The sequence below is a fragment of the Mustela lutreola genome, chromosome 14 (genome assembly GCF_030435805.1).
Source record: "Mustela lutreola isolate mMusLut2 chromosome 14, mMusLut2.pri, whole genome shotgun sequence".
In the NCBI taxonomy this organism is placed as follows: domain Eukaryota; kingdom Metazoa; phylum Chordata; class Mammalia; order Carnivora; family Mustelidae; genus Mustela; species Mustela lutreola.
This window is the reverse complement of record NC_081303.1, coordinates 58062219-58350576: the sequence shown is the minus strand read 5'-3', so window position 1 is coordinate 58350576 and position 288358 is coordinate 58062219. Positions and strand designations below refer to the sequence as shown.

General features: G+C 34.2%; 1 pseudogene; it reads left to right on the top strand.

The window, feature by feature from the left end:
• Positions 1 to 156344: 156344 nt before the first annotated feature.
• On the top strand, positions 156345 to 268125 carry LOC131814463 (programmed cell death protein 2-like; annotated as a pseudogene).
• The last annotated feature ends 20233 nt before the right edge of the window (positions 268126 to 288358 follow it).

Genomic DNA, 288358 nt, shown 5'->3' with positions numbered 1-288358 from the left:
AGGTTATTTGAGAAAACCTTTGATATAATTATATTTACCAAGTTTTTACTGATATTATATTTTTGATGGCATATTTCACAATATGTAAATATATGTCAAAACATTTGAGTTCATTTTCATGATGTTGTATAGTAATGTTTTATAATAATTACAGTATTTTAAAATGTAAGATGTTTTACAATAATGTAGCTAATGCTAGTAGAAATAGAAAACTTAGAAAAAGATTCTCCCATCTATACTTCATATTACATGTATAATGTTGAAAGAAATCACTTACTAGATTTCAAATAAATATGGCATTTATGTATGAAAACGAATCAATATGAGTGATAAAAATGAATGAATGCTTCAGTATTTTTAATAGAAATAAAATTTGATCATACTGATTACAGATAAAAATAAATCCACATGGGATTTTAAAATGACATAATTTTTGATAGATAAGAAATCTTATGGTCCTTAAGGATTTTTGAAAATATTAAAGGTAACTAGAAAACAAATATAACTTGAAAATGTAATTGTAGCCTGATTACTTGCAAATATTTAAGTTACGTGACTCTGACTAAATAATTTTTTATTTATTTGAAAGTAGAAATATTTATGACAAGTCAAAATTTTTGTTCTTATCTTTTGCCTTTTGCAGAGATCACAGCCCTCACATGTGTCAAATTCTTCTGAAATGAGAAGGTATAATCTAGTGTTATGATATTCTACTGCAGTCAGAGGAAGTAGAGAGGGCAAGATTTAGACATGGAGCAAGAATACCAACTTTTTCTTGTCATGTCAATATTATGACTTCCAGTTAATTTTTAGTGGCCTCAAAGTACTTTGATTTTCTGAGGTCCTTTTTCCTCATCTGTGAAACATTGCATTCTGACATCTTCACTTTTAAAGATGAGAACATTAAACCTTTCTGTATACACTTCACAGATTGTGAAGAATAAATTAGTCAATATATTGCATGTGTTTTATATGTTTTTATAACAAAATAATGTGAATTATTATAATGAAAAGTATGTATTTAGTAAAAATATTTCTAAAAGTGCTTAAATATTCTAAAGCTTCTAATTACATATGCCAAATATTTCTGAGGTTTTATGTATGTAAAACAAAGGAACTACATATTTTACATATTTATATGTTAGAGTATATATAGATTTTAAATGCACAAAGTGTGATTTATACATGTATCATCAACACAAAACATAAATTCAGAAGTATTGTCTCAGAGGATTCTGGAAAGGTGTCAGGATAGGAAGCACCAGGAACATGTTTCCCTATGTAGATGAAAATTGCAGTAGTAGAATCTGAGTAATTATTTTGGAACCATGGATTCTATTAAAGGCTTGTAACCTCTACAGGAAAATTTGATGACAAATTATGGCCAATTTTGGTGCTTAGCTCAGTAGTAAATACCCATCCTTGCCTGGTGCAGAACCTTTGCAGACAGCTATACGCATGTTCCCAGGACAAAAGGGTTTGCTGGAGGCAAGATGAGCAAAATGAACTCTGTCACCAAATACCAGGAATCTGTACTCTGATTACTGGATTGCTGCTTCTGTTCAAAGAAATTAAAAAAAAAAAAAAAAAAAAAAAAGAGGTCACAGTCATTGTTACTGAATTTCTCCTGTACTTAAAGGGCCAGAGCACTTTTTCTTCCACTCCTGACTCCTCCTTTTTCCTTATTTATCTCTTTTTGGGAACCAGACATATTAAAGATTAGGACATTCAAAAGAAACTGCATGTATAAGGAATATTAGGAAGTAACCACACAGGCACAGAGAAAGGCACAAGATCAGAAAAGACATGTGAAAACCTTAAGTTTACACTGAGACTGATGATAGACACAAAGACAGACTGCAAGAATAAAAAAAAACAAAAACAAAAACAAAAAAAATAAAACAGCAATAACAAAATATCCCAGTAAACCCTGTGAAGGAATAATCTCATTTTTAGAGTTACATTACTAGATTTAAATGTTCAATTTTAAACAAACAAAAAAAATCACAAGATATACAAAGAAAGAGGAAAGTTTTTTGCCCATTCTCAAAGAAAAAATAAGTCAACAAAAATTGTCCATAAAACGGACCTGATGGCCATTCTATTTCATAAAAGCTAAAACAACTATCTTAGAGGTGCCTGCGTGGCTCAGTTGGTTAAGCATCTGCCTTTGGCTCAGGTCATGATCCCAGGGTACTGGGATCAAGCCCCACATCATTCTCCCTGCTCAGCTGGAAAAATGATTCTCCCTCTGCAAACCCCTCCCCATACCCCATTTTTTTTTCTCTCTCTCACTCTAAAATAAATAAATTTAAAATATTTAAAAAAAAAAACCAACTATCTTAAAGATGCTTAAAAAACTAAAGGAAGATGTGGATAAAGTTAAAAAAAAAAGGTGATGTATAAGCAAAACTGAAATATGAATTAAGAGCTCTGTAGGGCAAAATATGTGGCGGGACATTCAGAAGGAGAGGGGAAAGAAAAAGGGAAAACAGGGTATTTGATTAAATAATGGCTGAAAACTTCCTAAGCTTGATGAAAGACATGAATATAAACATCCAGAAACTAAAAAAACTCCAAGTAAGAGGATCTCAAGGAGTTCTATATGTATACATTATAATCAAATTTTCAAAAGTCAATGACAAACAGAACTTCTTAAAAACAGCAGAAAAAGAAGTGACTTGTCACTAATAGGAGATTCACTATGACTTTTTTTCTATTAGTCATTTGAAATTCAATAAATCTTTGCTATATTTTAAATGTCAGGTCATTAACCTTTCCTGAATAGCTTTTCTAATTTCCCCAGGTCTACAAATGTCTTTTGTTGTTTTCCTTATGTGTTCAAACATGGTCTAATACTTGTTGAGACAGTCCGCGGCTATTACCCACCTCCCATTTCATTTGGACAGTCTTTTTTCTCTTTTGCTTCTGTCCTGATAATTTTGAATATAATTTCCAGTTGACATGTAACAGTGCATTGTCTTGTCTAATAAGGGTGATTCCATTTTGAATATTTGGAAAACCTATCAATTGATTTTCTGTCCCTTTGTACTCCCAGTAAGTTAGAGGCTGCATATTACTCTATTTGTGCTGTTCCTCCTCCATAGCTAGTGGTTAGAATAGAATTTACTAGATCTCTGTGTAGACATGTATTTCTTTATCTACCATTTGCATTTCCACATGTTTTTATTATTCTGAGAGTCATTTAGCTGTTGGTGGCCTGTCCCTATCTGAATAGATTGCCATATGCTTACAGCTGTTTCATGATAGATACCATGTAAGAATGTAAGTATAGTCATTTTTATACAATATGATTGGTACATTTGTGTGTATAGATAAAAATTCTAAAGGATACATGTCAGATTATTAGCACTGTTTATCCAAGAAAGGTTTTAAAAGAGGTTTGGAGAGAAATGGAAAGAAATCACTAACTGCTTCTGCATTTTTTACTTAATACTTTACCCAAATATAGTTTATATAACTTAAAACACAATACAAATAAAATAATAAAGCATGGAATACCATAAAATATTTTAAATAGCTATTTGTCACTCTTTCTCTAAGTATAACTTCTGTACACTGCATCAGTATAAACTGATATGATAATTTAAAATGTAGATTCCTCTCCTTTTCTTCCAAGTAACTGGAGTCAAATTTTCTGTATTCCAAAAACATTTCAAAGTTGATTCTTATGTAAATTTAAAATTAAGAACCATTTTATAAAGGGGAGCAGGATTATGTTACTTTCCAAGTATACCTTGATGACATTTTGTCATTCTTACTTCTTTTACTACTTCTATGTATAAAGTATATGTACACTAGAATTTGTTTAATTATATACCAACCCTTATCTAGATTGCCATGACAACCAAAGAAGGGACAAACAATAAAATGGAAGTATATTTCTCAGACTGAATATTCATGTTTAATTCTCAGTACTTCACAAAATAAGAAAAAAAAAATCAGTGTTTTTTTTTTTTTTTTTCTCTCTGTTTTATTTTAGTTCCACAAGACAGGCAACAATACATATTTTAGTAGAGGTTGGTTGATTGTGAAATAGTTCCCATAGATCAGAATTTGATTTCTGGTGTGGGCAATTCAATGAATCATTTATTATATCATGCACAGGTGTTCATTAGGAAAGCATCATACTCTAGTGGAAAGAACAGCTATTCTCTCAAGATCATTCAAGTGTAAAATTGCATTAGGGACAATGATAAGGGATTAAGTGACCATAAGTGCTATCTTTATGCCTTATGTTATAAGCAATAGAAATGACCCTTATAGTCCCTATGTTCCGAGCAATAATGGATCGTCTTTTCAAAACTGACCCAGGATGCTTAGCATTTCCAGACAGTATCATATAACTGGGCAGATTCACACTGGTTTCTCAATATTCCTGCAAAATTCTTCTTTTTTTCCTAGTCATCATTTTCTTCAAATTCCTCAAATTACTATTTCAAAAGTCCTCTACATCTCAAATCACTAATCTCCTAGCCTCTATCACTCTGAGTACATGACCTGAGTAATCTCCTACTTCATACAAAAAATTAAAATCCATGAACCAGTAACAAATTCAATCTCCAAATCTTTAAATCTATTCACTCTTACTTAGATATTGATATCTTTGTTAATGGACAAAACATTTCCTGCTTTGGATGCTGCCCATTCTATCCCTTCTTTACAAGCAATTTATCAGATTTTGTGCTTAAACATATCCTCCCCTTTTCCTTATGTTCCATTAATTTCACAACACATGGCAGTCACAGTTATAACTCCACCAATCTACTGAAGGAGCTCTCTTAAAATCCCGATGACGTCCATGACATTAAATTGAATAGAAGCATCCAGACTTCATCTTGCTTGACTCTCTTCAATGTTTCACACATCTGACAATTCTGTTGTACTTAAATTATAACTCTTCTTTCTTCTGTGTCACTAAATACTTTGATTTTTCTCTTACTTTACTTCTTATTCACCTTCTCTTTCTTTGTTTCTTAAATGTTATTATGACCCATACCTCTGCTCTAGGCTCCCTGCTTTCTTAATATAGAAGAGTATTTTAAGAACTCCATCTTCTTCATGGTTGTTAATACACCTGGCCTAAGTATGTGTAATAAAACTAGTAATGACATGTAACCTTGTCACCAAGAAATGATAGTATTACATAATACTTATATTACTTTGAAATTCTTGATAAGTGCCTTAGATAATTGAATCTCAGGCTGTGCATCTCTTGGTACTGTGAGAAACTCGAAGAAAAAAAGGCCACCAAAGAAAGCTGTGTCCCTTAAAACCATTAAGAAAGCATTACCTAGAACATGAAATATAAAGTAAGATGGTAGCTGTGTTGTTTGTATGTATATGTATATACATATCTGTGTGTTTATCAAATGTATTCTTTCTTTAAAGATAGTATGTTCTAGGGAAACACACACATACTAAATTATGTATGACACATGTAAAACATGCAATGAATACTCTCTCACTCTTCTTTCATTGAAAGCAATAGAAGAGAAAAGAAGAGATCCTAACCATCTAGGGAAATAGGGGAAAATTTACTATGTTCATATTCAATATTTAAATTATTAGCATTTATCTTTTTTTAGAGAAATGTGCCTTTTCAAAACATAGTTTTATAGTTGAGTCTACACTATGTTTTAAAATTTAAATGAGTGAAAATAATTGATATAAAAACATTTAGTCATATAAATATCAACATTGCCAACTGAATTCATTAGGAGATGAAGAGAAGTCCATCTGACTTCTAGATATCTTTTTTTAATATTTTATTTTTAAGTAATCTCTACACCCAACATGGGACTTGAACTCACAACCCAGAGATCAAGAGTTTCATTCTCCACTGACTGAGTCAGCTAGGCACCCCTTGATATCTTTATTGATGAATCATTGGTCTCTGACATTGTTCTTAATTACTTAAGTACTATAAACATTCTTTTTTTGGTTATCTTAGCTCTGTTATAATCACTGTTATTTCATAGACATTATACTCACAATGTTGTATTCAAATTTTAGTGTCTGAATTTGTTTCTGGCTATCTCTGTAACAATTCCTTGTGTATATTAAATAAGCATGTTTCCTATTTAAAGTCCCTAATCCTGAAAATGTTCGTCCCAAGCAAGTGATATCAATGGGGATGGGGTAGTTTTGACAAGTTGATTTCTGCTGCCTAAACTTTTGCAGATAATTTGCAGAAACTACCTGAATATTGTACAATATCCGGGTTTCCACAAACATCACTCCCTCTATAATACGATTGTAATCTGCCCATTTCTTCATACCTCATTCAGTATTTCAGCATTTTCTTGGCTACAGTAGATCCGGTTCTCAGAACTGATTGCATGCTCATTCACATTGTTGAAAAACCTAAATTTCTTGATTATGTCTATCAGCTGGTTACTCTGCTTTCCTTCCCAGATTGCAAAATGTTAGCTATAGCTAAACAAAAATATGTGTGTAAATTCATGACATCCTCAAATGTTATGCTTTGAGATTTCAGTGAGGTACTATTCCTTGGGAAGATTTTCATTGTTTCTCTTTATTCCTTAGCGGATGCCCTGCATTAAGCACTGCAAACTATCTCTTGTCTCAGTCCTCAGTTTCATAGTTTTAACTACTCTTTTTTTAAGATTTATTTATTTTAGAGAGAGAGAGAAACAGCGAGTGCCAGCTAGTGAGGAGAGGGACAAAAGGAGAGAGAGAATCCTGAAGCAGATCCTCCACTGAGCATGGAGCCCATTGAAGGAATCAATCCTAGGACCCTGAGCTCATGACCTGAGCCAAAACCAAGAGTGGCTGCAACTGACTGAGCCACCCAGGTGCCCCTAGTTTTAACTACTTTCTGAGTAGGCAATCCTTCCTCCCTCCTCATAATTTATTAATACTTAATAAAATAAATTTACTTAAAGATGTTATGCTTTTTCTCATTCCAATATAGTCCCTCCTCTTTCAAAGAAAAGTTTTCATTTAATCCAACAAAAATTAAGACATGCATGATAAATGAGAGAATGAGCCTTTAGTTTTAGAAGCTAAATTATTGACGGGAGTACACAGAGTTTGGAATTCTAAAACCTGAAGAGATCAGCATTATAAGAATCCTTGGTCATAAATGTGAAAAGGCATCCAAGGAGACCCAAAATGGAATAATCCTACGTGACCTGAACTCTTCTGAGTCTTCTCCAGGAATAACTTCATCTCCTTGCACAGAACTCCTTCTGTTCTACCTCACTAATTTCGCCATTGTTCTTTACACATACCAAACACCCTCCCACGGTTCCTGTCTTTTCTCTCCCTCTGCCTGAAATGTGCTTCCATAAATGTCACAATTAATAGCATTTTCACTTTCCTCAGGTCTTCAGATATTTTCACACCAGATAGGCAGGCCTTTCCAAATCACTCTATGTCAAACTGCAGCCTCTACCACATCCTCTATCTCTTTTGTGAATTTATCCTTTTTCACAGCACTTTTGTCATCATTTTTCACTCTTACACCCATCTCCTATCACAATGCATGGTATATGATACACATAATGAAGTTTACTAAATGAATAAAATCAGCCTCATTGATACCTGTGGTAAAAAGATGATTCAGGATTAAAAGGAGGAAGTATTCTCCCCGCCCCCACAAAGAGTCAGAAGTCAGTTGCAGAAGGTAAGCGAGAATCTCAATCTAGAAACTTATTCACAAGGAAATGATGGTACTCATTCCAGAATCAGCTTTAGAAGGTCTGGCATCAAATCCACCATCAATGACAATAACGAAATTTAAGCATGTTGCTCTCCTAAAATTACCATTTCAATCGATCCTTGTTATAGAATTTCAAACTATTTTCTTAATTTCAAAATAGAACAAATGAGGGATACCTGGATGTCTCAGTCCCTTAAGCATCTGCCTTTGGCACAGGTCAGGATCCCAGTGTCCTGGAATCAAGTCACACTTTGGGCTTCCTGCTCCGTGGGGAATCTGCTTCTCCCTCCCCCTTTGCTTGGTGTTGCCCCTGCTGGTGTATGTGCTCTCTCTCTCCCTCAAATAAATTAATCAAAACTTAAAAAAAAAATAACAATAGGTCATGCTTCCTCATGACCTATTTCTGTGGAGTATTATCACTTCCTATTTCTCCACAGGGAACTATCATACACAGACATGAAAATTTTATGTGTGAATTTTCCCCAAACCACCTTTTAAAACATGTGGGCTTCTGGTACTTCTTGGCGTGATAATAATTATAACTGCTTAATGGGACTTTAAATAATTTTAGGAGTTAAGTTCAACTCAACTGATTATTTGGGCGTCAGTTATCTTCTACTTATCTCCAGGGATTTAGAGTTCTAGCTTGTCAAGACTAAAATGACAAAAGGAAAAATAATTCTACAATTAATTGTAAGGGACTAAAGAAAGCCCCAATATTTTGAGCTTTGTCTGCATTTGCCCAATTTACTGTGACTGTACTTTCATATCTTGTTAATTTCAGTAGCACTTAAGAATATTGTGCCAAAATGAAATCTATCAACTGATACTTTCTTTCAGCTGCACATACTGTGCCAGAAGGACACACATTATGGGTGTTGAGTTTTGAAAGACTTATGCTGAAAAAGATTGTGGGAAGAACTGTTAGGAATCATATTCAGTATTGTGTACGAACTTCAAAATCGTATCACAGAGCTGTATGAGAAAAGACCTAACTAAAACCAGGAAGCAGATGGTGAAGTTGGGAGACAAACACAATATCACAATGAAGACATTAGAGCAGCTGATGTAAATGCGGCAGTACCATTGTTAGCCTGTGTAGTGAAAGCTGTAATTGCCATTTTAAAGCTCTCTTGATACTTTGCTGTACAAATCCCTGCCATAATTTCCTGGAAAGAAATTTTCTGCAGTAAACACACAACAGAGGTAGATACAGGACTTTCTGTGATGTTAATGCTGAAAATTTTAGGACTTTATAATCAGACTAAGCCTGTCTTCAAATTTAAAATGAAGCAACAGTCTTGTAATTTGATAATGAAGATAGCCAACGTGGATAATGTTTAGTGGGTCTTGACTATCTCTTAACTGGTAAGGCCCAATCTCAAATCGGTCAAAGGACTAATATAAAATTCTTTCTTTCTCCTGACAAATTTTTAAGACATCTCTTATCTGTGCACTATTATCCATGCTTCTGAGGATGAGTCCAAATTACCTTAGGTTCTGTAGCTTGGAAAAAGAAATAGAACTTGGCTAGTCCCACCTTTGGAATACTTGCACACTAACTCTCTGAAAATGCCAGGATAGAATATGAACAATAGATGGTGCACTTTCTTGTCTATGAAATGAATTCAGGACTGTTCTGCTCTGAGTTGTTTTTTTTTCCATTACTTTTAATACTTGTTTGACTGTAGCTGCCAGACATCACTTTTATTATGATGAGAAGACAAGGTTTTGATCAGCATATTAAAAAAGTCATAGTAATGATTTCACCTCATAGAAAACATAGTTGAGCCTTTAAAAAAAAAAAACTAATGTCTAATGTTCTTAAGACTCCAAATATATTCTGTATGTAACTTCCATTACACTGTATGGCTTTGATATTGAATGATACACGTGGTGTAATCACCTCTACTTCCTTAGAGAAAAAATTTAGAGGAAAAAAAGCTATAAAAGAAATTATCAAGGGCATATGGACATAAAAGGAGAGACAATAAAATATCCGGGCACAAGTAAGTACTCAAGGAGAAAAATTATGTTGATTGTTCCCTAATATAACATGTGTTTTTTTTTTTTTTTTCCATGAACAGTTTGTGTTTTAATGAGAAGGACTTTATTTATGGCAAGCATCAGATTCAAGTTGAAAATTTACTTTAAGCATTCTTAGCAGCTTTCTTAATTTTACATGTGCTGTTTTGTGCAGCTTAATGTTTCTTCATTTTTTCCCCAATCTCTATATTTTAATATATTTTGATGTTTTAATTACACTTTATGTGTTGTTAATATTCCTTGTAAAGTTTACTTTTTTGGAGTTAAGCTTTAAATATTGTTTTCAAAGGAAAAAGAAATACCTCAAATGTCATTAATCATTTAAAGATGATTTTAATATCTAACATTTTTTAAAAGATGTTGTTTATTTATTGACAGAGAGAGAGAGGTTGCAAGTAGGCAGAGAGGCAGGCAGAGAGAAAGGGAGAAGCAGAGTCCCTGCTGAGCAAAGAGCTTGATGCAGGGCTCGATGGGGTACTCGATCCCAGGCCCCTGAGATCATGACCTGAGCTGAAGGTAGAGGCTTAGCCCACTGAGCCACCCAGGTGACCCTCTTTGACATTAATATTTAACATTGCTCATTAATGTTAACGAACAAAGTGTTAGTGGGTATTAAGATAAAATACTTTTTATGTCTTTTGGAGTTATCATCCATTTTTTTTTTTAATGATAACAGTTCTTCTCTTGTAATGTATTGTTCTAATCTGGGTCTCATTAAAAGATATTTCCGAATATGAGAAATCTACTTATACTTTTAAATAGGTAAAGAGAAATGAAAGGGTACTAAATTGTTTAAATAATAATGTTTAGATGACTGCTATTCTATCATACCATCCTTTCTATACTTGCCACAAAATTATTTAAGTACATTATTATCTGTAGGTGTTTTTCCTTCTATTTAAAATTTTGAAACAATTTTTATTTAACTAACAAGGGAATATGTTATTTATTATCATCTATTTAAACCATTATATTTCTCAACTTTCATTATAAGTGTATCTTTTTCATTGCTTCTGATGACACTCATTAAATCAAATAGCAATTATTATTTTTTTTGTTCATGTACTTTTTTTAAAAATAGATCTTCTTTGTGACTTATGAAGAATATTATTGTTGGCACTCAAAGACTAGTGATCTGTACACAATTAGCCTGTGGCCTCACTAATTCCTTCAAGTAATGAAGCTAATTACCCACATATTTATGTTTTTATTCATGCATCATTTTTTTAGAGGAAATAAATGGCTTATATGTGATATTAAGAAGAGAGTAAAGGTGTCTTTCCTCAAATATGCTGTCATTGTACCATAGTAATGCAAGTCTGAATTTGGATTCAGAAGGGTTTGAACTTGACTGCTTGCTTTGTAATTAACTAGCTGTACAGAATTTAGCAGGTTACTTAAGCTCTTTTAAATTTACTCATTTTATAAAATGAAAATAGCTGTAATCATCTTCAAGAACTGCTGTGAGAGCCTAATTAATTCAAAATCATAAATATCTTGGCAGTTGGTAGATATTTATTGCTACCATGCATTAGTATGGCAAACCATAAATGTTTTGAACTCTGAGGAAACCTATCTGGGATATACATGAAACTTCTATGGCAACTACAAAGCAGGTTGGAAATAATGATTTATTTCTCATAATTCTATTACTTGCATCATCCTTGATAAATTTCTTATGAAATCTTTATTTAGAGAGAACTCAAGATATAAATAGAAACATAAATTTCTATTTATGTTTCATCCCATCCATATTGTAAGCCACCCAGCTTGGAATCTTATGAACTTTATAGTCAGGATAAGTTATATTACATTGATGTAACAAAAAAAAAAAACACATTTTTCTTTTGTGCCTCCTTTTTCTTGATAGTACTGTCAACTATGCCTTCCTTGGAAGGCTATGGACTTGACCTCCATATTTAAAATATTAGATTTATTGGGGCACCTGAGTGGCTCAGTGGGTTAAGCCTCTGCCTTCGGTTAAGGTCATGATCCCAGGGTCCTGGGATTGAGCCCCACATCAGGCTCTTTGCTCAGTGGGGAGCCTGCTTCCTCCTCTCTCTTTGCCTGCCTCTCTGCCTGCTTGTGATCTCTGTCTGTCAAATAAATAAATAAAAATCTTAAAAAAAATTAGATTTATTATTAGTTAGTATTTAAAATTATTGTTACTCTTCTAACTTTACTGGCCTGGAAGAATAAATTATTTCCCTCACTCTGCAAAAAAACAAGTTATAGCTAAAAATGTATAACTTTAAGGTGTACACAGAATGAATTAAACAATCTTTCTATTTCCTTTTTGTCTCATTGGTAAGTATTATGATATCAAGTATCTGTTAATTCCATCCTGTATATAAGAAACCTTGAAAATTCTGAGTTATCTTTGTTAAATATACAGATAGAGGACAATGTGGATTTCTTGAGGTTGGACACCATATCTGTTTTATTCACTTCTTGAATTCCATTCTTGACCCAGGACTTAGCACTTGGTAGAGACACCAAATTGTTTGGGGAAAAAAAAAAAAAAAAAAAAAAAAAAGGTCAAATGTGTAATATACAAAAGATACTGGAAAGAAGTTCACTAGTAATTTCATTTTAATATTTTGTTATAGAATATTCATTATTTTTAAAAGATATTATAGTCTTCAAGTTTCTATGTGACTTTATGATATTTTTACACAAACAAAATAATATTTCTAAGCATTGAATTTAGTGAAAACATGAGGGGTTAAATCCTAGAATCATAACATATAATTCAAATGATATGTAGTCAAATATTCCCTTAAAGATTAAATATTCCATAAAGTCCCATACTCATACATATGATTTCATCACAGTCCAGCACAGTCTGCTGTTCCTCTAACATTAGAACAGATTGCTGTTTATTTGATTTAACATCAAAAATAAATGATTTCTCCTTTAAGGACATGTTTCATAATAAATGCATGTAGTTTGACATTAGAACCATATTCAATGATAAGCATATGGGATATGAGACTCTCTGAAAGGAAATAGAGAATAATATCTCTCATCTATATTCACTTAGGGGCATACATTTATTGAGAAAACGAAAAGTGAAAAAAGCCTGCATTCTATAAATCTCTCTCTCTCTCCTATCCACATTTTTAAAACTTACATAACACACATAATCAAATTCTTCATAATTTAGAATAAATAATATAATACTACATTGCATATGCAATGTGACATGCAGTGTGAAATCAGTGTTAGGTTAAGAAAAATCCTTGGTGGGATGCCTGGGTGGCTCAGTCAATTAAGCATCTACCTTTGCCTCAAATCATGATCCCAAAGTCCTGGGTTTGAGTTCCACATGGGGCTCCTTGCTCAGCAGAAGCCTGCTTCTTCCTCTGCCTGCAGCTCCCCCTGCTTGTGCTTTCTCTATGTCTGTCGAATAAACAAATAAATTCTTGAAAAAAAAATCCATAGCAATAATGCTGGGATGAAATGTGCCATAGTACTGATTGCCTTAGAGCAATACAATATGTATGTTTTTTTTAAATCCAATTTCCTGGCTATCTAAATTTTCTGTAAACAAAGATTACTCTTATAACATTTAATCCCAAACCTTTTTAGCAATAAAAATATACTTTAAAATAATCAATCTATGTCCATCATAATTTTTAAAGTACTTGTGATTTTGCATGGAGTGTGGGAACATTCAATATCCACTTAAATATTTATCATACTTTTTGAAGACCTCCTTGTCTTTTCTTTTAAAAAGAAATCTTAGCTTTTCATAGGTAGAGCCATCTTGGTAATGATGGAAATTAGAACAGCATAAATTTTTTTGTGTATTTGTAAATCAAAGAGAGAGGGAGTGATAGAAAAGCAAGGGGAACTGAGATTTGCAGGCAGGAATAAATATATATAGAGTATGGGAAGAGGCATAGAGATCAATCTCACTAGATCAGGCATTTTTGTAACAAGGAATATTTTGTTACAGTGAAGATAAGTTACCTGTATAACCATGAATATCAAATACAGATATGCAGATAATGGAAACTCATTAAGGTTTTCAGAGAAGTTAATGATACAATAAATGTTAGTTTTGGAAGTCTATGTGTTTGTGGAATGTAAGATAAATTGTATTTTGATTGTATTACCTTTAAGCTTACTGAACAAACGTTAAGACTATACAGTCTTATCATGATGTATCTTAAATAGTAAAATTTACTTCATAGTTTATGCTCAGGCACTAAGGACAAGATCTGATACTGAAGCTACTAAAATCAACACAACGTATGTGATTAACCATGTGTAGAAGTTTTCTGCCACTAGAGAGAGTATGTAAATGTGTTATTGATTCAACTAAATCAATTTCCAAATCTCATCAATGAGACTAATCTCAAATCACACTGAGACAACTAACATAGACACCATGCAAAATAAAACTTTATCTGGTCACTAGAAACATAAAATCTTACAGCAAAAGAAAATAAAAATAGAGGCAAGAATGCGTTTATTGCATTTTCTTTGTTTGCAACATGGACTAGGAAAATATTTTCTGTTTCGTGATGAATGACTTAACAGTAACTCAATAAACAATTGCAATAATTAAGATTGATGGATAATCTATTAGTATTTGACAACAATGTTCACTATGATAATATTTTCTTGGCTCTCAAATTACTGTCACCTAGGTCTCTTTGTCTCTTTAATCTATTGGTAGACTTCTTCTATGAAAATTAATTGTGCCTGTTATCTTGTGTCATTCAATGATTAGACAGGTGTTTATTGAAGCTTATCACACATGAGACGATATGCTCAACTTAAATGAGGACTACAAAGAGGAAAAGATACCACTTAGACATTGAGGAGCTTATTTTGTATTGAAAGAGATAAACAAACAGTAGTTTCAATGTAATGTAATAAGTATAGTGATCAAAGCAGATAGGGCATTAGGAGTAACACATAAGCTTAGCTAGTCAAGCAATATTGTAAGAGAAGTAACTGAATCTGGGTCTTTTTAAAATTTAATTTTATTTATTTATGTGACAGAGATCACAAGTAGGGAGAGAGGCAAGCAGAGAGAGAGGGGGAAGCAGGCTCCCCACTGAGCAGAGAGCCTGATGTGGGGCTCGATCCCAGGACCCTGGGATCACGACCTGAGCCAAAGGCAGAGGCTTTAACTCACTGAGGCACCCAGGTGCCCTAGAATCTGGGTCTTTAGTGATAAGAATGACTTAGCAGGCTAAGAGATTTGAAAATGGCATTCCAGACATAAAGTAAAACAAAATGAAACAAAAAACACAAAATCTTCAGACTACATTATAAATGTAATCAATGAAGACTGCTCCACAGACCTGAACTGCAAAATGTAACCTAAGGAAAGGTGACAAATGAGAGGAGGCCACTCAATGCCAGTCACTGCAGTGACCGTATTATTATTTCTTCTATGAAAATGAAGGTCAGCAACTGCTGTGAGGTTGGTTTGAAGCACCTGCCTACCTTAATAGATTGATTTATTTTCTTGTGTTAGGCAGAATCTTATCATTTACTACTTTTATCAGCCAAACATTCGACTCTTTTTTTTTTTTTTTTTTAAGATTATCTATGTATTGGAGAGACAAAGAGCATGAGTGGAGGGGCAGGAGAAGAAGGAGAAAGCAGAATTTCTGTGCTGACCCCAGAGCCTGACACATGGCTTGATCTCATGACCCTGAGACCACGACCTTAGCCAAAACCAAGAGTCTAGTGGCTTAACCAACTATACCACCCAGGAACCCCCAGACTCTTCGTAATTGCTATTTTGGCAGCATTTCCCATACTTGTTTGAGGAAAATGAGATAATTTTCCTATGTATTCTAAACTTGTCTCACATGTCATATCAGAATCACTTGAGGGAAATATTTTTAATGAATAGTCTTGGTTTTCTAATTCTCTTAGAAATTTTAACTTCATAAGTCTGGATTTGTGTAAATTTATTTGTATTTATTACAATAATTTTATATGATTCTAATGCAATTAGACAGCCTAACACACCATTGGTTCTTGATGTCTATCTGGAAGACACTGGATCATAGATAAGATACAAAATTAATTGAAAGAAATTGTAAAAATATTCAAATATATTTTAGTGATTTATGTGGTTTAGCTACATATTTGATCTTCAGAATACTAAGGTTGGAAATGTGAAGAAATTAAAAAAAAAAAGAGTAAACAAAAGCATGGAAGAAAGGAATTAGAGAGAAGGGAAAACTAATTATGGTCTGGTAAGAAAAGAAAAGGGAAAGGAAGTAACATATTCTGTACATTTATTTGATTGTATCTAAATTATAAGCACAAATGTTTCTAAGAAAGCCAGTAATAGGGTGGCTTAGTCAGTTAAGAGTCCCACTCTTGGTTTTGGCTCCAATCATCATCATGGGATTGTGAGATCTGACCTGTCCTGGCTCCAGGCTCAGTCGGGAGCCTACTTGAGATTATCTTTCTCCCTCCCTCCTCCCCTGCTTATTGTTTGCTCTCTGTCTCTAAAATAAATAAATCAGATCTTAAAAAAAGAAAAAAAGAAATCAATAACAAAAGCTTTCATAGTATTAATAATAATAATAATAATACAGTGCAACCATTAATTTAATGGGAAAGAGCAGTGTACTCCATTTTGCTGCACAGTGTTAAACAGGCAAGAATAGAGCCATTTTTCAAGAAGGGATAATTTTATTATTACTGAATTATTTTAGTCTGTAGCAGATCAGCCTACCATGAAACTGTAATTGACTCTTGAACAACATGGGTATTAGGGGAGCCAATCCCCTTCCCCAGCACATAGTTGAAAAACCAATCTCCTGTAACTTTTAACTTCCCCCAAACTTAACTACAAGTAGCCTACAATGACTAGAAGTCTTACTGATAGCATAGTAGATTAACACAAATTTTGTATATGTATTATACACTGCATTCTTACAGTGAAGTAAGCTAGAGGAAAAAAAAGGTTAAGAAAATTGTGAAAAAAGAAAACATGCATTTATACTACTATACTGTATTGAACCTATGCAGTTCAAATCCATGTTGTTTAAGGGTCAACTCTAATAGAAAATAAAATGGATAAAAAGCACTTATGTTGAAAACAAAGTCCTTGCTTATAGGTACCAGCTTCAGGAACCTTGTATATATAAAACATTTACTCCACTTGTAAGTTTTCTCTGTGGATATAGAATTACCAGCAGATGTGAAAAAACAAAACAAAACAAAACAAAACAAAAACGCTTACCAATTATGGATTCATTATCAAATATTTTAACTGGGTTTTTTTCTTGCTTTCTCCGCTGTTTCTTATTGTTTGACCACATTTTTCTTCCTTTTTAAATAATATATTTGATTCTAAAGTTCTAAAGCAAATCTGTCAGCTAATCAAGTCAGAGCCCTGGAGGTGACTCAGTCTCAACAAATTGGTAGGTGTGTGTGTTCATGTGAGGAAGATTTATGTGAGAGGGTTCATAAGAGTTTCAAGCTTTAAATATTACTTCTTGACAGTGCACTGAAACCCTAAATTTCTTGCTATTTATCAAGAATTACAGTATATTTAATCAAACCCATCGCTTATATGATTTTTATACTTTACAAAGCCCTTTAAACTTACTGTCAAATTTAAATCATCATTAGCTCAATTTTTCTGACTGAGTTTTCTAACACATTGTTAATAAATGATGTTTTTTGTTTTATGACTTCTAGGTAATTATTCCATTAACAATAGCTCATTACTGGGTTAGAATAAAAATAACAGAAGTTGTCTAATTGATTTTTTAAGATTTATTTGTCTATCTGTCTATCTGTCAGAGAGAGAGAGAGAGAGCACAAGAAGTGGGCGTGACAGTCAGAGAGAGAAGCAGACTTCCTGCTGAGCAAGGAGCCCGATGTGGGACTCAATCCCAGGACCCTGGGATCAAGACGTGGGGCTGAAGGCAGATGTTAAACAAACTGAGCCACCCAGGCATCCTGGCTAATTGAATTTAGATAAAATTTTACAAATATTCAAAATTGAGCAGGCTTCTTTTCAATTATACTTATATAATCCATTTATATTATATAATTGAAATCTATAGTTCTGCCTGTACTTGTCTTTTGAATCTACATGTTTTTAAAGACAGGTGACTTTGAAACCAACAAAACTACATTCAGAGTCAAGTGAAAAAATTATTCCCATATTCTATAATTCATTACAGACAAGATCCATCTCTTTAAGAAACTGCTTCTATCTTAGTCTGGTAGTATTAACTATGAAGATACATTAAATAATTTTACTGATGTGCTATTTGTTATTTGATCCTAGGTTGTCATCAATTTGGAAACCAGCAACTTTTAATAAGCTGGGGAAAAGAAAGCTCATATGAACTATTTGATTTACTTTATAATGGACATTTATATTGTAGGTCACTAAAATGCAATCTTAAAGGTTGATAATATTTCAATCTTTTACCTAATAAACCAAATTAAAATATATTGTTGAAATTTTAAAAAATACAAAAAATAAAGAATACGATGGACAGTCCATAAAATTATCAGGAAGGAAAAAAATACAGAGAAAGAGCTCTAGTATGGTCCCTAACACATGACATTCAATACCAGCATTGGTCGTTATCAATATTAATATCAAAAGAAGTAATTTTCCTTTTGGTTTGAGGAATATTATGCAGAATATAAGTTGCTAGCTTCTGTGATATGCAATACTGATTTGCTCTTCCATTATTATGCATTTAATATACAGTAACAAATGAATTTTAATGGAAGAAAAGAGAAGTGACTTGTAGAAAATGTCAGGGGAAATAAATTACATGCAGCCAGTAGATAATGAGTAGAAAGATAAAACTGTATAGCGAATATCCTATGTAAATGAATGCCATTGTGAGAAAGAGAAAGCACAACTGTATTTTCTTTTTGTAATATCACTTTCATAAAGAGAAGTCGTATAAAATAATTTTATCTTTTCTTTTAAAGATTTTATTTATTTATTTGACAGACAGAGATCACAAGTAGGCAGAGAGGCAGAGAGACAGAGATAGGAGGAAGCAGGCTTCCTACTGAGCTGAGAGCCTTATGTGGGGCTCAATCCCAGTACCCCAAGATCATGATCTGAGCCGAAGACAGAAGCTTTAACCCACTGAACCACCCACATGTCCCTAAAATAATCTTATCTACATACAACTAAGAATTTATTATTTTATATTAATCATCATATTTGGATTTTCTAATGTTAAATATAAAGTCTGTGACATTTTTGTAACCCTTAAAATGTCCCTATGCTGTGTTTGTTGAGGAACAATAGCTTCCTAGAATGTTGAAAGAAAAATTTCTGTAGGAATTAACTTTCATCGATACTTCAGAAAATTAGAAAAACTATTTTATAAAATATTAATGTTCTAGTGGTGCCTGGGTGGCTCAGTGGGTTAAAGCCTCTGCCTTTGGCTCAGGTCATGATCGCAGGGTCCTGGGATTGAGCCCCGAATTGGGTTCTTTGCTCAGCAGGGAGTCTGCTTCCCCTCCTCTCTCTGCCTGCCTCTCTGCCTACTTGTCGTCTCTGTCAAATAAATAAATAAATAAGATCTTTAAAAATATATATTAATGTTCTAAAGTAACTAAATGTTTTTTAAATACTAATTATAGAATCAGAAATAGGTTTAATTATTATAAGTTATTTATACTTTAAAAAAACAAAATAATTTTTGGCTACAGTAACAATATAACTTTATTTATTTATTTATTTATTTTTTACTTAGTTATTTGAGAGAAAACAGGGGGAGAGCAGAGGTGAGAGAATCTTAAGCAATCTCCACACTGAATGACAAGCCTGATAGAGTGCTCTATCTCAGTACCCTGAGATCATGACCTGAGATGAAAACCAAGAGTCAGACCCTTAACTGATTGCACCAGCCAGGTGCCCTTACAATATCATTTTATGGTTACATCTCCAATTTTGGGAGATATTTTTTAATTAAAAGAAAAGTTGAAATTTTGCTTCAAAATCTAGACTTAGAACTTGAAAGTTACAAGATTCACGCATGCAGCCTTTGAAGATGTTACCTCAAATGTCAAGAGTTGCAAGAGAGTAAAGGAACTTTAAATATGGTGAATTTTGGTTTAAAAACTCTCAGAAAGTTTCAATAGTAATTGTGAGTGAAGTACAATTTTTTTCCTCCAATGTTTCAAGATACAATTTCCCTATTTTTACTTTGCATATATGAGGAAGATAATTTTATTGATGAACAGGGAAGAAAAATTATTATTTTTAAAATTCGACATTTACTCTTTTCAGATGCTCTAGAATAGTATTTTTAGAAGCATATAACTCTATCATAATCCACGAAATTCAAAACGTGTTTTGTTGGATTCATTCTTGCGGGAAGACCTTTTAGTAGGAAAAAGGGAAGGAAGTGGAAGGAGGGAGTTGGAGGAGATGAGGAGGGAGAGGAAGGGAAAGATACAAGATAAAAGGGGAACAAAAAAAATCCCATGTTTTGGGGTCCCTGTGTGGCATTGTGAGTTCAGTGGTATACTCTTGATTTCAGCTTAAATCATGATCTCAGGGTCCTGGGATCTAGCATTGCTTAACATGGAGTCTGCTTGAGATTCTCTCCCTCTCTCTTTGGCTCCACCACCACTCACATGCTCTCTCTCTCGCTCTCTCTCAAATAAATCAATAAATCTTTTTTTTTTAATTCTGTGCTTTAAAAATTGAGAGATGTTGTATATTTAGAATATCTTTTTTTTTCAATTTACTAATTCTCATTCATTAACATGACATTGAAATAAGGCAACATAAACATTTCTTTGTTTATATGTTTCAAATATACAGTGTAAAAAAAATGCTGCCAGCTTTACCTTTAAAATGCAGTAACTTTTGGGGTGCCTGGGTGGCTCAGTGGGTTAAAGCCTCTGCCTTCGGCTCAGGTCATGATCCCAGGGTCCTGGGATCAAGCCCCACATCGGGCTTTCTGCTCAGCAGGGAGCCTGCTTCTTCTTCTCTCTCTGCCTGCTTCTCTGCCTACTTGTGATCTCTGTCTGTCAAATAAATAAATAAAATCTTTAAAAAAAAATGCAGTAACTTTTAAATGCTGTTTTCAAATTCTCCTGCCTTTACCACCTGACAACTATATTATTTCCCTCCCAAATCCAAAGCTCTACTACAGAAATTGATGGGTAATTAAGAATTATTATAAAATCTTATTTCAAGGGATCCTCAAAATTACTGAATAGCCATATTCTAGGCTGATTCAAGCTTCTGGCTTCACCCTTTCTTCAAAGTACTCTCCACACAGCAACCAGGTAATGCAATTAAAAACCTAAGCCATGGGACATCTGGGTGGCTCAGTTCATTAAGCATCTGCCTTCTCCTCTGGTTATGATCCTGGAGCCCCTGGATTGAGCCCAACATTGGGCTCCCTGCTCAACAAGGTGTCTGCTTCTCCTTCTCCCTCTGCCCCCCTGCTCCTTCTCTCTCTCTCTCTTACTTTCTCTCCCACAAATGAATAAATAAAACCTTAAAAAGAAAAATCTAAGCCATATCATGACAATTCTTTTTTATAAATACTTCTGCAGTTTTTCACTCAAGTAAAACCCAAAGCTCCTATTTTGACTCACAGGATCCTATGGGATCTTGACCTCTATTAATTATTTAATCTTTGTAAATCAATTTATTTTGTTTAATTCTTTTCTCCCACATTAGAATTATGCTTCACGCAAGTGGACAACTTTTCACTTCTATTAATCCAGGAGCTAGAATTCACTTGGCAGATGGTAAGCACTCACTAAATATTTTCAAATACTTAAAATATTTTTTTCTTTGAATGTGTATTAAAGCTTTTAAAATAAAATATTTTCTTCAAAGGAAAAGAGTGGCCTAGAGATTCTTTTAGTTTTGGTTTTGCTGTTTTTAATTAGATTTTAATTAGATTATCTCTGATAATGTAAATTTTAATGTGAGAAACTGTGAACATTTCCTACATTTTAAAATAAAATTTAAATATTTGCTTCTTTTATGCAAAGGAAAAAAAGAAAGATAAATGACTCTTCTACTTTTTACATTGCATAAATATAATATGGAGTCTAAAGTTGTTTTTCTTTCTCAATACCTAACCAACTATTCCTAATGCTTTTAAAGCCACTCTTCATTTTTCTTTATGAGTCCAATTCAGTGATAAAATTATAAGACATTTTTTTTTAAGATTTTATTTATTTATTTGACAGAGAGAGATCACAAGCAGGAAGAGAGGCAGGCAGAGAGAGAGGAGGAAGCAGGCTCCCCACTGAGCAGAGAGCCCGATGTGGGGCTCGATCCTAGGACCCCGAGACCATGACCCGAGCCGAAAGCAGCGGCTTAACCACTGAGCCACCTAGGCGCCCCAAATTATGACATATTAACAACTGCTTTTATAATACTTTGTGTTTCATTGAACAGCTTGCAAAATACTTCAATGTTAGCTATACTGCTAACATTGAGTATAGTTTCCTCACAAAAATTCTTTAATTTGTTAAATTTCCTACTCTCAAGTTTTGAGAGTATGTAACAAGTTTTATTTGACCATTGTAGGATTTTCATGCTATACATTATTGAATTTGATTTGTTGGCTTTTGAATTGGGAGTTTGTATTTGTATCTGTTGGTTAAATTGATCTATTGTTTATTTAGTTTGTTTACTGATTGATTGATTAATTGATTGATTGATTTTAGGTTCAATTCTGTTGTTTATTCATTAGTTTAGCTCTCCTATTTTACATTTCAATGCTGAAGGCTTCAGATATTTCCTAAAGTTTAAAGTAATATTGATAGGATTTAATACCTATTCCATGACATTTGGAAGAAATGTTTTTGTTAAAGTAGTAACTTAAAGATATTTCAAGTTTCTCCTAACCTTTTTGAAAATACACATTTTTTAAATCCTGCTAATTCTTGATAGAAGAAGACAAATATTTTATTATTCACTAGGAATAAACAGGGTTAGTTGAAAAGAAATGATGCTAATGTAAGTTAGTTAGCTTCTAGTTAAGAAAAACAACTTAAGAAAAATAACGTTTGAAAAGTAGTGGTCATGTCCATTTAGTTCTGAAAGAAGTTTATCCTGTTATGCCTGCAATATCACAAGTTTATGGACCAAGGATATTCTGTAGGAATATAGATAAAAGATGGCATGAAATTATATTTTAAAAACTAAAGTCACTTTCAATACATTTATGTGAGAACAAAGGAAGAGCATGAAGAATACTTCGCACGCCCACTTTTGGTAGCTGTTATGGAATACAAAAAGCACAGAAGAGTGGGAATGAAGATAGCTTGGAGCAGACAGGGCTTCACGGTCTGGGAACAGCCTCTGGGTGCTGGCTGTTGTAGGGGCATGGCCCTTCTGTAATAGAAGGTATTACTATTCAGAGAGAATCCAAGTCTTAGTAAGAAAGATAAATATTTCTAACCTAAAAATAGAATGATTGGCTCATCCTGCAATACACTGTGTGCCTTTTATAACATGTGAAATTATATATGTATATATATATATATATATATATATATATATATATGGTTTGAATTTTGTTTCATTTGAAAGAAAATAATTACAAAATTTAAATCAGTCTCTAATAATAAAATGAATGTTTAGAAAATTCTTACCTAATAAGTAATTTAGGAGAGTCAAAAGTAAATACATTAATTGACAAAATCAGTCTCTCAGAGAATTATGTTTCTAGATATACCCTTACATATATTGGTGAGTGTGTATATAAGTGTATGTGTGTGTGTATACATATATACACACACTGATATATTAATTTCTGTTGTATAAATGTTTCCCTCCAACAAGCTAACATTCCTGTCTATTTGTAACTAAATTTGATCTATATTACTTTGAGTTTTCAATCTGACATTAAACTACACAGGTAAATAATAAAAGAAAAATATTATGCCACCCTAATAAAGTATACTTAAAACTTTCAGATAAATATTAATTACTGTAAAAATATTTACTTCAGAATGGTTAAGATAACTTCATTACTTAAAAATTATTTTCCAGGGGGGCCTGGGTGCCTCAGTTTGTTAAAGCCTCTGCCTTCGGCTCAGGTCATGATCCCAGGGTCCTGGGATCAAGGCCCTCATCGGGCTCTCTGCTCCTCGGGGAGCCTGCTTCCTCCTCTCTCTCTCTGCCTGCCTCTCTGCCTTCTTGTGATCTCTGTCTGTCAAATAAATAAATAAAATCTTAAAACAAATATTTTCCAATATGTCAAATATACTTATTTGATACACTATTTTATTGAGAACATAAACTTCCTGGTATATGAGTTTTACTGGCATGAAATGTTTTTGTTAAAGTTAACATCCTGTGAGGTTACTAAGCAAAGGAACAAAAGCAACAGCACCTTCCGGACTTCTAAATCTTATTAGATCATGCAAATCATCATACAAAGGTGATGGGCACAGATGTTAATATTCTTTGGAAAAGTTTTCGCTGATAGTACTGGGAACACCCTGTTAAGACGTTGATGGTCTGAAGTATTACTTCCCACTGGGGTCCACAACTTTGCATGTGGAACAAAGCTGCACAAGGCAGACTGACAGAGAATGCACTGTTAGTGCTCTTGTAGGACTTCGCAAGAGAAATCGGGAGTGCCCTATACCATGAGAGCACACAAGTCACTCTTCTTTGAGGAAGCAGTTTATCAATTAGTTGGCTTAAAGTCAGATGTGATTATTAAATATAGTTTAACATTCGTTATCTTTTTGCAGGTTATAAAACTTGTCTCTATTAGTTTTTCTGTTTTGTTTCTCACTGATTATTCTCCTAATAGGGATTTGTTTTCTGCAAATTGGAAAATTTCGTTGTAATAACTGAAGCTGTTCCAGGTTTGTCTGATCTACCAAACATGCACATAAACTCAGAAGAAAGGAAGTGTGCACTGAATGTCACGCATCAAGGATACTGGAAAGGGTCACATTGACATATTTTACGTCCAGTTTGTGAGCAAAGATGCCAGTAAATTCTGACAGGAAGCAGCAGTACTTCTGCTAAATTGCTATAATAAATTGTTAATCTCTTTTAAAAGCTGGGAGGTGTCATAGGTGAGGAGATGTGTAATCCAGAACTTTATAACTCGTGAAAATTAGCTATAAATTTAGAGTATGAAAGGAACAGTAAGAGGAAGGTGCAGTACTTTATTTTATTTTATTTTATTTTACAAACTATACTTGAGAAATACTTACTCTTCATTTATAAGTACTTTAAAAATATTTAAGTTAGTATAGATCCTGATAAAGAGCATCAGCAGAATCAAAGACTAAGGCTTATGTAATGCATTTTAATATATACTTGGTTTCTCTTTTCTTTTTGTTTCAAATCATTTCTAAATAGTGAAATAGGTAAGTGAATAATATAAGTGTCTCATAATTAAAACTTACATAGAAAACCATTATAAGGTAGAATATAATTTTGTTTCTCTCTTTATGATGGAGACCTTGTAGGAAAATAAAATATATCCACATGTATTTAAATTTTAGTTTGTAAAGTGGGGCCTAATATGTCTCAACACATATTTTATTAATCACTTGTGTTATGCCGTATTGAAGGGATGCGTCTGGTTAATTGACAATGTGTGGGTCATTAATTTTCCACACATAATTAATAATGGAATTAAAAGATATGATATTTATGATAAGAAAAATAAGTACTAAAAAAGTTGATTGACTTTCCTAATATAAAACTACCTATTCTCAGGGCAAAACATGAAACTTACAACATAACATCCATTTTTTTAAACTAAATTTCACTCTCACATTTTGAATGACAGTTTCAAAAATATAAATGTTTTTTAAAGATTCTTTTTATTTATTTGACAGAGAGAGAGAGAGAGAGTACAAGTAGGCAGAGTAGCAGGCAGAGGGAGAGGGAGAAGCAGGCTCCCTGCTGAGCAAGGAGCCTGACACAGGCTTGATCCCAGGACTCTGGAATCATGACCTGAAAGAAAGGCATTTGCTTAACTAACTGAGCCACCCAGGGGCCCTTAAAGCTCATTTTTAACCTCTATTCCCTGTGTTGTTCTCCTCTCAAAAGTAACTTTTTTCAAAACTATGGTTGAATGACATATAAGACAAGAATTTAGAGGTTTGGGACAATGACAACTTATTTTGCATCTACAGATCTGCAATTTTGGCAGAGCTTGGGGGGGACACTTAAATGATAGGGATTAGAATGATCTTAAGGTTGGCTTAGCACCTGATCTTTGCCTTTGTATGTGGACTGTGCTTCCTCACAACATGGTGGTTCAGTACCAGGTCAATTTTCTTTGAAAAAGAGAAGCCAGACAGATGATTTCTCTCCTTTTATTCCTTAGCCTTGGGAATCACACAGTATAATTTGTGCCACATTCTCATCGTCAAGGTTGTCACAAAATTGCTCCCAGTTTCAAGGGGGAAAAAATGTACACTTCATCTCTTACTAGATAGCAGGAATATTCTGAACATTCGTATGAGATCATACATACTGCTGTGGCCATTATCTGGTCACAGCAATTTACATATTCTCACATACCAAATACAATCATCCTTCTCTCAAGACCTCTGAAATTTGCACCCTGTTATGACATCAGTCTCAGGTTCGAAGACCAAGATCTCATTATCTAGATCAGGTCCAAGTTTATATGAGGCACCTTAAATATAATTCATTAAGTAGAAATCCTTAAGTATGCTCTCCCCATATGAAAATCTGTAATCAAAAGACATGTTAATTGCTTTATACATACCAAACACACAATAGGGAGACAGACATAGGATTAGTCCTACAGATCCTTTCATTCAAAAGGAGAAGTAACAAGAGATATGTAGCTCACTGGTGCATATTAATTTTGAAATTAATTGTCTTGTGTAGATTAGATTATAAAAGGACCCTATAGTAGAGAGGGACTATTAAAAAATAATCAATTCAAAACGTAACAAGAGGGGCGCCTGGGTGGCTCAGTGGGTTAAGCCGCTGCCTTCGGCTCAGGTCATGATCTCAGGGTCCTGGGATCGAGTCCCGCATCGGGCTCTCTGCTCAGCAGGGAGCCTGCTTCCTCCTCTCTCTCTCTCTGCCTGCCTCTCTGCCTACTTGTAATCTCTGTCAAATAAATAAATAAATCTTTAAAAAAAAAAAAAAGTAACAAGAGATATGTAGCTCACTGGTTCATATTAATTTTGAAATTTAGGTAGGCATATATTGGCTTAATTCTGCTGTTAAGGAAAGCCTCATAGCCTTAAACCTACTTTTCTTTTCCATTTTAAGATAAGAAAATTCCATCTTCATTTACTCATGTCAAAAATCTCTGGTATTATTCTTAATCTTTTTTCTCTCATGTCTTTAGCTACCGTATTGTATATTTGAAAGTTGCTAAAAGAGATCTTAAAAGTCTTTATTATAAGAACAAAGAAAAGGAAAAAAAATGTTGTAACTATGTATGATGACAAGTGTTAACTACCTACTGTGTGATCATTTCACAATATATACAAATATTGAATCAATATGTTATATACCTGAAACTAACAGAATCTTGTAGTCAATTAATTATACTTCAATAAAAATGGGTAAATTAAATAAAATTAAGTGTTTGTTGTCACTCTTGTTTGAATTGAAGAAGAGATTCTATGTAAACTCTTGTAACTTTATGTTTTTATATATTTTATTACAATTTAGGCAAAACATATAGGTAAGATTGGGTAAGTACAAAAAATTATTTTCTTGCCTTAATTAGGAAACTGATTATACTTTATATGTTATGCCCTAAAATTTGATAAAAAGATTTTAGAAATATTTGAAGGAACTTTTTCTTTGGTAGAATCTAGATCACAAGGAATCTAATCTACAGGTAATGTGGCTTCAGCATTAAATTTAGATAAGTAGAAGTAATTTCAATATAATATAAATTAAATAAAACCATTTATATCATATTTCAATATCAAAGTAGTAATAATTCTACCTTGATTAATTTTCTAACTGATAATTTGCAATATTTCCCACAAGTAGTTATTACTCATGAATATTACTTTATTAAACTTTATTCTGGAGAAATAAGGTTTTGAAATAGAGAACTGATTTTAAAGATCATGTAATGGAATGAATTGTTAACAAAATAATGTATTACCAGTGTACTAGATAATTCATTATAAAATAATCCTTGTTATCTTTTATGTACTTTTCTTAATATAGTAGATTAAAAATTAACAAGTTGATTTGATGCAATTATAGACAAAATTTGACACCTCATTAACACATACAAAAGAGTTTATATTACTAAAATTGTGCATACATTTTTAGCTATGTAATGAGCAGATGTTTAGACCGGAGTCTAAGCAAACCATAAATAAACTGTTACATTTTTGTCCTTTCAAAAAGGAAAGCTTTTTAAGCTTGAAAGGTCAAGTGCAATGATAGCTGACTGTATTGCTTTGGAGGTCTCTCTATTCTTAAATTGTTCTTTGTAGCAAGAAACCCTACTGCTCTCACCTTAGTTTGGTAAACAGTGGGAATGACCCTCCAAAGCTTTTGATCTATGGCTAAGAGGTGATCTAATCAATGTCTTGTATAGATTAGATTATAAAAGGACCCTATAGTAGAGAGGGACTATTAAAAAATAATCAATTCAAAAAGGAGTTTAAACCTCAAATGGTGAAGAAACTGGATGACACAGTAATGTAGAAGTAGAAAGAAGAAAGCTGAAGACTCATCGAAACCCAGGAAATGAGTAGAAGTGTAAAGTAAAGAGAACTTGGAAGAGATTGAGAGCCAAATCAACTTAATTGAGGAATGCTAAGGGAGGCAACTACACACTTGTGTCTGAAAGTTTGCAAGAGCTTCAAGTTTTTTGTTTGTTTTGTTTTGCTTTGTTTTTTTTTTTTCCCCCCAAAACCTTCAAGTTCCTGAGAAATACCAGAGTGTTTTATGTTCAGCTAAGTAGTGATTAAAACTGTTTCGAGTAATTTTTCCATTCTTTTACTTTTGTATATCCTTAGAGCAATTCTAAAAATTGAAGTCATCTGAGGATGTGTCTGTTCCTGGCAATCCCCAAAATTCCAAGTCGTGAGCCAGCCACTTGGTTAATTGTCATTAGGGAGTTCACACAAGTTTACTTACTTAGGATCCTTGCCATGTCACGTTGGGACAAAAAGCAGTGACTGTGGTGCTAGGCCACATTCGTCATTTCTAGGATTGGCAGACATAGCTTACTCGGACTACCTGAGGGAGACTCTGGACTAGCAGATTGCTGCAAAATGTTGCCTGAACACCTCTGCACAGCCAGAAGTCATCCAGTTTTAATACCCATCATTTTTGTGTTCTGTAGTTGTTTTATAATTAAAGCAAAGTATGCTCAAATTGTTTTTAATTCATATGTTGAAGGAAATGCCTTTTAACTTGGAAATAGGCACTCTAAACAATCCTTAGAGAAAGAACTTGTATTATGTTTCTGTGACAACAATGGCAACCACACTAACACAGCTGCTCCTTTGAGCTATTACCTTTTGCCAACCTCTCTGCACTCCGTGCCAAGGGCTTTATCAACATTGTCTTACTTAATCTACACAAACATCTTTGAAGTTAGGCATTATTACCGATATTTTACAGATGATAAATCCGAAACTTGGAGCAGTTAAATAGTGTGTTCAGTGTAATACAATTATTAAATGGCAGGGCTATCATTGAACCCTCACTGGTTTGACCTCCAAGCTTACGCTCTTAGCCACCTCATTATCCTGGCTTCATGCTTTGTAAAGCATGATATGATATGATGTATGCGTTACTTCAGTTGACTAATTCAAAATTATATGAAGTCAGTCTTCCTAGTGTTATCAGCATCTTACAGATAATAAAATCAAGATATAGGGATTACACTAAAAACACAAGATTATTTATTGAACTGTATCAAAGAGTTTAAGGAAAACTTTCAAGTTACTGTGATCTTCTATTAGCTTTATGTGATTTTTTCTTCCATAATTTTAGTTACTAAGATATATTTTGGGTTAAAAAATGAGTAACAACTCAAAGGTTTGGAAGAAATAAAGTGCCAGAGTTTATCCTTTGACACTGGTTAAAAAGGGTAATGGGGAACTTCAAAGAATTGTTTGATCTTTGTAGATACCAATGATTTTAGCCTCGCTGTATGTTGTCCAATAATTCATGTAGCCACATGTGGCTATTTACATTTAAATTAATTGAAATGAAATAATATTAAAATTCTGTTGCTCAAAACAGTAGCCCTATTTCATGTTCTCAGAAGCCATATGTAGGTAGGGGTTACAATAATTCACAGCATACATAAACATTTCCAGCATTAGAAAAAGTTGTGTTGGAAGGTGCTTGCCTTAAGCATACCTAGAAATGCCAATTGGGAGATGTTATCAAAAACTAATCCTCACACTTGCTGTAAGACAAATATAATGTTATCAAAGCCCTGATGATACAAAAATTAAGAATAAAATACATGTGCATGCTCTTGATGTAGGGGAAATAGTTGAATCAATGACTACCAACATATGAATCAAAACTTTTGTATTTGGTGATTTGGATCTTAGTTTTGAATGAAAATGGAAAATCTGTTTATGAAGGATATTTAAAGAATAGCGTTTCAAACAGGCAGAATCTGTGTTTGTAGGTAGAAAAACCCAGCACTCACTTAAGAGTGTTTATTGTGTTCCAAAAACATATTATCAAGTGATGTATATACAATATATTATTTAATCTTCAAAATAGCTTTTTTCTTATCTGTTAAAAAACAATAGGCTTAGAAAAATGTCCAACATTGCACTTAAATAACTGGTAGATCTAGAATCAGGAAATTAGACTCATATCCCAAATATACTAAATATCTTCTGAGCTACCAGAATACACTGAATCTAAAAATAAACTGAAAGACAAACAAAAAATTAAAAAAAAAAAAATTGCTGAGTAAGCTTTAACTTAGCCATATAACCAAACTCACATAAAATTATTTTCAAAATTAACAAATATGGAGATTAATGATTACCACCTGGAAAAAAAAATCAAAGCCAGATAAGTGAATTAAAAATTTAGCCTATTGGGACACCTGGGTGGCTCAGTTGGTTGGACGACTACCTTTGGCTCAGGTCATGATCCTGGAGTCTCAGGATCGAGTCCCGCATCGGGCTCCCAACTCCACAGGGAGTCTGCTTCTTTTTCTGACCTTCTCCTTGCTCATGTTCTCTCTCACTGTCTCTCTCTCAAATAAATAAATAAGTAGAAGTCTTAAAAAAAATTAGCCTATTGGAACTTAAATAAATAGCTAGCTAAATCAATGAATGAAATTGTTAGCACTCAACACATCAAAAATAAAAAATCAAGATATAAAGACAGATACAAAAAAATTAGAACAATCACAATGTTATAGTTTAATTTGAAATGTCAGAAAATCTGATGGGTGATTTTCCAAAAAAAGTTAATATAGAAGTCATATACAAAATGTCCAGAATTCGCACTTTTGTACAAAAACTGGAGAGATTCATATTTTTACTTCAAAACAAAAAAAGATAACTTAAAAGTTATTTTAGCTGTTCTAGGACAGTTTCCAGATTCTTTAATCACGTCAGCATAAAACAAAAACCAATATCTATTAGAAAATGCCTAAGAGGGGCGCCTGGGTGGCTCAGTGGGTTAAAGCCTCTGCCTTCGGCTCAAGTCATGGTCTCAGGGTCCTGAGATTGAGCCCCGATTGGGGCTCTCTGCTCAGCAGGGGGCCTGCTTCCTCCTCTCTCTGCCTGCCTCCCTGCCTGCTTGTGATCTTTCTCTGTCAAATAAATAAATAAAATCTTTAAAAAAAAAAAAAAGAAAATGCCTAAGAAAACAAAAGTCTTCTTAAGAATATTAAATGCTTCAAAATACATTTTTTGCCTCTATGTATCTATAAAATATCCTAAATGAAATATAAAAATATAATCTAAAAAAATACATAATAAAAAAGAACACTAAGCATGAGGCAATGAAGTTTATTTTAAGAATGTAAATGGTTAAATATTTCAAAATATGGTAATATAATTTACACATAAATTAAGATAAGATGCATTATTATGTACTGGAATACAACTAGTGGTTTAAGAAAATTCACTTCAATTTCTAGTCAAAACTCTTATAAAAAAGGATAGGTGGAGTGTTCCTTCACATGATATGGATATATAAATACGCATCTATATTTATATAGTTCTATTTTACCTTACCTATATCAATATGTGTGCATGTGTATGTGTGAAATCAGTAACCATCATTCTTAATTTTGAAAGATATACTATCATTTCATTAAGTGTAGAAGAAAGAATGATATATCAGATTGCACTGTAGTCCAAATACTGTTCCCTCCTCTTGCCAGGCCCCTGCTTACCCCCTTGGTCAAATAACTGGCTAATATAGGATGATTGTTTGGCATGATATGGGGAAGGAAATGAAATATAAATATAATGTATATTTATTTGATTGTATTTTTATATTTCACAATTAAATATAAAACGACTACATTTCCAAGAAGAATATAGCTTTAGAATTATCCATTCCCTCTGTTATTTTAATTTTCTTTTTACAATTTTTACAGTTTTACCAGAAAAGGAGTATTCCTTTTAGCTTTGGACCTGCGATACAGCACACAGAGGATTCTCAGACATGAATGTCAGAAGAAAACATGTCAGCCACTGATGAGTTGTCATTTGTTACCACAACATAACTTAATCTATTTTGATATGAATGTCTAAGATCACTGGTTTGACATGGTTCTTGAAACTGTGGACACTATAATTAGATAAAGAAAGAAATCAGAGAAATGAATACATGTAAAAATAGAGGATACGATGGCTTCATTTTTCACAAAAAACTGTGCTGAAAAATTAACCAAAAAGCCAGTAAAAATGAAAATATTTGAGAAATTTAGAATAATTTAGAATTTTAGAAACAAATGAATTTCTGAATCTATGAGATTCAGAAATGTGGCTGCATAAAAACTGAGGGCATTTAAAAAAAACCTAAATTTAGCTTCCCTTCTTTAACTAAGACCCACTTGGTCATGTTTTTCAGGGAGTAGAAAAGGGTAGTAGAGCCACTGTGACACTTGTGACAAAGATGCAATTTTCTTTCTCATTGGAATAAAATACTTGGCAATCTCCCTACTTCTACGAAAGTTCCACATGCTCTCTAAGCATGTTTTCCAAGATATTACATTAGCTTCACATTTGACTGACAAGCTTCAGTTAAAATCTAACTCTTCAATATTTTGCTTGTTGATATTTACTGCTGTCAGTAAAGAATAGAGATTAACTTGAGTATGGAACATATCAAACCAAAGGACATAAGACTGGATCACAACAAAGCCACTCATCTCCTTTTCAGGTGGGGCGAATCAGTCCCTTAGTGACAGGTCCGATCTTCCATGCCACTCCTTAACCACAAGTGGGAAGCACAGGACTGTTTGGAGACAGAGAAAAGTAAAGAGGAAAAAATACTGTGAACCATCGTTAGAGGTTTGAGTCATGCGAGCAGACTATCCTACTATCCTACTATTATTTTTCAAACACCTGAAAACTCTTCCGTTTTAAGAAGGTTGAATTATATAATTAAGATTTGGTAAAGGAAAAGAGGTGTTGACTCATGTTGGCAAGCATTTAAAATATCATGAGAAGATATCAACATCTTTTAGATATTAAACTATTATAAAACTCCCATAACAAAAGTATTTAGGATAAATCAGAGATAAGCAGAGGTCCAGTAAATGGAACCGAATCCAACTCTAGGTCACAAATATGTATGCAAATTTGGTGAACAAAGTTTACTAAAGCAAAATGAACTTTTCTAAGCTGTAGAAAAATATTAAAGATATAATTTTAATTAACTGCAAAAACACACACTTCAAAATTAATAGAAAACTCCTAGACAGGTACAAAAGGAAACATAACAATAGTCATTTGCAGAGAATGGATGGTCGTACGGAGAATGTGAGATTTGTCTCTTTAATCTATCTGGAATATTTTACTTTTTAAGGCTTAATTATAATAAGTAAAACTGATACCTGCCCCCAAAATAACAATTATCAATTTAAAAATCTTGAAAAAAGAAATTTTGTTGATATTACTTTCATTTCTGTAGATTTTTAGACATTTTTTTCAGTGAAGATTAGGTTGTAAACATTTTTCTGATTGTATTTATGATCTGCTTGGTCTGTTGAATAGTTTACTGGTTAGACTACTCTGAAGAAAAGAGAAACTTCTAAAATATATTTATATAAATACATTTTGAAACAAAATTTACTTGTTAACATAAATAATCTTGGAATCCTTTAAATTATGGCAAATATCAATAATACCAAGTAAAACAGACATACCATAGTCAATGATATTGGATATTGATTTCTTAGTTTCTTCTTTCTGTTGATTTCTGACTCATTAATTAATCTATATTTATATTTTCATTTTGTTTAAGAATATAGGGATAATTTATATTCTTTAGAAGTGATTTTTATTTTTATTATTTCTTAAGGAAAAGTGTTTTTCCATAAGAAGGGTAAAAAAAAGCAAAATAATTACATCATATAAATGCACAACTAAATTTTGATTTCTATAGAACTTCATGAGAGGCTCCTATACTGCTATCAAAATCATCTACTATGAGAGTAATTAATAATGTGTGGAAAAAAACCATGAATTTGACTACAAAAAAGCAAAGTAAATAAATGTGTATAATATAATTCAAATAAAAATATGAATATATATATATGGCTCAAATGCCACATAATCATAAACACAAAATATGTATGATTTATGGAACTTTAGAAGATTTCCCAGGATTTCTTCAAATTTCTAGAAAAGGCCAACCCAATGAAAAGATAGTTTCCATTTCAGAACTTACTGATTCAAACTTTTTAATTACTAAAAACACAGGACATTTTACTATAGAAGATTTTACTAAAGAAAATCAAGACAACTACATAAAAATGCAAGATAAAAAAATACTTTGCTACATTAGAATTTTTTTGCTCAAGTCTATATACTTTTAGTTCCACAACTCACCTTTCAGCTTTCTGAAAAGTTGTGCTTTTTTTTCTCCTCTTCAATCACATGCCAATTTTATCCTTTCTGTTTGCTCTTGAGTAAGAAAAAATAAAGTGGGAGCCTGGGTGGCTCAGTAAGTTAAGCATCTGCCTTTAGCTCAGGTTTGGAACCCAGAGTCCTGGAATCAAGTCCCACACAGGGCTCCCTGCTTTGCAGGGAGTCTGCTTCTCCCTCTGCCTCTCTCTCATCTCTCATGAATAAATAAATAAAATCTTAAAAAAGAAAGAAAGAGAAACAGAGTTGGAGAGTTTTGCAATATCTTAGTCACTTTGCGCTGCCATAAAAAGATAGTTGGCTAGTCTAATATGTCTCACTAGTGGTGGGATCTCTTTCGGGAAGCAGTCATTGGCTTTCCAAGTTTCTGATAAGCTTTGACCACATCTTCTGACTGAGCACCAACCACTGAAACGATACTGCATTCCTCTTATGGATGAACCTTTTTGTCCCCATGAATTTTCTAAATAGTCAAATCTGTGTCGCTAAACCCTTCCACTTTCCATGAACTATACTCATACCCATAAGCATGTGTAGGAGCCAGTTGCTACCTTCTATTAAACTGGGAATCTAGGAAGAGGAGTTCTTGATTTTCTTCACATGGCAGCCCACCCATGCAGTCTCCTGCATTTCTCTTTATTGCTGTGCTAGCTTAAAACGTATAGCTGTAATTCTGCTTTTTTAAGCAGAAGGCTAACAAAGTGCCCAACAAAATGGCCTTCAGAATCATTGCTCCCCTCAAAATTATTTCTTCTCTCCCTATCACCTCTTTAACTAGCATAGAATGATTGCATTGTTGATAGATAGCTCTCTGAATTGAATCCTCAAAGTAAAATCTGGAGGAAAGATGCGAGGCATAATTCTTATTTTATTTCTGAACTTGGAATATGAAGCACTTAACTTTTTCCCCCTTTAAATCTGAACCATAGATTAGATTTCCGAACTATTAAGAAACCTCACACTACATCCTATTCCACTTACATAAACTGTAACTTGATATTTTAAAATTTATTTTAAGAAAATGGTTTATGATTTAGAACTGAAACAGCATGGGAAGCAAAATTCATTTTTTTAAAAAAATAGTGTTTCCTAAATATATTGGAAAACAGATCCTAGTATTAAAAATTTCAATAAAAGAAAACATTTCTGGGTATTTCCTTTCTTTTGTAGAATTGAATTCCTTTTCATAACCGTACTCCTTAGGCAATGTATATAAGTGTGGTTGTGGTTGTTTTAATACTTCATGGGAAGAATTCATAACCATAGCTAGCTATAATGGCCTATAAACATATGACCATTCAGGAGCTTTTGCTTAAATGTAAATCACAGTCAAAAGCATTAAGCTACATAATTATCTGGTCACATTCATTTGAGAACACATAATTTTTAGTAGATTAATGCATACTCTCAGTATCCATGGAGCATAATTTATTTACATGCTTAGAAGAACTATTTGTTGCTTGCATTTTGGTTTAGAAAAACTCAAAACATTACTAATTTCCACTTGCATTCTTTTAAAATTGCTTAGGTTTCTGGAATGGTCTTAGCATCCAAAGCCTTAAAATGGCTTTCAAGGCAAGCTGAAAATAAAGAACTTTTCAGTAGTTCTGGTCAAACTGTAATAAGAAGATAACCATAGCCATAAGAAACAAGGGTTGTGTGTATTAACTGAGATGAATACAAGATTTGGTTGCCTAAAAACTGAGGTATCCTTACATTTTGTAGCCACTGGTGGTCTTTTTATATTTTTACATGTTTGAGGTTTTTTGTTAGTTGGGGGTTTTTCACAATTACAATCACACATACACACACACAATAATACAAAGTAAAATACATTATTAACAATAAAAAATAAATATGATTTTTTCAGTTGTTCAGATCTATAAAATTATTACACAATAATGGATCCTAACCAAAACTTACTTTGCAAAGATTTTAAAAATTTGAAAGTGTCATTATATTAACAGTCTTGTAAAACTTTATGTCTTCCTGAGTTTAAGATTGTTGATTAATATAAGAAAACACAGTGCTAAAATTAGAGAAAAATGTAATTTTGGGTTTGGAAGAATGTTATATTTCAATAAGTTTCATCTTTAAATTAATTTGTGAAGTAACTAATCCAAAGCCCATGTCTAGAAAGTGGCATAAAAAGTCTAAGAAGAAGATTTTTAAGTTTCAGTATTTAGTTTTAATTTGAAGGAAGCAAGGAAACCCATTAATATATCATCTGTGTAAGCATACATACAAATGTATATAACTTGGAAATTTGCGTACATGGTCTTATACATATGTATACCACATATAGTTATATATATACTACCTAATGGCAACAGTTTCTTCCCATTCCTGTATGCATACAACTTTTCTGTTTGACTTTGTAGTTCTAACCAAAACGTGGAGTCTATTTATCCAAACCTTAATATGGGATGTGGCCAGAGACAGAAACAAAAGTTTTAACTTTTGACAAATTTATAAAGCTGATTCAGTTGAGAATGGGTTGTCTCTTCAGTCACTGTGTTAGAATAACTGGATACATATCTGCCAGAGGAAACACAAGACAAAAACAAATCCTAACACAATAAAGAATATCTTTCACTACATGCAAAAATTTATACAATGATGGATCACAGAACTTAAATGTAAAACTCTAAATACCATATATTCTAGAAAAAATCATAGCAAAAAATCTTTATAAGCTTGAATTAGGCAACAATTTCTTAGAAATGACATAAAAAGACATCCCATACAAGTAAAATGTAATAACTTGGAGTTTATTAAAATGAAAACTTTTGCCCTCCAAAAGATACTTTAAGAAAATGAAGTCCATGAACAAACAGGACTTAATATTTGTAAAATAATGTATCTTGTAAGACATGTATCTAAAATACAGAAAAAGTTTCAAATAGATATTTACCTTATCTAAGTAAAACCATTGATAGCCAATAAGCACATGGAAAAGTACTCAACATCTTGAGTGATTATGGGAATAGAAATTAAAACTACAGTGCAATATTGCTGCATACCTACTAGGAGAGATGACAAAACAAGTAAACAAACAAATTGTAAAAACCTGACAATGCCATGTGCTGACAAAGATGGAGCCCATCTGGACAAGGCTGAACAATGTTTTCAAACCATACTGATTAGTATTCAAAATAATACCATTTTTGGAAAACAGTTTGGCAGTTTCTTGAAAAGTTAGAAAACACATAGACACCTAGGTATATGTCCAAGATAACTGAAAAGTTAAGTTCATTAAAAAAGGAAACACTATGCAAATATTTACAGATATTTCATATTGGACACAACCCATAATTCCTTCAAATGGTAAAGAGATAAACAATCTTGGACACATTTATCCATGGGTACTATGTAGCAGTAAGAAGGAAAAAGAAAAGAAAAAAAAAAAAACCCATCCCACCATTATACACAGCAACATAGATGAATTATAAATGGATTATGCTAAGTGAAAGATGTCAGTCTCAAATGACTGCATACTGTATGCTTCCAATTAGATCATATCTCTGAAAAAAATATAGTAACATTAATGTAATAGTGTTTTCCAGAACCTGTGGGTTGGGAAAAGTATTGCTAAAATCTATGAGAGAACATTTCAGGTGATGTAATTATACGCTTTTTGATTATAGTGATGCTTAGATGACTAAAACCATTCATTAAAAATAATAGAACTGTCCACCAAGAGGGATACATTTACTGAACAATTCAGCATAATAGAATAAAGAAGGAAGAAACATATATACACTCATTTCAGTGGGAATAGAAAATATAAATGAAAAAAAACAATGTAGCAAACCATGATCTTCTGCATCTTGATAATGGACATGCATGCATGCACACCTGTATTTAATATCATATTTAATGTTAAAAAAATTTAGTGGAATGTTTTTCTCTACAATCAAGAACAGGATAATTAAGTGAAATCACAGAGGACAAAAACAGCATGGTAGGCTAATTTTTATCTCAATATGGTAGCAACAAATATTTGAAAAGGGCATTTAAAAAATAATAAATATACTTACACATAAATTTAACAAACTACATCTAAGACATGCCATCGAAAGAAAAGAACTAAATATATGGAAAGATGCATTCTGTTCAAAGATTCATTAGCTCAATATATTTAAATGCCACATCCTTCTCAGACTGATCTATGAATTCAACACAATCTTGATCAAAATTCCTGTAGAATGATTTTATGGAGATGTATGTACTGAATATAAAATTCATGGGAAAATACAAGGCATCTATACTCATCTAATTGGTTCTGAAAAATAAGAATAAGCTGGAAGACTTAAATCACCTCATTTTAAGAATGGAAACAAATCCGTAATAATGAAAAGTGTATAGTTGTAATAGATAGATAGATAGATAGATAGATAGATAGACATTCAGATAGTAGAATGGGTTAGAAACTTCAGAGATAGTGAGAAATATCTCCAGTTGATGGGGCACCTATGAGGTTCAGTCAGTTAAACACCTGCCGTCAGATCAGGTCATGATTTCAGGGTCCTGGGATAGAGCCCCAGCATGGGCTCCCTGCTCAGTGAGGGGTCTGCTTCTCCCTCTCCCTTTGCCCCTCCCCACTTGTGTTCTCTCTTGCATTCACTCTGTCTCAAATAAAGAAATGAAATATTTTCTTAAAAAAGAAATATATGGTTGGATAATTTTCCAAAACGTATCAAATTGTTTCAATGGGGAAAACATCTTTTTAAACCAATGTTGCTAGGACATGCTTTTGGATAAAACAGTCCCAATTAAAAAGAGTATCCTCAGTGCACACCTCTCACATCATATACAAAATTAACTTGAAATAGATTATAAATATGAACCTAATACAATATTTAAAAAAAAAAAACTTCTAGAAATAAAACATGTGGGAAGATCTGGAACTTGGATAAGCAAAGATTTCCTAGAACATGTTGAGTACAAATAATTAAAAAAAAATGAGACTATAAAAAAAAAAATCCCCTTTCTCCTTTGAAAGATAAGTTATAGTTAGAAGGCAAACCACTGACTGGGAGGAATATTCAAAATCCTATTTGATATTAAATTTGTATTCAGAGCTTATAAAAAACTTTCATAACCCAGTAACTGAGAAGAAAAGGAACCCAGTAAGTAAGGAGTAAAACATAGAAAAAGAATCGTAACTAAGAAGATATATGAATGACAAGTAGACACATGAAAAGATGTTCCATATCTTTATTCATCAGAGAAATAAATGCAAATTAAAACCAATGGGGAGGGGAACTATCACAAACATTAGAATGACTAAAATTAAAAAGTCACAATGTTAAGTGTTGGTAAATATTGGAGCAAATGGAACTCTCATATATTGCTGAAAGGAAACTAAAAGGCTATAACTATTTTGGAAAACAGTTTGGCTGTGTATACATATATACAGATACCATATGGCCTAGCTATTTCACTCGTAGGCATTTACCCAGTATATATGTAAATACATGTCCACATGAAAAATTTTACATAGATATTTTAGCAACTTCATTCACAGTAATCAAAAGAAAAACAAATGCCCATCAGCAGATGAATAGATAAGCTTATTGTGGTATATCCATGCAAGGAAATACATCTCAGAAAAAAAATCATTCAGCAAAATGAATATATTTTGGAAGATTTATTTTTATGTGAAAGGAGATAAACTGTTAAAGTACATATGACATCATTTCATTTATAAGATGTTCAAAGTCTGGCAAAATTAATACATAGTCATAGAAACCAGGTTAGATGTTGCCTGGAATTGCCTTTAAAGGGCCATAAGATAAATTTCTATGGTGATGAAAACATAAAACTTAACAGGGCTTCCACAAAGAAATGTGAATTCATTTGTCAAAATTCAATAACTGTACACTTAAATTGTTGCAACTTTAGAGATAAACTATTATGTAATCGTTTTAGATGAACAGAAATGTGAAGATATTCTAGAGAGTTCTTCATCATCTAATTTCTGCTAGTAACAATTTACATCAATGTGGTACATTTGTTACATTAATGAACCTATATGAATTCAGTCATATCACTAAAGTCCTACTTGATTCAAGTTTCTTCCTTTTTACCTAATACCCTTTTTCTATTCCAGGTTTCCATTGGGGTACAATATTACATTACAGCTCCTCTTGCTGTAACAGTTTTTCAGCCTTTCCTAGTTTTTGATGACCTTGACAGTTTTGAGGGACACTGATCAGTTATTTTGTAAAATGTTCCTGATCTTGGAATTTGTCTGATGTTTTTCGCACGATTAGACTGGGGAATTGGCAAGAGAACCACGGAAGTAAAGTTACGTTTTCATTACATCATACCAGAGGTACATACCAGAAATATGATTTATTATTGTTGATGTTAACATTGATTATCTGGCTGCAATAGTGTTTGTCAGATTTCTCCACTATAAATTTATACTTTTATCCCTCTTGACATTCAGTACTCTTTGGCAGGAAGTCCCTAAGTGGATGCACTCAAGCCATGTAGAATTATGCCCCTCCACCTTCTTGAAAGTGAAGTATCTACAAAAATATATTTGGAATTTTCTGCATATGAGATTTGTCTTTTTTCCCCCATTTACTTAATTATTAAATACATTATATTAGTATGGAATCATAGATATTTCCTCCCTCCATGCTATAGTCAACCATTTCTCCAAGAAGCCCCAGGTACTTTGACTAGAGAAAGGTATTAGAAGCCATGATGGGAACACAAGTTGCAATTTTTGCTGCCAGAGTATAGTACAGTATATAATATAGTTGTTCCTATATACTCTCAGTAGGCAGAAGGAGAGGGTAAATGTGTGTACTCTAACTTATATAAATAAATAAATACCTATCTATAATTATGTCTAAATGTAACTCTCTGTAGTTACACAAATCTGTTAGGTAAATAGCTAGAATCAGGATTGCTGGCTTGTGTGGTAAATGGTTTAGCTTTCCCAAAGTGGTTACACCATTTTGCCATCCCCCCAGCAATGAATGGGAGTCCTCGTTCTCACCAGTAATTGGTATTGTCAGTTTTTTCAGGGGAGGCTGAGGCTTGGTCCTTTTCATAGGTGTGTAGTGGTGTATCATGGCTGTTAGGTTGCATTTCCACAGTGACCAATGATGTTGAGCATCTTTCCTATTCTTATTTGCCGTGTGTACTTCACCTTTGGTAAGGTGTCTGTTCAGAACTTTTGCTTATTTAAATTGGGTTGCTTGTTTCCTTCATGTTAGATTTAAAAGTTTTTGTATATTTTGGATCCAAGTCCTTCATCAGATACATGTTTGCAAATACTATCTCTCCTTCTCCAGCTTGTCTTTTTCATTCTCTTAACACAGTCTTTTGTAATGCAGAAGTTTTAAATTTTAATAAAGTTAAAATTACCCATTATTTCTTTCATGGATCTTATTATATTATTATATCTAAAAACTCATCTGCATGAGTTGAACATTTTGAGTCTCAATCATGAGAATCTTTCAAAATTCCTGGAGGCAAATCCCAGGCAAGTATGGTGGATTACCTAAAACTACGGCTGAGGAGTTTCTAACTTGCTGGCTAGTTCACACAGTGTTCAGGAATTTATCAAAATTATTATTTAAATATTCCAACCAGTTTTGGCTCCAGCAGCCCCTGCTGCAGAGGAGCAGAACTCAGGTGACTTTCTAGATTCTGGTCTCTCCTGATTTCGTGCTGGCTGTTTGCCTAATACCTCAATTATCTAATGGGTCCAAGAGAAGCCACTAATTTTCATTTTCTTGAGTTTTTGTTGTGAGAAACTGAGTAACTCCTTCCAAGTTCTTTACATGCTGTGACTACATCAGTAGAATTTTTTTGTATATAAGTTAAATCTCAGTAAATGTGATTTAAAAAGAAAAGATACAAAAAAACAGTATTACTTAGCTGTACAATATATACGATTGCAGAGATGACATGTGTGAAAAGACAATGCCTATGAAATCATATATGAACGTGAATTTGATTTTTAACATGCCACCATATATTCATAATACACTTGGTCAGTTTAGGAAATGCATCACAATATGCATGAATGCCATATTTAATTTATTTCATTTGTCGGGGGATTCCTTTTTGATTGATTATCTTAAAAATTACCTTGAAAATACCAACTGTTGCATAAATACTTAATAAATAAACAAGCACACACCATGTATAAATTTATTATGAACGCAGTTAATCAAATTTTCAGAATTCATCTGTCAGTCGTGTCAACATTGGTAAATAAAACAACAACAAAAAGCTTTCCATGTTGATAGCCCTGAAGCTTGATAGCAAATCTGGCTGAGTTATTAATGTGCCAGGACTAACTTTTTTCCCCTTTCAGTAATTTTCCCCCTTTTTTCCCCTTTAAGCAATTATGAACTTTTTACTTTTGCTGTTGCTCACAAAATATTCAATCATTTATGTGTGTGTTGAGAGGAAAACATTTTTTAGTCATACATTACACAGATTTTATATTTTTTTGTGAAGATCAACATGAAGATAAATGTCTTTTTGAAGGAAAAACTTAAAGTTTTTATTTTATTTTATTCGTTTATTTGACACAGAGAGAGAGAGAGAATACCAGGGGTGGGAGGAGTGAGAGAGGGAGAAGCAGGCTTTCCACCGAGCAGGGAGCGTGATGCAGGGCTTGATCCCAGGACCTTGGAATCATGACCTGAGCCAAAGACAGCCATTTAATCAACTGAGCCATCCAGGTGCCCCCAAACTTAAAGATTTTAAAAAAGCAGCTCCACTCCTGTTTCCTTCACTCTCATATTTGAATAGCATAGACTATACATTGCTATCTGTAAGTACAACAGCCAAGATTCCAGTAGGGATGGGCCTCTGAGGCTGTAGGTTTGTCTCAGCATTGCACTAAAAAGGCCTCAAGAGAAAGTAAACCCTGCTCTCCCTCTATTAAGAGAGAAAGAGTGTGTGTGTATGTGTGTGTGTATTAACCTAAGACAGTAGGAAACATTTAGTTTCTTTAGGTATTAAGAAATTTATCAATTGATCTCCAGGCCCAGGAACCACACCAGGGAGTATGCATGAGTGCCAAGGTCTGCATACTAAGTACCTCAGGAACACACTGCTGTTCCAGAAATGCTGGGTTAATATCATCAAGCCTTTCACTCACCAATATTTAATAGACTTTATGATGTACATAGATTCCAAAAATATTAAAGGAAAATGAAAACACACTCTCACACACACACATATAAATTAAAGAATCAATAAGAAAATATGAAAAAGTGTTCAGTATACAGTTGCTGTGGCTGCCATCTTGAAAATAGATAGATCAAGACAAGAGTAAAAGCAATGTATCCATTAGAAGATGATAATAATGTAGACAGGAGATCATTAGGTGGGGTTTGGGGTAGAAACATTGAACATTGGTGGTGGTGGGATGTTGTCTCTCTCTCTCTCTATATATATGTGTGTGTGTGTGTGTGTCTGTATGTGTGTGTGTGTATATATATATGATCAATATATCTGATCATACACACACACACACACACACACACACACACATATATATATATATATATATATAATGCCTTAGGTCCAAGAGACTATAAGGGTAGACTTCATTTACTGAGTTAGAGAAAACAGGAAAATAAATAGATATGGGGGAATCAAGATAGAGATCTGGATATTAGATTTTAATATATATTGTTTAAGATCCCTACTAGACTGGGGTGGCCATCTACCAACCAATTCACTATTCAATATGTAAGGCTCCAATAAGTTCATGTATCCATCTAAAAAAGTCTATGCTACTCATTTGGAAAGACATGGTGTCAGAGTCCAATACTGGATAGACCACTGTCAAGTTTTGTTTTGGTAACTGTCATAGGAAATCTCAAGTGTCTATAAAAACATTCTTGTGCAAGCTCTAACCTGAACCGCATATTATTTATTTTAGGTATATTACTTTTAGTAATGTTATATGGGATATCTCTTCTGGCTAACATAACTGAATATTTCTCTTCTAATATATTATATATCAATAATGGAGATTCTCTTAGAAGGCCCAATGGCTTCTGTCTTTCCTGGATCTTTGACACCTTAATACCCAAGTGTCTAACATCAATACTAAAAATGCAGCTTTTTAAAAAATAGGATCTTTATATTATTGAAATACATGGATATGTGGAAAATCTTTGACAAGAAAAATAAACTACAGAATCTTGTTTTTATATCGGTAATTGATTAAGTTTATTGCATGAAAGTAACAGCCAAGTATGTTCAGTTAATTTGTCCAACAGATCAATTTCATGTCATGTAAGAATCCTGGGTTTGTTACTTTACATGGTAAAGTGAAAGCAATTTGATCACATTATAATAGAATGTTCATATACTAAAAAAAGGTGATTAGAAAACTTAATATTAATAATCTCACTGTAGTTGAGTTACTCTTATGGTTATTTTTTCTTTAATAAAGTTTTAGAGATATGCTACCTGGGGAGACCCCACTTATCTTTACTCTGTCTTGTGGAAAACAATGCTGTGTAGAGTTTAGAATCTGTTACTTTCAGTAAAATAACATTTACACTCCTCTGTGAAGCCATTAAAATGAATGTTTGCATTTCTTATGAAAAATTAAATTGATGTTATGTGACATTAAATATAAATACAGTGACACAAAGCTTAATTAAGGGTGGAAACACATGCATAAAACTTAAAAAAATCCCTCTTCAAAAAAAAATACAAAAAATAAAAACAAAAAACAAAAGCTTTCTCTTTAATTTTTGTTATATTTCATTTAAAAAGAAAATTATATGTGATGTTTAAATTATTTACTTCATTCACAAAATATGCTAACTTTTTAAGGAAATGCTATGCATTAAAAAGCCATTTTATTTTATTATTTTTTAAAAAGATTTTATTTATTTATTTGACAGACAGAGATCACAAGTAGGCAGAGAAGCAGGCAGAGAGAGAGGAGGAAGCAGGCTCTCTGCTAAGCAGAGAGCCCAATGTGGGGCTCAGATCATGACCTGAGCCAAAGGCAGAGGCTTAAACCCACTGAGCCACCCAGGCGCCCCTAAAAAGACATTTTAAATTGAAGTGTTTATATTGTATGATAGCGATGGTAAACAAATGCATTGCATGGGTTTATACCCTAATTAACCTTAACTGGTAATATTTAAGCAGATCGTTTGTTAAGTGGCATATTATGATTATGTACTTTCACTAAAATAAATATGCCTGATATTACTCAGATACATCTCTTTTGCCTTCAGAATACTTTCTCTGAGCAATAATATTCCATATGCATGACATTTTAATGCTCTCTTTTCATGAAAATTGATGAAGTGTATATTCAAAAAGGATAAATGTCTTAAAATCAAGCAGTTTAGAATTATTATGCTTAGAAAGATAAATGAGCAATGATCCTTACTTTTTTTTTTCAAGATCAGTATGAAAAGCCCTAAAATTTGAGTTTAGTTTATATAAATATACTTCACAGTACATACAAGGGGAATCATTATTGTAAGGATGTATTTGAAGTACAACTCTCCAAAAATAATGATAGAGAAAAGAAAGAGTGGCAGTTACACAGCACAACTGTCTGGCACCGTGGTGTTATTTTTATAAGCAATGTAATATGCAATTCAGTCAACATTTGCTCATTTTTTGACATATTGCCAATAGCAGGTTAGACTAAATTTCTTGCACTGAGTAAATGAAATGGAATACTTTATGTCATTGGGCTTGGGGAAAGCACAGGCAATCTGTTATGGCTCCTGCAGGTTGAAAAAAAGAAGGGACATGGCTAGTTTGGATAAGAGTGATTGATTGATTGATTTTGAATAAGGTTGTTTATTTCTGTCTCTCCGATAACCTTTAGACCCAAGGCAAATTCAATAGCCATTTCTTCCTCTGTGGGTGTGGGTGTATTGGGATGCCCCGGTGGCAGAACAGGGCTTACTTGGTAGTTAAGCCTCCAGCTGCACTCCTGATCAATGTCTAACCTCCCCTAGAAGAGCACATCCTTAGGGGAAGAAAGGAGATATATGACATGGAATCTGAATGTCCAAAAATGTTTGTAAACTTATTCTGGGGTCGGAGTGGGAGGGGGGCATGTGAAGAAGAACCTGACACTCATTTATTACATATTTGAGAATTTAAGCAAAAGAACATTATTTGAGAATTTTCCATTTAGGATAAAATTAAGTTTGCTATGTATTTAGTAAGTTTGTATTTGTTTTGTTCTTAGCAACTCATGTTCAAGGAACAAAATGTCAGTCATCATTATTCCTCTTTTGAACCCTGAAAAAATAGCATAATTCTTTCTACCATGGTTATTTGTAAAGCCCTGTGGTTATATGTGTCTAACATATCAGTCTCAACAATTTTGTGCCTTTCTGATTCCAGACTCATAACAGAAAAATGTAATCCACTCTTTCCCTCTGTGTGTGTGTGTGTCTAAGGACCTGTGTGTCTGTGTGCATGTGGGTGAGTAGGAATTTAGCAGCGTATTCTCCCATGTCTCCATCACACTTGCAAAGAATTAGCTAAGGCTGCTGTATAATGAACAGCAACAGGATGGCCATCCTGGGGCTGATTAGAAAATCATTTCCGTTGATATCCAACTAACTAGGTGTGATCTTCGAAACCAGACTATTTACAATAGATAGGAAGATGAGGAAATGCTAAAAGTATTATGTTTCATTCAAAGAATTGATTTAGTTGGCAGTGGATAATAAATAATTATTTAGTAAACAACCAAATCATTATATTCTGTTGGGCATCCCCTTCTCTTGTTTGTCTTCATCAACTAAATGAATGAATAAATAAATAAATACAATTATTTGAACACAATTTCATATTAAGAAACATTGTTTTCCCTGGGAAAATACTTATTACATGAAATGTAAGATTAATAAGAACAAGAAAACTTGTTTGCCTTTGATTCTGAATATCCAATTCTAATCATGTATCTGACACATGTAAAGAGTTTTTGCTTGTTTTTTTTTACCTTTCTTTTTTATTCTTAAAGTATAGTGAATGACAGGGAAAAGAAGCAGGGTCATGTATATGTTACATTATGTAGAACACCATATAGAAATTTGGCAATAGATGTTACTTTGTAAATGTCGTGGATTTTATTTAGTATCTATGAAAAGTAAAAATGGAAACATCTTTATTAAGTGCCAGAAGCTGCTATGAGAACATGGGTAGCTGTTTGTTGAGTGTTTTCTTTTTAAATTATTACTACTTTTTTTTTAAGGGGGAGGCAGACAGAGAGAGAAAGAGAAAATCTTAAGCAGGCTCTATGCGCAGCTCAGAGTCCTATGTGGAGCTCAGTCTCATAACCCTGAGATCATGACCTGAGCTAAAATCTAGAATCAGATGCTGAACCAGCTGAGCCACCCAGGTGCCCCCGTTGGGTGTTCTCTAATGCAAGCTATTTATGTTGAAAAATGACTTAGATGTATGAGAAATATGAAATTTGTAATCCAGTAAAATTAAATGAACGTAAGGTAAATCATGATTCTTATAGATAAATATGTCAGTGGATAATGCATATCAACTAATAGTGGATGGAAACATGTACTTTTATAGGGCTCATGACTTCTGCTTATAAGTTTTAAGAGATCATGAAAGAAAGAATTGACAAGTAAATAATGGGATTTTATTCATCTCATGATGTTGTTCATGCAATGGATCTTCAAAAATGTCATCTACAGGGGCGCCTGGGTGGCTCAGTGGGTTAAGCCGCTGCCTTAGGCTCAGGTCATGATCCCAGGGTCCTGGGATTGAGTCCCACATGGGGCTCTCTGCTGAGCAGAGAGCCTGCTTTCCTCTCTCTTTCTCTCTCTCTCTGCCTGCCTCTCTGCCTACTTGTGATCTCTCTCTGTCAAATAAATAAATAAAATATTTTTTAAAAATGTCATCTACATATATGTTCAGTGTATGAATCTCAGGACAACAAGTGTTACAACCAACACTATTTTATACATAATTTTCTTCTTTTCCCTTACTATGTTGTATTGATTTCTTACAGTTGCCACAAACTGGGTGACTTATGACAATAGAAATTTATTCTCTCACAGTTCAAGAGACCAGACTCTAAAATCAAGGCACCAGTATGTTTGGTTCTTTCTAGAGTCTCTCAAGGAAAATCTTTTATATGCCTTTCTTCTAGCTTCTGGAGATTTCCAGAAATCTTTGGTGTTTCTTGGTTTGAAGCATAAACTTCAAACTCTGCCTTTTGGAAAAGCCTTTGAGTTACCTTGTAAATTACACTTCAGAGATTAAAGATTTTAGCTCAAAAACATTATTGTAAATATAGCATTTCTTTTGTCGGGGACTGTGTGCTATTTTAACAAATATGTAATAAACCAATATGTCTAAATAATTTTAATTAATTCAATTCAATTAATTCACTCATACTAATTTAATTTCCTTAATAAAAAACTTAAGTTGCCTTTATTTTTTTAGTATGACTTTATGTTTAGAGTCAGCAGAATTTGTAGACAATGCAATCCTAAAAGTATTGCATTTTACCTTTATATAGATTTACAAATAATGCTATGTAATAGGTAATTTGTTGTAAATGACCAATTTATGGGTGACAATTATTATTGTCTATGCTTATAAAATAATAAATAATAAAAATTAAGGATATAAATGTATTTCATACTACCTTATTGTAATTCAACTTTTCAATCTTTTTTTTTTGTATTATACTCTAGTTTCAAATCCTAGACTATTTCTTTGTATCTTGTATATTTCTTAATGACAAAGATGCAGCCAATTACAATGCATTTCAAAGCAAATATTTGTATAAGAACACAAGATACATAAAGAAATTAAGCGAAAATTGTATCTTGTACTCTACCAAGTTGAAAACTTTGTTTACACTTGAGAAACAAAATGAGGATCTGATACATTCTTACAGAAAATGGTTTCCTTCATCCCTGGAAGAGATTTGCTTATAGGGTACATTGATTCATTCTGTCGGAGAGTAGGTTAACAAACACGAACAGCTCCTGTGAGTCCGGATCACGGGTCAGTACACTTATTGTTGAACCTTTTCACATCTGTTATGCAGAGTGGTACACATAATTTCATATGCTTCATCTTCTAAATTCGGTATTGAATATTATCATCCCCTTCTCAAATATAATTGGCAACACTGTTCTTAAATAAATATTATCAACTGTATGTTTACTGGACTTAATCACCATGAAACGATCTCCAGATATATTATCCATATTTAATACATATTATAATAATTCTGCACCCTAGTTTAGTGGGTTTTAAGTAATTTTTTTAAGATTATTTATTTATTTATTTGACAGACAGAGATCACATGCAGGCAGAAAGGCAGGCATAGGAGTGGGGCGGGAAGCAGGCTCCCCACTGAGCAGAGAGCCCGATGCTGCTGATCCCAGGACCCTGAGATCATGATCTGAGCTGAAGGCAGAGGCTTTAACCCACTGAGCCACCCAGACACCCCGTTAAGTAATTTCTTAATACCATGTTTCACATGTTGGTTTGGGTTTTAAATAAAAAGCTCTTAGACATGAGAGGTTTTGGTTTTGTTTTGCCTTGATTCTACTATTAAGTGGATAAAGACTTTAGAAGGACAAATGTACATTACCATCCTGGTGTAAAGGTAAATGATACTCTAATTGCTAGCTCCCCATTTACAAGCTATGCTTATTTAACACACCATCAGGCATGGGTAACTTTTGGAACATTAAACAGGAAGTTGTGATTCAAGACTGACGGTCTGTATGTGCAATTTAACAGTATGTTCTCCCTGTCTAAGCAATGATGTTTGGACTGGCTTTTTGAAACAAATTATATCCTTTTACCTTCTGCAGCATGAAACAATAGAATATGTATGGCAATAACTTCAAGATGAAGTGCTTTCTTATAAAAAGAGAATGAAGAAAGAAGTATCTGAAATATACGTATGGAAACAAACCAAATTTGGTGTTTCAAACACATGCTATGTTGTGGAAGCAATGTCACAGAAAAACGGTGTGAGAAAATCTGAATCAGCATGAAATGAGATATTTTGAGGGTTATTGAACACTATTCATTTTCATGGAAATAGGACAAGGTTATTTAGCACAGGTGTTTCTGTAATTGTGATGCATTAGCAAAATTAGCTGTGTTCAATGGCCCTCACACTTGCTCTGCCACCTGTATGTGAAATGGCCTACTGTTACTAACAGAGAGATTCAGTGCAAAACATGTACTGTAGAATTAAGTTCAAAACCTATTTGGGGTTATTATATTACCTTATTTTGTTAAACTTTTCTCCCAACATTGTGTTTTTCTTTCTTTCTTTTTTTTCTTTTTCTTTTTTTTTTTCCATTTCTGGGGAAAAGCAAACAGAAAAATGAGTGCAATGTGAGAAAGTGAACCAGGCTGGAGACAGAGAATATTCAGGAAAAACAAAGCAATCACGCAGGGAACAGTTGAAATTGAAGAGTTTCTAATATTGAAACTATGACCAACATTTGAAGTTGGGCTTGTACTGAGAGATTGCTTGTACACTAATCTTTGAAGATTCTAGCTAAAAATTCAAAGGCTTTTCGCCCAGCCAATTAAATACGACTCTCTGAGAGGATCCTAGAAATACTTACTCATATTCAGGTTTCCTAACCATTGATTAGAAGATTGAGGGACATGGAAGATACATGATTTTTTTTTTAAAGATGAGATAATTCTATATAAAATGTCAGTGTATAGTGCTTGCACTTTCAGACAACATAAATATTAAATTATATAGAGCATAGTCCTTAGTCATCAGCAGAGGTAAAATGTATCATTGTTTTTCTCATTCTGGAAAAATAGAGAGAGTGCCATACGATCATGAATATTTTACTTAAACTCATTTCCAAACCACTGAATTCAAAATCAGGATTGCCAGTCACTGGAGTTTGATGATTTAGGATTGATTGCCTTCATTGAATTTTTTAAAAATCAAATAAAACTGTAACTACATGGGATAAACCATTGTGTTCATTTGTTTCATTAGAAATTAAGTATATATCCAAACAACATTCTTTGGGCAAATAGTTGATTATGTGACTAACACATTACTTCCCATTTAATTGCTTTGTCATTGTTAATATAAACCTTCAGTTTGACCATTTTCGTAATTAAAATATGACTTTTAATCTGTGTAAATTATGAAATTGATTGTTATAATTTGATTTCTCATAGACAGAGCCTGACTGATTACAGGAAGCTATTTTCAAAGCTCTGTCAAATTAGTTCAGTGGTAACAACAGGCACATAACTGTTGTTTCAGTGTGTGTGTGTGTGTTCTTATGTATGCATGCATGTTGTGGTCTTTTCAAAAAAAGTTGTCAAGCCCAGAACTGATCAGTAACAAATAGTCCATTCTGATTCCTTTATCCTTGACTCTATTTCTGGACAAATCTACAAAAACCTCCCATAGTGAGATGGTTTTTTGCCAGCTAATGGAATTTCAGAAAATCTACTGTTCTAATAGATATTTCTTGTTTGTACTTTAAAATCATGTTTTATAATCTCAACTATTCCAAGTGTCAGCAGTGTAATGGAAACATGACTTCAAAATTTGCTTTCTATTTTATTCAACTAAAAAAAAAAATTAAACACTACACTGTTAACTTAAGAATTCCAGATTTCTTTAAGACATTTTTAAAAAGATTTTAATTATTTATTTGAGATAATGAGAGAGAGAGAGAGAGAGAGAGAAACCAGAAGCAGTGGGGAGGAGTGGAGGGAGAAGCAGACCCCCCGCTGAGCTGGGATACAGGACTCTATCCCAAGACCTGGGATCATGACTTGAGCTGAAGACAGATACTTAACTGACTGAGCCATGCTGGAACCCAAGAATTCAAGATTTTTGACATGTCTTTGACCCAGAGCAAACACTGTGCAAATCTTTCGTAAAAAAGATGATGCTATTCTCTCAGACTCAAAATGGTGTATGTCTTTGATCAAGTAACAACTCTGTTTCATGGACAGATCTCCTGGACAACCTGCTTACTCAGAGTTCTGAAGATCATATCCCCATGACTTTTTAAAATTTCATTTTTCAGTTCTTCCTGATTCTTCTATCTCACTGTGGATTCCTGGGATCCAGGAATTTTTACAGGATCATAAGAGACCATTTTGAGCTATTTTGGTCTTTTTTGCTATCTGAAAAAAAAAATCTCTGCATTATCTCTTATCTTTTTCTGTACTTTATAACTGGCTATGCTATTATGCATAGTTCAATCACCATAGCTAAAATCTTCATATGACTTTTAAAGCGTGTCTGGATTTCTTAATATCAAGAAAAGAACTTCGTTATTGCAGTTGCCATGATAAGCATTATCTTTTTATCTCACTGAAATATCATTGGTATCTTCAGTTCCGTGCCTGGCACATGGTAGGGATTCAACATGTGTATAGTAAATAAGTCAATAAATGAGTGGCTATGTCAGTCTCCATACCAAGATCATTTTTCTAAGGTTTTATTTATTTATTTGACAGAGAAAGACACTGTAAGAGAGGGAACAAAACAGGGGGAGTGGGAGAGGAAGAAACAGGCTTTCCGCTGAGCAGGGAGCCTGATGTGGTCTCAATCCCAGGATCCTGGGATCATGACTTGAGCTGAAGGTAGATACTTAATGACTGAGCCACCCAGGTCCCCAAGATCATTTTTCAAATACATTTCTAGTAGAGTGAGAGTACCTTGTCATATCTAGACTAGTCACTCTTCCTAAGTTTGCATTGAAAAGAAAATAATGTCACATTCTTGCTCTGTTTTTAAGACACATGAAATAGCTAAAAAACACATTTAATAATTACTAAAGGTAGCATTGATTATAAGTATTAAAACCTTTTACCTTTTTTGAACATATGCCATGCTTTTAGAAAAAAAAAAAAGAAAGTAAAAGTTTCATGTTTATAAATGTGAACATATTTTATTTGTAGGACATATGGTCCCTGACTTATGATAGTTTGCCTTAAGATTTTTTGATATTAGAGTGGTGTGAACATGACCCACATTCAGTAGAAACTGTACTTGGAATTTTGAATTTTGAACTTCCTTGGGGCTAGGTTTATGTGGTAAAGTACTTCTTCATGATGCTGGATAGTGGCAGCTACAGCTCCCAGCCAGCCATTTGATCATGAGGGTCAACAACCAATACACTTACATGCATTCTGTACTCACACAAGCGTCCTGGTTTTCACTTTTAGTGCTATATTCAACAAACTACACTTTATTATAAACTGCTTTGTGTTAGATGATTTTGTCCAAATGTGGGCCAACACAAGTGTTCTGAGCTAGTTTTAGATAGGCTAGGCTAAAGTATGATGTTTAATAGATTAGGTGTATAAAATGCATTTTTAACTTACAATGGATTTATCAGGATGTAACCCTATGGTCTTGGTTGAGGAAGATCTATATATAATGCATTTGAATCACAAGCTGCAATAGGTATATTGAGAGGTATATTAACAAATGTTATAATATCTTTTTTTTATCACATAGCTACTTATAATGTGCTACTTACTTTGTACAGTCAGTTTAAAATGCCTTTTGCTTTTTTTTTTCATGTAACAGAAAAAAAGTTTCAAGAGTGATACAAAGAAATAAAATATTTGTTCAAGTTCAAGATAGGCAAGCATAATCACGTACATTATTAAGATCTTCTTTGTTTGACACAGAGAGAGAGAAAGAGCGAGCACAAGCAGGGGGAGTGGGAGAGGAGGAAGCAGACTTTCCAGTGATCAGGGATCCTGATGTGGAGCTTGATCCCAGGACCCTGGGATCATGACATGAGCCAAAGGCAGACGCTTAACCGACTGAGCCACCCAGGGGCCCCTCAAGTACCTTTTTAAATGAAGGTTTTATGAAGTTGTCAGGAGTTTAGCTAAACTACTCCATGGTGTTACTGTCTCAACTTTCATTTTGTTTGGCCAAGAAGTCTTCAGTGACCTGCAACTGACACTAGCTCTTCCTAAAAGTTCCTTCCCCAGACTGCAGCCCACAGCCCACAGAGTCATAAGGAAATGTAAGTCAGAGAAATGATTTCCCCAACAGCTCTTGGGATCAAAAGTCTCCCCTGTTACCCAGCATCTTCCCTTTACATAATTATTTTGAAATGGGGCTTACCAAAATCCTACTCTTTTGGTTTCAATTGACCAATCCAGGTTTAGTCCAGGATCCCCAAAGCATTCTACCCACAGATCCTAATAAAGGCATGTGCCCATGACCCTGCCTTTCTGTTTGTTCTCTGCCTTGACTTCCCTGTGTGGCCCTTTGAAACATGGTTGGCACATCGTCCCAGACATACATGTAATAAATTTCTCAATGCCCTTTTCTTCTGTAGTCTGTTGTTGAACTGTGGCTCACCAGCTGCTACTCTGTGCTCTACTTAGCAAGGGTCAATTTGCCAAATTCATAACAGAGGTCAATGTCCAGAGAGTTTAGAGATGAGAAGAAATTTCAAATATTTTGTAGTGAATAAATGTCAGACTTATGCTTATAATAATTGCAGACTAAGTATTTTAGAATAATCCAAACTTGTTTTCATGTGTAAGTAAATAAGCAGTCAAGAATTAGCTGGCTATAATCTAGGAGAGAAAAGGAATCCAGAGAGATGAGGCTGCTTCTGTCCTGGAGTTCTATGTTATTTAAAAAAAATTTTTTTTTTGAGTTAATAATTTAATTTAATTTAATTTTTTTTTCAGTGTTCCAAGATTCATTGTTTATGCACCACACCCAGTGCTCCATGTAATACGTGCCCTCCCCAACACCCACAACCAGGCTCAGCCATCCCTTCACCCCCCTACCTTCCAAAACCCTCAGCTTTTTCTCAGAATCTACAGTCTCTCATGGCTTGTATCCTACTCCGATTTCCCACCTTCATTTTTCCCTTCCTCCTCCTAATGTCTTCTGTGTTATTCCTTGTGCTCCATGAATAGGTGAAACCGTGTGATAATTGACTCTCTGCTTGACTTATTTCACTCAGCATAATCTCCTCCCGTCCCATCCATGTTGATGGATTGGGTATCCATCCTTTCTGATGGCTGTGTAATATTCCCTTGTATATGGGGACCACATCTTCTCTATCCATTCATCTGTTGAAGAGCATCTCGGTTCTTTCCACAGTTCGGCAATTGTAGACCTTGCTGCTATGAACATTGGGGTAGTATGGTCGATATTATTTCTGATGGGGCAACTTGTTACTTTTCACTGCTGTTGAAGAGTTAATGAGCAAAAGTTGCAGGTTAGGTTCTACAAGGTCTGAGGAGTTGTTTTGAAGCAGGATACTAAAGGTTGCTAGTATACTAAAGTAGTATGAAGGAATCAAAATTAAACCAATTATCATATGTAATCTGGTTCCTATTCACTTAAATGGCCCGGAAAATTTCAAAATCTGAGTTTACATTAAAGTAATTCAGAATTTTGACTGCCCCTATCCTCCTTGCAAAAGCAAATGATAATCGTTTGAGGAAGAAAACACCATTCAAGTCTTTAAACACAATCAAAACAGTGTTAACATACTGTATTTTACAAATGCATTCAAAGAGATATAGATAAATGAAGCCAAAAACACAGTGAGAAAAAAGTCAATAGGCTTTTTATTTATTTATTTATTTATTTTAAAGATTTTATTTATTTGACAGACAGAGATCACAAGTAGGCAGAGAGACAGGCAGAGAGGGAGAGAGAAAGAGAGAGGAGGAATCAGGCTCCCTGCCAAGCAGAGACCCCCATGTGGGGCTCGATCCCAGGATCCTGGGATCATGACCCAAGCCAAAGGCAGAGGCTTTAACCCGCTGGGCCACCCAGGTGCCCCAAAAGTCAATAGGTTTTTTTAATTTTAATTTTTAATATACAGATTAAAATTAATTTCTTCATTTAATTTTTAATTAACAAATTTTTAAAAAATTAAAGGAAAGATGCCAAAACAACTATATATACCACATTGGAGGAGATAAAGTTAGGAAAATTCAGCAAGAAGTAATAACTATAGTAAAACCACACAGACAGAAATTTAAATATTAAAAATGTATAAAAGAAAAAATAAACTCAGTAGATTAGTTTAACAGTGAACTAGACATAACTAAGTAAAGAAGCAGTAAATTGCAATTAATATTAAAAGCTAACTAGAAAACAGTATGCAAGCAAATATTACATACATATATAGATACAGAGTTATCTATTATATATATATATAGAGAGAGAGAGAGAGAGAGAGAGAGACAGACAGAGATGTGGCATATATGAGTGTTTTAGTCACATTGAGGATATTTATGAAAATCTAATATATATTTTGAAGAGACAAAAATAAGAATAAGACAGAAAAATATTTAAAAGCTATTTGCTAATAATTTTCCAAAATTGACAAAATATATGAACCTACATTTTCAGGAAGGCAGACTAAATTCTCAGTAATGAAATTACAGAAGAGAAAAAAAGAAAAGAGAAAAAAAAAGAAAAAAAGAAAGAAAGAAAGAAAGAAAAACAAAGCCATAACAGTGAAAACAGAAGTTAATGGAGATTTACTATAATGCCATAACTAACAACTAGGACAATTCTCTACACAACAAAAATATCTTTAAAGCTGAAGATAAAATTTAAACATTTTCAGACAAAACCGACAGACTTTCCATCTTTTTTTTTTTTTTTTTCCAAGTAATCTACATCCAGTGTGGGGCTGGAACTCACAACCTAAGTTCAAGAGTCCCATATACTGACTGCGCCAGCCAGGCTCCCCTCCATCATTCTTTAAATGAGGGCAGCAAAACCTCCACTTTTCACTATGGTGTCAGTTACCATTAGTTCCTCATCTATCCTTCATTACCCTGCTGGTGATAATGGAACATTTTTGCTTTACTTTGTCAATGGCATCTTGATAAAATTCATCTGTAAAGCCTGTTGGTGGGATGTTGGAAAAGGGTGAGACTCTTCTTCTTAGATCCTTGGCCCTCCTCTTGGCTTGCACCTTTGGGCACAGAGACCAGTGGTGGACAGCAGCTCTCTGGGAGCAGCTTCCTGCAGCACCCCAGGGGTCAGCTCTATCCCAGCATAGAGCATCAGCAAAATTCTCTGCTCTCTAGCAGGCCACAACCACATCCTCTCCCAGGAGGTTCTCATCTCAGCTCTGGTGGTTAGGGGTTCTTCCAGATTGGTTCCTTCCTTGAGTCCTTGCCTGAGGCCTTAGAAGGAGAACTAGTTGTGTTTTATCTTGGCTATTCTTACATTTTTAGTGCTCTTTTTGCCCTTCAGTAGATAATCCCCTGCAACAGTTAATAATTCCTTACATTAAACATTTCATATTCAAATGACTACGTGGTTTCAGTCTCCTAGACATTAACTGATAATAATGTCTTCCATGGCCCTAGATTACTTAGTCCCTGGCATTGCTCTGAAATAGTCTTCCACCATTTTCCCCCTTACTTACTTTGCTTTGCCCACAGGGATGAACATCTTATTCCTAGAACATCCTCCTAAGTCAATTTATTTTTCTTTGTGCCCAGAACAGACTTACTGTTAAGAATCTTCTTAGCAAAGAGTTCTTTCCCCATGTAATATGAAATAGTACTCCTACTGCAACACTTTTTTTCTTCTTTATCCTGATTTATTTTTCATCAAAGTCCTTACTGCCACATGACATGCTGTACTAATTTATCTTATGTTCATTCTTTTTTTTTTTTCTAAAAAGCCACACCCTTATAGGCAGACACATACTCTATTTGGTTTCTTATTAATAGTTGTGCCTGTGCCCAGATATAGTCCAGCACATAGTAGACTAATTAAATAACTGAATGAAGGAATAAATGCCGTAGTTATTTTCTAGATGAGAAAACTGTCTCAAATATGTTGAACAATTTGAAGTGTAGTTTAAAAGTTAAGAATTTAAGGTCTTTATAGAGAAAACGTAGGTTTAAATCAAAGTTTTGATGCTTCCACCTATGCATTTTAGATATATTTCTTAAGTCACAGCACTTCAGTTTCCTTGTCTATAAAACAGAGACCAAAAAAGTAACTGTGCATGTTTAGATTAAATACAATTATTTATATAGTGGGCCTAGCAGAGTACTTGAGACATATTAACAATTCAATGTATTTAGGTATTTTAAAACTAAGTTCATTTAAAAAACTATAAATACAGAATCGTCATTTTTCTGGACAGAGAGAAAGAGAGGTTAAATTGCTAAAACACCAAAACAATGGTTGGATGTAATAATAATTCATTAGTAGCTTGTTGAAAAAAACGGACCTTAAAATCAGATAGACAAAAGTGGATTGAGGAAGCTGACCAAATAAAGTACTTGTAAGGGAGAGGAATAACCATGTGAAAGTTGTGGCACCTGGGTGGCTCAGTGCGTTAAGCCTCTGCCTTCGGCTCACATCATGATCTCAGGGTCTTGGAACCAAGCCCCACATTGGGCTCTCTGCTCAGTGGGGAGCCTGCTTCCCCCCTCTCTCTGCCTGCCTCTCTACCTGCTTATGATCTCTATCTGTCAAATAAGTAAATAAAATCTTTAAAAATATGAAAGTAATGATGTCATCTTAATTTTCTTTGATTGGATCATGGCATCATACGTAAAAACAGAACTAGACTGATGAGAGAGGTGGACAGAAGGGTAGACAGATGAATAGACATATATAGGTAGATGTTTATATATCTAAATCTATACATGAATAGTTAGATTTTTCAATACTTTTTTTTAAGATTTTATTTATTTATTTGACAGAGATCACAAGTAAGCAGAGAGGCAGGCAGAGAGAGAGGAGGAAGCAGGCTCCCCGCCGAGCAGAGAGCCTGATGCGGGGCTCGATCCCAGGACTCTGGGATCATGACCTGAGCCGGATGCAGAGGCCTTAACCCACTGGCCACCCAGGCACCCCTATTTTTCAATACTTTTAAACACAAATAGATTTCTTTGTTATTGAAACAGGATAACATTAATAGTTGTGTTTTTAAAGATAAATCAATGACTACAATGCTTATGCTTAAAATTCAACATTTTAATTTTGTGTCTAGTTTTAAGAAATTGAGGAAAATACTTAAAAAGATGATATATTAAGCTTTCTCAAGTGATTTGCTTTTGAAAATAACTTTGTGAACTCTTTGAATGTAATTGATATTTCATTTTGGCTAAATGTTTATTAGTAGACTCTTGAATCAGGTGGCTTTTATAGTTCTATATTTTAGAAACAAATGGCAATAAGTTGATCGATAGTCCTAAAGAGGTTATTGATGTGAAAATGTATGAGACAGAAAAACATTACTGGTGTCCACCATTATACAGGGAAAATGAAATAAAGATCTTGTATAATTATCTCATTAATTCAGATTATATTTGTGCCAACCAAAAACATCCTTAATACTAAATTATAGGGTTATAAACACATTAATTAAAAGATTTTATTCAGTGTGAAATGATTCCTCTAAATAAAAAAAATTGATTCATTTAATTAAAGTCCTTCTTTTGTTTTAAATTGGTTATTTACTAACAAGGAAATCTTAAAGAAAAGACTAAGGTAAGAATACTGAAATATAATCAGGTGTTACTAAGCCTTGTAAAAGTGAATGCAACTAAACTTAGTTGTTACATCAAGTTGTAATAATGTTTGTGGTAAAAATGTACAAGAGTTTACAAAAGTCTGTATTAACTTAGGGAATCTCTAAATATGGGGGCATAACTATGGATCTATTTTATTTTTCTAATCTCCTTCTTGTGCTATGTAGGAATCTTTTTTGTTCTTTCATTTGATATCAGGTGGGACTTGCTTCATAAGTTTGCAGTTAATTGAATAACTTCATAATGAAATTTCAGTTTTATTTGTATTAGAATCTCATCCTCAAACTCTTTTCAGAGTTTAGTGCATTGGTTTGTATTTCAATGGGCTTAAAGCAGGGAAGAAAACTTGTCTGTGCTTCGTAGACTGCTCTATCTCTTTCCATTTGTTCCCACTTGGTTTAGGGGCAGGTAAGAGTTAGAAGAGGTGAAGCACCTTAAGTGGCCATCACTTGTCAGTTATTTTGTCTGACTAAACTGATGAGACCTCTACTGGCTTTCATGATGGGGTACTGAATGGATTCTTCTGAAGTCTGTGGGGGCCTCCCCTCCTGCTGTCCCCTGATATGGAAAGCAGACCTGTATCTAGACTTCTTATTCCTCTTCTCTTTCCTTTCCAGTTGTCACCATATGATGTGCACCTCATAAGCAATAGTATTAAGACACCCTAACCCAGTGACTGCCTCTTTCAGAACCATCACAAGGTGGCTCAGACCTAGGTATTTTCCATGGTGAGCTCTCACATTCTGAGTATCTCAAGCTGTGGAAATGTGAGGGGTATAACTGTTGCAAGCTCTCTCCAGTTTTCCTGTGCACAGGTTTGTGTAGATGCTGGAGGCCAAGGTGATGACCACACACACACACACACATATCCATTCATGGGATCAGCCTTTGCTGTTTTACAATGAATCTTCTGGAATCTCTATCTTCCAGCTTTGGGAGAGAGAAGAACCCCTCCTTTGCAAAAAGGAGAATATTACCTCTTCATAAGTCTCCTAACTGCTCCACAGGCCAGTACACTTTCTTCCCCCAAAGCTGATGAGAGCAATAGTCATGGTAATTGCAGCAAATGTTCTGATCATAGCAAACACTGCAGGGAGTTGGCAGGTGTTGACTGCTGAAAACAAGTCTTATAACTTAAAATGTGGAGAATATGGTGCTTTTCCCATTAAATTGGACTCTACTTTGTCTCTGTCTCTGAAAATTTTTATTTTAAATCTTATACCATTAGATCATTCAATCTATACCTGTACCTTTATCACCAATATTTACCTTCTTAGCTATCTAAACATATATAAAAATAAACATAGCTTTATTAGATGTCCATAGGCAACTGTCGAATCTATATGACTTCTAAGAATTTTAATGAAAAAAAATTCTAATTCTTCCTATAATAATGAAAGAACATGAGAGTAGGATAGTCTCTAGCTCAATAGTCTATCTCATGTTTTTTTATAACAATCTGCTTTGCTGATGGTTTCCAGTGACAAGTCTGTTCCAACAATGTATTTTTTATTTTTTAAGATTTTATTTATTTATTTGAGAAAGAGAGAGAGAGAGAGAATGAGCAAGTGCACAGATGGGGAGTAGGGGCCGAGGGTGGGAAGAAGCTTGCTCCCCATTGAGCAGGGAGGCTGATGTGGGGCTAGCTCCCAGGACCCTGGAAAAAAGACCTGAGTCAAAGGCAGATGCTTAACTTACTGAGCCATCCAGGTGTCCACGTTCCAGCAATTTCTTAGTGGTTGCTATTTGTGAAAGTATTTCTTTATAGATGCACAATTTCTCTAGTGATCATTTCTGTATGATTTCACAGCAAATCCCAGGAGCAGCAATTTTCAGATGATAGGTTCATGATGCCTGCTGGTGGCAATCATATTTATTTTGAATTTCTTACTATTCTAAACAGTAATTGAAACTTACACTTACCATCTGTGAAATCACTTTCCCCTAGTTTTCCTTACATCATTATGTCCCTTCCATCCTCTGCATCTATATAGCATTGATCTATCATCCATCGATCCATCTAGATGCACCTATCCTTTGTGCATCTTCTTTTTCCGCTCAAATTATAACTGTTGCTGTCTCTTAGGACTTTTACATTGCCCTTATGATGGTTTTATCCTCACATCAAACTTTTCGTCTGTCTTCAACTGCCATATATGTTATAATGACCTTTGAAATCAAATGTTTGGCTCAGACACTTTTGTGCTCCAGGTCCCCATAGATATCAGATCATTCAGAAAATGATATGTCATCTCTTATTATCTGGAGTGTTATTTTGTGGTTTCTTTTTCCGTGTGGAGATCCACTCCAGATTTTTTTCTCTTAACTCACCTCTATATCGGCACAATGACCAACTTCTGATTCCACATTACACTACTCTAAGCCATTATTTCCCTCTCATTCTATCTTTGTTTAATTCAGTTTTTATTAATCTTACCTTGAAATATTTTTGTATTTCTTTCTTTATAAGGTGTGCTACATACTGACCCTTCAACCCACATCCAAACAAGGAAATATCCACAATGCTGTAAGACTGTTTTTGCCAAATGCACCTTATAGATTAAATTACCCTTAAAATTACCGTTCTTCAAAAAGATTTATGTTAAGGTCATTCTCTTCAATGTATCATTAAAGCCCAGAATAAACTTTTATAATACTAATAAAGAGACTATGACTATCAACAAAATAGTTTTCAGGAAATACATTTGTTAAGATTACTTATTGATTCCTCTTAATCACTACTAATTTCATATATCTTGGTCATTTATTTCAATGATTGAATAGTTCTAAAATAAGAGAATGCACAAATTTTAAATTTAAAGAATGTTTATATCAAATATCACGGAAAACGGTGAACTAGGAACACTTAACATGGATAAAATACATAATGAACATTAAAAAAAGTATATGCTCCCCAGAAATTTCCTTTAAATGCATTTAAATTTTCGAGCACTCATGTACTATTAAATGCAAAATACATAATTTTTTCCATTTATACTAATAAAATGTAATTATTTTCTGGAATGAGAGAACACATATTAGAAATAATTGCTAATAATTAAAATTGAAACAAATTCTGCTATTATTAATATGTATTCAACTACGTGTATGAGACTTTAAAAAATGGAAGATCTGGTGAGATATGGTACGTAATCCCTTTAAACTTCAAAATGAAGAAGCATTCAATTTGAATGCTTTTGATAGAAAAGTCCATTCACTTCTTATTTCATATATATCCACTACTGGTAATGATATTATTATTTCATAAATATCATAAAAATAATAAATAAGAGACAGAGACTGTTTGGTGATTCAACTAACAAGGCATCCACAGTTGATATATAAAAAGACCATGGCTGGGAAAGTTCTCTAGAAAAAATAAACTAGCAATCTTTAAGTCAATTTTTAAAAAGCTGAAAAAAAGGTGAAAAGCAAAAATAAAGGAATGAGAAAATCCCAGGTATTTGCTTTGATTACTTGAATAGATTTTGATTAATTTGATATTTGACTGGATATGTTTAATGGGTATTTGCTTGAATGGATATGGAAAAAAATTATGTAGAAACGGAAAAGCTGCAGATTTGTGGTGAATAGTTTTATTACATAATTCATGATCTCGTACCTACTTGAAGCAGCTACTACAGTCTCAAGATACTTGGTATTGCCATGTAATTTGCCTTACTGTCTTATTTATTGACTCTAGATTTCTGTGCAGCAAGGATAGAATGAGAGTGTAAGGGATATTGTTCTTGCTGACTTTTTCCAATGAATGACAGTTGGAGAAATACCTGTGGTCAGGCATTTTAGGCCAATCCCCTGAGAAAATGGGAGATGAACCACTCCAATTCAAGGCATACTTCTATTTTACTCTTGCACAATGCATGTAAGTCACATAATTTCAAAGGATTTAATATAAGTTCGATATAACCTCAAAATTTTAATGTACTAGTTTTATGTATCTGCCTTCTTTAAAATTTTTGTTATAATTTTAGATATAAAGCATTAAACACTAAACTTTATGAGAATTCATCATATGCAGACCTGGACTGCAAAACATATTTAAAGAAGTTTTTAAGATGGAAGGGACATTTTCACTAGATTTCACTTAGATTCACAGGAAGGAATGAAAATTGATGTGTCAGTAAATGTGAAAAATAACATTATATAAGTGCATCAGAATGCAGGATAACTGATAACATTGTATCATGGGAGAAATATTAGATATATAAAGTACATAATGGTAGCCAAAGAATGAGGACTACAGAAATTATACTGTGGCTATGTATTTAATTCTCTTAGCTTCCACTTTTCTGAAAATGTATTCGTTTCATCCTTATGTCAAGAATAATTGGTTACAGAATTTGAATGGACATTGTGTCTTTGAATGTGTGTTTGTGGGTGTTTGAGCTTCCTCCCAGAACTTAGTAGGTGTGATTCCATTATGTTCTTCCTATCCATTGCTTTCTTGAGAAGTCAGTAAAATTCCCCAAAATATCAGCATAGCAAAATTTCACAAAATAAATTTTTAATAATCATAGTATCTGTAATTATTAATCATGACTCAGACATTCAATCCTCAATGGCTAATTTCAGGAAACTTTATAATGCTTTGGAGATACCTGTGCAAAATCAGTTTAAACAAATAGCCCTAATTACAAGTAACACTTTAAAATTTGTAAACAACACAGTAAAAAGTACAAAATAGTACACACAGGAAAAAAATGTTGTTATTATTGTCTTTTTTAAAGATTTTCTTTATATTTGTCAGAGACTGAGAGAGAAAGCGCACAAAAGTTGGGGTAGTGGCAGGCAGAGGGAAAAGCAGGATCAAGGAGCCAGATGCAGGACTCCATCCCAGGATACTGGGATCATGACCTGAGCCAGAGGCAGTTGCTTAACAGAGTAAGTCACTCAGGGGTCCCAGCAGGAAAAAAAAAAAAAAATTGTATGGAAAAAATTGTTAGCTAGAACTGAAGGATTAAAGGGAGGGGAGACCTTCATAACTATATTTTATGGCAATAAAGTGACTGTTTATAAGTGAAATTTGAAAAAAAAAAAAAGATTTCCAGAAAATTACCATTCATTAGATTATAATCATATGAATTTCCCCTCAGTGCTTTTTCTCTTGGAAATCTTAAATGCTATTAATAAAAACCCCACTAGACAATCAACCAACCAGATGAACAAACAAATGAAAACAACAGAAAAAAAAAAAGGAAAAGAAAAAAAGTATTGTATTAGAATAAGCCTTGGTTTTGTGTATTTTATTTTAAAGACAGATTCCCTCCCACCCGTGGAAGGAAGAGATCATTGATTTATTAAGACACACTAAGCAATAACTGTCAAACATGCCATCTACATTAATTTAATTAAATACTTAACTCATTGATTTTATAACTTGTGGTTTTGAGTGGACATGAAACTCATCCAATACTCTTAATTGAAGAGTCATAGCTAACCACGCCAAGAATAATTCGGATTGAACAAATTTACTGTATTTGACCTAGAATTAAATATAATCCAATTAGGCAAAAATTTCGCACTTTTAAGTACACTTTATCTTACACAATAATCTGAATAATTTTTTTAACAGTGATATTTTAGATTCCATAACTATATAAGGTAGTTGAAAATAAGAACCAAGCTATTTCATATTATATTATTTGTAATTAAATTTATAATTAGAATTGAACATTGCAAAGCAATCAGTAAGCTTGAACCTATACTGATAATTAAGATTGTCAAATTTAATATTTCTGTTGTGATCTTTCAAAAAATACAAACATAGTCAACAGAATGTCTAGTTGCCTAAAATATCCAGGCAGAAATAGTTTGATCTTTTCTGACTTTATACTGGAAGTCATTTAGGTCACTTATGCCATGTTCAAATGGTTGAAGTTTGTAGGCTAACCCAGATTCAATAAGAGGGGACTAGCCACAATTTTTCTTGGGGGAATGGTTAAGTTCATAATGGACATCAGGCAGGATGAAGGATATTGTTGAAGTCATCTCTGGAAAATACAGTTACCACATGAATACAAAAATTTGGAGCCAGTACATAAGAAGAATTGTTTGTTAGGAATTGTGGCATACATCTTATCAATTAACTATATGGAGATAGGGATATCAAGGTGAGGTAATTGTCCATAAAAACATGAGATATAGGGGTGCCTGGATGGTTCAGTCATTAAGCGTCTGCCTTTGGCTCAGGTCATGATCCCGGAGTCCTGGGATTGAGCCCTGCATGGGGTTCCCTGTTTGGCAGGAAGCCTGCTTCCTCCTCTCCCACTCACCCTGCCTGTGTTCCCTCTCTCACTGTCTCTTTTTATGTCAAATAAATAAATAAAATCTTTAAAAAAAAAAAAAAAGGCCATGAGATACAAAGACTCAACTAGCCAACAACAGTTTTATAAATTAGCTCTCATGTTTGTTCATGGCGATGGCATGGCTTTATATGAACTTGATAAATTTGCAGAGAAGAACTCCAATGTAACTCATTTCAAGTTCTTAAGATATAAGTAACTGGGGAATTTTAATGGATATGCAATATTTTTAAAGTCTTAAAATCACACTAGAAAAGAAGAAAAAGAGGAGAAAATTAGAAACCATGTAGGAGTATTTCAATTATACCCTTTTGTTTTGTAGAAAGTCAATAATGGTATATCTATCACTGTTGTGAAGTATTTGTCTCTGAAACCAGAGATTATACTTTTTTACTTTATACCATGGAGAGCTTCCCATTTCAGTGCCTATGGTACTATCGTCTTTTTGGGAGTTGTCTTGTATGTACCAAGATTTATTTAACCTGTTTTCAACTGATGACATTTAGGAGGATTCAGACATTTATAATCCAAGCAATGTTTAATGGATTATGGAATATATCCAAATACATACAGCCATATAGTATAACTTCTCATAAGTGAACATGAGTATATAATAATCTATCTTTGTTGGATATGCTTACTCTTGGTAGACATTGCAAAATTAAATTATACCACCAACATATTAAAAGTTCATTTCCCTACAGCCTTTTTTTTTTTTTTTTCCCCATTTCCCTGTGGTCTTGACACGGGGTATGTGATCACATTTTTTGCTTTGTAATTCTTATAAGCAAAAAAAACAATGCTTACATAGTTTACTTTGTATTTTAAAATATTATAGAAATGAAGAAACTTTGCACATGTTTAAGAAACATGTTTATATTATTTGTTACAATTTTTTTGTATCACTTGCAAATAATTTCATTGATATTTTTATTTTATTTGTATCTATTTTAGATAATCTTTATACAAGGGGATTATCATTTATGAGGTGCAAACCCTTTTCCTGATTTATTGTCTGTGATTTTATACATGATTATTATTGGTCTTGAGTAAGATTGCAGTTAAGTAGTTGAATTTTTTTAATTGAATTTTTAATGAAATCTAGGTTTTAAATCATAGTTAACATATAACCAGGGTAAATTTTCCTCATTTATATTTTCTGATTATCAGTACAATTTATTTTCTATTTCTGAAGCAATTTTTCCAGCCAATCCCAATGTGTGCTTCAATAAGCAGACATTTCCTCATGAATAGAACCATTGATTGTTTGGCTTATTATTTTTAAGGATTTTATTTATTTATTTGACACAGAGAGATCACAAGCTGGCAGAGAGGCAGGCAGAGAGAGAGGGGAAAACAGGCTCCCCACTGAGGAGAGAGCCCAATGTGGGGCTCGATCCCAGGACCTTGGGATCATGACCTGAACTGAAGGCAGAAGCTTTAACCCAGTGAGCCACCCAGGCAACCCTGTCTTGCTTAATTTTATATGCTTTTTAAAATATACATTTTAGGAGATAGTTTGAAAAGTATCCACTTTCTCTGGCTTGTTGACAATGAAATCTAAAGATCATATTTTTTTATGGTGTACACTTCATAACTTTAACTTGCACAACTGTAGTCATATAAACAAATGTACTCTAACTTGATGCATATTCTGGATAATTATCTTTACAATCTTTCCAACAAATCTGTATACTTATAATATATTTTACTTAATTAATTCTTATTACTTGTCAAAGTTTATCTATTGTATCTATTAGATATTTGATTGTTATAACATTAAGCAAGTAATAGCAAGTATATTTAACATCCGATTAACAGATAAATAAGCTGAAGTAAAAATACTTATATGATTTGTTAAACTAACTTGGATTATTATTGAATGTTATTCAAATGTTTCTTCCTCTAAGTTCCAAAGCCTTTCTAATAAATCCTAGCATTTAGTCTATTGCATATAAACAAGTTGCATCTTTTTAAAAATTATGTTTAATTTAACATAATTAACATATGTTAATATGTTAAGATATAGTACATAATTAGTTTTGATGTAGTGTTCAGGGATTCATTAGTTGTGTATAACACCCAGTGCTCATTGCAACCTGTACCCTCCTTAATAACCATCACCTAGTTACCCTGTTTTCCCTTTCTATAACCCTCAGTTTGTTTCCCGGAGTCCAGAGTCTCTCATGGTTTGTCTTCTTCTCTAATTATTTTTCCATTCTGTTTTCCCTCCCTTCCCCTATGGTCCTCTAAGCTCTTCCTTATATTCCACAAATGAGTGAAACTATATGTTAATATACTCTTTCTCTGCTTGACTTATTGTACTTAGCAAATACCCTCTAGTTCCATCCATGTTCATGCAAATGGTAGGTATCCATCCTTTCTAATAGCTGAATAATATTCCATTGTATATATGAGCCACATCTTCTTTCTTATTCCCTACCAAAGATCATAGTTATTTTCTTCTGTTTGTTATTAAGCCAAAGAAATGGTCTCTTACTATACATGTATTCATATATGTGGCTTTTAGAGTTTTCTTCTTTCAGTAGAAGGTCAAGAGCCTCTTATTTTATTTGGTTTTCTTACAAAAAGCAAGTCATGTTGTTTTGGGGGAACAACTGTCAATTTCATATTCTTTTAACATGGCAAATGATTTTTATTTTAATTTCTATTAAATATAATTGGAATTTCTGCACTTAGTATATCACATGACCTTCATTGGATATTTATAGCTTGATGCTAAATCTTATAATTGTTTATAATTTCAGGAGACAGTTTAAAATTATAATTTTAACTATTTTTAATAAAGAATAAGGTATAAATCAAGTAAGAAGTTTATAGTGTATATACCACAGTGTGTATATTATAGTGTGTATACATTTCTTCTGCTACATGAACTCTTTGAGAATTGATGGAACAAGGATTATTACCTCAAAGGTATTGATGCTCTTATAGAAAATCTAGAGAATCTCCTTGTTTATTTTATACAATCTGATCTTAAAAAGAATCCAAACTAAATCTTGATGTTAAAAGTGAATGGGATTCCATCTTTAAGTTGAGTTTACTTTTGCTCTGTTTTAGATCTTGAATAAAGTGATAAAGTTACTAATTGTATTATCTTGTATATCAGCAAATGATGTACAAAGCCACATTTATTGACTGCTTTTGCTAATGTTAAGCCTTTCCAAGTGCTTTACATATCCAAATTTATTTATGCTATATATTGATCCCTTAAATTAAATCCTATAATTATCTTTTTTCTACAGATAAGAAAATTAAAGCACTTACAAGATAAGTACTTGCCCAAAGCCAACAAATTCAGAGCTGAGATATAAGCCATTGCTCTCATTGGAGCTGGTGGACAGGATGCATTTTATGACCCTACAAGTTAGAGTTCGTGGGCATTTGATTACAAATTAACATCATGGGTGTCACAAACTCACCTTGAAGTGTGCTTTCAACAATCTTTCTGTTTGGAACATAATTTATATCTTAAACTTGCTCTTCTATTTATCTGATAATACTGCAGTGACTGTACATGTACATGTACTTCATGTACTTTCCTAGGATTGGGAATTAATTTTTATTGATCTACATTTTTAGGTGATTGATTTTTGGTGACCGATATATAATTTTGGAATGGGACTTAATGCCATGTTTAGCATAACACTACTTGCCAAAAATCAATCTGCTCTGGGTAGAAACTAACAAAAAAATTCTTCATGTTTTATTTATTTATTTGACAGAGAGAGAGAGAGAGATCACAAATAGGCAGAGTAGCAGGCAGAGAGAAGGAGAAGCAGGCTCCCTACCGAGCAGAGAGCCAGAGAGCCCAGTGCAGGGCTCGATCCCAGGACCCTGGGTCCATGACCTGAACTGAAGCTAGAGGTTTAACTCTCTGAGCCACACAGGCACCCCTCCAATTTTTTTTTTTTTTAAACCTGTTTAAATATTAAATAGAAGGAAATGTATTATTGTTGTTAAAAACAATTTTTAATGATAGTTCTAATCTTAACAGATATGGTGTTGTAAGCTCCAAAGTGCAGTTTTGCTAAAACTGCTTCTGTCTTTCTCGACACAAAGTACTCAACATAATAAGTTTTACTCTACTACATGGAAAATGATAGGATGTAAATTTTACAGTTATTTTTTATTTGGTGCTTACAGAACATTTTAGCATTGACAAGTTGAAGTTTATTTCAGATAAATTTGGAATTAAAGCTCATTTACTAGTGCTGTATATTATGAATTGCAATTGCAATATAGAAACAGAATGCTTATTTTACCATGGCAGGATTATTTTGCTTTAGGGAAGGAATATTAAATTCCGAAATATTTGTTGAGTCTGTTTCTCTGCATTGAAGAAAGTGCTTCTCCCAAGTGTTTTAAATTGAAATGATATAAAATTTGGTACTTCCTTGTGTGAGGTACCACACCTACATCAAAATCTGTTCTGGGGGCGCCTTGGTGACTCAGTGGGTTAAAGCCTCTGTTTTTGGCTCAGGTCATGATCCTGGGATCATGACCAGGGTCCTGGGATTGAACCATGCACCGGGCTCTCTGCTGAGCAGGGAACCTGCTTTCCCCTCTCTCTCTCTGCCTGCGTCTCTGCCTACTTGTGATCTCTCTGTGTCAAATAAATAAATAAAATCTTTAAAAAAAAAAAATCTGTTCTAAACCTTGCTCACACCCCACAGTTCATATGGAATGATCTATCTTCTAACTTTATCATATGGCTCTCTTCTTCTTTTTTTAATTTTTTTTTATTTTTAAGATTTTATTCATTTATTTGACAGAAAGAGAGACATCAAGAGAGGGAACACAAACAGGGGGAGTGGGAGCATGAAAATCAGTCTTCCCACCCAGGAGGGAGTCCAAGGTGGCGCTTGATCCCAGGTGGGTTCATGACCTGAGCTGAAGGCAGATGCCTAATGACTGAGTCACCCAGGCACCCCTCTTCTGGGTTCTTATGTATAAATGTGGATTCTATATGGAGGGACCAGTTATTGTAGCATAAAAACAGATCATTCCTCAAAATAACACAAGGGTTCTTAGGTTCTTTCAAGCTATTTCTGGGTCATTTCAGGCATTTTTTTTTTTCCTTGACTCCTGTAATCTCACCAGAAGTACTTGACCACATTAATTCATTTAATTCTGTCAACAACTTAATAAGATAAATATCATTTCTCGTCATGTTATAAATGAGAAAATGTGAGAATTGGATGTTAAGTGGAGGAGTAAATGTCAATAACCTCTACTTTCTTCATGTTTTCATGCCTGTTTGCTTGAGAATAATTGTAGCAAACATTTGTTTACATTCATTTTGTTGAAATAAATAATGTAACAATAAAAAATTAAACTGGAATTTCTTACTTTTCTCAAAATTATTGGCTATAATTTACTATTTCGTTTGGTAGAAACTGTTATGAGTAAAAATCAAAGCAGTCTTTCAGAGTATATATATATATATATATATATATATATTTATATATACATATATAAACACACACACACATATACACACACCAAAAGAAATATATATTTCTTAAATAAATATAAATATATAGATAGATATAAAGATATATTTGAGAGAGAAAGAGAGAGTGAGTATGTGTGATCTGGGTAAGGGGAAGAGGGGGAGAATCCCAAGCAGACTTGGGATTCTCACTGAATGTGGAGCCTGGGGTGGGGCTCAATCCCAGAATCCCAAGATCATGATCTGAGCTGAAGCTAAGAGTTCCATGCTCAATGGAGCCACCCAAGCACCACTTATATGAATAGTTTTTTTAAATAGTGTAAAAAACCAGTGATGTATTTAGAGCCAGCTTATACTGGTTTATTAAAGTACACTATTAAATTGTCAGAGATTTTATGAGTCTGTTTTAAAATACAACCATTGTTTAAAATTAAATTATATGAACACACAATATATGATTAAATGCAAAAATGATAAATACCCAAAACACATTCAGCAGTTTTTTGTAAGTTTACTACATTAACTATAATCTATGTTGTTGAAGCTATTTATGTGTATTGTAGCTCTATGGTGAAATACTAAACAATAGTATTGTGCAATGTTATTGAATATTTCTCTCCAACTTTATGTTAAATAACATCATGTTAATAGATGGGCATTGGCCATGATGACAAATTTTATACCATGGAATTTGATGAACACTAGAAATAAGGACTTGAGTCACCGTTTGTTGATTGCCTAGACTTAAGAAAACGATGACAAAATGTTAATAATGTATTTAAACTTAAAACACTGCCTTGTTTGTGGTCATTACATTGTTGACTGGCATACACACATGAGCACGTACACAGACACAAATGAGAAAATAATCTTCTAGAAATCAAACATCATCTTATTCAGCAAAGACAATGTTCATATCTCTGACAAATGAGGGGATTTCCCAAACATATTTTTATTATTTTACTTTCATCTTACTTACTAAGTAAGCAAAATTATTAATTAATATTATGTCAAAAATACACTCACTTATCAGTGATATGAGTAAATTTCTCTGCATCATTTGTAGTCTACTTTTGTCAAAGGATGGTTAAATTGCAAACCTAAGTTTGCTACAGTTACAAGAGGTCAGCAAAAGTCAATAAAAAACATTCTGTGAAAATCAATTGGCTATATGGGATTACAATAGGGTATAGTATTTTTATTATTATTTGTAAATTGTGTCCTATATAACTATTGTATCAGTACAAAAATACAATAAACTCATACATTATTTTCAGAGTTTATTTTTAAGCATTTACCAGTACACTACTGCACATAACTCACTCAGTAAAGGCTGCAATGTTGAAAGAAATATGAAGTGTAGGAAATCTTAATAAAAATATTGACAGGTATAAATATAGAAACATTGAAAGCTACAATCATGAACGAGTAGTAAGATAATGAAAAAAAAAAAAAAAAGACTAACAAAATAAAGATGTTTAAATTTACCAGAACAGATTTTTCTTCACACTCAGTTTTGTGATGGGCAGCTTTCTAAGTTGGCTTCCAGTGATCCTGGCTTCCTGACATTCAAGCCCTAGTGCAATCTCCTCTTACTGAGGGTGTCTTGGGCTTACAGACTTACTTCAAATTAATAAAATATTGCAGAAATGATGGGATGCCATTTCTGAGTTTAGTTATAAAAGGCTGACTTCCATCTTGCTTGTACCTTGTATCTCTGGCTCTTGTGTACTTGCTCTGACAAAACAAGTTACCATGTAGTGAGTTGCTCTACTGAGAGGCTATCTTAGCAAGGAACTGAGGGCTGGGTTATTAGTTCAAATTTCATATCACTTTAAGGGAAAATAACAAAAATAATTTATTTAACTAGTTTGTTGATACATCCACTAGTCACCCATTTCTTTGTTAATTACATATATCTTGGATGAACACATTAATCCTTATTATAAATATATTAATGATATGTTTTCTGAAAGAATCTTTTTCTGAGTTAGAAGTTTGAAATCATAAAATAACCAGAAACTGCAATCATGGTTTTAACTGGACATAATTTTTCATATTTCTCATTTTTTTCTTAAACCTGTACATGTGCATGGTTTTAATTTGAATAGGTCTTCATACTGATCAGAATGGTGCATGTCAAAAGCTACTCAATACTTTCTCTCTACTATGGCTATCCAGCCTCACATATTATTTCTAATTTAAAATAATTTCACTGCAAATATCTTAGAAGGGAGGTAACAAACATACATGGTCCATATACATTTGATAGCTCTGAAATTCAGTAAGAAATTTAAAAAAACTTTGAATATTAATAATCGGAGATGTGTTTTCTAAAAGAATTTCTATACATATTTGGATACTTAATATATATATTTATTTAAAGCTATTTGTTTCCTTTTTATTTCCTATAGATGTTTATAAGTTATCTTCCAGGTTTTACCCACAATCTCTTCTATTGGCTTACTCTGGCATTGAATTTCTGTTTTTATCTGATTAATAATATGTATTATGGTTTTCCACTTCCATATTTTGAAAGAATAATGTTCTAAACACAAGTCAAATATAACTCTGTTGTATTCATATTCTTACTTGCTCTGATATAATATCTTACTATGTTAACAAATTTAATAGGCTAGCCAGAGAGGTGACTGTAATTATTTATGAAGGATAGACATGCTACAATAAACATACAGTGTTTATTAACAAAATTGATGATCTAATGAACTCAATCAGCTTGATTAAGTAGGAAGCAAGAAAACTTCTAATACAATTACTTTTTTGTATGTCAAATATATGTTTTCTTAAGATAGATCTCCTAATAAACATTTATGTCTTATTAGATGTCCACAGTAATAGCTAAATGCTTTTACAACAATATTTAAATATCTCTAAATGTTGTTTTCTAACCTATAAAATTCATTACTCTGAAAACAATGTGCTTATATAGTCATAAATATTTCCAGAAAGCCTTGTATTTGAAAAATAATGACTTCGCTAGATTGATTTCTAACACTCTCCATTATATCTCCACTACAATGTTAATGAAACCTAAAATAGCTGATCTTTAACAAGCTCTCTATTCCAGCAACTTTTATGATTTGCATTTATTCATGTGACAGAGGCTATTTTCAAAAAAAGTATTGATATATTATAATATATGTATTTTTAAAGAATATTTCAATCCACCAAAGCCCACAAGCAGAATATAATAAACAGAAATAATTTTAACTGCTCCAATGAAAAATAAAATTAAAACAATTAAATAACATTTCAACACATGGAATTAAGAAAGTATATATTCAGGGGTACCTGAGTGGCTCTGTTGGTTAAGCATCTGACTGTTGATTTCAGTTCATGATCTCAGCATCATGAGATCTAACCTTGCATCCTGCTTTATGCTGGGCTTGGAGTCTGCTTAAGATTTTCTCTCTCACTTGCCCTCTGCCCCTCCCCTGCCACCACATGCCAGCATGCTCTCTCTCTCTTAAAAAAAAAAATTCTGACCAATAATAATAAACAGAAGATTTGCATTCCTAGAAAAAATTTGTTATAATCTTTGGGTTATAACCTGGATATAATGATCTATCCATTCAAGCGCTGTTTAGCATAAATTTTAAGTTCAGATATAAAGCTATAATTATTCTGGGATTCTTTTAAATAACAACTAAAATAAACTATCTTAAGGGGAACAAGTGATTTCTGTTGAAAATATTTCCCCTGCCAAATAATAAGTTTGTTAATTCTGGAAATTGCTCCACTTGAGGGTCAGTGTATGTACAGTGCTTCCATATGAATTTACCTTACCATTGGTGGTTTTGTTCCATTTATTACTAATAATTAGTAATTAGAAATACTAGTAACATTAGTAATATTAGTAATAAGTAGATACTGAATTCAATCAATGTTAATCATAATCAATTGTCAATAATAATTATATCAAGGTCAGCGATTATTTTTTCTTAACCAACATTTGTTGACACTATTGTGAGTTTGACATATAAGTAATGGCATAAAGTACATTAAATATTTAAATAATTTATTACAAATACATGGAACATTTTTACTTTATGATTCACAAAAAAGGCAAAATGCTAAGTTATTGACTATTATTCTTCTTTTAGAAAATATTTACATCCTGGTGATTGTTCTTTATTCTCATACCTTAATATTTTGCATAACTTTGTGGTTATAATATGTAAATTCACAGCAGAAAGAAGAAAACTAGATTTTGTATTTTAGATTATTTAGCTCAATGTTTTTATATTTATTTGTTTCTCCAAGTGTAATTTCTCTAACTAAAAGTGATTGAAACTCATAATTGAAGTTCGGTTTCTTTAAACAAATTGATCCACTTTCTATGCATTTATTCATATCAAAACACAATCCTAATAATTATTATAGTAATTAAATGATATATAGTTTGATAATAACAGTGTACTGGCAATAGGTTATAGATATAATAAAATGTTTGAATATTTTACTTTGTCTACAGAGAAAATTAATAATAAAGGCTAATAATAATAATATTTTTGAATGCTTATTTTTTCCATGTGGGTTTTTAAGTGCTTTTCAAATATTAACTCATTTAAATCCTAATGGCACTCTGAAATGGTATTAAGAAAAAATTGAAGAATAAAGAAGTTATATAATTTGCCACAAAAGCAACATATATGAACTATTAAAAATAAGAATTGGATTCCAGGTTCAGAAGCCAAACAATTGGTGACACTGTCTATGCGGAATATTGTAGATATAAAATATATTTATAAAAAAAGTAAACATTTAATGTACTACTCTATTGAAATTCCCTAAAGACATATTTTTAAGAAACAAAATTTTGGCATATTAAAAATACTTAGGAAATTTAGATGCTTGTAATAATAATGATGCTAAATTCGATTTTCATGAAATTCCTTGAAATATGGTTATATTCTCTTGCCAGATACAATGTGGCACATATTCATTAGACTAATCTTGTCAGAGACATTAGCTGCACCAAAAGAAGAAATAAACTAAAAAAAAAAAAAAAAAAGGCCAAAGAAAAAATTATTTTCTATATCTATCCTGATAGTTTTAAGGTTTTTCAGTTTCCATAGCATGTTGTCACTCTTTTTTTTTTTTTTTTAAGATTTTATTTATTTATTTGACAGAGAGAGATCACAAGTAGGCAGAGGCAGGCAGAGAGAGAGAGAGAGGCAGATTCCCTGCTGAGCAGAGAGCCCGATTCGGGACTCAATCCCAGGACCCTGAGATCATGACCCAAGCCCAAGGCAACGGCTTAACCCACTGAGCCACCCAGGTGCCCGCATGTTGTCACTCTTAAAATAACTAGGCCACTTAGAATATTGATCCTTAAATTTTAGAATTTCAATAAGTTGATTTTTTTGTTTTAGTGTCTATAAATTTACAAAGTAGTACTTGCCTATTAGAGGATTTTAAAAAATATTTCTAATTGCATAATAGTAAAATATGGCTTAGCTTTATTTAATTTTTATATGGGTTAATATTAATTTTCGGATAATTATTTATCCTTTTAAAAACTATCACTGGGACTCTAGTCTGTGAAAACCACCAGAGTAGTTAGTCAAGATGAATTAAATGATGTACTAAATCCTTGTTTTCAAGTAACTCACTTGAATAAATTGGAATATATTAAAAGCTAAATGATAATCTATTAATATGACAATAATAATAAAAATATTTAAAACATTTATATATATAAAATGTCTTGGCACTTCGGTATATTAACAACTTAACTAAAGGAATGAACTTTGAATTCATATACATCTGGTCCCTAGTCCTAGCTCTGTTAACTTTGAGCAATAGATTGTCTTTTCTTCTCTGATTCATATCTTCATCTGTAAGATGGGGATAATAGTGTTAACCAATAGGTGTGTTGCTTTTAAAAAAAAGTACACTACTTAACAGTTAGGAAGTACTCACAGCTTTTAGTCCTCATAATTATCTCTATTTTAACTATAAATAATTAATCTAATAATAAAAACCAGCTTGACATTTCTTATTGTTCTGGCAATAACTGTTTAATATAAAGACTAATGGTATAAAAATGCAATGTTATATTATCTCCTTATTACTCAATTCAGCCATTTACAGTGTTAGAAATTTAAGGGTCTTCATGGGAAAGATAAATTTGATCTTGAGGCAGGAAAAAAATTGACAATGCATTGTGATTAAAGAACCTTGCAGTGTTTCAATTCTCCATATAAACCCTGATTATAATTTGACATTTTTAAGGTCTATTCATGCTGCACAGAATTTCACTGCATTAGTAAATCATATCACATTAATAAAAATTAGAATTGTGCTCTAAATTCAAGTTTCAAGTTCACTAAAGGAAAAAAAAAGTGGTGGTTTTAGTACCACCCTGTAAAATAGTAGTTTTGTGTAATAAGAAGAGAACCTTATTTCAAATTTAATATTATTAAATATGAGGGAAAAATAGGATGTCTGTTGTCAATGAGATGAGTCATTTTATTTATATACTATTTCTTCTAGTCTCTTGTTTATTACTTTAGCTGTGACTTGGGTACATGCTTTCATCACTATGACTGCTTCCTTTTCCTCAAAGTTTTCCCTCTAAATAAATAAATATCATCATGTCCTTTATTTATGAAGGAATAATTTTACACATTAGATTCTCTCCCTCCACAAAAAAAAAAAAAAAAAAAAAAAAAAAAAAAAATGTTCTTTGGCTTAGAAAAGAGTTAATGAAAAAAAAAGGCTATTAATGTCCATGGGCCATGGCTGTTCTTGTACATAAGGGACTGAAAATTCAAGGGAAAATGAAATCTCCTAATAGACACCACCCTGGGTCAAGCAGCATAGTTCATATCTGTAAAACAGAAACTAGGGCACAACAAAATGATAGTCAACTTTTTAAGAAAGAAAAACTGCAAAACTAGAATTCAGGATGCAGTAAATATGCCTATTGTTAAAACAATAAACCCCAAATGGAGTTGCTTATGCTAAGCCCTTTGTCAACAATGTGAGACTTAGTTTTGACCTTCCAGAAGTAGAATCTGAAACCAGCCAGTAAAGAATTACCGGATCAGCAGTATAGATAATCTGTCTGATAAGCCCCTTTTATCCCCTAAAGAAATGTAACCTTCCAATAGCCAATCCACTTTTTTGCCTAACATAGCTTCCTTGTTTCTGCTCCCTTCTGCCTGTAAAATGTCTTTCATTTTGTACAGCTCATGGGAGCTTTCCTTTGTCTGCTAGATAGGACTCTATTCAAGGCAAATCACTCTTGCTCAAATAAACTTTTAAAATATTCGATATGTCTCAGTTTATCTTGTAACACTATTAAGAATAGATTTTAAAAAATTCAGATCTACAACTGAAGAAGCTTATATAAAGATTAACTAATGAAATTCTAAAATATGTAATACAAAAATATAATTTGAGATAAGAAAACATAATTTTAAAAACACATACCTGGTCAACATAAGTTAACATGAAGTTTGAATATATAAAATGGCAACAGGAATAAGCTCTAATATGTGGAGTTTAAAAAATATGACATAAATTTAAAATATAAACAAAAATGACTATTAAGCCAAATGGAGAAGTGACTATAATCAGAGCATTCTTATTCGTATTATCCGTGTGTTCCTTAGGAGAGTAAAATTATTAAGTTGAAGTTTTATTTATTAAATATACATGTAAAAAATTCAAAACTCTTAAATAAAAATAAAACATTAGTTTCCACAAAAACAATGCAGAAAATTTTGAAAAGATTAAGAAATCAATCCTGACAAAGACAATAAAACATTTTAAAAAATAAACAGAAGACAAAAAGCATAAAAAATGGAAAACATATTAACAGAAAACAAAATAAATATAACGTATTAAATATATTTAAAAGGTTTGCACTTGCTATTTAAAAAATAATGTATTTTAAGTAAATGTTATTAAAAGAAAGATATTTAAAATTTAATTCAGAGAAAATCCATGACTAAAAGGATGAGAGAGATTTACCAAGCAAATTTTGATCAAAAGACAGATAGATAGTTCCATTACATTCAGATTAAGTTTTTCTTTTGTAAAACAGTAACAAAAATCTTAAAGATAGTCATTATGTAATGATAAATATTTCTTTTTGCCAAAATACTAAAATTCTAAATTTCAATGCACTAGAAAATACATCTTCACATAGACCATACAAAAACAAAACAATTGAAATCTAACAGCATTGTGGTATATTCCATTATATCCTCCTCAAGGTTTGATAAAACAGAAATAGTCAATTAATATATATAACACTTTAGTATATAAAAGTACACAGAATTTAGATATATCTGCTTATGTACATATGTATGTATGTATCTATTTACATGCATCAATTAGAAAATAGAAATTCTTTATAATGTCATCAGGGTGTGATGACTAATGAGCACTCCAAAGGTCATAGGCAAATTCTCCTAAAGTCAGAAATAGTTATCATACAGGGTATCTTCTCTGTTTATAAGGCAACATAGCATAATGATAATATAAAGCATATTCATGGAATTTTATAAAACATACTACTAAATATTAGTCAATGAAAAAATTAAAAAAATAAAATTTAAATTACAATGAGATAAAAGAAAAGAAAAGTTTATTGTGTTCAGTCAAAATTGTATGTGAAGGGAAATTCAGAGTTTTTATTTTTAAGATTTTATTTATTTGACAGAGAGATCACAAGTAGGCAGAGAGGCAGGCAGAGAGTGAAGGGGAAACAGGCTTCCTGCTGAGCAGAGAGAGCCTGTTGCAGGGTTCAACCCCAAGACCCTGAGATCATGACCTGAGCCAAAGACAGAGGCTTAACCCACTGAGTTACCCAGGTGCCCCTAAACTTTTTACATTTCTAATAAGAAAAATTATTGTATAACAAGTGAATTCAACAAAAGAAGTTAAAGCACAGTACAAGAAAGAAAACGGAGCTATTCATTTTAAAATGCAGATATTGCTTCAATAGAAAAGAAACTTAAAGTTGAGAGGATCAAAAAAACCCACAAAATATGACCCATTCTAGGAACTAATTTAAAAAGGGCTCAAAAATTAGAGTTCAAAGGAAATTAAATGAAGGTAAAGTGAACAATGTTAGAAATCAAAAAGAGATTGTACCTATGGAATTTACAGAGAGTTTAAAGATAATAGTGCTAACATGACCAGCCTTAAACCATGAACTTTAAACAATTATAAGCATGAATAAATTTATTGAAGATCACAACTTTTCAAAACTAATTCAAGGAAAAAATTTTAAAAAGCATATCCTATTAACTTACATCGGTGCATAACAATATCCCTACAGAACTTCGGGTTTCAGTCCCACTTAGAAAGAGTTTAGAAATCATCGCTCCCATCTCCACAAGAACCAAAAAAGCTAAACTCAGAATGGAGAAGAATGTTCTAGTCAAAGAAGCTCCATGAGGAGGCCTTGGCAAAAGTGACTGGAAAGTGCTAATAGAGGATCCAATAAGGAAGCCTTCAGAAGGAGGCAACTGGGCTGAGAAAAGTTCAGATATGCTTATGAACAGGGTTTGCCAGTATCGAGGGAAGGTTGAAATCAAGGGTAGGGGCTGAGGAGCTGAGTGATTACAACTTCTTCTAGGAAAACTATTATCCCATTGGCTGTGAACAAGTTCAGTATGGGGAAAGCAACTAGCTACCAAATGAAGTTTTTCACAAAAACCTTTAATTGCTTATGATCAATCTTGAAAAATCACACAATAGATTTTACCCTGGAGCCAGACTCTTTAATCATAACTGCTCCCATGACCCTTAAGGATAAAAAAGGAATACTATAAACAACCCTATGCCTATAAATTTGATGACACAGATGAAATTAAAAACCAATCCCTTAAAACATACAGACTACCAAAATCACATAATTAAGCCTTATTTTTATTTGAATTTGAAATTCACTTAGTATTCATAACTTTCCCAAAAGTAAACATCAGGTCCAGACAGTATTTCTACTGGTGAGTTCTATGATACAGTAACAAATAATACCCATTCTCCATAAGCTCTTCTAAAAATTTGAAACAACACTTCTCAATTAATCTCATGATGTCAGAATTACCCAAGGGTCAAAATCAGATAAAGACATTGAGAAAGAAAAACAACAACAACAACAACAAAACACCGACTAGTATTTCTCACGAACAGGAAACAGAAATCCAAAACAAAATACTAGCACATTGAATTCAATAATTAATTATCCAAAATGGCCTAATGGAATTTATTAAAGGATACAAGGTGGGATTGAGACTCAAAAATTAGCCAATGTAAGTCAGTACATCAACAGCAAATTAGAAATAGAGAACATTCTCAATTTTATCAAGAGCATCTACAAAAAACCTATAGCAAATATCAAACATAATGGTGAACAACATTGTTGTCTTCCTAAAATTATGCATAAGGCAGAAGTGGTTTCTCTCCCAATTCCCATTCAATATTATACTGCAAATTCTAGCTAGTACGTTAAGATGAGTAGAGGAAATTGATGTATACAGGCTGAGAAGGAAGAAATAAAACTGTCTTTGGTCGGGTCATATATGACATGATTGTCTATATAGAAAATCCCAAAGAATCATCATCATCAACAACAACAACAAAAGAACTCCTAGAATTGATTAGTACGTATAGCAAAGTTACAGGACACAAAGTTATAGGACACAATATTCAGAAGTCAATTCCCTTCTCTTTTTTTTTTTTTAAAGATTTTATTTATTTATTTGACAGAGAGAAATTACAAGTACACCGAGAGGCAGGCAGAGAGAGAGAGAAGGAAGCAGGCTCCCTGCTGAGCAGAGAGCCCGATGCGGGACTCCATCCCAGGACCTTGAGATCATGACCTGAGCCGAAGGCAGCGGCTTAACCCACTGAGCCACCCAGGCGCCCCACAATTCCCTTCTCTTATGTGGACAATATACAACATACAACTGAAATTTGAAATCAAAAGATGTTTTAAGGGCTGCCTGGGAGGCTCAGTCAATTAATCCTCTGCTCAGGTCATAATCCTGGAGTCCTGGGATCCAGCCCCAAGGAGGGCTTCCTGATCAGTGAGGTGTCTGCTTCTTTCTCTCCCTCTGTATATAAAATTAATATATAGGTATAAATCTAATGAAATATGTATGATTTCCATATGCAGAGAACTATAAAACTTTGATGAAAGGTGTCAAAGATCTAAATAAATGGTGTGATATTTCATGTTTACAGAATCGAAGATCCAATATTGTTAAGATGTGAAATTTTCCTAACTCATTCTATAGATCCAACTCAATTTCAATAAAAATCTCAGCAAGCTATTTTGTAGATATTGACAAACTGATTCTAGAGTTTATATGGAAAGGCAATTGGTCTAGAGTACCCAGTATGATCTCCTATATTGTTAAGGTATACAGATTTGGATAGAGAGGTAGACAGTGTTACATACAAAACAACAGGTTGAAAATGGAGTTGCTTATGCTAAGCCCCATACCAACAAACTGAAATTTAACTTGAATAGTTTGGCTCTCCCAAAAATGGAATCTTAATCTAGCTAATCAGGAATCACGTAAGTAGCATTAGGTGATCTGCCTGATAAATACCTACCAGGCCTCTAGGGAAAATAACCTTGCAATAACCAATCCATTTTTTGGCCTAGTACAACTTCCTTGTTTCTACTTTCTTCTGTCAAAAAGTCTTTCATTTTGTATGGCTCTTTGAAGTTTTTTTTTTTTTCTTTCTAACTGCTACATTAGATGGTGTCTGATTCATGAATGATTGAATAAAGCCAATAGGTTCTTTAAATTTTACTCAGTTAAATTTTGTTTTGTTTTGTTTTTTTAGATAGATAAAAATCTTGAATTGGGCAGTGTATTTTAACTTTTAAAATAAGCTAATTTTATTGTTATGCATTTTAATGTACTATCTATGTGAGATATATGTGTATTCTTCTATAGGCATTAAATACATTTTAATCACTTTTTAAAAAATCCAAGTACATTGAGTAAGGGACAGGCAGGGCTAGGTAGGGAGTGATAGCTAGGGGGCTATGTGATCAGGCTCACAGAAATCCAAAAATGTGGAGATGTGGGGAAACCAGAGATAAGGGAATAAACCAGACCACCCTGCTGGAGCTATGTGGGATGGGTGTCTTTTTTTGTGATAATCACCTGTGACCATTAAGGAATAACCAGTCCCTAATAAGGAACTAAGCCTTTGAAGGTGTTATCACTAGTCCTTACTCAATGGTGAAATCAGTAGAAATGTTAAAAGGATTTAAGTTCCCTGGTTAGCTTTCTATAAAAGACCAATCCTAAAGGCCCTCATTGGCAACACTGTGGGGCCCTCTCTTACTCTTGAGATCTTTTCCTGTATGTTCATTTAATATATTTCTATTGTTTTACTTTTTCTGCTTTGTCTGGGAGCTTCATTCTTTGACTCCATGAGACAAGAACCTAGATCTCCTGCTTCAATAAGACCTATAAAAAACATAGTTAATTATTCATCTAATATTTATGTTATAAAAGTCATTCTAAAAATAACTGCAATAATGAAAACAAAAAATATATGGAAAATGAATTTTCTGACAGGCAAAAACTAAGTTGTGCACCAAAATTATAAACTGTGAAAATATTTGCACTGTATAGACACAAAGTTAATACCTTTAAATGTAAATTATAATATAAAACATATATTTGTCAAAAAGCAAAATGGTACCAATAAAAATATTTGACAAACTGTCATAAAATGTTTTATGAAATGGATTTGTAATCAGACAGAAATATACAAATCATGTGCATGCACTTGCATCAAATAACTAGGTCTACATGATAGTTATTGTATTATTTTAATTAAATTGAAATTGAGATTTCTGATCATAATACCTACAACTATACAAATAGTAGGAAATGTATTAACAAACCCATTATCAGTGGCTAGATATATAAAGATAGATAACATTTCTCTAGAGACTCATACCAACTAAAGTTTAAAAATTCTAAGAACTCTTTGACATAGTAGTTCCCTTTCTATAGATTTTCCTAAATTTTTATACATTTTACCAGAAAGTTATATTAGTATAGGACATTTTAGTTTCTGTCTGATTGTTCCACATATTTCTAATATTACTTAAAAATTGAAACCAGCCAAAATGCCTGAATATGAGTTATTGAAGTGTATTAGAACACTTCCATGTATTAGAATAAAAATCCATCAAATAAATATAGTTTTAAATACATACATATTTGTTTTTTAAAGATTTTTTAATTTATTTATTTGACAGACAGATCACAAGTAGGCAGAGAGGCAGGCAAAGAGAGAGAGAGGAGGAAGCAGGCTCTCCGCGGAGCCGAGAGCCCGATGTGGGGCTCGATCCCAGGACCCTGGGATCATGACCTGAGCCGAAGGCAGAGGCCCCAACCCACTGAGCCACCCAGGTGCCCCAATACATACATATTTTTAAATGCATATCCTGTGAAGGTTATTTGCAAAAATAGGTTATAATACAGAGTACTTTAAACATGTTTAAATTTAAAAACTAGAACAAAAACAAGAAAGAATCTCATTTAGAGAACAGTAAGATGAGATTTCAGATGAGTTAAAAATATTCTAGTTTATACTTTTCTGTTTCTCCACACATCCATGGTTGATATATTATTGTTTCATATTTGTAAAGTAATATTTTTTGTTGTTACCTTGAACTAATCACAGTTTCTCCTCTATGTCTCATGCACATACATGGTTAACACGAATAGTTCAATCACATATAGTAGTGTTCTATGGTTCTGGGCCTACTTAATGAGATGCATAGTGCAAGGAAAGCAATTAATATTTCAAAAGTTTGGAGAATACTAGTGTTAAGAGAGGAAAGTCATGTTCAAGAGGTCTGAGAAGTCCGAGTTTGGTCACAGAGGAAATACTGTAGATTTGACAACCAGAGACAGGAGGGCAGAAGGTATCACCCAAGTACAACCAACACCATGAGGTCCAGCTAATTAACAGAACTGTTAAGAAGGACAAAGAAAGGGACCAAGGCCTTTCTCATGTTTACATGATACATATGACCTGTGGGAAATCCTATGTCCCATTTCAAAGGCAATAGAGAGAAAGGGAAAGGTGGGTATTGACCGAGAATAATAGCCAGTATGATAGATCTATGTAAATCTGACCATTTAAATTTTCAAAATAGAAAATTGAATAGTGTGTTAAGATCATTTAATATGAAGCAAACATCCTTATACATTTATTCACCTAAGCGTTTTTTTCTTCCCACACTCTTTCCTTTGTTTCTCAAATGAATATCTGTTTTCTTGTTTACTTTTCGGCTTCTGTGCACCTAAAGTGTTTTCTTTGAATTCGGATTTGCCCTTTGTTAGGAGTGGTATTGCTATTTGAGGAAACATTGTTGTTATCTTCGCTTATGCAATTCTTCCATATCCATCATAGTTATGTAGTGTTTATTCCTGTCTGAAGGTGAAAAGGACTATTTATCTCCAATACAATTTGAAAAATTGTGGATGAATGCTTTGTTTTCCAAAGCATTCTCTGCCTTTTTAAACGTGCATGGCTGCTTTCTTTTCTGGGTATTTCGGGATTTATGTAACAAGGATTATGTCATTTTACTTTTTTAAAATGTGATAGAAATATTTCATTTTTTAAATTTGTTTTTTTAAAGATTTTATTTATTTGTCAGAGAAAGGGAAAGAGAGAGAACACAGAAGCAGGAGGAGCAGCAGAGGGAGAGGAAGAACCAAACTCCCTACAGAGCAGGGAACCCAATGCAAGACTCATCCCAGGACCCTGGGATCCTGACCTGAGCCAAAGGCAGACAGGCAGACCTTTAACCATCTGAGCTACCCAGGTGTCCCAAAGGGAGACATATTTTAAAAGTAATTTGGGTGAGAAAAATACTTTCTTGGTTGGAATCCTCACCAAGGAAAACAAAATTTTCCTTTTGTAGGTACAAGATTGCAATGTCGTATCCTTAAAAAATGTCACTACTTTTTAGAGGCTTAAAAAGTCATATTCAAGTATAGACTACAGAAAATTAGTAATTCATTTATTTATTCTTTGTTCACAACTTTGTTGATTGCTGACTCAATGCTGTCTCTATAATTATCTAATCAATAAGTTATGTGGATTAAAGCATAATTTTATGTGCATTTAGAGATCGATACGTTGCACGATATTGGATATTATAATTTTGTTATCCAAATAATATTGGCTCTTACTTGTGCTAATGTAATAACAAAGATTAATAAAGGAATATAAATGAGGAGGGTTTTTTCCTTCTAATGTAGCAGGAGTTCATGATGGGGTTCAAATTGGAATTGGATATATGTCCTTGATCACCATTCTCCATATCTTCAACACCATTTTGCTTCACCTTTCTTGCATGCAATCTGAGAAAACTCGAAGAAATGACTAAAATGGTATCAGTGCAGTAAACCAAGTAGCAATATTGCAAGACAAAAAGGACTAGTTTCACTAAAAAAGCAATTACCCTAGACGAATATGGCATGATGCTCTGGTCTCAACCATAACATTTGGGGACCAGAGGGTTGTTATGCTTTAAAATACATCACAGCTATTGTTGCTTAAATCTGCTTAAATCTAGTTATTAACATATGTTGTGTCTCTGTTTAAGTTAAGAATGGAAAGTATATTGGAAAAGGTATGTGTTGAGGTCAGCACTGTGTATTATATAAGACTGATGAATCACAGACCTGTATCCCCAAAACAAATAATGCATTATATGTTAATCATAAACTAAAACAAATAGAAAGTATAATACTAAAAAAACAAATAGGAAATATGGCTGGCAGTGAGGGCAAGAGAGATTCATGTACAAAGATATCTAAAATGCCTCTGACTCCTTGTTATGTGTCATTTGCAATGTTTCCCCAAAGGAAGGACGAGACATTTCTCTTCCTATCTGATGTATGGAGTGCACAGCAGCAGAAACACTGAGTGGGACAACAGTGGCAGTGATGTTAAGACTATATCAACAGACACAGAGAAGCCCTAGGATGTTCCAGGCCATGTGCTATGTTAGGAACAGCAATGCCCCAGACCATTTTAGTGGAAGAATATGGGTTTTCTTAGGGAATGGGTTAAAGCCTTAGCAGAATACATAAAGCCCAGTCTAGTTGAGTAGCTAAAAGCTACATGGTAATAATACACCCTGGACCAGGCGAGAGGAGGTAAGAGGAGAGATGAGACAGAAAGAGACAGAAAGACAGAGGGGGGGGGGGGTAGATGGAGAGATGGACAGAGACAGAGATACTCTTATTTGTGCAAAAGGCAGGAGAGATTGCTTTGTTAGTGCTATGTAATAACCTTGAGAAACTCCACATTGCAAAGGAATGGCAAATTTGAAAATTGTTGGGTTAAGGAATTTCAATTCTGCACAAAGGTTCTATAAAGAAAAGAATATCAGGCATACATATTGATATTTTTCTGTGTCAGGTACGGTATAGTGAAGCTTGGCACTTGTTTAAACACAAGTATTAAGTAATGGGTAAAATAGTGTTATGAACAGTGTGCAAAGTGTGACCAGCTATTCCTATGAAGCAAGAACAAGAATGTCTCAAGAAAAGTAGCAAAGTAGAAAACAAGAGTATTAAATCAGTGAAGATTAAAAAGATTTTAAGAGGACGTAATCTGTAAAGAGACAAGGAGGGATCAGGGTTACTTTCCTGGAGTGCAGAGGTGACAATTAGACCTGACAAAGAGATAATAATTTAAAATTGAGATTGACCCAAGTTTGCTTAGCAGTAATCTTGATTTATTGAGATTTACCAGTGTGCATATTCACTCCCGTACAATGCACATACTCATTCATATTTACAAAGGTACATATTCGACTTATTATAATAAGGCCCTGCTAAAACTTATGGAAGAGATTTGCCCTGAGAAATCATATACTTAAGAGTAGCCATGCACTGTACTGGGGAATTTAAATGCTACCAGTCACATCAATTTTTGTAATTTGAGAGAAAGTAAGTCATTTTGAGAAAAAAAATTAATTGACACAAATCCCTGCTTATAGTAAAGACTTTATAGTTTAAATGAAATTAATTTAACTTAATTTTTAGAAAATCAAAATTCCTTTACCTAAAATTGAATCACATTATTTGTCTAAATGCCTTAATCACTACTCAAGAGGTAGAAATGAGAAGAAATGATATTCTTTTTTAATAAGTTTTTAAAAAATAAAAGTATTTAAAAGGTACTAAGCTAAACTAAATTGGATAAAAATGCAATTAAAGAAAATTATATGTAGTATGTACCTTAAAAGTGCTTACATTTCAAGGTAAAATATTTGAATTATGTAGTAGGGTTTTAAAATAATAGATGATCATTATTAATTTCCTCTGGTATTTATTGTCACAATATTAATCATGATGAACTCATTTGGTATTAATGTGCATGTCATAACTAGTTCTCTGGGATTTCAACAGCGATTTCAGGTGTGATTAATTGCACAATTATTTTAAAGGGTTACCAATTTTCTTAATGTCTGCTACCTGACAGAAGAGTTTGAGCTGCATTTTTGCAGGTATAGATTACAACAGGTACATTTGTCTTCTACCCATGGAGCCAAAATTAATACCTGTGTTTAAATCTCATGTGGCTACTTGAGCTCATTTCTTGCTATTTTCATTCATAATCTCAATATGTCAACCTGATTAAAATACCATCTTTTAAAGATTAATCATCTAATATAGGTGACTATATTTTAAATATGAATGGGAGCTGGGATGTGAGGAAATAGATCATTAAAAAAAAAAAAAGCAACCAAAAATAAAATTAGATTCTCAAATAAAAAGTGGAAGCAAGCTGGGAAGCTTTAAGAATGGTGGCTAAACAAAAAGAGAAAAAAAAAAAAAAACAGAAGGAAATATATGTTATGAGTTGAAAAACGAATCCCCTCAGAATTCATGAAGCCTTAATAAGGTCTTTTGACTCTCAGGGGGCATGAGATGGATACCATGAGGCAGTTATCTCTAGATTACTATGACATAAAAGAATATGAACGACAGATTTATTTATGAACGTCAGCCACAGGAGTGTAAAATGTTTAAATTATATGGGAAACAAGTATATCTACATTATTATTTTAAAATAAACTTATTTTCTTCCATATTATATTGTCATGCTTTTTCTGTTTATTTGCTTTTCTGCTAGTATTTTTTCTCTAAAAAATGTGAAACTGTTTCAGTAAGTTCTAATTCCAAAGGAAAATAAGTGAAAATAGGGTATATGCAAATCACTCCATATCTCTTCCTTATGCTTTTATCTTTCTTCTCTCACTGACCCTAACCCAAGCAATTACACACATGAAGAAACAACCTATTACACACATGAGGACACTGTTTCTCCATATTTAAGTATTATTCCTCAACTCTTGGTTATCTAACTTCTAAACTAAGTTTTACAATATATTCCAATTCTTCAGGGATGACAACTCCTGTATTTAATAATTTATGAATTTTTATTTCCTTTGCATTCTAATAAATGAAATTTTAATCTGTCATCATATAAGTTAGGGAATGTTAGATGATTTGGGGGTCAATGGATAACCATTATTATATCAGGAGATCATTTCAGCAGAACATATAGTGGCAGTATACAAATACCATGTTTTGGTTAATATTTCTATGTTTTATTAGTTTTAAAACTAACTTTCAGGGTGCCTGGGTGGCTCAGTGGTTTAAGCCGCTGCCTTCGGCTCAGGTCATGATCCCAGAGTCCTGGGATCGAGTCCCACATCGGGTTCTCTGCTCAGCAGGGAGCCTGCTTCCTCCTCTCTCTCTCTGCCTGCCTCTCTGCCTACATGTAATCTCTCTGTCAAATAAATAAATAAATAATCTTTAAAAAAAAAAAAAAAAAACTAACTTTCAAAAATGTAATTAAATTTGCAGCATTTAAGATAAATATTCTATAAATTAATTACATTTAAAATTAAAGGTGTGAAAGTCCAATTAGTAGAAAAACCATGGAAGAGAGAAAAGAGAGAGAGTTGGCAAAAATTATGACAATATAAAATGGGCACTCTTCCCTTCTAATTACACAAAAATAGAAAAAATATATATATAGCAGCACCACATCAAATCACATTATCTTAGAAAACATTAGCTTTAAAGAAATAATAAATTCTTAACCACTGGTTATATTGAGAAATCACTATAAAATGAGTGAGTGCCAGTTATTGGAATAATTAGTAACCCTAGTTAAAGTAGTAGAAAATCTGAAAGATATGGAAAAATATTTCTCAAATAACTTAATAAAGTAAGAATTGATTAAAAAATATCAGTAAATAACAAGATAATATGGAAACAGGCTAGTAAAATTTGCCAAAGAACTATTAGAGGTATAAAACTTGTGATAGGTGATAAAATTTAAAAATAACATGATGAAATAAATCTGAAGATAGAATAAATGAAATGGAAGACAAATTCATATAACTTGCTCCATAGTTAGCACATAAAAACAGGAAAATAATATTAAAGTAAAAATATGGGTGTCTTAGTCCATTAAGCAACCAACTTTTAATTTCTCAGTGTGGTGAGATCAAGTCCCACATCAGGCTCTATGCTGGATGTGAAACCTGTTTAAGATTAACTCTCTCTCTCTGTACCCCCTTTCTTATATAAAAAAAAAGTTAAAAAAGTTCAGTGAATATCTGATTTATCAATAATAAAGAATTCCTGAAAGAAACACTAAAGGAGAAATTTTAATAGGAGAAAATAATATCAGAAGGAAAGTCTGGAAACCGAGATATAATGATGAGCAAGTATCAATAAATAGGTTGGTACAACAAAAAGCCTATCCTAAACAGAAACAAGGCAGACTCAAGGAAATCATTGGTTTTACCACATATAAGGGAAATAGATTTATTAACTTCAGACTTTGCTAAAGCATTTATGCATGTCGAAATTTTAAGAGCACCCTTTACAATGACCAAAGAGAATATGTAGACTATTATAGAGGTGAGCAAAATAGAATTCATAAAAGGAAGCAAATTAAAAGAAAAAGTTATAAAATAACAATGTAATATTTTAGACTAATTTATAAATTAGTCAATACAAACCAATTGACTGGTTAAAAAATTAATATCTGGCTGCACCTGTTTATGAGCCCCACAAAGTAAAAAAATAGGAGAATTACACCTTTTCACTTTTGAATAAAATGGAGTAACAGTAACTAGACTTACTTCACACCTTTAAAACTAGAATCTTGGAAAAATTGTATGAAAATAGTTATTACAGATATTGTAAAGAGGATTGTGTCTAAGAGGACTCTTATCTATGAGATAAGGAAAATGAGAAAGTGAGTATAATAATTCTACTAATTTAATCCCTAGAAACAGTTTCCAGGCCATGGAACAGGGAATGTTCAAAAGGTCCAAAGCCAGCCCAGACCAGCCCTGGAGTGATAAAGAAAGGCAAGACTCCTGGAGTAACAGGGAAGTACTACAGAGGAGGAACCTGCAATACAAGAAAAAAACAATTTAATATTTCAATAACAATGAATACTACTTCTGGTTTAAGTTAGGAGTTATAGGGGCACCTGGGTGGCTCAGTTCTTAAGCATCTGCCTTCGGCTCAGGTCATGATCCCAGGGTCCTGGGTTCAAGCCCCACATTGAGCTCCCTGCTTGGCAGGAAGCCTGCTTCTCCCTCTCCCACTCCCCCTGCCTGTGTTTCCTCTCTTGCTGTGTTTCTCTCTGTCAGTTAAATAAAATCTTTAAAAAAATAAAAAAAACTAAAGTTAGGAGTTATAAAAGCATTCCTTGATTAATCTGATCAAAGAATGTCTTTACACACAGAGCCTTCCTAGATTTACAAAACTCATAAGCAAGTTGATTCTATGCACTCAGTTTCAATGTTAGTGGTTGGCTGAATACACACACATACACATGTATTTTTAAAAGAGATGTAATTTGAAAATACACATGTGTAGATACTGAATTTAAAAAATCACCTTTGGATTTTTTATGCATTACCAATTATTTTCACAAGTTCAGACATACGTCTCTTGCAGGTGAATCTCTCCAGTAAGCCCCTCTGTAAACCCTAAGCTTTTTAAAAATTATCATTGGGTAAGTAAAGAATAATATGAATAGTCTTAGGCTTCCTCTTTTAAGGTTTCTTTAATAAAGTGGAATAGTTTCAAGTTCCAATGGCAAAATTGCTGGCTCAAATCTGCTTTACCCTTTTATTCCTTTAAAACCATGGATTACTCAGGAGTGCCTGGAGGCTCAGTCTCTCAAAGCCTCTCCCTTCAGCTCAGGTCATGATCCCAGGGTCTTGGGCGCAAACCCCCTGCCAGCACCCTGCTCAGATGGGGAGCCTGTTTTCCCTTTGCTTCTGCCCCGCTCTTGTGCTCTCTCTCGTTCATTCTGTCACTCAAATAAATAAATAAATAAACTCTATTATAAAAATAGATTACTAAAAGTAAATAAAATCATAGATTACGTTCTACAGAGAGCTGAAGATACACATTTCTGTATAATATTAATATTTATCCATTGCCAGCTAATCCTCAGGGATACATGCAACATACACCCCTGTATTTAAACTCTGAAATGCATTTATCCCTGGGATAAATTTTCAGAATTAGAATCTGCAGAGATCCAAGATCATATATAAAAATAATAAATGTTTTATTTTCAGAGTATGTCAGAACAGTTTTGAAAAGATAATAATTCAGGCAATTTGGCAAATTGGTCGCAAAATGTTTATTAACAAAATAATCACAGTGACTAAAGTTTTATTACAGGTCTGACAATATTTTCAGTGTGTTATATGTATTCGTTCCTTTTAAACTCACAAAAAGCCATAAGATGTTAACATTTTTTTTTCATTTTTGAGTTGAACACATGGTCACAGGAAGATTAGAGAATCTGCCTAAACTCACACAGTGAGTTGAAGTCTGGGATTAAACTCAGTTAGGGATACCCCAGAGGCCATGGTAGGAAGAAATATGACTTACAAACAGAAGGACAGAATAGCCAGATATGTTTCTACCAATGATGATCTTTTAAATTGTTATTACCACTTTTAGAATCTCTGTCACTATGAGAATAATCAAGCTTATCTCTATAATGTATTTTAAAGGTGAATGTTTTGTTTAGAGTGGCTATTAATGAAGTTGAGAAATGGACATTAAGCACTGGATTGGCAGAAAACAAAATGAACTATCTTATCTAGAGATGTACTGATGCACTGAAATGTAATCTGCCCAAAGAAAAATATTTCAATTTGAGCAGACAAGCTTATCTATGTTCTTAGTGTAAAGCCAATTGGAACTTGGCAAGGTTTCTGCCTCCCTTTGTTTTGTATTATTTTCAAATGAATAGAAAACGCTAATGCTACTGAGTTGGCTAAAATTATTAGGGGAAGAGTGTTGCTTTTGAATTTTTAAAATAAAATTTATTCTTTATCTGATTGGGCTAGTTAGAATAATATAAAATTTCTACAACTTCAAATGCATTTTTTGTGTTTATTCTCTATGAAAAATGCTTATCTACAAAGCATTAAAACTAAAAATATGTTCATTCAATATATGTGTTTTAATTTCATTTCCTAAGTATTTTCTGTTGATAATGGCAAAATTTACAGTATATGTGATTCAAATCATACCTACCACCTAATATTATTTGATATGTATGCATTTTAAATAAATAGAAATATAGTAGGAAAAAATGTAAAAGGTATACTAAGCTTTAAAAAAATCTTCTGAATTGGGGTGCCTGGGTTGCTCAGTGGGTTAAAGCCTCTGCCTTCGCTTCAAGTCATGATCCCAGGGTCCTGGGATCAAGTCCCACATCGGGCTCTCTGCTCAACGGGGAGTCTGCTTCCTCTTCTCTCTCTGCCTGCTTCTCTGCCTACTTGTGATCTCTGTCTGTCAAATAAATAAATAAAATACTTTTTTAAAAAAATTAAAAATAAAAAAATCTTCTGAATGTATTATTTATTTACTTATGTCTTTACTTTGTAACAAAGAGTATGCCTTATATAAAGCATACTATTTTGGGGGTATCTTGATGGCTCAGTCAGGTAAGCATCCTGCTTTTGATTTTGGCTCAGGTAATGATTTTGGCTCAGGGTCCTGAGATAGAGCCCCACATTGGGCTCCACACTCGGTGGAAAGTTGGCTTGAGATTCTCTCCCTTTTCCTTCACCCTTTACCCCTGTGGTCTCTCTCTCTCTCTCTCTCTCTCTCATAAATAAAATAAATCTTAAAAAAAAATAAAAGCATATTATTTCTATTTTCATCCCATCTGCATATGATGAAAATTTCACACGCTTTATGTCAACTCGGCTGGAATTCAATGTCCAGATATTGGCCAGGCATCGAGGATATCTTTAGTGAAGCTGTTATGTTCCTTAGCAGAACAAAGACCGATCTTTCCCCAGCAAGAAGGAATTCTGGCTGCTGACTGCTTGTGGGTTCAAACTGCAACTCAAACCATTCTGTTTCTCTGAAGAAGGCTAATAAATGTCCTTGAAAGCAATTCTGTATCAAGTGTCTGCTTCTGCTGGACAAATCGGGTTGCACTAATACTTGCATTACTTTTATTGAAATTATGTTCATTTTTCCTTGAGAATTATATCCATGACTTATCTGGCTAGTGGCAATGTGTTATTTGTGGTGAAAATGAAATATACATGTATTTTGTGTGTAGACACACACACACACTAATAAAGATGGGGACAAGAGTAATGATCTAAATGCAGGTGGGTGTGAAAAAGAGTTGAGTGCTGTTATCTCATTAATTTATGATGACACTGTTTCCCTTTTACCTTAACATTTAGAAGCTTTTTTCCAGCCTATAATTACTTATCCCATAGACTTCATTACACCTTAGATCCCATAACTTATCTCAGAAATCTTCTAGCAAGGACTAGATTCCAAAGAGTTTCCTTGTTCAAACAATCAAATGATTTTGTGAAAGTGCACAAGGACCACCCTTTACTTTTCTTACTTAATCTGAATTGGAAATTGAACAGAATTTTCCTTATCTGATGTGCTTATTGGTCTAACTTTCCCCCTATGTATTAGAAACTTTTAACATAGTCTTATTGCTTTCATGAAAGAGATAAATCAATTGTATAAGACTCTAAATTCTATTTTACTTTCTATTTGCCAATGAAGCATGCATAGGTGTGCTATTAATTTGATTTCTAAAACATAACTTTACTAAATCTATTTTAAGCTACTGTAATCTCTCATTATTATATCTGCATTATTATACTGCTTTATTTTTAAGTAGCTCTGGGTCATTAGACCCTTCAAAGTGTGATATATCTGATTAAAATAGAGAAGGTATTACAAAAAATAAAAAAGAATTCAAATTGCACTCATAATTAAGATTGCAACATAGGAAAACTTAATATAGAAATAGATGAGCACATTACCTTAGGGAAATTTGGAAAAGGTCATCAAAGACTGTTGATTAAAAAAAACACTCTTCCCCAATTCCTATGTTGTTTGACCACAATACTTCAGTGATCAAAGGTTTAGGAAGAACTAAGAGAAACTAGTTTACATAAGACAGTTTTCTCATTAAATTTTAAGTCCTTATCTATGAAATTGTTTTTTAATTTTTGCTTAGAATGGTTTATGAAAAATAGGGTCAAAAATTTAAATGTCCTTACAATATTTTGATATTATAAGCAGAGAACTGACAGTCATAAAAGCCAGGTTAAGGAAAAATAGTCATTCCCTGGATATAAAACATAATGTAGCATAATTTCCCAATAGTCAAGGGGGCAGAATATACTATAGTGAATGTTTATTAAAGTTTATTTATTTTACTTTTTAAAGATTTTATTTATTTATTTGACAGAGATCACAAGTAGCCAGAGAGGGGGGGGGGTGAGTAGGCTCACTGCTGAACAGAGAGCCTGATGTGGGGCTCGATCTCAGGACCCTGAGATCATGACTTAAGCCAAAGGCAGAGGCTTAACCCACTGAGCCACCCAGGCATCCCTATTAAAGTTTATTTGAAATTATCTATTATTTCTTTTGAAATTATCCATTATTAAATTCATCATCTCAGGCATGAAGTTAATTTAGTGTGCCACTAAACCAAAATCTTGGAACTTGATGTTCTATTCCCACAATTCTGTTTAAGAGCCAGTCGATCATTCCATGAATGGTCAAGTGCTCTAGGCTCTGCCAAGAGGAGACTGTTCTATCTACTTGGTGGGCTTGAAGATCCAGAGGAAATTTTACACACACACATTTCTTTTTTCTTTTCTTTTCTTTAATCAGAATACAACCAAATTTACATAATATGTGTTTTAAACCTCTAGGTCGAATCCACATCCCAATTCAAACCCAAATGTCAGATTTCTTGTTTTCTGGCTTGAATTAAAATCAACAAAATCAGATTCATTCATCTCTTCATCACAGTAACAGCTAACACCACCACCAACAAGTATCACTTGTGTAGGATACCCATTACATTCCTGGCACTGTGCAAATAGTTCCCAGGCATCATTTCATCATTTCACTGAATCCTGGTAGTTCATTACAAAGCACCCACTGGGGCAAACAGGGATTTGGTGGATCACCTACTGGTTTGTATCTAAAATGGGATGAGGCAAAGATTTGTTTCCAACCTCTCTGTTTTCACACTCTGCACTTTTTATCTTACACAGGCTAAGAATATGATAACAAAACTCCTGGTCTGCTATGTGAAATTTGCTCTTCTCCTAGTTTTCTGTCTTACCAAACAGCAATACCAGGGTCTTCTCTGCCATGTTCTCATTTCTCACCTAGATGACAACAGTCACCTTTGAACCGCTATCTCTTTTTAATCTATCCTCCACAAGCTGGTAGATTTCATGTACTAAAATGCAAACATAAACTTGCCCTTTTACTGCTTGAGATCTGTCAACACTTTAGGAATTCATTTAAAGTCTTTAGCATGATATCCTGATACTTGCACTGTGTGGTCAATAGTAACCGTTCAGTGTCATCTTTCCTATCTTTGCTGGCAATCACTAATATTATGTTCACAGCATATTGGACTACTTGTCCACTGAATATGCTGCGGAAATGAAATTGCACAAAAGAGACAAAACAAAAACAAACCACCACCAATAACAAAAAATGTGCTGCTAGATGTCATGAAATCCATGAATGCAAGAAATTGAAGAAAGGCCAGCTTAAATGATCTCAGCTACCTATAACATTAAAACAAGTGATTCCCTGTTCTTCTCCAGAGAACTTGCAGAATTTACATATATTTACTCACAAATATACCTGCTATCATGGAAGAGAAATAATGGCTGGTAGCTTCTTTTTGTCTGTTTTTCAAATCTTATATGAATTTAAGTATCAGCAAAATCTTGTACACTGCCATGTAACTGATAATGGGCCCCTGACAAGGCACATGCTTTATTTTCAGGCCCCCTCCAGAGCAGGGAACTTTCTAGGCTAGTGATGGTGCTAAGTATCAACAGATTCTATGCTCATAATACATACAGGATTTAAGTTTCTTATCCCTCCCTGATACGTCCCTGGCCCAAGCTACTGTGGTCTTTGTATTACAGCAATTGCCTCTGACTGACCCACATGTATCTGTTTTTGCCTCCTCCCAATGTCTATCCTCAGGCCAGCAGCCAGAATGTTCCTTTGAAGATGTAACCAAATCATATGACTCCCAGAGGAGTAAAGAGTATAGTTATTATGACGAGCCCTGAGAAATGTTTACAATTGTTGAATCACTATATTGTGTACCTGAAACTCACAGAACACTGTATGTTAACTATCCTACAATTAAAATAAAAACCTTGGGGAGCCTGGATGGTTCAGTGGGTTAAGCCTGTACTGTTGGCTTAGGTCATGATCTCCGGGTCCGGGGATGGAGCCCCACATCTGGATTTCTGCTCAGTGGGAAACCTGCTCCTCCCCACCCGCCTGCCTCTTTGCCTACTTGTGATCTCTGTCAAATAAATAAATAAAATCTTAAAAAAAAAATCCTTAATAAAAAAAATCATATCATTCCTTTGATCAAAGCTTCGCAATACATCTTCATCTTATTCAAAATAAAATTCCGTAAAATAACCTACAAAGCCCGCTGTGACTCAGTCCACAGTTGCTGTTAGTCTTTTTCCTTCTTTTTCAGTCTGTTCAGCTAACGCCGGCCTCCTTAAGATCTCTTCAACAGCATAACATTTTTCAACCACAGGAATTTTTATACTCAATTCTCTTCCATCAATAACAGTCTCTCCAAAGCTTTCTTATTCATTCCCTTACACCATTTACATCTTCTTTTCCCCAAATGCGGACTTCACACCCAAGTCTTCACTCAATATCCTATTAAAATTGCACCAAGTTCCTTTTAGCTAAAGCTACAACTTTGCTTCCCTTCTTGATTTGTTTTCCTCCATAACATTCATTACTTTCTAATAAATGATATAACTGTATTCACTTTCCTTCTATGTCTCCTTTTATTGACTTTTGGAGTTTTTTTTTTTTTTTTTTTTTTTTTTTGGTGTCTTATTTTATTTTGTCTTTTGCACCAACGAAATTCCTCGAGTCAAGATTTAAGCTCCACAACTTCCTTAACAAAAGCAGAGCTTCATTCAGAGAAGGAACACAGTAAATATAACTAAGTTGTGAATAGAAGGGACTGAGTGAGGGGTGAAGTATTTTAAATTAAAGAGCACGGAATATTTTTAGGTATGTGCAAATATTCTGTATGATATCATATTGATGGAAATGTGTAATTAGGTATTTGTCCAAACCCATAGGATGTACAAGAGTGAACTCTAATATAACCTGTTAAATTGGCTAATTGTGATGTGTCATTGGAGGTTCATCGATTGTGACATGTGTACCACTCTGATGGGAAATGTAGACAATAAGGGAATATATGTCTGTGGGAGTAGGAGCCATTTGGGACATCTCTGTTACTGTCCTCTCAATTTTGCTGTGAACCTGAAACTGCTCCAGAAAATGTTAACTCTTTAAACAAAACAGCAGTCTCTACTCTTTTTGCTTAGATATGAATTTTTTTTTTTCATTCCCAAAATGGTATTTTTCTTGTAAGAAAACAGTAACTTTCTGTGTTTCTTTAATCCAGTGTTTACAGATTTATGATTTCCTCCTTCAGGCTTTCATTTTTGTTATCATAAGTGAAGTTTTCTAGAGTATAAAAACCTCTTATCTCTGAGTGTTCTTGCTCTTGAAAGTGAAAGTCATGGCTTTCAAATCTCTATCAGCCTCTGAAAGGTTTAAAAGGGTAAAAAAAAAAAAAAATATTTGTGTGTGAGGACTGATGAAAGTGAACCATTAAAGTACATTTTTACCTTAAGATGCACAGGTATACATAACTAGAAACAACATAAGGAGGAAAACAAGATAGATTAAATTTAAATTTCAAAATACATTTTGTCCATCTGAGTGAAGGATATTAAAAAATAAAGCTATGTTTCTATACATTTTTGACTAAAATTTAACATGCACTAAATGCTGACTGAAATGAACTTACAATTTATATTTTCATCATAATACATCCAAATCATTAAAACTTCATCTTTTCCCGTTTAAGTGGAAGTCTGGATTTGGTGTTAGGCAGACAGAATCTACACAGTGCCTTCTGCAGGCTTAGTACACAAAAATGATAGGGCTTAATCTGGCCTTGTTCCAGTAGCAGAAAATAATTAGATATCAACAGAGAAGTAGTGAAGTGTAACTATGTTTTTTAACTAGAGTTTCATTAATTCTCTTTTCTTATATTTAATGTGATTTCAAATTCGCAGTAATTATATTTGGACAAGGCTCTTTGGGTAAAAGTGAAGTTAGTTACAGGAAACCTAGACTCTTAAGTACTTAAGAACAGTAAACAGTAAAAGTAAAGTTAGTTATAGGAAACCTATAAGTACTTAAAAACAGCAAAAAAACCCCATTACTTTATGTGTATTTTTTTTGTAGAAAGTCACAAAGACCTACATTTAATTATACATATTTTACTACATTAATAAAAGATTTATAATCTGTTGTCCTCAAGATCTTTGAGGGTTATTTTTCAAGAAATAAAAATAATAATTATTTTAATCTAATCCATATTCCAATTAATAATGCTTTTTACACCACTAAAAATCTCATTTTTGTTATGAAATACAAAACATTCTCTTTTTGAAATATGAAAATATAAGTTATTTTATAAGAGGAAGCATGTGGGATATAAATAAATGAATAAGTAGGTTGATTATTTGTATGAATGAGCTGGTGACTGAGCTGAGAAATAGTTAGTACATGAAAGATGTTGCCTTATTCTCATGAAGAGTCTTTATATGTTTGTTAGTTGCTAGCTAAAATGGGCTGAAGGCAAACTGGAATAAATTGATGTGGCTTCCTAATCCTTCACTGGAGGCAAGCATTTAAGAATATGGAGCAGACAAAATCAAAGACTTGGTCAGAGGTCCAAGATTGTATAAGCTAAATATCTGCCAGTCAGCTTATTACAATCTCCTGGATAGCGTACTCTGCTTATCTTTCTGACTAAATGAAGTCATGGAGTTCTGTACAGATATTGATAAAGGCTTAGACCACTTTAAAATTGTACATTTTATTCCAGGAGGTAAAACAAGAGTCACTATTCTGTCTCACATATGACAATCATCAGTATCAATGAGACTCAGATAACTTGAGGTCTTCTAACATGTCCACTTAGCATATGGAAGTTAAGTAGCCCTGAATTGTAAATTTAACTAACAGATATTAATAAACGCTAGGCTCTGAGATGAAAGCAAAGCTGAGACATGAATTTAGAAAAGTCACTGGATACAATATACGATATGCAAAATTATTTGTTTACATGCCTGCAAAATTCAGTTATTTTTCTATGTGACATCAACAAATAGAAATATGATTTTAAAAATAATTTAATTTGCAAAAGCATAAAAAATTTAGGAATAAATCTAAGAAGAAATATGAAACACCTGCATTGAAAACAATAGAACAGTACTGGCATAAATGGAGTTAAACCTATATAAATGGAGAAATATATCATAAAATACAGATTAAAAAATTCAATATTTAAAAAATGCTAATATTCTCCTAAGACTCATTTTCCAGAAATGAAAGCTAGAATACATATGGAAATATAAAAGACCAAGAACAGTCAAAACGATTTGGAGAAGAACAAAGAACAATTTGGAGAACTTACACTACCAGATACCAAAATTATTATTATTCTATAGTAATTAAATTAGTATATTACAAGCACAAGGCAGACAAACTGATAAATGGAATAAAAGGGAGAATCCAAGAAAAGATTCAAACATAGAGATAACCTGATTTATGACAAATATTATACTGCAGTTCATTTGAGAATACTTGACCTTTAAATAAATTTTGCTAAATCACTAACAATTTGGAAAAATGGTGGCATGACCTCTAAGTTACCCTATGATTAAAAATCTATCCCAGATGGATAGTAGATCTTAATATGAATAGCAAAATTTAAAAAAAAAAAAACCTTTTAGGAGAAATAGGAGATTGTGTCAGCAATATTGGAGGTCACACAAATTTCTTAACTAGAACACAAAATGCATTATTCAAAAGAGAAACCCAGACTATGTTAAAACTAAGTATTTTATTCATTAAAAGATACTACCAGGAGAGTGGTAAGGTGGCATAGAAGAGATTTACCATGCATATATACAATTTAGTACTAATATCCAGAATATATATAAAACATACGTAAGAAACCAAGTGTGTGTGTATATATGTAGAGAGTGAAATAAGGAGTGAGAGAGAGAGAAAGAGAGAAGTACTACATTAATGGGGCGCCTGGGGGCCTCACTTGGTTAAGGTTCTGCTTTCAGCTCAGGTCATGATCTCAGGGTCCTGGGACTGAGCCCCCTGAGGCAGGCTCTCTGCTCAGTGGGAAGTCTGCTTCTTCCTCTCCCTCTTTTACTCTCTCTCTCTCAAATAAATGAATAAAATCTTAAAAAAAAAATAATTACTACATTAATAAGAACATCAGAAAATCCAACAAAAAATCAGAAAAAAGGCTTGAAAAGATATTTTGCCCAGTAATATACACATTTGGCCAGTAACTTATGAAAAGTGGCTCAGCTTCATTAATTATTAGGAAAATATAATTAAAGTTATTTTTATTAAATAAACACTATAATGACTAAAATGAAAATAAAATGCATAATTCATTTTTATATACTGATGATGAGAATTTAAAATGGCAGAAAATCTTGGGTGTAGTGTTTGGCAATATCTATTAAAACTGAAAATGTGGGGGCGCCTGGGTGGCTCAGTTGGTTAAGCGACTGCCCTCGGCTCGGGTCATGATCCTGGAGTCCTGGGATGGAGCCCCACATCGGACTCCCTGCATAGCTGGGAGTCTGCTTCTCCCGCTGATCTCTCTCCTCTCATGCTTGCTCTCTCTCTCTCTCTCTCTCAAATAAATAAATAAAATCATTTAAAAAAAAAAACTGAAAATGTGCTCAGAACCAGTAAATACATTCCTAGGTATATACCCAACAGAATTTAGTCCATATTTTTAACAAAAGATGTTCACTGGAGTACTTATAGGAGCAGTCATTGTGATAATGTTGACAGAAAGCTACAAATATTCATCAACATTAAAATTTTGAATCTACTGTGGTAGAGTCATATAATGGCATTTCCACCAAATCATGGAAAACCTCACAAACATGTTGTTGAACCAAATTATCCAAACACCAAAGAATATATCTTGTTATATCTCATTAATTTACATACAATAACTGGTTTGAACAAAGTCAGTGCTGTTAGAATTAATGATTCCTGAAGCAAACAATCATTTACCAATGTTACCAGATGCAGTACTATTTCCAGAACAAAAGAAAATGAGAGAAAAGACACATTATGTATAATTTTAACAACTAGTTATTGGTATAATTTCATATTTCCTTGTTATTATTGGTATAGCCTGCTGGAAAACAAATTGGCTTTCCAAGAGGAATCATTTTGTTTTGAATCTTCTCTACAGAAAATTCCCATAAATAAAAGTGCTTTCGTAAAGATATTCATGATGAAATATATTCCTCATAGCAAAACTTGAAAGTAACTCCAAGTCTCACAGCTGAGGTATGGAAGAACCTGCTCATAGTGCTTGTGGCTCGATTGTGAGGCTCTTTACCCAGGTTCATATGCAGTGACATCATACTCACAGCTCCGTTCTTTGAAGTGCTGGTTTAATACTGAGCAGCACATCATTGGGTGAAAACAAATATATTTTTTGATCTTGTACATATTGGCCTTATTAAACAACAGTTAAAATTAAGTCTTTGCATTATTCTGCTGGAAAAACACCTCGGTACAGTTATTTTTTTTTATACTGTCGTTCAGTTGTACATATACATAATAGTTAATTAATATGATATGTGAAGTAAAAAAAAAGGAAGTGCCACATGTTACTGTCAGAGAATATGATTTTATTATTATATTTTTCTTATGTTTCCTGTATTTTTAATTAAAATACTTTATTATAAAATCCAAAAATACAATAAAATGCACTTTTTTTTGTTTTATTCATAATGGTTACAAAAAATGACTATTCAAATTCTTATTTATTATGAAAAGTATAAGACCTAAAAACTCTAAAGTTTATACCAGCTAGTTCTTGTTGCTTAGTTTAAAATACTATGTCAACCCCAATCTTTGTTTCAAATGTCTCACTGTACTGTATTATTTGCAGTAATGTAAGATATATGTTTCATTTGGGACATCGCACAGTTTATCTTTAAAGAGAGACAATTAATAAAGAAAGGATTAACATCGGGGGGAGGAGTCAAGATGGCGGAGAAGTAGCAAGCTGAGACTGCTTCAGCTAGCCGGAGATCAGCTAGATAGCTTATCTAAAGATTGCAAACACCTGAAAATCCATCGGCCGATCAAAGAGAAGAAGAACAGCAATTCTGGAAACAGAAAAACAACCACTTTCTGAAAGGTAGGACCGGCGGAGAAGTGAATCCAAAGCGACGGGAAGATAGACCCCGGGGGGAGGGGCCGGCTCCCGGCAAGCGGCGGAGCAACCGCGCACAAAATCAGGACTTTTAAAAGTCTGTTCCGCTGAGGGACATCGCTCCAGAGGCTAAACCGGGGCGAAGCCCACGCGGGGTCAGCGTGGCCTCAGGTCCCGCAGGGTCACAGAAGGATCGGGGGTGTCTGAGTGTCGCAGAGCTTGCGGGTATTGGAACGGGAAAGCCGGCTACAGAGACAGAGCCGACAGTAAGCTCGCAGCTCCGTACCATCCATCTTTTTCAAAGAAATGGAACAAATAATTCTAAAATTTATATGGAACCAGAAAAGACCTCGAATAGCCAAAGGGATATTGAAAAAGAAAGCCAACGTTGGTGGCATCACAATTCCGGACTTCAAGCTCTATTACAAAGCTGTCATCATCAAGACAGCATGGTACTGGCACAAAAACAGACACATAGATCAATGGAACAGAATAGAGAGCCCAGAAATAGACCCTCAAATCTATGGTCAACTAATCTTTGACAAAGCAGGAAAGAATGTCCAATGGAAAAAAGACAGCCTTTTCAATAAATGGTGCTGGGAAAATTGGACAGCCACACGCAGAAAAATGAAATTGGACCATTTCCTTACACCACACACAAAAATAGACTCAAAATGGATAAAGGACCTCAATGTACGAAAGGAATCCATCAAAATCCTTGAGGAGAACACGGGCAGCAACCTCTTCGACCTCTGCCGCAGCAACATCTTCCTAGGAACAACGCAAAAGGCAAGGGAAGCAAGGGAAAAAATGAACTACTGGGATTTCATCAAGATCAAAAGCTTTTGCACAGCAAAGGAAACAGTTAACAAAATCAAAAGACAACTGACAGAATGGGAGAAGATATTTGCAAATGACATATCAGATAAAGGACTAGTGTCCAGAATCTATAAAGAGCTTAGCAAACTCAACACCCAAAGAACAAATAATCCAATCAAGAAATGGGCAGAAGACATGAACAGACATTTCTGCAAAGAAGACATCCAGATGGCGAACAGACACATGAAAAAGTGCTCCATATCACTCGGCATCAGGGAAATACAAATCAAAACCACAATGAGATATCACCTCACACCAGTCAGAATGGCTAAAATCAACAAGTCAGGAAATGACAGATGCTGGCGAGGATGCGGAGAAAGGGGAACCCTCCTACACTGTTGGTGGGAATGCAAGCTGGTGCAGCCACTCTGGAAAACAGCATGGAGGTTCCTCAAAATGTTGAAAATAGAACTGCCCTATGACCCAGCAATTGCACTATTGGGTATTTACCCTAAAGATACAAATGTAGTGATCCAAAGGGACACATGCACCCGAATGTTTATAGCAGCAATGTCCACAATAGCCAAACTATGGAAAGAACCTAGATGTCCATCAACAGATGAATGGATCAAGAAGATGTGGTATATATACACAATGGAATACTATGCAGCCATCAAAAGAAATGAAATCTTGCCATTTGCAACAACATGGATGGAACTAGAGCGTATCATGCTTAGCGAAATAAGTCAAGCAGAGAAAGACAACTATCATATGATCTCCCTGATATGAGGAAGTGGTGATGCAACATGGAGGCTTAAGTGGGTAGAAGAATAAATGAAACAAGATGGGATTGGGAGGGAGACAAATCATAAGTGACTCTTAATCTCACAAAACAAACTGAGGGTTGCCAGGGGGAGGGGGTTTGGGAGAAGGGGGTGGGATTATGGACATTGGGGAGGGTATGTGATTTGGTGAGTGCTGTGAAGTGTGTAAACCTGGTGATTCACAGACCTGTACCCCTGGGGATAAAAATATATGTTTATAAAAAATAAAAAATTAAAAAAAAAAAAGAAAGGATTAACATCTTGCTATGTTGTAAAATTCAAGAGATATGAGTAAAACAGTAAACTCTATTAAAGAGGATTAAATCCATTAATTATAAAATCTGTGAATATTTCTGCTGAGACCCAGTATGATTTATTTTCAAATGTAAATTTAAAACTATCAAACCGAAAGAATTATAAGCTCAGAAATCTAGGAGAGCCACAACATGAAAGCCAAACAAGCAATCCAGTTTTAGACTCTCATGTGTAGCCACGACTATATTCATTGTGATTCTACTTCTATTTTATATTTTCCAGTAAGACAACATGTACTGTAATATCCAGGTAACTACTGAGTTAATTAAACAGAATATGATACTTGTTTTTTATCTTCTGCTTAAAACATCGGCTTATGGCTTATTTTGTGGGCCCTATTATTTAAATTTTTATACTATTTAAATTATACTGTGTGATAAATTTTAGTAAGTCTCCATTTTGAAAGTGGAAGAGAATTTATAGGGGAATTTTCAGTTAATTTTCTGTGAAAATGAAGTTATTTTAACATATTCCTTAGTGCAATGTGAAGAATTGTGAAGTAATGATGTTTCTACTAGGAAAATTATTCAATATATTAAAAGTGACAGGGATGGGACAGGACACAATCGAAGTCTAACGCCTTGTAATTCAATTAAACCTTCAGCATGGGTCAGACTTTTTACCAAGACATCATCTAACAATATACTGCCAAAGAAGGCACTTCTGAGGATATATTTACTTTATTATTGCCTTAGTGTCCCCCTTAACATACATTCTGCCCCTTTAGCTCCTTTCAGTGTACTTCATTGGATCAATTGAAACTCAGTGAAGTCATGTTCTCCAAGTTCCCAGTTATATGTAAGAAAACAAAATGTTTTCCACTGGCACCAAGAATGGAGACTAAAAGGCTCTGAGGTATGGTTTCCAGTGGGTATCCACCAGAATTAAGTGAGCAGTTTCCTTACAGGGTAGATTTACTTTCAAATCAGAGCTAATACAAAGTTGTAGTGGGGTTTTCATTCTCCTTAAGCTTGACTCTAACTATCCGGAAAAAAAAAAATAAATTTTCATATTTGGCATTATGAGAAAAAAATGTATATATTTTTAACCTGGTGATACAAAATAAATAGATATTCTAGTTTAAATATAAAGTGTTTGTTTAGTTTGCATAAATAGCTGAGTTTAGGCTATAGTAGAAGTCACTACAGCCAAGAGAGAGAAGGGAAGGAAAAACAAAGTGATAAGCAGGTACAGAAATATTTACACATCTTAGCAATGAGGCTGTGGTCTTTACTGATGGATTGATTAGTTGATTTTGGGGGGTAGGATCCCAGCTTAGGGCTTGAACTCTAGACCATGAGATCAAGCCCTGAGCCAAGATCAAGAGTTAGACACTCAGCCAACAGAGCTACCAGGAACCTCAGAACCTTGGGCTTTTAAAACAGCACAGGGAAGAATAGAAAAATCTTATAGCCTTAACTCAGGGCTGGTTCAAGGTACTCAGACCCACACTCCATCCCTGAAATGCCTGGAGACTTACAAGGAACTTAATGATCCCATGCTGGGTTTGTGAAATGAGGAAAATAAATCCCTGAAGAATTTGTATCCACACGTGCGTTTTCACACTGAATTTCTACTATGCGGCTGGTGTCTGAAAAGCTCAACAAAAAAGGTAAGTGGTCTGGATTTATATCAAAGTATGAATATCATACGAAGTTTTTGACACCAACAAAAACAAATGAGAATTCAACCATCAAAAGATAATGAGGAAGAACGAAATACAAACTGTATCTGGGTTGAAAACAATACCCTGAAAAACAAACAACTTGCTGATAAATGATTAAATTAACTAAAAGTTAATTGTTTTGTTGCACACATGCACAAACATGTTAGTTTTAAATATATGTAACATTTGCACTTAACATTTGCACTTAACATTTTAGTTTTAAATATATGTAACAGAGGAGAAAAATCACAAATTAAATAACCATTTGACAAACTGGAAATGGAAATAGAGTAAATCAAAAAGAAACTAGAGGGAGAGCAATTTTAAAGAAAAAGGTAGAACATAATGAAATGGAAAACAAAGTACAACTGAAGTATCCAAGATCCTAACAGCTTTATCTAAGGAATAACAGGAAAACTTCTGGCAAGAGCGGGCAAGTTTCATGAAAGATACACAGATAAAAATTATTACTCCATAAGAATAGAAAGACATTCAAAAATTTAAAATGAAACAATTTTGAACACACTTATGAATAATTTCATTGAAAAATCTACATTCCCCAAACTGACACAAAAATAAAATGCTGTAATGAATAAACTTTTAAAGCCATTTTGGACACCAAATTATTGGTTAAAAATCAACACATACACTCACACAATTATGAAATAATTTTATACATGAATTACAAGAACAACTTATAATAACTTAATGTACAGAACAATTCAGAGCATAGCAAAAGAACAACATTCCTGAACTTACTTTGTGGAGCTAGTATATAATAGATAATTGTACCAAGCAAGAAGAATCTAAGATAAGAAAATCATAACCAAAAGCTATTTATTTTTCCATGACAGTCGTTTTGCTTTTTTAATGTATTTTCTAGGAATTTATCACACATTTCATTTTGTTTGTGTTTGTATTTGTATTGGTTTGTTCCATTAGTTTGTATTAGTTTTTTTTTCATATCTATATTTATATTTATATCCATGCATCCATCCATCCAAGCAGCCCATCCATGCTTCCATCATCCTCTATTTTTTTCTTTTTAAAATATTCTTCTGTATTATTTCCCAGTGCAAAATGTTATGCAGGCAGCTTAGGGGTTTTCTAATTCTCCTTACTGCTCCTATTTTTGTATATCTTATCTCCTATATAAATATTTCTTACTCTTTTAGGCAATTCTTTTTAGGTTTTGTAAGTAGGTCACTGTTTTAAATAATTATCTCCTCCCAACACATTTTCTCATTAGACTCTGAATTTGGTCTTCTCAGATATTTAGAGAGAAGAAAATAGAGAAGAAGAAAAAAATTAACTAAACAAGAATTTTTAAGGAAATGCAGGATACCTAGCTAATGACATACAGAATTTTTAGATAATTATGCTATCTAACTCTCAATATTGCACTTCCATAATTTACCTTCAAAAACCTCCTATAATATCTTCCTATTCCCTTTGATCTGATACTCTGAAGACTCGTCTTTGTGTGTGAATGTACTGCCCAGACTCTTAGTTAAGTCACTAAGTTAACACTTAATTAAGTCACTTCACACCACTGGAGTCCATCCTGTCTTAACCTACTGAAGAACATTACTCTTCCTTCCCTCCCGCATAAAAGTTTTTCCTTCTAGAAGATTCTAGTCCTTATCACACTAATGTGACATAATACATTATTTATGTCAGCTTAGGGAAAAAAAGAAAGAGAAGAACACTTGGCTGTGTTTTTTGTCCTTTTCTCTCTATCTCTTCATACCAAAATTCTTTGAATTTTGCCTTTATGGGCTCTTATTTTTATCTCCCAAATTTCATTTTCTGTTAAACCCATCATAGCCAGGTATCTACCTCTGTCACTCATCCAACACTGACCAGCATTATTGTCACCTGTGATAACCACATCACTGAATCCCATGGTAACTCACTCAATTAATCTAACATCTGCGTTACACGTAGTTAATTGCTTTTTCTTAAGACTTTCTTAAGGCCTTTCTTAAGGCCTCCAGGACACACCATTCTCTCAGTTTTCTTCCTGTCTCTCTGGGAATACTCCTTAGCCTTTACTGCTGATTCCTTCTCCTCTCCTTAATCTCTAAATGTTGATGGTCATTAGATTCAGGAATGCTTCTCTTTTTTGGTCACTTTCATTCTCTTAGTGATCTCATCCAGTCTTAATGATTTTTCTATGCTGACACCTTCTGATTTTATAATATCCAGCCTGGATTCCTACACTGAGTGCATAATTTATTTGTCTGTTTTGTGTCATTTTTTCTGAGCACCCAAGGAAGATCTAGCCTACAATTAAAAAGTACGTATTTTTATATTAAAAAAAAACACTTCATGTCAATGCCTCTACATTTTTAGTATCATGATCGTATATGTGTTGGGGAGGGAGTATGCACATGTGTGTTTATTTATTTTCTGAGAGAATAATCCTTCCAGGTTCTAACTGTAACAGCATAAAGTTGTGTGTGTTAAATTTGATCCCAATCACTGTCAACCTGGATACTATGAAAATTCTCGTTTCAAATGCTAAAATAATAGATTGGTATATATATTACATCTTTATTACAAATTCTCCATGCCAACCAGATCATTATCTAGTATAATTTTTCTAGATTAGAGTCATATGCTCCCAATTTCACTATTAAATCCTATGAGGCAGAAATTTTATTTCCAGATTACCAGGAACAAGCTTTAGTTCATTTTTTTTCCTAAATCTTTGATTAAAAAATTCTATTCTCCAATTCTATTCACCATTAGGTCTCTTCCTTTGAGACAACATTAAGGAAATTTATAATTGTTTTATTCTTTCCTCAGCAATTAAGCATATAAATGGATGTAAGCACTGAGGCATGGATTTCAGAAAACACAGGGAATCTTTCTGATGTTTCAGAAAATAATTTTCTTCAGCACATATGGTGCAGATTGAAAAATCAAGTGCACAGGTTGGGCCGAAAAGGAAGAATAAGAGTAGGTTTATAAGTGTGTTTCCTCCCTCTCCCCTGTCAATGATCAAACATGAGTCAACCATTGACCGTTTATATCTGTCAACTTGATTGTCAAATTGAGAACGTAAACTTGGCCCTAAGGGGAACTCTCTCCCATTGTACCAAATTATCAGTCATCATTCTACTTTTTTTTTTCCTTTCATAAATATTCATGGCAATTTGAAGTACAAGCAGATGAATAAACCATATAGGTAATGCTAACATGAAAATACTGTAAAGCATATTACAGCATATGTTAATGATACAAAGATGCATGGAAAATTTAAATTAGTTTGTGCTGCCACTGAAAATTAAAAACAGAAAAAATCAGCATTAATATTGTTAATATGGTTTTATGTTTCTAAGGGTTTGACACTGCTATTTATACTATTAAGAAAGTAGGTTTATATTATTTCAAACAATTTTTTTTTTCAAATTTCCTTCAAGGTGCACATATTTAGTAAATCTACCAGTTTGTAGAAATGTTAGTAAAATGTTGTTTATGCATACAATATTTAATTTCCATTTGCATTTTTGAAAAAATTTTGAGGGAAAATCATTGAAGTTTAAACTGCACTGTGGTAAATTTTCCAAAATATTTTATCCAGATACAGAAAAAGGAAGAGCACACTGATTATTACAGTGGTGTCTTAGAAGACGGCAGAATTTGCTCTCACAGCTTCTAAGTTCATCTGTAGTCCTCTGCGCTAGTCATTAAATTCATGGTAACTTTATATTCTATGTATGATAAAGTTCTGTTTTAAAAACTTATGAAGCTATTAGGGCACCTGGGTGGCTCAGTGGTTTAAAGCCTCTGCCTTCGGCTCAGGTCATGATCACAGGATCTTGGGATCGAGCCCCACATCGGGCTCTCTGCTCAGCAGGGAGCCTGCTGCCCTTCCTCTCTCTCTGCCTGCCTCTCTGCCTACTTGTGTCTCCATCTTTCAAATAAATAAATAAAATCTTTAAAAAAAATTAAAAAAGTAAAAAAAGTAAAAAAATAAAAACTTACTAAGCTATTAATGTAAGCTACCTATATTCATTTTATTTCCCAGGCAATAGGTCTTGTCTGTTTCAGTGCTTAACACAGGGCCCGGTATCTAGTTTGATGCATGCTTGAGTCTCAGTTATTCCTCAGATATTTAAATGAAACCTAACTGCATTTTATGCTAATGGAAATGATCCCTTACAGAACTTCTTGCATGTTTATAGTAAAACACATAGTAAAATAACAGTTAAATGCCCAAAATACCATCCAACACAGCATCCTTAAAAACAAAACCTCTAAACATAATTTCTTCATCTTTAAAAATGTCTCTTTCTTCTTTGGGTAATTGCAAGAGTTAAATGAGTTACTATATGCAAAGATCTTAGAGTAGTGTTTGTCACCTAGTAAGACAAATGTCACATCATTGTCTTTGTTATCTATATCAACTTTTGAAGATACATAATATATGGGTAAGTATATATGGTATTGTATTTATGAAACATACCCAATGTAAATTGTGCTACATGATTCACAAGAAAGAGAGAGAGAGAGGGGAAAAAAGCACACATAAAAGTGATCATATGATCAAACAAGATGGAGAAAAAATCATTATTCAAAGATAAACTTTTTTGCAAAGGACAAATTTATAATCTTTAAATGCTAAAATTAAAATGAATTCCAAAACATTGGATCAGAAGTCTAGCCTGCTTCAAACAAAGCACTATCCTTTGAGACCAGTGTTCAAATCCATCCATTTTAGAACGTGACAGAACGTGTCTAGAATTTAAATAGCACCACCATTGGTTTTAAATATTAATCTTTATTAATTTGATCTTAAATGAGCACGAGAGGTGTTCTGGGTCAGAAACACATGTCTTATTAAATTCCTCACAGTAAATAATAAAGTGTCAGCACCTCCTTGTCCTAGACCTTATCCCTGAGGCAATAGGATGCAAGCTGATGGTATTTTTTTCCTAGATAATTAACTAGGATCTCTATAGATGAAGGGCAAGGAAAAATTATTTTTCTCTGCTTAGAAGAAAGAATGAAGCACTTGCCCTCACTCCTTCTCTGAAAGGTTATTCTAGGAAAAATAATGACCTTGTATTTTAATTACAAACCTTTTGGTAATACCAATATAATTTCTACAGGAGTGACATGGTCCTCTGCCTCTCAGCCTTTAAAACTTGGAGTTGTCTCCAAGTTCCAACACTTCATTGATTTCAACATGTAAATACTTAGGAAGATAACAACCCATTCTTCCTAGTACCCAGCGATTTAATTTAGGAATATATACCAGGCACTAAGAGTTGACCCCGTCCTTGAGGGAAAACAAAGTTTTATCATTCTTTGAATCAGAGCAATTAACTAGACAAAAGGGTAGAGATGTAATCCTTGAAGTGTATGAAGAGTTTCAGGAAGTTAGTGATTTTTTGCAGGAACCCTGAGGAATCCAGGGAGGTTTTATTTCCCCACAAATTAATCAGCAGATTTTGAAAAGTTAAATAATTGGCAATATTAAGAGCCTACCATCTAGAGACAGAAATAAAGGTTTTTGTTTTGTTTTGTTTTGTTTTGACTAGTCCTAACGGGAATTATTCTATTGGTTGGACAAATATGATAATTTTAAAGTAATTTAAATCTGCCTCTAGCAAACAACATTGTAGTTGTGGGTAAAAAAAAAGTATTATAAATATTTTGTCTCTAGAGAACTATGTGATTTTGTCCAAATCACTTAAAACAACCTCTACATTCAGCACTTCAAGCAATAAACATTTATTATCATACTTTCTGGAGGTCAGGAACCTGAATGGAGCTTTGGTGGGTGATTCTAGTCCCAAATTTTTCATGTTGCAGTCAAAGTGTCTCATGAAAGCTGCACTGTGGTTGAGGATGGGTGACTTGTTTCTAAGTTCGCTCATTGTTCCTAGTCAGGTGGCCTCTCCACAGGAAATGAGCAAAGAAGTCATCACAGTGCTCACTATGGATGATTTTACAAATCAAACAGAGTCGTTTAGACAAATAAGATATAGGTTCTGTACTGTTCAACTAAAGGAAGTAACATATGAAATTAACATTCTTCATGTCCACATAATGCAGATTAGTATATAATTATTTGAATCCATAAAGTAAAATATATAAAGCAAGCAATACCATAAAAGTAAAGAACTACTTTACAAATTCATGAGAATAATTTTAAAAATGGGTTATTTAGACACCAGAGAAACAACTATGAAAGAATATTTAGATCATTTTTTGGTGTGGGTAATAAATGTCTTAATCCTAAGCAAATTTCATCAGTAATATCTATGCCAAAACATTTAAGTAGTTAACTTACATTCTAAAAATAATGTTCTTATATACACTAAATGCAAAATCATGCCAGAACTATCCTCTAGATTGTCTAAAATAAAAGACTGAAAAATTGAAATGGAAAAAAGTATCATATATGATGGAAGGTCATATTTTTAAAATGCCAACTTCAGAGAGGTTATCACTAAATACCATCAAATTATCATTTAAAACCAAAGAGGTATGCAGATATAGAGAGATACTCATATTTGCATGCTATTACTTGAGCATATTTTTGGTCTGCAGACAATGACTTTCAATTATTGCTATCTACTCTCCTACCTACTGTATATGCGTTAAGGTAAATTAGACAATAAGGTATATTCGCCCTGAGATTAGACAATAAGGTATATTCGCCCTATTTTTTTAAAGGTATTGCAACATATACTCTCTTCCAATTGCACATTTCAATTGACTTCATTTAAAAATACATGAATGAAGGCTTTACTCATTGAACTATTGAAATTTTTGTTACCTGATTGAGTTTTGGACGAGGGACCTCTGGCACCTAGAACATTCTGATGTGTGTGTGTGTGTGTGTTTTTTTTTTTTAAGATTTTATTTGTTTATTTGACAGAAGGATCACAAGTTGGCAGAGAGGCAGGCAGAGAGAGAGGAGGAAGCAGGCTCCCTGCTGAGCAGAGAGCCAGATGCTGGGCTCCATCCCAGGACCCTGGAATTGTGACCTAAGCTGAAGGCAGAGGCTTTAACCCACTGAGCCACCCAGGTGCCCCCATTCTGGTGTTTCTTATCCCTGGACTCCCCTGCTGGGCCTTGTAGAACTCCATAAATGACAGGAAATTAGGCTTCCTTTGGCAAGAGTGTTCAAGACTACAGTGCCTGAAGCTTAAGTCCACCATACTCCAAGCCATCCTGTTGTCAGAGCATCCCTGCCCTTCTTCCAAAATTTGCACACACTCCTGCTACAGACCCAAGCCACATAGCATTCCCTGTGAACTCCAAACTTAACCTGTTTGCCCTCCTACACTTCACTCACCTCAATGAGACCTCAGCCCAGGCCTGGGGCATCCTCCTGCCCACCCCCCAAAACTATGAAATGTTGATGTATGCAAGAATATGTAAGAATTGTATGTGTAAGAATTGTGTTGTTGGTCCATCTTGGCTGATACTCTAGGATCAAAGAGAAAAGTAAAATCATTCCAATGTCAACTTCATTTTTAAATGTCATTTCACTTATTCCAAGGATAAGACTTTACTTAAAACACAGACAAGAGATTAAATCAAGTGACCACAGAAGCCTCAGTGGGAGGTAGGGAATGTTAACATAATAGAGACACTGTGGATTTTGTGAATAAATTGAAAAGATGGGACTGGTGATATAAACCTATTTCCCTACTTACAAACTCAGGTACTCATTTTATACAAGTTAACAATTAGGTAGGGATGAGAAATAATGTGCATGAAAAAATGGATACATTTCAGGGCCTAATAAACCTCACTGTTACATTTGTTACATTTGCATACTAGCCAACAAAGAAATGAAATAGGTAGGATTATCATTATTGTATCTGTGTTCATTACCATGAGAATTTTGAATGTGGGGTAGCTTAATCTTAAGTTTTCACATTTTATTTTATTTTTTAAAGATTTATTTATGTATTTTAGAGAGAAAGAGAGCAGGGGGAGGGGGCGCTGTGGGAGAGGGAGAGAGAGAATCTCAAGCCAACTCCCCACTGAGCTCAGAGCCTGACACAGGGGTCAAACTCAGGACCCTGAGATGATGACCTGAGCTGAAACCATGAGTGCGATAACCCACTGAGCCCTCCAAGGTGCTCACAGGAGTTTTCACATTTAAAAAATTTTCCACTTATGTTAATTCATTAACTTTTGTAATCAACTTTTAAAAATGCGTCAATATGAATGAGATGCATGTTATACACTTGCAAGTAAAGAATTTATAAAATTATTAAATACTATGTATTCAACTTTAAAAAGGTGTTTATAAATAAAAGGGCTTTTATTATAGAGGTTGACTTATTTCAATAATGCTGAAATTCTGATTCCCTATCTAGTCTGTCATTCAGTCAGTTTGCTAGTTGTTCAGTAATTTTCAGTAAGTGTTACAAGCTTGTGCGAATTTCTAGTTTAGAGAACAGTGTGTCATTTGGTGCTGTAAAAAAATAAAACAGTTTGAGGTAAGTAAGTTATTAGCAATAACATTTTAAAAAATTGTCTAAAGTAAAATAAAAATAAAAACAAATTCCTATTTAATGTTTTAAAAGACATCCCAAATAGAATGATAGATATTTTGAAAAACTTGGTAAATGGGCTATTTAAGTTCTGATTTTATTCTTATGTGAACTGCAAATGTAATGAATTTTTTACAGAACAGTTGTTATTTTCTTTTGAAGTTTATACTCTGCTTCAAGGAAACATAGGTTGGCTCCTTGAGGCAAGGTATTTCTTTGTACACAATCTCATATATGTGTGTGTGTGTGTGTATACACACACATACACAATTTCTTTTTAAGTTTAAAAAGGAAGAAAAGGGAAAGGAAAGGAAAGGAAGAAAAAGAGACGGGGGAAGGGAGGGGAAGGACTAGGCTTCAGTGAACATTTCAAATTTTTATAGTATATTTTTAGACAAACAAAGAGAAGTAATATAACCAGCACATTAAATAGTATTTCAGTTTATCAATTTAATTACACAGAAATAATAACATTCCACAAGTATTTAATATACATCTTCTTAATGTAGTCATGTAATAAAGTCGTTTTGGTTTATTGATAAAAAATATATAACATGTTCATGAGAAATAGAAAAAAATATATATATCTTGCCATGTGTAAGGGACCAGAGATCACGTCAATGCACTCCAAATTTAAAAATGTTATCCATGAACTCAGAAAAAAAAAAAAAAAAAAGTAAAAGTAAAGCTAGAAGGTCTGATCAAGGTCTGATCAAGGTCAATGTTTTTTCACTGTGGAAATTCAAGTAGAAAGGGGTGCATTCTGGGTCACCTGAGTGGCTCAGCTGGTTGAGTGATTTCTGCTCAGGTCTTAATCTCACGGTCTTAAAATCTAGCTCTGGGTTGAGCTTCAGGCTCAGTGAGGAGTCTGCCTAAGATTCTCTCCTTCTCCCTATGCCCCTCCCTGTCCACTCTCTCTCTCCCTCTCTCTTTCATTTTATTTTATTTTATTTATTTATTTATTTTTTATTGTTGAGTTTTTTGGATAATAGTTCTTTTTTTTTAATATAATTTTTTATTTTTTATAGACATATATTTTTATCCCCAGGGGTACAGGTCTGTGAATCACCAGGTTTACACACTTCACAGCACTCACCAAAACACATACCCTCCCCAATGTCCATAATACCACCCCCTTCTCCCAAACCGCCTCCCCCCAGCAACCCTCAGTTTGTTTTGTGAGATTAAGAGTCACTTATGGTTTGTCTCCCTCCCAATCCCATCTTCTTTCATTTATTCTTCTCGTACCCACTTAATTATTTAAAAGAAAGAAAGAAAGAAAAAGGTGCATTCTCCAATATCTAACAAAAGTTTAAAGGCTGAATTTTCTTATTCTCAGTCAAATATTATATACACATTAATTTGAAGACTTCTCCTGACTTCTATCTTCTAAAAATCAAACTTAAAATATTTGCAGAATCAAATTGGTGGACCAAAGGGTAAAAATTTGATAGCAAAATGTGCAAACTTCCAGTTATGAACTAAATTTGTCCTAAGGATGTGCTATACAGCACGGTGAGCAAGGTAATAGTACTGTTTTGAATATTTGAAAGTTACTAAGAGAGTAGATGTTAAAAGTTTTCATCACAAGAAAAGAAATTTAACAATGTGTTAGGTGATAGATGTTAACTAGACTTACTGTGGTGATCATTTCCACAATATATACAAATATTAAATCATATTGCATACCTGAAACTAATATGTCATGTACAACTCAAGAAAAAAAGAAAAATATCACCGACTTAGAAATCCTAATCAACATATACAGAATCGAAATTATAAACTTTTTACTAATCTCATTAAGGAAAATTAAGTAGTCATTCACTTTTTCTGTATATTGAGATTCTCTACTGACACTTTTATTCCTCATACTTTAAGGCTATCACATATTATTTAGTTAAGTAATTTTGCTGCAAATAATGGATTTCAAAGTATAAGTCTATATAGATGTTCAGATATGATAATTAATATTGTTGATATTATATAAATACATATGAATATTATAAAATGCAATCAGAGTTTTTTTCTGAAATTTTTAAATACAAATATGTTAAGCTTGTTTGGTGTTCTTATTTTTATAAATGGATTAGTTTTTAGTATTATTCCATACTATAATAAAATCATTAACTTGTAAAAGATCTTAAAATATTGAGAAATTATTAGGGAAGCTATATTAAGTAACTACGGGATGGAATGTGATCTCTTTATTTTCTTTATAGATATTTAGCTAGAACTTTTAAAGTTAACAAAGTATCAATTTTTTTTCAGCATTATGTCAAATAATGAATAAAGTCAAGGCAGAAAAATAATTATGATTGAATACTGTCCTGGAGATAAAGTCTGAATGTTTCTTTTTGGGTTTATTTCCTAAGAGATTCTTTTGCAATCTCTGACTAATATAATTTTACATTCTTTTGGATCATGCTGGCAATTTATATTTTATTACTAGATACTTTTTAGAACTTTTAAAATGACATATTGAACTGAATAAGTCACGTTTTGTCAACTTCAGTTTTTGAAACATGCATTTGCATTGTCTTGAAAGATTTAAGAGTATATGTGAAAAAAATCAAGTATTGATAAAATATTATTATTAATTTTTTGTGACTTACTTTCTTCTCTATTAGGATCAAGTGATCTGATTCTTATGGTTGTTTTTAAGAAAACAATATTGTACCTTTTTTTTTAATTAGGTGATGATAGATGAAAATTGACTATCATTCATTTTATTTTATTTATTTTTTTAAAGATTTTATTTATTTATTTGACAGAGAGAGAGAGAGATCACAAGTAGGCAGAGAGCTAGGCAGAGAGAGAGAAAGAGAGGAGAAGCAGGCTCCCTGTTGGCAGAAAGCCCGATGTGGGGCTCAATCCCAGGACCCTGAGATCATGACCTGAGCCTAAGGCAGAGGTTTAACCCACTGAGCCACCCAGGGGCCCCTATCATTCATTTTAAAAGTAAGTATGCCTCTCTGTCTACTGATGGAATTCAGCATATTTTTATAATATTCAAAATTATTTTTTTGCAAAAATAAGAGAATTATGATGCCAAATTACCCAGCCAAATAGTGAAACTCACCTTTATATTTATATTGCTATTCATTATATGAAACAGGAAGAAAATAAATATATTGTATGTTTATTTTACTTTTCTTTGTCTTAAAAACTATATTTCAAGATTATTCTTTATTTTTCTACACAGACTTTACTTTTTAGAATTTCTAGGTTCTGAGTTACCTACATAAAACCTTTTGAAAAAATGCATACAAGATATGAAATTTTATATGTAAATATAGTAATTAATCAACTAATTGGTAATCAGGTATAATTACATAGTCAAAAATATGCATTTTATGTATCATTCCTCAAAGGAATCTTTTTTTGAAAATTACTTTTCTATTTACTAAGAAAATCATTGTCTCAGGGGAAAGAGTATCATGTAGCACTTTTATATGTGAATCCTTCAAAAGTGTAATTATTTGAAGGGATAACCAAACATGAATTCTGCCTTAAGGTTAACACATATCCAATTTGTTTCACAGATCATCTAATTATAAGCAGATTGTCCACCCACCTCATCTCTAATCTCTTTGCATTTTAAAATAATTTCAGTACAAGAGAAATATGTGATACTTTTATTAGGTCATTTTGAGAGCATACATATTATAATTATCTGTTTTTCAATTCCCCTGTCATTAGAGTATTAATAATAAATGAGTTATTAGCACATTATAAGCATATGTGGGATAATAAGTAGAACATTTTAACAAATAAACTCAACTGTCAACTTTGACTTCTTTGTATAAAAGAACCTGAATGATAGACACATATTTCTATAGACATCATGCAGTTTTGTTTTTTTTTTTTAAACAGAACCGTAATTGAAAATTTATTTCCGAGAGACATATAGCTGCTGAAGAAAATCTCACCCTGAAGGACAAACAGTTCTCTTCAAATATATACTCTATCATAAAGTGGTAAGCAAAGGCACATGAAATAGTCATCAAGAGAATGCTATAGAATATTTTCCTCATTTATTCTTTTTTCCAAGTTTTTACTTAAATTCCAGTTATTTAATATATAGTGTAAGATTAGTCTAGGGAGTGGAATATAGTGATTCATCACTTACATACAACACCCAGTGCTCATCAACCTCATTTACTTTTATGTCACAATCTTATATTACTTCAGTGTCTCTTAGAAAAAGTGACTCAATACTTTAAGAGTTCAGATCCTCTTTAGGGCACCTGGGTGGCTCAGTGGGTTAAGCCTCTGCCTTCAGCTCAGGTCATGATCTCAGAGTCCTGGGATAGAGCCTCGCATCAGGCTCTCTGCTCAGCGGAGAGCCTGCTTCCCCCTCTCTCTCTGCCTGCCTCTCTGCCTATTTGTGATCTCTCTCTGTAAAATAAATAAATAAAATCTTAAAAAAAAAAAGTTCAGATCTTCTTAGATGCAAATTTAATTAAAAGTTCATTCATTATAAGGATATTACCATATGAAGTCCAAGAACAGAAATTCACTGGAACAAGGCTCTTTGTCTTTTCCTTTTACTTTTCCTCTCTCTCTCTCTTTGTCTCTCTGTGGGTATGTTTTATTCTTTGTATCTTGGTTTAAAAATTTGTCTTGATTTAGGGGCACCTGGATGGCTCAGTTGTTTAAGCATCTGATTCTTTATTTTGGCTCAGGTCATGATATCAGGGTCATGAGATCGAGCCTCGGGTGGGGCTCCACACTCAACATGGACTCGGCTTGGGATTCTCTCTACCCCTCTCTTTCTACTCCTCCCCCAGCTCATGCTCTCTGCTCTCTTTCTCTATCTCTCTTTAAAATAAATAAATAAAATCTTCAAAAACTTTGCCTTGATCTGTAGCACATGGGGAAAAAAATTACCCAATGGCAACTCAAGCATTCTCATCTTAAGTCTCAAGTCATTAAAAACAGTTTGATTGGGCCAGGGCTTGAAATCTAAGGAAATAAACTGATTTACTTAGATTAAATGTGGCCCGTGGACTTTTCAACTATTAACCAAGAGAGGAAGTCATGTTGTGTGAAGTTGATGACTTCTGCTTGAGCCATGGTCGTGGAGAGTACTTATCAGAATGTGGGAGAAAGTCGGTATATTTTCTTGCATTCTTATTCCTTGACTTCATTTCCAATGACTGCTTGCTAACTAACTTTGCTGTTCACTCTCTTGCTCATACTCTAAATCTTTGAAATACATTGCTTCAGCAATTAACCAAATCAAACATCTCTTTGTACAGTTAGTCTGAAGTTTTGATGTATTCTCTTCTTATTTTATTTCCCACCTTACTCAGTTTAGAGTTCATGGGCTACTACTACAAATACTCTATTCCAAACACTTTCAACACTCAGATATCTTACCACACTCGCCTGACAAACTGTGAGCTATGGAAAAATACAACCAATAATTTTCTTCACCTACTACCCTACCAACTAAATATTGCTGTATACAGATTACATAATCTGATAGGCCATGCCTATACATTTACAGTAAATGAATTTACATATTTAATTACCTCATAACCCACTGCACCATTAGCAGAACACATATTACAGTTTGCAGTTGTATATTTAATAGACCACTCTGCACTAAAATATATGTGTTAAAATTTAGCAGGGGGTAAAAGTTCAATCTTATTGATGTGTTTGAATTATTTTTTTTCCTGTAGATGAGATATTCTATTTTTTAAGGTTTCAAGTTTTTATTTAAATTGTAATTAGTTAACATATAGTGTAATATTAGTTTCAGGAGTAGAATTTAGTAACTCATCACATACATTTAACACTCAGGGCTCTGTAAGTAAGATACTCTTAATTGTTAGATTATATATGAATTAACTGGGCTGCTTTTAAACTATAAAATTCTCAGTATTTGTTTTGTCATAAGAACCAAAAATTGTAAATTTCATGCATTTTTGCAAGCCCTTATAGTGATTCTGATGAAAGTTCTATTGTTACATTAAAACAAGCACACATAAAGCCTGTTCTAAAGGTATATATATGTACTAATACCTTTAAAATATAGAAGAAAAGTACTTTTTTTACTTTACTGTAAAATATCAATTCAAATTAGCTCCATTTTATATGCAATTGCAGGATTTGATGTAATAATGTCAATTTTCAGATATATGCTAGCTAGAGGAATAACCTATAATACATGATTCAGATTGAATAATTTTACCTTTTTTTTAATTGGGATAATTTTTATATTTTTTAAGTGAAGCTGCTTCTTGATGAACTCTAATGAATAAAATAAAAGAAAAATCACTTTTCGTACCAAATTGTTTCTTCATCTTGATGCTGTTGACAATTTGATTAATTTTGTGGGGGGCTGTGCTGTGCAGTGTAGGATATTTAGCAACATCCCTGACTTTTACCCAATTTGGAACTGTTAAAAGTATCTCCAGATATTATCAAAACCTTCAAAAGGGAAAAATCACTTCAAATTGAAATCTTGTCCCCTAAAGGAATGATCACTTCTTTAGTGATACTGGATTTCCAATCCTCACTATCCCATCAATCAGCTCTCTATGACCTGGGCAAGTCATGTTTCTGGGCTTCAGTTTATTCAATTTCAGTACATGTACTGCCAAAGTGAACACATGGGTTTCAATTTATTCATATGTAATGTGATAACGCTGGAATAGATAAATTATTTTTAAGTGTTCTTTAAGTTTTTATTATTCTTGCATCATGCAGATAAGCTGAAATGTGGTTGAACAGGAGAAGACGATTAGGATTATATGTTGAATCCTTGTATACACATACACACATTGATACAAAGAAACAAAGTACCTTGAATTAACTAAAATGATTCATAGGAGAATAGTAATTTGTATGTTTGATGATTAAGAAGCCCTATGATATATTGACATATAAATTAGTGCTAAATGCCCTTGCTTATAATATACGAGAAATAATAAGTAATTTCTACATTAAATATTAAAGATTTCTCTGAAAACTAGAAATAAACTTAAAAATATGTTGATTTTTTCCCAGTGTTTTAATTTTAGAATTCGTGTGTGTGTGTGCGCTCACACACACACAGTTATGACAAGGAAGTTGAGCATGCGGAGAATCTTAAATATTTTTCTAATATCAAATTCTCTTAATAGTTTCCTTTTGTAATGAGTTGGCCTCTATTTCTTTTCCTTCTAATGGTGTCACCAGGAAAAATCTTTATACAGTGTGACATGCTACAGCCCCCTATGCAGTTTATTGGTGTTGAGAGAATCCCTGAGAATTTCCAGTTCTTGTCTTGCTGTTCTTACAAAGGTTTTGTAAATTTGGGTTTTGGGAATGACCACATCCTACTGTGTGTACTCTACACCAAGGAGAGTCTTTAATAAACAAAACAGATGGAATTGGACAGTATTCTGAAAGTGGACAGTGATATTTTAAAAGGGTCTTCTGATCCCCTGTATCGCCCCTACCTTTAATTCCTATCTTGAAAGTCATTCTTCTTGTTTCTGTAGGAGGCCCCCAAATATATCTTACTCCAAATCCTGGCCCTGGTTCCCATTATCTGAGTAACTTTGAGAAATATATATACTACATAAGACTTCTCCAGGTCTTAGTTCCCTGATCTGCAAAATGGAATACACACACACACACACGCACGCACGCACACACACACACACACACACACATTATGTGGTTATTCAAAGGATTTAAGAAATTATCCATATTTTGAAGAGTGCAACTTGGCCCTTGTCATTAAACAAGTGCTCGGTAAAATCTAATTATGAGTTAATAATATAAGAACGAGGGGCGCCTGGGTGGCTCAGTGGGTTAAGCCTCTGCCTTCGGCTCAGGTCATGATCCCAGGGTCCTGGGATCGAGCCCCGCATCGGGCTTTCTGCTTAGCGGGGAGCCTGCTTCCCGCTCTTTCTCTGCCTGCCTCTCTGCCTACTTGTGATCTCTCTCTCTGTATCAAATAAATAAAAATCTTTAAAAAATTTTAAAAAATAATATAAGAATGAGAACAGGTGTGAATGCTGTTTGAGTGTAAAGCTTGGTTTCTCCGTGACCAGTTGTGTAACCTTGAGGTTGTTCTTCATCTCTATGAGCTTGTATATTCCTTTCTATAGCTTGGGACGAATACCAAAATCTTCCCTGTAGAGTTCTGTTGAGAACTAAAATACCTACCGTGGTGTGTGGCATAAAAATAATCTAAAAAGTGAGTCTTAGCTATTATTGCCATAATTAGAACTTCTGGCTCTGACTCTCCAACTCTTCGCCCCAGTGGTAAAAGAGGCTGCATTCTAGCCACTTGGGTCTCTCTGGTTGCCTGAGGCCATGCAGCTTCCCAATCTCTCCCTCCTTCCAGAATTTTCTTTCCCAGGTCTCAGCAAACTCACTGGTTGTGCTGGAAGGCAGAGGATCCCTGTTAGCTTTTATCTTGAGTTTCCTTCATAACAGTCATCACTATACCTAGTTATTATATTTATGTTTTTACTTAGTTCTATTTTTCTCCTCCACTGAATTATAAGCTGCATGGGAGAGAAAGCACATCCATTTTGTTCACTCAGAACAAGGGTTGATGTATATCAGCACTCAAAATTGTCTGCCGAATGAGGAGATGTGTTTTTTCTAAGTCAGTGACAGTTAACTAAGCTTGTCTGCCCAGATGACCCAGATAGTCTTTCCAATGAGTGACTGAATCTGAGAATTATTTATCTTTCTTTGCTCACATTTAACCAAGATACTGCTATATCAACAAATAAGCAATCAAGATACTCTGTTATATCATAGCCATATATCAGACTGTATATCATACAGTCTCAGTAAAAATAAGACATATAATTTCCAAAAGAGGTATTTTTGATTATGTATCTACCCCTACTAAATTATTCAGTGGGACTAATCATATGAAATATCAATCATCTATCTATCTATCTATCTATCTATCATCTTTTTTCTTCTTCATACATTATCTGATAGCTTTATTGGTTGTTGTTGGATTCTTTTTTATGGTTACAGTATACAAAAACAGGATACAGTACACAAAAAGTGAGGAATAAAAGTAAATTACACTTTAATTTTTCTTTTTCTGTTTTTGGACAGTCAGAAAAAAGGATATAACCATAGTCAAAGTGAAATTGTGGTTTATGGCAGGATAAAAATCATAAGTTTAGGAAAGAGAGCTCAGGAGAAACTTCAGGATCTCAGAATCTGTGGCAGCTGTTCCAACTTGTACATGGCAGTAATTTTAGGTACTGCTGCCACCACTTGGCCCCAGACAATCATAAGGACACAGGAGATAGCCTTGGATAAAGTTTATTGAATTTGGGGAGTTCATTCCAGAGTCTTTTCATTATCCTTAATGTCTGTTGTGTTTGGCAAATACAGAATAATTATTAGTCAAAGGCATTAGCATAAAGTTCCATCCTGTTTCTGTTTATTTTATTTTATCTCAGGTCAAAAAGCTATCTCTGGAATTGTGTAGCCTAAGATTGGGCAAACTCTCTATTTTACTCCTGTGTTGACATATATCAAAGATATATTTTACTACTACTGAAATTTTAACACAGTCTGAGCATTGTGTGTTTGGTGCAATCCTGAGAGTCTCTAGAACCTTTGCTTCTGATGTAGGAAAGGCATTATTAGGGTTCAAAGCCTACCGCCAAAAAAGAATTCTTGAGACATCTTTGGTGCAAAAAGGTGATTTTATTAAACACGGGGACAGGACCCATGGGCAGAAAGAGCAGCGATGGGGTCATGAGGACTGGCCCATTATATACTTTCAAGTTAGGAGGGGATAAAGGATAGCATAAGTCTGTAAGGAATTTTGGAAGCAAGATTTCCAGAACCTTGAGAGGGCTAGCTATTGCTGGGAAAAGGTCATTTATTATTGTCTAATAAAGATCACTTATTACTGTCATGTGATCCCTCAGATGTGTATCAGTGGGCCATATGCTTGGGAATGATTGCCAACACATATCTTGGGGGGTATAGAGGTAAAGGAAGTTTCAAAAATAATTTTTATACATTCAAGTAGACTTATAAGATCCTGGTGGCTGGGGGAATAGTGGAGGGTAGGCCAAGATTGCCTTTTGCCCTTAGCAAAGTATTAACACTGAGGCAGTTGAGTCCCTAGAGGAATGTCACTCTGCCTATTTCAGGGACTTGTCAATGGACTATACATAGTAAGGAAATTAATAATTTTTTTTCTGCCTTTGTTTCCCACATGACTTCCATAGTCTAGAGTGCTTCTTAGGTCTGCCAATTTACTGAGATTTGCAATTTCTTATTTTATTTTTTACTTAACCCTAATGATGAGAGAAGAGAAGTTTAGCTGAAGCCAAAGCATGAACTGATACCTTGCAATCTTCCCCCTCTCTCCACCCCCACTCCTGGGTAGGACTTGTGTGACACTCTCTCCACCCCCACTCCTGGGTAGGACTTGTGTGACACTCTCTCCACCCCCACTCCTGGGTAGGACTTGTGTGACATTCTTCCGGGAATCTCCCAACTATCTTAATGTTGATACCTTGCTGGAGGGGAAAACCTTAACTGAAAAAATGGCAACGTGTCCACCTTTTTAAAGGTCTTCTTTAACTTATGAAAACCCTTTTGCAACCTCCCTTTCCCTTATTTCTCCCATCTCTCCAGTATATACTCAGCCACCCCTCACAAACCCAGTAAAGCAGCTCCTTGTGTCCATGTGTCCTGTCCCAGTGCTTTAATAAAACCACCATTCTGCACCAAAGACATCTAGAGAATTCTTTCTTGGTCGTGGCTTCCAGACTTCACTCCGCTGAACCTCACTTATATTCCAAAAAAATATCACTAATGTGTCAAGTACAAAAAACAGATTCACCACTTCCTCATATCAGGGAGATCATATGATAGTTGTCTTTCTCCGCTTGACTTATTTCGCTAAGCATGATACGCTCTAGTTCCATCCATGTTGTCGCAAATGGCAAGATTTCAATTCTTTTTATGGCTGCATAGTATTCCATTGTGTATATATACCACATCTTCTTGATCCATTCATCTGTTGATGGACATCTAGGTTCTTTCCATAGTTTGGCTATTGTGGACATTGCTGCTATAAACATTCGAGTACACGTGCCCCTTTGGATCACTACGTTTGTATCTTTAGGGTAAATACCCAATAGTGCAATTGCTGGGTCATAGGGCAGTTCTATTTTCAACATTTTGAGGAACCTCCATGCTGTTTTCCAGAGAGGTTGCACCAGCTTGCATTCCCACCAACAGTGTAGGAGGGTTCCCCTTTCTCCGCATCCTCGTCAGCATCTGTCATTTCCTGACTTGTTGATTTTAGCCATTCTGACTGGTGTGAGGTGATATCTCATTGTGGTTTTGATTTGTATTTCCCTGATGCTGAGTGATATGGAGCACTTTTTCATGTATCTGTTGGCCATCTGGATGTCTTCTTTGCAGAAATGTCTGTTCATGTCCTCTGCCCATTTCTTGATTGGGTTATTTGTTCTTTGGGTGTTGAGTTTGCTAAGTTCTTTATAGATTCTGGACACTAGTCCTTTATCTGATATGTCGTTTGCAAATATCTTCTCCCATTCTGTCAGTTGTCTTTTGATTTTGTTAACTGTTTCCTTTGCTGTGCAAAAGCTTTTGATCTTGATGAAATCCCAATAGTTCATTTTTGCCCTTGCTTCCCTTGCCTTTTGCGTTGTTCCTAGGAAGATGTTGCTGAGGCTGAGGTCGAAGAGGTTGCTGCCTGTGTTCTCCTCAAGGATTTTGATGGATTCCTTTCGCACATTGAGGTCCTTCATCCATTTTGAGTCTATTTTCGTGTGTGGTGTAAGGAAATGGTCCAATTTCATTTTTCTGCATGTGGCTGTCCAATTTTCCCAGCACCATTTATTGAAGAGGCTGTCTTTTTTCCATTGGACATTCTTTCCTGCTTTGTCGAAGATTAGTTGACCATAGAGTTGAGAGTCTATTTCTGGGCTCTCTATTCTGTTCCATTGATCTATGGGTCTGTTTTTGATATGAGGAAGTGGTGATGCAACATGGGGGCTTAAGTGGGTACGAGAAGAATAAATGAAAGAAGATGGGATTGGGAGGGAGACAAACCATAAGTGACTCTTAATCTCACAAAACAAACTGAGGGTTGCTGGGGGGAGGGGGTTTGGGAGAAGGGGGTGGTATTATGGACATTGGGGAGGGTATGTGTTTTGGTGAGTGCTGTGAAGTGTGTAAACCTGGTGATTCACAGACCTGTACCCCTGGGGATAAAAATATATGTTTATAAAAAATAAAAAATTATATTAAAAAAAAACAGATTCATTCTTCCATTTGCACATAAATCCTATGCTTGAAATGAACTTCTCTCTCTTTTCCATTTTTTGAATTAAGTTGTGCCTTGTAAATACTCTACATCATCATGATGTTATGTCACATCTCATTATGTTCAGTGTGCTCTGATATGTCAAGTCTTACTCGATAAGATCTTGTTTTATGAAATTAAACCAAAAATGCTTTGAAGGACAGGTTAAAATAAATGTTTTCAAATATGCTGCAGAAAATGTTTTATGCTTATTTATAAAATATCTGATCTTGAAATTATACTTGAATTTTTTTATTAATAGATGACATTAGTTCTGAACATCATTATTTCGGATAATAAAAATAAAATCTGAATCTTCAGCTTTATTAAAATATGTAACATAAAGAATAGTTTAATTGTTACACATTGATAAAAAAGAGATTTTGGGGAGAGGGAGGAAATTTCTTCAAGTGTCCTATAGAAAAGAGCTATTTAGCCATTAACCAATTTAACTAGTATTCTGTAAACATGTTCCTACTTACTAGGAACAGTTGTCACTGTTATTACAGTGTCACTGAATATCCATTTCTTTATTAGATTTTTTAAAAGATTTTATTTTTCATTTATTTGAGAGAGAGAGATCATGAGACGGGGGGCGGTGCAGGGGGCTCAGGGGGTGGGGCAGAGGGACAAACAGACTTCCTGCTGAGCAGGGAGCCTACCCCAGGACAGATCGCAGGACTCTGGGAACTGATGTTTAACTGACTGAACCACACAGGCACACCAGAGACTGTTAACTTTTTGAGTGGAGCTCTTAGGTATTATTCCTCAATTCCTTCTATCTTATATAATACCTGGGATAAAAGAAGCACACAGGCAGAATTTTTTATTGGATTGAATTGAAATCTCCCTATGTCTGGTACAGTAACTTGCATACATTTGACTAAAAATATTTGTTAACTTTGTGTAAAAAAAGTCATGCACTATCATTATACTTTTTTCATTTTGAATTCTTATGGAAAATTATCTTCTCTAGTAGTAATCTCACAAGTATACTTCTAGGCTAAATTATATGTATATAATTAATATACAATTTATATATATGTGTGTGTGTGTGTGTGTGTGTAGAAAGCAACTTTATTTTTCTTCTCTATTTTCTTTTAGAGTTTAATAATTTATCAGTAGCATATGACACCCAGTGCTCATCACATCACATGCCCTATTTAATGCCCATCACCCAGCTACCCCATCCCCCCATCAATCTCCCCTCCAGCAACCCACAGTTTCTTTCCCAGAGTTCAGAGTCTCTCATGGTTTTTCTCCCTCTCTGATGATTTCCCCTTCAGTTTTCCCTTCCTTACCTGATGATTCTCTGTGCTGTTTCTTATTCCATAAATGAATGAAACTATATGATAATTGTCTTCCTCTATTTGACTTGGATAAATCATATTCTAAAATTTAAATAAAAACTTTATTCTGAAATAAAATTCAAAAATATGTATATTCAAATACAAGTATTTTTTAAACACGTATCAATGTGTTTTCTCCAAGCTTCATTTATTTGGGGTGTTGTTAAACAACATATTCTTCATACCTAAAATAATAAGCTTATATTAAATATGTAACTATATAAAAGGTGAGAAAACTAGTCAATTATATTTTTTGCTGGGATTAAAAAACAAAGTATTTGAAATATACCTTCAGATGTTTTATTTTCTCAACTCATAGGATTGAATCATAGGGTTGGAAGGAGTTACAAAGGAAGATTAAATATCTGACTTCCTTCACATATTTAATGACTAACAATGGTATTGTAATAAAAATGTGATGGTAGAATCAAGTATATCACCTTTTGTCTGATATCCAGGTATGATATAATTATTGTTTTATTGTGGAACAATTAAAAACAGATCAGAGAGTGTTTCACTTGCTAGGATATAATAAGAATTCAAGAAGCAAAAGGAAGTTAGGAGATTCTGAAAAGCATCTTCATATAAATCTTAATAATTCTCACAATTATGTTTGGTGCATTTTGAATGATACTAGAACAGCCGAGCAGAATATCAAATGTGATAGATGGTATTTACGACTGTGAATATGCTGAAATATGTAGGCTGGTGATCATTAAAGTGTGATGCCTCTCTTACATAATAAAAATAAGAACATAATAAACTGTGAGCTAATGGGATGCATTGTGGGGTGGCTCATCTGTCTTCCACATGCTCCAGGTATATATGACTGGTTTCTTAACTGTGACTTACCTGTCATAGGTAAATTGAGACTCTCTAAAATGCCCTTGAAACACTCCAACCTTTACCTCTGTGGGACCCTGACAGAGGATATGGTTCAGTTCTTAGTAATTGCTCCCTGTATTTCAGCAATGCTAGCTTGAATAGTTAGGCAAGGAGAGTTATTCCCGGGTGAAATTTTTCTTGCTAAAATCTGTGTCAGCATCAGTGTGCTCTTGAATATTGCTGTCTCAGTTAAATAGACCACAGTATTTGTGGGATATGATGCAGTTATCTCAGTCATATATTTCTTAGCAATGGTGAGGAGATGAAAAGTGATGACAGTAGGAAGAAGGCTAATAGGTGTAAGTAATGGAGCAAATTTAGATGCAACATCCACTGTAAATCAAATATTAATCACAAGCTGCCAGTGATAAATATTCTTTATTTGTTATTATCTCTTTTTCTAAATGAAGCTACTTGTATTCAAGAGTACTGTTCACATTTTACTTCTTTGATCACACACTCATGTCTTAGCAATCAAATTAGGAAGGTGCTGATGCTTTGCTTCCAATTAGTCTGAAGCATTTTCTACTACTAGAAAACTTGTTGACACCATTTCATAAGGGACATGATTGTCTCATCTTAAATTGTAGACAAGTTATTATTGCTTTTTAAAGTATTACTTATAAAGATAAGTTATATGGCTTCCCATTGGCATCTATTTTGTCTCTTTGCTATGGTAACAAAGACAGTTTAATAAATCAAATTATCTAATTTCTATCATGACCATACTCCAGATTAACTAAAGCCAAATTAGTCTTTAAAATATGACCTTAGTTGTCCTAAAAAATTGATACTTGAGTAATTATCTCGATTTCTTTTTTGTCACTTTTCTTAGATCTCATATGACATAAGAAAATAACTTATTTTTCCTTTTTTTTTTTTTTGGTAGCCCTGTATGGACAATGAGCTATAATTACCAAAATTACCACTCTGTGGATCACTATTCTTATTTAAGAGCTTAGCAATGATCCATGGTAATAGGTAAGGTCTTTCCAGTCTAGGAGAAAAAAGATAAAATAATCAAAGTGAAGTAGTGATATCAAAATATTTTAATCTGCCTTTGGTGTAAGCCTGACAAAGTAGACTCCATCAAACATTACATTGCCAAGTCATCCCCAGACTGAGTTGTCCAAAATAGCACCATGACAGGTGATTTGACTGATTAGCTTCTTCCCTATAGGTTTTTTCCCCCCAGATGGCTGAGAGCTGGGTTCTCCTTTTTTTTTTTTTTTTTTTTTGTATTCTTAATACCAACCCTTATATTGCCCACGTGGGATTTCCTATAGCCTCTTTTAAATTGCTGTGATCGATTAGGCATTTTTAAAAAGATTTTATTTATTTATTATTTATTTATGAAAGAGCAAGAATGAGAGAGAGAGAGAGAGAATGAGAGAGAGCATGAGTGGGAGGGAGGGGAAGTTGGACAGGGAGAAGCAGAGTCACCACTGAGCGGGAAGCAGGATTTGGGGCTCAATCCCAGGACCCTAGATCATAACCCAAGCTGGAGGTGGATGCTTAACGAACTAAGCCACCAGTCACCTCTCAAACAGGCATTGCTATGTTTCCCCATCATTGGTTTTGGAAATGCTCTTGAGTGGGAATCACTATTGTCTCTCTGCTCATAATGTTTTTGTCAGCTTCTGCCTAGTTCTTGCTCATCTACATGAACATAACAGTAGATTAATTGACATTCACATCACACTGATATAATAAGACCCTGGTCATATATCAGTTATTTTATTGTAAGTTTTGCCCAGCTGCTGTCTTTGCAAAAATCTTAATTCTTATTTGCATATTTAAGGTTAAAAGTTCTTATGTGAGACTTCAGTATTCAAAATACTCTGCATCTGGGAAGGGCTTCCCTGAAGCCTCACTGGCAGCAGGTTAAGCAAACAAATCTAGCTTTTGATTATCATTCCCTGGATATGATTTCCTGATACAGAGTCACTCTATAAATGTTACCTTTACCCCATGAGCCCTCCACTTCTTATAGAGGGACTCCCTGACAATGTGAGGCAGAACAGCAGAACAGCATAGCTTCCCTATGGCATAAATTTCTGCCAATATCAACTTTGTAGAAAAGGTCAAGCAAAAGACTCAAAATAACTTTAAATAGAAGGGTCCTGACCAGTTTGACTTGGAGAATTATCTCTAAGTGCAATACTAGAGAAAAAGACAAAATATTCAGAATTAATTGCTGTCTCTGGGGCAAGATGCAATCTTAAAACTCATGGTCAATGAAAGATTAGGGAACTTTACTCCAGTATCTAAGTTCCAAACATAACACCTCAAGATCTGTTGTGGAAGAGGAAGTTCTGTGCTACAAATGGTACACTAGAAAATGATGGAAATTTCTCTTCCACAACGGTAAAGATACTTGTCAGTACTTTGAAGCTCCTAGCATGAAGAGTAAGAAACTGGAGACACAGTAGTATGTATATCAGAATTTGGGACTGTTTATTCTTACATAGGTGGGGGTTTAACCATTACATCCTGGAAACTGTCAGGAGTATTTGAATTTTACCCCCAAACTATTACATAGAATATACCAATTACTTTAATTTTGTGAGCACTACATAGTTTGTTTTTGCTTTTTGTTTGTGTTTCTTTGCTTTGTTTTTATCTGAATGATATTTTACCAGGCACTTTTTGTAGTAAGGAACAGAATTTATGAGAGATCAAACATACTAAAATAATCATAACCACAATAGATGGTTAATGATAAATAATATGAATAGATGTAAATTTTGACATTAATAACATGAAAATGGGTGGGAAAAGAGGTAAAAGTGTAGAGATTTTGTACTCAAGTGAAGTTAGGTTGTTATTATCAGCTTAAAGTAGACTATATAACTATAAGATATTTTATGTAGGCACACTCAAAAAATATCTAACAGTTTCACAAAAGAAAAAAAATCAAAGTCAATCAATACAAAACAAAATACAATAAAACAAACTAAGACAGCAAGAGAGAAAAAGAAGGACAATAGAGGTATAAGACAGAAAACACGTAACAATATGACAGTAATAATTATTTCCTATCAATAATTATTTAATATGTAAATTTATTAAACTCTCTACTCAAAAGACATAAGGTGGTTGAATAAATTTAACAAAAAAGATGACCCAACTATACACTGTCTGTAAGAACTCACTTTTTTTTTAAGATTTTATTTATTTATTTGACACAGAGAAAGAGAGCACAAGCAAGGGGAGCAGCAGGGAGCCTGATGTGGGACTCAACTCCAGGACCCTGGGATCATGACCTGAGCCAAAGGCAGACACTTAACCAATTGAGCCACCCAGCTGCCCTTATAAGAGCTCACTTTAGATTAAAAGATAAATTTAGGCTGAAAATAAAGAAATCAACAAAGATATTCCATGCAAATAGCTATCAAAAGAAAGCAGAAATGTCTATACCTGTAGCAAACAAAATAGACTTTAAGTCTAAACTGTCTTTGGAGACAAATAGGATTATTATATAATGAAGAAAGTGTCAATTCAGCAGAAAGATGTAACAATCACAAATATACACATCCATCAGCAGAGTACTTGCATATATAAACATTGACAGATCTAAAGGGAGAAAGTGACACCAATACAAAAACAGTAGGAGACTTCAATAACCCACTTTCAAAAGTGGATTGAACATCCAGATAGAAAATTAATAAAGAACTGGACAAATTTCTAAAAGGACCTAACAGACATACACAGGACTTCCTATCCAACAACAAGAGAATACACATTTTTATCAAGTCCATATGGAATATTCTCTAGGATAGATCACATTTAGGTAACAAACAAGACTTAAGAAATGCAAGAAGATCAAAATCATACCAAGTATCTTGAACAGAATGGAATAAAACTAGAAATTCATGACAGTAAGAATATGGGAAAAAATTCATAATAAAGTGGAAACTAAATAATGTATTCTTGTGCAGCCATTGGGTCAAAAATAAAACCAAAAGAGAATATCAGAAGTATCTTGAGACAAATAAAAATTAAAACACAACATGCCAAAATTTATGGGATGCAGTAGAAGCAGTACTAAGAAAGAATGTTTGTAGCAATAAGCAACTACATTAAAAAAAATAAATCTCAAATATACAACCTTACAAGGACTCTAGAAAAAGAACAAACTAAGTCCAAAGTTAGTGGCAGGGGGAGAAATTAGAAAGATTAGAACAGAAATAAAACACCTGGAGAATAGAAAAATAATAGAAAAAAGCTAACAAAATTAGGAATAGGTTTTCAGAAAAGTAAACAAAATCAATAGATCCTAGACTGAGGGGAAAAAAAAAAAGAGAGAGAACTCAAAAATCAGATAAGAAAGAGGAAGTATTACAATGGATGCCTGAGAAATATATGAACAATGAGACTATCTGAACAATTACATGCCAACAAATTTGATAGCCTAGAAAAAATAGGTAAATTCCTTGGAACATAAGACTTACCAAGACTGAATCAAGAAGAATAGAAAATCAGGGGCACCTGGGTGGCTCAGTGGGTTAAAGCCTCTGCCTTCGGTTCAGGTCATCGTCTCAGAGTCCTGGGATCAAGCCCCTCACCGGGCTCTCTGCTCTTCAGGGAGCCTGCTTCCTTCTCTCTCTTTCTGCCTGGTTGTGATCTCTGTTTGTCAAATAAATAAATAAAATCTTAAAAAATTAAAAAAAGGAGAAGAATAGAAAATGAGAAAAGACCAATAACAAAGAAATTGAATCAGTAGTCAAAAAACAACAAAGAAAAGCCCAGGACCAATGGCCTTTTTAGCTTTTAAGGGTTATTTCTTCCTTTATTTTTGCATCTCTTTAAATATGCCATACCTTTTCCAATTTTTGAAGATAACATTATACACACACACACACACACACACACACACACACACACCTCCTTTTGGAAGGTCTCCTTGAGTATCTATTTCATCTGAAGTCTTTTACTCTATTTTTACTTATTCTGGTTTATGTTAGTAAATAAAATCTTTTTATGCATGGTGGCAACTTTTTATGAAAATATGTAATAATTATTTGTAATCCATACTTTTTTTTTCGAGTGAGGATATGAAGACCTTTCTTCATGGACATACTTATTTTTAAGGTGAGCTTTGAATTTATTTGTTTTTCTCACAAGATTGAAATAGAAGGATGAGGAGAGTTTTCTTCTGAAATGTCAGGACCCACTAAGTTTTTTGGATACTCCTTGTGCTTGTTTTTGTTTTGTTTTTCATATCCTTAAGCAAAAATATTGGTCTATCCCCTCTGTGGGTAAACTCTAGGCTGCCTGCACAATTCATGGAGGCTGGAAGGTAAATTGTGTATTAAAACAAAGCAACTTTCTTATTAATTGATCCATTTCCATCTCTAATCTTTCTTTTTTTCACCCTTCCTCTCTAGCTTCCTCCATTGTTTCTTGGACTCTAAAACGTTTCCAAGGCAGACTGACTTCGCTCTGCTTTCATTACCTCTACTTTCATTTGCTGACACAATTTTATAACTTTTATCTTCCCCAAATCCAGAAGCCCTTTGTCCACTGGTGACCTTGTTCTGACTTGGCTTATTATTGGTTTATATTTTTTTTTTCTGTTTCTTCATAGGATTTTAATGAAATTTCGGGAGAGAAGAAAGGCAAGTTCATGTGTCAGATGAAATGTCTTTAAACACAAACTCCATAAAGATTTGTGAAATTTAATTTTGGTCTAACAAAACTAGCTAATTATACAATTTTTAAAAAAATCTGTCAAAAGTATATAAACCAGTGAAATAAAATATAAAATCATATATTTTACAAATGTGGCATTTCATTTCTTAAAATTGTTTTATTTTACCCATTGGGTACTATGGCTTTTCAAAACAAATAAAAAGGCAATATTGTACCAAATCAACACAGAAAATGTTCCATTTCCTCATCCTTTCTTCACCTATTACAATATTGAATATTTTACACTCCAGGAATCTGTCGTTAATCCATCAGCATGTTTGTCATTTCTCAGATGAACATCTAGCTAACAGTTTTCTTGAGCAGGTTAAGGAAGTGTAAAAGTGAGAGAGAATGAAAACAGGTGAAATTTTAATCTTCAACATCAAACAACTTTATTCTCCTTGCATATCTGTTCTAATAGATAACGTTGACAAAATAAGACAAGAAAATAAATATAGAGAGGGAGTTGTGAACACCAAAGTGCAGTTTTTTAATCATTCTCAAAGCCTTTAATTTTAAGAAAGCCCACTAGTGACATTATTTGGCAAATGTTTAATTTAGAGCCTTGACTCCCTAATCTATAATGTTTCAAGTACCAAGTAAGTATTTACATAACATTCACATAGAGTAAATATTTCAAAGCCACCTAAGTCTGCAAAATATCTTTATTATTATGAAATAAAAGGCGAAAACCTCTAGAGAGTCTAATACTCCCAATTTTGAAAATGCGGGAGGCATACAGATGTAGGTTTTCCTGAGGCTATTATTGTATAGATAATGAGAGCCTTCTAGGACCAGCATGTATTGTATAATAGCTTAGAGTTTTAATAGCACAGGAGTGGGATGTTTGAGGACTGAAGATTTATCTACTCCTGGCTGAAAGCATATGGGATTTAGCTTTCAGTTTCCATTCAATCTCTTTAACCTGTTCTTGTTTACTGAAATCTGTTATGTTTTGCTTTAAGGCTTTTTATTTCCCCCACAAATGGCTTAAATGCATGGAGTGGCATGCATTATTCAGTCTTATTGAATAATAAAAGCTCATTAAGGAAGGAATTAAATATAGAAAGGCAAAGATCTGTTATTCTGAAACTCTATTCTGCCAAGGACCAGATGCCCATTTTTCAAACTTCTTTTTCAGTACTCATACCTAGTCATCTCTATTTTTTCACAAAATCATTTTACTTGGAGTTGCATAAACCATCAACTCTCTTTCCATTCCCTTTTTCAATTTCCCTTCAACAAGTGGAAAGAAACGCTACTAATATTCTAGAATGATAAACTGTTAAAATGACCACTTGAGTTTTCATCCTCTTTCTAACTCTAAGCACACACACACAAATGCAAAGTTGTGTAGAAGGAATGGGGGTAAAATCAAAGTTGTAAACTGCTAAGGCACTGGACGTGTGGATCTTTGGGCCAGAAGATAAAAGCAATTAGGGATTTGTATCCTATAAGAAACAAGAAATCAGTAGTCTCCAAAGGAGGCAGAAGTCAGGAGTTATACAGTAATATATAAGAGCTATACAGAATTTTTGTTTTTTAAACAGGAACTATCAAAAGAGGCTGAAAAGAAAATGCGTAAAGCTCTAGACTAAACCAGCAGGTTGGAAAAAAGAGTAGCTGAATGAGCCACCACCTAATTGCTATCCAATCTATTATACTGCCATTATTAACCATCACAGGGTACAAATTCCCAAAATAACATGAAATCATGGCCTAGATATTTTTGAAGAATAACTTTATATCTGGCCAATTACCAGATATCCAGATTTATTTAAAGGAGTGGTTTTGACATTTTCTTAAATAGTGAGGTTGATTGAAGGCCTAAAAGCCTACAATATGTGTTTCAGTGTGTGTGTGTGTGTGTGTGTGTGTGTGTGTGTGTGTGTGTGTAATGTTTGAGAACAATAGCACTACAGATTAGTTCATGGTTAGAGTCTGCTTAAGACTTGCCCCTCCCTCTCCATCTGCCCCTCCCCCTGCTTGAGCTCTCACTCTCTGTCTCTAAAATAAATAAATCAATAAAATCTTTTTTTAAAAAAAGTCCAATTAAAGACGTAACACAGAGAGGAAATTTAAAATATTTTAATGTGGTGCAGTTGAATATGTTTATATTCTGAGGGTATTAAAAATTAGATTAAAAAAAAGTATAAGCCAAAAAGTAAAAAGAGAGGCCCATTTCTTTACATTAAACATGTTTTAATTCTATGGGCGCCTGGGTGGCTCAGGGGGTTAAAGCCTCTGCCTTCGGCTCAGGTCATGATCCCAGGGTCCTGGTATCAAGCCCCACATCGGGCTGTCTGTCTTAGCAGGGAGCCTGCTTCCCCCCTCTCTCTGCCAGCCTCTCTGCCTACTTGTGATCTCTGTCAAATAAATAAATAAATAAAATCTTTTAAAAGTAAATAAATAAATATGTGTTAATTCTGTACAGGAAAAGACACAAGTAACAAAGCTAAAAGACTAATGAAATTCTGAGAAAGATTTCACATGGTATAAAGTCAACAAATATTTGAATTCAAAAGTTATAAAATTACTTATTTATAGGACATGGGGTTTCAATCCATTTTAATATTTTATATGTATACATTTAAGGACCTGAAATATAAATTAATGTGTAAAAATAAACTATCACTCACCATCCAGATTTTAGTTTCTAATGTCATTTTCCAATAAAAGGAGCCCCTGGGGAAATCACTGATTCTAGAAATGAACCAGAAATTATACATGATGTGCTTGAAAATTCTATGGTGTAAAAAGTAAAGTACTCAAAAATCCTATAGCGAGTGGGATATGTTAAAGGGTCAAAGCAACCAAATAAAAAGAAGTCACAAGAACTAAAATGGGAACAATTTGACAAGAGAAATTGCATCATAAGAGAAATATTGCATCAAATTGAAGTTTAAGTATCCATGACTGTATAATAATATAAAGGATTTAATAAATAAATGAGGAAGAAGATAAAAATCTCCCATGTAAAAGAATTTCAAAAAAAATTTGTAGATTTTGTAGATACTTTTTTGTAGATACTTTCCCTGAAGTGTGGACTGCATACCGAAGAGTTTGAAAGGAAGACAAACAAGTAGCTTCATAGTGTAGAACCTTGACAAATACTACTTCAGGCAGATGGTCAAGGTTAATATTAGTAGTGTTAAGTTATGTTGATTGTATGTACACTTGATATCATGTAATGAAAATGGCATTGTACCTCTGTGGCAGTCTTCTTTAAAAAACTAGATTGAAAAAAATAATCCTAGCCTAATCATTAGAAAAATAATACAAATTCCAACTGAAGGTCATTCTACAAAAAAAGAAATCCTGACAACTACTCCTACTTTGAAGATCACGGGGCTCCTGGGTGGCTCAGTCCTTAAGTGTCTGCCTCAGCTCAGGTCCTGAGATCTAGCCCCGTGTTGGGGCTCAGCAGAGAGTCTGCTCCTGTCGCTCCCTCTGCTTGTGCTCTCTCGCTCACTCTCTCTGTCAAACAAATAAATAAAATCATAAACACAAAACAAATCAACTTTGAAGGTCATCAAAAACATAGAATGTGTGAAAAATTGTTTTCCTCAAAGAAAGCCTAAAATGACATGCCTACAGAATGGAGATTACCAAGAAGCAAAAAAGGAAGCAGAACTTGATGATTTGGGAAATTCTCAGTGTATCTACATTGTAAAAAATGAGAACGCACTCTCTGGGGGGACCACCAAAGGTGTTGTTGGCCAAATTTTGCTGAAGAGTTAAGTGTGTCATGCACGGATTTAACCAAACATATTAGCAGAAATCAAAAATAGATATGTAATCACCCAGAAAAGATTTGTGGAAGACCCACTTATCAAAAGTTTGAACCTCCCTGAATCACACAGGAGAAGGACAGGTTTTGAGAATTTTAAAGCGACAGTAATGTTGTCAGCCTGGGCTGAAAGAGAAGGAATGAAATCGAGAAAGAATGACTCTGAAGGTGGAGCCACAGATGCAAAGGACTAAGCCAAAGGCTCCATGTTGGACTAAGAGGACAGGGCTGCCATCACAATGGGACCAGAGGAGAGTCCTCTTGCATCGGCCCAGAATGATCCAAATCCCTTCTGATTTGGGCTTTTCTGACAAATGCTGGAATAAAAAGGAAGAAGGTCTAGAGGAAAGTTACCCTGATTCGAGTTTATATTTTATTTCTGGTAGGGCCACCTGGGTGGCTCAGTCATTAAGTGTCTGCCTTGGGCTCAGGTCATGATCCCAGGGTCCTGGGATTGAGCCCCCAAATGGGTCCCTGCACCATGGGAAGCCTGCTTCTCACTCTCCCACTTCCCCTGCTTCTGTTCCCTCTCTCACTGTGTCTCTCTGTCAACTAAATAAATAAATAAAATTTAAAATACATATAGTTATATATCCCGTTAAAGCAAGATTATTTCTTCCAGAGCATTTAAACTGTTATGTAACCAAATACAATATAGTTTTCTTAAAAATAAAGATTACATAAATATGCATTACTTACTTTATTTAGAAAAATACAAAAAAAAATGAAGTAGTCACAATTATGAGACCAATTTTCTTCCATTTTCTTAGTCTCATTTTCTAGAATAAAATTATTTTTATTTTGTATTAAAAACATCGTATTTATAAGGGTAATTTATCATATATAAATTATTATATTATAATATCACATTATGTTAATCAATTTTTTGTGTGTGTCAGGTCCATTAGAGTATTAGTGTGGAAAGTGCAATGACCTTATATGAAAAACCCAATTTCTGGATTTATTGCTGCCTCTTAATACTTGGACCTTGGACAAGCCACTTAACCTCTCAAAAGGCTATTTCCTGCCCTACATACTTCACAAAGTAGGTGTAAGAATCAAATGAGATTATTTATGAAGGTTCTGTAATTCTCAGTATGAACATCAGGAATGATTATTGAAAAAATTTTAACACAATTCCCAGATTCTTATGTACCAGTAATATGCACATTTTATTAAACAGATATTGTAAAGTTTTTAAACTGCCATCTATCTTAGAAAACATGTTTGTGTTTGATCATAATAAAACATCACATTTCTGTAGAATTCTGTAAAAATAACCACTGGATCATGAATGTTTATATTTAAGTGAAATATTACACCAACCTTCTGTGTCTAAGAAGCTTTGAAGATTTATTTTAAATTAACCAATGCAATGTTCAGTGAAAAGATTGTAACTAATCAATGCTGAGATTTTGAACCAAATTACTTGCTCTTGATATTATCTTTGAAATTTAATAACATTAAGAGAGTTTAAGTCTTATTTTTGTTATTATTATGATTTGTTTTGAACTGGACGGTTTCATTGTAAAGAAAATGATCCATAATTTACTTTTTTGGGAAGGAAATATTCCAGTGTCCATCACATCAAATGAAAGCTCATGCTTCAGTCTTGAAAGTAATTCACATAAAGTTTCGGACTCCTTTTTCAAAAGCCATCACATGTTTTGATCAGTAACAGGAGGCAAGAGAGAGCCTGGATTCCTCTCCAAGACCTAGGTGCACAGAGGACATCAGCTACACTTTTATTTCTCAGGAATTTATATTTTGTATGTGACATTTTTCATAGTTTTCACATGAATTCTGGGAAAGAAAAAAAAATGTGTAACTGTAAAAGCTGACAGCTCCAATTCATCTTTTATACAATGTAACACCAAAAAGAATTCTTTGATCATAGCAAAATTATGATCCATAATTTACTTAATTATAAATACTTTCTAAATTAATTATGTAATTAAGGAAATTTAAAAAAAAACACTGAAAGGGAAGGTACAAAGGTTATATCAAGCTAAAATTTAACTTAAACTCTCATTTATTAACTTCTGGCATGTCACATTTTATATCAATGAGACAATATGATGGTGTGTTGTTTATGTAAGAGTTTTGATTTGATGCTTGTCTAGCTGTGAGTAACTAAGTGGAAAAAGTGTTATTTTAGTGTTTTTAATATTTCATCTGAGACCAACATCATATGTATTCCTGAATAAAGATGACTGACAACACTTTAGAAACTGTTGATACCACAGTCTTTGAGTACTAATGCGGATTACCTGTACTTAGTAGGCAATCCAGACTATTGGATTATATGTTTAATAAGATAGTAGACGGAGTTCTGAGCTGTATTTGTACAGATGTTGTTTTGAAAATATGGCATCATTTTTTTTTAAGATTTTATTTATTTATTTGGCAGAGAAAGAGCAGGAGAGACTAAGCACAAGAAACAGCAGGCACAGGGAGAAGCAGGCTCCCTGCTGAGCAGAGAGGCCCGATGCGGGGCTCTATCCCAGGACCCTGGAATCATGTCCTGAGCCAAAGGCAGCTGCTTAACCAACTGAGCCACCCAGGTGCCCCCAAAATATTTTGTCATTGTTATCAATAGTAACATTAGGTCGTAGAGTGATTTTTTTTTTGTTCTATATGTATTATTCTACCCATACTTTGTTATTATTTGATACACAGCATATATTGACCCTCTTAATATCAATGAGCTAACATGGTTCTCATATTTGACTCTGTTGTCAATTAAATATTGGAGTGAATTCATAAAATGAGTAACTGATTGAAATCATGCCCCTTAAAAGAAAAGAAAAATTACAGATAATCTTTACAAATTTCCATAGACCTTTATGTTATTTATTCTAAGGCAGCGAATTTACCTCATAATTTGCTATATTTTAATTATTACTGCCATGGTGGCTAAGTGCCACAGTCATTTTACACATACCTATACTGCATTCCTAGCAGCCGCTGATGTTAATTTAAGTAATCATGAGGCTACTGAAAGCTACAAATTAACTCTTACCACTCCATACCATGTGTGCTTTTCATACCAGCAGCAATCCAATCTCAGGATCCCATTCTGAGGGTCAGTAACAAATGCATTAATCGGGTTCCTGGTTGATCTTGTCTCCTAGTTAAATTATGTTTCATTTTTTCAGTACTACACATAGACGATTACAGAGGCTGGACCTAGGGGGCCTTTTGGGAAGAAGCTTCCCACCTCACTCCAGACTTGGTGCCCAGCCAATTCATTGTGGTCTCTGAAGGGAGAAATTGAGTCAAGGACTTGGGCCCCTTTGGTAGGCCATGTTGTTCACATATCTGCCTTCCTAGCTTTGGTGCCTTTATTCCAAGGTCCCTTTATCTGAACTGAGGAAATCTTGAAGGCACTTTTCTCCACTCTGACTCCTTACCTAGTACTTTTCCACCCCTAGCCCTTCTGCATCCCTTTCCCTGTCCCTGAAGTTCATGTTTGGGGCTTCTTCAACAGCAACATGATCTCAGTGTCTGTTTGGACTCCATTCTATGGGGGAAATGAATCAGGAGTAGCTGACCTCTCCAGAGTTTTAGACTCTTACTCACAATATGTGAGTAAAGTCTTAACTCTTTCACTTTTGGCGTGTTTCTTTAATTGGATGCTACTCCCACTCCTGGCAGCTTAGCTCAGGTGAGCTCTTGATGAAAAAGATGATGAATTCGGGACACCTGGGTTTCTCAGTGGGTTAAGCCTCTGCCTTTGGCTGAGGTCATGGTCCCAGAGTCCTGGGATTGAGCCCCACATTGGGCTCCTTGCTCAGCAGGGAGCCTGCTTCCCTTCCTCTCTCTGCCTGCTGCTCTGTCTACTTGTGATCTCTCTCTCTGTGTCAAATGACTAAATAAAATCTTTTTTAAAAAAGTGATGAATTCAACCTTTACAAAGTTTTACAAAGTTTACAAAGTTTTTCTCATCCAAGATGGAGAAAGGCTCCCATGGGCAGAATTCTGAACATCAACTAGACCTGGAAAGTGAGGTATCATAGAGGCAGAGCTATAGATTTTTGTGGAGAGATAGATGTGCCTCCTCTCCGACAACCAGCATGGAGAGTGATGGGAAATATCCCAATGTGACCATCCTGCATCTTCCAAACCCCATGCTAGTACTTCCCAGTGGCCAAGCCTGACCAGAAGCCCATGTTAAAACAAATCCATTAGCTAAGACCCCCAGAGCAGAGAGCAGAGTGGGAAAAAGTAGAGAGGGGATCTAGAGGAGGAAATAGAAAATATCCAGTATGTAACTTCAAAAGGTTTTTGTTGCCGTACATCATACATTAAACCAATTTAGTGGCAACTCAATCTCAAACTTTGTCTCCTACAGTCTGATAAAAGTAACTTCTTTCTAATCCAAAATGTCTCTGTGTTAACTTGAAGAGGAGCATTTTCTGTTTATCTCAGTCTGGAAAGTTCCACACTCATATCATTGGAGAGGTGTTCCTATTTGCACTTCTGCACTCCATGAAATTTTTAAAACCCCAACTCTTTGAGAAAACTTCCCTGATTTTGTCTAATCTCATTCTGGTATGAATTCTTTGAGTACATATTACTTGTTAAAAAAAAGAAAAAAAGAAAAAAAAATGTCCATGGAATTTCAAGCCCCATCTTTGCTCTGATGGGAAGTGTTCCCACCTCATGTGTCAGTGAAATATCTTGCAATCTCATTTCAAGGGTCACTTTCATTTAAAAGCCTCTTCTGATCCATGCACCGTTCCCACCTCTCATAGAAACGGTGTCTCATAGTTGTATTTATCAGAGTTTAAATATGAAATCCAAGGCCATTATAGATATTGCAAGTAGGAAGAGAGTTCATACGATGAATGGGTTATCTAGATGATTGCCAAAGCTAAAGGTAAGAGTGTCACCAAAGGCATCTATTAGCTGTCAGGCTCACAAATGACCCTCAGCTGGAGAGTTTCAGAAACTACAGAAATTTGCTGCTGGTGGTCATGGTTGCTTCAGCAAGAGAGGAAAGGTGGTTCACGGAGAACATACACAGGTCACAACAAAATCTTGTCTACCAAAGCCCACCGTCCACTGCCAAAGGCTGGAGGAATACAGATGAAGCTTGTGCTCTTCCATTTTCTCCATCTCACCCAGCGCTGCTCAGGGGTACAGGGTGGAGGAAACCAGAGGAAGGATCTTCTCAGGCTGGAAGCTCCGAGTGAAATGCATGGACTTTGAGGAATATCTTTTATCTGTATTATTCCAGACTACTGAGGAACTTAAAATCTTTTTCAGCTAGTTGTTCAGATCATTTGTTTATTAATGTAAATTAAATGATTGTGTAATGCCTTGTTTAATTTACCCTTGCTAGTCGTAGTTCTACTGTCCATCCATCTACATATGCTGAATGTACAAACGAAACGATTACGTGCCCCTGAAATCAACTTTTAATCTCTACCCCAAAAAGGAAAAAAGAAAAAGAAAAAACAAAGCAAAAGGAATGGTGATTCTATTAGATTTGCACTTCCTAGGGTATACTTCTGTTATTGTTTTCAGTATCTGCTCTATTCCATTGAGTAGCCTGGTCCATAGTCAGTACTCAGAGGAAACACTGCCATATCTTAAAAATGTGGCTTCAGGACAATAATGACAGCATCTTGAAATTTGAAATCTATTTTGAATCTCTAACAAATATACCAGGATTAAATTTGAAGTAAAGAGAAACTGATACAAGCTGCATTGATTTTTTTTTTTTTTAATAAAATATAGTTGTAATTTGAACCTGGCTAAAGTTCCAAAGCTGGCTCTGACAAAATCATAAACAGTTTTTATTGGTTCCAAACATTTACATTAAAATTAAATAAAATTCAATCCTGGCTTATGGTGAAGTAATATAGTTTGTTTTATGATATGTGGTACTATAAATCTTTAAAATTAGGCAACTTCAAAATTTCAATAAAGACACTTCTAAACTTGTTAGTCCTATAACTGAAATACCTGGTTCTGGTTAAATTTATATTTCTATTCATTACACTGCTTAATTTTATGATCAGATAAAAGCCAAAATGCTTTTTGTTTTCCTTATTGGCATAATAATTCAGTTTTCTTTTCTAAAAAAGTACAATCCATTCACCCTGTATTATTTAATAACTCAATGACCTTGCAAATCTCTTCTCTTTAGAAGTGATATATTTTTACTTATGCTTTGTGAAAAATGGATATTCTTCATTAGTAAAATTAATCACAAAAGTGCATTAATGCAATAACAAATTTGACCTGATTTTTAGAAATATGGGATACTTCTGAGTAAATGTCTCAAGAAATGTGAGTCAATTGAACATGCTCACCTTGGCAAGGGTTTTAATAATACAATTTTCTCCTCTGCTCCCTTCAAAGCTCTACTTCTCTCGCTATTAAATTATACTTTTGGCTCATTGAAATGTTTATGAATCAGCATCACTTTAAGTCAATCTATTTCACTGGCATTAGTTTTAAATATAGACTTTCAGTGAGTAGAAAAATAATAGTTGAATGTGAATCAAAAGTTTCAAATATAAATTATTAATTCTATCTCTTTTACAATCTATCGCTTTTCCTCTTGAGTCTTGATGGTTTCAAGAGTGATAAAATAGTCATATTTCTAAGTGTCCTAGTGTAGGAAAAAAATACTACATTTATTTAAGATTTCTAAATACATAATGGATAAGGTCAAAACAAGTAATCCTTAGCTTTTGAGTATTTAAATGTAGAATAGCTCCTTTCTGTTCATCGGAAAATAGAGCATATATTTTTTAGAGAAAAAAATCTTAAATAAATTTTATGAGAATAGAGTTTAAATAACAACTGGAAATTTATATATGCTAATAAAATCATCGCATACTTATCAGACTTATTTATTTTTAAATTCTCAGGTTATTGATTTTTTTTTTTTACCAGAATTGTATATGTAGAGAGTTTTCTTTCAAAATAAACAGTGCTCAGGACAGTAATAGTGGTTAAAAATTTTACAAGTCCTATCATAGAATATTGATGAGCCATGGTCAAGTTTCAATTAAAAAAAATTACCTTCCTAATCTCCCCATCTGCTTTTTTTCCCCTTACCTTGTTTTAATTAATTAGCTTCTTATAGTTTGCATTATAGTATCAGTGTACCAAAAACTAAAGTTACCCCTTTATTCTACCTACTTGCAAGAGGTTTTCTTTTAAAATGTTTTGAGATTTATTATAATGAATGTTAGCACAATGAAACATTTTTTACAATAATTTCATTAGTTCAGTTATTTCCAAGTGAATTTTTTGACACTCCATTGTACATATTACATTAAGACAACACACTCAAATTTCCATCTGTGAACTGCCTGGATATATGCCATCTCCTATCAAGTCTTTGTGTTAGGAGTGAGTTTATTAAAGAGAGCATTGACAGTGAGGGTGAGGGATAACACTTCTGTCATTATTCTACTCACCTTCATCTTCTCCATACTTTTCCTCAAATTCTCTGTGAAATTTGATTGTAGGAACCCAAAACTGTAAGGTTTCATTCATTATAACCTTAATTAGATGGGCTGATATAGTTTATCAATATTTGTTCTCATCATTGTTTCTCACATACTACCTTTCTCCAGGCGTTTAGTTTTCTTCTTACTGAGTATCTTTTAATAAAATTATAATGACCGCCTGTATAGACTAAGGTATGCTATTAATTTTACATCTAGATATGAATTTATTTTTCCTTTACTTATGAATTATAGTTTAATTGGTAATAAAACTTTAAAGAGAAAGTAATATTTTCTCAGCAAATCTCATATGTTCCTGAATTTTACTTTTGCTTATGAGATACTCATTCTCAATCTAATTGTTATTCCATGATAGGTAGTAGATTTGCCCCTTTGTTAGCTTTTAGGATGTTTCTTTGTGGACTGTGGTTTGAGTCTAAGTCTAGGTGTAGAAGGAACTTTATTTTTCCTATTCAATATTTGTCTTTTCAATCTGAGAATTTACTTCTTTTTCTTTAAGTACATGTTTAGCTTAATTTTGCCTTTCAAATTTGGTCTTTTATCTATCCGGAATTGATATTCTTATAGGATGTGATGTATGTAACTGATTTCAGGTCTTTTCATTTGCTTTTTTCCCAAAAGAACACCAACTGTTTCTTATACTTTGCTGAAGGCCCAACTCTCATTGTTCTACAACACCAGGGCTGTCATAATTAAGTTTCCATATTTGTGCAGGTCTATTTCTGTGCTTTCTGCTGTTTCATATGTCAATGTATTTGTTACCAATTCCACACTGTCAATTATTATAGCTATAATTTTGACATTGTAGTTCTCTTCAGCTTGTGTTCCCTTTTAAAACATTTCTAGGATATTCTTAACCATTTGCTCTTTTTAAAAAAAATAAAATCAGTTTGTCATTTTCCAGGAAGACTGTCAGAATTTTTATCAAACTCACATGGAATTTGTTGATTAATTTTAAGAGAATTAGCATCTTTTTTTTTTGTGGTGAATCTTCCTGTGATCTTCTCCGTTAAAATATTTTGGTCGAATTGTATTCTACTCTCCATTGACTGTTCAAATATCTCCTCCCAGAATACTTCAGTCTAGGTATCTATTATGCTCTTTACAACTGTTTTCTGCTTTCTTGTTTTCCTTGTCTCTCCTCTTTTTCCTTGTACTTTGGGAGTATTTCTCAAGTTTTTCTTTTGTATTACCATAGGATCTTTAGCAATAGCAATTCAGTGTTTTAATTCTTGAAGAACTATTCGGACTTGGTGGTTGAAAAGAAGGAAATTACACAGTCTTCCGCATTTCTACTCATGCCACACTATCTATTCTTCCACCTCCAAGCTACGGCAGGTGCATATATATACAAGGCTTGCCCAATCACTATTGCAGAGCCAGTATTCCAACCCGCCATACCCTGTTTTCCAAAAATACATATTTCTCTTACTCTCTGATCCCTCTTCCAGAATATTTTATTCTCTGTATTATGTTGAAAACTACAATTCTCTCTATGGATTGTTACTACAGCTTTAATGCTTTGGTTCCGATTATAGCGTTTCACTTTGCAGGGATGATGCTTTTTGAGATGCATTGTATTATTCTATTTTTCTTTTCTTTTTTTTTTCAGTTAATAGTATAATATAATGTATTTGCTTCCAAATTCCTAATGTATGGATGTAATAAACATCTATATTTCTTTTAAGAAAAGATTTACTCTAGACATATTCTACTTTTCTCAGTATTTTGCTCTTTTACTTAATAATTTAAGGATATTTGATGGAAAGAAAATGATCTTTCATTAAAGAAATAGTTAATGTATTTCTCTTATATATGACATGCTACACAAGACTCTGCGGGATGGGCCAATGAACCAAAAATAGATCTTTCTCTTGCTCCTAAAGGATCATAAACATTGTGTGAGAGAGAAAGAGTGTAAGATGGGGGTATACCCCTTGATAGATATGAAATAATACTCAGATAAGCAGTCTGAAGGAAAGAGCATTTGAACAAGGACTCATTATTTGAGACCCAAAATATCTTCTTTGGAAAAGTGATAATGAACCAGTTTAATGCTTTTGTCTTAAATTTATTTATTTAAATAAGCTCTATGTCCAATATGGGGCTTGAACTCATGACCCCAAGATCAAGAGTCGCATGCTTTCCCAAGTGAAACAGCCAGGCATCCCTTACCTGTACAATGCTTTTAAAGACAGACTGAATCTGATCGTTTTTCTGGTTGATATAAAGCCCTTGAATTTCTTAGTCAAAGGCAAGACTTTTTCCTTCTGAAGTTCATCTTCATAACCATAGTTTAGTTAGTAAAATTTCCTCCCAGAATCAGACAATACTATGTCTGAAGTTGTAGTTTTTAAGGTTGCAAGTTTTCATCGTGTTCTGTGTTTCCGAAGATATTTTAGCAGGAAGATTGGAAAGACTGCCCCAAGGGCTACTTGTTGTGTGCCATTGAAATCTAGAAATCCTTGAATTATTTATTAAGAAAAAAAAATGTTCAGTATGGCTGCATGCTTAAGCTGCCTTGTTCATGTGAGTTTAGAACTTTGTCATTTGACCGATTATATCTGATTCATGGATGCATTTACAATAATGTACTAGAAAGCATCATGTCCTGCTACCTAATTTGTAAACTCTTTCAATATTTGTTTTAGAAAATACTATTACTACTGCTACTACTACTAGTACTACTACGTCTACTACTACTACTATTATTACTAGTGATTGCAATAGTTTTGATGTTATCAGCAATGATGAGGATTCTAGCTAATATATCTTATTGACCATGAGACAGGCACTATTTTTTTTTTTTTTACCCTACTTACATAATTAATCCACTATTCACAGTCTGAAATAGCAGAGACAGATTTAAACAAATACTCATGTTTTGAATCTGTGGATCTACAGAATTTACTATGTTTCATGGATTCTTTTTAGTAGTGAGCTCATTCGTGTGTAAATTACATCATATTTAATTATTATCTATATCACAAATATATATTCAGTGATTCTCCCAGGCAAGCAACTTGCATATGACATAGTCTGTTTCTACCTACATAGAGTTTCCTTTTTTTTAGTCCAGGATATTTTAATTCTAGAAGTTTGGGGAACGCAAAAGAAGAAGAAGAATGACTGTTTGTGGTGAAACTGTGAGTACAAAAGTATGCAATGAATACAGGAAAGCAAAAGACAAAATAATAATAATAATAATAAAGAATGTTTTGCAATGTGAAGCTAGCTTATATTGTCTGTATTTTCATATATTCCTCATACCATTTGAACTGGTATGAGGCTGTTGGCTGGATTGTTTAGCAGCCAAAGCCGATAATTTCTTAAGTTGTCATTATTGTCAGTCTGTGTGCTGTATGCAGGAACTTGTATATATCTAGATGTGTATGTTGTGTGTGTGTGTGTGTGTCTGTGTGTGTGTGTTTGTGTATGTGTGTGTTTTGGGTTCTTTTGACCCTTAGACTTGCCCCTTTATTGAAGAAAATTATTTCTTTCAATTTACCCGTGCTGTCATATTTTCCTAATGTGACCAGTGGCAGTCATCTAGATCTGGAAAATCTAAGCTTGGATAATACTGTGTCAAAAGTAAATAAGAAGTTGCCATCCCCTGATGAGCTCCATGATATTATTTGCAACTGTCCTGAATTCCTGTGGTGTAAAAGGACTCCTATGAAGTAATTTATTGAGTTTTCAGGGGCAGGTATCTGTCTGAAAAGGGGACAAAATGTGGTTCATTAATGTATTTTAGAAACTAGAACATTGCCTGGCTCCCAGTACCTTCTCAATAAATAGTGATTGGCTAAATATTTAAAAATAGATACATATTTAAACATCAGAACAAAAAGTGATAAGAGAGAAATGAGATAATTTCTGCAATTCAGCCTTGAGAATTAAAAAGTTGAGTGAAAATTTAAAATCCCAGTGAGAATGTCAAATGGACTGTATTCCTGAACACCCTTGGTAAATTGGGCGAGATGTGCAGAAACAGGTAGGCATGACTTGTTAAGTTGTGCTCCTGTCTGACATGGTATTACTTTGGTGGTTAAAGCTATAAAATCCTGTATGTTGAGGAGAAGTGAGAGTTATAGACATTTAATGCACCAATTCAAGTTTTCACCTTTATTTTAATCAAATGCAGGAGGATATTAAAATTTCATCCTAAGTTTTTCCCATCAAAACATGCAAATTACCCTTTCAGGTCTTTAACTACACTGAGATATAGGACCTAACAGGTTATGAAATGAAACATAATTATGGGCCAAGGACATTTTTCTTTCAAAACCCTTATAATATAAAACTTTAAAATGTTTTATGACTCTTCTATATAAGTAGCAACTAAACTTTTAAAAAGTAAGGTACTTTTTGCAAATTTATTGTAAAATGTCCAACTTGGTGAGAGTAAAGATGGACCCCTTGTATTCAAAGGTCAATATTCACATAAACCACTTAATCTCTTTTGCATTATTTTATTCTGTCAGTCCATTTTGATTTCAGATTGAGTTTGCTATCACTACTCTAGATGGATGGACAAACAAATGGCTATGATGGCTATGGTGTGAATGATAGAGATAGATAGATGATAGATGATAGATAGATAGATAGATAGATAGATACAGAAAGTTAATAGACTATTTCTTAATATGAAATAAGGATATTCACTTCTATTATTGTTACAATTTTTCTATGTTTATGACCCTAAGTTCCTGATATTTGCTTAACTGCCTGAAGGCATCCGTGTGCCAGTTTGGGTAAGGTAAGAAAGGGAGGTAAAGAGGGTATGGAATTAAACCTACAAAAATACAAGCTACAAGGAATGTTTAGCTTCCTACATGTAAAATAAGACACGTAAAATATAATATTTAGCTACCCTCACTCTTCCTTCTTTTTCTTAAATTTTTATTCTGATGAGAACAATTAATGTGAGATTTATCCTCCTAATAAATTTTTAAGTGTTTGATACATTATTGACTATAGGAATGATGCTATACAGCAGATCTCTGGCTGTATGTCTTGCTTGACTGAGACGTTATGCCTTTTGATTGGTAACTCCCCAATTCCCCAACCTCCACCCTTGAACGATCATTCCACTCTTTGATTCCATGAATTTTACTATTTTAGATATCTCATTTGAGTAGGAACATGCAGTGTTTGTCTTTCTGTGACTGACTTATAACATTTAGTGCAATGTTTTCAAGGTTCACCCATATTGTGACACACTAAGTAGTATTCCATCGTGTGTGTATGTGTGTATGTGCGTGTGTATGTAGTGATGGTGTTCCTCTTCTGTCCTGCCCCAAACCCCCCAAATCTTGAGACAGTCACATTTTATCCAGAGAGCAAAATCATACTGAGAAAGTCTCTTAGGCTTGGCTTTCTTGTTCTACTTAAAGCTTCAGGTGACATGAAAGCTGAATTAATTAGTGAGCATTTCTGAAGGTCCAATAGGACTAGATGACTCCACAGCACAGCCTGGTTGTAGGCAAATGGGCCAGAAAGCTGGATGGTGAACAAAACACTTACTCCAATGTTTATTACTCTCAGCTGTCATGATGAGGCTGAAATAATCCAGGAAACACTCTAGGCACTTGACTCTGACAAAACATATGGAAGCATCAACTGTACTATTTGTAGACTGCAATCAACAATGCCCACAGAGCAAACAATACTTCCATAAACACAAGAAATTGCCAAAGGAAAGAAAAAGAAAGAAAGAAAGAGAGAAAGAAAAAAAAGAGAAGAGAAAAGAAATTGCCTTCAATATCACCTGTTCCAGCAGCAGATCAGAGACAGTTCTTCCTGGGAAGAGAACTTTGAAAGGATGAGGAGGATACATGAAAAACTGAGAACTTTCATATAAATTAAATCCTGGAATTTTATTAAATTGGCATAAGTTTAAAATAGATTGACAGAAAGATTATTTCCCCTAACAACAGATAGGTATACTGATGGAGATCATCTCACATATGGAAAAAAAAAAATCTCTGCAGATTTTTGTTTTAATAAGATTTTAACTTTATTCCTTTAAAGACACAGCATAAGAAAACTATTAATAGTAAAAGATCATAGACACTCTTTTGATAAAAGTAATCTGATTAATTCATATACATGTGGTATGTTTGGTTGGGGTTAATAATATTAGTTATCAAATAAAAACAAATAACAGGGACGCCTGGGTGGCTCAGTTGGTTAAGCAGCTGCCTTCGGCTCAGGTCATGATCCCAGCGTCCTGGGATCGAGTCCCATATCGGGCTCCTTGCTCCGCAGGGAGCCTGCTTCTCCGTCTGACTCTGCCTTCCATTCTGTCTGCCTGTGCTCGCTTTCGCTCGCTCTCTCTGACAAATAAATAAAATCTTTAAAAAAAAAAAAACAAAAACAAAAAAAAAAAAAACAAATAACAAACCAAAAAGAAATCCAGAATTATGTAAAGAGAGACTTTATTCAAAAAGACTATTGCAAAAGAAAGCATTCTCCAACCGTAAGAGTCACAGTCTCGAAATCAAACAGAAAAAGACTTTATTTTCATAAGGAGAGATAAACAGGGCTAGAGGGACGTTTGTGCGGAAGGAAGGGCAAGAGAATGTGGGTGAGTAAACGGAATGAGAGTGACAGTTTAACTAGAATTTTGGTCACATGATTCTTGGGATGAACCATTAAAAGAGGATATTCGTTGCCTCAGTAGTCACTTAGGTATAAGTAAGCCAAAGTTCAGCAACATATGGGGGGAACAGTAGTCTGACTACAGTTTGATCAAGCAAATCAAGGGTAAGGAATGGGCAATGTGAACTCATAGCAGGATTGATAGACAGATGATAGATAGATAGATAGATAGATAGATGTATGGACATATATGTGTAAATAGGTACCTGTGTATTTTCTAACTCTGTCAACTGAGAACACCTCAAAGCAGTGATATCCCAGAAACAACAAACATTCTAACTAATAAATATAATAGGAATGATAGAAATATAAATTGTCTTTAGGCAAACAACACAGTAATAGTTAACGTAGACAAAAATCATCACTAAATGCTAAGATTTGAGGGAAAAATGTACGATAAGAAATAGGATATTTGCACCATCTTAAATTACCTCCCCATAAGCTAATTATTCACTGTAATATATAAAATAATAGCTATACTGGGAATAAAGTTGGCAGATACCTCCCTAATCAAATTTGGATAGAATACTTATTTTTTAATTCTATTTCAGGTGTAAGTTTTCTATTTCATAAAATCCTAGGGATACATTTCTACCATTATTCATCATTCAAATTTACTTAGAAAACTTTAGTTTTCACTTTTATCTTGTTTTTTAGTATTTTCTTAACATTATTCTTTAACGTTTTCTCACTGTATTGTCATTTTTTTGCATACTGCTAAGAATATTTTAAAACGAGTATACATTTTTATAATTTTATTTATTAGGCAGAGTGTGATCTATTAGATATTCATAGTACTTTCTCAGAGGCAGGAATCTGACCGAATGCCACCAAATTTTCATGACAATCGCAAAATATGTCAAAATACTGCTGTGCTGACTGCTGTTTTAAGACAGTTGGTAGCTGCAAGAGAATGGATGCCAACAGCTTGTCTTTCGGGTAAGTGTTAAATTTGTGTGTTTAAAGATGCTAAATATAAAGATGGAAATTTTATCTTTCAGTTATCAGTGAAGATTTAAAATTTGAGCAATTCTGAGGGCAGCTGGATGGCTCAGTTGATTAAGTGTCTGACCCTGGGTTTCAGGTCAGGTCACGATCTCAAGGTGGTGAGATTGAGCCCATAGTCAAGTTCCAGACTTTCCTTAGCACAGAGTCTGCTTATCTCTCTCCCTTTCCACCTCATATGTGCACTTTCTCTTTTTCTCAAAAAAAAAAAAAAAATACAATCTTTAAAAAAATAAAATATAAGCAATTCTCTTTTTCATAGAAATATGTGATAAAGAGAAAACCTAATGGTAATAATTATAGCTATATGTTTTCATACTTTTATGTGTATGATGATATACATAGACAGGAAACATTTCAAAATATTCAAACACAGGGGTACCTGGGTGGCTCAGTGGGTGAAAGCCTCTGCCTTCAGCTCAGGTCATGATCTCAGGGTCCTGGGATCGAGCCCCACATCGGGCTCTCTGCTCAGCAGGGAGCCTGCTTCCTCGTCTGCTTGTGATTTCTCTCTGTCAAATAAATAAATAAAATCTTTAAAAAAAAATATTCAAACACATTTTGAAATCCAAGTTGATTGCTTGAGGTTAATTAGATAATACGGTGAATGAATCTGATAGGTTGTTAAAAATGTAACTTATTTTCTTCTTTACATTTGAAAGAAACATAACTTTGTCTCTAGTTCCCTTCTCTATTATTCACTTGCTGCAGTTTTAAGAAATGAAAATCTGTGCCCATTGCCAGTTATTTTTTATCATCTTGCCTTTTGGCTTTGGACAATATTGTTTCTTCTTTGAGAATAAGTAAATTTCTTCATTTGGCCAAATTGGTAATGTCTTTCCAGATTATTTCATGAACTATTAGGAGACACCTAATTGGAAAAAAAAAATGTTAAATTGTTTTATATAATAAAAAATAAACGATAAAACTTTTAGAGTATTTGTTCTCCTCTCTAGTATATTCTGAGGGAGTAAAAGTAGATATTCTGGGAAAATCTCACCTGATGGAACACAACCAAGATCCTCGCCAGTGGGACAGGGGTACAGTTGGATCCTGTGAGACAGCTCCAGGAGATGGAGGGCAAGAGTCTTCCAGAGCCGATGCCCGGAATAAACATGGGAGGATCCCAAGAGTGCTTTCATGCCCTCCTTTACATGGAGAATGTGGGGAATCCTTATCTGGCTCTTGTCCTTTAAAGCTAAGAGATACTGTCATTTAAAACTGAGAGATAATTGTTGTTGTTCACTTGTTTCACTTAATTGCCTGCAGGTAAATCACATCCTGCAAGGAGCCCACATCCTAGTTTTTCTCAGAACATGCAGCTATTTTGGTAATCACAAGAATAAAAATAAAAATTAAAATGCACACATTAGTTTTATCATTCAATATCAAGAGGGCCAATTGACGACCATAGTCAGGACAGTTTGCAAAGTGCCTCGAGGATCTTGAATATTCATATAGTATTTCAAGACAAAGAGAGGGAGATGTAACATAAAAGAAGAAACAAGCCTTGAATCAATTATGTAATCTTCTCAGTAACGTAAAAATATTTAAGGATAATCATGCTTTAATTTACTGTTTTCTTACTTCAAGGTCAAGAGTTTTGCCCAATGATGTCCTGCTTCTCCAAATCATCCAAACTTCTGATTTTTTTTCTTTATGCAACTGACTATATTTAAGAAATTATTTAATCCAACATGACTAGTTAATCGTAAGGTACATCGTTTATTATTTAAAAGTCAATCCATAATGTGTTCTATGTAGTCATTGATATGGCAACATCAAACAACTGTAATATCTTGGCACCAGGGCAACTCCTCTGTATGATTGCTCTCAGTGAAAAATACTGTCCAAATTAGTAGCCTGTCAAGGATTAACATCCTCATGACTGCATAAAGTGTTGTTGAAGTCCTTCCCTAATAAATAAGGAAACACCACTGAAAAGTTTAAGAGAGAAATACTATTCCTTTCTAGTGATTTTTGAGTTTCAAGTGGCAAAACTGCAATACCCAAGTCTCTTCTAGTCATGATAACGCAGGTGAGATACATGCCTGGAATAGCACTCTAAACCTGACAGGACTAAGGGTGCCTTCCTTGTCCAAAGTTCACGTTGAAATGAACAGATAGCTTTCTAAGAAATAACCATAGTCAATCAAAGCAAAATGCATTTCTGTAGAGGCAGACCTGCTGTCTATGGAGTAGCCTCATAAGATTATTCTGTTTATTGAACATGGACAACTGCTCTCAGATCCTCTCTATTGGGGAATTTAGTGAGAGATAGAGAAGTTAAGTGTAATGACACAAAGAATGAGAGGGCCTTAAGCAGAATCTATTAGGCAATGAAATCAATGCGTAAAGAGGATCCATAATTTAGAGTAGAAAGGAGGTAACAGGATTAGAAGAAAAGCAAAATAACTGGATAGAGGAGCCACAGATACCTCTGTGGGAAAGAATTGGAAGTCATTATGACCGAATGATTTTCTGATTCTCTGTAAGACAGCTCTTTTTCATGTCTCCAGGCATGCGTCCCTCAGAAATCTATTAATTTTGAGAATCTGATTGTCCACACCTTGAACCTCTTAGGATGATAGTACAAACATCTTACAGTAGTGCAGGAAGGTTCACAAATTGTAAGAGCCTATTTAGCCAGAGCAAAGCCATCTGGTTAAACAATGGCTTTGTTGTTTATGCAGTAAAACGTAAACTGTCCCTGTCCCCCTTCCCCCAGGGGACTTACTTAAAACAAGTCCGGGAAACTGGTCCCAGGTAACAAAGCCCAAATACAAGGGTGGGTCAGGCCAGGTGGAGGTATCCAATCAGTGGGGGTGCATACTGTCCCCTAGCTACCAAGAAGCATGGGCCCTGCCCTTTGGGTGCCTTTTGGGCGCCCATTCTGACCAAAGTGATAGGCTAGTTCAAATATCTACTATAGGATAAACTGTAATTCAATTGGTCACTTATGTGTGACCTAGCAGGACTATGCAGCTTTGTCTGTGTGTTACAATCTCATTGGTCACCTGTGCATGGCCAGGACCAACCACATGCCCTTTGCCCTTAAAAGCTAGTCTGTAAGGCAGTTCAAATCAATGTTTGTCACATATATGCCTCTATGATAAATATAATTGAACATATATATAATTTCATAATTGAAAACATCTTAAATGAAACATGTAGAGAATATGATGTTTTGAATATTTTGTTTTGAAAGATTCTATCCTTCAGGCAAGAAAAGTAATATTGGGAGAAGTTTTCTTGTATTGTATTATTGCCTTTTTGCTGATGTAAGTCAAAGGACCATGCTGAAACGAATGCTTTCAGACAATAGGGAAATCAATGAATGATGAATTCGCAGAGTCAAGTGTGTCTTGATTTTTATAAAGGAAAATGCCAAAGTCTATTTTCTTGAGCCTCTGATACATCTACATATGACTATTTTGGACTTATGCAGACTGATTATTCATTTTACAGCTCTTTGCATATAAGATCTTAATACTATTATATAATAGGCATCTTAGAATTATACACAAACAGATAAATGTTTACCTAGCCTGATTTCAATGTCAGAGAGTAAAATCTTTCCTTCCCTGACAAAGGAAAAAATCAATCATTTCATAATCATTACATTTTATGATTAAAAATGCAAAAATCCTCAGGCTGTGGAGAAAGAAAGCAATTAATTTTTTTAAAAGACTTTTTATCTATTTACTTGACAGAGAGAGAGAGGAGAAGGAGAAAGGGAGGGAGAGAGAGGGAGAGAGCAAGCACAAGCAGAGGGAATGGCAGGCAGGGGAGAAGCAGCCTCCTTGCTCAGCAAGGACCCAATGTGGGGCTCAGTCCCAGGACCCTGGGATCACAACCCGAGCAGAGCTGAAGGCAGTGGCTTATCTGAGCCACCCAGGTGCCACCGAAAGAAAGCAAGTCAGAACAGAGGATTCAAGCTTTAGTAGGCAGCTTGTGTATGAAAGGGGACAACCATAAGGCAACCTGAATCTTTGAAAATGTGACAGAAAAGTATAATTCATCGAATACTTCATAATTTGAACGATGCTCTTACTAGTTAACACTTATTAAGTAGTAATACATTTTTTTTCTTTACCAAAGCTGGAAAGATTGCTATGACAATTTTACATATTTGAAAATTGAGGCTTAAAGTAGTTCACCTCTGTGTCCAGGGCCACACAGCATGTGCATGGCAAAGGGAGAGTTAGAATCCAGGTCTGACCGAGAAGAGAGTATATAATGTTTTAAATTTACTTTTCAAAATCTTTTCATGAAGATTGTAGGACCTAATTTTTAATGGGTGGTCATAAAGAATGCTAACATTAACTGAATATGTATATGTTAAATATTATGCAAATGTCTTTATATAAATTACTTTATTCAAAATAATAGCTGTATCATTACTTAGAGAAGTGATCATGAATAAATAAACTAATTGAATAGTTTATGCACAACATGTTTATTTTTCTGTATTAAGGATCCTATAGCATGTAATCCAGCCATAGTGTTTATTGACCAAGTCCCTGAAAAATCCACAAAAATATCTTTTTTTACAATATAAAGTTTTCTACTCACTGCATAAAAAAGACCACTACCTTGAAAACATTTTAATAGCCACAGACAGAATAATTACAGACTTTTGGTGTCTGGTTTAAGAGAGTTCTCTCTGCCTGCCTCTCTGCCTACGTGTGCTCTCTCTCTGTCAAATAAATAAAATCTTAAAAAAAAAAAATTCAGATTTCTTTTTCCTCCTCCCTGCCATCTTTTGCAAGAGGTATTTATTTTAATAATCTGAAGGGGACTTGAACACTTCCAAACGTCACAGCCACATTCCAGGTATTCTGAAGAGAAGGGAAGTGAGGAAAGGGGAAAAGTCTAGATTAGGTAAATCTGTCTTTTTAAAAATGTTTTTCTGTAATTCCTAGGTGTTGCTTTCATCCCACATGTTACAACTAAGTCTCATGACTAGCTCCAGATAAAAAGAAACTGGAAAGGTAAATCTTGAGGCTTTACAGTCTAAAGAAGAACGTTAAAGAAGAAGGACGTTAAAAGAGGCTGTGAATTGATTTTTTTGTTGCTAATACAGTGTTGGTTGCAACACTGATTTTAGCTGAATAATCTCCTAACTGGCACAGTTATCAATATTATTAAAGTTTCATATTGAGCTGCACTATATCCCCAGGCCCTCTGCTATATTATTTACATGCATCACTTCTTGAAACTTGACTCCAAGCCTGTTTGGTAAAAAATAGTATTATTCCTTTTATAGATGAGGAAACTTGATGGTAGGTAACTTGCCTAAGGACACAAAGAGCTGATGTGTCAGATGGGATTTAGAACCCAGAACAATTTTATTCCAAAGCCTGGACTATTCACATTATGGCCCCTGTTTCTTCCAGTGTAAAAATATAACATTCAACTGTAGTGGACATACTAACTGTGATTCCTTTTATGACTAGTGAATTACCCTATACTCAAATAATTTCTCATTTTAATCAGAACTTCCTATAATCAGATAAATTGAATTTGCCCAAGTATCCAGAATGTATTTTTTATATGATAAAGTCTGTCCTTAAAAAAAAATGAAATTCTACCTAATGTGGAATATATTGTAATTTTTTAAATATATTCAAATCAGTGAAATGGAACTTGTGTTGGTAAGCTATGTGTTTGTTGGTAACTGTTATCACCCAAGGGCATATATTCAAAATAATTTAATAATTTCATCTTATAAATTGCAGATTCAAAAATATTTTTAAAAACTCATCTAAAAACAAGTCAGCATGAATTTTTCCATTCTCATATAATATCCCTACAGATGATTATTTTAAGTAACAATGTCAGTAGAATTTTAAGTTTAGTAAAATCATTTTCTCCCAACATGCTGTAAAATCTTTCCATGTTTACATTATAAAATCAACTGACTCAAAATTAGAAACACAGTGTTGCCCATTACTTTTTCTGAGGCTGTTATGAAAACATAATTTGTCATTCCCTTAGAAAATGGTTAAACCAAGACTAAGTAATCTAACAATAATAAAATACCTATTATAGCTGGTGCCTTGCAGATTTTTTTTTTTTTTAAACTACTGCTTTGTGTATGCTGACTGTAACTCAGAAGTGAGAGTCCGACCATGACCTTATAGATTTGTTAGGGTAAGTAGATCATATGGGAATATAAACCTTTACTTACATTAGGAAAAATAGTTAGAAGTTAAACCACACACATACATTGTCCTTGTATACTACATAGCACACAGTTGCCACAAAAAGGGGAACTGAAGGATATTTAGAAAAGCCATTTGATCAATATAACAAAAAGAGAAAGAAACAAATAAATATCGATCTGTCTCTATGATTGCAATCCTTGATTTTTTAAAAAAATAAGATTTATTTACTTATTTGAAAAGAGAGAGTTCGTGCACATATGTGAGTGGCAGGGGGAGAGGCAGAGGGAAAGGGAGAGAGAACATCTCCAGCAGACTCCCCCACGCTGAGCAGAGAGCCTGACTCAGAGCTCTATTTCATGACCCTGAAGTCATAACCTGAACTGAAATCAAAAGTCAGATGCTTAACCAGTTGAACCACCCAGGCACCGCTTGATTTTTTTAGTATGAAGAATATTGAGAACTCTGTAGGTATAAACTATCTTCAAAGAATAATACATTAGCTAGCAGTTATTAATCAATAGTTTGCTTCATGAACTATATTTTTTGTTTGTTTTGCTGGTTGGTTTTTTGTTTTGTTTGTTTGTTTGTTTGTTTGTTTTAAGATTTTATTTATTTATTTGAGAAAGAGAACATGAATGGAGAGGGCAGAGGGGGAGGAAGAAGCTGACTCCTGGCTGAGCAGGGAGGCCAATGTGGGGCTCCATCCCAGGACCCTGAGATCATTACTTGAGCTAAAGGCAGATGTTTAACCTACTGAGCCATCCAGGATCCCCGTGAACTATATCCAGACTGCCAGTCTAGATCAGGGACCACCGAAGGTAAATGTGAGACAGAGCCAATATGTTTGTAGCCTTGCTGTCATTGCTCTTGTTGTTTACTGACTGTTCTAGAATGGACTAGCTGAGGGACGAATTGGCACATTAGGAAATCTACCTGCTCACGCCCCAGGAAAGTTTGAACAGGTAAGCAATACACTCTGACAACTGTATTTTATTTATTTTCTTTCAATACTGGCATATATGAAGAGTATCTATGAAGAAAAGTACCCATTCAAGGTATTTTTTTTTTCCCCAGAAAGACAGGGAGAACAATTAATTTTGTTTCCTAAATGTTTTACTTTTGAAAGAGAATTTTTTTTAAGATATTTATTTGACAGATGGATATCACAAGTAGGCAGAGAAGCAGGCAGAGAGAGAGAGAGGAGGAAGCAGGCTCCCCGCTGAGCAGAGAGACCGATGTGGGGCTCAATCCCAGGACCCTGGGATCATGACCTGAGCTGAAGGCAGAGGCTTTAACCCACTGAGCCACCCAGGCGCCCCAATATTTTACTTTTAAAACCCAATTGTGACACCTGCTTGCCTTTCTGCCTCATTGTAGGCTTTCCTGGTTTCCTGCCTTTTTTCTTTACCTCATTCTTTCTGTTCCTAAATAGTTCACTTTAAAAGTCATGAAGTGGGATCAAGAAAGGTGGGCATCGACTTGCACTTGAGTGGGGACCGAGCACAGGAGTTGAGAGCCCAAGTGGAATAAGGAGGATGTCCATCCAGTGGATTAATAAGAGGAGTTGGAGTTGTATTGTATTGGAGGCACAAGCAGGGAGAGAAGGCCACATGCCTAGGAAGGATTGTGATGGTGACTGGACCTTAGTTACCTGCATGGGGGACTTGTCAAAAGAGTAAATATATTAAGGATAATGGAAACCACTTTCTCTCTGTCAAAGAACACATGGAAAGCAAAATGCTAGAATGAGTTCTAAGATGTTGAGTTAAAGTTAAAGGCATCAGTGCGAAGCTATGGTTTTGACGGTAGAGAGACATAAATATGTGGGGAAGAGGGAGGGAGTAAATATTCATCTCAGTCTGCTGAGAGGCTGTAAGAGCTGGAAAGCAGCATTTTCCTCAACATAATGAGTATACTTAGGGCCCAGGTCTTCCTTTCTAAGTACCATTGTGACCAAAAGGAACCAGAGCTCTGCAGGAAAATTACTGATTTCAAGATTAGGACAAGGAAGATATAAGATAAACCTAGAATAACTTATGCTACTGAAAAGGAAGAACTTTCTCTCAGAAAGATAAAGGGGCATCAAATACAACAGGAAGTGGAAGCCAGCTTGAAGGAGCTACTACAGACAATTTGGGGGATAATCTGATCATCAAAATAAATAATGATAGAAATTAATTGTCCTAAATAAATAAACCAGGAACCCATTTTTTTTACTGAATATACAAATTCATAAATTAATTTTCGGATGGGAAAACATATCATTCAGCTATGCCAATGGAAGAGTATAGAGAGGGAATGATCGAATAGATAATCATCATCTGGCAGCCATGATAGAAATGATTAATTCATACATGAATCAGGAATACATATCAAACTACTGGGCAAAAGTTTGATCAGGAATGAAATAGTCTCAATTACCTTCCTGCAAGATTCTTCTGAAGACAAAATGTTTACGGTGTCATGGAGAAGCTTGGCAAGGAACACTTTACTCAAGGTATCAAGTTTAATATCATAAACAATGGGACAAATTGAAATAATGTAGCACCTGATAGAATGGAATGGGAAGAACACAGCATCACTTGTGTACTCCCACCAAAACTATATAGCCTGAATTTTAAAATGAAGACTTTCCAGAAAAATGTTTTCTGAGAAACATCCTGCAGAACAATGGGTCTATGATCTTCAAAATGTCAAGGTCATGAATGTCCAACAGCTACTCCAGAGTATTAAAGGTTCATGATGTAAAAGGTAATAGTGGTCTGGTCCCATTTACTAAAAAGGACATTATTGAGAAAATTGCCGAAGTTCAGATGGCGTCTTTGGATTAGACGGTAGTAATATACCAATGTTAGTGACCTTATTTAACTACTGCATTGAGCCTATACAGGACAATGTCTTTGTAACTTGATATATATTTAACTGTTTAATTGTGAGGAGGCATCATTGAAGCAGCTTACTCTTAAGGGGTTTGAGAACAAAAAAGCTTTTTTGTGATATTCTTGCAATAGTATAAGCTTATGACTGTATCAAAGTAAAAGGACAAAAAAAGTTTTAAAAATTATAACTCCATATAGAACTTGCTCCAATACATTAATTCTGAAAAATTTGACCCACAATTTTCTATACAAGCTTCTCTTGGAACTCAAGGAGAATAGAGTTATTTGAAAATGATTGTATGATAATTGTGTCTTTAGGAGCCTAAGCATAGTTGCAGAAAGCTTCAAAGAAGTTCTCATTTAAAAATAATGTTTAAAATGTGTATTTCTAAATTACTCTAATATTATATCTACCAATTACTGGTACTTATTCCTTTATAGCTTCTAAAATTAATTTATTTTCCCATTACTCTCTTTCTTTTCTTGGCTGAAATCCATGTTTCCATATCTCCTTAGGCGGTTTGAAGAAAAGTAGAGTTCATTGGATTCTCTTTCAAATTTGTTCTCTGCCATCACATGGGGCAAGTTTTAAAAGGGTAAATTTGCTTACATAAATTTCAATATAGTTTGTAGCTCAAATTGTAGCAAAGAAGTAAAACACAAAGAAGTTCTTTTTTACATAAGAAAAAAACAATTGATATAAATTAATAAATAATTTAAACTGCTGAGAATCAAAGTTAGTTACATTGTTTAATTAATTAAAATAAATTGTAACACATCCAAGTATTAGCCCCTGTGACCTTAAATAATTCAGGATTGAACCTAAGAAAAATACATGAAAACCTCTGGTAGAAAATATAATAAATATTTATGTATTATATTTCACTCTTACTAGAGTTAGTTTGCAATGTGTTTTTGAAGTTGAGTGCTATATTCATGCAAATTGAAAATTAAAATGTTTTCCTCTGGGGGGGGAGGAGTCAAGATGGTGGAGAAGTAGCAAGCTGAGACTGCTTCAGCTAGCCGGAGATCAGCTAGATAGCTTATCTAAAGATTGCAAACACCTGAAAATCCATCGGCAGATCGAAGAGAAGAAGAACAGCAATTCTGGAAACAGAAAAACAACCACTTTCTGAAAGGTAGGACCGGCGGAGAAGTGAATCCAAAGCGACGGGAAGATAGACCCCGGGGGGAGGGGCCGGCTCCCGGCAAGCGGCGGAGCAACCGCGCACAAAATCAGGACTTTTAAAAGTCTGTTCCGCGGAGGGACATCGCTCCAGAGGCTAAACCGGAGCGAAGCCCACGCGGGGTCAGCGTGGCCTCAGGTCCCGCAGGGTCACAGAAGGATCGGGGGTGTCTGAGTGTCGCAGAGCTTGCGGGTATTGGAACGGGAAAGCCGGCTACAGAGACAGAGCCGACAGTAAGCTCGCAGCTCCGTGTTACCTTGAACCGGTCGCAGGCTCGGTGAGCTCGGAGCGCGGCCGGAGGTCAGGCAGACGGGAGTAACTGGGCGCTGTTCTCTGAGGGCGCACTGAGGAGTGGGGCCCTGGGCTCTCGGCTCCTCCGGGCCGGAGACCAGGAGGCCGCCATTTGTATTCCCGTCCTCTGGAACTCTACGGAAAGCGCTCAGGGAACAAAAGCTCCTGAAAGCAAACCCGAGCGGATTACTCACCCCGGCCCCGGGTAAGGGCGGTGTAATTCCGCCTGGGGCAAAGACACTTGAAAATCACTACAACAGGCCCCTCCCCCAGAAGATCAACAAGAAATCCAGCCGAGACCAAGCTCACCTACCAAGGAGTGCGGTTTCAATACCAAGGAGAGCAGCAGAATTCCAGAGGAGGAGAAAGCCAAGCACGGAACTCATGGCTTTTTTCCTGTGATTTTTTTTAGTCTTGCAGTTAATTTAATTTTTTCTTTTTCATTTTTTTTTTTTTTTCTCGCCTTCGGGTAAAATTTTTTTTTTTTTAACTGTTACCTTTTTCTTTTTTAACGATTTTTTACTAGTTTATCTAATATATATATATATTTTTTTACATTTTTCTTAGGTGTTTTCTTTTTTAAAAAAAAATTCTTTTCTTTTTTTTTTTTTTTTTTTCTTTTTTCTTTCTTCCTTTTTGAACCTCTTTTTATCCCCTTTCTCCCCACTCACGATTTTGGATCTCTTCTAATTTGGCTAAAGCATATTTTCCTGGGGTTGTTGCCACCCTTTTAGTATTTTACTTGCCCCTTCATTTACTCTTATCTGGACAAAATGACAAGACGTAAAAATTCACCACAAAAAAAAGAACAAGAGGCAGTACCGAAGGCTAGGGACCTAATCAATACAGACATCGGTAATATGTCAGATCTAGAGTTCAGAATGACAATTCTCAAGGTTCTAGCCGGGCTCGAAAAAGGCATGGAAGATATTAGAGAAACCCTCTCGAGAGATATAAAAGCCCTTTCTGGAGAAATAAAAGAACTAAAATCTAACCAAGTTGAAATCAAAAAAGCTATTAATGAGGTGCAATCAAAAATGGAGGCTCTCACTGCTAGGATAAATGAGGCAGAAGAAAGAATTAGTGATATAGAAGACCAAATGACAGAGAATAAAGAAGCTGATCAAAAGAGGGACAAACAGCTACTGGACCACGAGGGGAGAATTCGAGAAATAAGTGACACCATAAGACGAAACAACATTAGAATAATTGGGATTCCAGAAGAAGAAGAAAGTGAGAGGGGAGCAGAAGGTATACTGGAGAGAATTATTGGGGAGAATTTCCCCAATATGGCAAAGGGAACAAGCATCAAAATTCAGGAGGTTCAGAGAATGCCCCTCAAAATAAATAAGAATAGGCCCACACCCCGTCACATAATAGTAAAATTTACAAGTCTCAATGACAAAGAGAAAATCCTGAAAGCAGCCCGGGAAAAGAAGTCTGTAACATACAATGGTAAAAATATTAGATTGGCAGCTGACTTATCCACAGAGACCTGGCAGGCCAGAAAGAGCTGGCATGATATTTTCAGAGCACTAAACGAGAAAAACATGCAGCCAAGAATACTATATCCAGCTAGGCTATCATTGAAAATAGAAGGAGAGATTAAAAGCTTCCAGGACAAACAACAACTGAAAGAATTTGCAAATACCAAACCAGCTCTACAGGAAATATTGAAAGGGGTCCTCTAAGCAAAGAGAGAGCCTACAAGTGGTAGATCAGAAAGGAACAGAGACCATATACAGTAACAGTCACCTTACAGGCAATACAATGGCACTAAATTCATATCTCTCAATAGTTACCCTGAATGTGAATGGGCTAAATGCCCCTGTCAAAAGACACAGGGTATCAGAATGGATAAAAAAACAAAACCCATCTATATGTTGCCTCCAAGAAACACATTTTAAGCCCGAAGACACCTCCAGATTTAAAGTGAGGGGGTGGAAAAGAATTTACCATGCTAATGGACATCAGAAGAAAGCAGGAGTGGCAATCCTTATATCAGATCAATTAGATTTTAAGCCAAAGACTGTAATAAGAGATGAGGAAGGACACTATATCATACTCAAAGGGTCTGTCCAACAAGAAGATTTAACAATTTTAAATATCTATGCCCCCAACGTGGGAGCAGCCAACTATATAAACCAATTAATAACAAAATCAAAGAAACACATAAACAACAATACAATAATAGTAGGGGACTTTAATATTCCCCTCACTGAAATGGACAGGTCATCCAAGCAAAAGATCAGCAAGGAAATAAAGGCCTTAAATGACACACTGGACCAGATGGACATCACAGATATATTCAGAATATTTCATCCCAAAGCAACAGAATACACATTCTTCTCTAGTGCACATGGTACATTCTCCAGAATAGATCACATCCTCGGTCCTAAATCAGGACTCAACCGGTATCAAAAGATTGGGATCATTCCCTGCATATTTTCAGACCACAATGCTCTAAAGCTAGAACTCAACCACAAAAGGAAGTTTGGAAAGAACCCAAATACATGGAGACTAAAGAGTATCCTTCTAAAGAATGAATGGGTCAACCGGGAAATTAAAGAAGAATTGAAAAAAATCATGGAAACAAATGATAATGAAAATACAACGGTTCAAAATCTGTGGGACACAACAAAGGCAGTCCTGAGAGGAAAATATATAGCGGTACAAGCCTTTCTCAAGAAACAAGAAAGGTCTCAGGTACACAACCTAACCCTACACCTAAAGGAGCTGGAGAAAGAACAAGAAAGAAACCCTAAGCCCAGCAGGAGAAGAGAAATCATAAAGATCAGAGCAGAAATCAATGAAATAGAAACCAAAAAAACAATAGAACAAATCAACGAAACTAGGAGCTGGTTCTTTGAAAGAATTAATAAAATTGATAAACCCCTGGCCCGACTTATCAAAAAGAAAAGAGAAAGGACCCAAATAAATAAAATCATGAATGAAAGAGGAGAGATCACAACTAACACCAAGGAAATACAAACTATTATAAGAACATACTATGAGCAACTCTACGGCAATAAATTTGACAATCTGGAAGAAATGGATGCATTCCTAGAAACATATAAACTACCACAACTGAACCATGAAGAAATAGAAAGCCTGAACAGACCCATAACCAGTAAGGAGATTGAAACAGTCATTAAAAATCTCCAAACAAACAAAAGCCCAGGGCCAGACGGCTTCCCGGGGGAATTCTACCAAACATTTAAAGAAGAACTAATTCCTATTCTCCTGAAACTGTTCCAAAAAATAGAAATGGAAGGAAAACTTCCAAACTCATTTTATGAGGCCAGCATCACCTTGATCCCAAAACCAGACAAGGATCCCACCAAAAAAGAGAGCTATAGACCGATATCCTTGATGAACACAGATGCGAAAATACTCAACAAAATACTAGCCAATCGGATTCAACAGTACATTAAAAAGATTATTCACCACGACCAAGTGGGATTTATTCCAGGGCTGCAAGGTTGGTTCAACATCCGCAAATCAGTCAATGTGATACAACACATCAATAAAAGTAAGAACAAGAACCATATGATACTCTCAATAGATGCTGAAAAAGCATTTGACAAAGTACAACATCCCTTCCTGATCAAAACTCTTCAAAGTGTAGGGATAGAGGGCACATACCTCAATATCATCAAAGCCATCTATGAAAAACCCACCGCAAATATCATTCTCAATGGAGAAAAACTGAAAGCTTTTCCGCTAAGGTCAGGAACACGGCAGGGATGTCCATTATCACCACTGCTATTCAACATCGTACTAGAGGTCCTAGCCTCAGCAATCAGACAACAAAAGGAAATTAAAGGCATCCAAATCGGCAAAGAAGAAGTCAAATTATCACTCTTCGCAGATGATATGATACTATATGTGGAAAACCCAAAAGACTCCACTCCAAAACTGCTAGAACTTATACAGGAATTCAGTAAAGTGTCAGGATATAAAATCAATGCACAGAAATCAGTTGCATTTCTCTACACCAACAGCAAGACAGAAGAAAGAGATATTAAGGAGTCAATCCCATTTACAATTGCATCCAAAACCATAAGATACCTAGGAATAAACCTAACCAAAGAGACACAGAATCTATACTCAGAAAACTATAAAGTACTCATGAAAGAAATTGAGGAAGACACAAAGAAATGGAAAAATGTTCCATGCTCCTGGATTGGAAGAATAAATATTGTGAAAATGTCTATGCTACCTAAAGCAATCTACACATTTAATGCAATTCCTATCAAAGTACCATCCATCTTTTTCAAAGAAATGGAACAAATAATTCTAAAATTTATATGGAACCAGAAAAGACCTCGAATAGCCAAAGGGATATTGAAAAAGAAAGCCAACGTTGGTGGCATCACAATTCCGGACTTCAAGCTCTATTACAAAGCTGTCATCATCAAGACAGCATGGTACTGGCACAAAAACAGACACATAGATCAATGGAACAGAATAGAGAGCCCAGAAATAGACCCTCAACTCTATGGTCAACTAATCTTCGACAAAGCAGGAAAGAATGTCCAATGGAAAAAAGACAGCCTTTTCAATAAATGGTGCTGGGAAAATTGGACAGCCACATGCAGAAAAATGAAATTGGACCATTTCCTTACACCACACACAAAAATAGACTCAAAATGGATGAAGGACCTCAATGTACGAAAGGAATCCATCAAAATCCTTGAGGAGAACACGGGCAGCAACCTCTTCGACCTCTGCCGCAGCAACATCTTCCTAGGAACAACGCAAAAGGCAAGGGAAGCAAGGGAAAAAATGAACTACTGGGATTTCATCAAGATCAAAAGCTTTTGCACAGCAAAGGAAACAGTTAACAAAATCAAAAGACAACTGACAGAATGGGAGAAGATATTTGCAAACGACATATCAGATAAAGGACTAGTGTCCAGAATCTATAAAGAACTTAGCAAACTCAACACCCAAAGAACAAATAATCCAATCAAGAAATGGGCAGAAGACATGAACAGACATTTCTGCAAAGAAGACATCCAGATGGCCAACAGACACATGAAAAAGTGCTCCATATCACTTGGCATCAGGGAAATACAAATCAAAACCACAATGAGATATCACCTCACACCAGTCAGAATGGCTAAAATCAACAAGTCAGGAAATGACAGATGCTGGCGAGGATGCGGAGAAAGGGGAACCCTCCTACACTGTTGGTGGGAATGCAAGCTGGTGCAGCCACTCTGGAAAACAGCATGGAGGTTCCTCAAAATGTTGAAAATAGAACTGCCCTATGACCCAGCAATTGCACTATTGGGTATTTACCCTAAAGATACAAATGTAGTGATCCAAAGGGACACATGCACCCGAATGTTTATAGCAGCAATGTCCACAATAGCCAAACTATGGAAAGAACCTAGATGTCCATCAACAGATGAATGGATCAAGAAGATGTGGTATATATACACAATGGAATACTATGCAGCCATCAAAAGAAATGAAATCTTGCCATTTGCAACAACATGGATGGAACTAGAGCGTATCATGCTTAGCGAAATAAGTCAAGCAGAGAAAGACAACTATCATATGATCTCCCTGATATGAGGAAGTGGTGATGCAACATGGAGGCTTAAGTGGGTAGAAGAATAAATGAAACAAGATGGGATTGGGAGGGAGACAAACCATAAGTGACTCTTAATCTCACAAAACAAACTGAGGGTTGCCGGGGGGAGGGGGTTGGGGAGAAGGGGGTGGGATTATGGACATTGGGGAGGGTATGTGATTTGGTGAGTGCTGTGAAGTGTGTAAACCTGGTGATTCACAGACCTGGGGATAAAAATATATGTATATAAAAAATATATGTTTATAAAAAATAAAAAATAAAAAAAAAAAAATTAAAAAAAAAAAAAAAAAAAAAAATGTTTTCCTCTGCCATCAATCCTACCTGTCTCCTAAAAACCACATGACTAATATCATATTGTAACACTCCAATGGAGTGAGCTAACTTACAGCTAACAGTTTGCTCCATTATATCAAATGACTTATTTTGTGTACAGTATGACAAATACATGATTAATTCTCTTTCTGTATGAAAACTTCTTTACTTGTGTGGCTTTGAAAGGAAAGGTGCCTTTGAGGATGAATGAGTGGAGTTCCACAGAGACAAATAGTCTTGAGGGCAACAGGTTAACCCGCTCGATCCGTAATGAAGTGGAGCTTCCCTGGAAATTGTCCAAAAAGCAAAGAATCAAAAATAAGGAAGCTTTTAATTTTAGTGTTCAAACCCAGGAAAAATCAATGTTTGCTTTTTATAATATTTTTATATATAAGTGATCTGGAAATGTAATAGTCATCTTACTATAAGGTGTCATATAAATATTTTCAAATTCAAGAAGAAAATCTGGGAAGCATTTGAGAATATAGTTTTTTTTTGTCTTCGGGTTTTGTTTTGTTTTAACCTGTGCTTAAAATATTTTACTACACAGTATTTCCCCTAAATGATCTTAAAACATGATATTAAGGGGAAAAAAAAAAAGAAATCTGTGAATCCATTAGCTAGACCTAACAGAGATCTTTACAGATGAGCGTATTTGTCATGGAATTTATTAGTGTGACGCAAAGAAGCTGTATAATTATATATATTACCATTATTTGGGATGCAATATATACCTTACAAAAATAGACTCAGAGTTTTCTGGGTAATAGAAATCAGAAGAATTTCCATTGGAAAACATTTTAGTGTCATAGGAAAAGTAAAGTTTTCAGAATTGGAGATCTGGTAATAGAATCCTGAAGAATTTAACATGCAGAGTAAAGTCAACCTTTTGTACAAGTAGATTTTTGAGAACTGATTATGACATATTTGCTAGCCAATGTTATATAAAGCAGTAAGTGTGAAGTTACTTTGTTCCTCTAACTCAAAGGTCCCTAGATTCCACACTGACCTACAAATTTCAAGCACCTTTGTGTGAGGAAGAATGTCCTCTCCCTGTTATCTTTGTATGTGGAAGTATGAGGATTTTCTCTGCTGTTTGTTTGCTGATTCATTGTCAACTAAAGGAAAAACAGTCTTGGAAAGGGTCCATAGGCTCCATCTTCTCAATTCTCAGACTAAAACCAAATCTCCTTTTCCACTTTAGTTCAATTCAGAATAAGAAAGACCAGGCTTTTGGCAAATTACCTAATTTCAGGTTTCTCATCTTTAAAATGGCAATCATAAGATTTACTTTTTAGAGAAGTTATAGAATTTAAATAAGATAAAATAAATAAATTCTTTTGCATTTTAAATTTCAGCAATTGTTAAGCATTATATTTTCTGTTTTGTTTTTTTTAATAAAGCTTTTGTTAGACAGTAGTTTGCCTACTCTATAACTGTGATTTATGTGGTTTGAATGAGAATGAATATTCTCTATGTGAATGATAATTATACATGATTCAATTTTTTAGATATGCTTTGTTCTTTCCTTTCAGCTTCCTTTTTATTTATTTCTTCTAAAACCTTTTCACTTTGGGGGGGGTATGACAACTTCCTGTAATGGTCCTCCTTGCTCTGTTCTATCTCGATGATGCAGATTCTTCTGTGGAGAGGTGATAGATAGTTGTCAAATGACTATAGTAATCTGTATCATGCTTACTAGAAATGAAATTTGATTTGATTGCTGCTTAATGAGAAGTGGAGACCATCTTCTCTTGCCTTCAATCTGGGCTGGTTTGTGGCATGCTTTGGCATCATGCACATTCTAGGGCTTGGTCTCAAGATATCCTGCAGGTTCGTGATGCCTGGGTGGTTCAGTTGGTTAGGCGTCTGCTTTTGGGTCTGGTCATGATCCCAGAGTTCTGGGATGAAGTCCCACATCGGGGTCCTTGCTCAGTGGGGAGCTGGCTTCTCCTGCCGCATGCCATTCCCCCTGCTTATGCTTTCTCTCTCTCTCTCTCTCTCTTTCTCTCTGACAAATGAAAAAATAAAATCTTAAAAAAAAAAAAAAGGAAAGAAAGAAATCTTGAGGATTCCACCTTTCACCTTTTAATATGGTGAGACCAACTCAAACTGTGAAAAAGTCAGACTAACCTATTGGTAAATGAGATCATGGAGGAATACCAAAGTGTCCAAGCTGTCAGTCAGGCGAAGGTGATGGAAGGTGAAGGAAACTCCTTGGACCCTCCAAACCCACTTGTGATGTCAGATGACTACAGCTAAATGAGAAAGCCGGAACCGATGAGACAAGAACTGCCTCACTAACCTACAGAGTCGTGAGAAATGATAGATCTTTGCTATTTTAAATGAGTAAGTGTTGGGAGTGAGAACTGAAGCAGCAATGGATGACTGAAATAGGCAGTTAATGAGAAGGGCAAGAGGAGGAAAGCAAAGCGCTATCCTCTTCCTCTAATACCTAAGGATCAGTGTCTTGAGACGGCTTTCCTCTCTCTACTCTCCCGCCAGGAATCACGTTCTGCTTTTTACTGCAACCCCTGAGTAGAAATCATGCCCTTTGGAATTTTGTTGTTGCTGTTGTTTGTTTTTTCCCTTTTCTTTTCTTTCTTTCTTTCTTTTTTTTTTTTTTTTAAGATTTTATTTATTTGACAGAGAGAGAGAGATCATTAGTAGGCAGAGAGGCAGGCAGAGAGGGGGGGGAAGCGGGCCCCCCGCTGAGCAGAGAGCCTGATGGGGGGCTCCATCCCAGGACCCTGGGATCATGACCTGAGCCAAAGGCAGAGGCTTAACCCACTGAGCCACCCAGGCGCCCCTTACCTTTTCTTTCCTTACCTAACCAATTCTTACTTATTCCTCAAAACCGTTTACAACACTTTGTCTAAACAGCTTTATGAGCGTCAGCTCAATCTTTCTAAATATCCCAATTCCAGTCTCACATTTCACTCTAGGAATGTCACTATGACTTTTTATAGATTACATGCTTGTGGCTCTCCACTAGACTGTGAGGCTTAGAAAGGTGTCATGTTATATGTAACTTTTGCCATGAGCACTCATTATGTGCCAGTTTAACAAATTCCTAAAATCTTTATGTATGGGAAAACTGTAGTTGTTTTATATAATGTAGATGGATATTACTTTTAGCCTACATGTACACAAATTCATCTAATTACCATAGCTTTCCATGTTATAAGAATAAAGGAGTTAACTTTACCTAGCATAGTGTCTTGTTCTGTAAGCAATTTTTGGTTGCTTTTATTTTCTAATTCACTCTTCATTTTGTTCTTCAAAAGAAAGAAAGAAAGAAAGAAAGAAAGAAAAAGAAAGAAACTGCTTTAAATAAGTATTTTAAATAAATGAGGAAGTCAAGAGTATAAAAATGAGATTAAGACAGGTCTGACCCTTGTACCCAAAACATATGGTGTGAAATACTAGTTTCTTCCAAAAGATGAGCTGGAAATATGGCTCTAAGATTTTTTGCACTTGGTTTGAAAAGGAATACATTATTCTAAGTGGGCCTTGGGTAATAAAATGTACTCAGATTCGCAGGTCTGGGAGAGAAGAGTGGCAAATTTCTAAAAACTATTTCTTTTACTGTTCTTCAGTTTTATCTGATTCTGCCATAGCCAAAGCATGAAGAAGTTAAGGTAATCCTGCGGGAATTTCCTAATTGCCTGATTTAACCCAAAAATACATTTTAGGTTACTTAATGAGTATATGGACTTCATACCCTTCAGGCTATGCTCCATAAATACTTTTCTTACTTTGGATTTTTATCAGAATAGACATAGTGAGTTTTTTGGAATACATCCACTTGGATTGTAGATTTTTTCCTTGCCGTTCAGTTTATGCCAATGTAAGTATCACATTGTAGACATTAGAAAAAAAAAAATGTGTTCATGGAGTATAACCGTAGTAATAAAGGACCAGAAAGTCTTGAGAGATTTGGAGATTATAACTCAGGAAATAAAATACAAGAAATCTCATACAATCCTCACATATTTGATTCTTGTGTTGTCTGTTCCCAAAAGGTAGAACTTGAAGCTACCATTTGAAGTTATAAGTGATATTTCAGCCTGACACTGAAAGACATTTCTGACATTTGAGACTATGTAAATATGATAAAGACTATGTCAGAGTACCTCAGTGGTTTACTCACATTCAGAAAAGTATGCATTTGCAACAAATTTTTCACCAATGAAGGCAAATGGAACAACTACACGTGTGTGTGTGTGTGTGTGTGTGTGTGTGTGTGATTGTGGATGGTAGCCCATCAATATTTGCCAACTCTATTTTCTGGGAAATGACTGGTCTTATGCTCATTTTAATTTTTTTAAACATTCATTCTTTTTTAAAAAATATTTATTTATTTGAGAGAGGAGATAGTGTGTGTGAGCACACATGAGTATCAGGAACAGCAGAGAGAAGATCTCAAGCAGATGCTGTGCTGAGTTCCCAGCCCAAGGTAGGGCTTGATCTCATGACCCACGAGATCATGACCTAAGCTGAAACCATGAGTCAGACACTTAATGGACTGAGTCACCCAGGTGCACCTACAATGTCATTCTGCATGAATTAATAATGATGTTATTTTTGATGACTATATTTTTTCCTTGGTTGGCTTAAAAAATTATTCTTGAAGGTAAAAATCTATTACCTTTGTAATAGATAACAATATAATGGTGAAGTTCATGAGGGAATTCAAGCAAACAATAATTAGGATAATTAGCCTATGGGGTCTCTCTAATCCAGAAGTTTTGATTCTCTGATTGAAAACTAATAGCCAGGGATATCTGACTTGCTCAGTTGGAAGAGCATGAAACTCTTGATCTCAGGGTCATGCGTTCAACCCCCATGATGGGTGTAGAGATTATGGAAAAAAATAAAATAAAATACAAATAATTTTCAAAAAAACAAAACAAAACTCATAGCCAATGGAGTTCAATTATGGTGATCTTTGACTGTACCATGATTCTAGATTTATATTTTTAAAATCTTCCAGACAGGTGTTTGTTTTGTTGTCTCACATCTCTCTGTTTTGGACCTACTAAATTCTAAACTCCATGTCATAGATTTCACACCCAGTGGCACAGAAATAAATGATTTTTACAACTGAAGATGACTCTCACAATAATGGCATATAATTTACACCTTCAAAGAGGAATTTTAATTTCTTATTTTTTAACAGAAGGAAATAGTTGGAACATAAGATGTATGCATTTACTTTTTTCTGCATCTGATATTAAATTAGTGTCTTAATGACATGCAGCACTTTGGATATTGAACAGATGGCCATATAAACATTATCAGACACAATAAATAATGTAATGGTAGTAAAAATGCCCAGACATTATCTGATATTAATGTCATTTTCATTGTCATTCAATTATGTTTTCATATTTTTAACAATGTTGTTAATATTTCATCAACTAACATTTGTTTTTATTGTGACTATTATATAACTATTTAAAATTTAACACAAAATAGATTCAAAATACATAGTTCATTAAGTTTTTAATCTATTTATGGCTGTTTGAGTCTAAGAATTTGACCAAGCAAGAGATGTTCATATTAATAACTAATATAAAACTGAAATATATGAGACATCTGTATTCTAACAGGGAATAGAAAGAGGGAAAGAACAAAGTAAAATCCATTTACATGTAAAAGAGAAAACACTAGTGTTATTTAAACAGTAGTAATATCCTTGCTTTTTGAAAAATCATTTAGAATAATATATCATGCTTCCTTCTAAATGATGTGAAATATGCAATATGCATATATGTACCCAATCTCTCCTCTTCCTCAAACAACATCACTAATCCTCCAAGGCTCTGTCTCTCTCCACGTGAACTCAGGTGCAGATTCAGAATACCCCTCACCTTAGTGTTTTAAGCAGCCAATATCAGTCCATGAGAATTGGCACTCAAGTTAAAATCAATTTGTTTTTCTATTTGCTCTTCCACATAAATCATGAGAAGCTGGAAAATTCATACGGAACACTAACATAAATTTAGGAAACAGCCCAAAGTTTGGATGGTGAAGTTGTCTACACCCTACAATAGGTAGATTTCTGAGGTTTAAAACTACCCATTAGCCTAGGACATCTAATCTATGAGGATGAGGTATATTCTTTTGCTAAGTGTTTTGTTCACTAAAAACCCATCATTGAAAACATTTAAGAAAATCCATGCCATTTCTAACCAGTCTGTGGTAAAACCTGAGTAGGTTTTCTACAAGTAATTTACCTATCATAGGTGTTATGGGTAGTAGGAAAACAGAAGGTAACTTTCTTTAGAGAGCTTAGAATTTTCTCTTAATGCCAATCAAATGCGAGTCCTTTAAAACATCACTGTCGGGACGCCTGGGTGGCTCAGTTGGTTAAGCAGCTGCCTTCGGCTCAGGTCATAATCCCAGCGTCCTGGGATCGAGTCCCACATCGGGCTCCTTGCTCCGCAGGGAGCCTGCTTCTCCCTCTGACTCTGCCTTCCACTCTGCCTGCCTGTGCTCGCTCTCACTCTCTCTCTCTTACAAATAAATAAATAAAATCTTAAAAAAAAATAAAACATCACTGTAAATAAGACAAACAATATTCTTTCTCATGGATCTTACATTTTAGCTGGGGGCAATACACAACAAACTAACAAATAAATGAGATAGCTTTACATGGGAAAAAGTGCTCCCATGGAAATTCAACAAAATAATGGAACAGAGAGCAAGTGGGGATGGGGTACCATTTGGAAGCCATGGAAGTCCTCTTTGAGAGCTAAGAGATAGATGACAAACAGGAAGGAATTAGGATATAACATTAATGCCAATGTCATTTTCATTCTATTAGGTCTGCTACGTCCGATTTTATCGTTAATGTTATGGTGTAATCACATTCACGGAAAGGAATGAAAGAAAAATCCAGGGAAAGAAAATAATAAATACAAAAGCTGTCAGGAAGGAATAACCTAATTTATGCTTTTGCAGAATATGTGATTAATATTAATCAGCATATGCAAAAGTTTTCAACCGCCTACAATTTATACACAGAGTGTTTACTTCAGGTAGAACACATTCATGACCAAATGGAGTATAATCCACTGCATATAGATTACTCACGTGTTGCTATTTGTTTTTCTCAATGTAACAATTCAAACCATTATCACTAGGGGTAGATATTGCCTCAGCACACTCATTTGAGTGTCTATCATAACTATCTCTCCCTTCGTTGGAACAAAATTTTACTTTTTCTCTGGAATGTCGAAAGTTTAAACTCAGTTCAGGGTTATTAAGTAACTCTTAATTGTGCACTATTTTCAGCAAACAAACTGAAAACATTGGAGAAATTTATTTATAATTGCTACAATTATTTTCTGAAGCAGTGGTAGGCAAATCACCGTTTACAGGTCAAGTCTGATCTCTGCCTGTTTTGGTACATAAAGTTTAACTGGAACACAATCATGGATGATGTTCATTTACATATTGTCTATGGCTACTTTGTTGCTGCAACAGAGAGTTGAACAATTGCAACAGAGATCACATGGCCTGAACTCTAAAATACTCACTATTTGGTTGTCCACAGAAAATGTTTCCAAACACCTTGTAGGAAGTTTTTCAGTAATGTTGGAGGCCATTTATTTTATTATTTTATTTTTATTTTTTTCTTTCTTTTTTTTACCTTAACATATAATGTATTATTAGCCTCAGAGGTACAGGTCTATAAATCGTCAGGTTTACACACTTCACAGCACTCACCATAGCACATACCCTCCCCAATGTCCATAACCCCACCACCCTTTCCCTACCCCCCTCTCCCGTTTGTTTTGTGAGATTTAGAGTCTCTTATGGTTTGTCTCTCTCCCGATCCCATCTTGTTTCATTTTTCTTTTCCTACCCTGCAAACCTCCCACGTTGCATCTCCACTTCCTCATATCAGGGAGATTATATGATAGTTGTCTTTCTCTGATTGACTTATTTCGCTAAGCTTAATATCCTCTAGTTCCATCCACGTCATCACAAATGGCAAGATTTCATTTCTTTTGATGGTTGCATAGTATTCCATTGTATATACATATACCACCTCTTCTTTATCCACTCATCTGTTGATGGATGTCAAGGTTCTTTCCATAGTTTGGCTATTTGTGGACATTGCTGTTATAAACATTCGGGTGCACATGTCCTTTTGGATCACTACATTTGTATCTGTAGGGTAAGTACCCAGTAGTGCAATTGCTGGGCTGTAGGGTAGCTCTATTTTCAACTTTTTGAGGAGCCTCCATGCTGTTTTCCAGAGTGGTTGCACCAGCTTGCATTCCCACCAACAGTGTAGGAGGGGTCCCCTTTCTCTGCATCCTTGCCATCATCTGTCATTTCCTGACTTAATTTCAGCCATTCTGACTGGTGTGAGGTGGTATCTCATTGTGGTTTTGATTTATATTTCCCTGATGCAGAGTGATGTGGAGCACTTTTTCATGTGTCTGTTGGCCATCTGGATGTCTTCTTTGCAGAAATGTCTGTTCATGTCCTCTGCCCATTTCTTAATTGGATTATTTGTTCTTTGGGTGTTGAGTTTGCTAAGTTCTTTATAGATTTTTGGATACTGGCCCTTTATCCGATATGTCGTTGGCAAATATCTTCTCCCATTCTGTCAGTTGTCTTTTGGTTTTGTTAACTGTTTCCTTTGCTGTGCAAAAGCTTTTGATCTTGATGAAGTCCCAGTAGTTCATTTTTGCCCTTGCTTCCCTTGCCTTTGGCGATGTTCCTAGGAAGAAGTTGCTGCCGCTGGGATCGAAGAGGTTGCTGCCTGTGTTCTGTTGGAGGCCATTTAAAACACCAATGTGTTTTATCAAATTTTAGTGATAATTTCATTTCTGGTTCTTATTTTTATCTGTCCATTCTGTAAATTTCACCTGAGCCAATTTAATTAATTCTAATTTCAGTTCTAGAGAAATATAACTCTTTTTATTTTTTTTTAAACATTTCTTTTTGTTTTCTAGACCAAAGTGCTGTTTTCCTCACCAGTGGACCAGTTTTTCTTTTCTCCTTTTCCTTTTCCTTCCTTCCTTCCTTCTTTCTTCCTTTCCTCTGATTAGAAATACTTCTCTCTCTCTCAATCCTTCCTCTAGAATATTATTATAAAATATTACTTGAATTTATATACACAGTATTCCACAGGCAACATTTTTTTAAATTTTTTATTTTTTATAAACATATATTTTTATCCCCAGGGGTACAGGTCTATGAATCACCAGGTCCACACACTTCACAGCACTCACCAAAGCACATACCCTCCCCAATGTCCATAATCCCACCCCCTTCTCCCAAACCCCCTCCTCCCAGCAACCCTCAGTTTGTTTTGTGAGATTAAGAGTCACTTATGGTTTGTCTCCCTCCCAATCCCATCTTGTTTCATTTATTCTTCTCGTACCCACTTAAGCCCCCATGTTGCATCACCACTTCCTCATATCAGGGAGATCATATGATAATTGTCTTTCTCTGCTTGACTTATTTCGCTAAGCATGATACGCTCTAGTTCCATCCATGTTGTCGCAAATGGCAAGATTTCATTTCTTTTGATGGCTGCATAGTATTCCATTGTGTATATATACCACATCTTCTTGATCCATTCATCTGTTGATGGACATCTAGGTTCTTTCCATAGTTTGGCTATTGTGGACATTGCTGCTATAAACATTTGGGTGCACGTGCCCCTTTGGATCACTACGTTTGTATCTTTAGGGTAAATACCCAATAGTGCAATTGCTGGGTCATAGGGCAGTTCTATTTTCAACATTTTGAGGAACTTCCATGCTGTTTTCCAGAGTGGCTGCATTTTTGCTATCAACATGGAAGAGAAGCTGTCACTAAATAAAAATTATCCTAGTTCTCCTGGCTAGAAACTAGAAACCTTACTAAATTGAGATTCATCCATCCATGGTCAGGACTTGTTGTTGCATAGCTCAAAGTGGAATTTGAGTGTGAATTGCTTCATTAAATAATTCCTGAGAACCCGATAAGCAAATGCATATATATTTTTAAATTATTATTATTATTATTTTGAAAACCACATTAAGGGTTTCAACACAGGGAAGACTGATACTTGGGAACAATTGTCAGAATTGGTATTAACATCTTGATTTATCACTGTACTTCAACTCACTAATTACAGAAGCTTGGCCACTTGAAAGTCAGCAAATAGAAGTCAAAATCTTATATTTAAGTTTCAAATTATTTCATTTACAAATGGGATGGACTTGGACAAATCATTTACTCTTTCTTTGTTTAAACTCTTTCTGTTATAGTTAAACTTACTTTGCTAATTATTTTAGCTAATTAATACCAAAATGATAGGCACTTCATGGGCTATGATAGGCATATCAGAAGATAAGCATTTTGTGGAAAAAATTGAAGGTCAAGAGAATTCCTCCCACTTTTCCTTCCATTTGTGACCTTGAGCACATTATGCTAAATGAGGTAAGTCAGACAGAGAAAGACAAGTACTGTATAATATCACCCATATGTGCAAACTAAAAAAGTCAAACTCGTAGAAAATAGTAAAGTGGTGGTTACCAGGGATTAAGGAATGGAGGGATATGTTTGATGTTGTCTAAGGGTACAAACTTGCAATGAATAGTAAATAAAGCATGGACATTTAATGCATAGTATAGTGACTATAGACAATGGTATTGTTCTATAATTGTGTAATATGACAAATATTTCTACAATAGTAATCATATTATAATATATACATTTATCCAATTAATATGTTGTACATTTTAAATTTACATAATGTTAAATGTCAGATATAGTCCTTAAAAATAGAATTTTGACACACAAGAAAAAATATACTAATTATTTTGCAAGGTATTTACAAATATATTAACAATGTTATAAATGCTTCAATCCAGGTACAAGCAAAAGGCATAAATGGTCAGTGAAATGAGAAATCACTTATATACAATTGAAAGCTCATGGAATTTGTGTCAGCTATTATAAAATTAATATTTCAATTATAACTAATGATAGTATACAAAGTACTTAGGCTAAAAATAACTTTTTTCATTCATTCATTTATTCAGCAATTATTTACTGAGCAACTTTTTTATGTAGCTTCCATGCTTGTTCATCCATCAACAGGGGCAAACCAGAGTATATGCTAGTAACTTTAATAGAGTTTGCTATTGAATTGCAGGACTGGTCAATAAAGAAATAAAACCAGAAAGAACAACATGCAACGAGTAGAAATGTAGCTAAGAAGGAAAGTACAGGAGGAAAAAATAAAAAACATGGCAAGTTAGACATAAATCTATTCAAATTATTTTTGGTACATCCCTTATTTTAAGAAAATAAATTTTTTTAAAGATTTTACTTATTCATTTGAGAGAGAGAGTGAGTGAACACAAGCAGGGGAGAAACAGAAGGAGAGGAAGAAAGAGAATCCATGCTGAGGGTGAAGCCCGAGGTGGGCCTCTATCACAGAATCCTGAGATCATAATCTGAGATGAAGACAGCCTCTTAACCACCTGAGCCACCAGGTGTCCCAGAAATTGAATTTCTTCTATTGCATTTGCTCATCCATTACAAACCTCACCACAGAAACAAAAGTACATTTTTTTTAATCTTTTGAAAAAAACAGACCATTCCCCCCACCTCTTGAAATGCATTTGTAATTTATTGACTTATTTATTGCTGGAACTTTTATCTTGTTGATTACTATAGAAGCATTTCTTTTGAAATGGAGAATCACAGTAGTTATTTTAAATTGTGTGTCCCTGACTGTTTTGAAAATTTAATTTTATTAATTTAAGAGAGAAACATTGCACTCCTACGATGCTCACATGTTGGTGAGATAGCCCTGGACAGTTGTGCATGGCCCTTGCTTTTCCTGGAACAAACATCAGGGTAAGTGATAGAAAAAAGCACACCGATAAACTCAACACAATTCTGAGATGCTTTCAGATAATAGATATAAAATGCAGAGATATGAGAGTGATTGAGACATGGTGTGGGCATCATATTTTCGATAGCGAAGGTTCAAGGAAATTATTTCTGAGATGAGAATATAGAAGAGATTTTTTTCCTTTTTTAAAAAAGATTTTATTTATTTGACAGAGAGAGAGACACACACACACAGAGGGAACTCAAGCAGGTAGAGTGGGAGAAGGAGAAGCAGACTTCCTGCTGAACAGGGAGACCTATGCGGGGCTCAATCCCAGGACTCTAGGATCGTGATCTGAGCCAAAGTCAAATGCTTAACAGACTGAGCCACCCAGGATCCCCAGAACAGAGGCTTCAACGGTAAATGAATCTATCTGTGGACAAGTCAGAGGAGACAGTACTCAAATGTAAATCAATCAATCAATCAATCAATAATAATAAAAATTGGGTGAAGATATCAAGATAAGAATCAATTTGATATGTTTTATGGGCACCTGGGTGGCTTAGTTGGTTAAGGTCTGCCTTCAGCTCAGGTCAGGATCCTAGGCTCCTGGGATCGAGTCCCATGTCAAGCTTCTTGTGTCTCTCTCTCCCTCTGCCCCACCTAATAAAGAATGAATTTGACATGTTTTGCAATGGAGGAGAGGAGTCAAAATGGTTGAACAATAGTGTGTAAAGGAGAAAGTGGCAATGACTGTCACAAGAGAGTCTGCCAAGGGACTGATCATTGCCAGCTCTGGATTCCATGGTAAAAGATTTAAGCTTTATTTTAAATGGCATAATAGGCTCTTATAAAGTTTCTAAAACACTTTAGTTGCTTCACACAGAAAATATTTGAGGAGGACAAAAGTAGACACTCTCTAGGAGGTCACTGTATTAGGTAAGGGATGAGGATCTCTTGGATTGAAGCAGTAGTACAACATGCAGAAATATGGAATTTGGGTAGGTTGTTAATAGAGAGTTGGCAGATTGGATGTAAAAGAGAGGGGCACTGGAAGAATTCAATGACTGCTAACGTTATTCTATCACCAAAGGGACAACAATGCCATCTACTGAGATGCTAAAGATTGTAAACAAACAAACAAACAAACAGGTTTTGATACAGGACATCTGCCTACTTAGAGAACATAGCATTTGGATTTTCAAAGCTAGAATTCACAGTTAGAAATGGAGGCAGAAATTATTTGCGACTTAAAAATATATAGGCACTAATAATTAGATTCAAAGATCTACGAGATTGTGAAGATTAAGAAGAGAGAACATCCCAGGAATAAATCTTGAGACATTCCCACATTTTGAGGTTAGAAGAAGAGCAGGAGCCACTTTAAGGAGCAGCAAGAATGTGTGACCAGTAAAGAGGAATGAAGATAAAGAGAGGGTAGTGCCGCAGAAATCAAAAGAAAAAGTATTTTTTTTAAAGATTTTATTTATTTATTTGACAGAGAGAGATCACAAGTAGGCAGAGAGACGGGCAGAGAGAGAGGAGGAAGCAGGCTTCCTGCTGAGCAGAGAGCCCGATGCGGGGATTGATCCCAGACCTGAGCCGAAGGCAGAGGCTTTAACCCACTGAGCCACCCAGGTGCCCAAGAAAAAGTATTTTAAGAAGGAAGAAATCAATTGTGTCAAGTATGATCTTCTGAAAGAAGTACCCTCCTTTGGAATGACCTTTGGATTTGGAAACGTGGAGTTTAAGTAACAAAAGTATCAAGGAAGTGAAAGGGACACAAACCTAGTTGGAGAAGGTGGAAGAGTTAATGAGAGGGCAGGAGGAGGAGGAGGCAGGAAATATAGGGGACTCTCTAAAAAATACAAATATCTTAATTTTGGAATCCTGACCTTGCCAATACCTCCCTTTATACATTGTATATAATGTGTGTGTGTATATATATACATATATACATATTATATACATATAATGTACATAATGTACATATGATGGATGTTTAGTATACGACTTGCCTTTTTAAAAAATATTTTCTTTCTTTATTTGTCAGAGAGAGAGAGCACCAGCAGGGAGAGGGAGGAGCAAGCTCCCTACGAAGCAAGAAGCCCATGTGGGACTCAATCCCGGGACCCTGGGATCATGACCTGAGCTGAAGGTAGATGCTGAAACGACTGAGCCACCCAGGCATCCCAGCAACTGGCCATTATTTATGAATGTGTTGACTGTAAGCCAGAATTAGTAAGTATCTACTTTTAAATATTGATGGTAGGCAGGGTTAGTTAATTAACCCTAAGGGGAAAGAAAAATGTCACCCCATTTTGGTATGTTCTCTGCTAACATATCTTTCCATCTCGTCATAAGAAGTTTTAGTTCTCAAAGTTTATTTTATAAAGCATGATTAAAAGTACATTAAATAGTTTTCTTAATTTTAGAATTCAATTCCATGGTCATAAGAACATGGAAAAGTATTTAAAAGAGTTACAATGATTCACAATTTATCGAGTATTAAATTAAAATGTGCAAGTTGATATATTAAAGATAGATTTACACAGTAAGCTTGTAATAGTGCCTGGATCATTGATTCCTTTAGAAGTGATTATGACTTGCATTTATCATGATACTCAGAACATGAAATGCAAAAGCTAGAAATACAGTTTTCAAATATAAATAAAAATAGAACATTGATTGTAAGTGATATAAGTACTCCTCAAGTGTTTAAGGAGATTTATAACTTTGAAATACAAATTCATAGAAGTCTCTATGAGCTGTATGATTTGTACTAATCCTATCAATTTCAGCTTTTTAAAATAATCAGAATTATGGTACTGTGCTTTATTTCATTAGCATTGTAGCGGAAGAACTGCATATAACCTTTTTTAATATCACAGAAGAATGGATTTATGGCGTGATTACAGCTGTTTTCAAATCAAACATTTCACTTTAATATTTGTAGTAAAAAAAAAAGAAAAAAAGGAATTCCTCTTTGCCTTTGATAGATTTCCCATCCTGCTCTATCTACAAAATAAATCATCGATGTTTTGGTATTGAAAACCTCTAAAAAGTAATCCAGAACATTTGAAAAATGTTAGCATAATGTTACTAATTTGTTTTTCTTCCTATTAATGACAAAAGCTTTGTAATGATTGTGTAATATACACCCTAGACTACAACCTGTGAATAGAGTTTAAGCCTTATAAATTATCCTGCTTCTTTTATGCCAGTGTAGTTAAGAAATCCCCAACATGTCCATTATAAATCTTTATCTTTGGGTTTTTATATGCCATAAAATTGTGTTCAAACACAGTTTAAAAGGTTACAGTTTGGGAAAATACACCTTTTAAGAACATAGAGAAAAAGATTTCAAAGAGATCATTTTTTATATATGGCCTCACTATTAACAGGTTTTTATTTATTTAACTATTTAAATAAAATATTGAAAACAGTATTAAAATATATGTTGTCAAAAACTGTGAAATGTCTTTGGGTATACCCTTCTTACACAGTGTATGTCAGGAACATGAATCTGGGTCAGAGTAAAGAGTTTAATATACTTATAGCACAATTAATAGTCAAAGTAACATTGCAATATATGTTTTCCCATTCTGGCAATCTGGAAGACCAATATCATGAAAACCAGATGGATAAATTTCCTTCACTCATGGTGGGTTCACTCCATAGGTGAGGGCTGGACTGAACTCTGACCACATAGGCTGAATTCCCTGTGTTTGTAAAGGGAAGAGATCATTTTCTCCCTTCCTCTTCAGAGAAAGTTTTATTGGAAAGGAAATTAATGCCCTAAACTACTTGCCTATCTGGGAGTGTAAACTTTGGCTCTTGGAGAGATAGGAAAAATCTTTATTGGATGGGAGCAATATCTCAACCACTAGGCTGCAGATCTAGTCCTCATAGTATATGAAAAGTCAAATATTTCTAGAGGCAGAGAAAGCAAACATTCTTAATCTTTCTACAGAGTATACATTTTCATTACTCAGGAGACAGATGCTTTTATAAGAACACTGAGAAAGCCAAGAAAGGTTATTTCCCCAAATATATAAATCATAAAATTTTATCTTAATGATTATTTTGTAATAGCAAAAATTGTGCCCAAATTTTAAAGGAAGCCTCAATATTTTTTCAATAAAAATTGATTATTTTAAACATACATTATTATTCTAAATGCATGGTATAGCAAGTTATATGCATGTTATATGATTTTTCTTGGTTTAATTTCATTTATAAATAATTATAGAAGAGAATTTTCATTTTAAGCAACAAATATTAATTTTATTTTTACCACCATTCAGTTAGATGCAAACTAATCAATTTATTTGTTTTTAATATACACTTGATGGAGGTATAACTGATAATCAAAGAACCACACATATTTAATATATGCAATCTGATGATTTTAGAGATATGCAAGCATCTGTAAACATGGTCATCACAGGCAAGGTAATGGACAAATTTGACATTTCCAGAGTTTCCTTGTTTTCCTTTTATTTATTTATTTTTTGGTGGTAAGAGTACCTAATACGAGATCTTGAAGTCTAGTTTCAGTTATGTTAGATGAATAAGTTCTAGAGATCTGCTGTGCAATGTAGTGTCTATAGATAAGGCTATGGTATGGTGTATTTAGTATTTAATTTAGAAAGTACTACTTATTTTACATTGGCATAAATAAATAGATATAAAAAAGCATTGTGCTTATGTGTACACAATATTTCCTTGAAGATTTCTTTAGAAAGAAATAAAACAATGCTCACAACCAGTGGTAGAAATAAATATATTATATGAAAGTAGATATATATACAAACAGCATAATCATTTTATTCCAATTCTTCCTATTATGGATATTGTGTATTATCATTCTATATCTACATTTAAGTCTATGTCTACATTAAGACAAGGTATGGTCATTATGTCCTATTCAATATATATTCCATTTTGTTCCAACATAGGTAGTAGAGACAGCATGTCTAGAGTCAGCAACTAGGATGTTGAGGTCCTGATTCACCAGGCTTTCTGATTCTGCAACAATTTGCACTGGGCAGAGGCAACAGTTACTTTTTAGCTTCATTCTTAGCTGTTGATTGAAAGTTTTTAATTAATATATAGACAACAGACATTTTTAAGCCTCTCATATGACTCCTTGATCTATGCGTGCTATTTATTGAATCTCCTCTTACATCAACTCAATTTCATTTGCCTTAACTAAGAACTCTATGTACTATAAGCACCAGTTTGTACTGCCTGAGGGGAATACAGTGACTTATATTAATTTTTGAAGAATGGCATATTTTAGCAAATGTATGGTGAAGACAGATATGTCATGTGTAAAATCACTAGAGTGTAATTTTTGAGAAATAACAGTTCACTCTCATAGAGTGTGATTCTGGACGGGGTGCTAATTCTCTCTCATCTTGTTACAAGAATATTCTTTTCATTGCAAATTATATTCCAAGTGGAAATACATATTCTAGACACTGGCCAAATACTGATCTTCTGTTCTAGATTGGCTTCAATGGATTGAATTAGAAGTCAAGACATTCTTATATACATTTTTAAGGAATCTCAAGGCATTATTTTATATAAACTGATCTAACCACAGAAGAAATCAGAGGACCCCAGGCAGTTCATTGAGATAACATGATTCTTGTTATTTCAAGGATTTGACCTAATGTTGTACTTTTCTGCTCAGAACTGCTTTGACAAACACTTGGGAATCATGTCAAAATATTTGAAGATTATGAGGAAAAAGAGAAGATAAAGATTTGAACTTTGTCTTTCTAGTTGTCTCTTTTCCTCTTATACTTGGTGAATATAATTCAAAGAAATAAAATTAAATCGTATTATTAAAAGATTCTGTTTATTTTTTCAGATTATAAAAATGATAAATATTATTTATAGGAAAATTAGAAAAATTAATCATATTAAATTTAGAAAATATGTAAAAGCCCAAAAAGAAAATTAATCAGCTACACCTTAACTACCTAAAACATCCATTATTAATAAGATTGCCCTATATATCTATCTCAAATGTACAGACATATGTAAATATATAAATACTAGATATATTTATACATATACTTAATTTGCATATATACATATATAATCTACACTCAGATTATATAACATAATACTGAACTCTATTTGATTATAGAATGACAAAATTGATAACATAATTGTATAATACATTTCATGAAACACTTTCATTTATTTCATCAAAATATTATTTAATTAATTTCTGTGGGTACATACAAATTAATTTAAGTAAATATATTCCATTACTAAATACTTTTCTACCTATGGAATTTTATACCATTAGAAAGTGTTTTTCTTGTTTCTTATTTTTGTTATAAAAAATAACACTGAGGGCGCCTGCGTGGCTCAGTGGGTTAAGCTGCTGCCTTCGGCTCAGGTCATGATCTCAGGGTCCTGGGATCGAGTTCCGCATCGGGCTCTCTGCTCAGCAGGGAACCTGCTTCCTCCTCTCTCTCTCTCTCTGCCTGCCTCTCTGCCTACTTGTGATCTCTCTCTGTCAAATAAATAAATAAAATCTTAAAAAAAAATAACACTGAGATGAGCATTCTTTTATTTAAGTAATTACCAGGAACTTAAATTATTTTCTTATTTCAAATATTTATAGTTCCTTTATCCAGCAATCTATATTCTATAAGAAACATTGATAAGTATTGTAACATTGCACTCCAGACAGGTTAAAGTGGTTTACTCTGCTAACATTGGGCTATAAACATGGACATTTATTATACCCTCGTGAACACTGTATCTTATTTTCTAAAACATTTTCTTCACTTGGTAAAATGACATTTAATTTGTGCTACACTGTAATGTAACAATGGATGTCATTCTATGTATACTGTAATATGTTTTTATCAGTGGTAATTTGAACGTTTTTTTCCATATTATTGCCCATTGCAGTTTTTTTTGTGGATTTTCTTATCATGAACTTCCAAATAGAAAAATCAGAGTACACTGTTTTTCATAAACTACTAGAGCATTAATATTGTCTGTCATATCTGTGGAAAAGTCTTTATCAATTTGTTCACATTATTTCACTTGTCATAAAATTTTGATGTAAATTTGAAAAAAAATATAGTAAAATATAGTGTAGTTATTTGTGATTTATTTTAATTGCTGATGTGTATGAGTTCCATCTTGTTCCTGAGATCAGACGCATTTTCTATCCACATTCATTACTTATATAACTCATGTTAACAGTGGCTGGGAATCAAAATGGCATGTCTATATTTAAATACTTTTCCCTTTTTTCTTTTTAGCAAATTTTAAATAATCCTTTTTAAAATAATTTGTGGTACTAGTAGTTTTCTACAAAAATTGTATAGGCTTAAGGTTTTCCTTCACCCTCACGTATCTCTTTCTTTTATTAAATTGTCCATTGTTTTAAGATCCAACTATTTACATAAAGTAGTATGTGAATATTATGAATTCTATTGAAAATAAGTATCTATAAGTTCTGAAAGAATGACAAGATTCTTTAAAGAATCTTTCTATTCAAAAATAAGATAATTCCCTTATATCTATGTTGTTTTTTTGTAAAACCATGTATGTTTTAGTACTATGTCTTTCATCACTCTTAAATAATAATTCATAGTACTGATTTTATATAGCATCCAAGAAGACCATTGATAGTGGAATGTGAATTTTGATTCTGAGCACCTTTCTGAATACTGATTAGTTCCTCTTGTTTTTCAGTTCCTCTGACGGGCAGCTATTTTTGGGGGGAATACTAATGGACAATATCAACTGTTAATAATAATGCTAATAACAGGGAAGCCTGAGTGGCTCAGTTGGTTAAGCAGCTGCTTTCGGCTCAGGTCATGATCCCAGCGTCCTGGGATCGAGTCCCACATCGGGCTCCTTGCTCAGCAGGGAGCCTGCTTCTCCCTCTGCCTCTGCCTGCCATTCTGTCTGCCTGTGCTCGCTCTCTCCCCCTCTCTCTCTGATAAATAAATAAAATCTTTAAAAAAAATAATAATGCTAATAACAGCTTCAACTTTCACATATAGACACATTTATATATTTTTCTCTTTTTTTCATCTTATTGGTATAATTTACCTTGTGAGAATAGGTAAAAGTGATATTTCTTATGTTGTTAATAAGAAATACTATATTAGTATTCTTCATATTGTTCAGAAATATTACAGTTTACAAGTTTTAAATCAGAAATAGGTTTCTAGGTTTCTTCTAACTGAAGAATGATACTGTTTCTTTAAAGTGTTCTAATTGTTTAGTTCTATTTCTTATGTTTCCATTAACATTCTCTCTCTCTCTCTGTATCTATCCTAACAAATCATATGTATTTTTCTTTTTTTTTTAAAGATTTTTAAAGATTCTTTTAGAGAGAGAAGATGAGCAGGAGGAGAGGCAAAGAGAGAAGGGGAGAAGGAGAGAATCTCAAGTAGATTCTGCACTGAACACAGAGCCCAAAGAAGGGCTGATCTTGAGACCAGAGATCATGACCTGAGATGAAATCAAGAGTCAATTGCTCAACAGACTGAGCCTCCCTGGCACCCCGTATTTTTCTTTTAAATCATACTAAACCCACAGGACATTTGTTCTGTAAGTTGTGATCCTTGGTGTTTTCTTTCTGACCAACCTCACCTCATTAGGATTAATCATTATTCATATTTTGGGTTGATACTTACTTCAGGGAAGATGCCTCTCATATTCTATATCTCTGCCTTAGAACATCATGTATCTCTTCTCTCTATGTACCCTAGTACATAGGGTAGTTATGTGCTATTCAGGTATGTGCTGTTTTGCGATTTCACATTTAGATGTGTTAGTTTTTTAATATATGTCTCCCTTCATCAACCACAAGATGCTTAACCTCGCATTTCTAAAGGCTTTTACTCATTATTTTGTCCTCAGAGACTAGCACAATGTGTGGTCCTTGGGGGCCTCCTCCTTCCTGGGGCCCAGTATAAACCAGATATGACCCACATCAGAGGAAAGGTCACTGGCTCCTGATGCTGTAACGGGGACCCCCACCCCAACCTCCTTCTCTACCTTCCTTTTTCCCTTCCCTCAATAGACTTTTTTTCCCTAATGTAATGTCCAATGATTCATTAGTTGCATATAACACCCAGTGCTCATCTCATCACATGTCCTTAGTGGACTTTTTATGCCAACAGTGCTGTTTACATTTTATTCCCTTTTTTTATCCCTTTTCACAGAGAAATGGAAGTCTACAAATTTAAAAATGTGTATTAATTAAATAAAACAATGATAAACATCATATTGGCTAACTTGCAAAAATCCCATGGTTGTAATTCATAAGCAATGTGATAATTTCATGTCACACTTCTTTCTTTCCTGTATATCCACCATTACATTTTCTTCTGATTATCTCATACTGACAGCAACCACTGCCAATGGCAATGGCTGCAAACAAGAAGGACTTACTTAGCAAGACTACATATTTATATATATATACTGGTAATAATATATAACTGAATGCATAACAAATCGGGAGAAGGGAAAACTTAAAAGCATAATTTTAATCAATAAACATATAAGGAATAATGGAAATAGAAAATCATCTTTAGGTAGACATTAGTATAAATGAGCATTGCAAGTAAGAATCAATGACAGATATATCACGGTCTTAAAGTATCTACTCATATTCACCTACTCTTGTTCATTAAAGGAAGATTAGTAACTCTATAAAGCAGAAGCTTGGCAGACAGCACATTTATCCAGTGATCAAAGCTAACATCACCAGTAAGATAAATAGACACTCTGTACCTCTGCATGGGATTCACAGAGAAGAAGCTCCACATCATTTGTTTCATTCTTGCTAGAAATGCACAAGCTCAATTTAATCATGAGACAACATCAGACACATCCCACCTAAGAGGCCCTGAGGGGCATTCTACAAAATATCTGGTCAGTATTCTTCAAAAATGTCAGGATCATAAAGAGAAAAACTGTCACAGATTAGAGGAGACTAAGATGACATGTCAACTAAATGCATTGTGGGTCCCAGATTGAATTCTGGACCAGAAAAAGACAGCAAGGAGAAACCAGTGAAATTGAAATGAGTCCTATAGTGAATTAATGATGCTGTATCAATGTAAGTCTCCAGATTTCCATTATTATATTTTGGCTATGTAAGACATTACCATTAGGAGAAGTGTGGGGAAGAGAAAATGCTTTCTATCTGCAACTCTTCTAAAAGTCAAAATTATTTCAAAAAGTTTTAGTAATTTTATTCGTAATGACAATAATAGGTAGTACCTATGAGATTTGCTAAATTCCATGACAGTTTTGTGTATTTCTTCAACATTAACCATTTCATCTTAAGAAATTTATTAGGTGGCTACTATTGTTTTTTAAAGATTTTATTTATTTATTTATTTCATAGGCAGAGATCACAAGTAGGCAGAGAGGCAGGCAGAGAGAGAGAGGGAGGGAGAAGCAGGCTCCCTGCTGAGCAGAGAGTGCGATGTGGGACTCAATTCCAAGACCCTGAGATCATGACCTGAGCCAAAGGCAGAAGCTTTAACCCACTGATCCACCCAGGTGCCCCTAGGTGGCTACTATTTTTAACTGTACTTAAAATTTGAAGAAATTTGGGTGCCTGGTTGGTTCCATCAGTTCAATCTGACTTTTGATTTCATCTTAGATCTTGATCTCAGGGTCATGAGTTCAAAACCAGTGTTAGGGTCTATTGTGTGCTTAACATCTACTTAGAAAAAAAAATTAAGAAATAGGTACAAAGTAATAAATAAATACAGCCAGTGACATGAAGCAATATTTCTAACAGAAGCAAACAGTTGATCTTTCACATTTGTGCTCCTTAGCTACTCTAGCGTGTTTGCCAATAATTTATTTTCTCATGTTACTATGCTTAATATGTTGATTACATCTAATTGAAAATTTTGAAATTTTCTAATAAGAGAGAGGGAGGGAGAAGCAGGCTCCCTGCTGAGCAGAGAGTGCGATGTGGGACTCAATTCCAAGACCCTGAGATCATGACCTGAGCCAAAGGCAGAAGCTTTAACCCACTGATCCACCCAGGTGCCCCTGGGGTAAATCTAATTTTAGATTTACCATATTTTTGATAAACTTTATATTTAGAGCAGTTTTATATTTACAGAAAAAAAATTTAGAAGATAGTGCCGAGATTTCCCATATATCCCACCCAGCTTTCACTATTTTAACATCTTTTAATATTTGTATATTTGTCACATTTAACAATATAATAGTGATACATTATTAACTAAAATCTATATATATGTATTTTTTATGATTTATTTTTTTGTTTTACAGAGACAGTGAGCATGTGTGAGTGGGGGGAGGGGCAGTGAGAGAGGCGGGGAGAGAATCTCAAGGATACTCTCCTGAACATGGAGCCTAGTACAGGGTTTAAGCTCATGGCCCTGAGAAGATGCCCTAAGCCAAAAATCAAGTGTTGGACACAAAACTGGCTAAGCTACCCAGGCTCCCCTAAAATTTATATTTTAATTGGCTTCCTTTAGTTTATACCTAAGATCCTTTTTCTATGCTAGGAGCTAGTCCTATATTTAGTAGTCATGACTGTTCGTGACTTCTCTTGACGAGGACAATTTCTCACATTGTTCTTGTTTCTCATGACTGTGATAGTTTGAGAAGAATATGAAAAACATTGTTCTTGTTTTTCATGACTGTGATAGTTTTCATGACTGTGATAGTTTGAGAAGTTTAAGGTATAATCCAAGAATCTTGGATGCACTTCTCTCAGGTACATTACAGAATGTCCCTCAACTAGAATTTATCTATTTTTCCCCCCTTATAATGAGATTGTGATTATTGGTTCTGGGCCTCTGTCACGTCATATAGTAGGCACATACTGTTGACATGACTCATCAGGGTAGAGACAGATTCCATGACCTGACTGAGAAAGCATTTGTCCGATTTCTCCACTATAAAGCTTCTCTTCTTATATCTCTCTTTTTTACACTCTACTCTTTGGAATTGAGTCATTATGCACAGCTCATATTTGAGGAGTGTTGAGTCATGTTGTATGTCCTGGAGGAGACCTACATTTTTTGGACTTCTGCATATGAGATTTGTCTCTTTCCCACTATTTATCTATCTGTCATCTATCTACTATCTATCTATCATCTATCTATCTTTTGTTAACAGGATAGATTCACAAGTGTTTCTTAACTTTCCCCTCCAGTTCACAGGCATGACATGCAAACGAGAGTAGAGCAGACAGGAGGTCAGAGAAATATACTTCCAACCAGTGGAATAAGGTTCTGGTAACATTTTTGCCCCCAGAGAGTAGGTCTCTGTTAGGAAGAGTGCTCTGCGTATATTTTACAATTGTAACTTTTTCTTTCCCTCTGCCATGAGGGGAAATTTCTTGGCTCTTCACTGTGAGAACTTCCTTGGTTCCTGGATGTAAAATCCAGTAATATCCAGTGGGCAGTAAAGATCCCAGGGCTTTCTTAGTCTCAAGGGAGTCCACACTCAGCCTTCAGGGATTTTTCAACATCACCATTTAAGTATTCCTTCCAGCTTAGTGTTTCAGTGGCCTTTGTTCCACTTTAACAGGTATCAGTTGTGACTTTCTGGATTCACCTGTCTCTCCAGATTTCAGGAACTTTGTCCTGGGACCTTCGTTCCTTAATGGTTCCAAGAAAAGTCATTGGTTTTCAGTTCATTCAACTTGCTTCTTGTTATAAGGGCAGGCGTAATAACACCTATGGTTTTTTCATGTGAGCGATAAAACATAAAATCAGACTTTCCTTTTTCCCATCCTTTTTTTTCATGAACATATTCATCTTCCTTAACTTGTAACCACTCATTTGCCCTCTCTTCTATTAAAGATAAAGAAAATTAAATGAACATTTTCAACATATTGTTGTTAATAAAATACACAACTTCTTAATGTGCTATTTTATTTCTACATTAGTCCCACATCTAAGTAGCACATGGTAAGTACATCCTCCAAACAAGTGATAGATGGAATTTGACGTAACATAAGTTTACTTTTAAAATACTTCTGTGTGGGCACCTGGGTGGCTCAGTGGGTTAAGCCTCTACCTTCAGCTCAGGTCATGATCTCAGGGTTCTGGGATAGAGCCTGGCATCTGGCTCTCTGCTCATCAGGGAGCCTGCTTCTCCTCTCTCTCTGCCTGCCTCTCTGCCTACTTGTGATCTCTCTTTCTGTCAAATAAAAAGTAAAATCTTTAAAAAAAATACTGATGTGTGTGTTGTACTTTTTTTCATCACTCTGCACAATGAACTTACCATTTATGCATCAGTGTCCTTTTCCTATGATATGACCAATCCTATAAATTAACTGATTAAAGACAAAGTATTTTGAAACTAGTCATCATACAATTCATTAAGCGAACAACAACTTTGTGTTGCTATTTGTTGACAACATTTTATACAGGCCTAAGGTCATTTCTGTGACTACAGGTCTACTTTGGAGAGCCTCATTGTTTTTCTCACATAAAACACAGCTATAATATAATCATTAATTATTGTTTATTTCAGGTTATTTCCAACCAAGTGAAAGAACTTATGAATCAAAATGAAGGCATACTCTTTCACATAATTTATGTGAAAATAAGATTTTCACATAAATATTTCTATCTTTTATCATTGTCATTTGCACAGCTAATTTGCAAAACTTTTTTTTTAAACTAAATTTGTAAAATCTTCCCAAAGGAAATTTTCCCAAAGTATTCAGCCTTCAAGAGATCACTTTCTTTTTATTCCCATATTTCTTTGGTGATATTGAAGTGCAGCAACTTGTATATCTGACATACAGAATTTTGTGAATAAATGACACCAATACAAGGGAAACAAAAATTTAATTGAAGAAGAATGAGGATGGTATACAGTGTAGCTTAGATAGTACAAGAAACAACATTCTGAATCCTTTGTATCTCTGCACCAGTTTACATGGTGTGGGAATGGAGAGGGAATGAATAGTAATTGTTTATTACATGAGTTAGTTAAATAAACAATGTTAAAATATATTCTGCATTTTTCTCTAACAATTCCTGTAACATCATCCTTTTATACCCAGGTGGGAAACTTAAGAAGTTGACAAGTAACAACTATGCTTTTTTCCATTTTAAGAATATTATTTTAAAAAGAGATGTGTGAGATCAGTGAAGCATTAAATATCAGAAAGAAACAGATTGGGTACATGCCTTCCCCTTAGGTCATGATCTCAAGGTCCTGGGATCCAGTCCTGTATCTGGCTCCCTGATCAGTGGGGCATCTGCTTCTCCCTCTCTCTGCCTCTGTCTCTCACTTGTGCTTTCTCTCTCAAATAATTAAATGAAATCTTAAAAAAAAATAAATAAAAGATTCTTACCACCAAATAGATACTGTCCTATGCTGATAATTCATTACAAAATACATTTTAAACACAAAAACAAATAAAGTTAACATATATTACTATTTAAATACTATTAAGCTTTAAATAATTTAATAATAATAATAAAATAATAAAATAAAATAAAATAAAATAAAAATAATAATTTAAATAATAATAATTATGAATAAACAAGCTTTTATATGAGTTTTGCTTAAATACATTTTACATATAAATAAAGACAAAATTTGAAGTAGACCAGTTTTTCTAAAGGAGCTCTAAAATTATTTCTCATTTTGAAAATATAAAGTAATTATAAAATATTTTTTACTTTCTTAACATAGAGAAGCAATTACATGAGATTGAATAACAGGATCTTTAGAAATAATTTTAATTGGGAGCTCATATAATACGAAGAAATTCAGGGAATATGTGAATTATTATCTTTGAAGACGTTAAAATGGGTAAGAAGAAAGGTTAAAGTAACTTCTCATCTTGGTACATTTGGCAAAACATCTAACAGATGTTACCCGACTTGCAGTTTCCAATTAGAATTTTTAAACACACTTAAAGAGGATAACCAGTTTTGTTTTTAATTAGTTAGAAAGCCATTATTTTGGTTGAGTTGGTTTGTTTTATAAAACTTTAAAGGGAAGTCATTTTGTGTTGTAGGCTAAAGCAACTCCTGTGTCATTAGTGGTTCTGTTCTAGTTTTAATGATCTGAAAGGCATTTTCTGCTCAGACTTCTGTTACTTCCTCTGTTTCCCATAGCTCCCTGCCCTACTTCACCCAACCAAAACCAACCCTATCCTGGCCCTGAGGAAACAATGGTTGATTATTTTGCCTAAAGCAATTGTGTATCTCTTATACAAATGCTCCTTAACTTACAGAGCCTTGACTTACAATTTTTTGACTTTATGATGGGGCAGAAGCTATATACATTCAATAGGATGCCGACTTCCAGTTTTGAATTTTGATCTTTTCTTAGGCTAGTGATATGCAGCGTGACTGTCTTGCAATTCTGGGCAGCTCCCAGTCAGCCATGCTATAATGAGGGTAAACAATCGATACCACCATACTTTACCCATACACACACTTTGGTTTTCACTTTCAGTATAGTTTTCAATAAATTACATGAGATATTCAACACCCTACTACAAACTAGGTTTTGTGTTAGATGATTTTGCTCAACTGTTGGCTTATAGCAGTGTCTGAACACGTTTAAGGTAGGTTAAACTATGCTCTGTAGCTTAGGTGTACTAAATGCATTTTAAACTTAATGATACTGTAAAATTACAGTGGGCTTATTGAAATATAACCCCATCATAAGTCAAGGAAGATTTATTCTTGTGTCCTCAAATACTAGTTTCATTGCCCTAAATAATTTATTTCGGCCTAAGCCCATCCAATCCATACCTCTTTTTAGCTTCAAGTTAGAAGTTCTCTTGCTAAGGAAAAACTGGTATCTTCCAAATGGTTGTTTATGGACACGTTAGGTGTTAGATAGAGTTACCTTTGAAAAGAATTGTGTTTCTCATATGAGGCCCGTTTTTACCAAGTAAGGGTATTCTGTTTCTCAAACCAAAACAAATAAAAAAACCTCTTCCTTCTCTGATGTATATATTTTTTCTTACTCCTCTGCCCAAATACATCTGTTTTTAGTCCTTTGAACATTTTCAAAGCAAGTACAGTTCCATAGTATCTTGAGAAACACTAATCAAGAAAAATTATTCTCTCAATCTGAGTCACCTCTCACCAGACCACTTTGTTTTTTCTTGCCCATAGGGAAAAAACTATACTTTACTACAGTCAAGTTTCATTTAGAAATTTATCCAAAGATGTACAGCTATTGAGTAAGGAGTAGACTCTAAGGGTAAATATGAATCAAAAAAGAAAGTTTCTGTTAACAAGAAGGAAAAGAAACTCATCCTACACCTTATCTTAGATCATTTACTTTAGAAAATTTTTAAGTTCTTTCTCTCTCTAAAATGTATGTAATTTTTTAAAAGCTAAATAAGCCTTTTGCCAGCTTTAAGAACCAGAGAACCGTTTCTTTGAAATTCAGCCATCAGTGAAGATGGAGCTCCTATCTTCCAGTTTCTTCTAGGGAGTAGAACCCTAAGTTTGATAAGGGCCTCACCCGTAAACTACTTCCAGTCATAAAGACGTGATAAGCTTATTTATCCTTTGCGTTAAGCTACTTAGCTAATACAGATGATCAGTCCCATTGCCAGCTGAATGTAGAATGAAGTGCATTTGCTGCTGTCATGTCCTCCAAAATTAGGTATTGTTTATCTTAAGGACATGTATGTAATGTGTTGTATGAGCATGACTACATGAAAGGGTGAGATTTCTTTGTTTTCGCAGTCTGTTGGGGGGGTTGGCTGTGATGTTTATCACATTCAGCACTGATGCTTATTCAATTATAATTTTTTTTATTTCTCTCCTACTATTGTGGAAAGGTTTAGTGGGTTGGGAAGAGATAAGTTTTTAGCTATATTTTGCCAATAGCATTCAGTATCGATGTCCACCATGTTAAACTTGATCTAAGCCGTGCACTTTCCAAAAGCAGAAACTGTAAAGAAATCTTCTCCCCCTTTTGTGTTCTCAGAAAGGGCTGATTAAGAACCACCAAATGTTCGGAGACAAGTCCTGGCTCTGGCTTTCCTCTTCACTCTACTGAAGCTCATGGACAGCTCCCTTGCTTCACTATCGCTATAAAAATAACCTTAGACCCTCTTCCTCTTCTTTGACACATTCTTTGTCAATAAATGTTCTCCCTATTGTAAACTTGAATAAGATCATCTTCTTAATTGTCTTGTGCATACTACATTTAACAATGCTCATGTTTTACCAACCCATTGGGTAGTTGTGGGGTTTTGGTTGTTCTTGCTGTTTTCACTTTGCCAATTTATTTTTCTTTAGCTCACTGAGTATTGGCAATTGAATGCCACAGTGATTTCTTGTCTTTCTCTTTCAGACGTATTACTGAAACCCAAGTCTGACTGCCTGTCGCTCGAAAGGCCAATACTCAAGAGAGAAGTTTTGATTGGAAAGGAATATGAGTTTTATTTAGGAGCCTGGACACCTGGGGAGAAGGCAGACTCTTTTCCAAAGGCCAGCTCTGAGGTTTCTGTCTGGCTGAGAGATTTTTAAAAGGGTTTCATCAGTTAAGGCACTGCAGTGGTCTGTGACATTTCTTGATTATGTGTAGACTCGAAGATGCCAACTACAGAGTCATCTTGGCTCTCCGAGGTTGTGTAAGAAGGTCTGGTTCCTTGGTACCTGGGGCTTGTGGGACAGTACTCTGTTCTTTCTGCTGAGGGCAAGGTCTACAGATACACAAAGGGAGGTCACTAAAGTTGTTTGTGACCTTGAAAAGAAAAAAAAAGTTTTGCTAAAAGATTGCTGGTCTTATCAGAAAGCTGAGGCAGCTTCATACAGACTTGCTGGCCTCTGTGGTCCTTTACTCCCCAAGGTTCATGGTTTGCAAATTTCAAAATAAATTAGTTCTGTTACAGATCAAGGATCTTAAGTAAGCAGGCAAGGAATGTGTTAACTTGAACCAAGTTAACCCATCTGATAACAGATGTCTGTATTAACTATTGCATTGTCTACTAGGCAGGTCTGAAAGGCAGTGTTCATGTAATACTTAACCAACACGTTTAAACTTAACTCATTATCGTGACTTTTTTTTTATCTCGACTTTTTCTTTCTATTGTGAAGATAAGTGAAGACCACTCAAATGAGAACAAGCAAAGTCTATTTATTCAGAGCTTGCCCTAGCAATAGTACTCCTCCACCTGTGCTTGGTGGAGGCGCAAGACATAGAGGAGCATGAGAGCTTTATAGTGGAAGAAAGGGAAGGCTGCAGGTTCGCTCTGACTGGAGGCTGTTGGTCCTGGAAAGCTGGAGGTAAGATAACTACAAGCAACATGTTCTCTTTTATTTTCTAAAGGAGCATATTTGACTTTCTTCAGTTGGTCCTAAATTGGGAGAAAATATAGGGGAGCCGTCAGTTACTGATCAAGTCCTGACGATCTGGGGCCAGTTGCTACAGAGCTTGTGGTTTGGTTTACTGCACTGGTTGCTGCAAAATGTTAGGTCAAAGTTCTATTTTTTTTTTTTAAGATGTATTTATTTATTTGAGAGAAAGAGAGAGAACTGGGGTGCCATGGGGGAGTGGGCAAAGGAAGAGAGAGAGATTCGCAAGTAGACTAGAGAACCCATTGCCAGGCTCAATCTCAGGATCCTGAGATCATGACCTGACCTAAAATCAAGAGTCAGATGCTTAACCAAGTGAGCCACTCAGGTGCCCAGAAGTTCTATTTTTATATGTACTCTGGTTGTTGCCTGTTTGCATAGTGTATCTCACTGTTAATCTCATTGCCATTCTCTCTGTCATCCAGGCTCATTGAGTATTTTATTAGTTTTTGTTACCTCTCAGTTTTCTTATCAACTTTACTTTTTAAAACATTCTCATCTTTATCGATTATATAGTTCTGAACTAGGACATCCCAGACTCTTCCCATGGCTACATCTTTAATTCAGATCTTTGATTTCTTTCTCTAGGAAATGTACCAGTGTTCTTACTCTGTAACCATACTCTGCTTTAGGATTTTTTCTCAGCATTCTATTCTCTATACTACTTTTATATAAAGACAAATTATTTTGATTAAATTGTCTCCTCCACCGAAAAGTCCTTCATCCTTCCTATGGCAGAGCTGTCAATTCTGTTCATATTCAGCCCAGCAGTCTTCCTTGTAGGTGTCATAAACTCAGTAAATGGCATTTATTGGATGAACAATTGAATAAAATGAATTAACTCTATATAATTCTCCTTTTTCAGCTTTTTTGTCAATTTCAAAGCTTTTATCTGATAGAACATGAGTCTATTTGAAATTTTAACTTTTTAACTGATATTTTTTTCCCAAAGATTTGTCTTTTACTCAGTTTATGACAGTTACATTTTTAGAAGTAATTCTAAATAAATAAAATGGTTCCTCAAAATAGTCAAGTGGATAATACTTAGACTAATGTTGGTAATACCTATGTCCCATTGCCTGGATTTCTGGAGCCCTAGGTAGTCACTCTGAGGCATTTCTCTGGGGCTGTCAGTCATCCCAGTGCCAATGAGCAGAGAGTCCTGCTGTTGTCATGGCAAAGAAATGGCAGCTACTATGCTGTCTGTACTTACTAGCATCGCAGAGCTATACCCTCACCCCAGAAGCGTTTCATTTAACAAATTACACTTACAATACTTTTGATCCTATTATAATTTTTTCTCTCTGTCTTTCTCTTTCTGTTTGTTCTGTTTTGTTTTGTTTTTGTTTTTATTTTTGTTTTTTTTTAAGTAAATTTAGTAGGGGGCCTCCAAAATACCTACCTTTTTTTTTTTTTTTTTAAAGATTTCATTCACTTATTTCACAGAGAGATCTATCACAAACAGGCAGAGAGGAAGACAGAGAGAGAAGGAGAAGCAGGCTGTCTGCTGAGCAGAGAGCCCGAATGCTGGGCTTGATCCAAGGATCTTGAGATCATGACCTGAGCTGAAGGCAGAGGCTTAACCCAGTGAGCCACCCAGGTGCCCCACAAAGTACTTACTTTAACTTAGAAAATGAGAGAGTATGTTCAGCCTTTTCACAAGTTGTGTAACACTTTGGTTTTTACTTTGGCCTAAAGTTGTTAAAAAGGAGACAATAGGCCCCAAATAGAGTTATTTGTGTTAACCTCCCCATCAACAAATCAAGACTTTACTACCTAACCTAATTGCAGTTTCAGCCTCTCCCAGCAATGTAACCATTAACAGTCAACCTGGAATTACCTGGTTGAACAAGCAAGGAAATCTGCCTGGGAGACACCATCCCCCCTTAGGATGGAGGCTTGCCTGAAACAATACACTCTTTCTTAATAAACTTCCTTTTGTCCACCTCCTTTCTGACTTTAAAAACCATTCCTGGGTATACTGGGTGTGGTGCATAAACAATGAATCTTGGAACACTGAAAAAAAATTAAATTAAATTAAATTAAAAATAAATAAATAAATGGCATTCCTTTTTTACAGCTCTTGATAGCTTCTTTCTATTTGCTCGATGGGATGCTGCCCAATTCATGAATTGCTGAATAAAACAAATTTGATCCTTAGGTTTACTCAGTTGAATTTTGTTAATAAAGTAAAATTTGTTTATTGAAAATATTTTCAAATAATGTTACTTCTACTGAAAAATTAATTATATGCAAAATGACTAGGAAAAAACATGCTAAAATAATTTCCCTATTCTTTCTTATAAGTAATTTGGGTAAGCCAAAAAGAATTCCACTGGAGTTTAAAAACAGGGACCATTTCCTTCTCATCTGCATCCTATTAACACTTATCCTAATACTTTGAAAATATATAAAATATACTCAAATCTGACTTTCAGTATCATGAATCTTTCTGTGGTGCATATTAGAGCTCAAAGCAATCACTGCTAAGGGCCCAGTAATCTGAGTGTTAGGAATTTTATAACTCAAATTCTTACTAAGGTCATCTGAAGATTGCATCCTGGCACATTTTGCATGGGTGGTAGAAGGAAATCTGCATGACTGTATGGACCCAGAACAACCTAAATGTGAGCCCTTTAAAGCATGTCCAGGATCTATGCTCTACTTCCCTAAACACGGGTTAGGTATCTCTCTGTTCCGTGATACTTTGCATAGTATGCATCACATTTATTCATCTTTCTCCCTATCTGGTGGTAGTTCCTTGAATAAAAGGACAACACTTTTTGTTATTTTCATAAGTTATTTTGAATGTAGGTTATAGAAATTTCCTGAAATTGACAGTAGTGAAGATTTTGTATATTAAGGGACAAAAAGATTAAGGTTATTTCAATATGTCACAGTATATATGACAATTTGCAATTTGCAAAAAACACAGGACTTAATTCATAAGGAATATAAATTAGATAGGGAATTTTTACCTTTTATTCCCCAGTGCTCTTATGTATCTCATTTCTATAGCTAGTAAAACTGAAGAAAAAACACTATTCAAGAGGAATCGGAGTTTGAACTTTCTTAAAAAAAAAAAAAATAGAATAAATGAACATTGAGAACAATATTGTTTAGATACTTTGTTTTCAAATTAGGAATGTTAACTCTAATACTGTACATATGATGTGGGAAAGAAAGGTAGAAGAGAAATTATTAAATTTCCTTACTACCTTCAGCCCATTGACAAGTCCTTGAAATAGGCAGAATGACATTCCTCTAAGGATTCAACTGCCTCAATGTTGACACTTTGCTAAAGGCAAAGGGCAATCCTAGCCCAAACCTGCCCCCCACTCCAAACCTGTAAGTCTACTTGAACATATAAAAATTCCTTTGGAAATTTCCTTTATCTCTAAATCCTTCAAGATATGTGTTGGTAATCATTCCCCAAGAAAATGGCCCTTAATCATATACATGATTAAGCTTTTAATAGATGGTAATAAACACTCTTCTCCCAACAACAGCTAGTCCCCTCAAGATCCTGGAAACCTTTCTTCCAAAATTCCTTAGAAACTTAAGTTGTCCCTAATGCCCTCCCATTGAGAAAATATATAATGGACTACTCTTCATGACGCCAATGCAGCTCTTTTTGCCCATGGGTCCTGTCTCCATGCTTTAATAAAATCACTTTTGCATCAAAGATATCTCAAGAATTCTTTCTTGGCCATTGATTTCAAACCCTAACATCTTTCCTTCATCACATAGACTAAAATCTACCCCATAAAACTATAGAAATAATAAAATTCAACAGCAACAAAGAAACATGCATGTCACATGTTACCATCCCACCTTTTAATTCTATTATGGTTTTATAATTCTGGTCCAATATACTGTCTAGATAACAACAACAACAAAAAAAACATCGTTTTGATGAGGGTTACTGTATCTTGTATTTTATTATTTCCAGCTGTGAGGGAAAAGAATTACACTCTGTGACCCAATGATTATATGTAGATAGATAGATAGATAGATGGATAGATAGATAGATGGATACTGAATTAACTAACTCCCCAAGCTCATGACTACATATAATACCTTTCACATTATGTGACATATGTAAGAGTTTCAACCATATTGATTTCATGAATTTGAACTCAGAAAGCATTTAATTTCAAGGAGGAAAAAAGAAGTGAGTGGATATGATGATGAGGAGTTCAGGGTATGATACACTCCCCCCTCCCCCCCTCCCAAGTGTGCTACTTTGGCATATGGGTCATTTTGAGTTGAAGGCACTAGAGGCTCTGCAGGCTCAAGGGAAACTTTTATCCATCCATTAGGCACATGGAAAAATATAAACTGGGGGTCTTTCCCAGAAAAAAGTTCACAACAGTGATAAATTTATCTGAGTGACCATCTGTATGGTAAGGCAAATGTCTAATTATCAAACACCTGCTTTTATATGCCCTATAAAGTGCATTTTTTTCTTCTGAACTCTAAACCTCTACTCCCTACTCCTTAATTTGGAACGACCTATACATAAACATTTTGCTTCACTGTCTTTGGAATTACCATGTATATGTGGATTTCCCATATGTACAATTATTAAATGTGATTTTCTCCTGTCTATCTGTCTCCTGTCAGTTTGGTTCTTACTTCAGCTGGAAGAAACTTTGAGGGGACAGGAATTCTTTCTCCCCAACAATGAAACTTTTTAAATAAATTTTCCTTTTGGGTCTTTGCAAAAATTAGAATTGTGAAAAGACACAGACTGATATTTGTAAATTTATGTGAAATATTTCTTCAAATAACATATTGAAAATTCAAGGCATTACTGTTACAGTTAAAATGGATACTTTTAAAACCTTGAGAATTATCAGAAAACTAGAGAATACTGTATCTCCACAGTTTCAAAATGTTTCCAGTGTGGGAGGGTTTGTGCATTCTTATAAAGATGTAGTGCTACTTGCTATTATCAATAGATATACAGTTAAGGTCTATTGCATAAGAAATAGGAAAGTGGCAATATGTAGAAAGTTGCATATCACCTGCTTCTCAAATCTTCTAGTATGATAAGGCATATGGACATAATTCTGGCTATAGTTAATTTCAAGCAGGAGAAATTTAAAGTGTTACAGAGACATATAAATTGATAATTTACAGTAATCTCTTTTTATATGGGTGGGAAAGAAATATTTAGGTAAGTCTTTGTTAAGACAGTACCAAACAAAGGCTTGAAAGATTAGCACAGGGTTAGAAAGGAGAAGCAGAGAGTAGTGGATATATTTTGGGTCTTGAGAGCACATGTGAATATCCTCAAGGTAAAAAGAGCATGATACTTTCAAGGAAGTAAAAATTCCCTGCTAAAGAAAGAAATTTAAAAACAAGGGACAGTGGAACCAATAGGCAATTATAGTAAGGCTGTAGGAGAAAAGGTTAATACAAATTTAATTTCTTATATAACAGTAAGGGACATTTGAAATTTGAAATTAGAAACACAATATCATTTACTCCAACACCAACAAAAATGAAATACTTAGTTTAGATCTAACAAAATATGTACATGATCTATATGAGGAAAACAAAACCAGGCATCTGACAAACAAATCACGTTTTATCTGACAGAATCCTCTATTTCAAGTCTGTAAAGGCCAAATAGTCCTTTTATTGTTTTCGGATGTTTTCAATAAAATATAAACATGTTAGATCAAGTTGGCCTTAAACCACTATAGATTTAACCCGATTTTATAAAGTATCTACATGATTAACTTGTTACAAGGACCCACATGAACTCTGTCAATTGTTAGGTGGATAATCAGGAGTAAGTTGAAGAAAAATTATCACAATAAGTAAAGATAGATATGTCAAACCTTCCTTTGATTATATACTCTTTGCACCCAAAAGCCTTAGGCCAGATTCTCTATTGAGTTTGAATTTTTTTTAATTGTATTTTAATATTTGCTGTTATTCTTGTTGTTTAATTTTTTTTTTTTTATTTAAAGATAAATAAGAGGAGTTCAAGTATGTACAACGTTACCTTTTTGGATTAAGAGATATTTGAGTTAGCGTTAGCAACACTTTCCTTAGGTACCTTGTAGGAATAAAAAAAAAAAAAGTGCTTTCTTCAATATAAAGATATCAAATAAATCTCAGAACCTGAATCCTGGGAGCATTGTTGGAAACTTGTTTCAGTTTAGGCTCCAAAAGCAATAAACAGAGGTTTATGTGAGAAAACAAAATAAAAATAGAAAAGAAGTTTGTTGGGCTTCATCCAAATGAGACATAGATTGGCCTATAAAGACACTCAAGCCAAAAGGAAATTACATCTGTCATGTTGGTTTGACATCACATCAAAACTATTGAGATATATATTTTATGTTTTCAACCCTCAAATTTTTGATGTTTCTTTATTTTATGAAGATAACTCAGATGTTAAAAAACAAAACAAAAAACAGTAAAATTTTATGATGGCATTGTTTGTATTACAGCAGTGTGTAAGTTTTTCACATGTCAGAAACATGGACCTATTTAAATACCAGTACAGAAAAGTTTAGTTTCAGATTTCCACAAATGTCAATCTAAAGTGTTTTATTTAGGGGCACCTGGGTGGCTCAGTAGGTTAAGTGTCTACATTCAGCTCGGGTCATGATCCCAGGGTCCTGGGATCCTATTCCACACTGGGCTCCTTGTTCAGCAGGGAGCCTGCTTCTCCCTCTGCTTCCACTCCCCCTGCTTGAGCTCACTTTCTCTCTCTGACAAATAAATAAATAAACTCTTTAAAAAATAAAAAGTGGAAAGAATAAAGTGTCTTATTTGTACATAATATTTTAAGAAAAATAACTAAATTTGAACAATTTGTGCATTCCCTATTTTTGGTAATAATAATGCATTTTTTTGCAAATAATTTTTATTAGTAAATGGCTTCTATGAAATTATATGTGAATTAATTCTAAATGAAATTATTTCCACAGTTAGCATTTGTAGATTAAAGTTTATTTTATAATATAAATCATCCATTTCAGCATCTAAAAATACTGTGCATATATTTCTTGATAACCAAAAATGAGATGAATTTGTTTTATTGGGGAAAAAAAAAACCTTTATAATGTCAAACTCAAAATCTACATTGACAACTATTCATACGAATTTTTTCAGTAAAGCTGTTTTTTTCACATTTGGTAAATAACAGTAAAGATTTTCAACTGAGAATGTGAAAATTCTCCAATTACATAAAAATATATATATTTGTTACATATTTGACTCCAAAGATCAAATTTTCTTTTACCTAAAATAGTTTATAAAATGAAAGCACAGATACAATTTGGTATTGGCAATCATTATTCTTTGCTCTTTTCAGCATAACTACCATCTCCTTCTGTTCCCTGAAGTTAATTCTTTTCTTTTAAAGATTGATTGATTGATTGATTAATTGAAGACAGGGAGGGAGGGAATGGGGTGAGGTAGAGGGGGAGGGAGAGAGAGATTCTTCAGCAGGCTTCAAGCCCAACAATGAGGCCAACACAGAGCTCAATCTTATGACCCTGAGATTATGACCTGAGTAGAAATCAGGAATTGGACAAAACCAACGGAGCCACTCCCACGTCCCTATAAGAAATTCACTTTAAATGTAATGATATAGGTAGGTTAAAAGTAAAAGGATAAAAATAAATATGTATGTCATGCAAATATTAATCAAAAGAAAGATTAAGTGCCTATATTAATATCAGGTAATATAGACTTCAGAACAAAGAATAAGCGTAACCACATCAAATTACTGTTTTGTTGAAAACCTGTAACTTTCATTTACTCTCAGAATAACATGCAAATCCCTTACCTTGATCTAACAAAAACCACTCTATACATCTTCTAGCACTCTTATCCATTCACTTGCTGTTTCACTTCAAAGCTCTTAAAACTATCTGACATAATCTTAATCCTTGTTTGTTGTTTGTTTATCCCACTAAAATGCAAGCTCCTGGCAGAATTGTCCTTGCTTATCTTGTTCACTCTGATGTCCCTGGTGTGTATGAACAGTACTTGGTATAGAATAGATTATCAAATGCAAATTTTGAATGAATAATTAATTCTCTTTCGAGGAATTGTTACAGAAATTGCATTTTTCCTTGGCATAATAATTTTTAAATCTCAGGACAACACAAGAAATAGTTTAATATCATTTCTAGATGTTTAAACTCATTGCCTAAAATTTGTATTTCATTAGTATTTTTCCACAGATACATATTTCTTGACTTACCTTCATATGAATGTCTATACATAATGTCAAGAGAATGCTTAAATGTTGATTCTTTTTACTCTGGGAAGTTATCCACATCATATGACTATGGATTTTTCAAACTAAGCAAGACTCAACCGAAACTTACATAAGCTGGATTTGGGGTATTGATAAATTCCAAGAAAGCTCAAGGCCAACAGGTCTAATGCAATTCAAATAAAGAAGAAAGGCAAAGAGAAATGTAAGGAAAAAAGAAGAAGTAGAGTTACTAATAGTCTTGTGATTTTTTTTTTTAAATATTTGAAGAATCACAGAATCTGAGATGGATAGAAATTTAAAAGTCAATATTAACTTGATTCAATTCAATTCAATTTGGTAAATACACTGAAATGCGCTTTCAGATGGAAGGCAGTGAATGATTAAAGATACACAGCAGTACAGGTCTGTTCAGCAAAGACTGTGAATCCAGATTATCTTGGCATCTAGTGTCAAGATGAAGTGCAAATAAATGTTAGATAGCGTAGCATTCATCACACTCTAGACATTCAATAAATATTTGTTGAATGGATGAAAGGTAAGCTAAAGACATGTTTTTAGAGATTTTTGAAGACCATTACACTGTGTACTTAGGACTGCTACTTCTCATCTCTCTCTCTAGAGATATTCTGCTTCTCCGCTCCCAGGGGTAAACGCAAAGCCTCGTCTGGGCCAAAGATAACTGCCTCATTCAAACGTACACAGTGACTTTCTAAGAGATAAACATAGGACCCCAGTTAAGCCAACCAGAATTTTTCAATAGAAATTTTCAATTTGCAACTGGGAGAAACAAGTTTTTCTCTTTGTGTTTTGTTTTGTTTTTATTTTTGTTCTCTGTCACTGAGTTTTCTTCCACTCCGTGATTATGAGGAAAGGAATACCAATGATCACACCTCCATCACATACTGATCATCAGTAAAAGAAAATGGATTTGTAGACATTTAGATATAAACAGGAGCTTAAGGAGCTGGGGTCTACTTTCTTCTCAGATTATGTTTCTTTTCATTTGGAAAAAAGATTCAATTAATTACATACTTGCTGGAAAAAGAGGCTTTTTAAAAAAAATTATTTTGAGGTCACTAACTGCTTTGAGAATCTAAAGAAAGCTATTTCTATCTTCTCGACATTGTTATGCATTAATAGGCTTGACTGATATTTTGACTGTCTTGATGCCCACCCATGTAACCTTTTTGGACGTTATATATTCCAGTGTAGTGAAAGGAACTTAGGTGAATATAAGTGGACACTTGCCTTATCCATACATCACCTTTTATTTCTAATGCTTCTTCCTTGACCCATTGATGAAATGTTTAACCAGGCAGCAAATATTTGCCTGCATTTTTCCTTTTATTCCCTTGATCTAATTTTATCTGTTTCTTTATCTTTCCTCATGTTCGTAATGACCCATCCATATTCCATCAGTTGCAGAAAATACTCAATTTCTTCATCTGATATGTCTCAAAAAATCACAATTTCGTGGCAGAATCTTCCTCTGTACCATTTCTGGCGTGCTAGTAATTCCTGGCTTCGAGTAACTATTGCACTGGCCTACACGAAGCTTAAATGTTCAAGTGGGACTCTGCAGAGTGGTTGCTTTTTATTCTTATATAAGAATGGCTTTGCTCTCTGTGAACTTCACCTCAGAACATCTTTAATTATTCTGTATGCTCTCAAGTATGTGCTGTGAAAGCAGATGTGGATTTATTTTCTGGTCTGAATCATGGTGGGATGAGAGCTGACTTCAAATAGGTAGAATCTGAAAACATTTTTCTCCTGCATGAAGATCCTTTCTATCTTAGTTACTCCAAACTTACAGAAACAGCCTGGGGTTTTACTACCATAAATCTTCAAGTCCAGTAGTTTAAGGGTTACACTGGCATAATGCTAATTTTATAATTTTGAAATTACCACTATTATAAGCTCAAACTTCTTCCTGTTTTGAATAATTTCCAGAAGTCCATTCATTGTGAGGGGATTCTTTGTGCAACTATCTAGTTGGTGATAGTGATTAAACTTAAATATTGCTTGGATATTTACTAAGTACAGATTGTATGCATAAAAAGTCCTAAATATTCAGCCAGACATCTCAGAATCTTGATATACTATTGCCAGGAAGTGTGTCCAGACTTCTTTTTTTTTTCCTCCCCTGTACACATTAAAAAAATATTCTTCTTAAATTGTCAGCAGTATCAACACCTAAGGTATACTAAATGCACACTTTTGTCAGACTTTTTGGTTAAGTGATTAATCTTACTCTAGTCACCCTTTGAAGTAGGAACTATTATTATTCCCATTTTACATCTAAGGTAGCTGAGGTCCAGATGGATAAAGTCATTTGCTCAAGATCACAAAAGCACTCTTACTCACTTCAACAAAAAATCTATGATGGTAGGATTTTTGTTGGTTTATTGACAGATCTCAAAAATATACCACAGTAGTGAAACACATATAAGATATGATAGTTTTTTTAAGGTGATGGATAGTCTCTATTTGCTCCTCAAGATACACTGTCCACCATTTTTCTCTTTTCCCTGTGCCCTGAGTGGGGATAGACGTGACTTTATGAGCTGTATTAACTGATCTCCCTTGCTTTCCAACTTCCTGATGGGCTTAACTAATAGTATGTCTGCAAAAGATCTAAGTCACCATGAAGTTATTTTCCCATTTGCTCCATGTGGCATAGCAGATTCAATTATCTTTCTAGTACCTATTATAGATAGCAATGCTGTACAGAGCCATTGGCAGCACTCTGTAAGGGAAATACAGTACACATCTTCAGTGCATTGAAGTAAAGTTGTACCATCCTCTTCAAATAATGATTTTCTTTTTACAGAACAGCTTCCGGCATGCTAGAGAGCCTACTAGAAACTGAAAACTTGACTATGAGCTAGCAAGTTAGTATAGAACCTGAGATGCTAAGCATAAACTTCATTTTGTTTAATCCAATGAACTGTAAGATTGAACAACATACTCAGCATATAAAAGTGGTGTATATGTTACCGGACTTAAAGAGATCCTGAAGGTATAAGTAAATTGCAAGGACAAGTGGTATAGATGTCCAGGACCCTTATCTGGCTACATTGTCTCCACCTTCTGAACCTACACCTGTGAACTCATAGGGAATTTTCTATAAATGGTTAATAGAGGAAGAAAAAATGATTTTCCATATATTCTGGTACTACCATAAAGACTATAATATTTAGTATATGTCTCTTCATGGTCACTTCAAAGAGGAATAAGCAGAGTTAGGTGGTGTGCATGTTGTTCATTTCCTTAGAAAAAAGATCACCAGCAAATGGATTTACTCTGAGTCTTGTCAGTGGCTAATGGTTTGGTTGGATGGTCAAATGTATGAAAAGTTTGAAATTGGAAAGTTGATGAGAAGGAAGTCTAGGGAAGAGGTAAATGTCACACCTTTCTGAATGGGCAGGGCATATGAAGATATTTGGGTTTCGTGTGAATGCTCCCAGAAAAGTAAAATCTTAATAATCAGGTGAATAAGGAAAAATGTCCTGTGGAAATCAATTGATCTTATACCTGTCCTATGGACTCACAAAAAAGGTAGGCATGACATCAGTGGTGCAGGTTTTCCATGGACCCACCAACAGGAGCATCCATTTGCTAAGCTCGTCTCATAATGTTAATAATGGCAGAGACAGTCACTCTACCCTTCGTGTGTTATCATTGCCCTGAAAATGGAGGGAAGGTCAACCAGCCACTTCAATCTTGGAATCAGCCATGCTTTGATGTCACTAGATTTTCCCTTCTTATCAGCAGTGGTCCTGAAAAAAATCATCTTCCATGCTATTGCAAATAACTTTATTTACCATTATAGCATTACACCTAGCTTTGTGTCTGACTGAGGAACTCATATTAGAGCAAATGATGCACAGCAATAGGCTCATGATGATGGGTCAGTGGTCTTGCCATGTTTTCCAGCTCTGGCCCGAGAGAAGAATGGACTGAGCATTAGAAGGCTTGGACTTCGTGCAGGTGGGCGGCAATGCCTTATGTGGCTTCAGTAATGTCTTCTGGGTAGAAGTATATGTTTTAAACTGGTGACAAATATGTGATACAATTTCTTTCATAGCAGGGTTAATAGGTACAAGAATCAAAGTGTGGCTCTTTCCAAAATTGCTCTTGGTAAATACTTCCTATAATATTGACCTTTGTTAGTCTAAACATTTAGTTCCCAAGGGAGGATGTTTCAATGAGGAGACCAGCCTTAAGGAATGTGACTATTCGGTATATTGTGGGAAAAGGAAAAGGAGTCAGCAGGGTAAACTGATAGCAACCACTAAGGTAATGGGAGAGCAAAATCATAAGCAGACAAATAAATAAAAACACTTGTTAAAGAAAGAAGGGATCAAGTACAGTAGACTTTTTTTTTTCTTCCCCAACTGTGCATTGATCCACCTTCTTTGGATGGTGGCATCCCAATTTTCATGTGACGATAACCCTGTATTTAAATAAACAGTCTTAGTGGCAGATGCTTTAAGGTGCTTACTATGTCCAACCCTAGACAAAACATGGCTTCATAGTCCAAACTAGACCCATTTAATTCTATCCTAAAACTTTAAACTGGGCCAGAGAAACATGTGGATTATAAATTCTTAGTATTGTTTTTATTTTATTTTACTGGCAGTGTGGAAGAGGCAATTACTGGTTTTTGCCACCTATATCCCACAGCCATCCACAGTTCTAACTTTTTTTTTTCTTTCCCTGAGACTCGGTCATTTAGCTTTTCTTTCATTTCTATGAGCTACACTTACTGTGTTTCACTGAAGTTATCTAGAGTCATTTTTAATGGCTTACAACCAAACAATTAAGAAATTGCCTAATATGAGGATAAAATACTATCCATAGAATTTGGTAGCTTGGAAATCAATATTGATCTTGCAAAAAGTTTAACTTGTTTCCTGAGCATTGAGATGTCTATAGTTGTGAGGAGATGGAGACACTGAATACAAACTTTTCTTGCAAAAACCTCTAAGAGAAGCAGAGAAGTTTGGTGCGAGTTGAAGAAGTTGTGTGGTATCAAGAAGAGGTGTTTTGTTTTTCAAACAGAAACATCAGACTGTTTATTTATTGATAGGAAAATATTTAGTTTTTTTTCTTTAATTAATAAAAGAATGTTACATATTCAAAATTTAAATTATTTCATTCAACATACTAATTTTAAGTATTTATAAACATAGTAAATGTCAACACTCACTGTTAAGGAGTCTTTGAGTAAGGCTAGTTCCCATTTACTAACTTCATTTTTTTTTAAAGATTTTATTTATTTATTTGACACAGATAGGGAGCACAAAAGAAGTCAATCAGAGAAAGACAATTATCACGTAGCTTCATTCTTATGTAGGATATAAGAAACAGGACAGAGGATGGAAAACTGGGAAGTAATTAGAGAGGGGACAAACCATAGGAGACTCTTAACTGTAGGAAACAAACTGAGGGTTGCTGGAGGGGAGGTGAGGGTGGGGATTGGGTAACTGGGTGATGGACATTAAGGAGGGCACATGATGTGATGAGCCCTGGTTTTATATGCAACTAATGAACTATGGAACTCCACATCTGAAACTAATGATGTACTGTGTGTTGGTTAACTGAATTTAAATTAAAAAATAATAATAATAAAAATTAAAAAAAAATCTCTCTATGTGGAATAAAAAGCCCTTAAAAAACAAAATGCATGAATATAGGTTTGTTTAATGTGTATAATATATTAAAAGAATGGAGTCATTGCTAATCTTGATCTCCTGAGCTTTATGAACAGTTTCCAAATCAGTAAGCTCATATTTTTATGGATCACAGTACTGCAAGCTTCTAACTCAATTTTGAGAGAGTAAATCCTAAATCTGTAAAATAAAGATTGCCTCACATATGTTTAGAACAGACTTACAAATATTTACAGCTATTTAAATTTCTGTGTCTTTTCAGTTTTTCTTGTTTGACTGAGATGATTAATTTCAAATGCTGACAATTTCTCTTCCCTCTGGCTTTTGCAATCGAAGTTTAATCTGAAGAGAACATTACTCCATTTTGATACATTTCTAATTATTTAAATATCTTTTTTTGATGGTCAAGCTAAATTTTAGCATTTCTGAACAGAATTTCTACATACAAAGTCACATTTTAGGTCCTCAGGATATTCTGCTCTGAACCAATTTTTTTGTTATGTACTGGAGATTTAATTTTGTATGCAAACATATTAGCAAAGTATAATTACTAATTATTGATACTCAATTTAACACAGTAATATATTCCAAACGTAGGTCTTCTTTAAACTTAGTTTAGCTTATAAATCTTATTATTCTATTTTTCAACCCAGCAAATTTTGATAGTATTTTTTAATAAGTCTATGATTCATGTTTAGTTCCTTTTGCAAGTTTCAGTAAGCATTTATTAAGTAATTTTTATAAGTGCATTATATTAAAGAGCTAATATGGCAATACTCAAATTTGCTTAATTATTCCAAAAGAGTAAATAAACTTGTTTCAATTTAAGTCACAAATACAAAGCAGTTACTCAAATTGTTGCATTTTTTTAAATCACAAGACTGACTCAGATACTCTAGCAGCCCTATCTCCTGGATTTTTGGATTGGCTCATATCTGTTGCTTTGTTCTTTAGTCAATGGCAATAAACTTTGGATAATGGGGAACAGGATCCTGAGGGTAAATTCATTTACCTTTCCATCCCCAGATGGGATATTTGGACACAAAGTAGTTGCATAAGATTTCATGCGACAGGTCTGAGCAATCAGCATTTCCTTGTATTTTCTCTTGCCCGTCTTATTCCTCTTTTCCCTTACTTCTGCTCTTCTAAAATTTTAGTCCACTTCACAGTGCAATTCCTTAAGACCTTGTCTCATTCTTTGTTTCCTAGAAATCCCCATTTAACATAGCTAGAGTCACATAAATGTTACATGCCCGTAAAATGCCATATTGGCACAAATTTCCTAATCAAGACATTAATGCTTTTGTCATGTGTGTACTATTTTTTCTTCCAGTAGCCCTGGTGACTATGTTATTTAATTGAACTTGAATTTGCATTTCCTTGGATCTTTAAACTATTTCAGATCTTTTCTGCTAGCTCAAAAACTTTTTTACCTTTGATGGAAAAATGTTTATCCTTATTTTCTCACCTGTTAAAGCCATAAAATCTTAGGACACATTGAGATTTTCGCTTGGCTTTGCCTGATTACATGGTTGTAGAATTCTAATAAAATCCTTCTCAAACCTCAGCATGCATTAGAATCACTTCAAACTATTGTTAAAATAAGCTTCTGGGCCTCATTTCCAGAGTTCCTGATTCAGTACGTGGACAAAGGCCTGAGAATTTGAAATCTTTCCAAGTTCCAAGTTGGTGCTGATGTGCTCATTTTGGGAACCTCTGTTTTAAAAGAACACCAATGACATGTACCAGATAGGAAGTCTTAATTAAGACTACACCATATTGATATGGTGTAACCAAGTAGAGAAGCAGTACAGAAAAGTTTATGGAAAAAATGTAGAAACCTATTTGATAGTATCAAATTATAATTTGTTTCTTAAATAAGATACAGTTATCCAAAAGATTGACAGGTTTGGTCCTTCTACAGTAATATTCTATTTTGTGAAAGTTTTCATAAATAAATTGATATATTTGCCAGATATGGAGACAAGGAGATAAGGAGAATCTCTACAACATATATGACTAACAGAAGAATAATTTTAAAAACACATAAGCAATCCATATGAATCATAAAGAAAATATCAATAATGCAATGGATAAATGGATAATGGACAAAATATGAAATTTACAGAAGTAGATATCACTTGTTTCCATTAAACTAATTAGATAATCACATTAATAATAAGGAAAATACAGATTATAATAAGATAATGCCTTACATTCATTAAACTCATAACTTTTAACAAATGGCTTTATATCAAGTGTTGATGAGAATGTAAAGACATTCTTTAACATTTATGATAGGATTGTTATTTGAATAACTAGTTTGGAATGTAGCCAGTCTTTTTAAATTTTAGTCATTGTGGTATGTAGGTAGTGGAATCTCATTGTGGTTTTATTGTTTAGTATTGATACATAGGTATTGATTTTGAAATATTTTTTTAACCTGTGTTAATGTACTAAATTTACAAAATAACACAGATACATATTCAATGAAGAAATTTAACCTTAATATCTGGCCCTATGGTAAAGGTTGGAACTCAGACATTAAATCACTAAATAAAACATGGTAGGTGAAATTGAGAGGCTCTATTCATTATTACTCACATACTTTTTGGAATAATTTGTGTGTGTCTTGGAAATGCAAGTCTTTAGGAAGGTTTAAATGATAATTCTTGTTCAAGATGGTATTGCATATTCTGGGATGGACTGGCTAGTATTTCTAGGATATCTTTGAGACATATCATGATTATATTAATGTAGATATTGAGCAAGAATAAAAAAGCTGCAACATCACACTTCCTGCTTTCAAAATATGTTACAGAGCTGTAAGAATCAATACAGTGTGGTACTGGCATAAAAACAGACCTATAGACCATTAAAACAGAATAAAGACTCAGAAATAAACCAGTAAGCTGAACTTTTACAAGGGCTCCAAGAATACATCATGGGGTGGGGGTGGGGGGATGAATTAAGCTCTTATCTCACATCACATACAAAACTTATCTCAAAGTGGATTAAAGACTTAAATGTAAGATCTGGAATTGTAAGACTACTAGAAGAAAACATAGGCAAGCTTCTTGACATGGGTCTGGGCAGTGATTTGGGGGTATATGACACTATAGGGAACAAAAGCAACAATAGACAAGTAGGATTGCATCAAACTAGCAGCAAAGATCGCAGTCATCAAAGTGAAGGGCAACTTATGGAATGGGAGAAAGCATTCACAAACCACATATCTGGTAACAGGTTAATTGCCAAAATATATGAGGAACGCCCAAGACTCATAGCAAGGAAACAACTTAATTTTAAAAAATGACAAAGAAAAAAATGACAAGGATAAACAAAAGGCCAACAGTATATAAAAAGGTGCTCAATATCACTAGTTACTAGAAAAAGGCAAATCAAAACCTCAAAATATATATATCATCTCACACCAGTTGGAATGACTATTTTCAGAAACAGAAAAGGGAATGAAGGGTGACAGAGTATGCTATCTCAAAATATGTCACTTTGGCATTGGACTATTTTGAGTTAAATGCCCTTGGAAAATAGCAGATGCAAAACAAACAAACAAACAAAAATAAACAACAACAAAAAACAAAAACATTGACCTTTCTTTTCTTTGAGCAAAACTGTAAGAGACTCCTAAGAGACTGTAAGAGACTAGAAACAAACTGAGGGTTTCTGAGGGGGAGGGAAATGGGGGGACGTGGTAACGGGGTGATGGACATTAAGGAGGACACATGGCGGAATGAGCACTGGGTATTATATAGGACTGAAAAATCACTGAAATCTACCTCTGAAACTAACAATACACAATACAATATATGTTCATTAATTGATTTTAAATTAAATTAAATTATTACAATACAACACAATACAAAATACTGGAGACATGGGATGCCTGGGTGGTTCAGTGGGTTAAAGCCTCTGCCTTCGGCTCAGGTCGTGATCCCAGAGTCCTGGGATCGAGCCCCACATCAGGCTCTCTGCTCAGCGGGATCAGGGCTCAGGGGCCCCGTTTTTTTTTTTTTTTTTTTTTTTTAAGATTTTATTTTGGTGGGGGTGCCTAGGTGGCTCAGTGAGTTAAAGCCTCTGCCTTCGGCTCAGGTCATGGTCCCAGGGTCCTGGGATCAAGCCCCGCATCGCAATCTCTGCTGGGCTCAGAGCCTGCTTCCCTCCTCCCTCTGGCTTTCCTCTCTGCCTACTTGTGATCTCTCTCTCTCTCTTTCAAATAAATAAATAAAATCTTAAAATAAATAAATAAATAAATAATCTCTTAAAAAAAAAAAAAAAGGCAAGAGATGAAAATCCCGTGTGAAAGATGCCTTCTCTGGAAAAAGCAAGAGGTGAAAGTCCCATATGAAAGATGTCCTCCTTGTTGCCGAAGTAAAGTAATATCCTTCTCATCGGGGGCAAGAAGTTCAGACTGAGAAAATTCTATACAAACACACCTTGATAAAATAATTTTCATCTCCTTTAGCCTCCCGATATAATGTAGTTACAGTCGCAATTGCTTCTTTTTATTCAACCTACTGTAAGAGCTTATAAATTCCATCATTTCTTTGGTCATTTCACATGTCACATAAAACTCACTTGTAAGTTTATATAACATATGTTAAATGATTGTCTCGTTTTAATCAGTCTTATGTCAGTAATTCTCAGTCCCAGTCATAAAACCCTACGAAGGTAGAGGTAAAAACTTGCCTCCTTTACAATAATAAGTGTTGGTAAAGATGTGGAGAAAAGGAATCCTTGTATGTTGTTGGTGGAAATGTAAATTGATGCAGCCATTATGAAAAACAGTATGAAGATTAAAAAAAATAATTATATATATATATATATATATATATAAATGGACCTACCATATGATCTGGGAATCCAGTTCTGGGTATACCCAAAGGAAATGAAAACATTTTCTCAAAGAAACTCCTATGCCATTTCAGCATTATTTATAAAAACCAAGATAAAGAAGTAAACTAAATGGTCCATCAACAAATAAATGGATAAACATTCCATATATAATGGAATATTATTTATCCTTAAGGAAGAATGAAATCCTGTGATTTGTGACAACATGGATGAACCTGAGGGAAATTATACTAAGTAAATGAGCCAGACACAGAAAGACAAATGCTACATGATCTCACATAAGATGTGGAATTTAAAGTAGCCAAACTCAGAAGCAAAAATAGAATGGTGATTATCAAGGACTGGGGGGTGAGGGAAATGGGAGATGTTAGTCAAATAGTAACAAGTTTTAGTTATGTAGCATGAATAGTTTCTGGAGGTCTAGTGCATAGCAATGTGACTAAACATCATAACACTTTATTGTCTACTTGAAATTTGTTAAGAAGGTATGTCTTATAAGTTCTTATTGCAAAACAAAACAAAACAAAACAAAACAAAAACATACAAGAAAGATAAAAATACATTGTAGCATTGTATAAATACATTGATACATTATAATCATGTGACATGACAGATATGTTAATTATTTTAACTATGGCAAATATATAGTGTTTGTGCATTTTAAATATGTACAGTTTTTACTTGTCAATTACGTCTTTCAGTGAAAAGTGGAGAAAAGCTGCTTGGAACACCAGGAATCTATATGTGTGCCTTTTTGCCTAATAGTCTATTCGCAAGTAAATTATTTGTTGAAGTTGATCAGAGTTTTGAAAAAGAAATCACACATTGTCACTCAGCATTCCCTAAGGTTTTCAATGCTCATGTGTCAATCTGAGACGCAATAATGTTTATATTTAAAATATATGTTGGGAGGAGTGTCTGGGTGGTACAGTTGGTTGAGTGTCTAATTCTTTGTTTTCAGCTTAGATGATAATCTCCAGGTAGTGGGATCAAGCCCCGTGCCCAGCTCTGTGCTCAGCATAGAGTGTTTGAGCTTCCCTCTCTCTCTCCTACCCCTCCCCAATGTGTGCATGCTCTCTCTCTTTCAAATGAATAAACAAATATTCTTTTAAAAACAAAATGTATGTTAAAATATATGTATACATATGTGTATGCTATTTTTTATAATTAGCAATATTTTCCATGTGAAAAAATATATTGAGAATTTATAATCTACTACTGTTTTGTGTGATTTTTATAAATTAACTTGTTTACCTCTATAACACCACTATTAATTTAAATTTTCTTTAACAACTCCCCTAGCTATATGTGAACATGCGTTGCATACTGTTCTCAGACCTTTATGACATTTAACTTCCATAATCTTCATAACCAGCCTGTTGGGTAGCACTGTTACAATATACATTTTACAGATTAGACCTCTGGCCACAGAAGCCTGAGTAACTTGCATAAAACACAGCCAGTGAGTGGCAGAGGCAGAATTCAGAATCCCATAGTGTTTTTGAACTGTGCTGGTAACTCTTCTGCTATGTTGCCTATGAAGAAATAATGCTAACGTGATTGAGAAGAATAAGGCTAGAGAGAAATCAGTAACGATAAAGAACAAACACCTAACTAGGAAGTGTCACTCTTGAATCTGGGCTCTTACCCGTTGTACAATGGCTCCTGGTGGTCTTTCATAATACTAGCTAGTTGTTGTTGTTGTTTCATTCAGTTTATTTTATTTTATTTTATTTTTAATAATTTCTATACCCAACATGGGGCTGGAACCTGAGATTAAGAGTCCCAGTCTATACCAGCTGAGCCAACCAGATGTCCCAATAATAGCTAGTTTTTCCCCAGCTATCATATGTTCCCATTGTTGCAGCCAACACTTTCCATGAATTTGCTCATTTAATCCTTAAAAAAAGTGAAGCATAATAAATACTTAAAATATTATTATTCTAATTTTATAAATAAGGAAACTGGATCTTAAAGCAAGTTAAGGGATTTAGACAGGTTACAGAGCTGGTGATTGTGCAAACCAGATGCAACTACAGGCGCAATCATTAAGCAGGACAGTCCAAACATTTCGTAAAATCTGTTTGAAGTTCTACAAACTTAATTTAGGATTAAGCAGCAACAACCACAGTCCAGCATTAATGAAACAAACATGCAAAAAATGCATCTTTTAAAACTGTGGCGACAATTCCTTTTTGTTGAATAGATCATAGAATTTGTTATAATACGAGTTCCAGAGACTTTATGCATCCCAGCAATGTATCCCTTTAATTCACCGATCATCTACTGAGTACTCACTATTCATTCTTTCATTTATTTCTCAGCAGATGAGAAATATGCTAAAGTATCCCAGGGTCTATGGATCTGAGGTGAACTGGGGAGAAAGCAGCCTGGTTTGTTGGTGCTTATGTTCTAGAGAGTGGTTTCAGGGGAGAAAATTGGTAAATGGATAAAACCAAAGTAAGCAAGGGAAATTCAGAAAAAGGAACTATGGAGTCAACCACAAAGGACCATGAAGTAAGAGCTGCAAAGGCAGTTTGTCAGGAAAGACCTTTTTAAGAGACTATTTGAAATAAAACGCAAAGGCTGAGAAGGACCCAGGCACATAAAGATCATTCCAGGGTGAGGAGACAAGAGGAAATTTGCCTGTGCCAAGCACCGGGGGGGGCGGGGGTGTGTGTGTGAAATTCCCTTTATTCCTATTTCCATCTTTTCCATCCTGGATTTCATTATTCTTACTGAGTCTTATTATAGTTCCCTAATGATCTCTTTTCCTTCACTTTCTCTGGTTTCCAGTTTAGCATTTATTCATGTGACAGGCGTAACTTTCAGAAGCACAGATTTTACCATTTAACATCCTTGTTCAAATGTTCTTATTACTTTCTCTCAGCCTATGGTATCGAAGGCAAACTCTCTAGACTAGACTATCATTATAGTCTTTCTTTGTTCTCTTGACAACGTGCATTTTCAGACATAGTTTTCAGTATAGTCTCTCACACACATTCACCCTGGCCAAAGTAATCTATTCAGTGTTCTTAACATCACTTTGTGTCTGAGGTTTTGTTCCTGTTGCTCCCTTAACCTAAATTCCCTTCTACCTTGCATTTAAGCACTTCCAAAATGTTCCCATATTCTATTGGCTAATAAAAGTTCTGACCTTATGCTAAGAAACTTCCAAATTGGTAAATTATTTGAAATCACTATCTGCATTGTTTCCAAAACCAGAAATATACAGTGGAATAGAGAAGTGATTTTTTTAAAAGACATTTTAGCAGATACATACATTATAATGGACATTTATTACGTTTTCTTTCTTTCTAGTCACTGGATGATTTCTCTCCTTATGAATAATACATCTTCTAGGCAGAGCCTTAAAACTCACTCTTGAATGTCCTTTGAAGCTAGAGCAAAGACATATGAACATTTGGCTTCATCAATCGATTGAAAAAGTACTTGATTTTAAATAAATGTCAATTTTAAAGAAATAGTTGCTGGGATAATTTCTTGTTTCCTTACTTTTATTTGGCACCCCCAACACCAGTAACAACTTGGAGCTTGGGGAGATGCATATGACTTCATGTATTCTCCTACCGATGTCACTCAGTAAAACTTAAAAAAAAAAGACACCTGTATTCTCACCTTTTGTACAAACTGTCCTAATGTGCATGTACTATCTTCAGGAACTATGGGAAAGTATACAACATTTTTATATTGTACTACTTTGCTTAATTAGAATTGACTCTGAATAAAGTACAATTTTGCCCTCTGTGAAACTGCCTTGAACCTTCTCCACTTATACGGATTCCTCAGCTTCGTTGCCAAGCAACTGTGCTCGGATTGCTACTTTGCCTTTGCAGTGAGAAGAGTCAACTATACTACACATTCACTTTGCATTTTTTGAGCATAAATAATTTTTTTCTCCTCTCTTTCAAGCAGATGTATCTTTTAGTTCTGTGTTCTTGACAGATGTGCTCCATAGGCTATTTGCATTCTGTATCTTATACCTTACAATTTTCCTACTCTTGTCAACTTAGGAACTTGGCATTTATCTTTTTTTTTGCTTCTCAGTGGAGCAGAATTGCACTTGTGTCTTAATAATAAAATAATAACATTTATAATAGAAGCAAAAATGAAAAAAGATAAAAGTTATTAATTCAGCAAACACTTCCTATATTCTAGTTATTCTTTTCGGGATTAGGGATCTAGTAGTGACCAAAACAGATGAGGAAATACCTGCCTTCATGAAGCTCCATTCTACTTAGGGAAAAAGCAGAATACATATGTGAACAAAAATGAAGTACGGTACATAGATGGTTAATAAGTTATAAGCAAGAGAAGATCCACTTTTTGTGTAGTCTTTTTACATCTCTATATATCTACGTATATATTACATACAACCAGATGGCACTTCTAAGAGCAATAATAAAAAGCATAAGTACAAAATTAGAAGAACGTGGAAGAGGCTATGCAAAAGAGGACTTAAGGGCTTTGAAATTTAAGTATCCTCAGTTTTATAGTACATCCACCATTGATGTTATGGTTGAATATAAAACTGAGATGAGACATGTGGAACTCCAGGCTGGTAGGAGGTTGCAATTCTGTACGGGGTACGCAAAGAAAGCCTCGCTGAGAGCATGGCATTTAAATAGCAATTTTAAATAATTGAAATAAGTGATGGTGTGATTGATAAATGGATACTGTTGGGTGGAACTCAAAGATAGGAAGTTAAACCGGAAAGATAAGCTAGAAAATTGTTGCTGCAGAGCAGAATGCTTGAAATTTAGATTATGGATGTTGACGATGTTGGTAATAACAAAGTATGGGTTAATCTGTGGGAATAAGCAACTGAAGTAGTGTGAAGGATATGATTTTTGGAAGGATAGAGGCCAAAAAAAATGAGTCGCAAAATTATTAAGTGAATCAGATATATTGATCTTTAAATAATAAGAAATTAAGGCAATATTAATGTTAGACTGCATGACAGCCAGGTGCTAAAAGCACCTATGAAAGATGTGTAGTGAGCTGAGCCATCGCAGTGATACGATTGACAGCATGGTAAGGAGGAGAGGAGGGACAAGAGCCTGGCCAGGAACACCCAGAGCTTTTCAATGATGTATTCTTGTGTATATGACAGCAACAAGGATGGATAGTGAGTGCTATAATCTGGTGTCATGAAATTTATGACTGGGGTAATTCAGTGAATAGAGATGAAGAATATTCTGAATATAACATTGAAGAGCCTCAGTGTTATGAACCCTACTTCCAGGACCTTTAATATATACAGAGTATAAAAGAAAGCAATCATCATTTAGGACTACAAGAGGAATAATGTTCTAAGGGAGATCTAAATTTCTTTTCCACCAGAAAGGTAAGGGGAATGTTCAAAGAAGAGATTTAGACTATAATGTACTTGCTGATGACCAACCATGAATTTCTAAAGGCACAATGGATATTTTTCAAAAATTGAAGAGCAGCTTCAGGAGCAGAAGCTGACAGGAGCAACTGACGGAAGAAAGGGAAGTGCAAACCATAAGGGAAAATTCAGTCTCCATGATGAGGTCTTCCAGTTAGTATTAATGTGTCATGGTTGGTCTCAAAGAAAATTCAGAGCTAGAGACATATGCATTTATTACATCTGACTATATATCATTCATATTCATATATTTACATATATTTATAAGCATAACCACATACAATCACATTGTCTAATTCAGACAATGGAACTTTCAGAAAACAGGCCAAGATGAAAGATTGATATTAATTATCATGCCATGCATGTAACTTGCAAGTAACTTCTGTCCTCTGGAGTTCTATAAACACCTCTCTAATGAGTCACCTCCCACAATAGAAGTCTATTATTATATCCAAATTTCAAAAAGAACCAAAGCAAGAGCAAAATTTTCTTACACCTTAGGTACATCACAATGGACAGTATCATCTGGCTACATAGCTACACTAATAGGTCAAAAATTAAAATGTGTATATCTTTTATGTAACCTTTTCATTAAGATTTACTTTGAAATAAGTTGATTTATTTATTAACAGAAGTAATATTAGAGGAAAAATAAAAAATTCAACATAACACCCTCACATCCGTAGACCTGTTTAATGAGTTCTACTCATCTTAATCTCGTTGAGCAAACATTAAATCTATGTTTTTTGAATTTTTATGTTTGAAAGGAAGAAGGCCATTTCATAAAAGAATCTTGTACTCCTTAATTAAGTTATAAATTTCAGTGGTAGTTCATTGTATGACTCATTGACCTTTATCTCTCTGATTCTCTCATTTAAAATTGAACTCACATACGCATTCCTAAAAACCCACACTGGTAATTTGTTTGTAAAAATCCACTTTGGAAAAGGACTTTGTAAATGTCTTTATCTCATTTGAAACATAAAGCAATTCAAGCGTTTCAAAAAATTCAGAGTAACTGACAGTTTCAATAAGTATTTTTCATTCATGTACATGAGTGAAGACTTATTTTAATTTCAAGAAAGTAAGCACTTTATAAACTTAGCACTTTATAAAAGCTTTTAAAAGCTATCAAATTGTCTATTCTAAAATACTGAATACAGGGAGATAGGCAAGAAGGATCATTGGGTAAATGAAGCGTGGATTAGAAAACCATGAGACACAACTGCAGTGCTATCTTTTGGCTGCTTTTGCCAGGAATTCTTTAATCAGTCTATATGGGTGATTTATCTAGAAGGAAATTTATGATTTTAAAGAAAAATTACTTAGGGAGTCTCGATAATATTTTGTGCATCTAAGGACGGGATTGTCATTGGAAGGGCCAATTTAGGTCTTTCTGATGGATGACTTACATCTCAACTCATGGGGAAGGAAGTAAAATAAGGGCTTTTGTTTCTTGAGGACCCAGAACAAAAGGAGGATGCTTAGGTAAAGTAGGAGAAAAAAGAGTTTCTGAGTCCGCAGGCAAAGGTCTTTTTTTCTGAGAGGACCCACATCCATTTATCTGTTTGAATCTACAAAACAAATCCTGCAGAGTAGAAAAGATTCCCCTACAAGGAGTTCAATATGAGTTGTCAGGACCATGGTGAATAAAAAATGCCAGGTAAACACTTGAGCTAGTACTGATTTTTGCGTCTCTCTCCTGGGGTGACTTTTTCTGGCAATCATCAAATTACCCCAAGTATCTTTGGGACTTGGAATTGTCATGTGTCAAATCCTATAAAGGTGGGATGCCCCCTGCCTTCACCCAGAAGGTGGTAGAGCTTGAAGAGCAGCTTCCCTACCAATATCCCATGGCTGGAATAGGACAAGTCAGTGTAACTGAGATGGGCACCTAATGAAGCAAATGCGACTCCTATGCTAGTGTCAGGCTATCCACTTTCTTTCTGTATCAACTAGAAATAGCACAAAATGGAAGTCGCACATGAATACTGTTGACAGGAATCTCAAATAAGTAATATATATTTAAAAGCCTGCATTTATTTAAAATTTGTTATTATTTTTTTTCTTCTTGGTTAAGGCAGAAGTGGTTTTAAATATAGAAATTCATCTTCTCACTGAACAAAGAAGATGAGAGGTCATTTAGGTTGGCGGGGCTCAGGGTTGGGGAAAGAAATTTGAATTTGACTAACAAAGCAGGGCTTTAATTAGAGCTTATCACTGAAAGAGTGTATCCTGTAGTCCAGAATGTATTTATACCTAGATATACTGTCATAGTTCCACTCAGGAAAGTCCCTTATAACATTTTGAATAGATTAAGAATGCACACATACGTAAAAAGAGATAGGACAAGCGATTGTGGACTTTTTCTTTTCTTAGTGAAAAAAACAAAAACAAAAAATAAAACAAACAAATAGAAAAAAAAAAAAAAACAGTAGTGTGGAAAGACAGTACTTCACCAAGGAAGAAAAAATTTTATTACTACTTTCTTTCCAATTAGAATTCTGAAAGGCTTAAAGAGTCAAGCAATGTATACAAAAGTACAAAAACAAACTCCAGACCTGAATGCCACAAAATACCGGTATAATAAGATAAATTCAGCCAGATGCAGTTGGTATCAATGCATCTACAGACCTTTTCTGAGATCTTGGATTCCCATGTTGGCACTCATCCATCACCAATGGAGACTAAAGGATTAGTAAGGGCTCAGGAAATGTGTTATGCTTTCAAGTCTCTTGATTCCATTGAATGAACTGAGCAAGATTATTAAGGAAATCTTAGTAGAAAACCTCATATTCCACTGAAATCCACAATGGAAAAAGTTGAATTCGTTCATTTAAGAAATCCATTTAAGAAATCTACAGCTAGTGTGGATTCTACACAAAACCAGCCTCAACCTTTCTTTATGTTAGTCACATCTTTTAGGGTCCTCAACAATGTTTTTAGCATTCGATTAAGTTTTAAGGATTCTTTTAGTTATGCTGTAACATATATCTAAGAACAAGTCATAGATATAAAGGAAACTAAAATGTGCTGGCTTTTTGTTTGTTTATTTTTCTGTGTTAATTTATTTGTAAACTATTCATACCTTTCCAGAATCAATGAAGATTCAGTGATAGGTTTTCCTCTGTTAAAGGGAAAACTTTGTTTGGTGGCCCCTATTTAGATGGTAAATATTTTGGGGCTAATAATAACATTGTAAGTGATGTGCTCTGGATCAGAGTAAGTGATGTGCTCTGTCCTACTTCTTGATGACTTGTTTAATGGTTTTGATAAAATAAGACTGAATGGTAAGCACATAGGATGGTAATTTAATAATAACCAAACAAGCAACCATCGTATTTTCATGACTGATTCATTATTATTTCAGTGTATTATAAAACAATGACAATGATGATGTCATCCTGAAGCTGAAGCACTCATGCTAGAGGTGTGAACTCTGCTGGAAGGTGAACCTCCTTCCTGGCTGCCCAAGTTCCAGCAACTGCTACTGGGGAGTAATGGGCCATTCTCTGGCCTCCCAAATTTCATGCACATTCTTTATTGTAAAATTTAATAAAATTTAAATTTAATAAAATTTTAAATTGTAAAATTTATTTATTTTAATGGTGAACAGTATTTCATTGTATTTTTTTCATATTGCCATTTAGGAATGGTTAGCTATTGTACTCAATTGAATCCGTGGCAAAATTAATTGCATTGTTTGCAATGTGCAAAGGGACTTGAGAGGTGCCTGGGTGGCTCAGTCAGTTAAACATTTGACTTCAGCTTAGGTCATGATCTTGGGATCATGGGATGGAGCCCTGCCTTAGGGTCCCTGCTCAGCGGGGTGTTTGTGTATTGCTATCCCTCTGTCCCTCCCTGAACAAACAAATAAAATCTTTAAAAAATAAAATCTTTAAAAAATACTATTTTATAAGGCATGGATGCATAGAATCCTTTCAGCTTATACACTGAATTAATAAGAAACCTCACATTAATTAGAAATGTTAGTATTTTCTGATAATACCAAATTCTGCCCTTTTCCTGCTCCAAGCTTCTTTCTACTTATAATGCAAAATACTTTTCTGAAGGCCTTGCCCTTATTAAGTTATTCAAACTTCATAACAACTCTTAGAGGACAAGTTATCACTCATTTTATAAATAAAGAGAATAAGCTGTAGAGAGGATGAAGAATTTTTCTGAGCTCATACAGTTCTAATTATTCAAGTAATAAGTGAAAGTCAAGAAAAATAAAATATCAGCTATTCTGTGGTTCCACTGTTTAAATGCCTGATTTTATACATGGTGAAAATCTATGTATCTCATATTCATGCCCAACACATTTATATAGCTTGTTATTTTTCCTTCCACTCAATTGCTTTACTACTGATCATAATAATAATAACTTGGGTTTCCATGACATTTTATTTTTTTACCAGTTGTGTGAACACACACACAGCTTGGTAGCCTACTATCATTAGTTTTATTCACTTGGAAAAATAAGCTTTGAAATCAGGATTAATATTATGGTATTTATTCTCCTTCTTTTGGAAATATATAAAATTCATATATTAATATTATATCAAATTATCATATTAAACACAGGCACATTTTAATTACGCACAAAACAGGTGTTTTCCATGGACTTCAAATTATATAATCACGTTTTTTCCATGTCTGTATATAGGCATTGACTATAGTTTAAATTAGTGATTTTTATAGACTTTAAAAGTCAGAATTTAGACAGTTGTTAGTGAGGTTTAATCTGTTTTTTGTTTTTGTTTTTGTTTTAGTACTAAATAAATCAGCAGGAAGTCTAACTATTTTTAATGGTGTTTTGAAATGCAGTTGCAGAAAATTGCTCCAAAGATACATACACTGAAGGTAAATGTACTTTTGCCTTTGGTTTAACAAAGAAATAATGCAAAGGGAAAAGGTATGACAGACAGTATTGGGCAAACTTAGGTAATATATAGTCATCTTTTAATGGGAATAAAATTATATATATACCTATATGTAAACTTGTGTGCTTTCCATGTGACATAATCATTTATTTTAATGTTATTTAAGAAATTCAAAACATAGACCTAGGTATAAATTCCCTATGTTTATACAGCTATATAGCCAAAACTAATTTAAAAATTAATTATAAACGTGATCAAATTAATAATATTCAAATTAACAACATTGATTTAATGTCACAATTAATATTTTGCTGAAACTTAATTGCCATAACCAGCTGTGTTAGCCTTTTTTTATTTTTTAATTTAATATGCCTATATACTTGTGCTCAGTAACAGCTGAATTTTCTACACTTGATCTTAGCCAAAAGGCCGAGAAGCGATCAACAGCTGAATTTTCTTACCAGCATTTCTATTCAAACCTTGGCGGAAACTTCACTAACCTGAATCATTTGGCAGAAATTCAAAATTTACATTTATTATACCCTATTGCTGCCTCATTAATATAGGATATGGCAACCCTTCCTTTTCTCATTAACATAACACTGTGGACTCCAAATACATTTAAAACCAAAACTCAAATTAAGAGGTAAACTCTCAGTGTCTATTCTTCAAAATATATTATAAAAAAACAAAATATATTATTATATATTTATCCATCAAACTTAAAAATTGGTGTAGTAGTATAGTATTAGTATGTAGTAAGGGCCTACTTCATAGCAGAAGCTATATACAGGAAAAAAAATACAAAGTCCATATTCTCATAGAATTTATATTCTAACATAGGAAAAAGCAAATTAAAATTAAATCTATATCTATAGCTCTCTATGATTCTACATTTACATCTGTATAATCTGGGATTTTTAAAAAAAGCAAGGATAAAAGGAATTTATTTTTTTTGCAGTGGTAGATACATAAAAGTATACAAGTGAGATATAAAGGTATACAAGTGTTATATATAAAATTATAAATTTTATATAGATATATAATCTAATTATATAAATATAAATATGTATATTATATAAATAAATATATAATGTATTGTATATGTAAGTTATATATATAGAGAGAGGCATATATTATGCCCATATATAAATAGGTATAATATTATTCAGTGTAGTATTATTTTTTTTTTTAAGATTTTATTTATTTATCAGAGAGAGAGGAGGGGAGAGAGCGAGCACAGGCAGACAGAATGGCAGGCAGAGGCAGAGGGAGAAGCAGGCTCCCCGCTGAGCAAGGAGCCTGATGTGGGACTCGATCCCAGGACCCTGGGATCATGACCTGAGCCAAAGGCAGCTGCTTAACCAACTGAGCCACCCAGGTGTCCCTCAGTATAGTATTATTTTTAATAGTAAAAGATGATGAAACATCCTAAATAAATATCTCGTCAGTAGGAGCAAGCTGGTTAAATGTCAATGACATGGAATATAACATATCCATAACTAAATAATAAATGTGCTTATGCTATAATAAAAAGGAAAATAATATAACCTTTATTAATAAATGAAAAGACAAGAAGATTAGTCTATGTGTATGCTATCATTTTAAAAAGTAGCTTATATTTGCCATCTATCTAGATCTTTAAAAGAATTCACAGGAAAACAATAGCAGTGGTTATCTCCTTATAAGATAGAGAATGAAATATAGGCAGAGACATTCCCCTGCACATACCTTTTTCTATTTTTTGCTTTGTGAATCACAAGAATTTTCCCCCTATTCAAAAAATGGTATAAAAAATGTAATTTTATAAAAATCTTCCAGTGCACTTGAATTTGTGTGCTGAGTTCAGAGACCAGATGGGATAGCACTGTGGTATTTGCTCTGATACATGAAGGGAATAGAGGTGATATATTAGGAAGAGCTTTACACTTTCAAAATACATTTGAAAAGTTGTCAAAGGCGTTGGCAAATGTAACCCTTGGCTGAAATCAGAGCAATGACAGTGTTCTAAATAAAATTTTGTTTGAACACAACTACACTCATTCTTTTATGTATTGTCTATGGCTTCTTTCATACTATGACATCACACCTCAGTAGTTGTAGCAATGATCACGTTGCCTGCAAAGACATTTACAATCTTGCCCTTTATAGAAAAAGCTTGCTGAACCATGGTATAGATCAGAGGATTTTCTAATGGATGACTTGTGCTGTATGAAATAATAATGGAGGTAAACAATGACTGTACAATTTTTAGCCTGAGCAACTGGCAAATGCAATTGTCATTTGTTGGTATTTATTAAAATAGGATCACTCAGAGTGGAACAAATTAGAGTTGAAGAAAACTAACAGAGTCAACAGGATATTGGTGAATTCCCTGAGAATGTATGTATGACCCCATGAGTTCCCAGATCCTAATTTGAGAAGCAGTTGTGCAGGAGGATAGGAAGTACACATTTACAGGTACTAAAACTAGCAACACTTGGAACAAATCTTTTAAACGTTATGATTCTCAACTTTCTCATGAATATAATAGTAGGTTAATCTTAGTCATCACTTGTGTCCCTTTCCAGCCCCAAATTTGTAAAATAGTTACAGAAACTTTAGTATATGTATATCAGTCCATAAGTGTTGCTTTAAAAAAAAAAAAAAAAAGATTTTATTTATTTGAGAGAGAGAAAGTGAGAGACAGACCACAAGTGGATGGGGAAGGAGAAAAGGGAGAGGGAGAAGCAGACTTCCTGCTGAGCATCCCAGGACCCTGGGATCATGACCTGAGCTCAAGGCAGACACTTAAACAGATAAACTACCCAGGGATCCCCATTAAGCATTGCTTTTAAAGACTTAAGTTAATGAAGGCTGCAAGATATAGTTAGCACAAAAAGGTAGCCTTCTCACTGAAGGCTGTAAGGTAGATAGGACTTTATAAATTTTGTAGATTTTGATTCAAACAAAGACACCATCAAAATTTTTTAAAAAATGTTAATTAAATTGTCTGGTATTAAACTTCAGGAACACTTACATTTCAAAAATTAATAATAAGAAAACATAGCCAATCATATAGACTTCCACCAAACTAGTAGCCTACCTCCACTTTGCATTTTAGTTTGATGATTTTGCATAAACAGAGAATTTTGATAACATGCAATTTCAGAGAGTTAATTGATATAGAACATAAAGCATTTCTTTGCAAGTTTAACCTTACCGTGATGTTTGACTTAAAAAATAAATATAGCAAGAATGTAATAAAACACGGAGAATTTCTCAGTGTTACTTTCCTCCCTTTCCATTAGAAACATTCAAATATTTTGAAGATTTTCATATTTAAAAGAGATTTGAACACCCAGGCACCTCAACATTTTTTTTAAGACAACAAAAGTATATAAAAATCTCTCAGAACAAGAGATTTGACCAAGAATCAGCTTCATTATTTCAAATTACCAGTCTGTTTCTGTCACAGTGAAATTTTCAGGCCTTTTTTAGGCATTTCTAAATTATTAAATACATGTAAATATTACCTGACCTATTTTTTAAGCGAGCCATTACATTTTTTGAGTGATGCTATCTTTGTAGTTGTTTTTACCAGCACACATTCTCTCAACACACCCCTCTTTAGAAATGCTGCTAGATATATAATTTCATTATGTCTAGTTTTCATGAGAGTAGAAGTGAGTGTTCTTCATTAAGCCTCCATAATAACCAAATTTTCATCCCCCCAAAATATAAAGTGGCAATGTTATCACCCTTTCACATTCTCAGTGAAACTCCAGTTCTATGATCTCTAAGATTTTCCTCTTTTGTTTTCTCCAGTTGATTGCATTACATTCTCAGATCAGCAACCGGAACTGCAGGCTGCTTTGTGTGTGATCCAATCACGTAAAATTCAACTGTTGCCATTAGTTATCATGCACATCTTAATAAGTTACATAAAACAAGTTTACAAACATATGCAAGTATGCATAATAGTTATTTGTTTTTCTCATTTAGGTTTCTTACTGTATTCTCTGATAACTTCTTACCATTAAAATTTCCTTTATTTAAAAAAAGTTCCTTTATTTTATCTACTTCCAAATTTACTGTTTCAAAATGGATAGACCAATTCCTCCTTGAACATAGGTAAATCATTTATACTTAAAAATTATGTGAAGATAACATCAGAATATTTCATAAGCAATATTTTGGGAAGTGATTTGTGAGGATTGGTATATTTGGTAACACTTTGGGAAGGTGAGTTTATAGGCAAGCTTTGAAAGAGCTGCATACTCTCTTCTGCCAGCAGAAATTTTTCCTTTATGACTTCCTAAACGGGCTCAGTTTCCTCACAAATAAATACCTCAGTGAAAATATCACTATCTCATGCTCCACTTTAAAAACAAAGTATTTCTCAAATAATAAGTGAAAATATCAACTCATCATTTTTCCTTCCTTATGCTTTTATTACAAAATTAAACAGGAAGATGTGTTTTTTTTTAAGAATTACTTATGTATTTTAGAGAGGGGGAAGGGGCAGAGGATGAGAGAGAGAGAGAATCTCAAGCTGACTCCCCACTGACTGTGCAGCCAGATATGGGGTTCGATGACACAACCCTGAGATCATGACCTGAGCTGAAATCAAGAGCCTAATGCTTAACCAGCTGAGACACCCAGGCACCTCAACATGTTTTTTCAAGACAAGAGAATTATATAAAAATATCTCAGTTCTCAACAAACTGAGGGTTTCAGAGGGGAGGGGGTGGGGGGATGGGTGAGCCTGGGGGCGGGTATTATGGAGGGCACATATTGCATGGAGCACTGGGTGTGGTGCGTAAACAATGAATCTTGGAACACTGAAAAAATAAAATTAAATAAAAAAAAAAATCTTAGTTCTCTTTCCCTCTTTTCTCCTATTCCTTCCCACCCAATCTCTGCATCCTACTCACTCTTCCTCAGGTAACCAATATATCCTTCCAAAAATGTTGCTATGAATTTCTATACACATTTTTTATACATACACCTAATTATTTTCAATACACCTTGTTCTGCGATTTTTTTTTTTATTATTTTTAACTTAGCGATGTATCAAAGTGTTTTCCCATGTGGGTATATATAGTTCTACCTCATTCAAATAGTTGCAGAGGCTTTTTTATTTTATATCTACTATTTAAGACATTTTAAATAGTTTAAACAAAATTACATAAATTCTTCTACAATGCAGTGCATGGGTTAAAAGTATGGGCTCTAGATTCAGGACTCTCTATGTATCTGTTTTCTTTTTATAAAAGTGAGGATAAGGAAAGTATATAGCTCATATATTTGTTTTGACAAGTAATGACATAACACAAAAAGTATTTAAGCAAGGTCACAGATACACTAACTACTCAATAAATATGGCTACAAACATGGTCATATTCATGATGCTAAAACTGTTCAATAGAGATGTATAGGTTGTTAAACTATTATGTATTCCACTATGTTTGGTAATCACCATGGCTCTGGGTCCTATAAGTCCTAATCAACTTTGACAGCTGCTTTCATCCCATGAAGCCCCAGAAGAATACCACCAGCATAAATCCTCATCTTCTGCCAATCTGAAATCTGCTGTCCTACTAGGTTCCCATGTAAACACCTTTCACCCCTGCCCCACCACCCCCAGCCTTCAAGTTGGATGCTTGTAGGAGAGATGGCAAACTAGAGGGATGATTTCTAGGCTCAGCTATCTGTCCTGAAGCACTTTACAGTTCTCTGAAAGTCACTTGTGGGTACTACAAACCCTACAGTGTACTAACTTTAATATTAAACATTTTTATTATCATTCAGGATTATTATTGATAGGGTTATAAGTAATAAATAATACAAATACAATGATAAAATACAACATAGTTTATATAGAGAATCTACATGGGAGATTACTTATATACCCCTTTTTAAGGATGCTTTGCTAAATAAAGATATACTCCCTCAAAGAGTACAAATGCTGATGCTACTGGTTAATTTTTATTATTCTTATATTAACTTTTACACCTGTTTTCTTAAAGGTCAGCCTAGTAGTGCCAGTAGAGCTTAGTGATCAGTTCGTGAATAGTTAAATGTTGACCTTAAAAATGTTAAACAAGTAAGATTTCTATTCTCTGCTGATGGATCTTGCACAAAATTGAACAGCAATGAAAAAATCAGGCAGCTTACAACATCTATTTTGGGTTTTACTTTTCTCCAGACCCCCTCATATCTCCTCTGTGTTCTGTGCTTGGCCTCATGTTCAGCCATGGACATGTGTGTTAGGTTGGTGGCCCTGGGAATGCAGGAGGATCAATAAAATGGCCGCCATCTTCCCCTACCCAGAACTTTCCCGCCAGAAGGACATCTGTCAAGGACACATCACCTTGAGTAAACTGAAACCTATGGGAGAAACGGAAACCAGCCACTTTGGGACTTTCCTACCACCAACCTCTAACCTTACCAAATATGGTTATGAGACCCGGCCTGCCTTGGTCCAATAAAAACTCACTCAACCCCTTCCCATCTGGGACTTCCCCAATTCTCCACTCCTGAGTCATGGAACCTCGCCCTAGGGCGCCTTTAATAAACCTTGCCTTGTGCCTATCTCGCTTGGTGTCCTGTGTATCTCACCTGTAAAACCTTACAATGGGGGGTAGCAATACCGCTCCCTGACTTCCTCTGTACAACATTGTTGGATCATGCAGCTTTGCAGACTGCATCTTACACACAGAATACATAGATATATAGCATCTTATTGAGGCTTATTTTTCCTGGTTCATTTCCAGCATTTCCCTGTTAAATTTCTGGATGTTAAATTTCTGGATGATCTTTCTGGAAAATCTACTGACTTGCATAGCTTATCTTCTCTAGCAGAAACACTAAACACAAAGAGTTGGGACTTGGGGGAAAATGAGAAACTCTAATTAAGAGGGTTATGAACCTCTAGGATTTTTCCCTAAGGTTCAATAGATTTTCTTGAATAAATCCATCTCTGTTGTGTGACTCTGGTCAACTTACAGAATTCCCAAAGTTTTTGTTGACAATTTGGTACAGTTTTATCATTGCATTTTGGGAGTACAAAATTGCCAAGCTCTTCACATCACCACTCCAGGAGTCTTGTGAAGACACCAACTTAAAAACACATGGGAATAGTCTATTCCATCACCAAGAGAAGGAACATAATCCCAAATTCATATAACTTACACCCTGAGTTTCAGGCTACTGAAGGATCTTGTCATTAATTAGTACAACTTACTTTTTAAAATCATAAATGAAATGCCAGAGTTTTATCTCACATGCAGGAATGCATGACAAAGGGGATGTCCAGAGATATTACAGTACAATATATGGTATTATAGCAGCTATGCTTATTAGCTTTCAAGTTTCTTTTAATTATATCATGCTGGCTTTGAGTTCTAGATAAACTCATCCAAAGAAATACCACTTAGCTATATCATCTCCAATGTGGAGGCTTATGCTAATGAAACCATTTAAGGAAACAAACATTTGTTAAATATTTATTATATTCAAGGCACTGTGCTGAATAGCAAAGATGTAAATGTGAGAAGGTCATGATTAAGAAGAGGCTTTGCATTCCGCATTTAAAAATGAAATTATCCTTTGGTATTCACATATATAGTAGCTAGGGCAGTAAAGAGGTTTACATTTTCATTAGTGTAGGTGGGAAAGCCACATCAGGAACTCTACTTCTGACCATTTATTCTGTCTTAATAACTAGCAATGTAAACAAGAAGTTGTTGGGAAGAACTTATCATAATTAGTGCAACAATAAACTAGTATTCATCAGTGGGAAAATAATTTACTATATATATTTTTATAAGAGAATATTATATAGATATTAAAATCATATTATCAAAGATATTAATGGTAGGAGGAAATGTTCACATACTTTTATGGTAAAGCAAATATTCAAATATATACACAGCATTCAAATATATACACAGGATGATTCCAAATATAATTTTATTAAAGAAAAGGCATGGGAGTATAAAGATATGCAGGTTTTACACACACACACACACACACACACACACACACAACATTCATCCGTGGGTGGATAGATGAGCAGGCGCAGAGATAGATGTAGACAGACAGAAGAGCCATTACAGATGTTTTCTGAGTCTCTGATCCATGGGCTTACCTAAAATTTTCTCTCTATACTTCTCTGTGATATTTTAAAATTATTTAATAAGAATTTCACATTAAATTCCTAATCAGAAAAGAAAATTAAAAATTTTTCCCTGACAATCCCCTCTCTGCCTGCCCCTTTCCATAATATTAAAAACGTGCATAAACATCCTTTAAAAAGAATCAGAGATAGATCATTGTTTTATCCCCTTCAATCAAATATAATCTCTTGAAAGCCAGGAACCATGATGTTTATCTCTCTCTCTCTCTTTTTTTTTTTTTTTTCACTCAGAAAAAAATAGTCACACTTGGTCATGGAAGAAAAAAAAATGAATAAATTTCAATTTCATTACAAAAACAAAATTTACTGCAATGTTTAATGGTCTCTAAGAGATCACGTTTTAAAGCGGCAAACTATGCCATTAATGTAACCTGAAAAATCCTCAAGAATTGGCAGCTTTGAGCACTCTAGGTTGTATAAATCTAAGAAGATAATAGATTTTATCTTAGCATTTTAAGTATGTATATACAAATATGTATACCAAAAGTGCAAAATAATTTTTACAACATTAGATGTATTCTCTGTCCTGTTATTTTCATGCACTTGTTAAAACAACTGCAAAATATTTAATTGGTTAACTTCTGCATCTGTATTTTATTTTTAGTTGACATTTACTAACGGGCTATTAGCCATGTATTTTTATCTCTAAAGAGACCTCCAAAGCTAATGCAATTTAGCCTGATCATTTTACCCAGTGATGAATTATTTTGAACTTCTGAAACCTTTTTATGTGAGTTTAGAGAGATAAAATACATCAAACTAAGCCTTTTAATAAAGCTTCAATGAAGTGATAAATAAGATGACTATTGCAAACAATGTACAAGTATCCCTGTACCACTAAATGATGTAAGAAGCAGATCTAGTATAAATGAGTTGTTTGAAAATCAAAGAAGCATCATTCCATTTAGTATTTCCTTGTAAAATGACCCTTCAGACTCTACTTTTTAAAAGCAAAATAACTTGTTTCTATTGAGTTCCATTTTTCTTTGCAAGATTTATCAGCTTTCAAGTTTTCAAATATACTAAACTTTTAAAAATTTAAAGTATAACCAAATTACTCTGTATTTACTAATTTTTATTTTAAAATTTAAGTTAGACTAATGAAGTATTCCAATATCTTTTTTAAAAATGAGAATTCATATTAATACTCTCTTGAGAAGATACACATTGATATTTTTGGGATCACCAATGTGAGCAAATTCTCATAAAGAAAAGACTGTTGAAATTATATTATTTATACATGTTTGCCTTCATCAAAGCATATAACTTTTGAACTTCTAAATGCTTTTGTTGTTTTCTTTTTTTTTCTTTTTTATTTATTTATTTTTTGCTTTTGTTGTTTTCAAGATTGTTGTGAAAATGTTGCTGTTATTATTCTTTTTCCATATTATACCTTCTCTAGTCTCCTAAAAGACTGATTGCAAAGAGTTTGAGAAAGAAATACATTACTAAGGATAATCTTCTTTTTCTAACATGATTGACAAGGAAGCAATTCAAACTAGCCCTTTTTCTTTCATCTCTTATAGTAATGATGGAGAAATGAGAAAGCATAGAGTCAGATTTTCTTGACACCCATTCTGGTTCTGGGTAAAGATTGCCAGCATATATAACACAATTCAATATGTTAAATATTTAAGATCCCTACACTTGCTGTTAGAGTTCACATTGAATAGTTATCTAAAGAAGGTTTGCACTATTTAGCACCATCCCTGGATTTGATTAGTAAGGCTGATACTGTCTATGAAGAGAATCTGGGGTTCTTGCTGATACTCTGTATTCTTAAATTCACACTGTTGACTTTGAGAAATGGGTTTCAATACCCAGAAATAACAATAGAAAGATTTCCTGGAGTGAATGTGTATTCGAAAGCTAAAAGGGTAATCCTTTATTATTTCAGGATTGTTCAAATGAAAGAAGAGAACAGAAAGAGTTGGGGAAGCCAAGAATTAGAGTACATCCCACCATTTGCTCAATCATATCTCAAGTAAGTATGACTGCTCCCAGTAATGTAGAAACTCCCGTACTTGATAACCAGATTGTGTTGGCTTTCCCTTCAACCCTCCGTGAAGAGATCCCATCTCAAGATTCTCCACTAAATGGGAATCTACATTATGGCACGTTTCCAAGTCCACTGAAAAGAGAAATCTGAAGTAAAAAACAAATCCCTCTACTTTATTCTGTATAAGAATTTCCATGGAAAGTAAGAGGGAAAAAAAATCTCTTCAGCTCTTGTATCAAAATTTGTGTATTCCTGCTTTTAGATTACTTTGCTCTTCTAAAGCACAACTTCCTTCAGTAAATATAACTCTCAATTTTAGAGAACCCTGTCAAGGAGTCCCCTTCTCATTATTGTCATATATGATATTACTGCTGGCTTGGCTTAAGATTTCAAGTTTTCATAGTAAATCACTCAATAAAGCAATCTTATAATGAATAACTATTTTATTAACTATGTGGGTATTCTCAGACATTGTTTCTCTGACACAGGAACTTGTAGATAAACTTTAAGAAATAGAGGTAAAAATCACCAAACAAATTATATTTTAGTCCTTCTAATTTAAATATATACAACATAAGTAAAATCCATATAAATTCTTTAATTTGAATCCTTCTGTTCTCAGAATCTATTAAATAATAATACAAGTCTAAACTCTGATATTTCAGCAGCCACTTAAATTGGGGGAAAGCTAGATTAAACAATATCATATTCATGTAAATATGTGAAAAGATCATTGCAGTGGCAAAGGACCTAAAACTAAGAAATAATTTTTCTGGAATATTCTACCAACTCCAGAATTGAATTTTATTCACATTTTGAATTGACCATTCCATTATTTTAATTCTCTAAAGTAATATTAACCTACAGAAAATAAATCTATTAAATGCCTTCACTTGTAAGGAAATTCACTATCACTGCCACCTTTGCTACTCTTGATCAGCAAAACAATGGAAGCTCTGTCCAGATTATGTCTGCCTCAGTTGTTTAAGTTCTTAATCCTACACTTTTATAAATGGCATTTAAGTATTAAAACCTAGATAATTTGTATTTGTCATAGTTAAAGGATGGTCAGAAACAGGACTTTTTTGTTTGTTTTTGTTTTTGTTTTTGCCCATAGAAGGACAGAGGCTCATAGAATGAGAATGTTCCCAAATAGAGAAAAGTTATTTCAAAATATTGAACAGCCATGACCATACTATGCCAACTATTTCTTGTACCTGTCATTTTGTTGCTATTATTAAAGAAAACGCTATGCAAAATCAGTAACTACATGCCAAAACCATTTAATGGTATCAAATTTTTCAATGAACTTCTGAGGATATTTTTAATATTTCTGTAGGCCAGTCAAAAGAATTTTTAAGTTGGTGACAAACCACAAACTCAGCAAAAGAAGAGAACGATGTTTTTAAATAGAAACTACTTTAAAAGAACCTAAAGTTTCATAGGTCTAACTTCTGGGAGTCTGTTATACTCTAGGATAAAAGTTCTAGTACATATCAAGCTGGTTGCACTTTGGCCATAAGATTCTCATCTCATACTTCTCTTGACTTTTCTACAGGGCTTTAGACAGTATTCTCTGGTTTCCTGTTTTCATTTTTGTTTGTTTGTGTTTTCTCTGCCTGTGTCCTAAGAAAGTATACATAAGAGTAATTTTTCCAAGTATTTTTAAAATTAAAAATATTTTTGTCTTTATGCTTGATAAATACCTTGACTGATTGCACTGGTTGAAAATCATGTTTGTAGACTTGCTTTGTTCTTCTACAATCTAATACTGTTTTGAGAAATTTTATCCCTTCTGCTTTACATTCTTCTATACAATTAATATCCCTAACCCTCTCCCTCTCAGAAGCCTTTAGCAGTTTCTGCTTTACATTCTTTTATACAATTAATAACCCTAACCCTCTCCCTCTCAGAAGCCTTTAGCAGCTTCTGCCTCACTGTTGGAAAAGTGATGATACTATGCTTGAATTGCTAATTAATGATTGTGATACATACCGTTATACTATAAACAGAACAAACTGAAACACAAGCAAAATAAACAAGAGCCATAGAAAGCTAGTTTCAACTCAGTATGCCATAGAAAATATGGGAGCAGAAATCATGATAACAATAGATGAATGGCTTATCTTCTTCAGCATGCAGAGTCCTTTCTCATATCGTGAAAAAATACTCTTTGGTAAAAAAACTGAATGTTGATTTGTGCAAAGTTTTGTCCATGTTAATAGTTTTAGGAATTGTGTTGGTCTTGGTTGTGACTTGAACATATTTACTGAGTCTGATTTTTTAAGAGAAAAGTTGACTTCAATTTCTAGATTGATAGAAAAGGAATATTTTTAGTTTCTTCCAATTTGAAGTTCACATTTTGACTTTTTATCAATTTGGCTGATACAAGCATGTTTATCTTGCCTTCTTTTCTTTTTTCTTTTTTTTTTTTTTTTCAAGCTGGGAGATGACTATTGAAGATAAAGATTTCCTTCTTCAAAGTACACATGAAAACTTAAGCTAGCAAGTTGGCTAAATTTATTTTTTCGAGTCATTTTAGATACTGTGGGTTGTTTTTCTGTTTGTTGGTTTGTTTTATTTTGTTTTGTTTTGTTTCGGGGGGCTACATTAACTACATGTAACTAATTTTTTTTTCTGTCAGCAATAATTTCTACATGCTATACAGGCTTTAAAAATATTTATTAAGCCATGTTTCTTGATTAAATTTGTCCTCAGTCTTCAAATACATATTTTAATTGGTTACTAACCAGTTGTCGTTGGAAATATCTAATTGTGCTTTTTTTCTTATTTATTTGACAGAAAGAGAGATCACAAGTAGGCAGAAGTAGGCAGAGAGGCAGGCAGAGAGGGAGAAGCAGGGTCTCTGCTGAGCAGAAAGTTTGATGTGGGGCTCAATACCAGGACCCTGGGATCATGACGTGAGCTGAAGGCAGAGGCTTAACCCACTGACCTACTCAGGCACCCCTAATTGTATTTTTTACACTTTTTTTTTTTTAAAAGTGCTCTTCTTAACATATATAAAAATGAATTATAAACTACTTGACTTTTATCCAATTTTCCATATAATTTAGCCATTACTGTTTCCAAAATTTGTAGATATTACTTTTTCTTAAAAAGTGTATTACTTTAGTGATAATATCACTTATATTAATTCATTAAAAGACATCAAAATTTAAGATGCTAAACCATTTTTAAATGTAAATATAGAAAGTGATTAAGCTGTTTAAATAAAAATTGCTATATGTCTATATATTTTTACACACACACACACACAAAGATCTAATAACATTTGTGGTCACTTATGCTGAATATATAGCCTAAACAAATATCCTAAATCTCTTGAAGTCTTAAATGGATAATTTTATCATTTTGTTATGTTTTAATATAAGATAATTTAAAGTCTATGTAAAATGGGTGGCTGGGTGGCTTAGTCGGTTAAGCGTCCGACTCTTGATTCCAACTCTTGATTCTGGCCCAGGCCATGATCTCAGGTCTGGGAACAGGCCCCGCATGGAGCTCTGCACTCAGTGTGATGTCTGTTCCAGATTCTCTCTCCCCCATTCCCTCTGCCTGTCCCACTTGTGCTGTCTCAATCTCTCTCTCAAATAAATAAGCAAATAAATAAAATCTTTAAAAATTGAAGTCTATGTAAAGTATGGAATATAATATTTTAAATGATTATTTATTATTTTTTAAACTATATTAGAATTGCTTAGCAGAAAAAGTGAAAAAGTTTGATGTCTGAAGTAGTAATCAGGTTAACTGGTGGCAGTTAACCTGATTGGTATGCATTTTTCAGAAAAAGACAAATAACATATGATATCACTCACATGTGGAATTTAAGAAACAAAACACATGAATAGAGGGGAAAGGAAGGGAAAATAAAATAAGATGAAAACTGAGAGGGAGGCAAACCGTAAGTGATGCGGAACTCTAGGCAACAAACTGAGGGCTGCTGGAGAAAAGGAGGGTGAGCGCATGGGGGAAATGGGGATGAGCATTAAGGGGGGGTCTGTGATGGAATGAGAACTGGGTGTTACATGCAACTGAGGAATCAATAAATTTTACTTTTGAAACGAATTAAAATAAACAAGTGGATTTTTTTTTAATTTAGTTTAACAAGATAACGTTTAAATGACTAAATTTTCCCTGACCAGTGTCTGTATTCCACCATAATGGAGTCAGATAGTTTTTGCAAAAAGCTTCTTTCTCTACCTGGTGGACTTCCATTGACAAAACTCACAGATGAGTTCACATAATGAAAATCATGGCCATAGAACACCTCTGAGAAACTTAACTCTTTGTATCTTTTTCTTCTTCTTTTTCTTGTTTTATTCCTAATTCCAGGGGGAAATACTTTTGATTAAGCCATTTGTATCCTACCTCAGCCAACCAAATGTGCCCTCAGGAGCAGTAAACTCGGGTCCCACCTATTAAACTGAGTAGACTGAGAGAAGGTAGTCAGCCCACAGAAAAGGGAGAGAGAGATAATGTAGATGATCTAGTAGATTCTCAGTACTTATATTCTGGTTGAATGGCTTGCTGAGAAGCTGTACTGTATTAATTCTCAGTACTAATAACTGAACACTTTGCAAGGTAAAACGTTGGAAGGTCATAGTCATAGTAATAACAATAATTATATCAATATATCAAATTATGTGTATTCATTTCAATGAGTTTGTATTATTTCATTTAATTCTTGCTAAAACTGGTAAATTATTCAAAACAAATAACATAATCATTACATGATGAAGAGATTAATATATATATATATATATATATATATGGAGATACATTTCTCCAAATAACATGTTTAGAATGAAGCATAGTCAAGACTAAAGGTTTCAGCTATCTTAGTCCAGTAATTAGCTCTGTGGTAGTAGAATTGCACCATATTAGGAGTCTAGAAACTTAGGTTCTGTCACAAATCATTTGTGTTATTTAAAAACTCACTTAAGACCTGTAATTCACCCTCTTTTATAAAATACTATGTGTTTACATGCTTTTAATTGTTTATTTTGACATTCTCACGAACTCTTGTATACTTTCATAGTCTTTATGTTGAAGACTTAGTTTAGTTTACAGTAGAATATAATATGAATGAAATTAAAACCAATGAATGCCTCTCTACTATAATTTCTGCAATTTTCCCATTTGTTTTATGTTTAAACAATTTTATTTCTGCATCACCTGGTGATCTAACATATCTCTGTTCACTGATTGTTTTCAGAGATGTTTGAACCTCATTTGAGTTTTTATTTGTACTCTGAAAGAAGAAAAGATTGAAAGACTCAACCCAAATTAACAGAGTATTTCCAGCCTCCATCTGAATGTCACTCATTGTATAAACACAGAAATTGTCAGATGAAGCAGCAAAATGCAGTCCCTTCAGAAAGTGCTATTCCCTGCTGAGCAGATTCTTAAAAACACTGAAAATCTTGAAAGAAAAAATGAAGGGAGTCTACTCTGAAATAAGCATGATGTTCCATGCTGAGACAAATCACACTCACAGGGTCTATGAACATGAAAACAGAATTGCAAACCAGAAACAGGAAGCAATGTAATGTTAGCTCGAGATTCTACCCCTAAATTTAAAAATGAAATTTAAGCATTTAGAGGAATTTAAGGCATGAAGTTAAGCAAATAGAACAACAGCAACAATAAAAAAAAATACTAAGCGTTATATATGATTCCTTAAAAAAGCCAAAGCAAATGAGAAACTGTGTTGACAAGTGTACTCCTATAAAATGTGAGTACCAAAGTGTAACAGTTGCAGAACTAATTAAATGAACCAGATGTGAATGTGGTAAAAGTCATTTCTGTGAAAACTGGTTTGGGTATGTTGGATTTTAAATGTTCTAACTTCCTCTTTTGGAAATGACTGTCAAATACAAATATCTTTTTTTAAACATATTTTTTAAAGATTTATTTATTTTTATTTGACGGAGAAAGACAGCACAAACTGGGGAAGCAGCAGATAGAGGTAGAGGGAGAAGGAAAGGGAGAGGCAGGCTCCCTGCCAAGCCGAAGCATCAACTTGGGGCTCCATCCCAGGACCCTGGGACGATGGCCCGAGCCAAAGGCAGCCACTTAATCGACCCATCCAGACTCCCCTACAAACATCTTTAATTGGAAAACTTCTAGCTCATACCCCGTTAGAATATTTTTTATTTATATTATATCAAAAGTGTAGGTATTCTCTTAGGAAGCAGCAGTTTTATAAAATATTTTCTGTCCAGAATTCCATGTAACATATTAATATTACAACCAGATATTCCTACAAATTAAAAATAAGAAATAAGTTAATCATAACTTGAAAACTAAATACTACATAGTGGATTCTAAACAACAATCATCAAATTTGAAGAGAAATGTGTATAATGATACATTTATCTTCAACTTAAGTCATCTCAAAATACACAGGGCACGATATTTTTATTCTATATATTTTTATTCCCTCTACATTTTTCACAAATCATATCAGACCCCAGTGCAATAGATGGACTGAGAAGTGGAAGAAATAAAATATAACCATGAATGTTTAATATGTTACATGTGATATTAAAGCTGTGTGAGAAATTAATTCTAGTCTTGTGCCTTACTTCAGAAATTATGTAACTATTGCACGTTAGAATCAGTTGTTAGAAATGTGTAAGTTGTAAAAAAATAGAAAGCAAAACAAAAAATGGTCAATATAATGTAATTATGGTTTATATTTATAAGTTATTACAAATAGAGCACCTTATTTTCTAGTTTAATTGTACCGTGGCATTACATTAGGATCATAGAAATAAGACAAGAAGAAATAAGGCTCACAAAAACATTTCAGCTACTAACAGAATATAAGAAATGCTTGTATACACTGTAGATGTCTTTAAGGTATTCCTAAGGGAGTACTTTTCATATCACAGACCTCAATCAGTGAGTTAAGATAACATAAAAAAATTATATAGCAAACAATTCCTTGCTAAACTCTTTCTCAAGAATTGATATCTACTCAGTTTTCCAATCTTTACAGAACCTATGATGTGTAATTCCTTCTAGAAACTCTGGGAGACAAGATGTAGTCTGTCCTCAGTGTAGTTATGATTAACTTAGAAAGACAGAACTAAGCATTTTATAATATCTAAATAATGTTACACAGGTTGCTATGAATAAACACTCTCTTCAAATTATATATTTGATAAAGCCTTAAAACAACAACAAAATTGGGGCACGTGGGTGGCTCAGTTGGTTAAGCATGTGCCTTTGGGTGGGTCATGCTCCCTGGGTCTCCCTGACCAGCTGGGAGTTTGCTTGTCCCTCCCCCTCTGCCCCTCCCCCACCCCCTCTCCTGCTCTCTCTTACAAATAAATAAAATCTTAAAAAAAAAAAAGGAAGCAATAGAATTTAGGGTATATAGGTAAAGATGGTTAACATGGACAAAAATCATGCAGTGGATGCAGTAAGACATGAACAAAGGCATTGAGGCAAGCATGGCCGACTGGGAGATGAGTGGTCAGCATGACACTAAGGATCATATTAGACTAAAGCATCACATGCCCACGAGGCTGGTTTGAAAACTGCATGTGGTAATACAGAAGGCACAGTGGTTAGTAGCTTGGAAACATATTTCCTGGTTTCAAACTGCTCTCTCATTAATTCACTGTCTGACATGGGGCAATTTGTCCAATCTCTGTGACTCAGTTTTCTCCTACATAGAAATAGGGATAATGGTGCTTTCTAGCTCACAAAAGTGTTGTGAGGATCAACTGAATTTATACAGGTTTCTAAATGCCAGTATCTGGCATTTAGAAAGCTAAGTGTTAGCTACTGTAATTATCTGGTATTTTATAATAAGTTGTTAAATGCATGTAGCAGGGAAGCAGAACTTCCCTCATACTTTAATGGCAATGTGAGGACAACTGTAAATTCTTTCCTCCCTAAAATTAATAAAAATGTTTGAGAAATGATCAAAATCAACTTTTTCAGAACTCCAAAAAAAATGAAATATTACAGCAATTTTAGATTACTTATTCAAGAAAAAAAAAGCAGTGAAATATCTATCAATATTTTAGCAAGGTATTTTTTCTTAAACTGACAAGTAGATCTTAAAGTTTACATGGAAATGAAAAACACTTAGAATTGGAAAAACATTTGAAAAATAAGAGTAATGTTAAGGAAATTTTGCTTTCTGATTTCAAAAATTATTGAAAGTTACAGCCTGAAAGCAATGTCGTGCTAGAAGATAGATACATAAAGCAATAAAACTACTACATGTCCAACAATAAATCCCTATATTTGTGCTCAACTGATTTTTGACACAGATGTTGTAGTATTTCATTGGGGAAAGATAGTCTTTTCAACAAATGATGCTGTGACAATTGGATATCCACATGTAAGATGAACTTAATACTTCATCTCACATTATACACAGACATTAACTTACACTGGGTCATAGATTTTAATTGTCACAGTTAAAACAAATAAACCTTTAAAAGAAAACAAGAAAACCTTTGAATCCTAATTAAGTAAACATTGCTTAGATATGATATCATATGCATGGTCCCTAAAAGAAAAATAATTGATAAACTGGATCTCACCAAAATTCAAAACTCTTTTTTTTTAATAATTTTTTATTTTTTATAAATATATATTTTTATCCCCAGGGGTACAGGTCTGTGAATCACCAGGTTTACACACTTCACAGCACTCACCAAAGCACATACCCTCCCCAATGTCCATAATCCCACCCACTTCTCCCAAACCCCCTCCCCCCAGCAACCCTCAGTTTGTTTTGTGAGATTAAGAGTCACTTATGGTTTGTCTCCCTCCCAATCTCATCTTGTTTCATTTATTCTTCTCCTACCCACTTAAGCCCTCATGAATCACCACTTCCTCATATCAGGGTGATCATATGATAGTTGTCTTTCTGTGCTTGACTTATTTCGCTAAGCATGATAAGCTCTAGTTCCATCCATGTTGTCGCAAATGGCAAGATTTCATTTCTTTTGATGGCTGCATAGTATTCCATTGTGTATATATACCACATCTTCTTGATCCATTCAAAACTCTTTTAATTCAAAAAAAAAAAAACTATTAAGAAAAATAAAAATGTAATCAATGGCCTGTGAGAGGATACTTGAGAAAAACATATCTTATAAATGGCTTGTATCTAGAATTTGCAAATAATTCTTATGGTTCAATTATAGGAACACAACAACATCATCGAAAAGTGAGCAAAAAATATAAATAATCACTTCATCAAAGACAATATAAGAATGGCTAATAAACAAATGCAATGTGCTGAAATGGAAGGAAAATTAAAACTACAATTTGATGCTATTTAATACTTACTAAAATATTTATAATAAAGCAGACATTAGCAAAAGCTGGTGAGGATATAGAGTAATAAACTCTCATACGTTGCTGGTAGGAGTGTAAAATGGCGCAGTCACTAGAAAAAATTGGCAGTTTCTAAAAATGTTAAACATGGGGGCGCCTGGGTGGCTCAATGGGTTAAGCCGCTGCCTTCGGCTCAGTTCATGATCTCAAGGTCCTGGGATCAAGCCCCACATCGGGCTCTCTGCTCAGCAGGGAGCCTGCTTCCCTCTCTCTCTCTCTGTCTGCCTCTCTGTCTACTGTGATCTCTCTCTGTCAAATAAATAAATAAAATCTTTAAAAAAAATAAAAATAAATAAAAAAATAAAAATGTTAAACATGAAACTACCATATGACCAGCATTTTGACTAGTAGCTATTTAACAAAAAGAAAGAAAGAAAGAAAGAAAGAAAGAAAGAAAGAAAGAAAGAAAGAAAGATAAGAGAGAGAGGGAAGGAAGGAAGGAGGGAAGGAAAGATTTTTACACAAGTACCTGATGGTGAACGTTAGTAAGAGCTATGTTCATCATAGCCCCAAACTAGAAATAATCAAAATACAACGAGTGGAGAGATAAAATGACGTGTATCCATACCGTGGAATATTATTCATCAGTGAAAGAAAATACTGCCACATGCTATGTCCCAAGTATGTTAAGTGATCATACGCAAGAGATCATCTATAATTCTATTTATATGGTATACTCTGAAAAGACAAATGTGTAGTGACAGAAAATAGATTAGTGGTTGCCTGAGGCTGGAGGTGAGATGGGGATTAGCTAAATGGATGTGAGGGATTTTACTGAGGGTATGAAAATGTTCTAAAACTAACTTGCAGTAATGGTTAAACCACCCAGTAACATTAATAAAAATCATTGAAACTGTATATGAAAAATAGATTGGTTTTTATCTTATGTAAAAAATACCTAATAAAATGGCTTAAAATGTAATGTTTTAATAAAGTTTATAGAAGGATATGTAAGCCAGATATAAGTTTAATTATATGTATCCTTGTATCTTGATATAATTTTAAAATATGCACAACATTATAACTTAATTTATCACATTTAATCTCATATAACCCAGTGAGATGGAAATAATAGCTATCTAAATATCCTTGGTAAAACTGATAATTAAAATAGAAATAAATATAGACTCTAATGTTTGAAACTTGTTACCTGTACCTGGGTTTTAGTGCTATCTGGATGGAATTGGATCAAATTGGAGCTTATTTGGGGATACGAATTAAAATAATATTATATTTAATATTTTCTGTGTGAACATGCAAGGAAAATAGCTATATCTCAAAGACAGTGCTTTAAAAATTAATAAAAATGTCAAATTAAAGTCAATACTTATTTAATTAGGTATATAAAGTATTCTAATATTTTTTAGAGCTCTCTTTAGTACTTTCTAACTCTTTACTGGATATGATTTCCTCACAAAAGAGTAAAAGGATTTAACAACATAAAACATGAAAACACATTAAGGTATGTTTAGACTGAATGTTGTACAGATCTCAGCAGGGATATCTATATTTTATTTTATTTTTTTTAAGATTTTATTTATTTGGCAGAGAGAGATCACAAGTAGGCAGAGAGGCAGGCAGAAAGAGGAGGAAGCAGACTCCCCACTGAGCAGAGAGCCCAATGTGGGGCTTGATCCCAGGACCCTGGGATCATAACCTGAGCCAAAGGCAGAGGCTTTAACCCACTGAACCACCCAAGTGCCCCGGGATATCTATATTTTAGTTTTGCTTTCAAAAGTCAAAGTGTGAAATCAAAGCCACTTTGATTCTATTTTGATAATTAATTCTATAAAATTTGATGAAGATACTGCTGATAATACAAGCTTTTAAATTGAGATACTGTTTTGGAAGCAACATAAAATTTCAGTGGGACAGTGGACAAAGACAAACACTCATGCAAGATTTCAAAATTAAATTGAGGTAGGTAGTTATATTTTATTACATTACATTACATTACATTACATTACATTACATTACATTACATTTTGAATGATAGAGATTAGTATCTATAAGTTATAAATTTTGTCTTGAGATTGGAAAAATAAGAGAATTCTATAAGATTCAGGCATTTTTTTCTCAGTGACTGCAGTAGAGTGAATTAGATTTTTGTTCTATGCCATTTGAGAGAGCTTGCTGAATACAAATTTACTTTTTCTACATATCTAAGAAATGGAAAGGTTAAACTCTTCAAGATTTTAATGACTTTATAAATGGACCATAAATAATTACTAAAATGTTAATGTGAAATTAATAGCAAACTAGGTGTTCTCAGTTCTTTAACTTTCCTCATTTATGATAGAAACATTTTTAGTGAGTATAATACTATTTGGAAAACTCATCCCTATTTTGGATTGTAAATGCAGACACTTCTTGTACTAAAGAAAATAATTATATCAAATTTTAGTTTAAAATTAACTAAAAAATAAAAATTAGTATCCTTGTTCAGCAGAATTTTTTAAATGTTCCTAAGACTGTACTAATAGCATGAAAGAAGAAGAAACCAGAATATTGGACAGGATCTTTGTCTATAGATCAAATATTTACCCTAAAATGTATTAGCAACCACGTTTCTACATACTCTTGAACTGTTAGAACAGTTCATACTGTTAGAACAGCCAACATTCATCGGATATTTACTATGTAACAAAGTGGTATAATTGCTTTGCACTAATTCATAAATTCACTGGACAGAGGTTTATTTGATTTCTTCATGTACTAGAAAGTATTCTTGGGTTTAGAGATGCATGAGTAAAGAAAATTTTAAAAAAAGAAAAAAAAAAGTGTAGGCATTCACGAAATTTAACTTCTGGTAGGGGAGGCAAAAGGAAAAAAGGTAAGCATAATTTCAAATCTAGGTTACTTTAATGCTGCCATTTTCATAATATTAGAAGGTGTAACTAAACTGTTGGGTCACTAATATCGGGCTGATAGTAATTATTAGATTCATCAAGATTTCTGTGATGTTAAAATATGAAGAAGAAACACAAAATTATACTGTGGACATGTTGAAATAGTAGGTAGATAGAATCAGAATGTGGTAAGGGCTATAGAAAATGGTACTTGGGATTGTAACAGGCATTTGGAGTATTGGAGGACTTGGAAATTTAGACGAGGCACTTAGGAACAGTATTACTTAATATAGGGTTTTCAGGAGTGTGGAGGCCAAGAAAAACAAGGCTGAACCCACCTCAGGTCTAGCCAGGTCTAGCCTTGACATATCTAGCCAGGTCTAGCCTTGAAATAAGTGCAGCCATCTTGGCCCCGACAACCATCTTAGGTCTCCATAACTGGTAAATGACCCCTGGTTCCAGGAAGACTGACCAAAGGATTTGAAAATAAAATACCATACCAAAAACCAATTAAGAATAGGATAGCTGAATGAAGTAATAACTCATGTCAGGAGTAGGATAGCTTGACATTGTAATAAACCATGTCAAAAATAGGATAGCTCAACACTGTAATAAATCACAAGAACATAGGGCTGGTGCTTGTGGCCCAATCACCTACTGCCACCCCTGCTCTGTCTTTAAAACTCTGACTGTAATCTGGTTTGGGGTCCAAGTCCCTACTCTGCTATGTCGGGTATACTTGGGCCCAAAAGCTTAAGCTTGCTGAATAAACCCTCGTGTGTTTTACATCAGTGTTGGCTCCTTGGTGGTCTCTCAGACGCAAAAACTCGGGCATAACAAGGAGGAGAGAAAGTAAGCCATAAAATATTTTAAGAGAAAATGGTTCTAAACTCCAGGAAGAGCTAGTGCAAAAATCGGTTATGTCAAAGCAAATCCAGAATGCTTGGAGATAATGAGAAGGTAAAAACGTCTGAAGGGCTGTAAACTAGGTAGAGAATAATGGAAGGAGGGTAAAATTCTGTAGGGCCTCAGACGCCATTACAAAGAGCTACTAGATGATTATGTCAGAAGATGTGACATGACCAGTTTCACAGGATCACTTTAATGTTCGCTTCGATGATGAATTGTAATAATGCAAAGGTCAAAGCATCGACATTAGGAGGATTTTAGTGCAAAAATCTAGGCAAGAATCCTAGACATTCAAGCCAAGGTTGTAGAAGATATATTTTGGAAGGAAGGCCAAGATTTCTTGGAAGAACAAACAAGAGTATCAGAAAAGTGTATGATGCAAGTTGATTGTAAAGGTATGAGCATTAACAACAGGAAGTTTCATGATGAAAGTGCAAATCAGGAATCTAAATTACAAGAGCCAGTAATTCTAGCATAAATTTGCTGAGATTTTTATGAATAAATTGTTGAAATAAGGTGTTTAAATGTATACCATTTTATTAGAATTAAAAATATTTTCACTTGTTTTTTAATTTATTGTTCTCTAATCAGCAGAGTGAACTCATTTGTTTAATAATCATGCACATGCCTTGAATTATGAACTCCATGCTCAGAGAGTTTTCAAGGTTTTCTGTTGATAGTTTTTTTTCCCCTTAATTTAGAGAAATGCTCCATGTATTACATAAGTTATTTTATGAAATGTTTGTTGCAATATTGGCTTGTTTACACACAATTTTTATGCTTTTAAAAAGGTATACATATTCAATTTTTTACACAGACAAATTTATTGAGTAGTTGCACTGATTAATTTTATATATTTTTAGGTTTTATCTATTCTTCAATCAGAAAAATTAAGCCACCTATATTGTACTATTTTTCATAATTCACAATTTATTGTTTCATAAACATGTAAATTTATAATAATATGATGAAGACTTCTATGAACATCTTTGCATTAATTTCTTCTGGCTGCTATAATAAAGTATCATGCATTTTGTGGCTTAAAACTATATAGATTTATTATTTTATGGTTTTAAGGCTGGAAGTCCATGATAGGTTTCACCACACTCCATGATAGGTTTCACCACACTCCCTCTGGAGGCTCTAGGAAAGAACCCAGTTGTTTGCCTTTTTCAGCTTCTGGTTGTTGTTCTTGTTTCTTGGCTCATGGCCACATATGGTATGACCTTTTCTCCCCTGCTTCCATGGTTACGTGGACTTCTTTCTCATTTCCCTCCAAAATTCCCTCTATAACCATTTTATAAGGACACTTGTGATTACATAGGGTACACCCTGATCATCCCAATGGTCCAACCATATCGAGACCCTTCAGTTAATCACATCCACAATGTCCTAACACTACAGAAGATCACACTCATAGGTTCCATGTTGGGAGCCATGGGACCTGGTCGAGGGTATTGCCTCACTAGGTTAAGGTTTGAACTAATGCAGGACTAACCCTGCGGAGGGCGGGATCACCCTGCAGGCAACTACCAGGAAGACAGATAGCCCAGCAGATAAGCATGGTCTGTTACTCTCTTGCCTTTTCCTCTGATCCCGTATCTCTCTTAAACAAAGAGTGCCTTGCTAATCTGCTGCGAACATTTCTCAGGCTTGTGGGCCGGAGCAACCCCAAGGAGGTAAATTATTCTGTACCTAGGACTATAGAGAACTTTAAATATGTCCCACAATAGACGGTTTCCTCCCTAGGTTGATGTTTGTCCATGGCTTTCACAAGCCGAGCTGTTAAAATACACCCTGCCTCCTGCAAAGGTAACGCCTTCTCATTCCTACTGCTCTCCCATATACTTAGTGTCTTCAGATAGCTTCTGGTTTTCCGTTAACTTATCTCTTGTTTTCCTACAGTTCTTTATTATCTAGATTATCCCTAAAGTTCCTCGTTTTCCATTAACCTATACCTTTTCTTCCTACAGTTCTTTATTATCTAGTTCATCCCAATAGCTTCTCGTTTTCCATTAACCTATATCTTCTTTTCCTGAAGACCCCAGAACAAGTTACAAAACAGCACATATTTGTGCTACATCCCATGGCTTTCTGAGGAACATGATTACTCAAGAAGCAAGACCCTGTCCCCCATTCCTGGCGCCAGTCTGTACCCTTATAGCTTAACTAAAATAATACGTGCTAAACAAAGAGAAATTATTTGATGAGTGCTGAGTTCTTTAATGTCCTTTGCATGAATGTGAACCCCCTGCCCCTATTAAACTGCCTTTATAAGAAACTCGATAATCCAATGGAGATGCCTGACTACTGCCCAGAACTTGCTGTGTGGCTCTGCTGTTCATCTCGCCGACACCACTCCTCCTTGAGGGACACCTGGACCTGCCAGGGCTGGGCCCCAGCAGTTCCAGGAATTAGGACCTGGATATCTTTTGGGGCCAATATTCAGCCTACTCCAATCATCTTCTTAAGGAAGGGGGGAAAAAACAAACAGGAAAGAAAGGTCAATAGATTGAAGAACTCTAGACCAATCACATCTAACTCTTTTATTCACATTTAACTTAATTAAATGATGTAAGGTAAACATATGAATTAATTATTTTCTGTCAATAATCTATTTTCCAGAAATTTGAAAAAAATAATTGCTTGTTTTCCCACTATTTTGGAATGCCATCTCTGAAACAAACAGGAATACTTGCGTTCTTTTTATTTTTATAGCATAGTTTGGGCATGGAATTTCTTTTTAAAGATTTTATTTATTTATTTATTTATTTATTTGATAGATCACAAGTAGGCAAAGAGGCAGGCAGAGAAGAGGGGGAGGCAGGCTCCCTGCTGAGTAGAGAGCCCGATGCGGGGCTCGATCCCAGGACCCTAAGATCATGACCTGAGCTAAAGGCAGAAGCTTTAACTCACTGAGCCACCCAGGTGCCCCTGGGCATAAAATTTTAAGTCAAAGATGTGACTAATACTTTTTCTAGGCTTGTCTTTTTTAAATTCCATAGGCTCCTGACAGTCTAGAAAACTTGCTAATTACAATGAAGAGGACATTTTGTCTTTACTTGCCTTTGCTGCTAAACTTTTATCGGTTGAAGTAATTTTCCCTTTCTGTACTGCAGTTGGAAATGTTACCCCTTCTTTGACTCTCAACTGACATGATGTCTCTTATTCCTATTGCTCGGTAGATGCCTCACCATTCTCTTCTGTGCTGCTAGAAGCATGTAAGCACTTATTTTACTTTGCTTTTTATTAGTTTAAAGTTAAAAAATGATGCTTTAGGTTAAAAAAATGCACCTTAGTTTGCTTCGTATTTGTTTAAATTTCAAAAAAAAAAAAAATGCAGGCTTGGATTCTACTAAGTAGGAAATTATAAGAATATTGATTTTCCTTGTTATATCTTATTTTCCCCAACCATAAAATGAACCATAAAATGATGCAATTAATGATCCTTACAGGTGGTGGTATTGTAAAGAATAAATGAAATAATCCACATGAAGCATTTCACCAGGTACCTGGAAAAAGCAAGCTTTCAGTAAACACTAGCTATTCCTCTATTCTTTTCTACATTCACTTTTAACATTATTTAAATTATTTAGATTATGACCTTCATAATGCCAGGGCTCACAGAAATGATTTCCCAATTCTCAGATACCACTTACTTTCTTAACTTATATTCAATCTCACTAATACTCATATCGTTTAGCTTGTCCATCCTATAAAATAATAATACTTTAAAAAACACAAAATTTCTGCTGGTTCCTGGGTGGTTCAGTCATTAAGTGTCTGTCTTCATCTCAGGTCATGATCCCAGAGTCCTGGGACTGAGCTCCACATTGGGTTCCCTGCTCAGCAGGAAGCCTGCTTCTCCCTCTCCCACTCCCCCAGCTCGTGTTCCCTCTCTCACTGTATCCTTCTCTGTCAAATAAATAAATAAAATCTTAACACACACGCACATATACATACACACACGAAATTTCTCTATTCTTTTTCTATCCTTATATGTCTTTTTCATGTCATGTAACTTCCTTGTTTTGAAGCATCTCACTGTTAATACGCTTGCCCAATAAATTATAACCCATAATCAGTTTTATTCATTCAGGAAAAAATATATAATTCTGCAGTCTAAATGCAGGCTAAAATTTAGTTTATCACACAAACCTTTGCCTAAACAAACACACTTTGCAATCAACTACCCTATTTATGTTCTAAAATAAATGCATTCAGAAAGTAAATTCCAAAATTGTGTTCCATCTTTAGACAAGTATTTACAAACAAGTTTTCTTGCTGAATGAAAATACCATGTTGGCTGGTTGAATTTTTACTCCCAAATAATTATGACTTTTTTTTCCCAAAAATCATACTGAATTAATTGACTATTTTAATGCCATAGTCAAATATACTGCCAACCTTACTTCTTCATCATAAGTCCTTCAAAGTCATCCTATTTTTGTCCACAAGTACACTTTGCATATTTCTTTTTGATTAATTTTCTGGCAAAATTTTCTGCAAAATTTTCTGTCATTTTTTTTTTGCTTTTGTTTTTCCAGTGTAGGTTAAAAGGAAAAAAGAAAAATCTTTGTACCAATCAGTCAGCTCCAAGTATCATATAACTTCTATAACTAAAAAGTACAGATAATTTGCTTGTTTTTCCAGAGAAGTGGGCAGGGAGCCAAAGCTCACAACCAAAATTAGTTCCCAATTTAGTGTTCGATGTCATTTCACAAGGACTGGAATGAAAAATGAGACATTGGACATGTTAACTCTGAGGAAAATTATCACTTCACCTTGTATAGGGCATCTTTATAGGATGAAATCAGAGGAGATAAATCATCTTGTCCTGTGACAGATCTGCCTGTCATCTAAGGGAAAAATGTCCCATAGTGAGGGGGCAGGCACTGTCTGCGTTTCCCTCAGGTTATGACCAGGTATATTTTATGCCTCAAAATAATTATAGAAATTTGGAAATAGAGATGATATATGCAGGACACACTTATGAAGTCAGTTTTTCCCAATGACATTTTAAGTGTATGTATATAAATACAAATAGAAATGCATACATATTTGTGAACTGCATATATCCTTGAAATGGTTACTGAGTAAAGAAGACATTTACTGAATGCTTACCACGATCAGGCATCAGAGCGGCCTGGGATGATCAACCCAAATGAGAGCAAATGTCCAAGTAGGAGGCAGGGGGTGTTTTGTCCTCCAAATCTTCCTCGGAAAACAGGAAATCCGCTTATATTTAAATACTTACAAAGCTGGTGATATTAAAGTCCCTCATATACCTTATTTTGAAATCTAAAGTACTTTTGGGAAAAGATACATTAACTAGAAATGATATCACTCCAAATTATTATTATTATTTTTTTTACATATAAAGGTCACCTTAGGGAAATATGAACAACAGAGGCAAAAATATTTTATCCAGATTTTGTGTTTATTCCTGTGTTATAGTATCACATCTAAGAGTTTTGGTTGCTGTTTTAAACAAGTATTTTTTAAAGTCATAAAGAAGCACTAATGGGGAATTTGAATACAATTCTTCAACACTAATAATTAGCCTAACAATGAATGGGTCTTTGTAGCTTGAGATAAATGCTTGATGGCCACAGCATCTTTTTAAAAGAGCTGTATCTCACATTTTTCAAGGAGGTCCACATCAAAGTTTCTAGATAACTCCAAAGTAGTTCTAAATGTAATAATGTAAAAGGGGTATATTTCTGCTAACAACTAAAAATGCCCCAAACTCTAGTATTATAAAGATAAGTATTATAAAGTATTATAAAGATAAAGCTATGCTGTGAGGCCTCTAAAGAAAGTATTTATTTTCTTCTAAAAACCTATTCCAGTATGGTTGAAAAAAAATTCTTTGGAAATCATCTAATCATCTCATTTAATAAGCACTCTATCACCTTATATTTTTGATCACTTGATATTTGTGAAAGTATATCTTAAAATAAAATTTTCTGAATAATGTCCCCACCCAAACCTTTACATAATTCTTTAAAAATCATACAATTTTGAATACTGAATAATATATTTATAATGAAGAAATTAAAATATCCTTCCAAGGAAAGCCAAATGTGATCATTTTATCTGTGGTTTTCTATAAGGTTTCATTAAATCTTTTCTTTAGCTCACAGTAATATTATAATGGGGCTCATTGTTCACACTTTCGTTCATATGCATGCATTGAGCACATCCTCTTACCTGAGCTGGGCACTAAGTGTACACTGTAAACAAAGTAGACAGGTCAACGAGTTTTAGCGGCCCTAGATTTTTTTCATACAGTTGATTGTTTAGGACTATTGTAACCTTAATGTTAGTGTCATATGAGTCAGACAAAGGAAAGTACACAGGACCAAATAGGTTAGCAGAAAAAAGAAAGTGATAAGAGATGCTTAAAAGCTAAGACAGGCCATTAGCACAGGAAAAGAATGCTACTAGTTTCAAAGAAAATAATCTGGATTTAGTAATTATGTTAATTTCTATGCAACTGATGGAGGGACAATTTAAAAACTGCCACAGAGATTCACTTGGAGAAAATACACTAGCTGGTTCTCTGTTGTCTAAAGGTACCAAAAACTGCACCTGACTGCATTCAAACATTCATTTTGTTTCCTCGTTAAATTATTCATCAAAAATTTATTGGGCACCCTCTATCTATCTATCAGGTATCCTTCTATTTCATGGGTATAGAGTGGTAAAACAAACTACAAAGAATTCCTTGTCCTTAGTGAGCTTATATTCTACTGGAAAAACAATGATAATAAATATACCATATATTTACATTATAGTCATGTACCTGCAAATCTATGTATAGGTATGTTTAGTATACATATAACATATAGATATGGATAGTATATTATCTATATCTATATTTCTATATATCTCTATGGGAACATAGAATAATAATAAAAAAGAAAACTGGGATATGAAATGGCAGGAGAGAAAGAAGAGAGAAGTTTTATAAGTGATTTCTCATTCATTATTTTAAAATTAAAGCTTCTTTCCTAGCTATCTTGAACCTGATGTTTCACATGTTCCCTGTTCCTCAAACACCACACTCTTCCCCCACCCCCATGCTTTTTTTAAATAATTTTTTTTTTTTAAGATTTTATTTATATTGGGAGAAAGAGCCCAAGAGCCAGGGGCAGGGGAAGGGTAGGAAAGGGGCAGAGAGAGAGAAAATATCCTTTGGACTCCATGCTGAGCATAGAGCCTGACAGAGGGCTCAACCTCATGACCCCAAAATCATGACCCTGAGATCATGACTCTTGAGATCATGACTTGAGCCAAAAGGAAGACTTGGGTACTTAAATGAGCCATCCAGGCACACCTCTCTTATACCTTTACATCTATTGCTCTATGTACTTGGATCCTATTCCCAAAATTCTTTAAATTGAGATTTAAAACCCCCTGACTTTTGCTTCAAAGCCTGGCTTAATATGATGCCCTCCATAATACATTTATTTTTTCATCTATGCTTTTCACTCAATGATGAGATCACATTATAATCTTCATGATCTCTATGATCACATTGGTTTCCTATTATGTTAATTTTCCAATTTACTCTTCAGTATTAAATAAACTTTCTTTTTTTAAAAAATTTTTCGTAATATGAATTGCCTAACATCATCAAGTTCTCTGGCCGATGTTTTTTCTTTCAATTAAGTCACCTCTAGTTCAATGGCAATTATTTGAAGAAGCTGGTTTTCTGTTTAAAAGATAACACTTTTACCCCAAAATTTACTGTAGGCTAACATTATGGTTCTGAAACCTGTAACAAGGGAAAAGGACTCAGGATATAGAAGATTCCCCTTAGAATGAGAAGGGAAAACTTATTGTTTTCATTTTTTAAAACAGATCATGATTGTATATTTGTGGTAAAACTCGAATGGTACTATGGATATTGAAAAGAGGCTTTTTTTTGGGGGGGGCACAGAAGCACTGGTATAAAATTTACCCTCCAAAGCAAGATAATTAATATATAGCATATTGAAGCCATTTATGAGTATTAGGAGCAAAAGCAATTATTAGTAGAAGTTAGCAATTAGTAGACTTTAGGCTGCATTTGCATACATACCAGCTTGGCGGGGTGGGGGGGATTGCTGTGAATTTAAATAGCCTCTTTAGGAAATGGGATTAATGTTAATATAGAGTAAAGGTACACTTGCCTTAAGAGTGCTTTTTATACATAATGTTTAAGCAAAAATTATAGTACTTTGCATCACTCTGCGAGTAGTGTTTCCCTGGCAGTTTATCTTTTTGCCTTAGAAAACACACCATTCTAATCTAAAGTCCGTCTGTTCAGTAGACTGATCTAAAATGCAGATTCGGTCATTATACAATTTTGTTTAAAATAGATCTTTGGTTTCTCCAAATCTCAGGAAAATTAAAATTTCTATCCTTCAGTGCCTATCAGGCACTGTGACACTTTTGCACCCATCTCACCAATGCATTTCTTGTCAATGTCAGAAAAGCAGTTTTCTTTCCAGTTTACTAATGTATTTTCGGGTATTCATATTTTTGCAGAAACTATTCCCTAGGCTTGTAAGGCATATTCTCATGCATTATTAAGGTTTATCCAATTCCATATATTTTAATATCAGCTGATGTTTTTTTTTCCTTCAAGATTAGCAATCTGTCTTCCACATTAGCAGTCTGCCAAATCCAGGCTGTATAATCAAACTCAAGTATTTTGTGTAATCTTAATTTGATTTTTGTCACAAGTACAATTTCTATATTATACTTGCATATTTACTTGTCTCTCTCCAGTATTGTTACTTGATATGCCATAACCCCAGTTTGTTATTTTTGGTATATATATATATGTGTGTGTGTGTGTGTGTGTGTGTGTGTGTGTGTATGCACTTTTGGATTCATGATTCAGTTCCAGCCCAGAGATTTTAATTAACTCAGGCTTAAATTAAGCCTGAATCATGAATTTAAAAGAAAGTTTCAAGAGAAAAAAGAAAGGAAGACCAAAGAAGGGGTCATGGTCTCAGGGTCCTGGGATCGAGTCCCGCATCGGGCTCTCTGCTCAGCAGGGAGCCTGCTTCCTCCTGTCTCTCTGTCTGCCTCTCTGCCTACTTGTGATCTCTCTCTGTCAAATAAATAAATAAAATCTTTAAAAAAAAAAAAAAAAAAAAAAAGAAAATAATAACTTTGTACCCAAAGTTTGAAATCAGTCTCCTGAAGGGAATTCTGTAATCCTAATACATTGCTTTATGTTTCTGGAACATTACAAGAAAAGAGAAGAAAAAATGGAAAAAAAAAAAAAAAGGTAAGTCTTCTATATAAAAATCAACTTAATCATGCCTCAGGTGAATTAAAGATATTCAAAATACTGTTATCAACTTATTTCTCACCTTCATTAGAAACTCTGTGACCAAAGGTACTTAACATCCTTGTTCTCAAATGTATCTTAATACGACATTATAACAAAGAACAACATAATATTTGGTGAGACATAATGGGATAAATTTGTCCCATAGCTAAGGGGACTCTTAGACCCAGGTAGAAGCCTTCCACCCTGCCCCAGAAACCACATAGCTCTAGGTAGGCAAGCATTCACAGGTCTCTAGTCCTATCATCTAAATTCTCCTTTCTCTACTTCTCACCAAAAGTCATCTGTCTTCAGTCCCATTCTCCAAGAGTTCTGTCTCTGCTTTGGTTTGCAGTTTATGGAATAAACAGAAGTAAATTATACTAAAGATCTATGGGGGCTACATTCCTTATCCTACTGTGTATCATCTCCCATTTATATTTGTAAAAAAAGAATTTCTGGCATTAGGGGAACTTAACAGGAATCAATGATACCAGAAATAACAATTTGGGAATGAGACAGGCTGTTGAGTTCTTTAAAAAAAAAAAAAAAAAAAATTCCAAGTTCATAATCAGCTAGACTATACATATGCCCACAACTAAATGTCATTTGAATGTTCTTAATTACCTATGTTTTTAGGAAGAAAGAGATCACTTTTAAATCATGTATTTATAGTTTATAGAATTATTTAGTGTTTCACATGACTGGGTAGCATCCTTTCTTCAGGGCACCATTGCTTGGTATTCGGTTTGGCAAAAGAGGAAAGCATAGCAGGTCGAGCAACGAAGTGGTAGGCATCTTTTAGCCACCTTATAGAAGCTAAATTTAATTTAATTCTAATATAGGAAACAGTAAAATGTCTCAATTAACTTAGCATTGAGTAATTAAGAATATGAATATTTTTAATATAAAAAGCACCAGGATCCATTTTATAAAAGTTGTTTAAATATAATAACAATCAACATAATAATAGATTATCACACAGAAGGCATGCAGAGCATACTAATAAATGACAAAATGTAATCAGAACATAATGAGCATAATAATGTAGGCTCGAATGTTTTAAAATTAGGAACATAAATTCATTTCTTAACATATCATAAAACTAACACATCCCACAATGTTGCCATTGGTTTATCTCTTACTTTTGTTGGGGGAAAAAAAAAATCCAGCATTGTAATACTTAATTACAGCTATTTAATAAACATTAAAACAGAAAAAAATGACTTAATTCTCTTTTGATGAAGTCACAATATTACAAAAGTACAGCATATCTCTTACAGATGGAAAATGAAAAAGAAAAAAATTGCATTAAACCCTGGAATGAAATCCATAATCCTTGGATTACAATGCATTATGTGTCAGAACTTGAGCAATAATTTGGTTTGTTGAAAATATCTGAAATTAAGAGAAAACTGCCTAAGTCTACTGCACATTTTAACTGTTAGTATTTCACTATAGACTTCAAGAAAGACATTATTAGTTTGCTTGCTTGTTGATTTGTTTTTTAATGTTCTCAAAAGTACTGTAGCCAGGTCATTACCATTTCCTTTGGCATCTGGTAATCATATATTTGAGCACTAAGGTCATTTTGCCACTGCCAGCTCTTATTAGCTCCTAACACTGTTGTTTTTGTTTTTGTTTTTGTTTTTTGCATTCACACGTGTCTCAGTTCGTGTTCTTCAATGAACTACTACAATTTAAAGCTCTAACCTAATGGCTCTCCTGTGGTACAGGCCAGCTTGCCCAAACATTAAATGGTTCTTGAAATCAGATAAATATTTGTTAAAATTATTAATCCAGAAAATAGCTTTTAGTCACTTACATTCCAATCAGTAAACTGAATTCCCTAGCGAAACACTGTATTAAGTGAAAATGTATTCCACTTGCCTTGTCACTCACAGCCTCCCATTCTGCATTCAAAAGGCTAAAATTTCATTATCAAAAATTCTTGCCAAGTAAACAGCCTAGATTTCATATTATTTAAACTGCATATGCTGGGTAAAAATAACTGGTAGAGAAAATCTGGGCAAAGGACTCTCCGGGTACTTGAGAAAATACTTAATTCTATTGGTCATATCCTGTGACAGCTTTTTTTTGCTTTTTTTTTTTTTTTTTAAGATTTATTTATTTATTCGACAGAGAGAGAACACACACAAGCAGGGACAGCTGAAGCAGAGGCACAGGGAGAAGCAGGCTCCCCGATGTGACAGTTTAAACAAATTCCAACTTCTTCCTTTCTTCTCATTATTACAGATTTTTTTAAGTAAAAGGCAGCCTGAAACATTTCCTTAGAGTACATTTCTGGCCACTACCCCTTTTTAATCCCACTATTTTATAATTAAGGACATGTAGCCCCTGCATTAACTCTTCTGGGGCTGGGCGCTGTCCTGTGTCTTTTAGAGATCAGCTACTCAGGAAAAACGACTTTTATCCCTAGAAGCCAGCTGCTGAGCACCCTCTGCCAGAGTCAGGGGAGTCTCTGTGCCTCCAGCTCAGGTCCGGTGCTCATTTCTGTGGGGCTTGTGGCTGTTGAGGCCCCGAAAACCTGCTCCAGATTCCGCACGGCACGTCACTTCAGTAAGGAGCTTTAGGCTCTAGACTAGAGATTTGAGCATCAGCAGGTTTGTTCACAACCATATTAATGGGGCAGAACAATTCCAGACCACAACTTCCTTTACCCAGAATTTGAAATTGTAGTAGAAACCAAAGATGAGTTTACACCTGAAGTTGTCAAAATAGAAAATGAATCAGAAATTATGGGGAGCATGAGTGAAAGCCCCCGACGGAGAATGGGATTCCATGGCAAAACATGAATCCAAAGAAGATGAATTTTCCAGAAGTTTAGAATAGCCCTTAAGCCGGAACAGTTTCTCAGATATGGCAAAGGGACCGCACCCATCTGGATCTCTGGTGAAAATATCCCTCAAGGAGAGGCTATTGCATATTTTCTGTGGTGACAAGAAAATATCTGAATTCCAGGTCATGCCTCAGCTGTTCAACTCCCTAAAGGCCGACAGGCTGGGCAAGAGTGTCAGTCGTGGTGTCCTGGTTGTGTTCACCTGTGCTGAAAGCCGTAGACTGGGGATTGGCAACACAGAGGAATTTGTTTGGAAGAAAGATACAACAAACACACCCTCAAGACAACGTGGTGATGCCTTACAAATGCTGATCACATCTTAGACCTTGAAATTCCATTTCTAGAACTTTATCCTAAGGAAATAATTATACCAGAGACAAAGGTACAAAGATATTGTTTAAGGTGAGTTTACAATGTATAAATATTAGCGAGACAAAATGTCCAGTGACAAGCAAGTAAGTAAATTTTTAAACGGACACCAAAATATTCATAGTATGTTCATATCTTCATAAAAGTGCTTATGCGTGTGTGTGTCCACAGAAATTTGGAAAGATACATGCTTAATGGGAACTAGTTAACTATGCATGGCAGGATTGAGTGAAATAATCATTTTACCGGTGTATTTGTTTCTTTCTACAATAAAAATGAGTTAATTGCCCAACTAAGACAAAAAAAAAAAGTACATTTAGCTACAGCATTTTAGATTTCAAGTAATAGAAGAGAAAATAACTTGAGCTAGCTTAAGGAAAAGAGGGTATTTTTTGAAGTACAGAGGGATGTTTGATATCAGGACAGAAATGCAGCTGAGCCTTAGGAAAGACGGTAAACCAAACAAGGAGAGCTATCCAAAACACAGACTATGTGAGTTTTCTTTGGTTTTTCATTTCTAAATTTTCTGAGTTGTCTGCATTCATCTTTTCTAGCACAGCTGTGTTCCCTATTAGTGCACATGATGAAAACAAAGAAGGGACGCTTGAGTGGCTCACTAGGTTAAGCATTTGTCTTCAGCTTAGGTCATGATCCCAGAGTCTTGGGACTGAGTCCCATATTGGACTCCTTGCTCAGCAGGGAGCCTACTTCTCTGCCTGCTGCTACCCTTGCTTGTGTGCTCACTCACTCTCTCTCCTTCTAAAAAAATAAATAAATAAAATCTTTTTAAAAAATAAAACAAATAATGACACAAATAAATAAATAAATAAAGCCACCCAGTTTTAGGCAAGTAAAGATTATTTTTTATCTTTCTCTCCCTTGGTCTGAATCCTAAATTTCTGGGGTGGGACTGAGCATCATGAGTCAGGGGTTCCTTCATTGAACTTCCACCAATGGGGTCAATTTCACACCTACAAAACATACCTCATTGTAGATGTAAACTTATGCTTATAGAGTTGATTTACCTCTTGACCAGAAGTGGGCATGGAAAATGGGGATCCATTTTCTGGGTGTAAATTTATACTCTTAGAATGAAAGAAACTTGGAAATCAACATATTTATCAAAGAAAGACACAGAAAAAATGGGACCATCGAAAATACAGCCATGTGTAAACTGCAGATCTTACTATCAGTTAAACTCGCATTCATATACTGACTCTGCCTTTTTATAGGGGCATGGTCTTGTGAATAACATTTAATTTCTTTGAGCATCATTTCCTCCATTGTAAAATAATATTTACCTAACAAAATCGTTTTGTGGGCTACATGGCAGGATGAATATAAGTGAGTTTTGCGCATATAGTATATCAATATAGTGAATTAATATGGCTAGTCCTGCTAATGGTTCAGGTCCCTACTCTGATGAAATCTTTTCAGAAAATCATTCCTCGATTATCTCACCCTTAACTCTCCTTTATTTTTCTCGTTGCACATTTTATTGTTTAAATTATGTCATCTCTGTCTATATTTGTTTTTTAGCTATCTCTTCCATCAGACTGTAAAGTTCACGAGAGCAGAATTGTTCTCTCCATTGCTCACTAACGTAGTCTCGCTTTCCGGAGCAATGTCTATTAGATGAAAATTTGTTTAATGATGGAAATGTATATTAAACACGAAACAGCCATTATAGTTCAGTGAAATGTTAGAGCATATAATCCAACTTTCAGATCTTTGAATATATTGTGTCGTGAACAAAGAAATATTCTTCCATTAAATGCTGAAAAAAAAAGATTCTGAAATTTTTCATGGGATTTCTTAAGGTTGTACATGTAAAAAGAATGTTTCCCAATGAAAGTGAAAAAAAATAAAGATTAGGAAAGTAAAAGAAGATTCAAAAGTATAGTTTGTGTTTCCCATTATCCCAAAGATAAAAAAGTGGAATAAAATATCTAAAAATGCTCTCTTTACTTATCAGAAGGTACTTCTGGATGGTGATGATACGCAAAAAGTTTAATATTAATAGTTTAATGAACATTCTTTTAAAAAATATTTAATTTATTTATTTGAGAGAGAGGGTGAGAGATTGAGAGAGAGAAGCAGACTCCCCACTGAGCAGAGAGCCTGAGAAGGGGCTCAACCCCAGGATCCTGAGATCATAACCTAAGCCCAAGTCAGATGTTTAACCAACTGAGCCACTCAGGTGCCCCTAGTTTACTGAACTACATGGAGCATGTACAACATGGAGCATGTGGTACTGCCTTACAGAAGAATGAAAGGTTGTTTTGTTTTAGATGAAATACTGTAGGTTTGCAATAATTTTATTTATATCAAGCTAAATCATACCATCAATGAATTTTAAGTGATTAGTTGAGCTCTTATGAATTCTTGCCTACAAGGTGATATGAAACAAAGAAGGAAGAACATTTGGCATTAAGGAAGGGGTAAGCATTTAAAAAATGAAATAAAAAAGAATATTGAAGTGGAAGTAAAAGTAGAAACCAAGACAGAGAAGTGTAAAGAACAGATGAGCACTGGCAGGTAGATAATATCATTTATAATTATGTGGAAGTCTAGTTACCCCGACCTTAAGTGTGAAAGATCCATTGCAGCGTTTTCTCTAAATTTGTCTTTTGTATGATAACTCAATATCCACAAAAGCTTGATGATATTACAAAGCAGAGTCAAATACCTTACAAAGAATGAGAGAATTTGAGAGATTAGTGGAGCAAGTGTTTCTACAGAAATACAGTCATTCATGCAAAAATATTATGGCAGAGAAATTTGAAAATCAGTATTATGATATCCCATATTTCATTGCTTTCTACCTTCGTTCCTTCTTATATCTGAATCTGATAGTCAAACATCATTCTTCAGATTCAGTATGGTATTTGAAAATATGATCAACTTTTTTTGAGAAGTTAGGCTTCAACATTAAATCCATTGATTTCTAGCCATAGTATCCAAGAGAGGGAGAGAAAGTACTGGAGGAAGAGGAAGATCTGTAATCAGCCTGCAGAAGTGTATGATACAAATGAGATGAAATAAATATACTACATACAATGTACAGTAAATAGATGTAAAATATAGACATAATTTCTGAAGACACACATAATAGTATACTGTGGCTATGTAATGAAAAAGTGCAATTTATGCTAATTGTATAAGGGAAGGAAGAACAACTGCATTAGAAATAATTTATAACTTGTAATGCCTTGGTTTTATTTAAAAAGGTAAATTAAGATATTTATAATTATATATTATCCATACAATGTACAGTATATAATGCATATATTAGCAACAAATTGTTCTCATGGGTTTAGAATATTTTTTGTTTAATTAAAAACCATACTATCATCTAAAGAGAAGAAAACCGTGTTATTGAACCATTTATTTTTTTCAAAATTATACTCTACCCTATGTGTACAGAATAATACTGTATGCTAAGGTATGAAGACTAAAAGAGGTCATACATACAAACACTCTTAAAAATGCTTTACAAAGCAAGGAATGTGTTTTATCTTAACAAGTTAAGGTAATGCTGTGAGCTAGACATGAAAAATTTAAAGGTTGGCAGTAAGAACAAAGATATACAATGTTTGAGAAAAGGTTAGTATCTCTTTTGAATATCCACATCAACATTCATCTTCAGGGTACATAAACATGAGTCGAGATTATTTCTGCTCCTCTGGCATTATTTTTCCAAAAATAATAATTAGCAAGCATTATACTATATTTCCCCTAACAACCCCTTTATTTAGGTGCCTTACAAAGACAGTATTAGAATAAAAGAAGCTTCAGGCACTTCTATTATTATAACAGATGTCTCGTGAGATGTGATGATGTGCAGGTTACAATGTTCTGATAGTGATTTCTAATGCATTACAGTAGGACATGGACCCTTGAGAATCACATGAAATTCTCTTCCATCTAGATTACATTTTCTCACTGTCCCAAAGTGCTTGATATGAACTGACACAGCCATAAATATGTTTATATAAATGGCGTGCTGTCAGAGTCAGATAGAGAAATATATAGCCCTGAGTGGAAAATAATTTCAGATACTTTTCAAGTGCTTTTTGCTGTTGTAACAGTAATTCCTGCAAATCACAGGGTAGACTATGTAAAATAACAATACTACCTACAGATTTAGTGAAATTTGTATTCTTTGAGAAACGTTGAAAATTTGTGTGCAGATAGTACCTAAGTGTATTATGTAGGATAATTTAACTTTCTGGTGGTTTATAGATCTCCGGTTCCCTACACGCTCTCTTGAAAAGAAAACCAAAGGTTCATCTCCTTCTGATAAATTATGAATGACCTGTGATCACTGCATGTATGTCTATTAATGAAATAAATATATTAATAAAATTCTAAATGTATACAGAAGAAATACGTATATTAACTGTGTTATGAGTTGAGAAAATATGTATTTCAACACCCTCATAAATTATCGACAACAGAGAAATTAAACTTAATGAATGCTTAGAACAGTGTACACACAACACAAGTTGTTGCTATTTGGTAAATTTGATAGTTGTTGGTAGTTGGTAGTTGTTGATATTTGGTAGATTTAATACATGAAATTTGTAAATAGCTTCAAAATCATTACATTGCCTGCATAAAGCCTCCCATGAAATTTATTTCATATTTTAAATACAACTTTCCTTTTGTCCTTTTACTTTGTCAAAATAACTAGAGTGTTAGATATGATTGAGCCCTAAGATTGAGTTGGTTCACTAAATGTATTATTCAGGTTTTTCAAACAGTAGGATGGTAATCAGAGGATTTTGCCATGTTGCATGATTGTTCGGATTGCTGCAATATTTTAGTATCATAATCCAAATTGTAGCACTTGTGCTACACTTGTGCTACAAGTTCACAAATTTTTTATGTCACCAATTATTTATGTCATACTCCTGACCATTATGCTCATTCTATTTGTCAACAATTTTAAACTTGCCATTATTTAAAGCTTGATTAAATCGTCAATTCCTTCATAAAGTATTCTCCAAATTCTATGCTAATTTTTTTTTTTTCTTTAAACTCTGTCAAATGTAAAGGCAGCAAGGACATTTTGAAAAACTTCTACCTTTCTTTATTAGATCTTTTATTTTATTTTATTTTTTATTTTTTATTTTATATTATTTTATTTATTATTCTTTTATTTCCACTTTTGCTCAACAAACCTGAGAAAGTCTGTTAAGAAACTTCACAAGTGGACTACAGGTTTTATATGAAAATTCAAAGGTCCAACAATGTTGAAGGAAATCTGGAAGAAAGAAGAATAAAATTGGATATAATCTATAAAATCATGAGCAAAGAGTTAAGAACAGTTGGCCTTTTGCCCTCAGGTCTTAAGAGATGACTCCAAACCTTCCTGACAAAATTGTCTTTACCTACCTGGAGATTTGGACTATGCCACCTAGTCTATGCTAGAAATGAGTGGTCAGCCATGTCTAATGATCAACCCCCAGGAAAAACTAGACTCCAATGTATGGGATTTCCTTGTTGGCAATATTCCGTGAGAATTGCCAGTCATCATTGTAGAGAGAAATACGAGCTCTTCACACCACTCCTGTAGCAGATAACAACCAGAAGCCTGGCATCTCTTCTGCAACTGCCCAATATGCCTTTTCTTTTTACTTATTTTAATCTGTATTCTTTCACCATAATGAACAGGAACCATGAGTATAAAAACTCTTTCTGAATACTCTGAGCCTTTTTATTGGTTTGTGACTCTGAGGATCATCTCAGAGGCCTCACAGATGTATTACAAGACTATAGTGATTGTCAATTTGGTGTGAAATACAGAAAAATAGGTCATTGGAACAGAATTTACTGTGTGGTCCAATAAGGTAGCCACCAGTTACATATGGTTGTTTAAATTTATTTTCTAATGAATGACTGGAAGTAAAATGAGACTGACGTGCTGCCTACTGCGCTAAGGAGGCACCTGACTGGAAGTAAAATGAAACATTCAGTTCCTCAGTATATACATATGTACATATCAAATGCTTCATAACATACGGTTAGTGGTTGTTGTATTGGACTACATGGATATAAAACATTTCTATCACCATAAAAACTTCACCATAATAAGAGTGAAGTTTCCAATAAAAGATCCGGTTAGATAGATAACTCTTTCAGACAAATTATATATTAGAATTTGAAGGTAAAGTTATAAAACCTCTAGAAAATTACATATGAAACTACCTTCATGTTCCTTACACAGAGAACAATTTCTTAAAACAAGGCAAAAATACTAAATATTAATGGAAGTTATTGGGCTACATTAAATACAAATCAGTTGTTCAAATAACATCATTAATAATGTAAAAAGGAAGGTCAGAGAGTGGGAGAAGAAACTTGTAATGGATATCATTAACAAAGGGCTTGTATCAAGAATATAAAAAAGTAAATTTATAAAAAAAAACAAAAAAAGACAAACAGTCCCATAAAAAAAATGGATGAGGCTTTTTCAGGCATTTCACAAAAGTTAATATCCAAACAGCCAATTCATACACAAAAATGCACTACACTTCAGTAGTTATCAAGTCAATGCTCTATTAAATATACAGTGAAATACTACTGTATACCACTAGAAAAGTTAAACTAAGAAAAATCGAGACTATCAACAAGTGTTGGTGAGGAAGTGAAATCATGAAAATTCTCACACTGTGCAGGAGAGATTGTAAATTTTTAAAATTACATTTAGAAACTCTCTGACACAAATTTCCATGTTAAACAAGTACATAACCCATGACCTAGCCATTCCTCATTTGGAAATGTATATAGCTGACACTCTCATGTGCATCAAAGAAATGTATGAGGATAGTAATTTCAACATTATCACTAATAGCTATGAAGCTAAAATCAATCCAAACACCCACCAACAGTAAATTAAATAAACTGTGGTAAGTGTGATAATAAGTATACATGACTACTGCTACAGACAACAATGTAGATGAATATGAATACTACCATAGTAAAAACTTAATATAGAGGTGATATGCAAAAGAATGTATTATAGAATTTGCATACAAAGTTCAATAAAAAGGAAAATTAATTTATGCTGTTAGAAGCCAGGATGGTGGCTTTCTTTGAGTGAGGGGAGAGTATATATTTTGGGAGGATGACACCAAGGTTCTCTGCATTGCTGGTACTGTAATATTTCTTGATATGGGTGGTTACAAAATATGTTTACATTGTGATAATTCATCAAGTGGTACATAGAATTGAATGTATTATTGTAATGGTAATATAATTTAATAAAATGATTCTAAAATCTTATAAGTAAGATAGAGCAGAACACCTGTTTAATAATAATTGCATACATTCTGGAGAGATGCTAGTCCAGTTTTAACATGCTAAAACATAAGGGGAAAACAAAATAATTCTGGATATTTTAGTAAATAAAACTAGTAAAATCACTAGTAATAACTAATTTTTTTTAAGAGGGGGGAAGGGACAGGGAAAGAGGGAGAGAGAGAATCTTAAGTAGACACTGCTACAAGGAGCTAGATCTCATAACCCTGAGATCATGACCTGAGCTGAAATCCAGATTCAGATGCCCAACTGACTGAGCCGCTCAGGTGCCCCTTAACTATTTACTTATTTTTTTTTTTTTTTTAAGATTTTATGTATTTATTTGACAGAGAGAAATCACAAGTAGATGGAGAGGCAGAGAGAGAGAGGGAAGTAGGCTCCCTGCTGAGCAGAGAGCCCAATGTGGGACTCGATCCCAGGATCCTAAGATCATGACCTGAGCCGAAGGCAGCGCCACTGAGTGGCAGTGCCACTGAGCCACCCAGGCACCCCACTATTTACTTATTTAAGACAGCTTAATAAATTGCTCAAATTAAATTTAAGCTGCTTATGTAATTTATTGATTCATTAATTCAACCAGTTGTTTGCTGAACAACTACTAAATGCTAATTATTGAACTATACACTAGCTGCAATCATGAATTAGACTGACACTTTGCATATTTTTTTATTTTTTATTTTTTATTTTTATTTTTATTTTTATTTTTAATGGATTTAAAAATATAGAGGAGATAAAGAAAATGTAACTCCTTTGAGTCCTTAATAAAGATTTTTATAATTCCCCCATGTGTTTATTAACCACTTACCATTCTTTTAAATAAGAAAGACATTCGTGAGTGATCATTTGAAGCTAGAAAAATATTTTAAACTTCGCTATTTCAGAAGTGTCAACTTCAGTTTGAGCAGTGCAGTATTTTGTTGCATAATGAAAACAGTGCATAGCCTAAAATATAAGATGGGCATGTTCTCACTGTGTAAGTCAAAGGAGTGAACAAAACATTCCATGACCCTCACCATCTTGGAATTTACAAACTAGTAGTTTATACACACGTGACAAGAAATAATAAACATAAAACTTCAAGAGTGGTAGTAAGTGTTATGGAACATAAGTCTGTTGTGAAAGCATATAACAAGAATGTGTACTAATATTAATACCCATGCTGACATTGACTGTTAAAAGATTAAACTTGCCTGAATTTCTCAATGTTCTTGTGAAAAGCCCTCACTTCCCAAGAAGCTTTTCACATACCCTGAAATGTGTAGGTATTTGTCTAGTTAATTGTTCTAATTCAAAATGTAGTAAAATGTCTCTTTCTTTCTAGAGAGGCCAGAAGCTATTGCCCTGAACTAGTTCCATAAGTAAGTACCTGGGGAGACTGGAGCTTTATTTTCCTACGTATTTACATATTAATGAGTAATGAGCCTAGAGACTTGGAGAAAACTCCACATATTAAAAGTTGAGACAAAGAGAACCATCAGACACCTCCCGAGATTGTGTTCTCATCTCCAGTGGCTGGAGGAGAGGGAAAACCTTTTCAGTAAGGAGAACGGCTACCTTCTTCAACCTTGTAAGTAGAGGAAAATAAGTTTTTCCTCGTGCTTCACTATGAGATCTTTGGTTACTCGCATGAGAAAATTCCCATCACTGGTTCACAAAACTTCACCTCAGAAGTAAAAACTAGGGTAATGGGGGGGTACACACTAATTATTTGCTGTGAAGTAATAATAAATCTGTCCAATCCAGTGCAACTTGTGTGTGCATTCAAGATACCATAGTAACAATGAATATTTAAAACCCAGGGGGCACCTGGGTGGCTCAGTGGGTTAATCCTCTGCCTTCAGCTCAGGTTATGATCTCAGGGTCCTGGGATGGAGCCTCGCATTGGGCTCTCTGCTCAGAGGGAACCTGCTTCCCCACCACACCCTCTCTGCCTGCCTCTCTGCCTACTTGTGATCTCTGTCTGCCAAATAAATAAATAAAATCTTTAAAAAAAAAAAAAAGAAATACCAATCTTTTAAATTTTTATGACTGGCAGTGTATTTTCCAGATAAAATTTATATCATTACTTTTAACGGATCTTTCCTCAACCAGGTGGTAGCTATTATAAACAATTTCAAGTTTTCGTCTTTTATTCTTCACTCTGCAATTTACTCCCTCTTGTGTAAAGAGATAAATTAAGTTTTCACAGCCTCAGTTTGTTCATTTATAAATTGAGGAGGTAAAAATTGAAAGGTATCTTCTATGTCTTGATCAATTCTGGCCAAAGCTTAGGAAAGAATAAATGTACATTTAATTTAAAAAAAATGATTTTATTTATTTATTTGAGAGAGAGAGAAGGCGAGAGAGAGAGAAGGAGAGAGAGCACAAGAAGGGTAAGTCAGAGGGAGAAGCAGACTCTGTGCCAAGCAGGGGCCATATGTGGGACTCCATCTTGGGACTCCAGGATCATGACCTGAGCTGACGGCAGTTACTTAACTAACCGAGCCACCCAGGTGCCCTACATTTAATTTTTTGAACTCACATTCTTTAGGAAAAAATTGTCTAAGTTATGTATGTATAATATATACACATAATCTGAAAAATAAAATAGTGTGCTCTCCTTCTGACCAATTTGCTTTTAATATTGTATAGATGTATTTCAATTAGTTTATAATCCACATTTTTTACCATAATCTTCCTACTTTTGTAGACTGTGAGAATTTTTTTTAAACTGTCACTTATTAGATGAACGACAAGAAACCAAAAAATTAAAAAAAAAAAAAATCCTGAACTTTCTGGGATATTCCTGTTTTAATGACATCTCAGTTCATATGCTTACTCCAAAATTAAAAATGTAAAATACCTAGTATTCATATTAGTATTATTTATGACCTTGTTTTTGTTTTAGCTTCCTATTCTTGTCTTAAGGCTGTGAGATTTCAGAATATTACATTACTTAGATATTAATGACTCACAAATTAAGATCTTACTCTTGCTTTCCACAATGCTTCTCCAAATGCCTATTTGACATTCCCAATCCTTATAGTTTATTCAGGGATCTAGCTTGTTCCCCTCTGCTCTCCAAATAAACCCATTCTTAATCCTGGCTTGCCCAACCTGAAATGGCTGTACCATCTACACAGAAGTTCAAGTAAATACCCAAGTTTGTCTTATCTGCAGCTACCACATCTAATTAATTGAAGAACATTCTTCAAAACACAGCTCTTATTCATTTACGTATCACCCTATTCTGCTTTGTTACTCTCTGGTACAAGTCACCATTATCTTTTGCCAGCACTACCATGCTGATCTGCCAGTTCCTGGAACAGACCAAGCCTTTCCACTAGCTACTCTTTGTCTTGGTCACTCTTCCTTCTGGTTTATATATGTTTCCAGAACATAGTAAATGCTCAATAAATAGCCATTCAATGAATATTTATTACTAGCCTAACAACAACAAAAGAAGATAAAAAATGAAAATTGTATTAAAAATATAATAGATATTGGGACATCAGTAGAGATTGGTTTGTTCAGTTAAGTGTCTTACTCTTGATTTCGGCTCGGGTGATGATCTAAGGATCACCAAATTGAGCCTTGCATAGGGCCTCACATTGGATGTGCATCCTGCTTAAGATTCTCTCTCACCCTCTGCCCACTCCCACTCTCAAAAACAATTATAGATAGACATCTAATAAAGATTGAGGCAGTAAATACTTTATATAAGTGAGATTACAACTCAGGAAGAAAATACAAACTTTACATCCAAAAATAATCCCAAAACATAACAAACAAAACTTTTAAAAATCAGAAATTCCATTGATATTATAGATTTTTAGATACACATACATCTGCCAGTCTTTGAAAGTTGAAATAGATATTAAGAAGATACTAATTTTTCTTTAAAATCTAATTAAGAAAGAGGTAGAAATACAAAGAGAGTGTGCACACACTTTTTAAAAGCAATAGAGACTACATCTCATTTAGAAATATCCATAAAACTTGATTAAATTTTATCAGCTATTTCATTAAATTATCCATAAGTTATCTCTAAATAACAAAAATCATTCAGGTTATTCTCTGTTCAAAAGATAATATAACTAGATTAAATTATAAAAAGTTGGGAAAACATATCTAATAAATTTAGTATTTCTAACTAAATTAGATTTGTTCCCTGGAACAAAAAGATCCTTGATAAATATCCATTAATGTCACATTAAATTAGTAAGAAAAATCACATAATAATTCTAATAGATCAAAGTATTTTGCTCTCATTACTAATTTTGCTCACATTTCTGATTTTAATTATCTTCTAAAAATAAAAGTTTGCCTTCCTACTTTAAGTCATCTGCTACGATAAAATTTATTTAGAGCAATTTTTATTTAAAAATTATTATTCTACTTTATCACTTTTATTAATATTACAATAAATGGTATGAGATTATAGATATGATTAAAAAATAAAACTAGAGGGTATCATAAATGAACAAGGATACCTATGTTCATGGAGAACGAGATTAAAAGGATAAATTATTAATGTTGATAGCTCCTCCTTCAACATAAACAATATGAGCCAGAGAAATTACTGGCCCTTCTCCTTTCAGTTTCTGTTACATTAACCAAAGACATATACAAATAAGAGTGAACCTGTATCTGCCCCAGAAGAAACTAGGATTGCACACACAATGCAAGGTGTGAGTTCAACATCTAAAACAAGACTAGTGGTTCCAACTCTAGGTGATAAACAGCGCCATCTGGAGAATTTCATAAAAGCCAACAGAACTAGAACGTAGTTTATTTTGTTGTTTTTACTTTATTTGTGTACCTTTCATTTATTTCGATTATCAGACAACTTTGGGGATGGTTATTTTAAGAGAAACCTGATTGAGAGAAAGATCAATTCTATTGCAATTAGGAATCTTAATAAAGAAAAAAAAAAGTCAACAAAGTAAACCACAATGAAATTTTCCAGCACTTATGACGTGGAGTGGTACAGGATATAGAATAAATAAATGTATGGTGCAACTGTTGGTAGGAAGGCAAAACTTATTTCACGGGAAGTTGCAAGAGAACCTAGTACTAATGTCACCATGGCATTTATCTCATATGACACATGTTTTTCACCTACTCCTTATATTTAATGTGGCCAAATATTGCTTGTCCCAGCTGAATTATAGATGATAGTCTCATCTGAGAATGGCAGCACACCACTAGGATCACATTACTAAGATTACTGCAACAAATATAAAAATGAAGTGTTGACAAAGAGGCAAATTTGCTGTTTTTCCTTTTTCATTCCTTTTCTGAACAGGCATGGGGATCCTTAATTTTTCATTTTTTTTTCTTTTTTTAACATATAATTTATTATTTGCCCCAGGGGTACAGTACAGGTCTGTGAATCACCAGTCTTACACACTTCGCAGCACTCACCATAGCACATGCCCTCCCCAATGTCCATAACCCAGCCACCCTATCCACTCCCCCAAGCAACCCTCAGTTTATTTTGTGAGATTAAGAGTCTCTTATGGTTTGTCTCCCTCCCAGCCCCATCTTGTTTCATATTTTTCCTCCCTTCCCCCCATGATAATCTTTCATGATTAAACTACAATGGATTTAATTTTCTCTTCTTTCAACTTTTTTAAAAGATTTTTTTTTTAAGATTTTATGCATTTATTTGACAGAGAGCACAAGCAGGGAGAGTGGCAGGAAAGAGAGGGAGAAGCAGGCTCCCCGCTAACCAAGGAGTCCAATGCTGGCTCCATCCCAGGATCCTGGGATCATGACCTAAACTGAAGGCAGGAACCTAACCGACTGAGCCACCCAGGAGCCCTCCCTTAAAAGATTTTGAGGTAAGAACTGACAAGGCACTTGGATGGCTCTGTCAGTTGGGTACCTGCCTTTAGCTCAGGTCATGATCCCAAAGTTCTGAGATGGAGCCCTGCATCAGGCTCTCTGCTCAGTGGGGAGCCTGCTTCTCCCTGCGCCCCTCAGCCTTTGCACACTCTCTCCTTCTCTCTTTCTCTCTTCTCTAATTTATAAATTAATAAAGTATTAAAAATTTAAAAAAACTCACAAAATTGAGCCTCCCTGAGTAAATACAGAAGAACAAATTCTTCACTTGTTCAGATCTGCTCTTCTCAAAATTGTGATTATATAAAGTGATTAAGCAGTTTTAAAAAAAGCCATCAATTTAAGAAATCAAAATAAGATCATATAAGTAGTTACTAAAAGAGGACAGTTAGTATATAGAATTATTCTTTTTCTCATTAAGATGTGAGAGAACCTAAAATCCACAAAATCTGAGATCAGTAGGTTAGTTTGAAATTGTCACACTTCAGATGTGTCAGAGGCATTAAACAGCAAGTTAAATAATACAGAATACTAAATCAGAGACTATGACAGGACATTTGAAGAGTTTGTAGAGAACTGTGAAATAATATAAATATTATACAAGATAAAACAAGTGATAACAAATTGAGAAGAAGGAGAAGCCCTGCACCCATCAGTTCACTAAATATAAAGAAAAAGTTCACAAGAGTAAAAAGTGTAAAAGACATCCAGAATAAAACTTCACTAGCCCTTCCACTTTGGATTGGAATGTGCTGGAAATAGTGGAAGAACATAGGAAAATCACCAGCAAAACGTCTTTCTCATTTGAACTTTTGGTAAGGTTGGAGGATTAGACGTGCAAATTTTAGTTTATGTTAGGAATAACTCCAGATTTGCTTAAGGAAAGCAGAGAGAAGATAAGCAATACTTAAAATTTGTAACTATGTGTGGAGATGGATGTCAACTAGAAATTTTAGTGACCATTTCACAATGCATACAAATATAAATCATTATGCTGTACACCTGAAAATCATACAATGTTATTTTTCAATTATATCCCAATTTTTAAAAAATCAAGTAAAAACTTTTAAGCAAGTTTTCTGGGCAAAAAGCATTGTGAAGTTTTTTTCCTCAAAATATTACAACATCATTAAAGTTTTAGCAGGTTTTCATTTAATGTGTACCACACACCTGCAAATGTATGAATCCTGTAGGTTACAATAGTAAACAAGATATGACCTTTGCTTTGCAGTCAAGAGAAATCTCACAATTTTATGAAGGGTACAAACAGGTAAGTAAATTGCTATGCCAAATAACAGCTGTATAACCATGAGCAATTTGCGTAACTTCTCTGTGCCATATCTCACTTATAAAGTGGGATGATTTGGCTTCTCCTTGTGATGGTTTGACTATTTTCAATGTGGCGTCATCCACACAACTTTCCAAGGTCTCCTCTGCATTTCCTTAACCTCCTTGCCTCACATGTCTCCTTGTTAAGAATTTGCCAATGATAGACGTTTGTGAACTTTGGAAGACAGAAGAACAGGAGAAGCCATTATTCTCTGGAGGCTGTCACAGCCAAACAATAAACAAATGGGAGATTCCACTGAATTGTTTCAAAGAGCACTGGGGTTCTAGCTGCTTGGCTTTTGCACACTCGGACAATTAGTGAGAGTTTCACATAGACCGTTGAGCACTATAGCAGTTTCCAAGAGCTTCTGGCTGAGATCTCTGGTAGCTTTTCTGAAATTTCTTATTGGGTTCCTTACCCTTCAGGGTCAGCTTTCATGACCTTTCTTCTTGTTCTTTTAACTTTCTTGTCAGCCTTTAATTCTTATATTAACTCTTTCATATCTGAGAAACTTAATGTGGCTTCTGTTTACTCTTGGATTTCAGATGACTATAATTCCATAATTTTGGTAACAGGAATGAATTTCCCACCTCTGTCACACATGTGTGTTGTTACCAAAACATCTGTGGTATATAAAAACTTCTGTTTATCACTCTAATCAGCCTGCCAATAGCTACACACTAGTTGTTGGGGACTATAGAGATTTATTCTAGTAAAGAGACCATATTTGGAAGAGTAACTGTGATTGGCAACTACATGGGGTCGTTCATGATAACTCATTAATCTTCTCCAAGAGCTCTTAGCTTCTACACTGTCCAAATAAGCAAGCCCAACAGGGATGTGACGGGATTCTTCACTGCTCCATGTTTAACAGTTTTTATTGTGGCATTAATCTTGCTAATTCTTCCCAGAATATGATACGGCTTTGATTTAATATTTTGAAGAGAGAGACAAGTGTAGTGTTTTCACGTGACCCTTCTTACTGTGATAGACCCCAGTCCATTTCCTATGAACGAGCATGAGCGTTCTGCTAACCCTTATTTCATCTACAGCTTCAGAAACAGGAGAAAAAAAATAAAGGTCAGGTTTGTGGACCCAATCGACCCACGTTGACATAGATCTGAGCCAAAACTAGACCATGACACTTAGAAACATTTACATGATAAAGAAATTATACAAATGAAATTTTTTAAAACTATGAATAATGATATATTTTGGGTCTCCTGGAGATAGTATCTCCTCAGAGCTAGTGTATAGTAATCCCTCAAAATACTGGTAGATGGCTATCAGTAGATACTTTTAGAAACGGAGAGAGAGATTTTCAGTATAGTTTTTTGTTTTCATTTTTAGTTTTGCATTTGAGAATAGTTTGATTAAAATATCAACATATGCATACTGCTTTCCCTTATAACTAACATGTGTTCAATATATTTTAAACTTGGCAATAAAAAAATAAAGCATTCAAATATACATATTAAATAAATGAGACGTCATGGGATTAATAGTCACAAATTAAGAGAATGTAAGGTAGCTTAGTTATCCAAAAGCCCAATACACACTACTATATCTGGCTCAAAAATAAAACTCCAAATTAAAAAAAAAATTAAAACTAAACATATAGAAAAATTAAAACTAAACATATAGATATTATTTAGCTTGTTTTCAGAAAAGTATGGTAAAACCCAGGTAAACTCATTAAGGAAAAAGTAGAAAAAGTGAGAAGACATAGACTACCAATAGTGGGAGGAAATAGGGAATACATAATGCTAGACCAAATGTAGCTTATCCATGAAATTTAAGGTTAGTCTAACATTTGAAAATTATTCTCATAAATTTAGAGACCAAAGGAGAAAACTATCATGACTTTTTCCAAAAACCTGTTAAAGCCACTGTTACCGGGGCGGGGGGGGGGGGGGGGATATATACATACATACCCATCAGGAATAGAGAAGAAAGTCTGTAACACATTAAAAAAATGTGTTAAAACCACTGTTATGAAAAAAAAAATTATCAGCCCATCAGGAATAGAGAAGAACATCTTTAGTTGTAGAACATCTACAAAAACCTGTAGTGAGCATTTATACTTCATGATGAAATGTTTTCTTGCTCAGGAAGAGAGCGAACATGTCTGCTTTCTGTTTCTATTTAACATTGTATGGGGTATCTTTTTTTTTTTTTTTTAAGATTTTATTTATTTATTTGTCAGAGAGAGAGCAAGCGAGAGCGAGCACAGGCAGACAGAGTGGAAAGCAGAGTCAGAGGGAGAAGCAGGCTCCCTGCGGAGTAAGGAGCCTGATGTGGAACTCGATCCCAGGACGCTGGGATCATGACCTGAGCCGAAGGCAGCTGCTTAACCAACTGAGTCACCCAGGCGTCCCTGTATGGGGTATCTTAATCAATGTAATAAAGTAAGGAAAACAAATAGAAACCATAAAAATTAGAAGAAAGAAGTAACTTTATAGATAAAAGGGTTGTTTTTTTGAAAATCTGGCAGAATCTACAAAAAGATTACTAGAACTAAATTCTTTCAGCAAAGTCATAGGGCAAAGCTCCAAAATAAAATATCAGTTGTATTTACAAATAATAAAACATTGCTTAAATTAAGATAAGAATGCTTTATTTTCATAAATACAGGTTATTTTATTACAAAATCTGTCTTTGGAATTCTCCTTTTATTGAAATCTAATTTATCTGCTGTAAGTTTACACACACTAGAGCTGAAAAATATGAACCCTTTTATGTTCAGATATTAGTAATATTATCATTATCAAGTTGTCAAATCTCCCCAACTCATCTATATTTTCAAGCAGAATTCCAATAATCCCAAAAGCTTTTTTTGTAAGAGCAGGTCAAATGTATGGATAGGCGCGCACTCACAGTGGATTCAGCATTGCAAGTGTGTAAGAGACCCAGCATCAACAGTGGCCTAAGTGAGTAAGTTTGAAATGACATAACATCCGTAATGGAAAAAGTATGAAGTCTTAACGAAGTGGAAATGTTGGGATGAAAATATTATGTGAAACCTTCAGAGTGCTGCAATGCTGCCCCAGGCATATACCGTAAAAGTGGACTTGGAACACATATTAAATTTTTTTTTAATGGGAAAAAGCATCCTTGAATAACTTTTCAATGACTGTTCTCTGCATTTAAGAGATTCGGCTATGATGTTATAAGGAATGCTGTAACACATTTGCATTTCCTGATATCAATAGAAATAATAAAGTCCTACAGTTGTTAAGTGGTAGGTAGTGGTGCCTAACAGCCAGTGACAAAGTGGTTACAGCCAGCCACATCAACCTATAGGCTGAAAAGGTAATCAAGAGTATTTTGAGATCTACAGGGATTTGTGGTAATGGTTAAATGGTTATTGGATTTGTAGTCATGGAATAGCTTGCTGTATTATGTTGCAAATTTTTTATGCCTAGTGGGAAGAAAATTAACTTGTGTCATCAATTGGGCATTCATGCTCTCTTATCCAGTCCCCATACTCAGGTAAGTTTACTCAAGGATATCCCCCATTGAAGGGAAGCAAGAAAGGTTTAAGGAAGCTGTAATAGTTATACACCATGACTCATCCCCAAAGCTTTCTTCAGAGAAAACCGCTGTCACTTACTAAGGCCTCGTACATTGTGAGAAATGAATTACCCATCCCTTCTGAGAGTTATAAGCTGCTGGCTCTTAAGACACACAGATCTGAAGACAAGAAAGCTCACTTTCTACCAGTCCAGATGGGGCTTAAAAGATGCCTCTTGGCAAAGTCCATCTTACTGTGGGTTTAGAGAAACTGTAGACCATGCTGCCATCACTTCTCTTTGCTCAGAACAGTGGGAGTAGATAAACTTAGCAACTGACCAAATCCTGGTCTTATTCACTCTGCTTATAGAATCTCGAAGCAGTTAAGGAGAAATTCCTGAATACCCATTTCCTCACACACATACTCCTTAACCACCACATGAATAAAGTCAACGCAATGTTGCATCCCTGGGATGTCCTGCACGGGTTAGAATAATCAGGGAAAGCTTAAAAGATGCAAGGACCATGATCCTAACTTCGATGTTAAAGAAACAAGCCCAAGATGACATCTTAGCTTCTAAGTTATTTGCTTCTTTATATAGTCTGATAATTTGTTATCTCAAAAGCCCACCAGTACCAAACTCAAATTTTGATGCATCCAATTGTTTTAAACATAACTCAAATAAGCAGAATTTTGGCAATTTAGAGCTTGCCTGCTGTGCATACCCTGGAAAACTCCCTCCTGTTTGCTAGCCATAGGTTAGATAAAACCCACAACTATAAAGATCCCAAGCCACTGCTGCCCTTTGGAGCTCTCTGTCCAAAAGAGTTCCCACTGAGCTGTTGAGGGACATCCCCTCGATATTTAAATCCCATCTTTGATTCCTGTCTCTCCAGGTCTTCACTTACTCTTCTTCCCTCTTCAGTAGTAAGCCTTGAACTTTGGCCTCTATACTGTCTCATACTATGAAGGACTTCGCCTACCTGTATAAATCCTATATGCTGTCCTTACATAAGCATGGGTTCTTATTTCCTATTTTCCCTCATGCATACCAGCTAAGAAGGTATTTAGCCTGCTGTAGGTCAAAGCATCCCCCAAATAAAGCTGTGTGCCATACCCTATGATCATATCTTGTCCCTTGATTAACTCCCCAAATTCCTTGAACTCTTTACAGTAGCCATGCTCAAGTTTACTATTTGTCCAGCACAAAAGCCACAGGCTCCTGGAAGAATGTTAATTATACAAAACTGTAATAATGCCAGTTACAACTGTATTTCTGGATGTAGCATCTTTACTGGAGCAAATAAATTCTCTGTGACTGGTACACAGACATTGATTGAGCACATGATTTTAATTAAATTCCTACCAAACAAAAACTTGGTAACAATTAGCCTGCATGCACTTGCATTGTCTTTCATCTTGATCTATCAAATCCTTTGCCTTTGCTATAGTCAGGGATGAACTGATATTCTTACCATCAGGCAGATACGAATGTGGTCTGCTGAGCAGGATGTACAAAGCAGCCTAGATACCCTCTTAACTTCTATGCATAGTAGAGAATGGAAAGTAAACTCCACACATGTGTAAGAACCTTGTACAGCAATAACCTGTCTAGGTTTCCCTTTAAGAAAAGTCAAAGTTGGGACGCCTGGGTGGCTCAGTTGGTTGGACGACTGCCTTCAGCTCAGGTCATGATCCTGGAGTCCCGGGATCGAGTCCCGCATCGGACTCCCAGCTCCATGGGGAGTCTGCTTCTTGACCTTCTCCTCATTCATGCTCTCTCTCACTGTCTCTCTCTCAAGTAAATAAATAAAATCTTTAAAAAAAAAAAAAAAAGAAAAAGAAAAGTCAAAGTTGTTCTGCCTTTTGAGGCCCAAAATAGAGAAAGGATACAATATTTGATGAGAATTTTTGTTTTGTTTTTAAATATTTTATTTATTTATTTATTTACTTACTTATTTAAGAGAGACAAAAAATAAGTGTGAGAGAGAGAGAGAGCATATGAGCAGGGATGGAGGGAGAGGGAGAAACAGATTCCCCTGCTGAGCAGGGAGCCTGACACAGGGCTTGATCCCAGGCCCCTGGGACCATGACCTGAGCCAAAGCCAGATGTTTAACTACTTACGTACCCCACTGGGGTGTTTTTTTTTTTTCTTTAAATTTAAAAGGCAAAAGAGGGGGTTGAGGTTAT